The 288,358-nt window shown below is 45.9% G+C and overlaps 1 protein-coding gene across 1 annotated transcript; it reads right to left on the reverse strand.

Moving 5' to 3' along the window:
* Positions 1-6,131: 6,131 nt before the first annotated feature.
* On the reverse strand, positions 6,132-240,313 carry LOC147718152 (prostate stem cell antigen-like). The gene is made up of 3 exons (XM_086919251.1): positions 240,134-240,313; positions 23,298-23,414; positions 6,132-6,322 (listed from the first exon to the last, which is right to left on the reverse strand). Exons 1-3 carry the CDS (start codon positions 240,183-240,185, stop codon positions 6,132-6,134), a joined length of 360 nt encoding a protein of 119 aa, XP_086775377.1. The 5' UTR covers positions 240,186-240,313.
* Positions 240,314-288,358: the final 48,045 nt, after the last annotated feature.

Consider the following 288,358-nt stretch of genomic DNA (forward strand, 5'->3'; position numbering starts at 1 on the left):
ACACCACAAATGGATACTACACCGGTTTATAAAAATAAAGTATCTTTATCTACACTTTAACAAGACCAAAATAACAAAAATATAACATACAATATTAAGAAAAATGACTTTCAAAAGGTTTTAGCAACTGAGTCCACAGAAAAATATAGATGCTTGATTTCTTGCAAATTACCTGTCATTGCGACAAAATTCACGAAGCCAAACAGCTGCAGCAATGGGAAGCGTAGAAAAACAAAGAGGTGTTCATTCCTGAAACCTTTGTGGATGCGATGCTACAGTTCCGCTGGACACAGGGGAATGATGCGTCGGGTCCGGTCTGTAGGGGGAAGCGATGCGTCGAATCTGAGATGACTCAAATCTGTGAGTGATGCATTTGGGAAAACTTGCCGCACGAGTAGGCATGGGCGGAAAATCCGTTCCGCTCGCGGATTTTGCGGATTTTCGGGAAATCCGCAATCCGCGAGATTTGCGAATTTCCTGCAAAATCCGCAAATCCGCGAGCAGCGGATTTTGCTCGCACTGCTCGCACTGTTCGCGTGAGTTCGCGCCCCGCGAATAAGTGCGAAATTGCAGAAATACGATCTAAGCAAAACTGAAAGTAACTACTTACCAGGTTCAAAAGTTCAGGCACATCATTAGTAGCCATTTCCTGTAGTGCTTCCTGAGGGGCCCCTCCAGAGTTCAGTTGCCAGTTGCAACTATTATGTGACCCTGCTCTGAACCTCAGAATAGTTACACATATGCCACAAAGGTCCTGAATTACAGCTAAGGGAGACAAGCAGGAGCCAGGCTGGAAGTTAAAATCCATTAATCAGCCCCTAATTCATTATTGTCAGTTGGGGCAGGGCAGGTGTTGTAACTAATTTTGCAACAATGAAAGCACTTAGCAAGTGCAAAAGATCACTAATCAGGGCGCACTAAGGAAGCAGGTGCCAGCTAAAAAAATATTCTGTGACACATTAATCAGCCCCAAATTAATTCAGGTCACTTGAGGCAGGGAAGGTGTGCTTTGCTTTGCCGAAAATAATGTACACTGGACAACCAGAGGGTGTGGTGATGAAACAGAGGGTGGCATGGGTGGGCCAGAGGGTGGCATGAGTAGTCAGAGAGTGGCAGTGGTGACAGAGAGTGGCAGTGATGAAGAAGAGTGTCCCAAACAGGTTGGACACGTAGAAACAACAAGTTCGCAAAACTTGCGACCCGACAGGTAAGTTCGCAAATTGCGAAATTGTAAAAACCCTCGCGAAATGGCAGAAACACGGGCGAACACAAAAAAAAAAAATCCGCAAATTCGCGGGAATTCGCGGATTTTGCGGATTGCGAGTTTGCAAATCCGCAAATTCGCGGATTGCCAATCCGCAAAATCCGCTCATGCCTACGCACGAGGGCAATGCATGGAAATCCAGAATGCGTCAGCGTTGAGCGGCGCTGCGTCAATTTCTTCAGCCGCGATCCCTTAATGCGTCGATTCTTGCAGCGGTGACAGGCGCTGCGTCAGTTTCAGCAGCGGCATGGGGAGTTTATTCTCGCTCCACGATGTTGCGTCAGAAAAACAATTATAAGAAGAGCAATGCCTCCAGATGCCACACACAGCCACAGGTACTCCTGAGAGGTCAGAACTCCCAGCAAGGAATTCAGGGGAGATGGGGGTGAAGTCTTTTTGTTCCTGAGACTTCAAAACAGGAGGCAAGCTCTACTCAAGCCCTTGGAGACTTTCCGCAAGCAGGGGACACAGCACAAAGCAGAGTCCTTCTCCTTTCCTTGGCAGAAACAGCAACTGCAGGCCAACCCCAGACACACACCAAGGGTAGTACTTCTCCTCAGTCTCCCCAGCTCTTCTCATTGGCAAAGGTTCTGCTTGATTCCAGAAGTAGCACTAATTTGAGGGATTTTAGGTCTAATACTTATAACCTAAAATGTCTTTGTTCTCTTTGTGCAGAGAAGCCCTGTGCCCAGTCAAAAAAAGACAGTTCTGGGGGGCAAGTACACAACAACCTCCATTGTCAGTGTGAGCCCTGGCTTCAGACACACCACAGGGGGGTGAAGTCATCATTGTAGAAGGCAGACGCAGCTCTATTCAGGTGCAGGTGCTACTCTTCCCACCACTCCAAATGCAGATCAGCTATTCAGCCTAGCGCTGACTCATCCAGACTCTCGGGAGCCACTGCACATCCCAGCCCCTGTCAATCCAAAGCCAGACAGTCAATACACATCCTTGCAGATGCACACAGGATGGCTAAGCAGGAAAATATCTACTTTCTAAAAGTAGTCTTTTGAACACAGAATGTAAAAATCCTAAATGATGCATCTTTAGATTCTGAGTTTAGGCATACTAAACTTTATTTCCCCATTTGGTTAAAATGGTAAGGTATATTTATAAGATGTTATAAATTAACTACCATGCTTTCCTTTAGGGACAAATAGCCTTTGAATGGTGAAAAACTAAATTGACAGTATTTCACCATCAGTATCTGCCACACACATCAGGACGTGTCCTTCCTTTCACATACACCGCACCCTGGCCTCTGGGGTACCTTGGGCCTACCTTAGGGGTGACTGACATGTAAGAAAAGGGAAGTATAGGGCCTGGCAAGTGGTTGCACTTACCAAGTCAACATGTCAGTTAACAGCTGTGCACAGACACTGCCGTGTCAGGTCTGAGTTACTGTTTCAAGACTACTTTTGGGGGTGGCATAATCAGTGCTACAGGCCCACCAGTAGTATTTAATTTACCAGCCCCGGCACACTCCACTCAGTGCACACTATTAGGAACTGACCATTAAATAAAATATGCCAATCAGGGAGGACCAATCACAATAACAATTTACACATGGAGCACTTGCAATTTGCACTTGCAGTGGCAAAATGCCCAAAACATCCAAGCCAGCAATAACGAAATCCAGCACATCATCAAAAATACAGGAGGTAGAGGCAAAAAGTCAGGGGAAACCATGCCAAGATGCCAAGTCTAACAGGGGGCCAGATGACATAGTGCCAATGCCATGCGGGACCTCAAATTACCCCACAGGAACACAGTTGACATTCTGTCTATGGTATGGAACCAGTGTCTAGGTAGGTGCAGAGGCGTATTTTGGAAGATGTAGAGGAAACTGGGAAGGATCATCATCTTGTCCAGTGCGATCTTCCCCATCGGATTTAAGGGAAGAGTTTGCCAGTTCCATAGCTCTTATTTGGTAGGTAACAGGGTATGGTGAATTCCGGGTGTAAAGTTATCCATATCCCCAGGTACCGGAAACTCAGTGGATGGATTGGTATGGTTGATTGCCAGTCAAAGCAATCTCGGGAAGGGTGTAGTTGGACCAGTATTAATTTAGCAGGGTTGAGTTTCAGACCTGAGTCTTCCCCAAAGCGTTAGAAGATCTGAAATCAGCTGGGCCCGAGCATGCAGGGTCCGCCATGTATAGGAGCACATTGTCCGCGTACAAAGCTGTACGGTATTCATGGGAGGAGCAACACCACCATCCCAGGATTTGGGCGTCTGATCTAATGTGGCAGGCCAGGGGTTCAATGGCTAGCCAAAGAGTAGGGGGGAGAGGGGACATCCCTGCCGCGTGCCACATTTTGTGTCGAACTCTTCGGATAGGGTACCGTTGGTCATGACCAGAGCCAAGGGGCTAGAATATAGCACCTTGAGCAGCCCTCTGAAATATGGACCAAAGCCCAAACAGGCCAATAAGGCTACCAGGTATCCCCAGTCCACCGTAAGAAAGGCCTTCTCAAAATCTATTAGTAGGAGAGCCAGGTATGGTGGGAGGAGGTGTCGATGGGCTAGAGCTAACTGTAGGCCTCGTAGTCAGTGTCTCATGCTCCTACAGGGAATGAACCCACATTGATCAGGGTTTAAATGGGTTGTAATTGGTGAACAACCTTTACAACAAAACTTTTACAACGCACTACCGTTACAACGCAGGCATTACAACGCAAACCATTACAACGCATTGCGCTGGGGGGGGGTGCACTAGGATAGGGAATAAGTTTAATTTTCTATCCAACACCTTCCCTAGGGTCCACGGGGACTGGAGTTGGAATAGAAAATTAAAATTTTCACTATCCAGCACCTCTAAGCGTTATGCGTTGTAAAGGTTTGCGATGTAAAAACCGCGTTGTAAAGGCATGCGTGGTAAAAGCTTGCGTTGTAACGTCATACATCCGTTGTAATTATACCTTTGAGCCGATTCGCTAGCATTGATGCATACAGCTTGACCTCTGTGTTAATGAGTGAGATTGGGTGGTACTCCGAGCACTCGGTGGGGGGAGGGTCGGTTTTCAGGATTTACACAATGTTCGCAACATCAATTTTGGACGCAAAGTCTCCCTTCTGCACTGCTTCTTCATACAGAGCAAGAAGGTGTGGGAGCAGAAGCTTTTAAAGGGGGTTTCGTTTGTGGCCAATGACAAGATGGCTTAGTCTATCTCCTTCAGATGAGGGTTTGGTCCAGCGAATGGGTCTCCACTTAGGACAGTCTGGCAAGTGGGACCTCCCTTAAGCAATTTGCGATAAGGTTTGCAACAGGGCACTGGGTAGTGGAGTAGAACAGTTTGTATTAAGATGCAACGGTCTGGGCGATCGCCTCCGGTGTCCGGTGTGCATTGCTGTCTCGGTCCATTACCTCGGGGATTATCCCAGAAAAGCTAATAGAGAAAAAAACAGGCACAGAAATCAGAAAACAAAGCGAGATAGCAGATGAGAAGAGGGCTGTTCCACTGGGCCACCAGGGATGAGGCGCAGTCAGGAGCCAGCGGGTGGTGGAGGGCTTCGAACAACACTCTGGCATGGAGCTCGGGTTCAAGGCCAGTCCCCCAACGGTGGAGCTGGGTGGGGGGGAGCAGTGATACTGACCAGGAAGGTCAGTGGTCTTGCATACTTTCGGAACAGTGCAGGAAGAGGGAGCTGTACCTCTTTCTTTAAAAACCCTGCTCCCTTTCCCTGCCCTATTTATAAATCATTGCAGTGCATACCCCCTCGAATCACTTACATAGTCTGCAATAATCGCTCCAAGATATGTATGGGCACTGATGGGTATGTACTGCAGTGCAGTGGTTTCTAAGCAGGGCGAGAACAGGGAGCCATCTTTTATGTTAAGGAACCACTGTGGATTAACCTGTTATCATCAGTGTTTTTCCACACTGTTTAGAAATTAAACCAGATTAATTTAGCTGGTGGAGCAGCAGAATTTATCAGACATAAAAAATGAGGGTCTCATTAATGAAAGGTGTTGCATCGCTGGTTAAAAGAAGTGATGCATCACTTTTCATTGTGCCCTCCTTGTGACACCTTAGATGTGCTGTATTTACAGTACAGCGTTCCATGTCTCAAGGATTCACCTGGTGGTGCAGTAATAAAGCAATTCTGGAGTCTGTCAGAAATCCTACACAACTCCAGCAAGTTTTCATGACACAAGGGCTAATTACATGTAAAAGTGCCTGCGTCAGTCCTTATGCCTGCTGAGAAACAGGCGTAAGGATTTGTGAACGTGTAAAAGTGGCGTAGAAAAATCTCATAGACTTCGACGAGCCTTTTTTTACAGGGGAACGCCCACCCTGCATACATTATGCCTTACCTATGCCGCAGGGGTTTACAAAGTGATGCATCCGCCTACATGCATCACTTTGTAAAAATGAGCAGTGTGGTACATTTGTTACGCTGCCGCAGTGTTACAAAAAGTGACGCGACAGCAGCGTAAGCCCTTCATAAATGAGGGCCTAAGTTTCTCTTTAATGCAGAGCAGATCTTTGACAAAGATTAATGTCGACGCACTGAGCGAGCAGAGTATTTTATCTCATTCATTATCGGTTTGAACCCAGTGAAACAGTTATTTATTAGGATGACCGTAGCATTGCTGCTTTCAGTGACAACTTACTCATCCACACATTGACATATGTCCCCACATGCCCAGGTCCCAAAATGGGCATATATATTTCACTATGTCATTTAACAAACATGACCAATTAATGAAGAAGACACATGGGAGAAGAAGCAAGACATTGACAAGAGGGTGAAGCCCCCACATTGGAAGGCCCCTGGATGGCTGCTCTTATCCTTGTTTTAGATTCCCCAACCTGGAGCCCATGTGAGGCTGTGAAAGGTAAACAGTTCCAAGATTCTCACCTCAAAGCAGAGCTCTGACCATGAGGGCGCTGATGGCCGCTGCCAGGGAGAGCGGCGTGTAGCTGATCCTTGCACTGTTCGCTCCATTGCACAGGTTACTGGAGCAGCAGGTAGTTTTACTTGTCACACCTAGAACAGTGGTCGAGCTCTCTGAGCAGGATGATGAACAGCTCTTGCTCATGAATGAAGTCCCTGTGAAGAAGTACAAGGATTATTCAAAATGCACTCAAAGACCCCATGGGGTCTTAGTATTACAGAGTCAATGAATAGAGAAACATGGGAGGTAGACAGACTCTGACAACCCTTAGGAGGTTGACAATGCCACATCTTAACCTCTGCTTGGTCTTCAGTGTCACTTTTGTCTCTACATTTCCCTCGGCTCTTCTCATTCCCCAAAGCAGCCCTGTTTTAAATCAAAAGGAGCTTTTCTTTTGCACCAAGTCTGTGAGTAGGTTGCATACATTCACTGCACTTTCTACAGTAACAACATCTGATGTCACACCAGAGTCCTCAACTGGCTGTGGCCATGAACCATGATCTAACTGTGCAGCCTCAAATACTGAATGTGTTTTATCACCTGGACTACCACGACTAAGTTTGTGACCTCTGTGCTCCAATCCGGAGTGTTCTATTCCCCGGGCGAATCCACAACTGATATTCTGGCCCTAACCTTGGTAGATTTCTATCTGTGACATCTGTCATCCAACCTTGGGCCATACTACTTCTTGACCTCCTCCCAGACAGCTAAAAGTGCTGCCTCTAAGCCTGAGCACCCCCTTCAGCCCCACAGCCAGCTGCTGGTGTGTCCTGTGACACTAGTGTGTTTCATCGACCGAGCCACCAGTCAGCTGATAACCGTTAGATTCTTTTATCATCTGACTCCCACACTGGCTAATACACAAACCTCTAACCCAGAAGTGTTCTGTCACCTAAAAGCCAAGCTGGCTGCCACCGTGACTTTAAACCCTTAGAGAGTTGGTATTCACCTGATTCCCCATTCTCTAAAGTATACTAGTTATGTATTTCCAATACAGGAATTGGCTCAAACAATTCAACATTTAGTAAACTTGCCTCTCAATTACCCCAAAGTTGTCTTTATCTTAGATGAAACATCCAGAATACAAAAAATATTTTAGATGAGGCCTTCAGTATTGGACACACTACCCTATATGAGACATTTAGAACTGAACATAATATTTAAAACAAGTTACCACAAACTAAACACAATGGGCGAGATTCACATACGTAATCTGAAATAAAAGTCTAACTTTACGACTTTCGGTATTCACATAGGGCATTTAGGAGCAGTAACGTTAGACTTTTGGTCAAAGTTAGACTTTTGGACTAAACAGAGACAAAAAGTCTAACTTCACTACTCGTGAATGCCCTTTGTGAATACCAAAACTCATAATGTTAGACTTATGCCCTAGATTACTTCTGTGAATCGGGCCCAATATCTGAGTTGCCATTTTGTAGAGCTGTACACAACAACATAGAACTCTTCATCATGCCCTAGACTAGCCCACCAGAAATGGACACATTATTGGAGATGTGGTTACCAGATGAGACCCAAGTCAATATCAACAGATCAATCTCAGTCTCATCCTCATCTCTACTATTGACATCAAACCTACTAAGAAACTCTTCCTGGTCACATGGGCTGGACACAACATCCTATGTCTCTGCCCCATATGGAAAACCTGGAGCACTTGTAAGACCTAAAAAAGGGCTGCACCATTCAAGTGATTACATACATAGTACGCGCCACCCCAGTGATGTGATATAAACAACAGAATGTATTTTAAAATCTTAAATACAATATGAACACGTATAGTGTACTTCAATTAGCAATAGAAACTTCAGTACAACACCTTTCAGAGGCAGATACAGATTTGCAAATTTCACATGTAAGAGCATCAAAGGAGCATCACAAGCCACTCTTCAACAAAACACACATGTGAGAATCTGTCACCTGTCATGCTTGTGTTCAAAAGTGACGGCAAATGGAGAAACATTCATACATTAGAAATATATATATATATATCTTTAGTTACTGGAGCCAGTGATAGCTTGTTACATACATTTTTTAATTATTTAATTAATGGTAGTGAGGACCAACCTTTGAAACACATGGGGCATGCTTTTTTGCAGAGGAGCTGGGTGCGGGGCTACAGGAGGGCATGGTAGAACATAAAAGGAGCCACTTTAATCTTTCTGTTATTCCATATTTTTGCATTCAATGGTCATTCATTCTATAATTATTTCTCTTATGAGTTAGCACATTTTGTCTCATAATGATTTGGACTGTGACATGGGTCATGCCTTTTAATAAATGTTCTACTTAAATTAGTTTTACCTTTAGTGAAGCAAAAGAACACTTTTTATGAACACCCTGTATAAAGAAGTTGTTAGCATAGCTGAACTTCCTGACTTCTGCACTAATCCATGCATTTGAAAAGATCACTTGTCTAGGAGCACACAATTTTAATACTCAGCTACCACTTGACACAAATACACACATCTCAGGCACTTCTTACACTGAGCACTAATCAATTAAAACGTTGTGTACACATGACTGTGGTCCACATCAACCACTCAATAAAAACTCAGTTCAGACCCCTCTCAGGTATCTCTCGATCAACCTCAACACAGTTTAGACGCTTCTTAGACTAAGCGCTCTTGGACTCACTCTAAATCTAAGCTCAATTCACTGTGGTGCTCCGTTACCGCACAACAAATGTAGAAATAGGTCAGACTCTTCTTAAACTGATCAGTTCTCACCTACAATCTCAAATGTATGAGATCTAAAGGAAAAGACCTATAAGAAATTGGGTTGTGGTTTGACTGGGGTGTGAGCCCTTGAGAAGCAATAGTCACAATTCTTGTTGGGGTGAGGTGTAAGTCAACCCTAAATAAACCTGTGCTCACTCCTCCCGTAGCTTTCCACAGAGCAGTCAAGCTTTACTTAAAGGCAATGTGTAGATTATTTGTGAAATGTTTCAAACTGTGATAAAGAGAAAAGCACCACACAAAACGGATCCCACACCTAGTTAGAAAAATACAGTAAATTCTAATAAATAAAACAGGACCAGAAGTACAAAAATACAATCACTAAATACAGAGATATTCACCGTTTAAGGTGTTTGCGAAAATAGCTCCAAAAAATGTGGATATCTGATCGCACCTGACCGAGACAAAGTCACAAGTTCAAGCCAACCTGATTGAGCATGGATAGCTATAGGGAACCTGTAAGACCTGCTCAGAAAAGTACTTTAAATCCTGGTTTGTGGAAATTACGAGGATCTGACTCAAAAATAAATCACGCAGTGAAAGCGGTGCATCGGTTCCGAGATGCGATGAGGCTGTGATGGAAGGGCCGGCATTGTCGTGGAGGATCTTGTTGACAGGACTTGCAGTGTGAAGTTCGTGTCGGGGTGTGGCCAACAAGTCGGCAATACGTCGGTTCCAAGGAGCTGGAGGCTCCTATGCATAATCCGTCTTTGTAGTCCAGCCTGCCATTGACCAGGGGTCTAATGACCTACACCAATAATGTGTAGCTCAGTGTGTGTTCCAATGACACTGCAGAGGAGAAGCAGGTCTTTGCAATAGGTCCAATCAACACAGCAGCGGCAATGAGTTGGTTCTGCTTGAATTGCGCCACACAGCAGAGGAGAGATGTCAGTTCTGCTAGATCCACAGAGCGTGGCAGAGCACCTTAACCCACATCCAAGTATCCAGGAAAGGGGTGGCACCACTTGGCAGATGGCAGAGCCCAGGTTCAGGTGCAAGGTTGTTGAAAGCCTGTTGTGTCCCTGAGGCTTCAGATCGGGAGGCCAGCCAAGTAGCCATTGAGTCATTCTGGGTTCTTAGTTCAAGAGATGCAGGTACAGTCATTATCTCCCAGGCAAAAGGATGGCAGGCATCAGGTCAGCACAGCAGGGCAGCAGTCCTTCAGAGCAGTAGTCCAGAAAAGTGGTAGTCATTTCAATAGCACAGCAGTGCATCTTCCAGGCAGAGTATCCACGGGTCCAGAAGTGTACTGAAAAGTTAGGGTTGGTGTCTGAGGTATAGTACATATACCCAGTTGTGCCTTTGAAGTGGGAAGAAGCTTCTAGAAGAATGCCTTTGAAGTGCACAGGTGTCCTGTCTACACTGGCTACAGACTAACTAAGGGGAGATGCAGACCTTTGTGTGGAGACAGGACACAGTCAATTCAAGGGGAAACATCCTTTACAACGAATGTTTTACAACGCGGTACCATTAACACGTAGCTTTTACAACGAAAGTCGTTACAATGTCTTTCGCTGGAGGGCGCTCCAGGATAGGAAATAGTTTAATTTACTATCCAACACCTTCCCTACTATCCACGGGGACTGGAGTTGGAATAGTAAATTAAACTATTCACTATCCAGCGTCCCCCAACGCAAGTCGTTGTAATGACTTGCGTTGTAAATCTTACGTCGTAACGGTACGCGTTGTAAAAGCACACGTTGTACCGTCATACATCCAATTCAAGTGTAAGTGGGCTGGAAGCATTTCCTCCCTCCCATCCTTACAGTGATTGCCCATCCAGTCCCCCCTAAGCTACTCATTGCGTGTGGCTATCTAGATGGAATACACAAAGCCCAATTGTCAGCTACACCCAGTCATGTGACCAAGAGACAGGGTACAGACACCAAATGGATAAGGAAAAAAATGCCAGCTTTCTAAAAGAGCAATTTTCAAAATTGTAATTTAAAATCGACTAGATCATAAGTTAGGATTTTTCATTACAATGCAAGAGACACCAAATAGGAATCGGTAACTGTTCCCATGTGAAAATTACAATTATAAAATGTAATAAGGTAACTCCAATATCATCATAGGAGAGAGGTAGACTTTGATTTATATGAATTAAACAAGCATTTGCAATGCAATAGGTCTTGCATTAACGTGAGTTTAAGCTATTGGCATCGTCAATGACAATGCCTTTTATTTATGTTTTAAAAACAAAAATAAAAGGCATTGTTATTTGCGATACCAATAGATCAAACTCGCGTAAATGCAAGACCTATTGCAGGGTAAGCTAGTTAAGACTCTTTTTGGGGCCCATAATCAATTGTGTACCCATTCAGAGCAGGCTATTTGGCGGCTATACAGTCATTCTGCATAGTATCGACCCAATAAGGCAGGGGTTGCTAACTTAGTACCAGGAAGATTTCCATGGAACCGGTTTTCTAGATTTAGACATGACACATGTATATACATTTAATCTAAACAAAACTAGTTTAAAGATTCAGTGGGTAACCAGAACCTTTTTCAGGTGTTGCTTTCTGTCGTACACACAACACCCCTGCGATAAGGTATCCAAGTACATTTTCCCTAACTTCCAAACAGATGACAATGAAGAACTAAGTAGCTTACACTGTACAGCACCATCCCTCGTCTCCCTCACGGCTGTAGTGTAGAGGAATGTATCGCACGTGGTGTCCCTCACTGCACTGCACCTTGCCTCCCTTTCTGCTGCAGTGAGGCTACTGCACCGCCCCCTGGCACCAGCACTGCACTACACCCATCCCTTGCCTCCCTCACTGCTGCAGTGAATGCGAATCACTGTACAGGGGGCTTCCTCATATTGCAGCAGAGGGGGTGTCACTGCATTTGCGGACTACAAAACTGACAGGGCAGTGGGGCACCCATGTGCATTTTATTTGAAACTTCCTAGGCCCTCACAGTGCAGCAGTGACAAGCGGTGACTGGACCATACCTTGCCCCCACAACACTACACCAGAGACAAGGTGCCACTGAACATATACCTGGGTTGCTGACACTACACCAGCAGTTATCAAAGTGAAGTATGGGGAGGGGTGGAGCAGGGCTCACCAACAAGCAGTGATGTTGTGACTATATTCCATTCGAGCCTGCCTCACACTGCAGCAGGGGCCAGGAGATACTTCATTCATACCTCGGCTCCGATACTAGCAGTGGCAGGCTGCCCTCGTACGTAAAGCTCTTGCAATGCAGCACCCGGGACGTACTTCAGGCTCTTGGGCTGTACCAGTGACCGGTGTTACTGCACTCACTGCACCAGCTCCCCGTTTCTGTACACCGAGGCTTTCCCCGTATGCTTTCACTTTAGCAGTGACCAGATCTAATTGCATTCATACACATTGAATACCCAGGTACCTTGGACTCTCACGCTCTGCGTCAGTGGCAGATGTATCTGCGCGCCAATTACACGACACAAAGTCACAGGCATTAAATTAATTTATAGGCACAGGGAGATTAAGTGATTTGCCCAGAATCACAGGATGTTGAGCCAACCCTTCGGTAGCTCTGGTTGTTGCGCCACTTCTTCTCCACTTCAAACTAACATTTGCGATTATTAAACCTCAATATAATGCATAATTTAAATAAATACAGCAGACAAAACACATTAACAACTTGGCAGTCGTGATAAACATTTGCGGTGCATGGAAAGGTGTTGAACAGAGGGGATTATTGGATCAATCCATTTACTCCTTCTCAACAATGCATGCCTGCGAGATAATAAGAATCGTTCCAAGCTTCCTTTATGCCGGTCTGAAGTAAGCACAAGGCACTACAAAACTAAAGTGTTAGGGTCAGATTTACAAGCCCCTTGCGCCACTTTTGCGTCACTTTTCCGATGTTGAAAGTGACGCAAAATTGGAGCAAGGGGCTTGTAAATCTGCCCCATAATGTTTTGGAGTGCGCACTGCAGAAGCGGAGGGGCTCTGGGCCAGGGCCGGTTCTGGAGGTAGGGCAAGTGGGCTAAGCCCTTCCCTGGCCCACCCAAGGCTCATTTACATTTTGAAAACTTTTGTTCTGGTTTTTTTTACGTGTTCCCTGGACTTCAGCCTCGACTTCTCAGGTTTTCAGAGTTTTGCTACTTGAAGTTTTTGAGACCGGTGTGAAGTCAGTCACAATGGGAGTGTGTGTGTGTGAGAGAGTGTTTGTGTGTGAGAGTGAGCGAATGTGCGTGAGTGTACGAGAGTGCGAGGGAGTGTAAGTGTGTGCAAGAGTGGTGTGTATACACAGCAGGGTACCTTGACACTCCAATTACATAAAAAAAGACCTACCAAAGCTCCCAGCTCACAGCAATCAAGAGACGCCGTGTAGCAGAAAGAATCTGAAAGGATTTTGCTATTCCAAGAACAGTGCTTGAAAACTTATACACAATTGTACAGCTTTCTCCAGTCTGGTAACATCATTTGAATGACCTTAACCCCTCCCATGCTGATGACGAGCTCAGCTCGTCATCAGCCACTGTGCTCGTGTGCTGATGACAAGCTAAGTTTGTCATGGCCGTTAAAAAGCTCACACACGGGGATAATTCCCCTGCAGTGCTGAGTGTTCCAAGGAAACGGGTGTGGCCGTCGTCATCAGCACTGGGGCGCTGTGCGCGCCCCGACCCCCAGCACAGCAGGGGAATTACCCCCACAGCGAAGGGGTTAAGGCACGGACATAACACTTCGACAATCTGGTGGCTGTTTTTATTGTCTCCCAAAAAAACTATCTTGCAAGAAAGTGTCGGACTTGGTCATCTAAAATGCCCCAATCCTGAGAGAGGGCCCGGGTTGTGCAGCAGAGCTGAGCGACCTCTGCAGCGCTCACTGAAGCCCGCAGTGCTGTCCAGGCGCTCCCTTCAACGCAGCCCGAGTCCCGCACCAGGTCTCTGATACCACGTTTAGCTCGGGTTTAGCAAGGGTCTTCCTGAAACAGCTCGGAAGTGCGCTTTTAAGGGACACTGGCACCTATGTGCCCGTCCTCGACACTTTTGATTACGTGAACAGTTCAGCGGCCCAGCGCCGATATTACCTGATGAGCGAATGCGCCAACATTTTTTTTTATTTATTCATCAAGCATTTTAATTGCCAAGAAAGGGCTCTTTCTAAATTGTTATTTGTAAATGCTTACACCGTCCCTCTAAAATCCTCTTGTTAAGCATTCTTCTGTCGGAGCAGCTGAAACTTTCGGGAGGTGGTGGGGGATGCCCCGGAGAGACGAGGTGATTTATGGCAAACATAAAGCTCGGCGGCCCGGCACAATTCTTTCATGCAATGCTGCCACTGTAGTTACAGAGGCTAATCCCACAAAGGAGAGCTTCCAGTTACAGACGGAGGGTGTTATCTCCAAAATAAATAAACAAACGTGGCAGACTGGACGCAATTAAAACAAGTGCGAGCGGAGTGGACGGGAACTGTAGTTAGGCGCCGCTGCTCCAGGACTACACGGAAGTTAGCATAAGATCAACAGCCAACCGTAAGCTAGATAACAACATCAATGACACAGGTAAAGCAAATTACATGCAGGTTAAGCCAACATACACATTACTTTAGGTCTCGCTGAGACAGTGCATCAGTGCATCAGCGCATGCACTACCTAGGCGAGACCTAAAAAGGAAGGTTTGAATGTGGCAAAAAGGTGTATTTTGACAGGTTGAAGTGACAGTTCAAAACTGCATACACACAGGCTGCAATCACAGCCCTGAGACATGCTTAAAGTGCTGCGTAAGTAGGTGGAACTATCAATGCTACAGGCCCACTAGTAATATTTAGTTTACAGTCTACAGGCACAAATAGAGCCACTAACTTAAATATGACAATTGGGTATAAGCCAAATTAGATTTTCAATAGCACTACATTATAAAAGGTTTCCAAAATAGTTATGCTGTCCTTTTAAAATGTGCATAACAGTGGAATCTAAACTCTATGGTAACAGAAATGTACAGCTGTGGCAACTGGAATTAAAAGATCATCGCCTCACTGTAAACTCTGTGCCCTGAATTATTAATATTTTCGTGGCAATATAACCATGAATGTAATCATTCATCCTCTAATTTGTCTTATGATTCTGAGTATTTACATTAACAAGTTCAATTATGACATTTAATAATCACATTTGGATGTTCTCTGAAAATTCAGGATGTTTTATATTTGACTTTTCAAATCCAGGATGTTTCCTTTAGCATGTAATAAGAGCATAAGGTCCCTAAAATGTTTTCCTTTATTTCCTAAATTGTAATTCGTAATTTAGACATTACTAGAGACAAAATTAGATATTTGTGGTTAGTAATCATCACTAAATGATGTATATCACCACGGTTAATGATTACCATGAGAATCATTTGGAACTTACTTTGATAGCATATGAACCAGATTTCCATCACAAGAACACGCATATTTGTAGCATGAATCCCTGTTTCTGCACAGTAGTGATGGAGGTGGACATCTCCAAGGAGCTCCCCATACCCATTACACAGCAGTGGGTGAGCCACTCCTCTACATTGCTGAGCACAAAACATGATCCATGTGATTACTAGGACAGGTAAGTAGCAAGCTTTGTGGCTGTCTTGGTAGGAACCTTGCCCTTGTTGGTTCCTGCTGCCATGGGGGTGCATAATGGTCATCATTTTTGTCTAATACTGTGAAGCAGCTACATAGATTCTGAGTGGTGGCATAAACAATCACAAATACAACTCTGGATGCAACTACAAACTTAAACACACATCACTCACTTCCTGAAACTATGCTCCAGTCACTAAACCCAGGACAAAGGAATCATGTAACAAAGGCCACCGTGTACCAAGTCAGGCCTGTTAAAAACAAGCATATATCGCCAAGGACTGCAAGCCGTCCATCTTTAAAGTGCAATGTAGCCAGAGAGCATAGGCATCCTCAACCTATCACCAACATCTCCTAGACTCTGTATCCTGACTGACCTCATCAATGCAAGGGCACTGTCTGAACCAGAACCCACAGATAAGACGACTACCTCCATCACTCAACCTCTCAAGCAGAGCTTGGCTTCTCAGGAACTCGCGGCTGAGGCTCAAGAACTAACACTTTATATAACTGTATATGATATTGGCCAATAGAAAATGTCTTCTGGGGACATAGTCCTCGCATACACCTTCAGGAAAAAGAAATAGGACTAAAGATCACCTGTATGAAGGGGTGGACTCACCTTTTAAACCAATTGTAGAGCCAATGATCCAAACAACAGGACCAGGGATGCTTGACACACATGATGTAAGAAGGGTAACAATTAGGAATGGACTCAGAGTAATGGAACTTCCAGTAAGTCATTTAAACAAGACATCCCCCGACACGCTGCTGCCGAAAGTCAGCGACACAATATGATTATACGTTGCTAATCCATAGTTTTTGCCAATGCATTCTTTTCAGAAAGCTATAGGAATGGATTTGTCTGAATTAAATGAGTATGTCAACTTCAACCTCTAGCAATCTGCAATGTATTTTTTCAGGAGGAATATATGTGGTGAAACATGCCCCAAGTAAATTGTCAGTCTGGCCACAAGACTCTATGAAGGTTGGTTCACGTAGTGATGTTACTGCTGGTTGGAAGGTGTGTACTTAACCTGTTCGGTGCAGTCATGCAATGTTCAGGTAGGGCCTGTGGTGGGCGAAAACCCATTTAAAATGACACACCCTTCATGTCACTCATTTTGTACCAGGCATGCCCAAAGTAATATGGCGGATATCACTATTTTCAGTTGCAAGGTGGAAAACAGTGACACAGATTTCACGCATCTGAGTATGATCTCCAACTGCCCAGAAGACTGCTAAACATGAATTAGACCTGGCATCTTTTGCCGTGTTTCCCCTGTCTTTTTGTTTTTTGACCTCCTGGTTTTGACTATGTTTTTGCTGGTTTTCGCACTTTCTCACTACAGGTTTGGTGTTTCCATGTTTGGCATTTTTGATTTACTGGTAATTTCCTAGCAAAGTGCACCGAGAGTGCCAGGGCCTGTAAAATAAAATGCTACTAGTGGGCCTTCAGCACTGATTGTGCCACCCACAAGAGTACTGTATAGAAATGGGCAACCCAATGTGCCCCTGGGGGCTCGGGCAGAAACGAAATGAAAGGGTAAATGTACCTTCAAGGGATTTGTTTTACAGTCTATTTGAATTATTCATGAAAATAAATTTCAGGCCAAGAGAATAGTTGCCTCTTTTCATTAGTAGTTTACAATGATTAGTGTCACAATTTAATTATTTCATGCATTGAGTCAAAGTCACAATAATCAACATTAATTGTCATGCAGGACAAGGTACATCAAACCACCAGAGTAGCCCTCTACATTTATCTCAGATTTGCCACTGCAGTGTCTACGCACAGTTTGAACTGCTATGTCGACTTGGCATGTGCACTCCCTTGCCACGTCCTAACCTTCCCTTTTATTGCAAGAAGGTCACCCCTAAGGTAGGCCCTATGGGCAGTGTGCAGTGTGCAGTGTATGTGAAAGGTACGACATGTCCTGGTGTGTGTGACATGTCCTGATCAGTGAAATAGAAGATGTAGTTTAGTATGCCTGAACTTAGAATATAAAAATTCATTTTTTACTAAAGATGTGTTCCTCTGCTGGTTTGTGGAGTGGCTGTTTGGCTTTGGAGTGACAGGGGCTGGGGATGTGCATTCTCTTCAGACAGCCACTGGGAGGAGGGGGTGGAGTTGTGTCCTGCCTGTCCTCGGTTAGTCAGGGCTGGGCAGAAAAGACCTGGGCTGCATTTAGGTAAGTAGGCGATTTACCTGCCCCTGAATAGGCCTAGTCTGCCTTGAAAAATGCTGCCTCCACCTCCTACTGGGAAGCTGGGCCAGAGAGGACCACATTGGTGTGGACAAATACTCTCTGTCCAAGAAAACAAAGGAAAATGCAGTTTAAATATTGAGGCCCACCCCCCAGAACCTTAGTACTCTTTTGGGACCAAGAAGACTGCCAAGAAGAAGAGCCAGAGAAGCTGTGAGGAGGGACTACCACTTTGCTGTGGGCTTTGCTATGTTGGCCTGCAGTGGCTGCTTCTGTCTTGGACAGTGAAAGGACTGGACTGAACTTTCTGCAACTTCTTTGTGTCTGTTTCTCCAAGAGCTTGAGGTAGAGTTTGCCCTCTGTTCAAGACGTCTTATGAACAACAAAGACAAGTCCATCTGCTATCAGCACTGGGAACTGCGTGTTTTGTGTTGCAATAGAAGAAAAGCAACCCCATGCCATCAACAACGCCTCTTCCAACTCTGTGTTCTGAAGGCACAGCAGAGGGCACCGCCACACTTCGAACCACAACCCTGGTCTCACTGACGAAGCCATCTGATGCTGCCACAGAGCTGCTGCTTGCACCGTCGCCTGTAGGCACTGAACTAAGCACTGCCTCGCTCCCCACCTCCTCCCTGTCATCATCGCCAACGTCGCTCCTGGCTGTCATCAACACTCTGCTTGCACGTGGGTCGCCAGCAACTCCAGCTCATCAGCCAACAACAGCGATTCTACAACGATGACACAGCTGCTTGCACTGTGACCTGGCAACACCATGACATGCACCACATCCCTATGCACTACAGCCCTGGCCTCACCATCGCCTCTGGACGACCATAACCAGCCACTGTCTGCCCCGTGACCTGAGGGAACCGCACACCGCACTACAGCCCCGACGACTGCTGACACCGGCACTCCCGACTTCAACCGCATGGAATTCGATCTGCAATGCATGTGACTTCAAGGGCTCAACGACTCCTGCAGCAACCTCTGGAACAGACGCCTGCAGATGCCGGCTCTTCAGAGCTCAAGTAGTGTTCGCCAATGCCCTGCATTTCTAAAGGTACTGCTTTGCAGGTCTTTCTGACACCTTAGCTGTACCACAACTTCGCGGTCAGCCAGAACTGTTTGGATTTGTTGTTCACTACGCCATGACATACTCCCTGATGGAGCTATTGACTTCAAGGAACTGTATTTCAAGTCTATTTTTGAGTATTGATATTTCTGAGAACTGTATGGTAGATTTCTATGGTTTTGGTTATGTTTGCACAGAAAAAATATTGGTTATTTTCCTAAAATGTGTGTGATGTCCTTTTGTAGTGTTTTCACTGTATTAAAGTTGGATATGTGCAAATGCTTTACACACTGCCTCTGGGATAAGCCTCACTGCACATGCCAAGCTTCCAAGGGGGTTGCCAACTAGAGACCCCCATTTCTAACAACTCAGCTTTCCCAAGGCTCTTTAGCTCTATCTGATATGTGGTTGTCCTTGTGTGGCAAGTCAGAGATGTCTATCACATCCTTACACTTCAAGAGAGATTCACAGTTTGGCATCATGGTACTGCTTGCCTGAACCTTTGGTCAGCATGCAACCAGCCTGCTAAGTCAGACCACGTGGTGGCGCTGGCATGCTCTACTACTCTGCCATGAATGTAGTGAATTTACACACCTGACACAGAAACCTGGCCCAAATACTTAAAACATGTAAAGGAGTGTCATTCCTGCCTCTGGTAGTTCATAGCCCCTTTAGAATTGTGATGCAACTCTAACGTCTTTTTGACAGTGACACAGAACACCTGCCACTGGCTGGGGTCTCAGCATGAAAAAGAAGTAATTGGTGGACCTCAGTACAATGGCTTTGAAGTAAGCATCACCATTTGTCATGTAACTCAATGCACTGCTTCCATACACTATGTAAGAGCAAAGCGTGTATCACATGTTCAGGATTACTCCTGCTTACAGTACAACAACCCACTGAGCTGTTTCATCACCCAACAACATGACTAGATCAATATTTCTATGTTAAAACTGTTTTATTTGTATTGTGTTCATTTGTAAACATGTTGTACACTCTGGATACTTGCTAAATAATGTTAGACAAGAATCCATGAGAAACTGCATGCATTCCCCTTTTGCATTCCTGTGCTAGCAGAAGCCATTTTTAAGGCCCATGGTAACCATTGCTGTGCAGGTCTTGTGGCTTCTGACATATATAGCCTTATTCTAATTTGACTCCACGTCTTGTAGTTTACATTTCCTGTATATTTTCTCAAAGTCAATAGCGCCTTTCTCTTAAGACGTTTGTGCACCTGCAATAAGATTGTTGTCTCGGTTTCTGTCATGTGTGTTGCATTGGTGCATGTATGTAAAAGTCTATTCAATTCCATGATGTGGAAGGGAATTAGCATTACATGCTCACTGTGGCAGGGAAAACTTTTACTACACAAAATTGTAATATCACGCAGTAGGAAATATGTCTTTTGTCAGCAAGATGATTTGCCTCTTCCTGGACCCTAATATATTGCTGAATTTTAGACTCTGGACACAGTGACAGTGCTGTCAAGTGCACAGTGTATGTGCTCTGACTCCTAAGATATGGAGACATTTTCTATTCCCTGAATAATGTATTTACCTTTTCTTTAAATTCACCCATGGCATGAAAAGGTAACTGTTCTCTATAGACTACAGCACTAAATGGGCTAATAACTATCACCGTGTGACAAAACATGCTTTAGGCCTACCATTGTGGCCTGACAGCTGTAGTGTAAAACCTGCAGTTAAATCTATTAAAGTAACTGTTTTTAACAGGTAAATAAATGGAGGCTTTGTAGAGCATGAGGTAGGCTGCAAAGTATTTAAATGTGGGACATGTAGAAAATGAATGTTACCTTTTCACTACAGAGTTAAGGCCCCAAAAACTATTTTCACCATGGCAGGACTAGCTGGCCTATATAGACAACCATTGTACATATTAAAATACTAATACCGTATCTCAGGAACTGGACCAGCTAAAAAAGTATTCACACAACTATTTTTTAACAGTTATTAATAATTCAATTCTGTGGTAAAGGTGGGTTTCTTATTAATGTTAAGGAAAAGTGACTTTTGGAAAATCACCTTTTCCGTAATTAAATATCCAAGAGGCTAATTAACTTTCCTGATTCTCCCAACCTGTGCTCAGCCTTGAGTAAGTAAAAAAGACATGTGAAAGACCTTCATATAGCAAACAATAGGCTGAGACTCCTCTGAAAGCCACAGCATATTCACTAGGGGCTATTGGTATCTTGTGACACATACTTATTGAGATCCTACTTGGCAGGTCTGTTACGTTACATGTAACACGGGGGTGCATGTCAAATTTAGAGAATTGTATGTCAAGATATTTCTTGTGTATCCCCTCTTTTGTTGCTGAAGGGTTTCTGATTTTGCCATACCAGTCTTCAGTCTGGTTTTGTTGTGGAATTGACATGGTGCAATTCACAAAGACCACCATCCATCAGAGCTAAAAATTAGTATCACCAAGGACTTTTGCGATCTTGAATATGCCCTGGCACATGGAGTTTTGGGCCTGATTGTAAGGGAAACAGAAACTATGAAAAAGAAGGTATGGTCGGTCTTGGGAACTTTTACTCCAATGGTTAGGGAGTGCCCATGAGTCATTCCCACCCACTAGCTGGTACCAGACAGAAACGTGGAACTCCAAGGCAACTGGATAGAACACACTTCCTGGACCTGCTGAAGATCAGAAGAGGACAGAACATGCTGTCTGTGATCTGATAGAGGGCTTGAAGGACTGAAATGACTCCCTCTTGTACCCTGGACAAAGAAGTGGACTACTAGGGAATATTAGTTGACCTCCTGTGTGGCTACAGGGCAATATGTTTTTTCCTGGAAGTAACCAGCTGAACAGTGGCAACTGGACCCAGCATGGGCTCTGTTTTTGACCTCTGTATGACACTCTGTGCGTCTCTAGGTACCTCCCCAGAGTTTTGGAGGACTTTAGAGGTGTACACTTGTGGTTATGTGGGCACCAGAAGAAAGTTAGGAAACTTCTGAAAACATTTCCTTCAGACCAGTGGGACTTGGAAACGTTTTCCAAACGTTCTTACTTCCAGAGTGTCACTGAAACCATTCCTCTAGGTGTATCTGTCATGATCTCCGTTGAGATCGGCCTGAAATTGCACCTTGGTCACAGTTTACCACGACCATTGACTATCATTGGCACTTTGCTATTTCTCTCTGTGATTTCCACTTAATATTCATATCAACAGTTGGCCCTATTGACTTTTTGTCATTTTGGTGTCATTCTGTTTATTACATGTATCTCAATGTTCCTAATTTAGTTTTATTGTTTTACATTTTGATTATTTGTGTACTGCATAAATACTTACCTCCTGGCCCCTGCCTGCTCTGTGCCATAGTGACCATAGGTTTAAGCGCTGGTTTAATTAATTGGCTTGAGGCTTCAACCTGACCAGGCATGTGATTATTTCTCAAGGTGGGCGGTTGCCCACCCCAAATAAACATCTAGTTTCTTAAACACATGTTCATATTTTTGCTTAATAAGTATGCTCAGACTTCAAGTAGGCGTGTGTGTGGCTTCTTCTTTGACACCCTTTGAGTGACAGTTGTTCTTTAAGGTTTATACAGGGTTTACCATGTAGCAACTACACCGCATGGAGTGTTCTCTTATTATTTAAAAAGCCACCTGTGTTCCATTTCTATTTTTGTGTGTGACATCCCTGAACAATGTTTAATCCCGCTAGTAAGAATATGATGGCACTTTCTTATCTCCTGCCACATTTGGTATCAGCTTATAGTTTTTTATCATGCAACAATTTATGAAATAAATGACAACATGCCATGTTTCAGTTTTATTCCCCCAATATCTTCTCAGGTGGGTCACGTGTCCCAGGCTGGGACGCGGATGGGCCCTGGTCCGGCACTCACTGCCCAGCTGTTGTCAGTGTGACCTCAACTCTCTCCTAGAAGGCGGAAGTACTTGCACACATCACACATATACTCACTTGTAAAATGGTCCACCTTCGCTATGTAGCACCTGTTACATGTTAACTGTATTGCAGGTGTACAAAATTGAAAAATGCTTGCTGTCATGTGATATCAAATGATGCATAATAATTAGTAATTAGTCATGTTTAAATTTGGATAGGTGGGAGCTTGGGTGGAATTTATGGAAAGGGTAAAATGGGTGGGGCATACTCATAGGATCAGTTACTTAGATCTAATCATGAAGGTTGTTGTCCTTGTCTATTGAATAAAGAAATCCTTTGCTGTTTTCAGTCTCTGTGCCTTTCATCACTGTGCCCACTTACTGCTTCACAGCACCAATCCCCCACAGCCTGTCCATTCATGTGGGTACCAAATGTTGCTTGTTGGAAATTCTCAGACTCACATCCCCATTCACAATATTTAAAAAGATACTCCCTTGCAGTCAATATTACTTCTTGGAATAACACCACATTCAGCAATTCCAAAATCACTAGAAGCTGTATACAAAAACAAGGCTGGGTCTTGTTTACAGTGGTAAATACCAGAGCGAGTTGTAGTGCCTTATCTAAGATCAGCGTATGCACCTGAGTGGTCATCCTTCCTTACCTGCGCCAGATGTATAGATGCTCTCACAGTAAGAATCGTATGAACTGGAACACTGTTCTACCGTGCAGTATGAGTTGCTTGTAACTGCTGAACATGTGTAACATTTCAAGGCGTGACCTGAGGAAGGACAAACAAAAGGTAAGAGGTAGATCCCATTCACTCATCACTTCCTCTCACTCCAAGGCCATGAAACAGTGACTATATGTCCCTCCGAGCCTTTCATAGGCTGTTGTTTTTCTGCTGTGGGCCCTCCCTCTGCCCCTTATGAATTGTACATGGTATTAACATATAAGAGACGCATGGTGCTCTCTGTGCTGCTTCTGCTGTGCTTCTCCCTCAGCCCGTATGAATTGTATGTAATATTAACATATAAGAGACACATGGTGCTCTCTGTGGTGTTTCTGCTCTGGGCCCTTCTTCAGCCTGTGAACTGTATGTGACATTAACATATATGAGACACATGGCGCTCTCTGTGGTGCTTCTGCTGTGTGTTCTCTCTCAGCTTGTATGAATGGTATGTGATATTAACATATAAGAGACACATGGTGCTCTCTGTGGTGCTTCTGCTGTGGGCCCTTCCTCAGCCTGATGAACTGTACATGGAATTACATATAAGAGATGCAGGGTGCTCTGTGGCGCTTCTGCTGTGTTACCTCCCTCAGCCTGTAAGAATTGTATGTGATATTAACATATAAGAGACACATGGTGCTCTCTGTGGTGCTTCTGCTGTGATTCCAACCTCAGCCTGTATGAACTGTATGGGATATTAACATATAAGAGACACATGGTGCTCTCTGTGGTGCTTCTGCTCTGGGTCCTTCTTCAGCCTGTGAACTGTATGTGATATTAACATATATGAGACACATGGAGCTCTATGTGGTGCATCTGCGGTGTGTTCTCTCTCAGCCTGTATGAATTGTATGTGATATTAACATATAAGAGACACATGGTGCTCTCTGTGGTGCTTCTGCTAAGGGCCCTTCCTCATCCTGATGAACTGTACATGGTATTAACATATAAGAGATGCATGCTGCTCTGTGGCGCTTCTACTGTGGGACCTCCCTCAGCCTGTATGAATTATGTGTGATATTAACATATAAGAGACACATGGTGTTCTATGGCGCTTCTGCTGTGGGACCTCCCTCAGCGTGTAAGAATTGTATGTGAGATTAACATATAGGAGACACATGGTGCTCTCTGTGGTGCTTCTGCTCTAGGCCCTCCCTAAGCCTGTATAAATTGTATGTGACATTACATATAAGAGACACATGGTGCTCTCTGTGGTGCTTCTGCTCTGGGCCGTCCCTCAGCCTGTATGAATTGTGTGTGATATTAATATATGAGAGACACACGGGGCTCTCTGTGGTGCTTCTGCCGTGTGTTTTCCCTTAGCCTGTATGAATTGCATGTGTTATTAACATATAAGAGACACAAGGTGCTCTCTGTGGTGCTTCTTCTTCGGGCCTTCCCGCAGCCTGTAAGAATTGTACATGATATTACATATAAAAGATAAAAAGATGTGGTTTTCTCCTGGAGTTGTTCACTCAGCCTGTATGAATTACATGTGATATTAACATATAACAGACCTATTATGGTGTCCGTAATGCTTGTGTGGTGGGTCCTCCTTCAACCTGTATGAATTGTACATAAAATTAATTAAAAGAGATACATGGTGCTCTCTGTGGTGCTTCTGCTGTGGATCCTCCCTCAGCCTGTATGAACTGTATGTGATATTACATATAAGAGACACATGGTGCTCTCTGTGGTGCTTCTGCTGTGGGCCCTCCCTCAGCATGTATGAACTGTATGTGATATTACATATAAGTGACGCATGGTGCTCTCTGTAGTGCTTCTGCTGTGGGCCCTCCCTCAGCCTGTATGAACTGTATGTGATTTTAACATATAGGAGCTGCATGGCGCTCTCTGTGGTGCGTCTGCTGTGTGTGCCCCTCAGCCTGTATGAATTGTATGTGATATTAACATACAAGAGACACATGGTGCTCTCTGTGGTGCTTCTGCTGTGGGGCCTCCATCAGCCTGTATGAACTGTATGTGATATTAACATATAAGAGACGCATGGTGCTCTCTGTCGTGCTGCTGCTGTGGGGCCTCCCTCAGCCTGCATGAATTGTATGTGATATTAACATACAAGAGACGCATGGTGCTCTCTGTGGTGCTTATGCTGTGGCCCTCCATCAGCCTGTATGAACTGTATGTGATATTAACATATAAGAGGCACATGGTGCTCTCTGTGGTGCTTCTGCTGTGGGCCCTCCCTCAGCCTGTATGAATTGCATGTGATAGTAACATATAAGAGATGCACGGTGCTCTCTGTGGTGCTTCTGCTGTGGGTCCTCCCACAGCCTGTATGAATTGTATTTGATATTAACATATAATAGACGCATGGTGCTCTCTGTGGTGCTTCTGCTGTGGGCCCTCAAACACCCTGTATGAACTGTATGTGATAGTAACATATAAAAGATGCACGGTGCTCTCTGTGGTGCTTCTGCTGTGGGTCCTCCCACAGCCTGTATAAATTGTATAAGGTATTAACTTATAAGAGACACACAGTTCTCTCTGTGGTGGTTCTGCTGTGGACCCCGCTTTCGCCTGTATGATTTGTATATGATTTAAACATATAAGAGATGCATGGTGATCTCTGTGGTGCTTCTGCTGTAGGTCCCTCCTGAGCCTGTATGAATTGTATGTGATATTAACATACAAGAGACACATGGCCCTCTCTGTGGTGCTTCTCCTGTGTGTCCACCCTCAGCCTGTATGATTTGTATATGATATTAACATATAAGAGACACACGGTGCACTCTGTGGTGCTTCTGCTGTGGGCCCTGCCTTGGCCTGTATGAATTGTATGTGATATTAACATATGAGACGCATGGTGCTCTGTGTGGTGCTTCTGCTGTGAGTCACACCTCAGCCTGTATGAATTGTATGTGATATTAACATATGAGACGCATGGTGCTCTGTGTGGTGCTTCTGCTGTGAGTCACACCTCAGCCTGTATGAATTGTATGTGATATTAACATATGAGACGCATGGTGCTCTGTGTAGTGCTTCTGCTGTGAGTCACACCTCAGCCTGTATGAATTGTGTGTGATATTAACATGTAAGAGACGCATGGTGCTCTCTGTGATGTTTCTACTGTGAGTCCTCCCTCAACCTGTATGAATTGTATGTAATATTAACATATAAGAGACGCATGGTGCTCTCTGTGGTGCTTCTGCTGTGGGTCCTCCCTCATCCTGTATGAATTGTACATGATATTAACATATAAGAGACACATGTTGCTCTCTGTGGTGCTTCTGCTGTGGGTGCTCCCTCAGCCTGTATGAACTGTATCTGATATTACATATAAGAGACACATGTTGCTCTCTGTTGTTTTTCTGCTGTGGTCCCTCCCTCATTCTGTATGAATTGTACGTAATGTTAACAAATAAGAGGTGTATGGTGCTCTCTGTGGTGTTTCTGCTCTGAGCCCTCCCTCAGCCTGTATGAATTGTGGTAAACAGACATAATATCGAATCAAAAATATAGAAGGGACATAATATTGAAGTCAATATAAAGAATGGATAAAATATCGAATGGATAGAATATAGTGGTTAAAAATATCGAATTGATGGTATGTAATGTAATATCAATTTTTAAAATACAGAAAGTCAATATATCGAAGTATATAATATAGGTATTAAAATATATCGATTTTTTTATAATATCGAACTGTGTTTTTGTATTATATTTAATTTTTGCGTAATTTAGTTCTGTGGCGGGTTGTGGGTTTATAGGGGAATAGGGTGGGAAGTAATTTAATTTTAATTAATTATATATGCTAATTTATTAATTGGTATTTATTTTGAATTAATTGGTAATTCATTTGTAATTGGTAATTAATGTATGTTTAATTGGTAATTATTTTTTTATTAGTAATTTATTTTTATTAATTGTTTAATTGATAATTATGTTTATTTTATTCATTTATTTTCCGTAGCGAGTTGTGGGTTTATAGGGGAATAGGATGGGAAGTAATGTAATTGTAATTAATTAAATATGTTTATGTATTTATTGGTATTTATTTTGAATTAATTGGTAATTATTTTTTCATTGGTAATTAATTAATTTTTAATTGGTAATTAATTTTTAGTTGGTAATTTATTTGTATTATTTGATAATTGATAATTATATTTATTTTATTAATTTATTTTCCGTAGTGGGTTGTGGGTTTATAGGGGAATAGGGTGGGAAGCAAGTTAATTGTGATTCATTGAATACGTTAATTTTTGTATTGGTATTTATTTTTATGTAATTGTTAATTACATTTTAATTGGTATTTAAATAATTATTAATTGGTAATTAATTTGTATTAATTGATTAATTGATAGTTATGCTAATTTAATTTAAAAATTACAAAAAATTGTAGTAGGCTGCGGGTTTTTAGGGGAATAGGGTGGGAAGTAATTTAATTGTAATTGATTAAATATGTTAATTTATTTAATGGTATTCAGTTTGAATTAATTCTTAATTATTAATTGTTAATTAATTAATTTTTAAATGGTAGTTATTTTTTAAATTGACTAATTGATAATTATATTAATTTGTTTAATTTGTTTTCTGGAGTGGGATTTGGGTTTATAGGGGAAGAGGGTGGGAAGTAATTTAATTGTAATTAAGTAAATCATTTTTATTTATTTATTTGTATTCCATTTTTTATTTATTGGTAATTAATTTGTATTAACAGGTAATAAATTTGAATAACTAATTTAATTTGAATTTGTAATTGATTAATTATTACATAATATTACATTGGTAATTTATTTTCAAACTTTTTTTTGGTATTGATATTTAATTAATTTGTATTAATATATTAAATCTTTACTTTCCCTACTGTTGCACTCTCTGGAGTGGGAATAGTAATTTTTACCCCTACGTTATCCAGCGCTTTCCCTACTGTTGCACTCTCTGGAGTGGGAATAGTAATTTTTACCCCTAGGCTATCCAACGCTTTCCCTACTGTTGCACTCACTGGAGTGGGAATAGTAATTTTTACCCCTACGTTATCCAACGTTTACCCTAGTGTTGCACTCACTGGAGTGGTAATAGTAAATGTTACCATCCCTCTATCTTACTGTAAGAATATTTTATATTTGTTATTAATATTATGTTATTATATATATATATATGTTAAAAGAAATGTATGTTTATAATAATTTTAAGGTTATTTAAGTATGTTTAAGTATGTTTTAGTTAATTATATGTATTATTTTATTATTTTTAAATTACTTTTAAGATATTTTTAAAAATTTGATATTTTGACGATATTTTTTTTTAAACGATATTTTTGATTCGATATTTTTGTACTTACCTGTTTGTAGATGGGACTTCGATATTTCTGTAGTCGATCTTTTGTCATCGAAATGTTATGTATTCTATATTAGTGTAATATTAGTGTAATCAATATTTTGTCAATGATCCCTGAATTGTATGTGATATTAACATATAAGAGACACATGGTGCTCTCTGTGGTGCTTCTGCCGTGACCTCCCTCATCCTGTATGACTTGTATGTGATATTAACATATAAGAGACTATAATATTATATATTATCAACATATAAGAAGAGCCTGATGCAAACCATTGAAGAGTTACCAGCTCCAAAGTTGAGGTTGTAAATTATTCACAAAAGAGACAGGGGCCCCTTCGAACCACTTCACATTTTAAACTGGGGTAAAGGTTTCAGGAGGAGAAGCTGAGGTCCAGGGGACCACAGCTTTCATTGGAACATTAAAAAATAAACTTTTTAAAACAGCAACATTTTCTATAAGTAAATGAGGCTGCTTTTACAAACGTTTTCTTTATTTAATAGCACGTAACGTCTGCTGACCCTTGCAGACCGCCGTCCCTGTGATTGTGGCCACATAGAGTGTGTTTCAATTTGCAAGCAACCCAATGAATATTAATTAGATATGACTGACTACGACCTACGCCAGATCGTAATTTTGAAAAACGACCTATAGTGTAAAACCTATCCATATCTATTGAGTCTGAAACATATTTAAAAAACATCAGTCTGAAAACTTTCATTTTGTTCACTGGTAGCATTTCAAAGAAGCATTGGCAAGGACAATAGGCCTGACTATTTTGAACAGCCTCACTCTATGGGGCATATTTATGAGAGGCTTGCATCATGCAAAGTGGTATAGGCGTGACACAAGCCTTTATGAAGCCATGCAAATCCACTTTCGTGGCTCTAAATGACTTAAAATCCTATCTTCAAAAAAGGAGATAACACAGCCCCAAAAAATTATAGATTAATTGCCCTTTTAGATGTTGAAGGAAAAGCCCATGCCAGCACCTTATTGAATGAATTAAATAGTTGGATCAAAGAGAATGAAATCCTCCCCCCTACCAGACCGGATTCCGCAAAGGCTGCTCCACAATTGATAACATCGTGGCCATGTCGTATCTGAACCAGCACGCTAACGGCAAAAATAACAAACCAATCATTGCATGCTTCGTTGACTACTCGGCAGCCTTTGATGGAGTGCCTCGACACAAGCTTTGGGATAAGTTGCGCAACTGACATATCCCAGTAGGTCTTCTTAGCGCCATAATTTCATTGTACAGTAACACCTGGATCAAAGTGAAGCTAGCAGATAATACCACAACGAAGAAGTGCTGGACAAACCGTGGCCTAAAACAGGGATGCGTCCTTGCCCCCACACTGTTTAATTTATACACGGGCTGATCTGGGGAAGAAGCTTCAAAATGCTAGTCTTGTAACTCCAAAAGTTGGAACCAACAAACTACAAATATTGCAGTATGCAGACGACTTGGTGGTAATGGATCAGACAAAAATCGGGCTACAAAGGGGCCTAGATGCCCTCAATAACTACAATGAAAGAAATGAACTTATAATAAATGCTCAAAAATCTAAAGTAGTTATTTTTGGACACCACCCAAAAAAGACTCTTTTGAAATGGCATGTGGGCAAAGAAATCATCGTCACAGCAAAATCCTATAATTACCTAGGTTGCTGGCTAAGTGAAACCGGTAAATACACAATACATCTACATAAAAAAGAAGGCTAAAGCACATTCAACAATCTAAGCACTATGCAAACTAAATGAGATAATGCAAAGCCCAACAACTGTTCCGATTAGGAAAGTAATATAAGCAAAAATCAGGGCAATTGTTGGTTACGCACAGCAGGCATTCCCGGGTAATATGGAAGCAATGTTAAACAAAGCACAATGCCAGGCCTATAAATGCATTTTCAAACTGCCCAAACACAAACGCAACAGCCTAATTCGTCTAGAATTTGGTCTGAAGCAACAAAGTAAAGAATGTTTGAGAACGCATCCGAAATATTACTACCAAGTCCAAACAGCTCCAGCCGGAAACCTAAAGAGCATGCTGAAGCCGATTTACCGGGGGTCAATTAACCTGTGGCATCGTTACACAGAGGAAGCAGTGGAAACGCTTGGATTAGCAATGGAAAATTGGGATCAGGGGACGGTAAACTATCTGGCCATCAAAAATTCAATCAATAAACAGTGTTATCAACTGTCGCACCAAAGTGATCTAGCAGAACACGCAACAGGAAGAGGCTCACCTTGGCTGATAAAATTGTTTACCGAGAGTAAAATCCAGCCATATCTGAAGCAAGCTCTGGGAAGGAAAGCACTAAAAAACATTGAATGGGCCAGACTCGGGCCCCTCCCCATTAAGGAATTAAATCCCGGGTGGAGATCTCTAGAACATAGAATCAGATGCAGAATCTGTGATTTTAAATGTGAATCTTTACTACACTTGATTTGTTGTTGCCCCGGTATGTTGCAGTCCCGTAGGATCCTTTTAAAACAAATATGGCTGCGCAACGGGGTACGGACAGCGAAAGAAGCAACTTCGGTTCTCTTTTCCTGTACAACACCACAGGACTTGGCCAGATTTTGGAGATACATGGCCGAGTTGCATTATAAAAGGCAACTTGGTCTGTTAAACAAGTACTCTCCAACAAGGCTGAACCGACAATGAACTGACAAACATTTGCAGATTTATAAATGTATATATCTTCTTACTCGGTATTTACACGGTTGTAAGTAAACCCATTGTTTTTTATTTTACAAGAATGTCTTTTTTTCTTAAACAATTGCTTCGATTTGCTTTTAAAATCGCATGTAAGTTATATTGCAGATGGTTTTAAGTAACTGTGCAATACAAAATAAAATAAATACGAGACTTCAAAAATTTGAAGTACTGTAATGCAGCGCAAATCGCTCTGTTACCTTACTGTGCGCAACAGTGGAAAATATTAAACTTGGAAATGCGCAAAAACCTGACACCTCCCCAGAGGTGGCGTAACCTGGAGAAATATCTTTATTCCTCCTGTTGTTCCCTCTTTCTACATCTGCTGTATAAGAGGAAAAGGCCTCTCCTATTTGTATTTGTGCCTGTTTTATTTATTTCAGAATTATGAAAAGCTGTGAGGACACGCCAGGACTTGTGGTGAATATAGGATGATACAACGCGATCATGTTGATCGTGGTATCTTACATCGCAAGTTTTACAACGCAAGTCGTTTCAACAACTTGCACTGTAGGGCGCTGGACTAAGGGACAGTACGATTTACTATTCCAACACCGGTCTACATACAGTAGGGAAGGTGTTGGATAGTAAATCGTTCTATTCCTTAGCTTGCAGCGCCCTCCAGCGCAAGTTGTTGAAACGACTTGCATTGTAAAACCCGCTTTGTAATCCTACCAGGTGAAACTCCGCGTAGTAAAAGTCATCTCCCCTTGTGGTATCAGGCTAACACACATATATCTTTGTGGCGAGGCACGTTAACCCCCCAAAGCTATTTACCAGGAATCACTTTGCTTTTATTACATTTTTATCTTCATGTGGGAGATATGTCATGCTTCATGTGGAGATACCTTTGTGGGGCACTGGCAGTAAAGAAGTGTATCTCGTTCTAGGGCTCAGACATGGCGATGGAGGGCACTCACGGTCCCCGGAGGCCAGGCCCGAGCTTAAGCTGAGTACTCTGCAACACACTGCCCAGTATGAGCGCGTCTCACACTCGGGACCCTGTACTTTAATGAATGCACCCCTATGCATCACCATGACCCTGGAACAGCCAGCTAAAAGTAGGACTTACATCAATTTTCATGCACAGATTTTGGAAGCAAAATTTAGAATATAATAGCTATCTAATTTTATTAACATGGAAAATCTTTTCTAGTCATCAAACTCCTAACAATGCCGGGCAGCAGCACTGTTGGCACGTGTGTTGGTACAGAGAGGAGCTGTCTGGGGACAGTGATGAGAATATGTTGGCATGGAGAGGAGGCACATCTGAGCACATGGAGGAACATCTCTTGTACAGAGACTAGAGATTCAATGCCCTGGTGGGCTGTATCTGCCACGGTGGTGAAGGACCCTTCCGTCTGCGAAAGGAATGGGTAAAATGCGACTTGTACACTACAACTTGTACTCCATGACTGGTTCATCATTACTTCTACAGCACGACTTGTACACTACACAGGTATATCTAAAGATGACCTGTCAAACACTGCCCCACACAGGTACATCTCAAACTTATCAGTCCTAAAGAGCCCCTCACAGGTACATCCAATGGTGACCAGACATATACCAGCATGAACAGTCTCACGCAGGTAGATTTGGAAATGACCAGGTGTACAGATTGCACCCTACACAGGTACATTCAGAGGTAACCGAACATGCACAGTCTCACACAGGTAGATTTGGAAATAACCAGGTGTACACAGCTCCCTCCACACAGGTACCTTCAGATGTAACCAGACATGCACAGTCTCACACAGGTAGATTTGGAAATGACCAGGTGTACACAGCTCCCTCTACACAGGTACCTTCAGATGTAACCAGACATGCACAGTCTCACACAGGTAGATTTGGAAATGACTAGGTGTACACAGCGCCCCCTACAACTAGGTACATTCAGATATGACCAGACATGCACAGCCTCACACAGGTATGACGAGGTGTACACAGCTCCCCTACACAGGTACATTCAGATGTGACCAGAAATGCACAGCCTCACACAGGTAGATTTGGAAATGACCAGGTGTACACAGGGTCCCTACACAGGTGCATTCAGATGTGACCAGACAAGCACAGTCTCACGCAGGTAGATTTGGAAATGACCAGGTGTACACAGCTCCCTCTACACAGGTACATTCAGATGTAACCAGACATGCACGGCCTCACACAGGTAGATTTGGAAATGACCAGGTGTACACAGCGCCCCTACACAGGTACATTCAGATATAACCAGACATGCACAGCCTCACACAGGTAGATTTGGAAATGACAAGGTGTACACAGCGCCCCCTACAACTAGGTACATTCAGATATGACCAGACATGCACAGCCTCACACAGGTAGATTTGGAAATGATAGGTGTGCACAACGCCCCCTACACAGGTACATTCAGATGTGACCAGACATGCACAGCCTCACACAGGTATGACGAGGTGTACAGACGTGAAGTAGTGTGGCTCACTGGTTAGAGGCGACAGACCCGAGAGTAGGGGACGGCCCGGGACCAGGGTTCGATTCCCGGCGCGGCAGGTTTCTGGACCAGGGTAAGCGGACTCGATAATTCTCTCGCCTCGGTGCCCACTCTGATCAGCGATCACACTCGGCAACTCTGGGCATTAGCTTGCCTCATCTTCACTAACGGCCCCACCAGACCGCCGGGGATGCCTGGTCTCACCCTGGAGATACCCATTAAGGGACCATCTCTCAGGGAAGCCAGGAAGGGTTTCGCAGCGGTCGAAGCGCCTTGGGACCCTCCGGGTAAGTAGTGCGCTATATAAATGCCTATACATACATACATACATACACAGGTACATTGAGAATAACAAGACATGTACAGCCTCACACAGGTAGATTTGGAAATGACAAGGTGTACACAGCTCCCTCTACACAGGTACCTTCAGATGTAACCAGACATGCACAGTCTCACACAGGTAGATTTGGAAATGACCAGGTGTACACAGCTCCCTCTACACAGGTACCTTCAGATGTAACCAGACATGCACAGTCTCACACAGGTAGATTTGGAAATGACTAGGTGTACACAGCGCCCCTACCCAGGTACATTCAGATGTAACCAGACATGCACAGCCTCACACAGGTAGATTTGGAAATGACTAGGTGTACACAGCGCCCCCTACAACTAGGTACATTCAGATGTGACCAGAAATGCACAGCCTCACACAGGTAGATTTGGAAATGACCAGGTGTACACAGGGTCCCTACACAGGTGCATTCAGATGTGACCAGACAAGCACAGTCTCACGCAGGTAGATTTGGAAATGACCAGGTGTACACAGCTCCCTCTACACAGGTACATTCAGATGTAACCAGACATGCACAGCCTCACACAGGTAGATTTGGAAATGACCAGGTGTACACAGCGCCCCTACACAGGTACATTCAGATATAACCAGACATGCACAGCCTCACACAGGTAGATTTGGAAATGACAAGGTGTACACAGCGCCCCCTACAACTAGGTACATTCAGATATGACCAGACATGCACAGCCTCACACAGGTAGATTTGGAAATGATAGGTGTGCACAGCGCCCCCTACACAGGTACATTCAGATGTGACCAGACATGCACAGCCTCACACAGGTATGACGAGGTGTACAGACGTTCCTACACAGGTACATTGAGAATAACAAGACATGTACAGCCTCACACAGGTAGATTTGGAAATGACAAGGTGTACACAGCGCCCCCTACAACTAGGTACATTCAGATATGACCAGACATGCACAGCCTCACACAGGTATGACAAGGTGTACACAGCGCCCCCTAAACAGGTACATTCAGATGTGACCAGACATGCACAGCCTCACACAGGTAGATTTGGAAATAACAAGGTGTACACAGCGCCCCCTACAACTAGGTACATTCAGATATGACCAGACATGCACAGCCTCACACAGGTATGACAAGGTGTACACAGCGCCCCCTACACAGGTACATTCAGATGTGACCAGACATGCACAGCCTCACACAGGTAGATTTGGAAATGACAAGGTGTACACAGCGCCCCCTACACAGGTACATTCAGATGTAACCAGACATGCAGAGTCTCACACAGGTATGACGAGGTGTACAGACGTTCCTTCACAGGTACATTGAGAATAACAAGACATGCACAGCCTCACACCGGTTTACACCCATAGTGTGTCATTTTTTTGTAAGTCTTACCTGTGCTCACAAGGAGGGCCGCAGCCAGAAGAGAGCCGAAGACAGCCTTCATCCTTCACAGGGATGGGGAGAAGGGATGCTGGTGGTGTCTGTGTGTGTTACCTGTGCTTGATTTTTGTGTGTGAGGTCTGAATGTGAGGTCCGTATGAGTCTGATATGTGTCTCTGCTGTCTTTATACATCATCACAGTGTTGTGTCCATGCAGCTCGTGGCAACACTCGTTCACAAACACACCCGTTCCCTGTTATCATTCTATTGTTCACGTGTTCCATTAATTCTCCCCCTCGGCGAGGTCGCTTCTCACAATGGTGCAAAGATAATAATTACAAATGTTGCATTTCTTCGTTTCTGTCACTACCACTAAACACAAAACTATTCCGGCACGAGAAGAAGGTGTGGAACACAATCAACAATGGGACCGCGACGAGGGAACGCCGTTCCACTCATAGTTCGGCTTTTCTTTGACAAAGAAGGACAGATCCAGGCCTGTCATTAATGACAGCTTCTTCTTTGCGGCCCCTCGGTTGCTATGGTTACCGGTCCTTGGAGCATCACTCGGTTCACGTGTCCCCGGGCTCCAGGCCTCGGTGGGATGACGAGTGTCGGTCACTGTCCACGCTGGGGAGGACGGGTCCAGGGTGGAGAGCGCAAAGGACTGTGGGTGAGGGGCCCCAGGAGCCTGGCCCTGGCAGGGCCCTTGTAGTGATGCACCTGTGGGATGTCGGGGATACACAGCATCATGAACATTAATTCAGTGTGGGTGCTGTTACCTTCTGTCCGGTGTGAGCAGCCCCCAGGGAGGGGGGAGGGGTGTGTGAGTAGAGGGGGCCATGCCTGGCCTCCTCAGACCCTGCCCCAGTGCGCATGCGCCTCAGCCATGGGGACTCGGGTGCCAAGTGGCTCCCCAGTACTCCCTGCACGTCATGTCCTGTGCCAGGCCCCTGCCTTTCGCCCATCAGACCTTTCCCAGCAGGTACTGGGCACATGGGCATCGGGCACAAGGGTTCAACTTGGATCCACCTTGGCTTCAGAGGATTCTCCTGAGTTTTCGTTGCTTCCAGTGACTGGTTCTTGCCAATCTCACCCACTTCTTGTTGCCTCGAGATTTCTCCATTGGATAATACCACTCACTCGAAAAACTTTATAATTAGGTAGCGTAAAAAATCTCTAGAAATTCATATATATAAAACTAAGGTTAAAGTGCCTTCATAGTTAGGTGTAAAACTATTATACAATTAATGTTTGAAAATCCAACAAGCACTGAAATTGACCAGTTTTACTTTATATGACGGAACTATAACTTTCACCTCGCCGTGCACTGCCTAGGACATCACATATTCCATCACTCGTGACGTGAAATTACAGCATTGATGACATCAGCCAAGCTGCTGCTCTTCAAATCACTCCATATCCTCTTTGAACATTTAAAAATAAAAAAAGGTAATAAAGGGCCCAAAAATATTCACAACATTTAATGTACATGTATGCCATAGAAACAGTGTAGTGCCAGAAACAAGTGTGATCCAGTGTGGTAAAAGAGAAACCCCTTCGCTACCAGTTACAGCATAAGTACAAGCCCTGATTCATTTAAACCCAGGAGGGGCGGAGCGCAACTGGTGTGAGTTGTCGACACATTTCAAACAGTTGTGGCCTCATTCAAAGGTCTGTGGTGAAAAAGAAAGCTTCTCCCTACAATACATTATGTACCTGTGGATTTCTATCTCATACTAACATTAAGGAGTTCAAATGTAGTGATTGCAATAATTAGTATATAAACAGGAGATTTATAAAGTACAGTGTAGGAAGCGGCTCTTTATATGTTATGCCTCTAAGTGATTATATCGTGCAAAGAGTCCACAGATTCCCTCAGAAGTGCACAGGGCTCAATGTAAACCCAAAGCGCTCTATTTGTGGAGTGTGGGTGAGCAGCCTTATGCCTAACAGAGAGGAGTGCAAGACATTTGTTATACACTGTGATTAATAAATGACACACAACTCAAAAAAGAGATCCCCACCAACTTTAGAAAAAGAAGCTTCTTTTCAGGTTTATTTAAAGTTTTTCGTAAGAAGTACATTTTTGCTTTAAAAAGTGAACACAACTGCAATTTTCAGTTCAGCAATGTTAACCTATGGGAGAAAAACAAGAATGAGGTTTTACTTGTAAGTACTCGACGTACAGATGCGATCTTAAGGGTTTCAGGTCCATACCAGGCAAGGTTCAGGTAGGCTTCAAAACTGCACCACCAGTGGCACTGGGGCGGCCGGGTCGAATTTGTAGTCTGTGCCCAATGTTAACAAAATTAGACTGGGGGCGTTGGAAGATCCCTGCTTACAGGTAAGTAAAGCGGTGTCAGTGGTCAATCTCCAGGGATTTCAGCAAGCACTGAAGGGGCCACAGGGCATACTCCCTCAGCGGCCAGGTACAGCGTGTCAACACAGAATCCAGTGCCCAAGGCCAGTCAATGGGGGAGCTCTGTTTCAGAAATAGGCTGCAGGCTCTGACCAGCAGAACGGACAAAGTGTAGTGTAGTTCCTATATTCCCAATAGGCTCTGGGCATTGGAATAACATAAACAATAGTTTAGACATAGGACTTAGGTCGACTAGGTCTCTATTGAATATGTTAGACTTAATTATGAATACCAGCTAGCTCAGAGGTCACTAGCAACTTTCTCGAGTACACAAGAAGGGATTACTTTCTGATAACCGCATAAACATCAAAAAACAAAGTTGGTGGAGGGTCTAAGGGGAAAATATTTAAAGACCAAAGGACAGACAACCCCCTTATTCACAGTATAACAATACAAAAGGACTGTCAATGGTCTGTACAACTAATGGGGGCAAAGAAAAGTGTGACGACCTCTGTGTCTACCTGTAAAGTGTGTACAACAAAAAGGAAATGAATCCCATCAGCCCACCCATATGGCAGAGCTTCATCATCTGGGATACAACCAAAGATGGTCCGGTTAAGGAGCCACACACCTGTTGGAATTATGTGCTTCTCCAGACCCAAGGAGCCACCAGTGATGGATCGTACCAAAATCCAAATCAGTTTGCAATGGTGGGATGTGAAATTGCAGTGAGAAAAAAAGTGTGCAAAAAGAATCAAAAAGTGAGATGTAAAATTGGCTACCATGATTTAAGGAAAACTTTATTAGGGAACATCATGGTGTCAAGATTAAAATGAGTGTGAGACAGTTTGTCACAATAACTGTCTATTAAGGATGGTATTTGGTCAACATGTTTCAGCCATTGTAGGAAAGTTTACCCAGCTTTTGTCAGGACCTCTTGAACTCTACTGCAATTAAGCTTAACCCTAGCTTAGTGAAAAAAGCAAAAATTAACACAAGTTAATGATACAAAACATCCTACCGTACATTGGATTTTCCAGACAGGGGATGTCTGTTTCATAAGGTATTTAGGACTCTTTCCTAAAAAGGAAGTAAAAACAATTCCATTGGCTGATAATACAGTTTCCACTCTGGTCATACAGCTATGGAGCACCCCCATTGGCCCATGTAACATATATTAACTTCCTCCCCGATCCAGTCGGTACCTCCCCCTCGGCTCAGGATCAGTCCAGGGGTACCGACGGAGAGGTGAGGAAGCGACGCCAGCCAAGCTCATGCAGCTCTCTAAAGCGAAGCGGTTTCCTACTTCATCCTTAGGAGAGCGCTCATTTTTCAGCTTTACACAGCGAAGCGTTTCTCTATTTTCATTCTTAGGAGAGCGCTCTGGATATCAGCATATAGGCTGTTGGATTACAATTACAAAGCAGAGTTTGATGAGCTCCTTATGCATTATTGTTACTAAATGAACTAGGTTCGCTATCAGCCAGCCTTGAAGAGCTTTTTTCACAGGTCAGAATGTAGCATGCCAATTGCGTATGTGCCGATAAAGACTCGCAGATCTTTTATAACATTTCTGGCATCAGCCGAGCGCTGGGGCCACATCCAAATGAATCTCGTGCAGAAATCCACTGCGACCATGATATATTTATAGTTGCCATCCCTTTGTAAGGGACCACAGTGGTCCAGGTAAACACATGCTAATGGTTTATCTGAGATTAGAAGGGGCGTCTGGGCAGGTCGTTTCACTGTTGATACCTTCATTTTTTGGCATATTTCACATTCTGAAACATAGTTTCTAGTCTGTTTTATCATGCGTGGACACCAATATCTCTCTTTTAATAACGATACTGTGGCGGAAACACCTGCATGTGCAGAGGCGAGCCCTTCATGTGCCGCTAAGACAAGTCCTAACCTATGTTCCATGTTTGGAATTGCCCTATCCCCTACTCAAGGGTTTACAGCAAAAGGAACATTATTTGCATCAGTTTTGTATGAGTACTTTACTGGAAAGCCTTTCGGGAGTGTCTTACCACTGTTTTTTACTGAAACACTGACAGCTTGCATTGTCTCGCTGTCTATTTCTGTTTTTGACCGGGTGATGGCAGCTACGGAAGTCATTTGCACAGCTGCCTTCGTGGCCACATCAGCCAATGAATTCCCTGCAACGTGAACGGCATTACGTTGATGACTCAGTGTATGTATCACGTGAGTCTTTGTAGTTCTTTCTGTAAAAGAGCTACTTGTTCCCAAAGCATTTTATGCTTGATTGTGCCACCTTTCGCATCTTTGAAACCGTTTTGAACCCAGTTCTGCAAGTATTCATTGTAAGACTGGACGCAGTAATACGAATCGCACACTATTAGTGTGGGGAATTTGCAATCGGTATTTTCAAGCGCCATCCTAAAAGCCTGTAGTTCAGCTCGCTGAGCTGTACAGTCTCCGAGTGATTGAGTTTTAGTGACCAGAGGTCTGAATTTTCCCTCATGCCGACGACCTTTAACAATCGCGCACGCAGTACTAAAAGCTTGTTTACCCCCAACTGTGGGCTGTGCTGAACCGTCTGTATATATTACACAGCTGTAATGTTCCAGAGGCAGGATTTCAGTCGGCAGAGGACATTCATATTCGTATTGGAGGAACTCTTGCGATTTTAAGTTAGGATCAAATTCGTATACTACGTCTGATGCAGCAAGAGAATTAACCCATTGTATCCATCTCGGATGTAAAGCTTTAGCATTTGGAATGCTGGCTCTTGTCACTGCCTCTAGGGCAGGTACAGGTCTAACGATTATTATACGTTTACCTTGTGCAAGGGATCTTTCTTTTGCTACAGCAGTTTGAACCGCAGTCAGAATTTTTTCAGTAGAACTGAATTTCATTTCAGCTTGTGTGTACAAGTGTGATTTGTAAGCTATTGGTACCGTTTCTCCCTCATTAGAGGTCAGGTACGTAAATCTGCATCTTCCTGGGATGACTCGGATTACAAGGTTGCGTTCGTTTGCGCGTGTTTGCAGTTTTGTTTTAGTTAACATGTCTGTTTGTATTGAACGTAAAATTTCTGTGTGTTTCTGTGTCCAATTAATTGGTTTGAAATCAGGTTTTATTAATTCGTAGAGAAGTTTAACCCTCTCTGCGTAGTTTAGAATGTAGGTTCTTCTGAAATTCAGGAAACCTAGAATTGATTGTAAGTTTTTCAGCGTTTTTGGAGCTTGGAGCACTGCACACTTCTCTAAGAAGTTGTCTGCTAGGCTTTTGCCTTCACTTGATAACTCATATCCCAGAAATAGGACAGTAAGGTGGGCAATTCGTGATTTTTTAAAGTTGAATTTGTACCCTTCAGATGCGAACCCAAGTATATTGGTGTTTACTCTTTTCAAGTGTGTGTCCAGGTCATTGTCTGTAAGATAGATGTCATTGACATAAGATAATGCCTCATCATCATACATTTGTAGTTACTCTGTTACCCTGGCTGAAAATAATCCTGGGCTATTCTTGAATCCCTGGGGAAAACGGCAAAATTGCCCCTGGGCCCCCATACTGGAGAAAGCGGTTAAATACCTGCTTTCTGGTGCAATGTTTTGACAGAAGAAACCATTTGAAATATCTAATGTCGTTTTATATTTTATGCGCGCGATGTTATTCATTAGTGCTGTACTGTGTGAATTTTGTACTGCAAATGTTTTGCAACAAGAGTTTAGGTGTCTGTAGTCCAATACTAGACGATATGAATCGTCTGGTTTGGAGACAGGAAACAAAGGATTGTTCATTTGTGAGGTGCATGTTTCAATCACCCCTTGGTATTCAAGTTGATCCAAGATCTCCCTGACTTGTTGTTTTAGCTTCTTGCTTAACAGGATACTGCCTCTGTGCAGTAGGTTGATTTTTTAACTGAATTTTATGGTGAGTAGAATCCTCATCCCTTCCTACATGATTTATATATAATGCCGGGGCTTGGGCCACTGCCCATTTTCTAGCATATGTGTATTTTTTATGAATTGGAATGTGATTTGAGAAGGCAGCCATAATCATTTTTTCGCCATGTGGGCACTCCCTAAAAAACTCTGGTGGCCAGTCTTTCTCAGCTAGAAGAATATCATAGCTTTTAGATAGATTCTCCCAAAAGGTACCTCTTATTTTCCTAGGTTTGCCCCCCTCTATACACAAGGTTATTTCATATATTTTATGGGGTACACTGACTCTGGTGTCTGCAGTTTCCACCTGAATGTATTCATTTGTATCCACTGTCTCCAGAAGATTCATCAGGATCTTGCGAGCTATGGTCACTTCTGCTGTGCTGTCTAGAATTGTCTGGTCCCACTCTCCATTCTTGAGTTGTGTCCTCAGGATCCTCGGCATGTTTTATTTTAATACTAGCTACCTTCTTTTTGGGAAATTGTGATCTTTTACTTTGATGAGCATGTTCCTTGTCTTTGCACTTGACGCACTCTTCTTTATGTTCTGACCGTCCTCTTCTTTCCGATTTCTGTGAGGAAGTGAAAAGATCGAGAGGGACGTGTATCATTATCTTGATATCTGTCAGGTTTTCTCAAATTATCCCTATGTCTTAGGTTGTATCTTTTTTCAGAGGGCTCTCTTTGGGGAGACCTACCACCCCGTTCTGGAGATCGCTCTCTCCTTTGGGGGGACCTTCCTCTCAACTGAAACTGGTTTTCTCTGGGAGTGGTCTGTTTATTACCCTCCAACTTCTTTTTTGGAGTAATGAGATTATTCTTAATAAAAGTTTTTTCAGGATTTTCAGTTAGTTGTGGTTTTAGTGGTTTCCCACCCAAACTATCTCTACCTAATTCTTCATGGCACTTTTCAATTATTCTGGCAAGTTCAAAAGGTTAGTCTGTTATTTCTGTTTCTTTTAATTTTTGGCGGATCGCCACAGATGCTGCTTCTCCTTTTATGTTGGCTAGAAATATAGCCGAGACTTGCTTAAAGTCTTTCAATAATTTCATACCTAGATCTAAAGCAGTCTCTGGACCGTATTCATTTTGAATCTGTCTTAGTACATCTGGTATAACCGCCATAGACGGAACAGCATGTGTTTTTGTGTAGATTGAAGCAAAGACTGTTCCCCAACTGTCACAGTCCTCCACATGTGGTGCGATCCCCATTGGTAAACAGATTGTCAGAATTCTGTGTTTTTCATGAGGTGTTCTATCAGGGAATACTGCCTTTATTTGAGTAATCTTTTGAGCTAACCAGAACGGAATTTGATCCCGTTTTGCGGGTAATTTGCCAATGACTGATTGTATAGTCTGTGGTGTAATTTTATTTGTGTTCCCCTGGTGAGGGGTGTGCTGTGGAATTTTTATTGCTGGTCGGACTGTTAAAGTCCGCATGACATATTGGACCAATTGTCTATGTATTTTAATTAATTGTTTTAGCTGAACTAAAAGTTCTCTGTCTGACATATCTTCAATGTCAGGATGTGGTGTATAGCTGGCTAGAACCGGCCATGTGGCTCCTGGTCTACCTAGTGGACCGAGCCTGGTAATGTGATTTTGATGTTTTAGGGCGCCATTAAACCAGAACTGATGCTCCTGGTAAGTTAGTGGAATTTCAATGTCCTTGAAAGGAACGTATTCCGCTGGAGGTTCCTCTGCTTTGTAGTAGTGGAACTCGAGTGTCACAGCATTTGCTGCTGGAAAAGTTATCCAGGAATAGAATACCTCTCTCTGCCGATACTCATGTGCCTCTACCACAAATATGACTCTACCACCTCTTGATGATACTCCACTATTTATAAGTTTGTAAGTTACACTTTTTCTTACATTTGTCGGGATGATTACTGCATCCGGATTGTTTTGTTGGAGACTTGTGTCCTCGGCTAACAGTTGAGTTGCCAAGGCTGCTCTCTCCCTTTCGTCGTCACTTTCCATCATTTTACTGACTGAAAGTTTGCAGAGCAAGTTTCAAGGAAACAAAGATTAGGTGCAAAATATTTTGGAACACTGTATCCTTCAACGTTGACTAAACCAAAAACTAATGCATAGGATTCTCCTCCTACAAAGTTTTGGCGGATATTAACCTTTCACCCACTCCAGACGCCTATTGGAGTTTTTACGGGAAAAGGGGTCTGTGTGAAAAGCACAACTGAGTTTCTCTGGTACCTAGCATTAAATTATCGCCTTACCAAACGTTGGTTGCCATGTAGTGTAGTTCCTATATTCCCAATAGGCTCTGCGCATTGGAATAACATAGACAATAGTTTAGACATAGGACTTAAGTCGACTAGGTCTCTATTGAATATGTTAGACTTAATTATGAATGCCAGCCAGCTTAGAGGTCACTAGAAACTTTCTCGAGTACACATAAAGGGATTACTTTCTGACAACCGCATAAACATGACAACTTTGCTCCCCCAAGAATTAGGAGTATATCTCCAGAGTCGGGGAAACAATAGATAGCTATTTCACTCAGTCAATCGTGCATGCTTTGTTTCACCAGGAGTGCAGAGAAATAGAGAGACGGGCGTTTTCAATAAAAGGTTATTTATTGAGCAGTCTTCTTTCTCATGTAAGAGAAGTGAATGGCTACAATCGCAATACTTGTCATAAAGTAAAGAGTATTATGTCAAGTCAAGTTAAAATTTGTATAGCGCACTACTCACCCAGAGGGTCTCAAGGCGCTTGAGGGAGGGGGTGTGTGTTACTTGTCGAATATCCAAGTTTTGAGTCGTTTTCTGAAGGAGAGGTGGTTCTGTGTAAGCGGAGGTGGGTGGGGAGAGAATTCCAGGTTTTGGCCGCTAAGTAGGAGAAGGATCTTTCCCCCATGGTGGATCTTTGGATGCGTGGAATTGCGGCGAGGGCTTGATTGGACGATCGTAGTTGGCGGGTGGGGGTGTAAAAGGTCAGGCGCGTGTTGAGGTATTTGGGTCCTAGGTCGTAGAGGGCTTTGTGTGCATGGGTGAGGAGACGAAACGTTATTCTCTTGTTGACGGGGAGCCAGTGGAGGTCTCTCAGGTGACCGGAAATGTGAGCTTGGCGGGAAATGTCAAGGATGAGTCTGGCTGAGGAGTTCTGGATGTGTTGGAGTTTTTTCTGTAATTTGGCTGTGGTTCCGGCGTAAAGGGTGTTTCCGTAGTCCAGTCGGCTTGTGACCAGTGCATGAGTGACCGAATTTCTTGTTTCGGTGGGGATCCAACGGAAGATTTTTTTTGAGCATATGTAGGATGTTGAAGCATGATGATGAGATGGCGTTGACTTGTCTGGTCATCGAGAGGGAGGAGTCCAGGATGAAGCCCAGGTTACGTGCGTGGTCCATTGGTTTGGGTACGTTGCCCATGGCCGGTGGCCACCAAAAGTCGTCCCAAGCAGAAGGGGATGATCCTAAGATGAGGACTTCCCTTTTGTCCGAGTTCAGTTTTAAACGGCTGTTCTTCATCCATTCGGCTACTTCTTTCATCCCTTCGTGTAGGTTGGTTTTGGCGGTGTTTGGGTCTTTGGTGAGGGAGAGGATCAGCTGGGTGTCGTCAGCGTAGGAGATGATGTTGAGGTTGTGTTGGCGCGCGATGGATGCTAGGGGACTCATGTATACGTTGAAGAGGGTGGGACTGAGTGATGATCCTTGTGGTACGCCGCAAATGACTTCAGTGGCTTCCGATTTGAAAGAGGGGGTTGGACTTTCTGGGTTCTTCCGGCGAGGAACGAGATGATCCAGTCCAATGCTTTTCCTTGTATTCCGACGTTGCTGAGATGTTGTATAAGGGTGCTATAACAGACTGTGTCGAAGGCTGCGGAGAGGTCCAGTAGGATGAGGACAGCTGTTTCTCTGTTGTCCAGTAGAGTATGAATGTCATCTGTTGCTGCGATGAGGGTGGTCTCGGTGCTGTGTTTGGCTCGGACGCCGGACTGTAATGGGTCGAGGGAGCCGTTGGATACGAGGAAGGCGGCGAGTTGACTGTTGACGGTTTTTTCGATGACTTTGGCAGGGAATGGGAGGAGCAAAATGGGGCGGTAGTTTTTTCGTTCGGTGGGGTCTGCTGTGGGTTTCTTCAGGAGGGCGCTGAGTTCGGCATGTTTACAGCTCTCCCGGAAGGTAGCAGAGTTGAGGGAGCAGTTGATAACATCACAGAGATGGGGTGCGATAATGGAGTCTGCTTTGTTAAAAATGTGGTAGGGACATGGGTCGGTTGGCGATCCGGAATGGATGGAGTTCATAAAGCGGATGGTGTCTTCAGTGGTGATTGGGTTTCAGGCGCAGAGGATGTTGGAGGGGGGTTTTGGTTCGGAGGTGGGTGGGGTGGACTGGTCGCTAAAGCTGTTATGTATGTCAGCGATTTTGTTGTGGAAGAACAAGGCTAGAGAGTCGCAAAGGTCTTGAGAGGGAGTGATGTTGTTGGTGCCGGCGGTGGGGTTGGTAAATTCTTTGACGATGTTGAATAGTTCCTTGCTGTTGTGGGCGTTGTTGTCGAGTCGGTCCTTGAATGCTGATTTCTTGGTGGATCGGATCAGCTGGTGGTGTTTGCGGGTGGTGTTCTTGAAGGTGGCCAAGTTGTCCTTGGTTGGGTTTTTTCGCCAGGTTTTCTCGAGGGTGCGACAGATCTTCTTGGATTTCTTAAGGTCGTCATTGAACCAGGGGGCTTTTTTGCTACCTTGCTGGATTTGATGGTTTTTCAAGGGTGCTAATTCGTTAGCGCTATGGGTGATCCATTGTGTGAGGTTGATGGCTGCTTGATTTGGGTCCAATGATTTGGCAGGAGGGTTTTGGTAAAGCGATGTGAAGTGCAGGTCGGTGGTAATTTTGTTCCAGTTTCTGCGGGGGATTGGTTGTGGGTGGTTGTGGGTTGTGGTCTTTTTGTAGTTGAAGTGAACGCAGCTGTGGTCCGTCCAATGGAGTTCTGTGGCATGATTGAAGGAGACGTGCTTGCTGGAGGAGAAGATTGGGTCGAGCGTGTGCCCGGCGTAGTGGGTGGGGGTGTCTACAAGTTGTTTGAGTCCTAGATTGGTGAGGTTGTCCAGAAGGGAGATGGTGTTGCTGTCGTTCTTATTTTCCAGGTAGAAGTTGAGGTCTCCTAGTAGAATGTAGTCCTCGGAGGGGAGGGCGTATGGGCTGATGAAGTCGGCTATGTCTTCGCTGAATTGTGTGCGAGGTCCCTGGGGTCTGTAAATGAGGGTACCTCTGAGTGTGGTCTTAGGGTCGGTGTGGATCTGGAAGTGAAGGTGTTCGGCGGTTGCGAGGTTGTCGTCGGAACTGGTCGTGATGCGGATGGTGTTCTTATGGACGATGGCGATACCTCCTCCTGTTTGGTTGATGCGGTCCTTTCGGATGATCTTGCAGTCATCCGGGATGGCTATGGCGATGTCGGGCGCTGATGAAGCGTTCATCCAGGTTTCTGTAAGAAAGGCGACGTACGGCGTTGTGGTGTCTAGTAGGTTCCATACTTCAGTGGCGTGTTTGTGGACCGAGCGGGTATTGAGCAGGATAAACTTCAGGTGGTTAGTGTCGGAGCTCTGTTTGGAGTTTGTGGGTTTGGCGAGGGTCCTGATGCAGTCGAACTTGCAGGAGTGGCAGGTGAATGGTCCATGGGTGTGTCCTGGGGCGGCTTTGTAGCAGTCTGGGAGACGGCCGGAGTTGAGTGCTGAGAGGGTAGCGGTGTCGTACGTAATGCGGGTGGAGTGGATTTTGCGGGGACCAGGGGGTCTGGCACTGGGCGCGGTCCAGGCGCGGACGGGCGTCGACGGGCTTACCTTTGGCGTGCCTTCAGCGCGCATGGGGCGCGACCGCTGCGCGTGGACGCTGCGCGTCTGTTGCTCTGACATATGTAGATAGTGAAGGGGCGGAGCGAGGGAGGAGCAGCTGGGCGGCGGGAGCGGGGTGGAGAGACGGGCTATGAGGCACAACAACAACAAAATGGCAGCAAAAACAAAAGTGAAACAGGGCGAGATTGGGGCACAGTCTGTGATGTCGCTAAGATATGGGCAGAGGCACCGGCACAATCTGGCACAAATGATTTATCAAGCAATGCGAGCAGTGCAATACAATGTAGCTCTACGATACCAGTCAGCTCCAAATGATAATGCAGGCAATGAGAGCAATGCAAAACAATATAGCGCTACAATACCACAAATAATAATGCCAGCAATGCGAGCGATGCGCAAATTAATTATTAGCAGCAGTGAGCACAATGAGCGGAATAGCGCTACGATACCAAAAGCCAGTGCTTAAAATGGATAAAAAAGTAAGTATGGGCGAAATTTGTGATTTCGCGTTCCGCGAATTTGCGCGAAATCGAATTTGCAGTTTTTTTGCGTGTTCGCGGGGCTTTTGTGTGTTCGCGGGTCGCTTGCACAGCGAAGTTACCCATGCGGTCGTGTATGGGTGAGCCATCTTGTTTGCGTGAAGTGTTTCCGTTTCTGGGTACTAGTTGCATGCTCGCGTTGTATGCGGCGCGTGATTAAGTGTTCGCGGGCGTTTTCGAATGCTCGCAAGGGAAATATTGCGCAAACTTACCCACGCGGCCATCTTGTTTTTCATTCATTGCTATGGTTCTGTGCATGCTTTCTAATCCTCCCTTCATCTGTGCAATCCTTTGTTTCTTTGGACTTTTTTTAAATCTTTTCTACTCTATATCTATCCCTCTTTTTTCTAGATCTTTTTTTCTTTACTTTTTCCCTATTCTTTCCTTTTTTTTTCTTTCTGCTGTACAGGACCATGGCAAAGGGAGCCGAGAAGGAGAAGGTGAAGGGTCCCGCACCCCCTACCCTGCTCCCTTGCGGGCAGTTACGAGGGGAGGAAGTGATGGCCAGGGAGATATTCAGGGCGGTGGAGGTGGCCGCAGAGATCTTTTATGTGCAGCACCACCTCCCCCAGACCATGGCAGCAGGGGGCAGGTTCGCGTCAGGGTATGGCCTCCGGGAGCGTCGCGAGCTGTGGGAAAATATGTGCCGGGCCATGCGGAGGGAGTCAGCGGTCCGGCGCACCTACCAGCAAGCAACGCACCAGTGGTTGGACCTCCTTGACCGTGAGCATGACCTGCTCTACCTGCTCGGTGTGGAGATCCCTGGCCTTGGTGAGTAGCTATTTATTAACTACTTTGTTTTCTTCTGCTCTGTGTTACATTGCTAATATATGTTTTTCCCGAAGAGCAAGAATGCTGCCAATTCGATTACATTGCAGGTAAATTAACGTTTAAATAGCTTCTGTGATTGCTGGTGCTTGCCTGCTCAGTGGCGTTGCTACTATGCTTACTTGTTTGCAACTTTGTGCTCATTTGGCCTTAATATGTATGAGTGTAGTACTTTACAGAACTGCGTAATGCTAGAGAGACTAGAGACTCAAGTCTAGTCCTTCCTTTGTACTCCTGCTGCCACTAAGAAGAAGAGATAGTGATGGATTGATAGGTTCAGGTTTAGTATATTATGACTTGGTATTAGAAGTAGTAGTAGGACATTTTTTAGTGCTCTGCAATCATGATGACGGACTGTGTCTGTCACGTCGCGTGCTGCTGAGTGCTGGCAGTTGTAGTAGAACCTTTTTGTTGTTGGTTTAGTAAGTGATTTACCTAACTTTGCAAGTAGACGGTCTGCGAATCCAGCAATACTGTACTAGTATCCTCCTAGTTGACCAGATCAGATAGGTCAATACATGTAGTGCAATTGTTGCTAATTTGTTTTCCCGAGATAATTTAGGATTGTGGTCAAAGAAATCAAATATTTCCCCAAAACAATCATCCATGTTTGTGTTTATTTCATGATCATCAGCAACTCCCAGGGGCAAGAGGACAGCACCAACCCAAACTCCGGCGGAACAGAGTGGGCAGGAGGAAAGGTCGACGCAGGCTCTTCTGCTGGCCCCAGTAAGTAGTTCTGTTTTTAAGATAATTATACTTTCCTAACTCTATTTTTTACAAAATAGTCTTTGATCTTCTTGTAGTCTGTTTCTACATTCTTATCCTGCTTCTCTACCATCACTCTCTTTGCTACTACTATTTACTATTATTTATGAGTCGGTCTGTGTAGGTAGCTAAGCTTGCCTAGTTGGCAAACTGTGTTAAACAAAACTCTGATCCAGCAATAGCTCTAGAGGCACTCAGTGCAGTCCTCTGGGTTGCCCTTGCTGTTTATTACAGTCTTATTAATGTTAGTGCTTTGACAATTTCCAACAACAAAATGTCAATGTCCACCAAGAATAAGCTAGTAGTTGGCTTTTTGATTTGATAGTAGCACATACCATACCGCTAGTGTTTCAGGGACTATTCTGCGCATACAGAAATATGGACAAGAGAAATAGGACATTGTTGATGATAGGTGGAGTTCGACTTTCCACATACCTCAGTCCGAAGTAACTGTGCGGGACTCGGGAGCATTCACTTTCTTGGAACTTCAAGTGCTCCTGGTGGTGATGGGGAGTAGTTGGTTCTGTCTGTAATTATAAAAATGTTGCACATTAAAGAGCAAGCATTCATCAGTTGTGCCAAAAAGAGTTGCATGTTATGGCTAAGCATATAAGTTAACACCCTCCACAAAACCGTGACTTCTTTTCAGTCCCAATAATTAAAAATTGTTTAACATTTTCTCTTCCATTACGAGACGAAGTAGGGGGTGGTGTATGGCATCTAAAAATATGACGTTGTTTCTAGGCGTCACAACATCTTATGCATAACTTGCCACCACCAGTGCCAGGGCCAGCAGCGCGGATGGGTCCACTCAAGCGGCGGCGCCACTCTCCCTTGCCTAAAGTAACAGTACAGTAGTTTACTTGGCAAGCACAGCATATATTGTGTATGTATTGTATAGTTGACAATTATATCAAGTCAAGTCCCTTCCTCCGGCAATTATGGTTACAACACTCACTCCCATGTTCATAATTTTCTTTCTGCTGTGTTAATCATGGGTGGACTATCGCTGTTGTTCACTCAATCTATCAGAATAAAGCACCTAAAGTCATGCATCACATAAGCAAAGAGATCATGTGTTTGGCTGGAGACATGATCAGAAATGAATAATCTTCATTTTCCTTATGTAGTACTGAAGGCCCAGGGGGGGGGGGGGGGAGGGGGGGGGGGGGGCAGTGCGAAAAATAAATTACATTGAGCAGTAGCCCTTGATGTAACCAAGTATGGCCAGTGCTACCCCAATACAAAAGTATGAGCTTCCCTATCCCCACCTGCATATACTGCTTAAAGTAATGCAGGCAATTCTGCGTCATCGGCTTGTGTCTCTTTTTCTTGGGTGCAAGCTGACTGACCTGGCATTATGCCGGCTACCACAAGTTCATGTACAGGTAATTTATTTAGCAAAAGTAGAGAAAAAAAGACGAATACTGGTGTACTCTGTGACTCTCTGACTAATTATTGAGTCCATAGTGTTGCCTGGTAGTAGAATTTCTGAAACTCCCACTGTTACAGGCCTACAAAGACAGCGGAAAGATACATGCCAAAATGTTATACTGTGCTTGCGAATTGCTAGTGTTACTGTGAAACAACTTTCTGTTGAATTATTTTGTGTTATTGTTAAAGAGTATTGGTTACATTATTTTTCTTTCTTTCTTCATATAGATGCTCCTAAAAAGCTCACCAGAGGGGAGATGGCTGTCCGGGCCAGGGTCCGGAAGATGGAGGCCTTTCGTGTTGAATATTGCCGGCTGTGGGCTTGGGAAAACGAGGAGGGAACATCAACAACCTCCTCCAGCACTGCCCCCGTGTCCAGCAGCCTCTATCCCAGCACCGTGCTGGGAAAGCCCCCCGCCGCCGCTCAGCTGCAAAAAAAACATCAGCAGCTGGCCCCCTCAGAGCCTGGAAGGCACGCGTGCGTCACCTAACGTTACGAGTGGACTTCCTGGAGCGCAAGGTGGACGACCTAGAAAAAAAGCTCCGGGACCTCCGCAAGGACCACCTGCCCAAACAACGCCGGAAGTGACTGTGTCCCTTGCCCCTTTTTTAAAGACTGTTGGGGGGGTGGGAATCGGGAGTTGGGGAATATTTATTTTTGGACTACTTAAGTTGAAATGGACAATTGTTTGTGTTAGGGAGGGGTGGGACTAGTTTATTTTTGTTAGGGGAAATGCATCATTATTTATTTTACGTACTTCATCATAGTGTACGCTTTGATATTATTTTCTGGGGTGGTGGGCGGGAGTTACAGCACGTTTGGTTTTCCTCAAACTTACCAGCATAAATTATCTAAAACGTCTACAAATTTTCAAAAGTGCCTCTAACAAAGTTAGTGAATTCAATTGTCCTACTAGTACTTTACTTGTACTACTATCAGTCTCCCCTCCACATCTTAGCCCATCTTTCTACCTCCTCAAAATGCTTATCTTATCTGTGATTCGTGTTTGAGAATAGAGCTAGGCACAGCGCTGGGTGCATGGCAATGGCGATTACACCATCCGAACCGAAATTCTGTTGTTGTGGTGTTAGTAGGATTCGTACCTCACTATCAGTAGCAGCATATGAAAAACAAAGTAAAAAAATGAGACATTGATTGGCCTGAGAGGACTATTAGAAGGAACAGTAGCCTAAGCAATGCTAAAGATAAGTATTGGGAAAAAAGAATTGCATGGATGATTATGGCTACAACAAGAAAAGTGACACAGCAGCGTAACACAACAAGACTTCTTGACATGAAGGGGGATGATGTCGACGATGGATCCAATTGATGGTGGGCATGAAATTCAGAATTTATTTTAAAATACTCGTTTTTTTAACCAGAATTACTATATCCTAGGATTCATCTAGCTGCCTTAAAATTGAGTTGAGGAGGTTACTTGCACCTTATCATCCCCAGCAAGTGTGTGGAATTATTGTTGTAATTTACTCACACCTCAATGAAAACCACACAGCCCGGGGGAAGAGGGTTAGGGTTTGAAACTTTCATGGGAAGGGGGTTTGTGGGGAAAGTTTTGTGGAGAGAGGAAAAAAATAACACAGCATGGACAAACAACAAATGAAGATAAACAAATCATTGGATATGAAGCTATCCATAAATCTTTTAAGGGACATACAGGAAGGGCACGCACTACTGCATGCATGAAGTTGTTTGCTAAATGAATAGGTTTCTGAAAAGTAAGTAGTACTTTCTACAATCATACAATGTACTAACTATGAAGAAGCAATGGGGTAGTACAGGGCTGCAGTAATTACGCATTTTCACTTGCCTATTTGCCCTCAGAGAGAAGAACCACTTAGTACATTAAATTTGTTTAAAAAATAGCAAAGAAAATACGATGGCTGGAGGGATGAATTGAAGCAGAGAGAAAAAAATGCACAGAGTCACACACATAGAAGTTCACAGCAATAACATTACTTAAAAGATAAGCAAAAATGAAGATGGATACTGTAACTGTATGTTGTTGTAGTTGTCCTGTTGAAGTTGGGAAGTTGCATGCATCCAGCCATTCCTCTTTTTCGCGATACTCCTCCATTCCATCTGACGCTACGCCGATCAATGTTGGGGACCAGAAGACACCTTGTCCACTGCCTGCCTGGCGGATACTGAATTGCGGGTCGCTAAGCCTGTGGTCATTCTTTTTGCCATTGCACAGGATAAAAGCCGGCCTGTAATTGTTGATGGAAAAACAGGAAGTGATATTAAAACACCACGGAGAAATAAATATACGGTACGCTGTGTAGTGCAAAAATAACACTTGCAGTTTCAAAGTCGACAGTATTACAAAACATACAAGCAGTATTTCGAAAGTGTGTACTCTGAGTCTCCTTTTCAAGGATAAATAAGTGTGGGCGGAATTTGCGGATCTTTCCCCTCAAGCTATGTGTAAAGTGTAAACAGTGATTTTAGAACCGTAACCCTAAACCTAACCCTAACTCTAACCCTAGGCCCTAACCCCCCCTTTTTCACCATGGATTTTGTCCAAACCACTTGCGCCCGAAACAGGCAAAAAGCAAAAATGCAAAATCTCACACTTAGAATATGTTCGGCCTTCCTTCGATTCAGTCCAAACGCGCTCTGCAGCTAGGCCATAACTCCCCTTTTCCACCATGGATTTCCTTAAAAACAAATGCAATCAAAATTAGACTGTGCCAGCAGTGCTCCCAGACCCCAAACCTACCCCAGAAAACCTAGACCCCCCCAAAGAGCTCCCCGAAAACAAGGAAGTGAGCAAAAACGGAAAAACTTTTGCACCGTGGATTTTGTCCACACCACTTGATTCCGATATTAGACCTTTCCAGCAATGGCCCAAGACCCGCCAACCCACCCGCAAAAAAGCAGAACCCCCCCAACTGCCAAAAAGCAAAAATGCAAAAACGGGGACTTAGCAAAATGTAGGCCTAGTTCCCAAATCACTCAATGCGCGCTCTGCAGCTAGGCCCTAACTCCCCCTTCCAACCATGGATTTTCTTCAAACCACTTGCAACCAAAATTAGGCATGCCCAGCATTGCTCAAAGACCCCTCAACCCCCCCCCCAAACATCAGTAACCCCCCCAAACAGCCCCCCCAAAAACAGGCAAGTGAGCAAAAACGGAAACACTTTTTTACCATGGATTTTGTCCAAACCACTTGATTCCGATATTAGACCTTCCCAGCTATGCCCCAGACCCCTGCAGCCAACGACAAAAAAGCAATACACCCCCAAACATGCAAAAAGCAAAAATGCAAAATCGGGGACTTGGAAAAATGTAGGCCTAGTTCCCAAATCACTCCATGCGCGCTTTGCAGCTAGGCCCTAACTCCCCTTTCCAACCATGGATTTTCTTCAAACCACTTGCAACCAAAATTAGGCATGCCCAGCATTGCTCAAAGACCCCCCAACCCCCCCCCCCCAAACACCAGGAACCCCCCAAACAGCCCTCCAAAAACAGGAAAGTAAGCAAAAACGGAAAAACTTTTTCACCATGGATTTTGTCCAAACCATTTGATTTTGATATTAGACCTTCCCAGCAATGCCCCAAGACCTGCCAGCCCACCCGCAAAAAAGCAGAACCCCCCAAACAGGCAAAAAGCAAAAATGCAAAAACTGGGACTTAGAAAAATGTAGGCCTAGTTCACAAATCACTCCGTGCGCGCTCCGCAGCTAGGCCCAAACTCCCCTTTTCCACCATGGATTTTCTCCAAACCACTTGTAACCAAAATTAGGTATGCCCAGCATTGCTCCTAGACCCCCCAAACCCCCCCCCAAACACCAGGAAGCCCCTGAAAACACAAAAGCGAGTGAAAAGTCTGAAAACTGAAAAACTTTTTCACCATGGATTTTGTCCAAACCACTTGATTCCAATATTAGAACTTCCCAGCTATGCCCCCAGATCCCTGCAGCCAACGGCAAAAAAGCAGAACCCCCCCAAACAGGCAAAAAGCAAAAATGCAAAAACGGGGACTTAGACAAGTTTAGGCCTAGCTCCCAGATCACTCAATGCGCGCTCTGCAGCTAGGCCCTAACTCCCCTTCTCCACCATGGATTTTCTCCAAACAACTTGCAACCAAAATTAGGCATGCCTAGCATTGCTCCAAGACCCCCAACCCCGCCAACACACCAGGAACGCCCCCAATCAGCCCCCCGAAAACACAAAAGTGAGCGAAAAGTCTGAAAACGGAAAACCTTTTTCACCATGGATTTTGTCCAATCCACTTGATTCCGATATTAGACCTTCCCAGCTATGCCCCAGACCCCTTTAGCCACCCGCAAAAAAGTAGAACACCCCCAAACAGGCAAAAAGCAAAAATGCAAAACCTCATACTTGGAAAATTTTCAGCCAACCAGTCAACATCGGTCCAAACGCGCTCTGCAGCTAGGCCCTAACTCCCCTTTCCCACCATGGATTTTCTTCAAATCACTTGCAATCAAAATTATGCTATCCCAGCAGTGCCCCCAGCCCCCCAGACACTCCCCCACAAATCTAGAACACCCCCAAACAGCCCCCCAAAACCAAGCAATACTCCTAGGCCTCAGTTTAAATTGTGCCAAAACGCTGTCTGCAACTAGGCCCAAACCCCTCTTTTCCACCATGGATTTTCTTCAAACCACTCGCAATCAAAATTAGACTATCCCAGCAGTGCTCCCATTCCCCCCGACACCCCCCCACAAACCTAGAACACCCTCCAACAGCCCCCCAAAAACATGCAATACTGGTATATTCAAAACATGGCAAATTGCGCTGTTCACAAAACATTGCTGTTTTCTGCACTTCCACTACTTCGGTCCTCTTGAAAGTTACCTGGACAGTCACTTGTTCCAGCGATTCCCAAGAATCTCAGCAAGGCAGAACAAAATCGATCCACTGCGTTCTTTGAAGAAGAAGAAGAAGAAGGTCTGCGACTAGTTTTCACTTAGTTTTCATCCAAACACACGCGCCCGCAAAACACCCAAAAAATCCAAAATTCGGCCAATTCTGGACCAAAGAACACCAAACCCCCCTAAAACCTTGCCAACATAATTATAAACAAGCCTGCATCGGGCCCGAGCCCTAGACTCAGGGTGAACCATACCAACTGAAACCCAAAAACCCTAGTAAATCGCACTGAACCCTAAACTCTAGATATGCTTTGTCTGTCTGTGTCAAAGAGCCTAGGTATGATACATCAGGAGGTTGTTTCAACCAGTGGTGCCTGCCTTGACTGTCTGCATGGCCCTGCCACAAGCATGGGCCAAAAATCTGTCCAGCTCAAGAATTTGCGATTTTTCGGTAATTTTGCAAGATTTGCGAAATACCGAAACACAGCAAATTTTGCAAACATAACAGATGTTTGGCCCAAGCTTGAGGCAGTGCCATGCAGATGGTCAAGGCAGGCACGACTGAGTGAAGCAACCTGATGTAGCATACCTAGGCTCTTTGTTAGACAGGCAAAGCATATTTAATTCTATGCAGCAAGCCACATAGCCCCAATTTTACATGAACTGCTGTCTGGAGTGGACTTTGCCTGGCATAACAACAACAGTACACTGCCTCGCCCTCGACCACTACATACCACGAATAGACAGACATGTAGTTCTGCTGTAGTAGTTGTTGTAGACTGGTTTACCTGTTTGCCACTCACGAATTGGCCATAGTTCTTCTGTAAACCGATGCTGATGATCCATCCATCCCAGTGAGTGACTGTAAAGAAAAAAGATATATTATTTAATCAATCATCATGGTATATTGGCAAGTGAGTCCGCTCCAAGGACATTTTGCATATTGTGAAATGCAACACAGTGGCCCCTGAATTTGAAGTACAATTTGAATTAAAAAGGGTAAAAAAAAACAGAGTAGTTGACATGAGTTACAATTACTGTGTAAAATATTTAATAATAACTAAGACAAGAGATATGATTCATCATTTCAGGCACTAAAAACAAACAGCAATTGGTTTCATCAGAGCCAGAGAGCCATTTCTGTCCACTGTATGCCATCTTCTCAATTATTCATTACCTGTTCTACTTTTTGTTTGCATCTTCTTCGGAAAGTGAGGGCCCACAGGGCAGCCTCTCCTGTCAATATCAGAAGCAACTCTGTCAGCAATCAGCAAGCATGTAGTCAGTCAGTAATTTCAGTCCCACTTGAGGGGACTCGTCATAATGCATCCATCTGCCTTGAGGGAAATGGATAGGGGGAGTCTGGAGGAGAAGTATAGAGGACCATGATTTAGTTGTGAACTTGTGAACCTCAGGAATGCAGACTGTGGCACCTTCAAATCAATAAGGAATATAAGATGAAGACAGTGCTGCTGATGGACTTGTTGTGATTAGGTGATTAGTGTTTTGTTGTGGTAAAAGTGTCAAAACAAAGAAAGACACACAGGAATAAAAGTGAATAATGACGAAAAAAAGGAAGTCATTTTCAGGCCTCGGTGTCAGGGAAGTAGAGCTCGTCCTCAAACTCCATGAATTGAGACGGAGTAGGTCAGCTAACAGAGAAGAACTTCCGTCACCTAAGTCGGTGTCCTCTTCTTCCTGCGTGCATTCACATACTTTGTAATCTGGTGGTATGAAGTGCTGATTCATCTTGATCAGGGTTAACCTTTCCACATTTTTCAGCGAGAGGTGGGTCCTTTTTGAAGTTACAATGGCACCAGGAGCACTGAAAACATGTTCAGAAGACACGCTTGCGAGTGGGCAACACAAATAATTTAGAGCCAGGTTGGTGATCAGTGGCCATAGCGGCATTTTCCTCTACCAATACAGCAATGGGTTCTGATTAACAAAGACCTCTGTTGGGTCATCCAGATAGGCCTGCACCATCGACTCAAGGTTCTCCACGGTTGCTCCACTTTGCGTACCATCTGTTGGCTTTGCAGCACTGGAACGAGCAAACCCTTGATGAGTTAGCCAAACCGCTTCCGACAATATTATGGCTGGGACTGGTGCAGGTGAGGATGATGATATGGTTGCTGCTGGTGTCGGTAATGGCTGTGAGGGAAAGTGACTCCCTTCGCCCACAGATTCAGAAGTGCTACTTGACACTGAATGGCCTGCTGATTCAGTTGGACTTCTGCAGGATCCTTGAATTTTCTGCCGATCTTTTTCGAACCGAGTGGCTGACACAGCTAGCCAATGTTTGTACTTTGAAACATCTGCTTCATCAAAAGGAATGAATGCTTTGCTGGCCACTGCCTTTTTGTACCGTGGATCCAGAATAGTGGCACAAATGTAATGTTGTTCTGTATGTATGTTTTTAAGCCTTTCATTGCCAACTAGGCGGCTTAATAACCTCTCCGCCAACTGATATGCGTCTTGCTTTTCAGCAGCATCTCTGAACTTTGAAGACACCACCTTCAGTTGGTGCTCTAGCATGACCAACAATGGGATAGCTTTGCCCAAAGAACAGTCCTCCCTGCTGACTTCACGCGTGAAGACTTCAAAAGGGCGAAGCATGTCTTTTAGGCTTTTAACTAGCTTCCATTCCTCCAACTCTAGCCTCATGTCTTTCATAGTAGAACCCCGTCGAAAGACATACTCATTGATTACCATGCACTGCTCAGACAGACGCTCAAGCATGTAAAAGGTTGAGTTCCAACGTTTTGCCACCTCCTGGACGAGTCCTTTGACTGGCAGTCTACGTGCATGTTGAATGCCCCTCAGCTGCTTCGGGGACTTAAAAGAATGGCTGAAATGTGTGCAGATTCTATGGCAGGTGTTCAGTAACTTGCTGACTGTGTTTTCATTTTTCAAGAAATCTTGCACCACAATGTTAATACTGTGCGCCAAACCCGGCACTATGAAATAGTCACCTAGCTGCATGGCCATAACTATATGACTGCCATTATCTGTGGAAACATAACCAACTATGTGATTTCTTGGATGCAGCCATTCAGAGATCTTACTGGTAAACTCCTCCAAAATGTTTACCGCAGTATGAGATTTCTCCACGGCAAACATAGCTAATGTTGCATGTTTACGAGTAGCTTGAAAAAGTGTGTCCGGGTCAACACCTGCACTTGACTTGTCTCTTACCCCTGTAAATGAGACCCAGTGTGCAGTGATGCTTATGTAATCAAGGGCTTGGCAACTGGTCCACATGTCTGTTGTCAAGTGGATAGTGTGAACAGCACGCTTCTGCAAACCTGCTCCAATCACCTCCAGCACATCTTGATGTAGTGCTGGAACTGCAACTCTGGCAAAATAGGACCGGCTAGGAACCTTCCATTAAGGGCCGACTGTTTCCACTAATTCTAGAAACCCCATCCCTTCCACGAAAAAAAAATGGAGAAGGTCCAGCGCGAGCATTTTAGCCAGCTTTGCCTTATAGCCATACGTACTGTAGGGTGGTTGCGTTCAAATGGCGCCTCCGACCACAACATTTCACGAATGGTGGGCTGGATCATTATACGTAATGATGATGATGACTTCTTCAAACTAGTTAGGCTCAGTGATGTCGTTTTTCGCATTGGTGTCTCTCCCAGACTCTTAGTGTGCCTCATACATGTTACAGGGGTAGAGGGTGTGGGCAATACCACTGCAGTGCTGCTGCCAGCGGTACTGGGTGTACCAGAAAAAATGTCTGTTGCTTCTTCACTTCCCCCCTGCACGATCAACCTCTCGTCATCATCAGATGCAATATCAAGGGATACATTTGGATTTGTTTTTCTTTTGCCTTCCTCAATCTTCCTTATGTGTGCTTCCCAAATGATAGTGTGGTGTTTCTTGAGGTGACCTCTCTGGCCTCCGGTACCATAGTTGGTACCAAGCTTACCCCGACTAACTGATGTTTTACAAATCGAACAAACGACCATGTTTTCTGCACTTTGGCTAACAGTAAAGAAGTCCCAAACTGCGGACTGGAAATGTCTGCTGGTGGTGGAGGTTGTACTTTGACTTTCAATGACGGATGAAGTGGAGGATGGGCGTGGCAGAATTTGTTTCTGTTGTTCACTTACAGCACCACTACATGAGGTCGAGCCGGATGGAGGTCCCTGCCGGCCTTTCTGACTAAAAAATATGGAATCTGTAGGTCGTGTTGGTGTTGTAGTTAACTGCGTTGGTGGTGGTACCAGTGCCACGCCGCCCACATCCCGCTCAGCAGCCATTCGGCATAGGGTCAAAATATTTGTCTGCTGCATGCCCGCTGGGGCTGGAGTGATGACTGTGATGACTGGGTCATCGTCAGACTGTTCATCAGCAGCAGAAGACACCACTTCTTGTTCGTCGTCATCACCCATAAGTTGAAGCCTAGCTACCTTTGTCGGTTCATGGCCTGACTCACTCTCAGACTGCATTGCTGGGTTCCAATCACGATCAAGGTCATCAGAATGAAGGGGGCTTGAAGAAGAACTTGTAGTAGTAGTAGTAGCCCTCTTCGACCTTTTTCTTGCTGGGGATCTGGAAGACAATGAATCGTCATCAGGAGGAGTGGCTTCCTCGGATGATACCTCTTCTTGAATATCAATTTCCTGATGTGCCCCTACTTCTGGAGGAACAAGCGTTGTAGGCAGTTGTGCCGCTCCATGAAACTCTAGTTCCACCTCTCCATGCACCTGTCCATGCGCCTCTCCTTGCGCCTCTCCTTGCGGCTCTACTTGCGCCTCTCCTTGCGCCTCTCCTTGCGCCTCTCCTTGCGCCTCTCCTTGCCCATGTACTTGCGCTTGTACTAGTTGCACCTTTGGTTGTCGTTGCGTCTGTGGTTGTTAAACACTCGTCAGCTGAGTTACACCCGGCGTTGATTGGATGGTACTTTCTTGTGATGAGCAAAGATCACTGGTCGGTGGTGATCGAACAACCAAAGAGGCTGTCGCAGAAGCACTCATGGTCTTGGACCTAACTTGGCGTGGTGGCACTGAGCCCAATGAAGCGGAGGTGCTGCTTCCAGCTTGGTCCCCGGCGGATACCGCTGCTGCTGCAGACGTAGGTTTTTTCTCCCAAAAAAGGTTTTGGTGGGCACACCAGTCTCCTTGGTAGGTGGTGCCAATTGCGTCTTCTGCTCCTTCTTACTGGCAGTGGCACTGGCAACTTTCTTCACTGAGGCGCTACGGCCACCTTTCTTTGGGGCCATCTTTTTCAGATGTCAGAACAGCAGGCTGCAGTTGCACGAGTTGCAGAGTTATCTTGTCTGTGGCCACACGTGACATCAAGTGACGTTGTGCTGCACAAACCACTGCAGGACTTCTTCTTGGAACTGGTGGTTCTCTTGTGCACCTAAAAGCAATGGAAGCAATAGGAACATCAGTTAAACACCCCAAAAAGTAAAAAAACACACAAAAATCACCACAATCCAATGCCATCCATGCCCTCAAGGATGTTTAAATTCAAGACACCCCACAGAAAGACTAGGTCCATGCACCACTGAGTACCCCTGGGCATAATGGTTGAAAACAAGGCAAACTGGGTGCAGGCCTGAGCACACTGCCTGGCATCAAAATGGCCCCTTGACCCCCACCACATGTCCAGGCCCTGCCTGTACCAGGCCTCCAAATAGCCCCCACCCACATGGCCAGGATCCAACAACACCCCAAAAAGTAAAAAAACACACAAAAATCACCACATTCCAATGCCATCCATGCCCTCAAGGATGTTTAAATTCAAGACACCCCACAGAAAGACTAGGCCCATACACCAATGAGTACCCCTGGGCATAATAGTTGAAAGCAAGGCAAACTGGGTACAGGCCTGAGCACACTGCCTGGCTTCAAGATGGCCCCTTGACCCCCACCACATGGCCAGGCCCTGCCTGTACCAGGCCTCAAAATGGTCCCCACCCACATGGCCAGGCTCCAACAACACCCCAAAAAGTAAAAAACCACACAAAAATCACCACAATCCAATGCCATACATGCCCTCAATGATGTTTAAATTCAAGACAGCCCACAGAAAAACTAGGCCCATGCACCACTCACTACACCTGGGCATAATGGTTGAAAGCAAGGCAAACTGGGTGCAGGCCTGAGCACACTGCCTCGCTTCAAAATAGCCCCTTGACCCCCACCACATGGCCAGGCCCTGCCTGTACCAGGCCTCAAAATGGCCCCATCCTACATAGCCAGGCCCCAACAACACCCCGAAAAGTCGAAAAACACACAAAAATCACAGAATCCAATGACATCCATGCCCTCAAGGATGTTTAAATTCAAGACACCCCACAGAAAGACTAGGCCCATGCACCACTCACTACACCTGGGCATAATGGTTGAAATCAAGGCAAACTGGGTGCAGGCCTTAGCACACTGCCTGGCTTCAACATGGCCCCTTGACCCCACCACATGGCCAGGCCCTGCCTGTCCCAGGCCTCCAAATGGCCCCTACCCACAAGGCCAGGCCCCAACAACACCCCAAAAAGTCGAAAAACACACAAAAATCACTGCAATCCAATGCCATCCGTGCCCTCAAGGATGTTTACATTTTTTTTTTTACAACAACACCCCAAAAAGTCAAAAAACACACAAAAATCACCACAATCCAATGCCATCCATGCCCTCAAGGATGTTTAAGTTCAAGACACCTCACAGAAAGACTAGGCCCATGCACCTCTGAGTAACCCTAGGCATAATGGTTGAAAGCAAGGCAAAACTGGGTGCGGGCCTGAGCACACTGCGAGGCTTCAAAATGGCCCCTTGACCCCCACCACATGGCCAGGCCCTGCCTGTACCAGGCCTCAAAATGGCCCCCACCCACATGGCCAGGCCCCAACAACACCCAAAAAAGTAAATAAACACACAAAAATCACCACAATCCAATGCCATCCATTCCCTCAATGACGTTTAAATTCAAGACACCCCACAAAAAGACTAGGTCCATGCACCACTCACTACACCTGGGCCTACTGGCTAGTGAGGCTTTACAGGCACCCCCAAAATTTAAAATAAATCAACATATAAAAGTGAGCTAAAATTCCATGACATAAATGAGAATTAAGTTAAATAAAATCACAGAAACAGTTGTATCATGCACCCATGACTAACCCTGGGCCTACTGGATACTGTGGCTACCCACAATATATATTTTTTTTAAGTTGTGAAAAAAGTTTTAAAACTGTAGTTGCCTCAACTGCAATGCCCCAAACAAACAACACCTACTTATTTGTAAAATCTCAAGTCCAAAAGTGATCCAAACTCCAAAGTCCAAAAAGTCCTCAAATACAAATATCCAGCAGCAGGCACAAAAAGTAATCCTTCCAACTCCAGATCCAAATCAAAAGTGACCAGGACATGGACAAAGCACTGGGAGGAGCCTGCTGGACAGGAACAGGAAGTTAGAGACTCTGGGGCACTTACTTCCTCCCACCCCTCCCTAAAAATGTACTACTTGCACCAAAAAGTGCAGCCAAATGTTAATCTGAGGAGTTATTCTGATCAAAATCATTATTTTCAGAAGGTTTATGCTTCCTGCGGTGGATTTCTTGTGCAGAATTGCAATTTTGCAATTTCGGGAACGCGAGCTGTTCAAATCTCCCACCGGAAGTCAGCTGCGCGCCGCATCTATGTGTTCTGCATTGTTTACTCCCGCAATGTGTGATCGCCAGCCTTTATGACGTACTTGCATTGTCAAACTCTCGCTGCGCAAGATGGCGAGCCGCGATTACGTAATTGCGTTTGAAAAACTCTCGCACGATCACCCAGCAAGATCGAAAATGGCGCAGCACACGCAAACTGGGAGAAAAACAACTCGGCGGACTCAGAATCACGGTAAGTCAACGCCGCATGCACGATATTGCATTTTTCAAGCGCGACCAAGCAAAATAATTCGCAGCTTGCGAATTTGCGGATTTTTGGGCAAATTCGCGCGATTCACAGATCGCGAAATTGCAAAAAATCTGCAAATTTGCCCGCAAAACGGATTTTACGCCCATGCTTATAAAATACATACAATGATAACTAATGACTAAAGATACTCAACTGGTGCTTCTAAGATACGCCTACCCCGGTGTACCTAACCTAAGCCTAGTACATGGGAAGAAGTACGGGAGAAGTAGTTTAAAGTTAAATAGTTTCTGCCAAGAATCTAAACCAAGAATTCTCTAAAGGTCTAATCAGCTCCGTACCTTGGTTATAGAATGAAGGAGGTCTTGTATCTCTCTCTCAGGACTCGATCTCCCAGCAACCCGCAAAGGTAGCAGGAAAACACTGGAGCTGGATTTCTCGGCAGGAGAAAAGACAGCATCTCTCTCAGTGCGTCAGCGGGAGGGTCGGCTTCCTTCGGCACTCGCTACAGCAGGGCGTCGGGCAAGTAGATAGTCGATCTGCTCCAAACCACTGTGTCTTTTGCTAGGGCAGATGCGGGTATATTTATACCTGGAAGATGCCGAGTTTGATGTAAGGTTTGACATAAGACGTCACTAAGAACTCGCAGTTCTTTCAGGACTCCAGGAGTTCTAGGACAAATCAAATACAGAAGCAGGGGGAAGTCGTGGGCTGCTGGAGGCTTGGTTTATCTAAGAACACATTGTGCTTTCTAGGAGTCTATGGGAGTAGCCTTGCCGTATTTGGACTGCACTGGCTATGTCTTAATATGGGTATGATTCTTATGCCTATATAAGGATATGATTTGATAAACCCCATAAGGGCATAAATTGGGAAAATTAACTAGAGTCCTAGATTCGTCTACAACAAAAGAAAACCCACATCTGTCCAGATAAATAGAGAATCTTGGGGACATAGGGACACTGTTGGTTGAGCTCCCCAAGGCCCAGGAGCTTCGGGTGCAGGGGAGTCTTTTGGTGTTGGGAAAGTCTTTCCGAAGCAGGTCGAGGTCGGAGGACGTCTTCGGATTGAGGCTGCACATGTCGCTGCAGACGGCTGCAAGGTTCAGCCCACAGGAGACTCTTGCTCACAAGCACTGAGGAGCCTTCACAGGACTGATTGGCCTCTTGGACTTGGGCTGTGGACGTCGGGTGCAGAGGTGGGTCCGGCGATGGTTTGGCAATTCCTCAGTGCAGAGTTCTTATGCATTAAATATGGTTTCTTCTTGGATAGGTCCATTGTCCACTGGAGTCCTTGATCTTTATAGAAGGCAGGCAGTCTTTCCAGGGTTTTTGGAGGTCGCTGGGCCTGCAGGATGAGTCAGCTTTTGTAGCAGAGGCGAAAGGCAGAAGGTAGGCCATCAGGGTTGGCACCTAGTCAGTCGCTGGTCTTTCCTCTAACTTGCTTTTGTGGCTCTTTGGTGTCTGGGATTCATAGGTCATCTGGAAGCTAACTTCAGGGTCTGGGGGTGCCACCTAATTACTATATTTAGGGGCACTACAGGGAAGTGACACGTAGGGATCAATGGGTTCTTATTTGCAGCGTCCACACCCTTTATTATGCCACCCTCCTGTGGGAGGTGGGCAAAATCTTAGCCCTGATTGGATAAGTCCCACCAACTTCAATATGATTTCACTGGAAAATGTGCTTTACTTTGCCTTCAGCACCTAAGGAGTGGAGCTGTCAAAGGGGGGCACACCTCCTATTCAAACTTAGTTTTGGGGGTTTGAACATGGGGAGTAGGCTGGGGTAACACTACAAAGGCGGCAAGGACTTTCAAGCTTTCCTTTTATGCACTGTGCCTTCCGGGGTGGAGCTGTGACACCTCTACCCAGAGTGGGCTTTGTTTCTGCCCTCAGAGAACAAGGGCTCTCACCCCAGGGGTCCAGAAACTGGTCTGGTCATGACAAGCTGGGTAAATCTAGTCAGGGTCCACATTAGGGTTGGTAGGTTTTCAGGGGGCACCTCTGGGGTGCCCTCAAGGTATATAGTGTAATAAATACAGCACTGGCATTACTGTGGGTTTATTAGGAGGAGTTGTTTGATTTCAAACACTCCTGGGTTCAGTGAAGCCATCATGGTGCTGGAGATCTTGATGTGTCGAATTTCCCGCCCATGTACTCTCGATAGCTTCCCTGTCATTTACAACATTAAGAATAAACTTAAATATTGTCGAGCATATCTGCTCATGCAGATATGCCCACACCTGAGATATAGTGCACCCTGCCTTAGGGCGTGCAAGGCCTGAAAGAGGTGTGACTTAACTATATGTTTGGCTGTGCTGGTTGGCATGGCACACAGGCCGTGTGCCATGTTGACTTTGCCGTTTTCACTGCACCCAAACATTCAAACTGCAGTGGCATGGCCTAGGTCAGGGGTGGTTAGGGGACCATCTCCAGGCCTTATGCCCTAGATACCAGGGCTACCATTTACTAGGGACTTGACAGGGGGGGGTTGAAGTTGTGCCAATCGCGGCACAGTTTGAGGGAAGGAGCTCTTGCACAGGGGACGTGGTTGGCGAGGACTCTGTGCTGATATTTATTTGCATACGTTCCGTAAACATTCTGATACCTTATAAATTGTCGCAGAGTGTATTATCAAAGGATGTCCTTTAGACTATTCAAAGTATAATTATAATCCTTGTTAACCCCTTTGCTGCTAGGCCTTTTCCCCAAGTGCTAAGCCTTTTTTTGGTTATTTGGGGTAGTTCACATCTAGGCCCCAGTAACTTTGTGACCACATAAGCTATCCACGTCAAATTTGTGTCCTTTTTTCCAACATCAGGGGAATTCCAAAGGTACCCAGGGTTTGTGGATTCCCCTACAGCTACATTTTATTTTGTATTGGAAAAATGAGAAAAAAGGGCTACCGATGAAAGTGTCTGGTTTTTTTTTCTCTGCAAATGGTATGAAAAAAGGTGTTGTGGTGCTGAAATCAACATCTCCCCAGCTGTCAGGGACATGCAGACTTTTATCAGAAAACCAACATTGTTTACACAGTTTTGGCATTTTTCTTGGACATAGCCTATTTTTGCTATTTTCTGTGCTTTCAACCTCTTTCCAGTTAATAATAGAAATGGTTATTAAAACAATAATGGATCCTGGAAAGCTGTTCATTTTAGAAAATTAGACAAAATTCTAAATTTAACAAGCGGTCCTTTGTGTACACCCTTCAAGATTTCTTTTATAGAAACTAACCGTTGAATATAGGAAAAATTGAAAATTTGAAAAAAAAACAGCCATTTGTGTCAACGTTTTCACAAGTAACTTCTTCTAATTATGACAGCTGTTTTAAAGCAATATACTGTTACATCCGGTGGACCTTTCTGGTTGTGGGGATATATAGAACTTGTACGTTCACCAAGAACACAACGAACCCAGAGACAATAACTGAGCAGCGTTTTGCACTGGTTTTTTATTATGTACTGGGTATATAGCAATTAATTTGGGAACATTAATGCATGGTAAAATCATTATGAAAGACACCTATCTATTTCTGAAGTTGGAATAAAATATAGAATCCTGAAACATTAGATATTTGCACATTTCTGAAATTGTGAGTACCCATACTAGCATGAGAATTATAGGTCATTTTTAAAAATGACTATCTTTTTTACACATTGCCTTTCATTTGGAAGGCAGAATTGCATCGAAAGTCAATAGCAAATATCAGTTGCTTTACAATTCTGTTTTACGCTGAGTCTCCCGAAAAATAGGACCTCACTTCTGTGGGTAGGCCTAGTGCCCGCGACCCGAAATGGCTCAAAAAGCAACTTGGATAAACTTTATTTTTACAGTGAAAACTGACCCTTTTTTGTAAAGTGCTAGCTAGCTCTGCCGGCACCCAGGTAAACCTAGCAAACCCATACATTTTTGAAAACTAGAAACGCAGGGGAATTCTGGATGGGCTGACTTGAATGGCCTCCACCAGGTTCTATTACCCAGAATCCATTGCAAACCTAAGAATTTGTAAAAAAAAAAAAACTAATTTTATAAGTCACTTCTGTGGAAGGCCCAAGTACCCACGACAGGCAAGGGTCCAAAACCTATTGAGGCGACATCAAAATGACCTATCACAAAACAACCTGGTTTTTAAAGGTCCCATGAGTTTTGGCCTCGGGCTTGGCGGCCTTCTAGGGAAACCTACAAAACCCACATATTTCTGAAAACTAGACAACCGGGGAGTCCAGCAAGATATAGATTGCATGGGTCCCCACAACATTTACCTACCTAGAATCCCCCCTAAACCTCAAATCACTTTTTTTCTCAAATTTCTGTGTGGGATAGTTCTAAAATCTGCATGGATCCACAAATGTACTACCATTCATCATTCTCCCACGTCTCCCAATAAAAATGGTACCTTACTCGTGGGGGTGGGTCAGGTACCCTCAACACGCAAGGGCCCAAAACCAATTAAGGCAACATCAAAATTACCTATCACAAAATAACCTAGTTTTGCAATGTAGGTCTCATGAGTTTTTGGCCCTGGGCTAGGGGAAGGATGTATGGTAGGAAATTTGTGCATCCACGTAGATTTCAGATCTTTCCCACAAAGAAATGAGAGAAAAAAGTGATTTTTCCAGCTAAATTTGAGGTTTGCAGTGCATTCTGGGTAGGAAAACGTTGGGGATCCATGCAAACCGTACCTCGCTGGACACCCACATGTGTCTAGTTTTCAGAAATGTTTATGTTTGGTAATTTCCCAAAATGGCCCTGAGCCTGGGGCCAAAAATCCAGGTCACCCCCCCTTGCAAAACCCACCCAAGAATTTTGAAAAACATTTACCCCTTGTTCCTAGTGGGCTTTTTGCCCCCCAATGAGGCAGATAAGGGGCAATTGCCCCGTCTGCCTCCCGGGGAGGATAAAAGGCTGTGGTAAATTGTTGAGGGTGGGGGCATTGGCATGCCCATTCTGGTCAGCCCCCACTCCTACGTATAAATAAAACAAATCCCTGTGGCCTAGTGGGCTTTCTGCCCCGGGGGGGGGGGGGCAGATCAGGGGCTACTGTCCCTATCTGCCTCCTAAGGGGGGGGGGGCAGCAAGACTGGCATTTTTTGTGGGGGGTGGGGTATTGGCACCCAAACTTTGGAAAAGTAAAAATCCCTGGGGCCTAGTGGGCTTTCTGACTCCCGGGGTGGCAGATATGGGGCTATTGCCCCATCTGCCTCCCAGGAGGGGCAGAAAGACTGTACCATTTTTCTTTTGGGTGGGGGTATTTGAATGCCCAATCTGGGCAGCCTCCATCCCTATCTATATGTGAAAAAAATCCCTGGGGCCTAGTGGGCTTTCTGCCCCCGGGGGGCAGATCAGAGCAATTGCCCCCTGCTGCCTCCTGGGGGGGGGGGCGGAAAGTCTTATTCCTTAATTCAGGGGGTGGGGTTGGGGCTTTGGCATGTCCATTCTGAGCAGTCCCCACCCCTGGTGTATAAAATATTCCCTGGCGTCTAGGGTGCTTTCTGTCCCCCCCGGGGTGGGCAGATTGGGACTATTGCCCCATCTGCCTCCCAGGAAGGGCAGAAAGACTGTAGCATTTTTATTTTATTTTGGGTGGGGGTATTTGCATGCACATTCTGGGCAGTCCCCACCCCTATGTATATATATATACAAAATATCCCTTGGGCTTAGTGAGCTTTCTGCCCGCACAGGAGCCAGATCAGGGGCTATTTCCCCCATCTGCCTCAGAGGGGGCAGAAAGTCTTATTCTTTCTTTGGGGTGGGTAGGGTGGGGGCTTTGGCATGTCCATTCTGGGCAGCCCCCACCTCTGGTGCATAAAAACAAAACACTGGTATCTATGGTGCTTTCCGCCCCCAGGGGGCATATTGGGGGCTACTGCCTCCCTCTGCCCCCAGGGGGGCAGAAAGGCTGTCTGAGGAAATTAAATGGGGGGAGCAAAGCCCTTGCCCATGGGGCCGCTCCCCCCTCCCTGCTGCCTAGTTGGTGGATCCCTGCTTGAGGATCGCCCTCCTGGGGCAATCCCCAAGCAGGGATCCACTAGGAAAAGGTACCATTAAAATGGGGTGATCTTCCCCTTTCCAACAATACCTCTCCCAAGTGTTTCGGTGCTGGGGGGGGCTGAGATAACCCCACGTGCACTGAGAAATTCAAACTGAAACGAAGTTTCAGTTTAGTTTTCAGGCTAATGATGGCAGTGCGCCATGCGCGTGATCGTCATTAGACTGAAAACGTGTGAAAGGCCTCCTGAGGCCCCCCAAAAAATGGAAATCCCTCTGCTGTTTGCAACAGTGGGATCTCGTGCCCTTTCAGTGCTCATGACAGAATGGTTCCGTCAAGAGCACAGGAGCACTAGTGCTCATGACGGAACCATTCTGTCATGAGCACTGAAGGGGTAAAAACTGCACATTTAAGGAATATATGAAAGGTAAGTTTTAATTCTACGGAGGGTTGCGCATTGGGCATGGTTGTGCATGCCTTATTATTCTCTACTTTATAGATGTGAGTCTGTTTACCATAATCTTACCTCCCACTGCCTACGGCTATACCGGTTGTGGCAAGGGCCTATGGCGAGAAAGAGTGCTGTCAACAACTGTTATAGCCTAAGGCAGAAGGGCTATAACGCTATTAGAGTATTTCATCTACTGAGGGTAGAATGATCAAATTAAAAGAGGAAAAACAGAAAGACAAACTTCAGAATGTTGGAACTTACGACAGTCATTATCAGCCCTGGGCCATTTCATTGTCTTCAATGGAGTTTTCAACATTCCAGTGTACTAATATAGCCTTATAGTCCGCCATAGCGGGCTACACTGCTATTAAAGGCCCGCTCCAGTTAACAAGGGACCGGTATAGACCAGCTACGAAGGGCTATAAGGCTATTAGAACATTCTGCCACAAGAGGGCAGAATGCTCTAACAACTAAAACAAAGGCTTCAGGGAGCGCAAGGAGATTGAAATCCCCTCAGGCTTCCTAAAGCATTTGTTCACAGCTGTGGACTGTTGGAGCTTCAGACTTATAAGAGCCATTATAAGCCCCAAGCTATTCCATTGTTTTCAATGGAGCTCCCAACATTCCAATTTTCTAATATAGCTTTATAGCCCACTGTAGCGGGCTACACCGGCTTTTAAAGACCCGCTCCCACGTTAAAGGCCTGATCCGAAGGCGAGGGACTTCAACAAGGGAGAGGGACTTTAACAGCCGGTCTAGCCCAGCTACAAGGGGGTATAAGGCTATTAGAATGTTCGGCCACTAGAGGGCAGAATGTTCTAACAAATAAAACAAAGGCGTTTCAAACCTGAGTGGATTTAAATACCCTTGAGCTCCGAGAGGCCTTTGTTTACAGCAATAGCTATGAACAAAAACAACATTGGAATGTTGCTCTGCGGGCCTTAACCAGCCCGTAGAAGAATGGAGCACTCCTTTGTATTCAATGGAGTTCTCCACATTCCAATGTACTAAGCTAGCCTTAGGGCCTACTGTAGCGAGCTATACCTGCTGGTAATGGACCTTTCCAAAGTTAAAGGGAGAGGGACTTCAATTGGTGGTATAGCCCTTTATGGCGGGCTATAAGGCTATTACAACATATTGTCTCTTGAGGTGAGATCCCCATTATAAAGACAAAGACAGCTCAGAGCACAAGAGTGTAGAAATACCCGCACTCTGAAGCTTTCAATCACAGCTGTTGCTGTTATTGTTAAACAAATAACAGCCATTCACTTTATGGGCCACGGCTGTTAGCTATTGAACATTCATAGCAATAGCTGTGAAAGGGGACAGTAGTCAGCCCCTTGTTCTCCTTGGTCTCGGCTAAACTCCTTTTTCTTGTATTGCCAGGGGAATCTCGTTCGCACCAGGTCCTTTCTGCTTCACCTGTTACTAACTGCTCCTGCCCAGGGAAGAACAGCGTCTGGGGTCTTGCCTGCCCGCCTTCCGCCGCCTCACTCCTTGCACCATCGTGGAGTCGGGCCGCCGAGTGGAGTGTGGGCGGGGCATAAAAACTACAATCCCCAGCAGTCCTAGCAGCACCCAGTGACAGCTTTTCGCGCCAGGAGGCGCTTAAAATCATCGTCACCCCGGCCGAGTGGGGGAATCTCGTTTGCACCAGGTCCTTTCTGCTTCAACTGTTACTAACTGCTCCTGCCCAGGGAAGAACAGCATCTGGGGTCTTGCCTGACCGCCTCCCGCCGCCTCAATCCTTGCACCATCGTGGAGTCGGGCCGCCGAGTGGAGTTTTGGCAGGCCATAAAAACTACAATCCCTAGCAGCCCTAGCGGCACCCAGTGACAGCTTTTCGTGCCAGGAGGCGCTTAAAATCATCGTCACCCCGGCCGAGTGGGGGAATCTCGTTTGCAACAGGTCCTTTCTGCTTCACCTGTTACTAACTGCTCCTGCCCAGGGAAGAACAGCGTCTGGGGTCTTGCCTGTCCGCCTCCCGCCGCCTCACTTCTTGCACCATCGTGGAGTCGGGCTGCCGAGTGGAGTGTGGGTGGGGCATAAAAACTACAATCTCCAGCAGCCCTAGCGGCACCCAGTAACAGCTTTTCGCGCCAGGAGGCGCATAAAATCATCGTCACCCCAGCCGAGTGGGGGAATCTCGTTTGGACCAGGTCCTTTCTGCTTCACCTGTTACTAACTGCTCCTGCCCAGGGAAGAACAGTGTCTGGGGTCTTGCCTGCCCGCCTCCCGCCGCCTCTCTCCTTGCACCATCGTGGAGTCGGGCCGCCGAGTGGAGTGTGGGCGGGCCATAAAAACTACAATCCCCAGCAGCCCTAGCGGCACCCAGTGACAGCTTTTTGCGCCAGAAGGCGCTTAAAATTATCGTCGCCCCGGCCGAGTGGGGGAATCTCGTTTGCACCAGGTCCTTTCTGCTTCACCTGTTACTAACTGCTCCTGCCCAGGGAAGAACAGCGTCTGGGGTCTTGCCAGCCCGCCTCCCGCCGCCTCACTCCTTGCACCATCGTGGAGTCGGGCCGCCAAATGGAGTAAGGGCGGGGCATAAAAACTACAATCCCCAGCAGCCCTAGCGGCACCCAGTGACAGCTTTTCGCGCCAGGAGGCTTAAAATCATCGTCACCCCCGTCTCGCGGCCACCTCATTAACATTTGCATCGTGCCATTTATCATTATTTGACTATTATCATTCTACATTTATTTTTACACTGCAAACCGTACTGCAAACCAGATCATGTCACCTAGAACTACCAGAAATAAAAAAGCACAAAATGCTGCTCAGGTAACCGGCCCAATCGACCAATTTATCTCTAGGGCAAACGAGGCAATTGACCAGGGCCTAATTCTACTGGAACGAAGGGTTTCGCAGGATTTGGCATTGGCCAAACGCTCCTTGTTGGGCTTGCTCGCTGCCGCTAAAACTCCCTTGCGCCTTTTAGAACCTGGCGCTCTACTGGAAGAGCACGCCAATTCACACACTGTCCCAGATACTGTTGACTTGTCCGTACCTTCAGAGCTATCAGATTCACAAACATCTTCGTCACTGGAGAAAACCCCGGCTCTTTTTGTAAGCCCAAGCAGGGAGGACTCCTCCACAGTACCAAATAGGGGATTAAGGGAGGGAGCGATACCCAAGAAAAAGAGAAATCAAAATAAGAAAACTCGCAAACCGACCAACTCCATGAAACAACCTAACCAACAAGCTTCACTTATTACCCAGTCTCCAAGTCAAGCTGTTTCAATACGGCAAGAGCTAAATCCCACACCCCCAGAAACAATTAACCTTTCCACAAACATTGCTAACCTCAGTGTTGACAGTGATGCGGGAAGAGGGTGTGAAATCTGCGGTATGAATAACCAACTATTGACTAGATTAGGGGAACTAATCAGATCCTACGTGCAACCTATTGAACAGATCGAATAACAGATAGAAACACTGACCATAGCTTTAAAAACCCAAAAGGGTACAGGTCACGGTCAAACTCTGGTGCGAAAACCTAACCCCAAATCCACTAAGGAAGGGGCGGTAGCACCAAAATCGGCCATCACAGTGTCAGCCGTAATACAAAAACCCCTATCTACGGCGACAAAGAAGGGTCATGTTGTAACAAAAGTTCTAGCTCCTCTATCTACTCAGGTGCCTGTTCAAGCTAAGCCACCAGGGGTTCAAAATACTATCCCTAGGACTAGGAGGAGGGGTGGTCCTCCTATCCATTTACCCCCTGAAGCTAGCCCGTATGTGGTGATCATGACTGGGGTCCCCGAGCTGAGTACGAATTCGGGAGAACCTGGTTGGTCCCTAAAAAATAAAGTACTTCATTGGTTATCAACTAATAGACCTCTCCCACCGTATTCAAACAGTAGAGTCACAATGGTCCGCAGGGTCCCCTGGATAGGTAAAGAGCCAAAAAGAATCCAGGGTGACTGCGTTATCGTTAATTTTGAGGACCCACTCACAGCCGAGCATATATTACTCCTGGGGTTCGCTAATCACAAATGATGGTATAGATACCTAAAGACTCTCTTATTTCTACCCCCCAACACCCTGATATAACGAAGGTCCAGAATGGAACTGGACTCAAATTGGAAACTGGGACAGAAGACGAGATTGGGTTGACTGGCTAGGACATGGTGGCAGAGACGCAGCTCCAACTTTTGGATGGAGAGGTGTTCCACTAGCAAATAGATGCGACTGCCTGGAAATGGTGGATTGACCACCAGCCTGTAATAACCAGGATAGTACAGGTCCCTCCCTCCACGAGTCTAAATCATTGCAACCAGACTATTGCTCCTTGAGCCTACATCCCACGGATGGTATTTTAGTTATAACGGCAGAATCCACATCAATAGCACCACCCCCTCTTGTGGAAATGGCCTATGAACCGCTAGTGCCCCCTGAAGTAATAACATCGATTAAGCAGCCTGGCGATACCAAGCAAACAGTTTCTCTAAGTTCACCTGATTTAGATCTAGTGCATGATAATCCTACTAAGCGTGATGATCATTCTGTACCTCATCTCACCGACTTAACAACACATACTTCCCCTTGCCCAGGAATTATACCTTCTGATGTCACGTCGACTATAAGTAACTCAGGTACCTCTAACCGGATGCTCTCTGTTCTGTTTTGGAACGTAACAGGGCTTCGCTCCAAGATAAACCTCAAACCATGGTTAGACATATTGAATGCTCATCAAGTGGTATGCTTACAGGAAACGTGGGCCACTGAGCCCATACACATCCAGGGCTACAAAACATACCGTGTTCCAGCTAGTACCACAACTCACGGTAGATCAAAGGGAGGTCTAGTAGTATATTTTTCAAATAAACTACCATCATTGAACGAAACAGTCCTTCTTACCAGCGTGAGCTTTCAAATTATAATGGTTTCATTCAATAAATGCAGGTTACACTTTTTTATTAATCTATATAACAACCTCCTGCCTGCTGATTGTGTCAAGACTTTAATTGAAATCACTTCTTTTATAAAAGAACAACGAAATAAGTACCCCTCTCTTATCTGTTATGTGATTTGGGGGGGGGGGGGGGGATTTCAATGTTCCTTTGTGCGATAATCACAAGAAAGGTATTTGCGGTCTACAAGACGAAAACGACTGCCCCTTGACCCATTTCACACATTCGTATTTAGGAAATACCCTGAATGACTGTCTATTTTCTTTGGAACAGGAATACGCAAATGACCTTGTGGACCAACCCGTTGAATTTAAGCCTACATTTCACGGTAGGGGTCTGTCAAGTCTCATTGATTACATCCTATGCTCCCAAATATTAAAGGGCCAATTGCAAATATTTAAAACAGGTTCTGATATATCGAGCGACCACTTTCCAATTAGTATCACCCTGTCAATTAATACTGCTTTACTTCATCCTACCAGGATCCGCTTACTAAACCAAATATCCTTGTCTATTGACAAAGTAAACAGCTTTTCCGTAAAGTGGTCTAAAGTTGATCCCGACGTAATTATTGGCAAAGTTACAACCAAAGCCCTTCCTTGGATGAACAACTGCCTGGCAGAGGATTCCACACCTCAGCTGATTCTATCCAGCTTTCTGGAGATCATAAAAGTCATACGGGCAGAATTATTCTGTCACCACAAACCCCGAGATCAGGAATCAATAGGATGGTTTAATTCTACCTGCCGAAAATCTTTAACCGCCCTAAAAAGAGCCCTTAATAGTCAATATAGGGACGTAGTTGAGATAGCCAAACTTAGAAAGACTTATAAATTGGCACAATATAACCGCAAAAAGGAAATAAAGAAAAATCTTTGGGCCCAACTACATGAGAGTTGTCTAAGTAAAGACAGCTACCTGTTTTGGCACACAGTTAAATCACCCTTTTTGGTAGATGCCACAGCTCTCCAACACTTAGATGTGGCTGTGACGGCTGATGAGTGGGTGGCTCACTTTTCGAAGATATTTGGCGGTTCTCCTGTCAACGCCTTAACTGTGGCTCAGTTGGAAAGGGATCGTAACAAGGATCAAATATATCCAATTGACCTCTATTTTGACCTAAATGAGGTCCTTAGTGCACTATCCTCCTCTAAAACCGGTAAGTCCCCTGGTCCCGACGGAGTCCCGCTAGATATCTTTGTAAGTAACATAGAACTTTGGTCCCCCCTCATCACCCAGGTAATGGCAGCAGTCTTAAAGATAGGCCTAATAGACTGCTGGTCTTCTTCTATCCTCCTCCCTATCTTTAAAAAGGGTGAACGCAATAACCCAGCCTGTTACAGGCCCATTTCTCTCCTGGACTTCCTGGGGAAAGTCGCAGGCCGACTGATCTTGGAACGCCTCCATGATTGGGCGTCGGGGAATAACATTCTAACCGATCTCCAGTATGGATTCCAGGAGGGACTTGGCACTGTTGAACAGGCACTGAATCTAACCCTCCTAATAGGCAAGTACGTAGGGGCAAAAGGAGGTAATCTATACTTAGTTTACGTCGATCTCAGCGCAGCATTTGACTGCGTGATACACTCTAGGCTGTGGTCCATTCTTAGCGAATTAGGGGTAGACCCTCCTCTTATAAAATTTCTCAGCGAGCTCTACTCCGATGCTACTGCATGCGTGAGATTTGGGATCGGCGGCGAACTATCTCCTTCATTCCCAGTAAATAATGGAGTTAGACAGGGCTGTGTCCTGGCCCCTTTCTTATTTAACCTTTACACCAACGGGCTGGAATCAGCCATGCTAGCAAGGAGCCAGGACCTTCCATCTATTAATGATCGCCCTATTCCCGCACTACTATACACGGATGACTCAGTTATCTTAGCAAGAACATTAATTCAGTTGCAAAGACAACTAGACAAATACTGTCAGTTCATGCTCTCCCTGGGGTTGAAAGTAAATAAAAGCAAAACCTTTGTCATGCACATCGGCCCCAAGGCGAAGAACCCTAAACCTGTTTTCATAGAATAAGTTAGACTGGAACGTGCCAGGGCATACCCTTATTTAGGTATCCTAATGGACGACCAATTATCCTGGAAACAAGCAGTGGCAAGCAAAAAGTTACTCTATCAGAGAGCAACTTCAGCTCTTGTTTCCTTTTCGAGAAAATTGGGCAAACCAGCCCCAGCCGATTTGCTCAAAATTTATCACACCAAATGCCATAGCGTAGCAACTTACAGCGCAGGTGTTTGGGGCTATGCTCCTATCGATGATTTACAAAAGGTGCAAAACGGGTTTTTAAAATACATTTTGGCACTTCCTCAAAGCGCTCCAATATACGGCTGCCATATCAAGCTGGGCATCGACTATCTTATAGATAGCATCAGATGCCAGCCGATTCTTCTATGGCATCGTATCTGGAATAAACCGCAATGCCATTTAACCCGTTCATTAATAACTGACTGCTTATCACTGGCAAGTTGGAGTAAAATTCCCTGGCTATTATATGTCTCCAATTTTCTAAAGGATTTGAACTGCACATCTTACTGAGCCTATTTCAACATCAGACATCTCCAGGAGCGCCCTGAAAAATCTCTGTTTAAACCACCTCAGAGATTTGCATCTTTCTCAAGAAGTAACTAAGCCAACAAATGTGCAGATCCTAATGGTCCAGACCTCCCCTGGTATCCAGCTATATTTAACCTTTTTCTTATCCAACCATGAAAAATTTGTTTTAACCAGGTTTCGATTTAATTCTTTCTTTCGCCTTATTACTTTCCCCACTGAGTCTAACTGGTCTCACGACCTGATTAAATGTCCCTGTGATGGAATATCACCCCAGTCCACAATCCATGTAACTTTGTTCTGCCGATACTACAAGCAACCCCGCAAGCGCTGGATTCTCCCCCTTCTACGTGCAATGGGTTTGAGAACCTGTCGGCCAGCCTACTTGGCCCTGTAGTTATTAGATTCACAAAATGTCGCTAAATGTGTAGCTTGCTTTGTAAAATCATGTTTGAAAATCCGTTGTAAAGTTTGAGCAAATGTTTTCTTGATTTCATGCCTTTATGTATACAATTTGCAATAATTGTTTTTACCATAAGTTTTTAATGACAACCAGTTTTTACTTGAATTATAACGCTGTGTTTTAACTATGTACTGTAATTTTATTATGCACTTTTTATGATTCTGCTAAATGCCAATCGAATAAAAGTTTTTATACGTATTGCCAGCCAGAGAGACCCAGGAGCTGAGCACCATTCCCTCCCTCCTTCCAAGGCTCAAGTGATTCTGTGAGCTAAGGGAGGAGGAAGGCTCCGGTGTGCCCTGCAGCACAGCCTCCGCCTTTCGCTTTCCCCTGCCCGCTTTGAATATTTAGGAGATTCAGGGGAAAGAGAAAGGCAAAGGCTGTCTATTTGAACATTCAAATGTTAAGAGCAGTGGGCCTATAGCAGTTCGTATAGGATGTATGTCGTTACAACGCATACTTTTACTCCGCATACCATTACAACGCGGTTTTTACAACGCATACCATTACAACGCATAGCGCTTTGAGGTGCTGGATAGTGGTAAGTATAATTTACTATTCTAACTCCAGTCCCCGTGGACCCTAGGGAAGGTGTTGGATAGTAAATTAAACTTACCTCTTATCCTAGAGCGCCCCCCAGCGCAATGCGTTGTAATGTCATGCGTTGTAATGCCTGCGTTGTAATGGTAGTGCGGAGTAAAAGTTGCGTTGTAACGGGTGTATACCGTTCGTATAGGCTGCTGCTGCTCCATTGTTTTCAATGGAGCTCTCAACATTCCAATGTTCTGATTACAATTGTCAGACCAGGTATATAACAGGCACATCTCCTTATGGTCAATAATGGTGAAACGCTTGTTTTGGACTATTTTCAAGTTTTAATACGTTGCTGATCACAATAATATACACAGAGCTATTATGTTTCTTATGCACCTCAATACCCCAAGAAAAGAGCATAATATAAACATAACATGAGTCATTCCACAGAAATGTTTCATATTGTGCTTGTTCTACTTGATGCAAAAAGGTACACCTATGAATATGACAGAGGGTTTCGAAAATTGGGTGTAGGTGTACTTTACTACATACCTTCCAGTATGAAAAGCTTATAGCAAACCATCATATCTGTTGGATGATGTGAGCAGTTATGTCATAAGTGATGTCATAAATTATATCATTTCACATGTGATGAGTGATGCCACATGCAACATTACAATCAGTACATGCTGGGGGACAAGTTATAGTTAGTTCTGTAAACCATAACTAGTACATTTCAATTTATTTGTATTTTGAAGCATTTGTTTGGGTTTTATTTCAACGCCTCACTATACGATCACTTTAACCTTTGTTTTTTAGCGACTTTCTGATATTTTTTTAACATGCAGCAACAATACCTAACTATAACATCATTCAATCTTTGTGTTTTTCAATGGATTTGGCTAACTTATTAACAGAAGGTAAGATCTTTAACCTTGGTTTTCTGCTTTTTTATCATATTTTCCTAAGGCAAGCCTATGATTACAGCTTCTGACCTTGCGTAGTGATGGGTTGGCCGCAGAGCTGATCTCTGGACAAGCCCTGTCCCCAAATTCCCGCAGGGGCTCTAATCCCCTGCCGTGCAAGGCCTTTGGCAGTGTGAAGTTGACTGTCAGGGTAGGCCTGCAGCATGGCCCCCGCGCCCGACATCCTACAACACACTGTTGGGGGTGCACATGACTTTCAAAGAACAAAGTGGCAGGCATCGCGCGGTGCCTGTCATGTGTGCTTTGGATAACACAACATGTATTTTTAGCATGTTAAAAATACGGGATGCACCCGCCACTGTGGCGGGCGCATCCTAATTGTCCCCATGGGACCTCCGCCCTTATGGCGGGCGGTCCCTTTTACCGTGAGGATGGCGGGCCGACTTTGTCCGCTCGCCATCCTAATGATGCCCTTAGTGTGACACTGTCGCGCGTGAATCCAAACAAAGAAGCGCAAAGAGAAGAGATAAATGTGAGAAATTACACCCTTTTGAACAATGAGAAGCTCTAAGAAGTTCTTGAAACTTCTTCAAAGCACCTTAAGTGGAAGGCCACTGGCCAATTGGCCCCGTGTAAGCTGATCCTATTGTAAAACTATTGCGTGACTCTGACATTAAATAATAAACAAGTCTTTCTCTCACCAGCTCTCTATTGCTTTTGCATTTAGGGATCTGCAGTCCCATTGATCCCACTGTAGAACTGAAGCGGGATAAACCCCCATCCTCCTTCATGCTCCTGAACTGGTCTCTTCTCTCAAATCCATCCTCACAATTATCGTTAAAGACAGGCGTGCCCTGCAGCTCCCTGAACTCCAGTAGCGCCCTGAAGACATGCCCCACTATCTCCTAATGTAAAGAATGTGTGTGAACATTATCAACAGTCTTTTTTTTTAACCAGGTGTACTTTGCATGTCGGGATTTGCATCATACCCATAGTGATCGATAGGGAAAGAGAATACTACAAGTCCCAACATGCAATGTGTTCAGGATAAAAACATGGCTCACAGATGGTGTTGACATTTGGAAAGCCAATGGGTCTTGCTTTTGGGTCCTATTTTCTCTGCCATTGGGTTATTCATGCGTCACAGCATCCGCTATGCACGCCTAAAGAATTTCAGAAAAGAAGGGAAAAAAGCTTTTGACGCAGCTACCTTTTTACTTTTTAGTTACCTCTCCAAGTTGCATCATAACTAAAAAGAAACATTGCAAGAGAACCCTCTTTTTTGGTCGGGTTAGAAGAAACACATGGAGAAGTGGCAGAAACAACACAGGGACAAGGGTCAGAAGCAACAAGGGTGGGTTTTTAAAGTTGATGGAGCAAAGCAACTCGTGGGGTGAAAGCAATATATCGAGGCACGGGAGGGGAAGAGAAAACGGCAAACAGCCATTACAACGTGGCTGTTCCACGCAGTGGCTTTGCCACACAGCCGTACCACGTATATACTTTTACCTCGCACTGCCTTCCCCACACATTTTTGTCCAACGTACGTGGTGAGGGCATCTGCTGGTAACAGTGGTAAAGGCTCCTGCGGGGTGAAGGCTATCAGCGCCAGAGGAGCAGAGAGATCCTTCCGCTGCCCCGCGCCGCACAAGAGTTGCCCGTCGTCGTCCTGTTAAGGTAAGGAGGAATATGTTAGGGTTGGGTATCTTTTAAATGGGCAAAACCTTGGGGTCCTTTGAAATCACTCGCTACTTGGAGCTATAGCGATATGAGATTATCAACATAGACAAACAGTACTTACAAAACAGATACTGATGCCACATCGCTTTTTATCCTTCAGTGGACTAGGATTTTACTTAAGTATGTCTCGTTGTTAATCTGCATATGACATTTGGGATTTGAAAACCTTACCTGTATGATCTTCTATACACTGGTTCTCTATGGGCCGTTTTTGAATTTTTGAATTTATGCCCCGACGAAGTTACATACTGTAACGAAACACGTTGGCTGTTTTATCTGGTATAATTACCGAAAAGAAGAGAACTTTTGGAATGATAACATTGCCTCATTGATCTTTTGAGTGCGCCTCCCACCTTTTGTTTATTGTCTAGTGTTCGGACTTGTGCCTTAGGACAACAGGCACCTGGAGTGTGCAGCACAACAATTATAAATTTGATAAACACTTTTGTTTTGGTTGTGCTTAACCTTGGCCAGGTTGTCCTGTTCTTTATGTTTATATGGCGGTCGATCCCGCCTGTCCACGGCGGTGTGACGCCAGCACCAGCCCCATCCACAAGTGCGGTGGCTATTGTCATGGGTTGCTGGTGGTGGGCATGCTGCGCCACACATATTGTGGTATGAACTGCCATATGTGTGGTGCAAACAAAACAGGTGATGGACCGAATGTGGATCAATGTCACACACTCACCCCAGTCCGAAGATCTGGGCCCAAATCCATCGTTTTTATTTTATTTTTTTGCACTCCACACCACCCTGGGTTAGACAATGGCGATATGCAAATCAGCTCTGACCCTGTGCCCCATGGGAACAGTCCAGTCCGAACTACAAAAGCCATGTCCTTCCCAGAACGGAATCAAGCATCCGAGGACCGGACCGGTTTCGAGGTAACACCTCTCATCAGCCCGGCTAGCTTGACTCCAGTGGTGTGGAGTGCCTGGGACCCACGTCTGCGCATCCCCAGCGCACTTAGGGCGGAATATGCAAACAAAACAGGTGATGGACCGAATGTGGATCAATGTCACACACTCACCCCAGTCCGAAGATCTGGGCCCAAATCCATCGTTTTTTTGCACTCCACACCACCCTGGGTTAGACAATGGCGATATGCAAATCAGCTCTGACCCTGTGCCCCATGGGAACAGTCCAGTCCGAACTACAAAAGCCATGTGTGTGGCGCTGCATGCCCACTGCCAGCAACCCATGCCAATAGCTACCGCACTTGTGGATGGGGGTGGTGCTGGTGTCCAGCTACCGCCTGACAATGGTGGTGTGACGCCCACAGCACCTCAGTCCAAAAGTGTGGTGGCTATTGGCATGGGTTGCTGGTGGTGGGCATGCTGTGCCACACATATGGCGGTCGATACCGCCTGTCCGCGGTGGTGTGACGCCAGCACCACCCGCGCCCGCAAGTGCGGTGGCTATTGGCATGGGTTGCTGGTGGTGGGCATGCTCGGCCACTCATATGGTGGTCGATACTGCCTGTCCATGGCGGTGTGACGCCAGCACCATCCCCGTCCACAAGTGCGGTAGCTATTGGCATGGGTTGCTGGCTGTGGGCATGCTGCACCACACATATGGCGGTCGATCCCGCCTGTCCACGGCGGTGTGACGCCAGCACCAACCCGTCCACAAGTGCGGTGGATATTGTCATGGGTTGCTGGCGGTGGGCATGCTGCGCCACACATATGGTGGTATGAACCACCATATGTGTGGCGCTGCATGCCCCCTGCCAGCAACCCATGCCAATAGCTACCACACTTGTGGACTGGGGTCGTGCTGGTGTCCAGCTACCGCCTGTCCACGGCGTTGTGACGCCCGCACCCCCCGTCCACAAGTGTGGTGGCTATTGGCATGGGTTGCTGGCGGTGGGCATGCTGCGCCACACAAGTGGCGGTCGATACCACCTGTCCACAGTGGTGTGACGCCAGCACCACCCCAGCCCACAAGTGCGATAGCTATTGGCATGGGTTGCTGGCGGTGGGCATGCTTCGCCACACATATGGTGGTCGATACCGCCTGTCCATGGCGGTGTGACGCCATTACCACTGCCGTCCACAAGTTTGGTAGCTATTGGCATGGGTTGCTGGTGGTGGGCATGCTGTGCCACACATATGGCAGTCTATACCGCCTGTCCACCGCGGTGTGACGCCAGCACCATCCCCGCCCACAAGTGCGGTAGCTATTGGCATGGGTTGCTGGCGGTGGGCATGCTGTGCCACACATATGGCGGTCAATACCGCCTGTCCACAGCGGTGTGATGCCATCACCACCCCGTCCACAAGTTCGGTAGCTATTGGCATGGGTTGCTGGTGGTGGGCATGCTGTGCCACACATATGGCAGTCGATACCGCCTGTCCACGGCAGTGTGATGCCAGCACCACCCCGTCCACAAATGCAGTGGCTACTGGCATGGGTTGCTGGCGGTGGGCATGCTGCGCCACACATATGGCAGTATCAACCGCCATATGTGTGGTGCAGTATGCCCACCGCCAGCAACCCATGCCAATACCCACCGCACTTGTGGACGGGGGTGGTGCTGGCGTCTCACCGCTGTGGACAGGCGGTAGTTTCCGCAAATTTGGTCACATGCAATGGGAACTTGAACCGTGAACTCTGCATCAGTACACAGTAGCAACAGGTTTAGTGGCACATCATTGTACACACAATTGCATCTCTTGGTATCAGGCACAGGCGGTTGCATGCTATGTGTGACGCACATTGTTCTGTGTGCCTGCATTGTCACTGATGCATTTGATTGATGATGATGGCTGACAGTGTTAAGCAGGTCTTAATTATGTGTAACCAAGCACTGTGCTGTGGGTCTGTGCTGACCTTGGCAAGGCTTGTCTCACTGCATGGTGTTGTCATATCAGCCCATGCACACAAGTTTGACATCTATTGTGATCATTGTGCTCTTGATGTGCACCAGCTTCACATGATGCATTGAGGTGTGACAGGTAAAGCAGATGTGTGTGAGGCATTCATGGTCATGAAAAGGGTTATTACTAGACCCACAGCTTGTTTTGATGGAATTGCTTTTCTGTAAGGTGCTCCAGAGAATCGCCTTCTGGCTAGAGGCATGGTAAAAACGTGGGGGTAGCACTCTCAGACTTGAGAAATGTCCTCCCGGCTCCTCAAATGTCCTTATATAAAGGTTTCTAACAGTTCATGTAAAGTAAAAAAAACAGGTTCAAGTGTTGATGATACTCGGATTTTTAATCTTCTATCCTTGATGTATCTCGTTGTATTCACAAGTATACATTCGATATTAGCGTTTCAGTTCATAAATGCACTCAAATTATCCCAATGCATTTCGGCATATAGATCATGCCTTCTTCTGGGGACATGTTCTGTCAACAAAGAAAAGAATATATGTGGGTATTCCCAAGGTATTGGATGAGTTCAAAAAATAGTGAAAGTATAAAACCATGCAATATAGCGGTGGTTAAAGGGTGTGACCTCGTATTTCATTGAGAAGACGGCGTGTGTTACGCTTCCAAAGGTGCTTATGTGGAGTGACAAACCCGTGGTTAACTAACATGCGGAAAAACGGAGTATCAGACATTCGGGTGAAATGGTAAATGGATATTTAAACTGATGGTAATTGTTCGACCGGGAGAGAGGTGCGCGGCAAAACATGTCGTGGAATTTCAATGCAGTGATGAAAGGCGCTATACATGCAAGGTGCTCCGGTGAAGCTACGTGCTGTTTACAAAACGTGAAAGGAAAAGATCACTGAAATTGGTGCGCGGCTTACCGTGATGTGCAGAGAAGTTGTTTACCCAAGGTGCTACAGTTTTCGACCGGGTTTGAACGTGACTGGAACCCGGATGTGTTAAAAAGCAGCTGGTTGCGAGATCTATTGTTAGAAATCTATTTCTAACAACGACCAGATTACCTGTGTGAAGGCAGATAAAGGTGGCGCTATCGTTATCCTCAACACATCTTACTACGAAGGCCAGGCATCCCTCCACCTCTCTGATACTAATACATACTTGATGTTACAAAACAATCCGACCACTCAGTTCAAGGAAAGACTCAACAACATACTGAGCATGGCTCTTGAAAATGAAATCATCACCAAAAAAACTACCAAATACCTCACCACCAAATATCCAAAAAGCCCCAAATTCTTTTTGGTTCCAAAAATACACAAGAATCTTCAAACACCACCCTGCAGGCCCATAGTATCTATGTGTGGCAGCATTCATGATCCAGTGGGGACATTTCTAGATAAGTACTTACAGCCCATAGTCATCTCTTTACCCACATTCATCAGAGACACCACAGATTTTCTCAATAAACTCAGCCAAGTGTCAATAGAGGATCATAGCAACCTAGTACTGTGCACAGTTGACGCATCATCTTTGTACACGTCTATCCCCCATACCATGGGCATTGAAGCTGTTGAATATTGCTTGTTGAGAACAGAACTGGACAATGACATGAAACTTTTGTTAATGGAACTATTACAATTCACCCTATTTCACAGTTATTTCACATGGAAAGACAATTGGTACCAACAAATGACTGGAACCTCTATGGGCAATTCGGCAGCACCAGCCTACGCTAACATTTTCATGCACAGATTTGAAGAAGATCACATCCTCAACAACACTGAATGGACCGATCATCTGAAAATGTTTGTAAGGTTCATAGATGACATTTTTTTAATCTGGCAGGGTCCACATCATGTTCTACAGGAAAAACTGCTACAACTTAACACCATTGATCAGCGAATTCAATTCACTCACGAAACTCAAACAGAATCAATAACCTTTCTCAATGTCAAAATTACCAACACCCCCACAGGATTCAAGACTAGTCTATTCCGTAAGAACACCGACAGGAATAATACATTACATTATTCGAGCTTCCACCCACAACCATTGAAAAACCACTTGCCATATAGCCAATTGATCAGAGCCAAAAGAATCACATCGGATGACAATCAATTTGAAAAGGAGATTCGCACCACCATACAAAGATTCAAAGCCCGAGGGTACCCAGACCAGATCCTCGAGCAGGCCAAACAACGATGCGAGACCAAATCCAGAAATGAGTTACTGGCAAACACCACCATACCCAAAAGGGAGGCAATCACTGTAGTTTCTAAATTTTCTACAATCAGCAATAAATTCAAACAGATCGTCAAAAAACACTGGGAGATCCTTAGGATAGAACCCGACTTCAACAGGATTTTTGTCAATGATCCCATCTTTGCTTTTACTAGAGCCAAAAATCTAGGAGAACTCTTAAAAACTCCCAATCGCACTATCACTGAATTTAAAGGAACAATTCCATGCAGAAATTGCAATCACTGCAACAGTGTAATTCAAGGTACTACCATTAACCACTCCATGAAGGGCAATATAATTAAGATCAGAGCCACAGCGACCTGTGATACCTCTAACGCCATTTACATGCTGAAATGCCCCTGCGGCAAAATTTATGTTGGACAGATGGAGAGGAAATTGAAAATACGTCTCAACGAACATAAGTCTAACATCATAACTAAACAAACTAAATCATCAGTCGCACAGCATTTCTTGGAAGCAGGTCACGGTATCAGCCAAATACGATATTGCGTGTTGGAAACAGTCTCCAAACAAGAAGGCAAAGACAATCATACTGAACTACTGAGAAGGAAAAACTATTGGATCTTTACATTGTCCAGCATGAAACCACATGGCCTCAATGATCGTGTGGAATATTTATGTTACTTGTAAAACGCTGTTTTTTCAGCCCAATGACTCTCGATGTGCGTCAGTGACTAGCTCAGTCACATTAAGAGTATACCTCATTATATCAGTATTCGATGAGTTCTTTTGGTATATTTTTCAACATATATTTCTATTATATTATTTCATTCTATGCAAATTTACCATGTAATTGCCTTTTTAGGTTACCCTCAACAGTGTTAATAATAGCCTTGTTTTTCAGATTCCTCTGACAGTGTGTCTAGTTTAGTATCATACACCCGGAGGCCACGTTTACCATTGGTCCTGTTTTGGTATACACCCATAGTTTCAGTAGAATGCACTATACCATGTTTACTTGTAGAGGTTTACTATTTTATGTATATACGTTTTTCTTACATCGTGTCATACATCTTTTCCATTGAATGTTTTTTCTGTTTACAAACACCGACTGAGTTCTGATAGTCTTTTCTCTATGTCACTTTTTGACACCCTGCACCTTTAACTACCTCGCAACCAGCTGCTTTTTAACACATCCGGGTTCCAGTCACGTTCAAACCCGGTCGAAAACTGTAGCACCTTGGGTAAACAACTTCTCTGCACATCACGGTAAGCCGCGCACCAATTTCAGTGATCTTTTCTTTTCACGTTTTGTAAACAGCAAGTAGCTTCACCGGAGCACCTTGCATGTATAGCGCCTTTCATCACTGCATTGAAATTCCACGACATGTTTTGCCGCGCACCTCTCTCCCGTTCGAACAATTACCATCAGTTTAAATATCCATTTACCATTTCACCCGAATGTCTGATACTCCGTTTTTCTGCATGTTAGTTAACCACGGGTTTGTCACTCACATAAGCACCTTTGGAAGCGTAACACACGCCGTCTTCTCAATGAAATAAGAGGTCACACCCTTTAACCACCGCTATATTGCATGGTTTTATACTTTCACTATTTTTTGAACTCATCCAATACCTTGGGAATACCCACATATATTCTTTTCTTTGTTGACAGAACATGTCCCCAGAAGAAGGCATGATCTATATGCCAAAATGCATTGGGATAATTTGAGTGCATTTATGAACTGAAACGCTAATATCGAATGTATACTTGTGAATACAACGAGATACATCAAACATAAAAGATTAAAAATCCGAGTATCATCAACACTTGAACCTGTTTTTTTACTTTACATGAACTGTTAGAAACCTTTATATAAGGGCATTCATGGTCATCTCACACACTTTTGTGGATGTTACTGGATGAGTCGTGCACATGTGGAATGTACAGTTCAGGAACTGTGCTTTTAACATTGATATTCTGTTATGTCTGTGGGACATGTTTCAGGTAAATGGATTGTTGTATCCCCAATTTGAAAATATGTAACCTTGTGTGTCACGCATTTCAAATGGAATTTATAATGTATTGCGTAACATGATCCACGGTATATGCTGGGTCAACTTCTTGATGGTTTTCATTGACATGTGTCCATGTACATCACACCTAGGAGGAGGCCAAATCTCATACACCACCAGACAGTGCTGGGTGACATGGAGGATGTTGCGATAATATGTAAATTCTGCCTTGACAGGGCGAGCCTCAAGACCCTTTATGACCAGTTGGAGCCCTACCTGCAGCCTTGTCGCCACTACCCAAGTGCCTTCACACCCACATACTAGGTGATGGCAGCCCTCCACTTTTTTGGTACTTGTTCCTTCCAGGAGACTGTGGCTGCTGCTGCAGGGATGTCGCAGCCCATGTTCAGCATGGTGCTGCAGGATGTTCTTGCAGCCATGATGTTATTTAAAAATCAATACATACATTTCCCTTGGGGAACTAAATTGCTAGGAGTGAAGGGTGACTTCTATGCCCTTTGGGAAATACCACATGTAGTAGGTGTCATCGATTGCATCCATGTAGGTCTGGTGGAGCCACAGGCCACTGAGTATATTTTTAGGAATCGGAAACATTATCATTCTATAAATGTGCAGGTGGTGTGCCTTGCCGATATGGCGATTTTGCAGGTGTGTGCAAAATTCCCCGGCTCTGCTCATGATTCTTACGTCATGAGGAACAGCATGGTGCCCCGTATGATGGCTAACCTGCATCCCGATGGTGCTTGCATTGTGGGTAAGTATGACCTGTGATATGGCGTGAAGTGTGTTTGTGACATGATGCACTCGACCTGTGCAAAATTGCAATGTGTGTTTTTATTTCCTAGGTGACTCAGCATATCCCAGTCGATCCTGGCTGCTGAGTCCAGTGCGAAATCCCAGGACCCCAGCTGACGTCAGGTACAATGAGGCACATAGCAGGACCCGACGTGTCATTGAGCGGACTTTTGGGCTACTCAAGTCAAGATTCTACTGACTTGAGCTGACTGGAGCAGCACTGGCATACCCGGCTGGGAAGGTCTGCAAGTTTGTTGTGGCGTGCTGTATGCTGCACAATTCGGCCATTCACAAGAGGATTGCCCTGCTCCTGGATGATGGAGAGGAACCAAGGCCCACACCTGCCCAAGGACCTGGGTCCAGTGATGAGGACAGTGGAGAGGAGGAAGGAGTTGACTCGTCAACAGCTCATCAACCGCTACTTCACTTGAAGGTGTGTACAAATGTTGAACTTGTACATTATCTGTTGTGGTGGTTGTTGTTGTGCAGGGCTATCTGCGGATGGTAGACACAGGCACATGTTCAGTCACCTGTGTTTGGTAAATATGACATTGACGTTCCATATAGGGACATATGCTTGACTCTATTTGTACACACCTGCAGCCCATTGTCTTGTGTGCCAGTAGTCTCTTGTGCATGTTTTGTGTAGTGTTCTGTCTGTGATGCCACAATGACACCAGTGACTGTTGTTCTGTTGTGTCTCCCTAGGTGCTTCAGGATAATCCTGCCCTACATACTGTACATCATTTGGACACATCATGGACATTGTCAACACTGTAAATATTGCACTAAAAATGATACAGCACGAGATCTGGTGCGTCAGGTTTTTTATTTGCAAAGTGGACAAGTGAGGGGTGCAGGAATATTTACATAAAGGTTGTGAATGGGCAGTGATTTGACAGTCACGGTAGATGAGATGCAAGAGTAGACACCACATGGATGTGGTGACCCAGTCCAACAGACAAGTGCCATTGCCAAGGAAATGTGGGGAAGGATAATCCAAGCAGTCAATGCAGTGGGGAAGAGGGTTGCCATCAGGGCTGGCTCTGTGACTGGCGTGTGGCAGGTTCTTTGCTTCCGGATACTCCCAGGCTCTTCTTTGGACGCCCCCTTGATCTTTTTGGCAGCAGGGGGCCTGCTGAATGGCCAGCGGCGTCAGAGGACTTGCCCCTCTCTGTTGGTGCAGGGGAGGATGGTGCACTGTCATCCTGCGGCACAACAGGAGGGGGCAGAGGTGTTGGTTGGGACACAGGCCTGGAAGGCCCATATGGAATTTCCTGTAGCATTTTAGCTAGTTTATTCTATAAGAGAGGACCTTTACAGTATTATTACTCTAATTCAGATGTGATATTTTCTGAACTTCCTATACGTGGAAATCTAAATCCTGTACATACTAAGAGTGATGTAACACGCCATATGGGTGAATACTTTCTAACTATAGGTACAATAGATTTAGGTGAAGCACATTGAGATAACTTAACATGTTCATTACACGAACAAGAGAAAATGTTTCTAAATATGGCAGAGAAAAGTAGATAAAGTTTCCAAAGAAAGGCGAATGGCAAAAGACAGAAAACTCCTAAATGGGCTCAAAATATGGGGAGCACCTCAAATGGTGGAGTTAATGCTGCTTTGTTGCTGGATTTCGAAAAGAAGGGGAAACTTTGTCTTCACAGAGAAAAGACTAGTTACTATAATAACATATTCATTGGTTCCAGTGAATGCGAACACAATTACAAGATAATTGGAGGTTGGGGTTTCAAAAATGGGTCAGAACCTGTGTTTCCCGGAATTTATTACATATGTGGAAACAAGTCTTATTTCAAATTGCTAGATCATTGGTATGGAAGCTGTTATTTTGGTACTGTCTTCCCAAAGATATACCATGTAAAGGAAGTTGTTGGAAGCAATGAAAACACTAATGGATTAATACATAGTAAAAGAGAAAGTATAGGAAAAATAATAGGTGATATATTTAGTGCATTGATACCAACAGTGACAGTGGCTCTGAATATACACAGAATTTGCAAATTGTCAACAGTAGTTGATCGTTTATCAACTGACACTGCTGGAGGTTTCCTGATGGTCAATACCGAATTGGTTGCGATCAGATCTGTGGTTTTACAAAATCGACTTGCTCTTGACACCTTATTGGCAAAAGAGGGCGGAGTCTGTAGAATGTTGAAAGCGCAACATTGTTGCACGTATATTCCAGACAAAAGTGTTGAAATTAAGAAGTATGTGAGAAACATAACTAATTTCGAAAAAGAGCTCAAACCACTGAAGGCTGATAGTGCCTGGAAGAGACTAACTGATGGTCTCTCTTCTGTAGGTAGTTGGTTTTCTAACATAGGTAAAAGTCTTGTGAGTAAAATACTGATGCCAATAGCGGGAATAGGTTTATTAGTGTTCACTATAATAATTTGCTGCAAATGTCGAAAGCACAAAAAGAAATATACTGTCAATAGGAGAGGGATAAAAAGAAATGTTGGAGAACTTGAACTAGAAGAAATTAATAATCAAATTTATAAAAGAGTGAAACATTCTCATCCAAATAAAGATGCAGATAAAAAGCTGAATAGAAAGTTTGAAGAGATTGAAATGGGTGAAATGTGAAAAGTTGGCATCTGGTTCCATTAATAGTGATGATAGTAAATATCATCAAAGGGGGGATTGATGGAGCTAGGATTTGCACGTTAAGCGACTTGCTTGTATCATGAACCTCAAATAACGTTAATAAAATAACCAACATGTTCGTTTTACTAATTTTGTACATTTTTCATTATACGGGGTGTCTGAGAGACGCTTGCTTATGTGTTTATTAATCTTATTACGCTTGCACTATAAAATGGCCGCTGCTACGCGGGAATTTAGACTGCGCATGCGTCGGTCACATCCATGTGACGTGACGTATTCAATGTCTTGGAGGGAAAATAATTGCGCATGGGCAACGAAGCTAAGATGGCTGTTTTTGTCTGTTCTGCATAAACAATAATGCTATAATTTATATTACAGTACTGGGTGTAGTATAGTGATTCATGGTATAGAGTGCAATCATTTATTACTGTGTTCTAAATTAGTTTTTTTTCCTTTAATGTATCATATCCTTTGGGCCTGGAAGGTGCTTACTACTCCATTTTGGAAGTCCCTACTGCGCAGATCTCGTTGCGGAGGGAAAATAACTCTGCAGCAGTGGAACCCAGCCAGTTGGCAGCCACAGCTAAGTTGCTCCTGGGAACCTGCCCTGCGACCTGGCTGAACGAAGTTGAACTGTACTGAAGTCTCAACAAATGTGCATGAATATTGTATTCACCATTGTTAGCCGAATAGCATATGTAATGAGAACATGGAATTCAAGGGGTGGGTACAGAAATTGAATATTAAGCCTGAGAAAGTATAAAATTTAGGTGGTGTGATGACTTAACCTTCTCCTTTGTCGAATCAAAATTGGGGATCCTTGCACTTGCAACATTGGGGGGGGTGGTACACTGACCCAAAAAACAGTATAACTATCGTATGTTTAGCTAGAGAAATTGTCTGACTTGTCCGAATAGCTGACCTGTCACAGACCCAACGCACTCTATAGGTGACTGATACAGAGAGGTGCGGAGCACTCAGTTGGGAGGTTTCAGAAACCTATTTCGGGGTTTAGACAAATTGAAATTTCTGGCAAAGCACTTTGCTGGGAGGTTCGAAAACCCATTCAGGGTTATTGGCAGATTCCTTGCAGAGTGGGAGTAGCGCAGGAGTTGCAACCGAAGCTGCGGATGATTGGTTGTACCCTTTGGTGAACCCGGTCCTGATCCAAATTCTGGGGTTATCCTGTCCTGACTGTCCATGAGCTGTACCTGCTCGCCTACTGGCACCTAAGTCCTTGAGGATTCCTTCCCGTCTTTTCCAACTGACCCGTGGCCAGGGTTGGTCTTTACTCTATCCTAGGCAAAGATAAAGTCTGTGTGGGTGATTGTTTATCTATATTTGCATTTCTAATTCTCGAATATTGCAAAGCATAATTGCCTATGTTCCTTTTTCTTCCCTGTCCTTTGATAAATGAGATTTGCATGCATTACTTGTCTATTAGCATGTACCACTTTCGACCTACCTTTAGTTAATGCTAAATCGTTTCTATTTTAGTATATGTTCCTTATCTTACCCGCCCTCTAGGAGTTAAGCTGAATTTAATAGTATGTTCCAATCTTACCTACCCTATAGTATTGAGCTAAATTGAATCTCGAATTTAAAGCTTCTTTAACTGCTATAAAGTCTCTTGGATATAGCATGTTCCCATCTTTACCCTCCTTTAACCAACGTTGTGAAAGATAGTTATTCTAAATATAGCATGTTCCTTGTTTTACCTTCCTTTATTCAAAGTTATTAAATGCTTAGCATAATCTATCTTTTGCATAGCTATACGCTATTTATGATATTGATTATAGATAGCTTAATATGTTTTAATCTGATACTCATGACATATGATGATGATGATTAGATAAAGTTTTGAACCTACCCAGAGTCTGTGGTTATTTCAATTTACTAATGTTTACAAATGTTCTTTACTATCTAATATTTTGACTCAACTCCCTGAACCAGTGTGTTTAGGTTCTTAGTATCTATTTGCAAGGTTATAGATATAGGAATTGCTTTGGATTGGCTACTTCTAAAAAATTAACTGCGCCTTCATTTCCTGGTTTGGGTGAATTTCCCCATTGGAATAATTACACCAGTACTTCCCTAAGTGAATTACAAGCCCTGTTGAGAAATTCCTCTTTTAATGTTTCCAGCATTAATCCCGAAGGCTAGTTGCTATGGCAAAAATGTGCAGATTCCTGCCAGCACCGTTTTCTGGGTCTGACCCCTGGCTATACAGAGGTGAGAGTAGATCCCCATTTTCAGAGTCAACATTGAGTCACTACCTATTCTGTAGGCAAATTGTGTCAGAATTGGCTCAAACACTTGACCTTACCGTCAATTAAGTTGCATTTGTCCAAACTGACTGACGCTGTTGATTTGAATGATTTTGTAAAAGGTCCTTCAGCAGGCAGAGCGAAAAGATGGATATATGCTGCTTACAACGAGGTTTGGAAAATGTCCCAGATTGAAGCTGCTTCTAGACTCAGAGCTATAGATCAGGCCAATTTAGAAACAGTGCTTGCCGTTGTAGATAATAGCATTAATACCATTTCTTCCATATTTACACATTAGATAACATTGTTTCTTTTGTTGCTGATATTGTACAAAAAGACGGTGCAGTTCTGTACCATGGACAAAATCAATTGCGTTCTATTATGCAGTTTGCTTGGACTCTTCAAACGTTAAAATCTGGGAAGGTGCCTTGGGATTACATGAACACTACTTCATTGTTTTTGCCTTTTAATTTGACTGTAAAACAACAATTTATGTCAATGAAAGATGCCACGTTTTCACTGCTGCATATTGAAAAGCTGGAGCCGTTACCATTTTCAGTGGCGGAGTCTAATTCAGCAGTTTGGCTCATCCATGGGTTAATAACTTAGCATTTTCCCCGGTTTAAATTTGAGTCATGTATGAAACACTATGCCATAGGTAGATTTGAACCTTCAAGTGGGGCTTATCTTCATGAAGTCTGGAATCTCCAATTTACATATAGGTGCTTGAGAGAAGGAAAGGAAGTTTATTTGAAAGGTGAAGACTGCACATCCACATCAGATCACTCAATAGTCTGTAAAAATCTGCAATTGCACGGTTCTTGTAATGTAATGGCACCGAATCTTGCGTGTGTTTTGAAAGGCACCCCGGCTATTACACCGACTTTCACGTAGCTTGCAAACGGTAGTTATTTGTTATTAAATAATGAAGATTGCTGTGGTATGCTTGCCGGTATTCTGTATATCGTTACAGTTTCCCAACATGTAGTTTGCTATGAGAATGTCTTGTTTCCTCCTCCACATGGGAGGCTCGATGTTTCGATCTGGCCTTCTATCCCGACCTTTAAAGCAGAGTTCAACAAGATGAGTCGAATAAGAGCTCTTTTGTCCCAGAAGGAAGTACCCCTTACATCTGTGCATGAGACATTCATCCTTCATGTTGCAAATACACGTACTGAGGTGCATTCCTCATTAAATACAGACCTGCCCCTGCATTTCGGTGCTTTGATTCACACAATCTTTAATGCCTCGTCGACCACGGGCCTGGCACACTTTTTTAAAGTAGTAAGTTCTGGCCATGTGACCTCATTCCAAGCTATATTTGGTGTGATTCCTGCATTTTTTCATTCGATGTTTTCGAGTGTCTTCGGCGGTTTCCCGTTAATTCTCGCTTTGGGAGCGGGTGTGCTGCTGTTAATTTGTTTACTCCAAAATGGATGCACAGTCTGTGCCCTACAACGATCTGCCCCAGCTGCTCCAGCTTCTTAACTGGATGCTAGAATACTATGGATCGCTACCTCTGGCGACTCTGACTGTGGTGTATGGTTTATCCTTCCGGTATTCATACTTTACTTGCGAGCAGCCTGTTTTCCATTGCCTGGATTGTGGATTTGAATGGGCCCTGGATTTGTGTCTCTGCAACACGGTGTCTCCTGACCTGGATTTTAATCTACTAATGAGTCCCTTAGTTGCTCATGAAATAGATTGTTCTAGTTTTGGGATTATGGCCTGCGCAGCAGCTCATGGGGTTCTAGGCAATTGCAACATATGGACAGCGGCCAATGACTTTCTGGCACACAGGTATCTCGAAGAAAGCCCAAGTTGTCCTCTGATGGTACTAGAGGCCCCGGCTGTTGAAGAACATGTATGTTCATTTCTGTTACTTAATTGGATGTCTGAAATGTTCATGGATGATGACAATGCCTTCCTATTGGAGGCAGTTGCAACATACCGTGCCTATGCCCTATTGGATTGAAGTGTGAATTTTTCTGCTTCAGAGACACGTACTGAACTTGTGATATTTTTTTTTTCACTAATTTCTTAAAGTTTTTCTTAATTCTTGAGGTCCTATTCACACCATGGCCACCCATGGACGTTTTCACTGACTTGATTACTTTTTAATTTGGATTTGTATTCCCAATTATCAAGTTTGGCAAAATTCCTGAACTTGGTTCTGTCTCATACGAACTTGAACTCTGCATTCCATGAATCTTGCCCCCTTTTTTGTGCGTTTCCAATCAAGGGAGGGTGTAGTATGCCCTAAGGCCTGCTTTGCGCACATGTTTTTTTAGCATGGCTTATTAGAAGTTTAAACGCCATTTTACCTTTGGTCGCTTTTGCACACAATACTGCATAGCTGTTTTTGTAAGTTAGCCTTCGGGAAGGTCTACACATGAGAAAGGGTTTTGTTTTCGACATCTCTAGACGTACATCGTGCCCCTAGTCTTCACAGTGAGTGCTGAAGCCATCAAGGTTTATCAAAACATTGTCGCTGTTTTTCGACATGATTGAGTAAAGCTTTCTAGACACAACAATGTGGCAGCTGTGAGCCAACTAAGATTCTGGCGCCCTTATTATTGCACACTTTCCATGTTTTCACACACTTGGAAGATTTTCTGTTTCCAGGGATGCAGAAAGCTTATGCTAATCCAGATGTTATTTACTCTTACTGAGCGGAAAGGTAATAGGGTCCCCCAAACAAGCCTAAGAGACCTTCTATAGTTTCTAATACATCGTTCCTATATAGGGAGGGTGTTAAAACTAGGCACCATAAGACCTGTTTTCACCATCATTGTCATATGATTTCTCCGTTTGTATTTTATGGAATTGTAACAATGCTGACCATATTATTTGTACTCATATGTCTGCTTATGTTGGCTAAGATACTGCACATGAGATCACATAGTTAAAATAAATATTTTAACCTTACCCTGTCTCTTATTTACTCCTGTTGTGGACTGGTATGAGAGTATAACTAAAGAGGGTTCTTAATTCCCACCATTCCTGAGATGGTCCTAAGTCACAGTCGCATGTTCTAGGTTGTCTAATCATGGGTAACTTTTCTATAGGACGAAGAGCTAATGTGACACTGATGTTAGCTGGTTGGGATTTTTCTAGGTACTGAGGTGAGTTTCTGGTACACCACAATTCACTGATGTCCTAGGTCTCTGTGTATGAGCAGGATCCTTGCAACAACCCGTTGAGTCCTAAAAAGGCTCTCACCTCTGCCTGGGTCTTAAAAGGCTCCCAAGCCAGAATGGTATCAATCTTTGCTTGGAGGGGCACCAACTAGCCGAACCCTACCTGGTACACCAAGGATCCCCGCCCTATCTGGCACTTACTGGCCTTGATAGTGAGGCCTTCCCTTTGCAGAGCATTCAACACTTCGCAGAGGTGTTGCAAGTGTTCTTCCCACGTGTAGCTGAACACCGCAATGTCATCCAGGTCGGCGGTCCTGAATTCTTCCAGCCCGGTCAGTACCTCGTTGACCAGTCTCTGGAACATGGCAGGGGCGTTCTTCAACCCGAAGGGCATGACACGGAACTGGAAGTGCCCCTCTGGCATTGAAAACGCAGACCTTTCCGTGGTCCTTCAGTTAAGGCAATCTGCCAGTACCGAGATGTTAAGTCAAACGTACTGAGGTACTGGGCAGCGCTCAACTGATCCACGAGCTCATCAGCTCTGGGGATGGGGTGTGCGTCTGTCTTGGTGACCGGATTGATCCAATGGTAGTCCTCACATAACCGGAGTTCTGGAGTTGCACCGGGCATAGCAGCTTTTGGTACTAAGAGCACTGGTCTAGCCCAGGGGCTGCTGCGGGGCTCAATTACCCCGAGCACCAACATCTTGGAAACCTCTTCCTTGATGCTGCCCCTGACCTTGTCAGCTACCCTATAGAAATTCTGCTTCACAGGTAGACTATATCCACATCATGGACTCACCAATTGGTGACACCTGGGGTCAGAGAGAACCGGGAGGCAAACTGACCCAACACCTGGCGACAGTCCCTCTGCTGTTCTGGGGTCAGAGTGGGTGAAAGGACCACACCATCCACTGACTCATCTTGCTACTTGGCTGCCAGGAGGTCAGGAAGAGGGTCACTGTCCTCTTCAATTCCAGCATCCGTAGCCAGGAGCATTGTCACATCAGACCTCACACAGTGGGGCTTGAGGCGGTTCGCATGTAAGACCCTCAGGGGTTGCCTGGCAGTCTGCAAGTTAACCAGGTATGTTACTTCCCTTTTGCGCTCCACCACCTCATATAGCCCAGTTCACTTGTCTTGGAGCGCACAAGTCTCCTCTGGTGCCATCACCCACACTTTCTGCTGAGGTTGAAATTCTTCCAGAGTGGCATTCTGATTGTACCATCTTTTCATTTCTTGCTGGCTGGCTTCTAGGATATCCTGAGCAAGCTTTTTGAAGCGATGTGTCTGATTGGGGAAGGCCAGCATATAGCTGAACACATCCTGGGGGGGTTTCTTGGGGGAATTTTCCCACCCTCCTTTCCCAGAGTGAGAGGTCCTCTAACAGGGATGGACATACAGAAGCTCAAAGGGACTGAACCCTAAGGACTTCTGAGACACCTCCCTTTAGGCAAACAACAGGCATGGTAAAAAGACGTCCCACTTCCATCTCATGGGCTACACAAGTCCCATAATCAGACCTTTCAGAGTTCGGTTGAACATTTCAGCCAACCCGTTTCCTTGAGGGTGGTAAGGAATGGTGAAATTATAAGTTACCCCAAACTCCTCCCACAGAGACTTCATGTACCTAGCGATGAAGTTGGTACCCCGGTCGGAGACCACCTCTCTGGGGAACCCCACACAGGAAAAGATCCCAATACAATGCACGGCCCACCACTGGTGCTGTGATTGTCCTGAGAGGGACAGCTTTGGGTACCTGGTGGCATGGTCCACCAAGACTAGGATGAACCTGTTGCCGAAAACTGTCTTGGAGTCCAGTGGCCCCACAATCTCGATGCCCACCCACTCAAAAGGGGTGTTCACTACAGGAAAGGATTGGGGGTGCCTTGCACTTTCCTCCACTTTTGCCACTTGCCTGGCAAGTCTGGCAAGTCCTACAGTATGTACTGACGTGCTTCTTCATCTGCGGCCAGGAGAAGAGGGTGACAAACCTTCGGAAGGTCTTGTCTTGCCCCAGATGTCCTGCAAGAGGCACGTCATGAGCCAGACCCATTAGGAAGGCCCTGAAGCGCTCGGGTACCACCAGCACATGGGCTGTACCGGGCTCAGCGGCCTTAGGCTCACTATAATGTAACCCATCTTCTCAGTAAATGAGATGATCCTTGGACTCTCCACCTGCTGCCTGGTCTGCAGCCTTCTGCTGCACACCAATGAGAGAAGGGCATTCCATCTGCGCCTTGCAGAACTCCTCCCTGGAGCGGCCACCTTCTTGCTGCCAATGGGTCAGCTCACGCAGGTCCCACAGTTTGACCACCTGTTCCCCTGTAGGCTCCAGGTCATCCCCCTTGAGTTCTGCTCCTTCCTGGACCATGGGAATGGCTGGGGCTGGTTTCCCACGCCCCCTGCCCCTTCTCTTCCCGGCAGGCCCCTGGGCCAATGTTTCAGGCTTCAGGTCTGCTGAATCACCCCTACTGGCTGTCATAGACCGAGTGGTCACATAGATCCACTCAGGCAGACCCAACATCTCCATATGAGCCTGGTGTTACACCTCCTTCCATGGGGAACTCTTCAGGTCATTACCTAGTAGACAGTCTACAGGCATGGATGGACCCACAACAACCTTCAAGAGACCTGAGACCCCCCCACTCAAAGGGAACCTACGCCACCTTACAGATGAGCACCGAATTGTCAGCCGCAACCTCTGGGTGAAGTACATTGGGAATGACTTGCTCTTCAGACACCCACTGGCACCTTACAGATGTCACGCTGGCTCCTGTGTCTCTCAGAGCCTCCATCTTCCCGTATTTCTTAGTGTTATCGGGCAGGTAAGTTTCCTGGACCATCTCTCGGTCTCCTAAAGAGACAAGGGTCATTACTGCTGGTCCCTCCCCTTCACTGGAAATGAAATCCTCTCCCAAAGCTACACTCACTATACCCGGTTTTGGAGCACCAGTGGGTGCTGGAGGTTTCTTGGGGCAGCTAGGGGCAATGTGTCTCACCTCATTGCAGTGATAGCAGGTAGGGAGACCCCTCTTGTCCTGCCTGCCCCTAGGAACTATTTTGGGGCTCTTGAGAGAACTCCTTTTCATTACCTTTGCCCCCCCACTCTTCTGCTGGGGACCCTGCCACCTTTGGCTGTGGTACCCACAATTCCTCTGTGGACCCTGGTACTGGTCCAGCGGTCCGCCTCCTTAGCAACCTCAATGGGGTCCGTCAGCTTGCTGTCTAAAATATGCTTTTGTACCTGTCTAAAAGATGATGGCACAGCTCTGGAACACATAGACTACTCAGGTGCTCCCAACTAATTAAATGCAACAACCTCTTATAATCAGTTACTTTGCTGCCCTTCATCCAACCTTCCAGTGCACGCGAGTACAGATTCACACACTCCATCCAAGTCTCAGACTCTTTCTTCTTGGAGTTCCTAAACTGCAGTCTATACTGTTCTTGAGTAAGTCCATACCTGAGACATAGGACCTCCTTCATATTGGGACAGGCCATGGCACCTGCTAATTCTAAGGGCTCTAGAGCACTCCTCCCAGAAGCCTCAAAATGTTTCCACAGGCCCACCACCGATGCTGTTCAGGCACACCATTAATTCTCAAAGCAAACTCATACGAGGTAACCAGGCATAGATATCCTCACTCCTATTATAATTCTGTTCCCATCCTTGTGAATATGTACTTTAACCCCCTGCACTGGATGTGCGCTGCCACCATTTGAGCCAGACTCTGCATGCCTGGCCTGGATGTTCAGTTCTCTCATGCTCAACTCATGAGCCAAAAGCAATTTCTTCTCCTCCAGGGCACAAGCATTCCTGCTCTCCTCTACCGCCCTTTCTCTGTCTTTGTCTACTTACAATTGCTTCATCTTTATCCTCATGACTTCCAATTCATGGCTTCTCACTCTTTGATTCTCCTCTAACTCTTCTGGAGTGAAACCACTACTGGAATGGTTGCTGCCAGGCTTTGAGCCTGGGTTGCTCACAGGCAAATCTTGGGGTTGAAAACCATCCCTTCCACTTGCATCATTTTCATCTTGGGCATCCCACCAGACTTTTTAGAGCTGCTTTTCACAGGGCAATCACGATCTTTGTAGAATAGTTTGAGCTGCTCAACTTTGTATGAATACAGATCCTCAATGCAAAATTACAATTCTGCTGGCTCACTTGTTGCCTTCCCATGCTGAGACATGATGCTTTGAAGACTTACTAGAAAATAGAATCAAAAATCAAAACACGGTATGTGGTTGTGTAGTGGTCTGCACTAGACTAGTGATGTACACCACTTACTGTGGTTCAAGTACAAATACTAGTTCAAATCCTCACCGCTGACCACCAATGTTAGATCTGGGGGTCTCTAGTTGGCAGAGGTAGGTACCACTGTCCAAATAGGGACCCTTGCTTCTAGTCAGGGTAAGGGGGATACACTCTTTAGATAACCCCTGCTCACCCCCTTGGTAGCTTGGCACGAGCAGACAGGCTTATCAAATGCAATGTGTAAAGTATTTGTACCAAAACTCACAGTAACACAGTAAAAAACCCACAAATGAACTCCACACCAGTTTAGAAAAATAGAGTATCTTTATCTGAACTACACAAGAACAAAAAGACAAAAATCCAACATACACAGTTAAAAAATACGATTTTCAAAGAGATCCAGGGTTTGCGTTGAAATAATCCAAAGTTGCGTAACTTTTAGCCCAAAGTAACTTTAGATGCAACAAAAGTTCCAAGCGGCAACTGCAGCGGCGGAAAACAAGCGATGCGTCCCTTCTGAGACCGCGGGAAGGAGGTGCGACAACCCCGCTGCACGCAGCGGGCGTGTTGCGACGAATCCGGTCGGTATGGGAAGCAATGCGATACCTTGTGTGGATTCCGGCACGCAGGTTATCTGGTAGGATACATCTCACAAAGGCACGATACAACGATCTTCGGGACAGAGACGATCTCAGGTGCGGAGGCGATGTGCGGCACAGCGTCGATCTTCTCCTCTCACGGTCCCTCAATGCGATGGCTCTGCGACGATGTTCGCAGTGACGTGATGCGTTCCGCAAGCAAGCGGTGTGACGATCTCACCCAGCGACGATAGGCTCTGCGACGATACTCGCAGCGACAGGAATCTTCCCGCACCTAGGCGATGTGCTCCGCAAGCGAATAATGCGTTGGTTCTTGCAGCGGCAACAGGCGCTGTGACGATCTTCGTGGCGACAGCAAGCGAGCGATGCGTAAACATTGCACAAGCGAATGATGTGTCGGTTCTTGCAGCGGCAACAGGCGCTCCACAGGATCCGGATGATGAATATAAGGCCCACCTCCAAGCGTCACAAACACTCTGATAAATATCAACAGAGGATTTGAGCCATTAGGTGAGGGGTAAATGCAAAATAATAAACAGGGAAGGGAAGGATGGGGTCAGCTGGGAAAGGGAAGTACCTGAAACGACAGAACATACAGAGATAAGAACACCGTTCAACCAGCACTGTTAATATCTAACTTACTTTCCTAATAAACTAGATACCTGTGTGGAAAAGCAGGACTTGGTAATAGGTGTTCTCTGATCCCCCCTCAGGTCATATATGCTTGAGCCCTATAAGGAATATACATAGATTAGGACTGATCTCATATCTAATACTGAAACAAACGGACCAGACAAGACACCTCCTATCATACCTGAGTAAGAGCTTATGTTCTTTGAAATAAGGAGTTCCTGGTGTGGGTTTCCAACATAAAAGATTAACTGAACGGAGGGGGAAAAGTATAGAAGCAGATGTGTTGATATACAGACTACGGTAATGCGTGGGAAGCAAAAACCACAGCACTCCGCTCTGTTTAGTAATTGAACACAAAGTCTCCCAATAATCCATAGGTACTATTATTAATAAGGTTCCACAAACAAAAACGGAAGGCTGTTAAACAGTATTATGAATGGCTAATACCATAAGAGCACAACCTCCTCAAGACTTGACAGTACGCTCACACGGCAACGCGCAGCTGCGACCGCCACCGCGCTCCGCAAGCGTTCTTAAACTCGTTTGATCCAACCTTAACAAGCGCTTGTTCTGGATACACGGAGCTGCGACCACCACCGTGCACCACCTACTCAAGGTAGTAAGGGAATAAAGTTTGTCGACAGAATTACATTCAATGTGCAAGAAGACACGGCGGCGTGCGGTGCCCTCTACCACTACGCTCCGCTCTTCACTCCAAATAAGATCAACCATTAATCATTCTTTGATACAGTTTATGAAACGGCAGCGTGTAGCGAGATATCACTACGCTCCGCTCAATGAATACCCAAACAAATGCAAGGCGCGGCAGTTCCTTCACTGCGCGCACCGCGAAACGGCAACGCGTGGGAGCCCCCACAGCGCTCCGCTCAATGACTGTCAAAGAAGGGCGGGGGACCGCTCCTACCTGATGCGGAAATTTCACCACGGCAGCGTCCCTGGCGTTCACACGATACAGCAGAGAAGAAACCTCCTTCCTCCTGCTCGAGTCCAAAACACAGAATAACACGCAACAGGAAGCGTGTCACACAGTCTGAAATAGCCTCAGCCGAGGCTTCTGGGAATTGTAGTCTTTTCATGCCCGAATCAGATGACAGTCATATCTTCCACTTAGCGCTGTAATGCAGGCGCTTATTCGGGCCCTGACAGTCCTTTTGTTCCTTGGACTTCTTAACAGGAGGCCAGCTCTCCTCAGGCCCTTGGCAATCTCTTCAAGCAAGGGGACACAGCAACAGCAAAGTCCTTCCCCTCTCCTTAGCAGCAAAGCAACTGCAGGAGAGCCCACAAACACACAGCAGGACAGTACTTCCTCTTCAGTCTTCCAGCTTTCTCCTTGGCAGAGGTTCCTTCTTGATTCCAGGATGATCTAAAATTCAGTGGTCTGGGGTCCTGTATTTATACCCGAAAAAAAGTCTTTGTTCCCTTTGTGCAGGAGGGCTTTGAGCCGGGTCTGAACCAGTTCTGGGTGTTCCTTGAGCACTTTGTTTTCCTGACTTCTTCTTTCCTTTCAGAGAGAGGGGAAGGGTCGTCAGCCGCCCAGCAGGAGGTGGAGCCAGCAGTGTGGAAGGCATGCAAAGCCCTATTCAGGCCCAGGTGCTGTCCCCTCTCACCACTCATGCAAATGGAGCTATTCAGCCTAGGGACGACTCACTCAGCCTCTGGGAGCCACCCAGCCCCAGCCCTTGTCAGTCACAAACCAGACAGTCAATTCACAGACAGGCCAAGGCACAAAGAAAGGTCACTAAAAAGAGCTGTTTACAAACACAGGATTTAAAAACCATCCTTCCTAAAAGATGTTCTATTAAATTCTGAGTTCAGGGATACCAGACTTTAGTTTTTGATCTTGCTCCAATGGAAGATATTCAGGTAAACATTATAAACAGCATTCCTCATTATAGCCTATGGGCAAGATAGCCTTTCAATAGTGAAAAAAAAAAATGGCTGAAATTCACTACCAGAGCATGTCACCCACACTAGTACATGGGGGTACCTTGGGCCTTCCATAGGGGTGTCCAATGTGTACAGAAAGGGAAGGGTTAGGCCTGGCCAGTGTGGACACTGGTCAGGTCAGCATGGCAGTTAGCAACTGCACACAGGCACTGCGGTGACAGGCCTGAGACACCATTTTAGGGCTACTCCTGTGGTTGGCACAATCAGTGCTGCAAGCCCATTAGTAGCATTTGAATCACCAGCCCTGGCACACTCAGTGCACTTTACTAGGGACTTCCTGGTAAAACAAATATGCCAATCATGGATAACCAATCACAATAACAATTTACCTAGGGAGCATTTGCACTTTGACACTGATTAGCAGTGCCAAAGTGCCCAAAGCATCTAAACCAGCAAAAACGAAATCCAGCACAGTGTCAAAAATACAGGAGGTAGAGGCAAAAAGCCAGGGGAAACCACACCAACGATGCCAGGTCTAACAATTACCAAGTGGGTAATGGCTCTTCAAGAGTACAACTTTCATCTGGAGTTTCTTCCCGGTGTAAGGATTACTACTGCTGACGCAATCTCCAGGTTGGTCTCCGTTGAGGATGCTTAATCTGATGATATTGAATGTTCTGATGATAATGAAGAGGCTATCTTTGCGTGCCTGGTTGATTGCAAAACCATTTCAGAAGATGTGTGGCGAGAGGTACTTTCCTCTGATTGTGTTCTCATAGAAGTAGTGATGCATATTTTGGAGTGTGGTTGGCATGCCAAGAAAGTCAGTATCTCTGGATGTGAGTTGTTTTGGAAGGTCAAGGATGAACTGAGTGTCAATAAGGGTTTACTGTTTAGGGGGACTAAACTGATTCCTCCTGAGAAGCTAAGGGTGGAGCTAATTGAACTTGCTCATGTGTCTCACCTTGGGATGTCTAAATGTAAGGAGAGTCTTTGTTGTTCTTATTGGTGGCCTGGTATGGACAAGATGGTTGAAAGACTCGCCAGAGAATTTTCAGTGCGTGCATTCAGTGTCAAGACAAAGCAAACTAGAGTTCAGCCCATTGAAATCAAGAGTTTACCTGATGGTCCCTGCTGTGAGATTGTTTTAGAAATCCTGGGACCAATTCGTGGTGAGGGTGTGCAAAGATTTGTCATTGTTGTCATTGACATGTTCTCCAGGTGGCTTGAAGTTTGCATTTCCAATTTTATTGAGATTAAAGACGTCATCAAATTTTTAAATGTTCTGTTTGGGCGTGAAGTGTTCGTTCGCACTATCCTCACAGACAATGCTGTGCAGTTGGTCTCTAAGGAGATGAATGAGTTCCTTTCTGATCATTCTATAATTCACGAAAAGTGCTCACTCTACCATCCAGGGACCAATGGCATGGTGGAAAGGCTGAACAGGGTTCTCAAGGAAACCATTGAGGTGACCAAGACTAATTCTCAAAACTGGAAAGAGGAATTGTTGATGCAATTTGAAATGTATAGGTTTGCTCCCAATTGCACCACAAGCAAAACTCCTTTTCAACTTTTTAGGGGGAGATTACCAAACACATTTGTGGAACCTCCCTGGGTCAATGAATTCAAAGGGGAAGTCGGCAAAAGTTGTGATGATGAGGGCTAGTGCATAAGAGAAGAGGGTATAATTGTGCAGAGGAAGGAATATTTTGATGACAAACATTCAGTGAAAAACTCAATGCACCGTTCGGGGATTTGGTCGCTGTCAAGTGTCCAGTTTTGGGTGGTGTTATTAAATGTTCAAAACCGATTCTTGTTGTGAAATCCTTTACTAATGTTGTGCGCACTCAAGATCACTGCATATGGAACATGAACAGGATTGTTGTAGTTAAAAGTGCTCGTGGTAATGTTGTGAACTCACCTGAGTCAAAGGATGGTGTTGTCCCAAGGAAGTCTGGTCATATTGTTAAAAGGCCTGGGCATTACTGTTGGGTATCCTCTTTCCACTGTTGCTGTTCATCTTCTTAGTCTCATCACATTCTTTCTTATTGTTTGTTGTTTCTTTTGTTGTTTGTCAAAGGAGGAAGGTGTGTGGTATTCCTTACAGTGTGTGTTTTGGCAATCGCAGCTGGGCCCTCTTCTGGCACTAGATGAGATTGCCACTCTGATGTCATGTGCTGTAGGTTACCATGGGAATGGAATGTCAGTACTTGAATGTACTGGTCAGTTGGGAGCTGCCCTGCTGATGGATGTCTGGGATCTTCTGTTAATAAAGGATCTTCAATCTACAACTGCCTGCCTGTTACTTTCTGCTTTAAGAACATTTGGAAAAAGTGATTTTCTTGAATTGCCACACATGTGTATGCCATGGAGTGGGCCCTTTCTCAAGGCCCGGCATTTTACTGCAACCATGTAGGTTGGGATCACCAAATCAGAGAGTTAGATCTGCAAGTAGATTATATGATTTGGACATCCAAATACTCAAAACAACATTGGATATTTCAAGTGCTTTTTCTCCCAAAAGACAGTCCCAAAAAGGGATCTAACCATGATCACCAAGCTCAGGCAACAAAAACTATTTTGATGACTTCACAGGGGTATAAGAACAGCCCAGGCTTGTTCTCTGCCTGTGTAATTCTACATGAAATTGACACAGAAGCATTGTTCTATGTCTATGATATATACCTTACAGATGATGACTTAAACACACATCTAGCCAGATTAGATCACTTTGTTATGGGATTTGCTGAAAGTGGCTTTTAATTCAACTTCCAAAAATCTAAAATTGCCTAGCTCAATGTCCTGTTCTTGGAATACAAGTGATCATAGAGTGGAAAAAGTCTAGCACAACATTTATCAGAGTAATGGGCACTCCTTCAATCACCAAATAAAATAAAAACGCTACACTCACTTTTAGGCTTTCTCAAATTTGGTAGAACATACATACCAGATTATGCATAACGGTGAAACCGTTTTGTGATTCAATGCGTTAGGACTTCACAAGCACAAGCACACATTGGACACCAGAACATACACTGATCCTGAAATCACTGCAAACCGCTTTCTTCAAAACATTCACACACACGTTAACACCACAAATTTGGTGATTTGTGTAATTTAGTTTTTCCTATTGTAGTGAAGATGGCCGCTGGGCAGGAACTCCTCTAGTGAGCTCCGGGTTGGGGATCACCAAACCGGTGGATATCCCTGTGTAATCCGTTCGCCCACTGACCTGCTGTCCTTCCTCTCTCCACTTCAACTTACTGGGAGACGCGGATCATCAAAAGGAATTCACTTACCCTCCATTGAACCCTCTACCGCTGGATCTTCGCCTCACCCAAGTTGACCGATGACAGGGAGCCTCCTCTGCCCGATGATCATCCGGATGACGTCCCCGCAGCTGTCCGCCTCAAGAAATGCGACTCTGAGTTCAACGACCCACACAGGCGCCGTCAACGAGCCGTAGCTCGCACCGTGACAGGGGGACCACGCACCGCACTTCACTTCATCCCTTCGAGCCGCACTGATCAACGCGCACCCTCCCGCTGATGTCAAATCTGCAATCGCGTTTAGGGGTTGGGTACGCTTCGCACATCCGCGTCGTACTGCCCGCCTCACACCACCATTAAAGACTGAAAGGCGCCAGCTCCCAAAGTATGGCTTGTACGCCGCAACGTGAATAGTTCACACTGCACCAGGCACCGTCCCCTCAATCTAAGCGGCTCCAAGTTCAAATGGCCTGCACTGGGGACGTCTACGAGCCGTAGCTTGCACCGTGACCCGAGGACATCGTGGCATACAACGCTCTTTTTAACATCGCCCCGTCCATGCCGGACACATCAAGCTAAGGTACTGTGTACGACTCGCACCGCATTTTTGTACACATCGGACCGGAGCGTCCACTGCGCTTGTTAGACTCTTTTGGGTATTTTCATCACCGTGAGAGCCGGACAAAGGGTGCGAAGCGCACAGAACTCTAAGAAAAGCATTTTGACAATAATTCTTTATTGCTGATAGCATTATGTTTATTTTTGTCGTTATTTTGTCTTGTGCTCAGCCTTTATATAAAAGCTAACTGTTTTTGATATAATACCAGTGTGGTGTCATTTGTGTTGTTGTCACTTGATTAATGTATGGGTTCACAAATGCTTAACCTACAAACGCCTCTGGAATACGCCTTGATTGCTTGCGCCAAGCTACCTAGAGGGTGAGCACGGGTTATTTTGAGAGGGTAATCCCCTTGTCCTGACTAGCGGAGAGGGTCCATGCTTGTCACAAGTACCTACCTGTGGCAACCAGAGACCCCCAATTCTAACAATCGCTGACAATGTGGATTCAGTGCAGTCCCACATCTATCTGGGGGACTTTAACCTTCATTGGTCAAACCCTAATGTCCAAGCCGTAGCATGCCTCAATTCCTTCTTGAAGGATCATGATTTGGTTCAACATTGTGACCAGCCTACCCGCAGTAAAGGGGAAACTCTTGACCTCATCATCTCCAAAGGACATACCAACACTTTGGACTCCATCATACCCTGCGATTGTTCGGACCATCACATAATTTCCTTCCATATCAACTTGGAGGTTTCTTAGAGTAAGTCTCAAGCAACTAAACCAAAGATCTGGAGAAGAAACCTCATAAACATCAATACAGTTAACCCAGCAACCCGCTGTAAGCGTGCCCTCTCTCCTCAAATGGACTTAGTCGAAGTACATGCACTCACAGACTTCTATAACTCTTCTATTTCTAGCATCTTGGACAATATGGCTCCACTCCAACAAAAAAATGCACCCTCAAAAATATCTAAACCCTGATTCAATAGCAACCTAAACTCAGAACGTCGCAATCTAAGTGCCATCGAGCATTATTATTATTAATATTATTATTATTGCATTTATTGAGCGCACAGCTACCCGGAGGTTTCCCGGCGCTTGCCTTGGGAACCCGTCCTGGCTTTTCCCTGTGAGATAGCCCCTACAGGGCATCCCCAAGGTGAAAGCCAGGCATCCCGCCACAGGGGGGCCGTTGTGGAGATTAAGCAAGCTTAATGCCCAGAGTTGCAGAGTGAGAACCCGTGATTAGAGCAGGCACCGAAGCGAGAATTATCGAGTCCGTGGACATTTGAGCTCAAGACCCTGCCGCGTCAGGAATTGAACCCTGGTCCCGGGTCTGACCTCAGCTTCCGGGTCTGCCTGCTCTACACCGTGAGCCACACTTCTCCACAATTCCTGGATATCCACTCCCACAGCGTTCCTGGATATCCACTCCCACAGCGGACCATCTAAAAAATCCTAGATCAGCTATAAGCTCTTATAACAAACAAATCAAGAAAGCCAAGGCAGAATATTTCAGATCCCAACTTAACCAAGCGTCCAATCGACCCAAGAAGATGTTCGAACTTGTAAACAACAATCTGTCATAGCCCCTAACTGATCAGCCTTGGATGTCAGTCCTCCCTCATGTGATGACATGGCAGACTTTTTTACTGAGAAAAATAGACTTATTAACATAGATCTAGAAACCAGGAGGGCCCTATTAACATCCAACGGCCCGGCAACCCCCCTAGCCTTACCAGACAAGGCTGCTCTATTTAGCTGGGGTATCAAGCACAACGCTTCCTGGGACACCTTTACCATCCTAAATGAAAATGATATCAATGAGATTCCTTGGAGCATCAACCCATCTAATCACTTCAGTGACCCTTTACCACCCACCATCTCCAAAGCAATTAAGGATTCAATCTCCCCCATCTTGACAAAGGTCGTAAATGCTTCGCTGTCACAGAGCACGATCCCAAAATGCCTAAAAGAGGCCCAGGTAACACCTATATTAAAAAAAACCTACAGCAGACAGTACAGATCTTAACAATTTCTGCCCCATCTCCAGCATCCCACACTAGCCAAACTCCTGGAAAAATGCGTCCAGTCTCAACTATGTGCGCACATCGAAAATTTCCATCTCCTAGACCAACAAAAATCTAGCTTTCGTAGTGGGCACAGCACTGAATCGGCTCTCACTCACGTGATGGATGACATCCTAATAATGCTTGAGAGAAATGAATATTGCCTCCTAATCCAACTCGACCTTTCCTCCGCTTTTCCCACTGTCAATCACAACAACCTCCTAGTTATTCTGCAGCAAAGGATGGGCCTCTCTGGTCAGGTGCTGCAATGGTTCTCGTTCTTCCTCCAGCACAAGTCTCAAAGAGTTAAGGCAAACCATACTCTCTCCCAACTATCCCCAGTCACCATGGGGGTTCCCCAAGGAACCTCCTTATCTCCCATTCTCTTCAATTTGTTTCTGGAACCATTAGCCAATGTACTAAAATCCATGGACATTTTCTTCCATATATATGCAGACGACACCCAACACTACTTGAAAATCTCCTCCCCGGACAACATCACTTCACTCAACTCCACCCTACTGACTACTCAAAATTAGCTAACTGAGAACCACCTCCTGCTAAACACCTCCAAAACAGAATTCCTCCTCATTTCTCCCCCGAAACACACTCCTAATATTGACCTCTGGATGAAACAACTCACCGACTTCAAATGCTCCCCCCGCATTATTGACTCAGCTAAATCTCTAGGAATCACCCTGGACAAACATCTGAATATGAAGACCCATATCAGCAATGTAAGCAAGGGCGCAAACCACCTTCTGAGAACACTCAGGAACCTCAAACCTGTCCTACCTCAAGCCGATTTCAAGCAAGTGGTCCAATCGCTTGTTTTACCGAGGCTTGACTATGGTAGTGCCATGCTATTTGGGCTCTCCAAAATACACTTTGGCCCCTCTCAAGGCATCATTGAACGCTGCGGCCAGATTGATTACGGGCACCAAGCGAAATGCCCACTTTCCCTGGTCCTAAAATCTCTAAACTGGCTGACCTACGAAGCTAGAATTGAACTAAAGATTGCTTGCTTATCGCACAAAACCCTCCACTTCAAAACCCCCAAGCACCTGGCGTAAAAATTAGAACTATCCGACCGTCAAGGAGTGCTAATTCCCTCCTCCTGAAACCCCAGATCTTCCGCAAAAAGAGAACATGTCAATGAGCCACCGGAAATCCGTAGAATCTCCTCCAAGGTTGCTTTCAAACTGGAAGCAAAAAGATTCCTCATGAACAAGTTCTTACCTTAACAAGAGCAGCGAATGTCAGCTCTAAGCGCATCGGACATACTACAAGAATGGTTGTCAATCTTGTATTTTACTATTGTATTTGCTCCCCTTTGTCATATGTCTCAGTGACTAGACCATTATACGCCTACCCCAGGTTTATAATTGGTCTTTTTGTGGGCACAATTTGACTCAGGGCCTACGTATATTCCCTATGTGACTCATGTACTGATCTGTTACCTCATTCCCCTCAAATTGTAAAGCGCTCTGATATCCTTCGGGATTAAGTTTGCGCTATATAAAACTTTATAAATAAAATAAATAAATAAATTGCGGGGACCACAGGCCACATCTACGTCACTTTCAATGAAGGTGATACAGTACCAATTGTAGATAATTCATTTTTACATTCCTGAAATGTGCAGAAATGTGTTTTGCATCTACTGAAAAAATGGTGACTGCAGTCCAGACAGCTGTTATAATGAAAATATCATTGGGTTAGGGGAACAGCATGATTGTTGTGACTCCCATCTCAGCCATAGATGCAGTTACAAAGGTCAACAATACTTACAGGAACACCTTACATCCTAGATTGATACAGTGGGTCACCTCCTTAAATGCCTCTGATGAAGATTATGTCTTTGGCCATACACTACAAAGACAAGCCTTCCTACAAAATGAACAAGAATACCCTGTGCCCCCACCCCTCAGGTTATTAAAAGAAACGTGTAGGTCTCTGCATCTTCGATCAATGTTCACTCCCTACAGAAACATGCTACCAACATTTTTTATTTTCTGTGAGAAAACCACCCAGATATGATATTTATGACTGCAACCCCTCAACAGCCATTCCTAAAGACTACAACATATATAATAAGGACCGCCTTAGTGGAAGGTGAGGAGGGATAGACAAAGTATATAGGGAAAATTAGAACTGCCTGACATTCCCTATTGAAGACTCAGAGGGAGAAGAAGAAATGGCTTCTGTCTCACCGTGTCTCCTCATCAATCCACTACTGGTGTATTAATATACAGAATCATGGTCATGCAGGAACCTTTCTTAAGTTCTTGGGCAATGTTCATGCAAATTTGGACCTAAGATACGCACTCTTCATGATGTTGGGAGATCTTAATTTACTTATGAACTAAGTAGAAGATAACAAGGTGGCTGCACTATTCGAACCCCTGTTATCTCTTCAACTTACCCAACACGTGTTCAGCCCTACACATCAAGCAGGTCATCTGCTGGACCAAATCTTCTCGAATGTCAACATACAGATGGTTGAACTCATCCCACAAGTCTGGAAGAATCACTAAATGATCAAGTTCAGCAGGCCTGTCTTAGTGAAAGCCACTGGAGGCCGGCACAGTTAGTGGTTGGCCGTGGGTTCTGGGAGGGAGTACGCTGGTGGGGTGCGATGCGAATCTTTTTTTTTTAAATAAACACTTACCTTGCAGCTGGGTCCCGCACCTCTGCTCCTGTTCTTCTCTGTCAGACTCCAGGAACTGGAAGCACAACCAGGCTCCCCTGACCAATCACAATGCTGCAATGCAAATAAGTGGTGTTCCCTGTATCAGGAAGGCAACCTGCTTCATCCTAGCCAGTCTTTAGTCAGACAAAAGTTTAGTATGGAGATCGCACTAATGGAAGTCACCAGAGGTACCTTGGATGCTGGTGGGAAGGCAGTGCTGATTATGCAGATCTCTCAACGGCGGTCACCACTCCATGAGTTCAGCACATCTCCAATCTTTCGTGGTAGAGGAATCGGGCTTGATTCCTTCTTAGAGGGCGGAAAACAGGAAGTATGGGTCCCTCCTTTTTCTTCAAAATTCCTGAAGCTGACAGTGGGAATGCCCCAGGACTCTGCCTTGAGCCCCACACTGTTTAAAGTTTATCCCATGCCACTAGCCCAGCTGGTGGAAGTCTGGGGAAAAAAGTGATCCAATACACCATTGACATGCAGCTGATGTTCTAACTAGTGGCGAAAGGGGGCGGGGCCTCCCTCCACTTTTGAATGCATATAGGTTAAGGCTGGGCCCCAGGGGATAGGGGCCTTGGGCCAAAATCGGCCTTTGAGAGGGTCCACGTAGCTCCCCTCCCCTATTCAATTCTGACCAGGCCCCAGGGAATGGGGTCTCCAGGGCTGATATTGGCCCAGGGAGGGGTGGCGCGTGGCCCTTTCTCCCCCAACAAGTTTTGAATGGTAAAGGGCTTACAATCTAACTTGTGGGCTCGGTGGGGGCGTGGCTTGGACGCTGATCGGGATGGCGGCGTGAGCTCGCAGCTTCGCGCGGAATCCCGCTAATTCTCCTGATTTCTGCACCCTGGGCGACCCGTGGTCGACACTCCTGTCCTACGAAGTGTAGGGGGACCACTGGGCGTCGGTAGAAAGTTGCTGGGGGACTGCTGGCCCCGAGGAGACCCTGATGAGCGACGGCTGAGGTGTCGCCAAGAGTGAGAAGAAAATGGCGGCGGAGCGGATGGGCGGCTCCGGACATCGACATTGAGCGGCCTTGGTGCCGACTGGTGGAGGGCTCTGCAGCCGAGAGATCGAAGCGGTAGGGACTGTGGCGACAGTCCTGAAGATTGGGGGACAGGGAACCCGGCTCCGCTCGGACTTCGAGGACACTTGCTGGCCGCTATCCCTCCCTTTTCCCTTCCTCCTCCAGGCTCACGAGGGGGCAGGTCGGACGGTGCTCACCCACTTGGCCCTTGGAGCTGCGGGCATCGGCGGTGGCACTTGATCCTGCTCAATATTGGGAAGTTTGCGCCGACCCACGAGTGCCGGGACTGGACGGGTCTCCTGGCCTGTGTCACAGCACCCTAAGATGGCGGCTACGGGAGGGCCAGTGGCCGTGGAGCACGGACAGGGGGACCTGGAGGCGCTGTCCCAGGTGGGCGAGACCCCCCCGCCGGAGTTGGACCAGGAGCAGCGGCTGAATCGACGCTTGGATGCCATACTGGACGCAATTACCTCGACCAAGGAGACGTTGCAGCAGGACATTGCGCAAGTGGCCCCGGGGCTGGGGCTATTGCGAGCGGACCATGCGAAGCTGGCAGATAAGGTCAAGGACCATGATCAGCTGCTATTAGACCTGAAACCGTCGGTAGTGACCACGGAGCATAAGATCACGGACATCCTGGCCCGGTTGGACTCGCTGGAACGACGTGCGGAGGATTCCGAAGGCCGCAATAGGAGGAATAACGTGCGGGTCGTAGGCCTGCCGGAACGAATTGAGGGGGAGGATGCGGTGGCCTACATGGAGGACTGGTTTCGAACTGTGGTGGCGCCGGAGGGGCTTACTCCTTTCTTTACCCTGGAACGAGCCCACAGGGTGCCTGCTCGCCCGCCAGGGCATGGCCGCCCCCCCGACCGATGGTGGTGCGGCTCCTCCATTATAAGGACCGGGACCTCCTCATCCAGAGGGCTCGGACGTCGGGCCGGTTTGAGGTGGAGAACAGCAGGGTTACAATCTTCCCGGACTACACCCAGGCGGTCCAGAAGAACAGAGCATCGTTCCTGGCGGTGAAGAAGGAGCTGCCAGAGGAGTGCATTCAATACTCCTTGCTCTTCCCTGCCAAGCTGCGGGTCATCCTGGATGAGACCACGCACTTCTTTCAGACTCCGGACGAAGCATGGCAGTGGCTGGAGTCGTACAGAGCGGGGACGGATAGGTCGCACAAAAGTAGGCGAGATCGGCCTAAACCGCCTCAGATCAGACAATCGCAACGCATCCGGTCCCGCAATAGGCGCCAGCGGGAGAAACGGGAGGCCCAAATGGCTGCGGAAAAGAGAGATCCGCTTGCAGCGACGGCGGCCATCACGGGGTCGCAGCGGGAAAGTGAACTGGTGGAGACGGACTCTGGCGGCGAAGGCAGCAGGACAGGAGAGGACCTTTCGGAAGCGGAAAGCTCGAAGGGGCCGGTGGTGACCCCCCAGACTTCTGATGGGATATTTCACGGTTGAGGCTGTGTTGGGACTTGGACAAGATCTGATGGTAGGGTGGTATCCTGTTGGCGATGGGTGGGTTGCCGGGTAGGGTGCCACGTGGGCAGGACGGGATGGGAGCGCGGGGCACGGGCTCCGCTAGCTGGGGTCAGCGATAACTCACCCCCCTAGGGGCCCTTAAGGCCTTCTGTGGTGGAGACCACAGGTTAGGAGAATGTGTGGTTGGTTTGAGGTTTGGATCGGGGCTGACACTGGGTTTGTAGGCTCTGTCCTGGGGAGTGGGGTTTGGGGTGTTTTTCTTTTCGGAGTTGGTTTCGGGGGGGGCAACTGCTTTGGGGGGGTGTGAACTGGCGTTGTTTGACCTGGACTGTTCGCTGCTGGTATGGGGACGTTACCTAGCTTAAAATGCCTAACGTGGAATGTCCGGGGGCTACGAACCATGGTCAAGCGCCACAAGGTGCACGCATATCTGGTGCGAAGGGGGGTCCAGATTGCTATGCTACAAGAGACCCATCTGATAAAAAAGGAATGTGCTGCGTTGCAAAAAAGATGGCGGACCAGGTGTTCGGCACCACTTACTCGGCATATGCCAGGGGTGTATTGATTTGGGTGAGAGCGGGGATACTGTTTCAGGTGCTGAACCAAGTGGTGGACCCTGATGGCAAGTTTGTGGCGGTGGAGGGGCAGTTGTGTGGTAGGGATGTGGTTCTCTGTTGTGTGTATGCGCCAAATACTGATCAGGCCCGTTTCTTCGATGGCCTTTCCGGGTCCTTGGCCTCTTTCCTAGCGGGCCCGGTGCTACTTGGGAGGGATTTTAACTCGATTACGGATGTGGTCTTGGACAGGTCTCACCCCCCCCTTGTTGATTCCCCGGTACGTAAGTTGGCCATGCACAGGAAGGACTGGCAGGACAGGTGGGGGTTGCTGGATGTGTGGCGGGAACAGCACAGGGACACCAGGGACTATTCCTTTTACTCAGCTCTCCATGCACTACACGTGAGGATAGATTCAGTGCTCTGTGGCGGGTCCCTGGCCCCATTGATCTCACACACGGAATACTTGGCTAGAACCATTTCAGATCATAATCCTCTATTGGTACATATCCAGTGGCAACGGGAGCGCTTGGCGATTCCAACATGGCGGCTCCGGCCAGACACGTTGGAGGACTCAGTGTTTAGTGAAGCTGTCCAACAGGGCATTGATAATTACTTCGGCGAGAACGAGGGTACGGCCTCGTGTAGGTCCACTGAATGGGATGCGATGAAAGTGGTGGTGAGAGGGGTATGCCTGGGTCGGTTTTCGAATGCTCATACGACTGTGTTGAATGCACTTGCGAAAGCTGAGGAGAATCTGAGAGACTTGGAGCGGCGCAGGCCGGCCAGGCCGGACTTGCAGGCCCGTTTGTTGGAAGCAAAGGAGGTGGTCGCCATCGAAACGGAACGGTTGAGGTGTTACGACTACAGGCAATACGCCATCAGAGCGCATGCTGAACAGGATGAGGTGGGCACGCTCTTGGCCAGACTCGCTAACCCTGAACTTAGGGGCTGCCCGGTCCTTAGCATCAACAACGCACTGGGGGAGACGGTATATTCTCAGGCAGCGGTGTTGGAGTGCTTTCGTGTGTATTATGAAGAATTGTACCAGAGTCAGTTGGGAGTGGAGGCCCAGGAAATTGCGGAGTACCTAGAGGCGAGGCAACTTCCGGTCCTTGACGAGGAGGACGCGAAAGAGTTGGGCGGTCCGATCACGCTTACTGAAATACGGGCGGGCATTAAAAATATGGCTCGGAATAAAACACCCGGGGTGGACGGGTTACCGATAGAATTTTACCAGCAGTTTGTAGACAGCTTGGCACCCAGACTGCTGGTGGTGTACACGGAGGCTTATGAGTCAGGGGGTTTGCCTGGCTCCATGAGGGAGGCTTTGATTGTGCCGCTCCTAAAGCCCGGCAGGGATGCAACGGATTTGAGGTCCTATCGCCCGTTGTCCATGTTGACGGTGGACTATAAAATCCTGAGCCGGATTCTGGCCGCCAGGCTGGCTCCACACATGACGAGCCTGGTACACAGGGATCAGGCGGGGTTTATCCCCACGAGGAGCACGGCGTTGAATATCCGTCGCCTGGTTGAGATAATGGACGCCGTTCTGGACGAAGATGGGACCCAAGCGGTCTTATCAGTGGACATTGAGAAGGCATTCGATAGTTTGGAGTGGGTCTTTCTGGATGGAGTGCTGGAGAGGTTTGGCATAGGTGATGGGTTCCGCCGTTGGACGAGGGTTTTGTACTCCTCAGCGACGGCGCGGGTACGTTTGGGTGGATTGGTGTCTGCAGCATACCCGGTGGGTAGGGGCACGAGACAGGGGTGCTCCCTTTCCCCCTCCTGTTCGCTCTGGCGATGGAACCCTTGGCGGTCCACGCTAGGTCGGGCGACAGATACACGGGGATAAATAGCGGCGGGCGGCTACATCACATCTCGCTATATGCGGATGACCTGTTGCTGTATTTAGACGATATGGAGCGGGCCCTGGAAGGAGTGATGGACCTGTTGTCAGAGTTTGGCCAGTTGTCGGGCCTTAAGGTCAACTGGGCGAAGACCTGTGTGTTCCCGCTGAGAGCGGAGTCGCCCTGCCCTGCTCGTGACTTAGGAGTGGTCTGGGAGCCATCTTGCTTCACTTATCTGGGAGTCCGTATCTACCATGTGACCACGGACCTATTAGAAGGCAATATTGGTCGGTGCGTTCGGGCGCTGAGGGGCAGCATGTCCTTCTGGTCGACCCTCCCGCTGACGCTACTAGGTAGGATTGCTCTCTGAAAAATGGTGGCGCTCCCCCGACTCCTGTACTACTTCCGGACGCTACCCATCTGGATTCCTCAGAGGATCTTTAGGGACCTGAGGACGATGATTATTGGTTTCCTGTGGGGGCATGGCCGCCGTAGAGTGGCTCTGAGTACGTTGCTACGCCCCAAGATTGAGGGGGGGATGGCTGTTCTTGATTTTGAACTGTATTACTTGGCGGCGCAACTCCAGGTTCTCACGCAACATGTGGCCCGGGTGTTTAGGGGACCGGAGTGTGATCGAGAGTTGGGGATACAGCGCCATGTGCTGTCTTATATCGTTATGCAGCAGAGGCTGGAGCTGCGGGGCCTCACTATGGAGGAACGGATGCTCAGGCTGTGCTGGCAGAGGAGTCTTAGGAGGGCGAGGGCGACTTGGCCTTATGCGCCGGAAATTCCGATTGGCATGCTGACGGCCCCACCACACGGGGGCGATTGGTCCCCTTTGCTGGAATGGGAGGAGGCGGGACTTCAGGTGGTGGGAGACCTGTATGTCGATGGGACTTTGGTGCCCTTCGGAGTACTTCAGGAACAGTTCGGGCTGTCTGACGGGGGTTTTCTCTTGCATGCGGCGGTGGTAGCGGCTATACAGAAGCACTGGAGGGGAGGGCTCATGGAACCAGACACAACCATGGCGTGCCAGTATGTGGTGATGGCAGCGGGCACCTTTAAGGCTGTGACCTGCCTCCATAACAGGATGTTGCACGAGGGACTTGAACCGCTTCAGGGGCTCAAAGCTAAATGGGAGGAGAGTGTGGGCAGGCCCATTCCGGACACGGTATGGAGCCATATTTTACGGCGCATGTGGAAAGGCACGAGGAATGCGCGTTTCCAACAAGTGCATTTCTTTGTGCTACATAGGGCCTATCTGACTCCGGAAAAAATACGGCGGTACTTCCAGGTGCAGGACGCACGGTGCCCGAGGTGTTCGTCTCCGGAGGCGGACATGGATCATTTGTTTTGGGGTTGTCCGCATTTGGAGGCCTATTGGGCAGAGGTGGGGGACCTCCTAAACGATGTGACCGACAGGGAGGTGGACTTCGACATGGTGGCGTGTCTGTTGCTCTGGTTCCCGCACACCAAACACACTAAGGTGACGAGCAAATTTATTGACCTGGGTTTGATACTGGCACAAAGAGAGATCTCATGGCACTGGAAGTCCAGGGGCAGGCCGTCAGTGAGGAGGTGGAAGAATGAATTGCTGCGGTGGTCTGAATGTGAGAGTGTGCTCCGAATGAAGCAGGCTGTCAAGCTTGGTAATGAGAAAGCCTTGGATGCAGCGCGTGCGTGGGAATTGGTGGTGCAAGCCTTGCGTGATGCGTTAGTGGAAGATGAGGACTGAGTGGATGGGACCTGTGGACACTGCGAGGCATACTAACTCAGAGTTGTCATTGACACTGTAGCGGGATACATACTACACTTAAGAACAGGACACACACCATTAGCAGTTGCCAGGGAGGGGTCACTGGGGGGCTGTTTAGTGGGAGTTCGGGGTGGGCCAGAAGCCAGGGGGTTGGTTGACCGCGATGGCGACTCTGAGCTGAGAAGGGCCAGGGGGGCGTAGGGGATGAGCGGGTGGTGGCAGGGGGGCGCGGGTCAGATACGGTAGGCCCCACAAAGCGCGGGGCGGGTTTGGAGGCGGCTAGTAGCATTGACCTGCATAAGTGGGATGGCTGACGCTGTTATTTGTTGTGGGTGGGGGGGTAAAATGCAGATACGTAAATTGTTCTTTCGACCATTGTCCCAAAGGGACACTCACCGTGATGCCTTCCTGCTAATTAAGGTACTACGCCGCCCGGCCTCCGGGATGCGGGCTGAATGGCTGTGTATGGAATACGTTTTAATGATTGAACGGGGGGACATTACGAGTGGACTGGTTGAGCCATTGTATTCTGTGGTTTCTAATTCTGCAATAAAAACAAATTTAAAAAAAAAAAAAATCTAACTTGTGGGCTTGTTAAACACAAAGCAGATGTGTTTTCTCAGCAATTACATATTGTAAAATGATCTGAAGTCCTTCATTGAGGTGAATGCATAATTGATCTATTGGAGCGCAATATGTATGTGACTGTGACTAGTGTTTTCTTTCTTGTTCTGTACTGATGAGAGTGAAGTCTGTGGGTAAATGAAAACGAGTTTTGAAATGTGCAATTCACTTAGAAGCTCCACCTGTTTGGCCCCGCCCACCTCAGTGGAATGCAAAGGTGTTCCTGCCTTTTGCCAGGATGATGCAGAGCTTAAGAAGTGGTAGCCAGTGCATTTTTCTCGGATTTTGAGGAGGAGTTCCTGATGCATACGAATATGAGGTCCGCTCCACCAAACAAAGAGACACTTCATATAGTTAAGAGGGAAGACCATTGTTTGGGGGAGATTTACCTAATTGTAGGCCTGTTTTCTTCCCATTGGAAGGATCCAAAACAGAAGAGGGTATGTCTGCCCTATATGTTTCAATTTAGAGGCTCAAAATGAGTCCTACAATAATAACATGAACAGCTTTGAGCTCACTAATCACGGCCTGCACATTCAATTTATCCACACAGTTTTAGAATAGATATATTTTATTTTCATTTTTCAGGATATACATGTGGTGAGAAGGGGCGTGCAAAAACCTCATCATTTAAAAATATATATATGATACAGTAACATAATCACAATCAGAAGAAATATATACAGCCCCTAGGCACCCTCTCTTCATTCATTCAAAGGAACAGACTCATTCCATTACACAAAAAACCTCACATTCAGTCCATTCATTCATATTTATGCAATCCAAACAATCTAAACAACTTTCACATATAAATACACTGATGTAGCTCTGAGATATCCTCTCAGCAAATTGCTGGGGAGAAATATGATGTTGTTCGCAGAACAGATGTTCACCACGCCAACACGCGTTTAGGTGCAACGCCTGATTTACAGCGGCACTTTCATCAGGGCATGTACACGAGGGGGGGCACAATGGGGGCAACACAATTTTGCAGCGGTGATAACTCTGTGGTAAATGAGAGAAAGAATGTTTTAAAACCATGTTGTACACTTGCATTTCATGTTCATTTTTTAAAAATATGGTTCCTTAGATTGTACATTGTTATACTAATTATATTCTATACCTATCATAATTGCAGTCATGTTAGATACAAATGTAGTTTAATTCACAGAGAAAATTTCATGGAGCTCAAAGCAATGCATAACATCGTAAATTTCATGGCATTTTCAAACCAATACCTTTTCTGATGTATAGCAAGCCCAAAGGGTCATATGAAAATGGAATCCCTACAGTTAAAGAACTTGCATTCATCAAACAGTGAGGAAAACACCATTACAACATATATATTAAAAGAAATCACACGGAGAGATCAGGTTCGATAATGGTAGATGCTGATGTAGTTAAGCTATGGTTAGACAGTACATACTTCGAGTTTATCCATTGACTCGCATGGCCTTATAAAAAAGCACAAAGTAAGCATGCCACTTTCGTTGTCCTGATGTAGATACTATATACTACTGTAATTGATGTACTAAGATTCTAAATACGATATTATTGTATAAACAGCTCCATTGATGGTAAAGCAGAGTTGCAGGAGATTATTTAAGGTTACCTCAACTCCCGGATAAAGACTGGTACCGCAAATTTAATATTGCTATAAATGTAAGATACATTGATTACTTGTGTTCTTGACACCATATGAACCTTGAAAAACTTTCTGTAAAATACTTAAAAATCCCCATATACTGTATACTGATTAATGTTATATATACTTTTTTAGAATGAAGATGTTTTTAACATAGTCCTGAGGAAGGTGTTCCAATCATCAAAGCACCGAAACGCGTCAACAAAACTGGCTTTTTAATTGATTATTGTATATTTATGTATTGAGCATCATTTTGTTGTGACTTATGAATATATATGTATGAATTTTTATTTGTAAGAAATTGTTCATAATAAGTCATCTGATGAAACCTTTTTTAATAAATACTGTTTTGATATAGTTTATGTTATGCTTTGATTTGTGTACAAGTATATGAGAAGTTGGGGATAGAATAGTTTTAAAGAAAGGTGTCTTTGTTTAGAAGTTACACTTGAGATCTAAATTAGAATACACAGAAAGGAATCTTGTTTTTGTCTCATTCAGGGACATGAACCGTAACACAAAATAATAGGGTGAACAAGTACATGGCAAGTGATGAGACAAAAGGTCAGCATGACGAGTGGTAAGAATGAAGGGTGAACAAAAGTGAGTAGCAAGAAAGCATTTAAGAACCAGTGTAGGTACCCGGAACCCTAGAAAAATGTGAAGAAAAGTGGGAAAAAGAAACTTTGCAGGTGCAACACCTGTTAACCACAAACACCTACGGTTACTATTACAACTCAGGAGTATATGGGTAAAAAAGGCTTACTGAATGTAACCCGCAATGTACTAATAGCAATCATGCAGATCAATCCGCATGGTTCGAGCCTGAAATATGAACATTGAAGAAAACTAGCACCTCCAATTAAAAAGACAATCTGCAACCCCTCATGATACAAAAACGTATGTACATCAATGTTATAGTACCTGGATATTTGTAGGACCAAAAAGGTAACCAAACTGCGCTGCAGCCAAAGGAACATCATTTGTTCCTTAATATGACACCAACAATTTGGAAGTTGAGATATCAATATTCAAATTTATGAGTAATTTTCCACTATGCGATTTCTTTACAAATGTTTTACCTTCATTTGACACTAGTGACAATTTTCTTGATTCATCTACTCAAGCTGACATACCTTACCAGGAGTTCAAACCTCAAAGCACTTACATTACACCTATATCTCATTAACTATTGGAAACCTTTATGATCATGTTTAAAAAAGGTATCTGATAATTGAATCTACAGTCCAAAACTAGATCAAATCTATCAGGAAATAAAAAACATATTCTCAACCCACTAACTAGTACACATCATCTAACGTTTCAATCAGCAGATAAAGGGGGAGCAATTGTTGTCATGGACACGAGAAAGGTGAAGAACACCTGCAGGATTTTACCACATATGCGAAAGTGGATAAAGATCCTACTCATGATATATTGGCCATCTTGGTACAAATATTGGACAAAGCTTCAGATATAAACTAGATTTAAACCAACACCCGTAACTTTCTCATGGAACCACAGACGCCCTAGTCTGTATATGCTGCCTAAAGTCCATACAAATCTCTACAATCCTCCATTCAGACCTATTGGTTCTGGTTGTTGTTCAGATTTTGAACCCCTGGGTCAATACAGCGATTACTTCTTGCAAACGTTCGTACAGAATTGGAGATCATATATAAAAGAAACAACACATTTCTTACAACTTCTCAACAACTTGGACATAAACATGCATTAACAATGGCTGTTGTGCTCTATCGACGTGACTCCTGAAGTAAGCAAGCCTCAGCAAGGCCTACCAGTGCAAGGGGTTTGCCCGCCCCTGCACAAGGTCCTCAGACCATAGGAAGAAGTTGGCACAGAAACTGGAAAATACAACAGCATAGTTTAATAAACCTTTAAAGGTGGTACTACAGTCCACACAACACCCTTCAGTATTGTATAGAGTAGCACACCAGACAAAGAAAGCATGGTCCTTTTATACCCACGCAGGGGCTCAGAAGAAGGCGGTACAAAATACAAGAGCAAGTTTTATGGACATATAAGGGCATATTGGAAGGGACAATCGATGAGTGGGCGGAGTTAACAGTTTTCAGAAACTAGTAAACACATTCCTATCTGGAACTAATTATTAACAGCTGCAGACCCTACTGGGCATGCCAGGGCATGCTGAAAGTGGGGGATGCTAAATATAGCCTGTTGCTGGGCAGATTTCAGGCGCAGTTAACAAGGAGGTAGAACAAAACAAATGATGAGCACATGGCAACATGTGGCAGACAAAATGGCTGCCACAAATACAAAATGGAGTCTGCACGATGTTACAATAGTTGTTGAATACAGCATGTCTTCTGCTAATGTTTAATCTAGACGCTGCCAAATTACAACAGACAACCCTTTCAGCATTAGCTGAAGACATTCAGCTTTCTGGGATAGTCTAAGTATTCGTCCTGTATATTTATTTTCATCATTTCAGCTACCTCTTTGTCTAGAATATTTTGCACTTTCATCTCTGCAATATCTTTCTTGGCTGGTATACAGGCAGTAAGACAATAAGAACATAACATTGGACCACAGTGAATACAAACACAACATGTAAAGAATATTGCAATTATTACACATAGAGCAGTCAATACTTTCCAGCCCCAAGCAGAGATTAAAGTCCAGAACCATCCTGCAAGAGTCCACGTACCATTCTCTGTGTGGGGCCTGCAGCGATCTTATGGAATTTATTGATCGCTTTATACACTGATGGTGTGTGATCTGGGATGAACACACAGCAACTACTACCTATAATGCGACAAGCACCACCTCTATCTGCTAACATAACATCCAGAACCATTCGGTTCTGTAAAGCAACATTTCTAGCAATTTGCAATTCTTCAGTGAGGTTTCCTAGGGCTACAGCTGCTTGATCTGTAACAGCTTCAACAACTCTAGTTAATCGTCGCACTTTTCTACTATTTAACGCAGCACCCGCAAAAAAGAAAAATCGTTAATTAAAGTCTATATACTGTTGCAGGCTAGAGTCTGTTTGAGCTACATCATCAGTATTCAAGGTCCTCTTATAACGATTTACAGTAATATTGTTGAATAGTTTTAGATCTCGGTGATATAATGTCGGTGCCAGAAATACAGGAGGCAACAAAAATGACACATATCATACACCTGTCCACCCAGCTGGCAATCGATAATATCCATGATTTCCACACGCAAAGTAGGTGTTATGTGAAGCTGAAAAGGTACTATTATTCAATCCATCTATATTCAAAACAGTAATATAGTCACTAATTCCAACAGGAATATGTCCAATTCTCTGTACACATATTTCTGCTTGTGCCTGAGTGACAGAGATAACAAAATGTTCACTTTCAATAGAGTCTCTTGTGTTGGTGAAGATATATGGCGTTTAAATATTGTCCGGTCGATACTCCCATTTAGTTCCATTTGCTTGGGGATACCCATCTTTGTCTTGATGACATTCTTTATTCAACCGGAACAGAAGTCTGCCCACTGTAGGCTTCCTAGTTGCAAAAAGCAGGGTATACCAGGCTCGACAGGAGCCATTATGCGAGAAAGGGAGAGGTATAAATGGTGTTCCTCCCTTCTTTGATGTGCAGGCATCGTCCCACAATTCCAACAGTTCGTAACATTTGTAGCAATGTGGGTATGGTGTAGCATCTGAATAAAAAGTGTTATTAAGGTAGGATTGTCGGTGCTTCAATTCTTGATATGGGAGTGTGAAGAAATAAACTCCCCAGGTGTTGGTGTAGTAACAACAAACAACTCACGAGCAGGAGTTGTCTCCTCAACAGACCATGTTATTGTTGCCACAATCACCAAGACAACAATAAGCCCTACGGCACAAAAAATCTTCTTCTTTTCCATTTTTGACGAAAGCACAAAACAATTCTTCCTGAAACTAAAGTAGTTGTCAGAGCTCTTACCGCTGGGCAGCCGTTGATTTCTTCACCATGGGCCAAGACCGGTGTCACTACTCTAATGCAGGGATGACCCCCCCCCCCTTGCCACATCGGCTCTCCGTTTCACTAACACAGGGAATGCTCAGACAACTTTCATAAGCACTGCAGACTCCTTTCTCGGTCTCAAATTATATCTCGTTGCTCCAGAGATTGTCTGGTCCGGGAAGAACTCCTCAGATCCGTCAGGTGTCACAGCACGGCCTTTCTCCGCAGGCAAAACCTTTCGATGGTCGGTCAACATAGCAGGCTCCACCAAGGTAGGAAGAACTCGCCGACAATGGGTACTGTGGATCCAATTTTCTCGGTTCTTGACTCGAACTGCTGTCCTCGTGGCAAGTAGCACTTGCTCTGGTCCACGCCACATTGGCTCCAAACTGCTCGACCTCTCAAAGACCTTGCTCATCACATGGTCACCAGGTCAGAGTTCATGGCCGTCACCTATAGATCTATCAGGAAGTGCTTCTCAAACCTGTTGATGAATAGAAACCAAGCTATCAGTTAATTGTGCCAAATAGTCGTTCATTAAAACACAGGGTACATCATACACAGAACTTGGTTTAGGAATTCCCCAGATATTCATGGGCCTACCAAATAGGATCTCATAAGGGGTGAGACCTGTCCGAGAATGAGGCACTGATCTAATAGACAACAATTCCAGTGGCAACGCATGTGGCCAAGTCAGAGAAGTAGAAGCCTGTATCTTGGCTAATTTCAGCTTCAGAGTAGCATTGTATCTTTCCACCAATCCTGCTGATTGCGGGTGGAACACTGCATGAAACTTCTGTTTGATCCCTAATCCTTTCAGGACATACTTGATAACATTCCCTATAAAATGAGGTCCGTTATCACTCCACAAAAGTCTACAAACACCATAGCGAGGAAAAAATTCCTTCAAGAGCACCTTTGCCGTAGTAATTTCAGTATTATCCTTTGTAGGGTACGCCTCAATCCATTTACTGAAGGCGCATACCACCACCAAGACATACTTTAGATTATTGCACCGTTCAAGCTGAATATAATCCATCTGCAAAACTTCAAAAGGCACAGTTGGTGTAGCAAACCCTCCTGCTGGAGTTTGTGTCCCTTTTCCAGGATTATATTGCAGGCAAATCATACAGGACTTTACTACTCTCTTAGCTGTTCTAGCAATTTCTGGAGGCTCTCAAACCTGAGTGAGCAGTTTCGTTATCGCTGAATCTCCAACATGTGCTAGCCCATGTGCCATCTGAACCATAGGTTGTACAAAAGCTATAGGCAACTTCCATTTATACATCTGTTTGTTTCGCCAACAACCTTAATCATCCAACTCCCCATCTTTCGACCATTTCTCCCGTTCTTTGTCAGAAGCAGCTTTCTGTATCTCTAATACTTCTTGTCTAGCATCGTGCCACCGCTCAGCTTGTGACTTCACTACATACATAGAAGTAATGTTTGGCTGCATCGCAGTCTCACGTGCCACTCGATCTGCAAAAGCATTTCCTTGTCCCACCTTATGCGCACTACATTTCACTATAGCTATTTTCTTTGGATATGTTAGTGGAGTTAAAAGATTATGCACTAGGTCTCCGTGCATTATCTGCATCCCGTGTGATGTCAGAAAATCTCTTTCCTTCCAGAGCAGGCCAAAATCATGCGCCACTCCAAAAGCATAGCGGCTATCTGTATAAATGTTCACACGCAAACCTGTACTAAGCTCACATGCTTGTGTCAAAGCTATTAGTTCTGCTGCTTGAGCTGACTTCTGTGGTATGTGGGCGTCTCCACTATCGTGTGAAGCGTAGTAATTGCAAATGCTGCTGAAGTTGTACCATCCGGCAACTTCAGACAAGACCCATCAACCCACAGTTCTCCATCTACATCTGGAAGGGGCGTATCTTGCAAATCAATACGACCCTTTGTCTGTTCCTCAGTAAAGAAAATACAATCATGTGTTTCTTGCGCCTCAGACTGAGTCACCGGGTACGGCAAAAAAGTAGCTGCGTTTAGTGTTGCGCATCTCTTCAGTATAATGTGGGGAGCTAACAATGTCAGTTCATATCCTGTCAGACGAGAGCTAGTCAAATGCTGCGTCTTCTTTTGATTTAAAAGGACATCAACAGCATAGGGTACCAGCACCAACAGCTTATGTGATAAGACTATCCCTTCACTCTGGTGTATTGACACAGCTGTTGCTGCAACCGAACGGAAACACCCAGGCAACGCTTGAGCTACAGGATCAAGAACTGCTGAGAAATATGCACAGGGACGTTGCTTGTCGCCATGAGTCTACACTAAAACTGACAATGAAGATCCATCTGACTCATGTACATAGAGTGTAAAAGGCTTTGTGTAATCTGGAGTACCTAACACTGGTGCTGAAAAAAGGGCTTGTCGTAACTGTCGAAAAGTATTCTTACATTCATCTGTCCATGGAAGGGGTATTGGAGTGTCTTTTGTCAAAAGTGTTAACAAAGGCTTAAAAATGTATGAAAACCCCAATATCCATTGCCTACAAAAGGAAGTAAGACCAAGAAATGCACAAACTTCCTTCTGTGTAGAAGGTATGGGTGTGTCTAAAATTGCCTGAATGCGATCTGATGTAAGTGCACGTCCCTCCGTAGACAAAAGGTGACCTAAGTAGGTTACTTTTGGTCTACAATACTGCAATTTCTTTTTCGATACTTTGTGATGATGTGAAGCATGGAAAGAAAGCAAGGACAAAGTGCATTTTTCACATTGGTCAGGGGTATCGGCTGCCAACAAGATATCTTCGACATATTGTATGAGCACCACACCTGCGGGCAGAGCAAAATAATCAAGTTGTCTCTTTAATGCTTGGCTGTAAATACTAGGACTCTCAATATAGCCTTGAGGAACTCTACAAAATCTATACGATCGATTATTCAAAGTGAAACCGAACAGATATAGGCTATCAGGATGAATAGGGATCGAAAAGAAGGCGTTCTTCAAGTCTATAACAGAGAACGTGGTTGCAGTAGGTGGAACTAAAGTAAGAAGTGTCGTAATATCTGAAACCACTGGGTATTGCGGCACCACTATCTTATTCACCTCTCGTGAATAAAGTATGAAGCGATAAATCCTAGTGTCAGTGTCTTTCTTCAAAATTAGAAGAATCGGACTGTTACAGACATTAAATGGAACTTCTTAAACAACCCCCACTTCAATGAGATCATGTACAATTCATGTAAGTGCTTCCTCACCCTCCTGTGAAATTCTATATTGGGGCAGTCGTGGCAACACAGCTCCCTCCTTTTACACTAATATTCACCGGTGGAATAACCATCTGTCCCACATCAGTATCTGAGATAGCCCACAAAGTGTCAGGTAGGGAAGCTATACAATATCTTCTTTAACAAGACAAACTCTTTCCATTACAGGGTAGTTGTCATTCAAAATCACACATACTCCTTCAGGGGAACATCTTATTGTGGCTCTAAAATACTTGAGCATATCAAGGCCCACAATATTATCTGGTGTATTTGGGGAAAGCAAAAATGGGCGTGGAGCAACTAATTTATCAACATGAAATGCAAGTGGTTGTCAAATTGGGCTAAGGGATGGTGTTCCATCGAACCCTATTGATGTGATCGTTAAGCCAGACCGGGGAGCCCTCGGAACCAATTGTTTAGACAAAGCGCTACGAGTAGCTCCTGTATCAACCAGAAACTGATCAGTAGAACCCAAAACATGTGCTGTGACATAAGGACCCCTCCGATCTACTGGAACTTCAACTGATTCCTTACCCCATCCTACACGATCCTATGAATGAGCAGAATCATGTATATCAGGTTGCGCATAATCAGACATTTGGTATTGGTTTAGCCTGTCGAAAGTATTGAACCCATTCTGCACCCGTGCATTAGAATCAAACCTAGCGCGACCGTTCGTATTGCCTCTGGGTCTTGAATATCAAGCCCATTCCTCATTGGTCCCCGACCACGGGCGTAGCGTTGTGAGCGCAACAATGGACACCTATCTGCTCAATGGCCAAATTTCCTACAATACGTGCATTGATCAACAGCCAAATTCGAACTAGTGTAAGAAGAGCCATTAAATCCTCGTCCACCTCTATCATTACCTCTAGGAAGTGGACCAAAAACCCGAGATAACATAACCTTCGTTTTTAGTTCCTTAGACTTCTTATCCTCACTATCCTTCGCTTCTTATTCCTGACGCTCATAATATTGAGCCATCGTCAGGAGAGATGCTGGAGAAGAGGTAGTCCAAGAGCTTTCACTAGCTTTTAAACTGCTAGCCACTCCTGGTAATTGATCCGTAACATATTAATCTACAAACAAATGTCGGCCTGTACCGTCCGTTAGCGACTGACCACTAAAATCATGAAAGGCTTTCTCAAAACGCGTAAAGAAATCTGAAACCAATTCATCTGCTTTTTGCTTACATGATGTTAAAATAGTCCAATTAATCTTTTTAGGGGGAATAATCGTTTTTAACTTAGTTAGTATTGCAACAGGAAGATCTAAAACATCTGACATGGCTTTTTCGCTGGTTCCCTATCCTCGTCTTTCGTCTCTATCTCCTTCCATAATGCCCCATATGCTGCGCGATCATCAACTTTACGCACGGATCTCCACATATCAGGCGGTAATATTAGCCCGAAAAATAAACCGATTTCAGCTAATGTCATGGTACAAGAATGTATGGCTCCCTCAACTTCCTCATAGAAAGGGCTGGATTTTACCGCGGGTCAGGCAATGCAGCTTTAAGTGCCATTACATCTGCCCTATGTACACCCAATTATGAATAAAATAACCTTTAGCATCTACAGAGAACTTATCATCACTTGTACCCGCTCCCTTAGGAGGATCATATAAAGGCGCAGCCTCTTGCATAGGCTTTGCATGCACTATTGCGGTCTTATCTGTTCCAAAGATAGATGATTGTTTCCCGCCAAGCAAATCCGTATGTGAATCTGCATCTGTTTTCCGTTTCTCCTGTCGCATACGAAGCGCCTCAGTACGTAGTTTGAACAACCGTCTTATCGTATCAGCAACCTGGGGGAGAGTAAAAAGCCCATTTGGTATTTGATTACAATCGGCTGCTACATCATCAGGTTCTAAAACACCAGAGACTTTCTGAAACATGTCAACAACTTCTTCGGCAAAATGCTCGGTTAAATATAATTGCTCTCTGTCCTGACACCCCTGTAAACTATCTAAGATGTTAGAAACAATAACAGAATCACGAAGTGCTTGACGAGCAGTTTTTCTAAGTTCTGCCGCATGTTCGACCGACAGCATAGAGCGAGTATCTGGTTTTATTCAATCTGCCCTGGAATCATCCCCTTCATCTGATGGAGCGGACGGAACAGCATACGGAGGCGGAGGACGATCTAGCAATGAGAAATCATCTTGTGATTTATTAAGGACAGGATAAAGAGGTTGCCGAACAGCATATTGGTCAGATATCTGTAATCTGAACTCCTTCTGCTGTCTCTCTTCCAATTCTTTAACTTCTTTCTTCCTTAATTCTTGCGCTTTTTCATACACATTCTTCCGTTGCTCTTTTTCAATCAGCGCTTGCTCACGTTTCTCACGCTCACGTACTTCTTTCACACACATTCAAACATGTCTTGCCTGAATTTCCGCTCGAACATACACTGTTCCACATACTCAATCTTTTGCATATCACATGACCCATACATTGGCCAACGTAGCTCAGGATCCTGACAAATGTATTTCCTCCACAATGTGCTGTACATTATAGAAGAAAGACCATATTTTATGTACATCTCTCTATTAGGCGTCCCTTCTGGGGGAGCCGGTTGCGATTCCTCAAGTTTTAACTGGTTATTTCCACAAAAGCAGCACAGCCTAAGAAGTGCACTAAGAGCAGGCATGCCAAAAATAGTGCAAAATATGCAGTATTATAATCAAAGTAGCACTTAAGGTATCTTTAATACGATGTGCCATTCAAATCAGAGTCACAATTTTAGAGAAAAATCTCCTCATTACCTGCCTATATGTGTTGCAACGCATATATTTCACTTACACATACATATCATGACTAGTCATACCAAACAAAATTGCCACAGCAAGTGTATCCTAAAACTGCATTGCCAGTCCCAGGCTCCAAAACCCACAGCAAGTACCGTACAACGGTTCATACCAATCACAGGGCGTCCAGATTTCAACTGCCAAGTTCTAAATTCTACCAAACGGCCACTGCACGGCAAGCCAACAGAAGAGATCTCAGTCGAATACCGGCACCACCTGGATGGTCAGATCGGAAAGAAATGAAAAAAACCCTTAGATGCCACGACTTGGCTCTAAACTGGCATGCGATTGCGTCCACAGCGAGATTCCAATCCTTCGTCACAACCACTCCTTCGGGCATCCGAGTTGCCGATGAGCCCGATGTGTCGGGCGCCAAATTGAAGTAAGCAAGCCTCAGCAAGGCCTACCAGTGCAAGGGGTTCGCCCTTATCTGCACAAAGTCCTCCAACCATAGGAAGAAGTTGGCACAGAAACTGGAAAATACAAAAGCATAGTTTATTATACCTTTAAAGTTGGTACTACAGTCCACACAACACCCTTCAGTATTGTATAGAGTAGCACACCAGACAAAGAAAGCATGGTCCTTTTATTACCACGCAGGGGCTCAAAAGAAGGCGGTACAAAATACAAGAGCAGGTTTTATGTACATATAAGGGCATATTGGAAGGCACAATCGATGAGTGGGCGGAGTTAACAGTTTTCAGAAACTAGTAAACCTATCTGGAACTAATTAGTAACAGCTGCAGACCCTACTGGGCATGCCTGGGCATGCTGAAAGTGAGGGATGCTAAATATAGCCGGTTGCTGGGCAGATTTCAGGCGCAGTTAACAAGGAGGTAGGACAAAACACATGATGAGCACATTGCAACATGTGGCAGACAAAATGGCTGCCACAAATACAAAATGCAGTCTGCACGATGTTACGATAGTTGCTGAATACAGCATGTCTTCGGCTAATGCTTAATCTAGCCGCTGCCAAATTACAACACACCCTTAAACAGGCGGTCTAGTCTTCAACCCCCTCTATTTTGAGAAACACTATTTAGGCTGCCCATGGAGAGGGAAAGCTCTTGATGAGCTTGCAGGTGTTGATAGAAGCGGATGACTAAACTTTGTTTGTTTTTTTAAACTTGATAGCACTTTTAAAAAGTAAATTGTCAAAGTTGCTCTTTTTTAAAAAATAAATCAATTTTTTGTACCTATTTTCGTATTCCACTTACTTGCTGAGATAGTATTTTTCACAGTCTCTGCACGTCCCGGTCTACCGCAGCCATTAGTGGACTGATTGTTGTTAAGGTAGTACTGCATTGACCCAGCCGGCGGAATTCCAATTCCTGTTGCCGCCATCTTGCCTGGAGAGTTGGTCTAGTCTTCCACCCCTCTGTTTTGGGAAACACTATTTAGGCTGCCAATAGCCGGGAGCGCCGGCAGCGTGCCGAAGGCGAGCCAAAGGCAAGCCCGTCTGCACCCGTTCCCGCCTGAAAGTCGCCAGATGCCAGAAATGCTGGCGGTTTTGAGTCAGGTGGGCCAATCTATACCAGAGAAGTTCTGATGTCTATCAGCCAGCGGGTAAGCCCATGCAGACAACTTTTGCTGGATGCTGTAGAAGGGCCTTACTGTTGTCTTAACTGTGGCTTTGACTCCCATCCTGCACTGCCCCCCTGTATTCCCCTGTCTCCACCTAGGCCCTCTATAAAGATTTTATACCTCAAGGTCCGCTCTCAGGCTAAACATTACATGAAGGTCTACGACTTAATAGAAGATACTGGTTGATGGATGTCATAGTGGCTGAACCGGGCTTAGCACTTCCCCCGGGTTTCAGCATTTTGACTTAAACAGGGAGTCTAAAGGTGAGGCCATACCTGTCATCTTTAAGTCCCGTCACCCTTGTTCATTTGTCAAGGAGGATGTGGCTGGGTGCGAATGTTATGTTATGTTATGTTACAGCCATACTTTTAGAGCGCACGGCTACCCCAGGGGGTGTCCCGGCGCTTTGACAAAGAGGCCTGAAAACCCAGAAACACAAAGGCAGAAACGCTACAGTCACAGCGATTACATGGAAAAGAGCGTGGTCTTCAGCTCCTTCCTGAAAGCTAGGAGGCTATTAGCTTTGCGGAGGGAGAGAGGGAGCTCATTCCAAAGGCGAGCTGCCACATATTTTAAAGACCGTCCTCCCATCTGAACTCGTTTGACTGACGTGATTTTAGCCAAATCGGCTGACCGCAACGTCCTCCGCGGCACATAGAAAGCGGTACGCTTTCTGATGTAGTTAGGACCAACAGAGTGAAGGGCTTTGAACGCCAGCGTGAGAATTTTAAACCTGATTCTTCTAGAAATAGGTAGCCAATGCAACCTATTTAGAAGCAATGAGGCACTGGCTCTCCTTGGCAGGCCAAATATGGCTCTGGCCGCCGAGTTTTGAACAATTTGCAGTCTAGCCAGAAGGTACTTGGGCAGACCTGCAAAAAGAGCATTTGCGTAGTCTAACTGAGACCCCACTAGCGCCTGGACTACAGTCTTTCGATATTGCAGGGAGAGCAGTGGAAGAAATTTCCTAAGCATATTGAGGATGCCAAAGCATTTCCCTGATAGCCCCATAATATGGGGTCGAAAAGAGAGGTCGTCATCAAACACAACTCCAAGATTTTTCACTTGGGAGGATGACTTCTCAGGAGGGAACATGTCCTGGGGCCACCACGACTTCCAGCCAGGATCAGGGGCACAGCCAAAGAAGAGCAACTCAGACTTATCCGAGTTGCATTTCAGGCTGTGCCGCTGAAACCACACAAAGACTGCACTCAGACAGTCTTTGATCCTGTCGCCGTCAAAAACCTCTCCCTTCCTGCAAGTAAACAGGAGCTGGGTGTCATCAGCGTATGAGATGACCCGGGCCCCATAAGCCTCCGCTACCATCGCCAGAGGGGCCATATAGATGTTAAAGATGGTGGGGCTCAGAATGGACCCTTGAGGAACCCCAACCTCTAGCGATGGCATTTCAGCGGAGAACGGTGGAGCCCAGATCACCTGTCGACGGCCCGATAGGAAGGATTGAAACCAATCCAACACCGTCCCCCGCAGTCCCCCCGCAGTCCGATCTCCCTGAGTCTTGAAAGGAGACCTGCATGTGGGACGGGCAGAGCAGCGCACTGACGAAGCAAGCTGAGGATCGGGTGCAACAGCCCCTTCCAAGAGCTCTACGATCCGACAGGAGCGCATTTAATACATGCGCGAGGTACCATAAGACCTCCAGTCCGAAGAAACAGGTTAATACCTTTTTTCGTTCACATTTGAGCACTCATTTTTTCTGTTAAACCTCACGTCTCCCAATCACTGGTCCTGATGAATGCCCGTAAGTCCTATACCCAGGCAGACCAAGGCAGAAACATGTCGACCTTTTTTTAAATACCCTCACACTTTTTTCCCCCCTCAAGTTTTTTATTACTCTGAGTGCATCCAGTACTCGTAACTCAGTCCAATGTGATGCACTCTTATAGAGTTTACTAGACCAACAGCCAAGTAGAATAAAGTAGTAGAACTTAGGTTGTTGTGTCTTTTTAATAGTACTTTTTTATCACTGGCTCGCTACTGTGTCAACCATGGGTAAAAATCTCCTGGTGGAGGCTGCATAAATCGAAATTAGACCCAATGATTATGCACTGACGTGATCTAAAAGCGGAGAACCAACATATACCGCTTCAGACACCACCATACCCATCACGTGCATGAGGGTCTTTTTTCATCCGGGACATCCTCATTTCCTGTATACCCAATGGTTGAGCAGGACAAGTGATCCATTCCCCTTTGATGATTTGATGCTATTTTGGAAAGTGAATGGATCCAGAATCCACCTCCCTCACCCTTGATTAGAATAACATAGCATTTCCCCCAAGATCGAGCGTCTCCCTGATGGCATTGGTCACCTCCACGAGGGCTGTCTCCGTGCTATAGTTAGCACGGAAACCAGATTGAGAATCATGGAGAATGTTGTTATTCTCAATAAAGTTGGTAAGTGTATGCTGAACATCTTTCTCAACCACCTTCGCCAGAGCAGGGAGGAGGGAGATCGGTCTATAGTTAGCCAGCAGCAAGGGATCTAACAGAGGTTTTTTGATCAGCGGCAGAATGAGTGCGTGTTTCCATTCCCGAGGCACCACTCCGGAGCTCAAAGACAGATTGAGCAGGGGATTCAGCAAGCTGTTTACTACCGATGCCACCTTGCCCAAGCACTTTGCTGGACATACATCCAGGGGGGAGCCAGATTGAAGCCGGGACAGTAGCTCAAGCGACGTTGCACAGGACATCTGCGGAAAGACCGATAGTGTGGGCCCAGGCTCTGCCTCTAAGGATGGTACCGGCCTCCATTTGCAACCTGAGTCGTCGGCGTCCATGGAAGGATCCACGGGGGGAAGGAGTCTTGAATAGTTTTAATATTTGTGACAAAAAAGTCAGCAAGCTGCCTAATCCACCCTTCAGTATGAGAGTGTGAGAGGGCACCTGTGGCAGGATAAACAAACTCTTTAACAATTCTAAAAAGTTCAACTCATGTTATCCACCTGATCTAGTCTGTGCTCAAGATATTCCTTTTTGGCTTCAGAAATATGTTTGTGGTACTGTTTTATGGCATCACAGTACTTTATTTTCTCCACTGGGTCGTATTTGCGACGCCAAAGTCTTTCCGCCTTTTTACAGTCTTGGCGCATTTTTCGTAGTGTGGAGGTAAACCAAGGAGCGGAGTCGTGGCAGGGGGCTGTTCTAGCTGACTTCACTGGGGCTAGCTCCTCGAATCTTGTTTGCAGCCATTTCTGAACCAAAGTCAGATCAGCATCTAGGTTCCCTGTAAGTTTACATGGGTGTTGACAGAGAGCATCCGATAGCATATCTACTGTCACTAAATGAAACGCTTTGGACTGTTGAGTCACATCCTTCTGTGTTCTTTGGCTAGTCCTTGTCTCATGTGAGATAGCAAAGTTTATTAAAAAGTGATCTGACCAAAGGACTGGGAGCGGCGGGGACACCTCAATCGGCACCGTAGAAAAGATTAGATCTAACGTGTGGCCTTTAACATGGGTAGGACTATCAATGAAAGGTACAAGCCCCAACAGTGCAGTAATATCGCGCAACTTGGACGCATCAGCGTCTGCTATCGAGTCCATATGCAAATTTAAGTCACCCAGCAGCATACAGTGCGCTGATCGCATGCAGGGTACGGAAAGAGCCGCCTTCAGGTCCTCGAAGAAGGAGCCAATGGGCCCAGGTGGTCTATAAACGAGAATCCCTGTGCAAGTCTGAGAAGCAGAGAGACTAAGTGTAAAGCCTAAAGCTTCACATCCTGCGATATTCTCCACAGGGAAAGAGGAACACCCCAAGGCCTTATCCACTATCAGGGCCACTCCTCCTCCTCTGGCCCCAATTCTGTCTTTTCTTAGGATGGTATAGTTGGAGGGAAGGGCACAGGCAACATCCGGTTCAGAACCTGCCCCCAACCAAGTCTCAGTTAGAAATAGACATGATGTATTGGAGTCTGCAAGAAGATTCCAGATGTCCGTAGAATGGCAGGCCAGGGACCTGGTGTTCAATAGGGCACAGTGACAGTGCTGAATGGGAGATGGCGGAGCAGGAGTTGGCGAAGCCGTTGGGCGCCAACCACACGCAGGACAGCCTTTTCCCAGAAGGCGCTCTCCGGGGAAAAGACATTTGCAACCTGAAGGATGAGAACGCAGAGCTGACAAAACAGCAGCGCTGTAGGTAATCATCCCGGAGCGGCAGTAAACGACACAAACCTCCGGATCAATGAGGCCCCACTGCTAAATGTCTGAGCCGAGAGCCAGAGTCCCGCCTCGCACGCCTCCGAGACGCTGACGAGCGCAGACGGGCAGGACTCTGGTACGACTCAGCCGCAGGAAGGGCGCGACCGCTGAGCGTCACCGCTGCGCTCTGCAGGCGAGCTTTAAATAGCGTCGTCTCGGCGTCCCAGGTCACCTGGAGGCTCCAAGATGGCGCTTGCGCTTCTTCCCCAAATCAAGATGGCGCTGACACCCACAACCTCATGGTAACCCGGACCCGCCAAACAGCGGTGGTGTTTCCACAAATTACGGTGCAGGTAAGGGCCAGATCAAAGTTAAGAGCAGGGGAGAAGGCAGTAATTAAAAATAAATTAAATCCAAAAAGGGGGATTTTTAAAAAATTTACAATGAGCAAACGAGCGCGCGACCAGCGCGACCAGCAGCGAGGCGCCGAAGTGAATCTCGGCCTCAGGAACCTAAGCAGGCTCACCTCACGACCAGCTCGCCCTAAATAGCGTCGTCTCGGCGTCCCAGGTCACCTGGACGCTCCAAGATGGCGCTCGCGCTTCTTCCCCAAACCAAGATGGCGCTGACACCCACAACCTCCCGGTAACCCGGACCCGCCAAACAGCGGTGGTGTTTCCACAAATTACGGTGCAGGTAAGGGCCAGATCAAAGTTCAGAGCAGGGGAGAAGGCAGTAATTAAAAATAAATGAAATCCAAAAACGGGGATTTTTTAAAAATTTACAATGAGCAAACGAGCCCGCGACCAGCAGCGAGGCGCCGAAGTGAATCTCGGCCTCAGGAACCTAAGCAGGCTCACCTCACGACCAGCTCGCCCTAAATAGCGTCGTCTCAGCGTCGTCTCGGCGTCCCAGGTGACCTGGACGCTCCAAGATGGCGCTCGCGCTTCTTCCCCAAACCAAGATGGCGCTGACACCCACAACATCCCGGTAACCCGGACCTGCCAAACAGCGGTGGTGTTTCCACAAATTACGGTGCAGGTAAGGGCCAGATCAAAGTTAAGAGCAGGGGAGAAGGCAGTAATTAAAAATAAATTAAATCCAAAAACGGGGATTTTTTAAAAATTTACAATGAGCAAACGAGCGCGCGACCAGCGCGACCAGCAGCGAGGCGCCGAAGTGAATCTCGGCCTCAGGAACCTAAGCAGGCTCACCTCACGACCAGCTCGCCCTAAATAGCGTTGTCTCGGCGTCCCAGGTCACCTGGATGCTCCAAGATGGCGCTCGCGCTTCTTCCCCAAACCAAGATGGCGCTGACACCCACAACCTCCCGGTAACCCGGACCCGCCAAACAGCGGTGGTGTTTCCACAAATTACGGTGCAGGTAAGGGCCAGATCAAAGTTAAGAGCAGGGGAGAAGGCAATAATTAAAAATAAATTAAATCCAAAAACGGGGATTTTTTAAAAATTTACAATGAGCAAACGAGCGCGCGACCAGCGCGACCAGCAGCGAGGCGCCGAAGTGAATCTCGGCCTCAGGAACCTAAGCAATGTGCTTATTTTGCAATGTCCTTTAGTGCTCACTCTACTATGACAGTATTGTTAGTCTACCGCCCTCCAGGGCCGGTCTTAGAATTCAAATCGGCCATCATTGAGGCCCCGGGTTCCCTGGCATTGATGGCCATCAACTTTAGTATCATTGGTGATTTAGATCTACATTTTGATTGCTCTGCTGATCCTGAATTCAGCGGCATACTTGCTGACTTTGCCGCTTGCCAATTAAGACAGCTTGTGGGGTGCCCTACCCATATTGCTGGACACTTGCTTGACCCTGTTAATTCTAACATCCCTTCTCCTAGCCTGGTGTATTGGTCCATCTCCTTCCCGCTTTCAGAGTCAATGCCCAGAGCCAATCCTAAGGCCTCATTCAGGCGTTGCTGGCATAAACTTAAACTGGAGGACCTGAATGCCATCTTGTCATCCTGTCCCTCTATCCCAGCCACTGATCCGGACCGGGCGTACTAATCACTCTGTGACTGGATCCTTCATGACCTAGACACTCTTATCCCTGCTAAATGGTCGAATTCCTATCCTTGGTTTAAAGATTCTCTGGCCACACTGATTAGTACCTGTAAAAAAAAGAACGAGCCTGGATAAGGGACTACGTCCTAGGGGCTAAAAAGTCATACCAGGATGCGATTAAGTGTTATCACAAGGCCATACAACTGGCTCGAGCAGCTTATTTCACCAATAAGATCAAGTCTAGTAAGAACCCTGCCAAAAGTGTCTTTAAAATACTTAACAACCTCAAAAACAGGAAAGATCTATCTATCCCGGTGATCACCTCCGGGCAGCAATGCGAAGACCTGGACACCTTCTTTGTAAAGAAGGTAGAAGCCATTTATAAATCCTTTCCTACACCCCCTTCTGAATCGCAGGCTCCTCTCCCCATTCTCACTCTGGCAGCCACCCTCCTATTTCCTAGGATGAATTCCCCTTGCTGAGCTTGAAAGTTAAATCGGGCTCCCCTATGGATTCTCTGAGACCGGCCCAATTTAGGAACTCCCCACCTGTACTCCTTACATCTTTGTGTCAGGTAATCAACTCCTCTTTCACCACTGCTGTGGTGCCGTTGTTATGGAAGCAAGCTCGGTGGTCCCCTTGCTGAAAAAACCCTCATTGGACCCAACTAAACCGATAAGCTTCCATCCTATATCTTTACTGCCTTGGCTGCTAAAGTTGCTGTGGCCCAGACCAATAGCATCCTCTTGGGCTTTCGGAACAACACTGCCGTCTTGGATCTTTCCCAGAAAGGCTTCCGCCCTGGCCACATCACTGAGACTGCGCTCTTAGCTGTGACCGAACATCTACGGACCATTCTAGATGAGGGACAGACCGTGGCCCTGATTTTGCTCGATCTAAGAGTCGCTTTTGATATGGTCTCCGACCGGATCCTCTTACAGCGCCTGTCGCACCTGTCGACGGCCCGATAGGAAGGATTGAAACCAATCCAACACCGTCCCCCGCAGTCCCCCCGCAGTCCGATCTCCCTGAGTCTTGAAAGGAGACCTGCATGTGGGACGGGCAGAGCAGCGCACTGACGAAGCAAGCTGAGGATCGGGTGCAACAGCCCCTTCCAAGAGCTCTACGATCCGACAGGAGCGCATTTAATAAATGTGCGAGGTACCATAAGACCTCCAGTCCGAAGAAACAGGTTAATACCTTTTTTCGTTCACATTTGAGCACTCATTTTTTCTGTTAAACCTCACGTCTCCCAATCACTGGTCCTGATGAATGCCCGTAAGTCCTATACCCAGGCAGACCAAGGCAGAAACATGTCGACCTTTTTTTAAATACCCTCACACTTTTTTCCCCCCTCAAGTTTTTTATTACTCTGAGTGCATCCAGTACTCGTAACTCAGTCCAATGTGATGCACTCTTATAGAGTTTACTAGACCAACAGCCAAGTAGAATAAAGTAGTAGAACTTAGGTTGTTGTGTCTTTTTAATAGTACTTTTTTATCACTGGCTCGCTACTGTGTCAACCATGGGTAAAAATCTCCTGGTGGAGGCTGCATAAATCGAAATTAGACCCAATGATTATGCACTGACGTGATCTAAAAGCGGAGAACCAACATATACCGCTTCAGACACCACCATACCCATCACGTGCATGAGGGTCTTTTTTCATCCGGGACATCCTCATTTCCTGTATACCCAATGGTTGAGCAGGACAAGTGATCCATTCCCCTTTGATGATTTGATGCTATTTTGGAAAGTGAATGGATCCAGAATCCACCTCCCTCACCCTTGATTAGAATAACATAGCATTTCCCCCAAGATCGAGCGTCTCCCTGATGGCATCGGTCACCTCCACGAGGGCTGTCTCCGTGCTATAGTTAGCACGGAAACCAGATTGAGAATCATGGAGAATGTTGTTATTCTCAATAAAGTTGGTAAGTGTATGCTGAACATGTTTCTCAACCACCTTCGCCAGAGCAGGGAGGAGGGAGATCGGTCTATAGTTAGCCAGCAGCAAGGGATCTAACAGAGGTTTTTTGATCAGCGGCAGAATGAGTGCGTGTTTCCATTCCCGAGGCACCACTCCGGAGCTCAAAGACAGATTGAGCAGGGGATTCAGTAAGCTGTTTACTACCGAAGCCACCTTGCCCAAGCACTTTGCTGGACATACATCCAGGGGGGAGCCAGATTGAAGCCGGGACAGTAGCTCAAGCGACGTTGCACAGGACATCTGCGGAAAGACCGATAGTGTGGGCCCAGGCTCTGCCTCTAAGGATGGTACCGGCCTCCATTTGCAACCTGAGTCGTCGGCGTCCATGGAAGGATCCACGGGGGGAAGGAGTCTTGAATAGTTTTAATATTTGTGACAAAAAAGTCAGCAAGCTGCCTAATCCACCCTTCAGTATGAGAGTGTGAGAGGGCACCTGTGGCAGGATAAACAAACTCTTTAACAATTCTAAAAAGTTCAACTCATGTTATCCACCTGATCTAGTCTGTGCTCAAGATATTCCTTTTTGGCTTCAGAAATATGTTTGTGGTACTGTTTTATGGCATCACGGTACTTTATTTTCTCCACTGGGTCGTATTTGCGACGCCAAAGTCTTTCCGCCTTTTTACAGTCTTGGCGCATTTTTCGTAGTGTGGAGGTAAACCAAGGAGCGGAGTCGTGGCAGGGGGCTGTTCTAGCTGACTTCACTGGGGCTAGCTCCTCGAATCTTGTTTGCAGCCATTTCTGAACCAAAGTCAGATCAGCATCTAGGTTCCCTGTAAGTTTACATGGGTGTTGACAGAGAGCATCCGATAGCATATCTACTGTCACTAAATGAAACGCTTTGGACTGTTGAGTCACATCCTTCTGTGTTCTTTGGCTAGTCCTTGTCTCATGTGAGATAGCGAAGTTTATTAAAAAGTGATCTGACCAAAGGACTGGGAGCGGCGGGGACACCTCAATCGGCACCGTAGAAAAGATTAGATCTAACGTGTGGCCTTTAACATGGGTAGGACTATCAATGAAAGGTACAAGCCCCAACAGTGCAGTAATATCGCGCAACTTGGACGCATCAGCGTCTGCTATCGAGTCCATATGCAAATTTAAGTCACCCAGCAGCATACAGTGCGCTGATCGCATGCAGGGTACGGAAAGAGCCGCCTTCAGGTCCTCGAAGAAGGAGCCAATGGGCCCAGGTGGTCTATAAACGAGAATCCCTGTGCAAGTCTGAGAAGCAGAGAGACTAAGTGTAAAGCCTAAAGCTTCACATCCTGCGATATTCTCCACAGGGAAAGAGGAACACCCCAAGGCCTTATCCACTATCAGGGCCACTCCTCCTCCTCTGGCCCCAATTCTGTCTTTTCTTAGGATGGTATAATTGGAGGGAAGGGCACAGGCAACATCCGGTTCAGAACCTGCCCCCAACCAAGTCTCAGTTAGAAATAGACATGATGTATTGGAGTCTGCAAGAAGATTCCAGATGTCCGTAGAATGGCAGGCCAGGGACCTGGTGTTCAATAGGGCACAGTGACAGTGCTGAATGGGAGATGGCGGAGCAGGAGTTGGCGAAGCCGTTGGGCGCCAACCACACGCAGGACAGCCTTTTCCCAGAAGGCGCTCTCCGGGGAAAAGACATTTGCAACCTGAAGGATGAGAACGCAGAGCTGACAAAACAGCAGCGCTGTAGGTAATCATCCCGGATGTCTGAGCCGAGAGCCAGAGTCCCGCCTCGCACGCCTCCGAGACGCTGACGAGCGCAGACGGGCAGGACTCTGGCACGACTCAGCCGCAGGAAGGGCGCGACCGCTGAGCGTCACCGCTGCGCTCTGCAGGCGAGCTTTAAATAGCGTCGTCTCGGCGTCCCAGGTCACCTGGACGCTCCAAGATGGCGCTTGCGCTTCTTCCCCAAATCAAGATGGCGCTGACACCCACAACCTCATGGTAACCCGGACCCGCCAAACAGCGGTGGTGTTTCCACAAATTACGGTGCAGGTAAGGGCCAGATCAAAGTTAAGAGCAGGGGAGAAGGCAGTAATTAAAAATAAATTAAATCCAAAAAGGGGGATTTTTAAAAAATTTACAATGAGCAAACGAGCCCGCGACCAGCGCGACCAGCAGCGAGGCGCCGAAGTGAATCTCGGCCTCAGGAACCTAAGCAGGCTCACCTCACGACCAGCTCGCCCTAAATAGCGTCGTCTCAGCGTCGTCTCGGCATCCCAGGTGACCTGGACGCTCCAAGATGGCGCTCGCGCTTCTTCCCCAAACCAAGATGGCGCTGACACCCACAACCTCCCGGTAACCCGGACCTGCCAAACAGCGGTGGTGTTTCCACAAATTACGGTGCAGGTAAGGGCCAGATCAAAGTTAAGAGCAGGGGAGAAGGCAGTAATTAAAAATAAATTAAATCCAAAAACGGGGATTTTTTAAAAAGTTTACAATGAGCAAATGAGCGCGCGACCAGCGCGACCAGCAGCGAGGCGCCGAAGTGAATCTCGGCCTCAGGAACCTAAGCAGGCTCACCTCACGACCAGCTCGCCCTAAATAGCGTTGTCTCGGCGTCCCAGGTCACCTGGATGCTCCAAGATGGCGCTCGCGCTTCTTCCCCAAACCAAGATGGCGCTGACACCCACAACCTCCCGGTAACCCGGACCCGCCAAACAGCGGTGGTGTTTCCACAAATTACGGTGCAGGTAAGGGCCAGATCAAAGTTAAGAGCAGGGGAGAAGGCAATAATTAAAAATAAATTAAATCCAAAAACGGGGATTTTTAAAAAAATTTACAATGAGCAAACGAGCGCGCGACCAGCGCGACCAGCAGCGAGGCGCCGAAGTGAATCTCGGCCTCAGGAACCTAAGCAATGTGCTTATTTTGCAATGTCCTTTAGTGCTCACTCTACTATGACAGTATTGTTAGTCTACCGCCCTCCAGGGCCGGTCTTAGAATTCAAATCGGCCATCATTGAGGCCCCGGGTTCCCTGGCATTGATGGCCATCAACTTTAGTATCATTGGTGATTTAGATCTACATTTTGATTGCTCTGCTGATCCTGAATTCAGCGGCATACTTGCTGACTTTGCCGTTTGCCAATTAAGACAGCTTGTGGGGTGCCCTACCCATATTGCTGGACACTTGCTTGACCCTGTTAATTCTAACATCCCTTCTCCTAGCCTGGTGTATTGGTCCATCTCCTTCCCGCTTTCAGAGTCAATGCCCAGAGCCAATCCTAAGGCCTCATTCAGGCGTTGCTGGCATAAACTTAAACTGGAGGACCTGAATGCCATCTTGTCATCCTGTCCCACTATCCCAGCCACTGATCCGGACCGGGCGTACTAATCACTCTGTGACTGGATCCTTCATGACCTAGACACTCTTATCCCTGCTAAATGGTCGAATTCCTATCCTTGGTTTAAAGATTCTCTGGCCACACTGATTAGTACCTGTAAAAAAAAGAACGAGCCTGGATAAGGGACTACGTCCTAGGGGCTAAAAAGTCATACCAGGATGCGATTAAGTGTTATCACAAGGCCATACAACTGGCTCGAGCAGCTTATTTCACCAATAAGATCAAGTCTAGTAAGAACCCTGCCAAAAGTGTCTTTAAAATACTTAACAACCTCAAAAACAGGAAAGATCTATCTATCCCGGTGATCACCTCCGGACAGCAATGCGAAGACCTGGACACCTTCTTTGTAAAGAAGGTAGAAGCCATTTATAAATCCTTTCCTACACCCCCTTCTGAATCGCAGGCTCCTCTCCCCATTCTCACTCTGGCAGCCACCCTCCTATTTCCTAGGATGAATTCCCTTTGCTTAGCTTGAAAGTTAAATCGGGCTCCCCTATGGATTCTCTGAGACCGGCCCAATTTAGGAACTCCCCACCTGTACTCCTTACATCTTTGTGTCAGGTAATCAACTCCTCTTTTACCACTGCTGTGGTGCCGTTGTTATGGAAGCAAGCTCGGTGGTCCCCTTGCTGAAAAAACCCTCATTGGACCCAACTAAACCGGTAAGCTTCCATCCTATATCTTTACTGCCTTGGCTGCTAAAGTTGCTGTGGCCCAGACCAATAGCATCCTCTTGGGCTTTCGGAACAACACTGCCGTCTGTGATCTTTCCCAGAAAGGCTTCCGCCCTGGCCACATCACTGAGACTGCGCTCTTAGCTGTGACCGAACATCTACGGACCATTCTAGATGAGGGACAGACCGTGGCCCTGATTTTGCTCGATCTAAGAGTCGCTTTTGATATGGTCTCCGACCGGATCCTCTTACAGCGCCTAGAGGAGGTTGGGATGGTAGGTCTGGCACTGGATTGGTTTCTTTTCTGTCTGACAGAACATTCCAGCTCATTGCCCCCCCTTTCTCTCCCGCGCCCTTTGCCCTTTAAAAATAAGGATGCCACTCACATCAAGGGGCATCTTCTCGACCCCATTTTCACGAATATCACGTTTCTGGTTTCAAGGCCCCCCCTCCCTTTAACTTGGTCTGACCACTTTCTAATCCCATTTGAATGGCAAATTAGCACCAACCTGTAGTGTAGTTCCTATATGCCCAATAGGCTCTGTGCATTGGAATAATATATTCAGCAGTGTAGACGTAGGACTGAGGTCGACTAGGTCTCTACTGACTATATTAGACTTAAGGTTTGCCAGCTAGCTCAGAGGTCACTAGAAACTTTGTCGAATAAACGAGGAGGAGTTTAACCTCCCTGGATAGACAAGAAGGGATTAGCTTCCGACAACCATATAACATGACAACTTTGCTCCCTCAGAATAAGAGTGTATCTCTAGAGTCGTGTGAAAACAATAGACAGCTATTTCTCTCAGTCATTGTGCGTACTTAGATTCACCAGAGTGCAGAGAAAAGAGAGACGGGCGTTTTCAATAAAAGGTGTAATTTATTGAGCAGTCTTCTTTCTCATGCAAGAGAAATGAATTGCCATTATTGCAATACTTAATGTAAAGTAAAGTGCGGACAGTAAAATGAGTATTATGAAATAATACTGTAAAAGCATTGATATGGTTTATTAGCCATAAGATACTTTAAAATGGATAAAATATATACATACATATATACATTGACTAACGTACTCAACTGGTGCTTCTAAATACGCCTACCCTGGTGTACCTGACCTACGCCTAATACGTGGGAAGGAGTAAATAAGTAGCAGTTTAAGTTAAGTTGGCTTTGCCAAGAATCTGACTCAAGAATTCTGTTCAAGGGTTTAGTCAGCTCCGTACCGGGGTAATAGAATGCAGGATGTCTGGTATCTCTCTTTCAGGACTCGATATCCCAGCAGCCCGCGAAGGCGGCTGAGAACACCTGAGCTGGATTTCTCGGCAGGAGAAAAGACAGCGTCTCTCTCAGTGCGTCAAGGAGGAGGGGCAGCGTCCGTGGGCTCTCGCATCAGCTGGGCTCTTGGTCAAGAAGATAGCTGCTCGGCTCCAAAACCACCACCGTGTGTTTGCTTAAGGCAACGTTGGTATATTTATACCTGAAAGGTGCCGAGTTTGACGTAAGGTTTGGACATAAGACGTCAATAAAGATGTCACTAAGAACTGACTGTTCCTTTAGTGTTCGCAGGAGTTTTAATGACAAATCAAAACAAAAGCAAACAGGGATTTCCCAGGTTGCTGGAGGTTTGGTGTGTCGAAAGAACTCGTTGTGCTTTCTAGGAATCCAAGGAAGTAACTTCTGCCGTGCTTTGGACTGCAAGGGTTATTTACTTAAATATGGATCTGATTCCTTATGCCATTATAGGGATATTATTGATTATAGCCATACAAGGGCATAAAATAGCAATATTGATTCGGGTTCCTAGATAAAACACAATAAACCGTCCACAGATACAGGCACCACACACTCTAGAGAGAGTGCGGTCCAAGCTTTCCTTCGAGATCTGGACTCACAGATTGGAACACACAGCTCCCCAGTCAGATCCTGACCCCTTGGAGGCGGACAAAAAACTTTCTATTGGCTTAATAGCTCCCTGGACTTCGTTCTTCCTAAGAAAATAATTGAGAAGAAAAGCAGGGTCTTCAAAACACCTTGGTATACCCCAGAACTTCGAGAACTAAGGAAAATCTGTAAAAAAAACGAACGGACTTGGAGGAAAGATTGGGCCTCCGTTAACAAAGCCGAGTATAGAGCTGCCATTAGGGCCTACAAATTATCCCGGAAACTAGCTCAGGCCGCATACATTGAGGAGAAAATTAAGACAGCCTCCAAATCATCCAGAGAGACATTAAAAATTGTGAAAGATCTCCTCAAGGCACCATGCCCTCCAATGGTGCAAGAAGCATCGGCAACCAGATGTAATCAATTTGCTGCTTTCTTTGAAAGTAAAATCCAAAACATATTAAAAAAGTTATCTTGGAATGATCAATCCCCTGACCCGGATCAATCTACTGCTTACACCTCAGGCCCTAGTCTTGAGGCGTTCGCGCCGATCTCAGGGGACGACCTCCAATTAATTTGGCCACTGTGAAGAGTGGTTCCCCTAGTGACCCTGCCCCATGCATATTTTGAAACGAGTAATAGCTACCATTACTCCGCTAATTACAGACCTTTTCAACGCCTCCTTCATGCAAGGAATTGTCCCTCCTAGCTGGAAGCAGGCAAAGGTCAAAGCGCTCCTAAAAAAACTAGAGCTTGACCCTACAGAATTGGCTAACTTTCGAACAATCTTGCTGCTACCTGGTATCAGCAAGATGGCGGAGAAAAAGGCCAATCAGCAGCTCTCCCTCTTCTTAGAAGGCAATAGGCTGCTCCGCAGCTCTCAAACAGGCTTCCGTCCAGGTCAGGGAACAGAGTCCGCCCCGCTAGCAGTGACGGAAGAGGCAAGTCGTATGTTGGATTCAGGGGGATCGACGGTGGTGGTCCTCCTGGATCTAAGTGCAGCATTTGACATGGTGGACCATAAGATCTTAATTCGCCGCCTGAGTAATCTGCGAGTAGCGGGCACAGCACTACGATGGCTTACATCTTTCTTGGAGAATCGAACCTTCCAGGTCTGGGAGGGTGCAGCACGTACCAAACTGACCCCCCTCCAGTGTGGGGTCCCGCAGGGCTCATCATTGAGCCCTACCTTATTCAATGTCTATATGGCCCCCCTGGAAGATGTGGGGCATCCCTATGGGATCAAAGTAGTCACCTACGCTGACGACACCCAACTAGTCGTCTCACTCTCCCAAGAAGAACACTGCGTGGAAAATCTTCACTCCTGCCTCTCAGAAATCCACTCCTGGATGAATAGCTCATGACTGAAACTGAATGGATCCAAAACAGAGCTCATGCTACTAGGCCACCATGTAACATCGTTACCCAATTCTATCTGGCCCGTCTGCTTGGGGCCCGCTCCCACTCCAAAGAGTGAACTAAAAAGCCTGGGGGTATGGCTGGAGCAGGACCTGACATTTCGGGCCCAAGCAAAAACGACAGCAGGTATATGCATGGGGCTACTTCGCTCTGCTCGCAAGATTCTTCCCCTATTGCCAGAGCAGTCGAGGAAACTACTGATCCAAGGACTAATCCTGTCAATATTAGATTATAGTAACGCCCTTCTCCTGGCTGCCCCGGAAACAACTATCAACACTCTCCAACGAGTCCAGAACTCGGCAGAGAGGCTGCTTACTGGCACGTCTCGCAGACCCTCAGCCAAGCCTGCACTCAGAGCCCTTCATTGGCTACCAGTACGTGAAAGGATTACATTTAAATCCTTATGTATTGCTCACAAGTCCCTACAGGGAAAGGGTCCCCCGATCTTAGGGAACCTTGTTTGCCCTTATAAGCCTACTAGATCTCTTCTCTCAGATCATGGCAACTTGGCTATTGTATATGAGACCTTAATAATCACAAAAGGGAATGGACACTTGTATCTACAATAACCAATGGTTATTTATTGACAACCCTCATAGACGCTGTGATTTTGTTGTTGCGGTGTATCTTTTATCCGCCCCTTCTCTAGCGTCATGGCATAGTCATCGGATTGTCAAATAACGTGCTATATGCCTGCCTCACCCGAGGCAACCTCTGGTAAGTGTAGAAGTGTCCATAAATAGTGAGGACTGATCCAGAGGGATAATGTGCAGTGCCAAAAAAATAGGTATAAAAACAGTGTTGCCCCAAAAACCAAAAATTTATTATAAGAGGATGCACACTGTGAATTAAAAGGGGGGAATAGTGGTATATTCGGTAATTGAGTTACAGGATTACCATATAACTCTATCGGTAGGTCAACATGTTTCAGCTCTATTGGGCCCGCAAGGGTCTGTAGAGCTTTCATCAGGACAAAACAAAACTTAATACTCACACAATTAGTGTAGTGTTCAATGGGGGGTATGAGATTCTCAGTTGGGTTTCACAAGTTGTAATTTCTACAAGTAGTGCCTCTGATAGTCATGCCTACAGTGTTGTGTGTTCTGGTAAATGTCAATAAATTTTGATGTTCCTTACATTGATGCCGACTCTATACGACACAACACTGTCACCACTGTCACCACTCGCAATAATAAAAGGAGTTTCACATTGACACTAAGCGGTACCTCGCTGCCCCTTTAAATTCAAATTTCCCATCTTGGAAGCACACCGAGTGACAGCGCGATTCCCTCGTTGCTTTCCATTCTTTTAAAAGTGGAAGAAGAGGGAACCTCCCACTTCCCAGGGGCAGAGTCAGCACTAGCAGCAATTGCTCGCTAACACAAGGGTAAGTATGGCGTCCTGCGTGTTTTCCTCATTTAACATAATTATTGGAGGTGGTTTGTTTAAACATAACTTTATCACCAAGCGGCATTGTTTGCATTTATTATTCCAGCAAACGCCACGTTTATTGCGACTCTTTTGGCCGCCTGATGCGGAGAGATTAACCGGCAAATAAGGTACTGAAAACATCGTAGTGCATTCTTTTTGCGCTGTAATTTGCCACAATTAAACACTTCTGTAATTCATATGCGTAGACTGTCGTCACCTTAGTCCTTGTTTAACTTTTAGAAGCAACTGCCCGCATGTGGACTCGTTAACGCTTTGTAGATCAGCGTATACGCGTGAACTATAATATACCACGCAGTCACTACCGGCTGACTATCCGGCATACACGTATGCTAATGCACCTACGATAAATAACACTGCCGATACCTTGCTGTGTAAATTTGCCCCATTTAAAAACGTTAGTATTCCTTAGAATATCATCTTCCCTGCTCAAACTAAAAGCAATTGTCTCCACGCGAACTCATGAATCCATTGGAGATCAGCTAATGCATGTGAACTGTAGAATACCCCATTCTATACTGTCATTACCGGCTGTTTGTTCCATTGGCACTTACGACAATGCTACTCTGTAATAAGACCTGAGCAACAGTTTGGTGCCCCGGCCTATGCTTATATACAGTTAAACGACCGTTTCCTTTGTTCTCCCCTCTTTTTAGCTCTGGTTCCATTTCAGTGCCCACAGTGCGGTGCACACAACCTAGAAATGATTGAATGTTAACAAACTCATATATTTCTTGATCTAACTACAGAGTCTATCTGTATGTATGCTATATGCTGTTAATGAATGTGACATTTTGAATTTAAATGTTAACCGTATTTTGTTTCCACAATACAGGAATCTCAGTATGAGAATCTCATACCCCCCATTGAACACCACACTAATTGTGTGAGTATTAAGTTTTGTTTTGTCCTGACGAAAGCTCTACAGACCCTTGCGGGCCCAATAGAGCTGAAACATGTTGACCTACCGATAGAGTTATATGGTAATCCTGTAACTCGATTACCGAATACACCACTATTCCCCCCTTTTAATTCACAGTGTGCATCCTCTTATAATACATTTTTGTTTTTTGGGGCAACACTGTTTTTATACCTTTTTTTTGGCACTGCATATTATCCCTCTGGATCAGTCCTCACTATTTCTGGACACTTCTACACTTACCAGAGGTTGCCTCGGGTGAGGCAGGCATATAGCACGTTAATTAACAACCAGATGACTATGCCATGACGCTAGAGAAGGGGCGGATAAAAGATAACCCGCAACAACAAAATCACAGCGTCTATGAGGGTTGTTAATAAATAACCATTGGTTATTGTAGATACAAGTGTCCATTCCCTTTTGTGATTATTAAGGAACCTATTCAGGGGAACTGAATGGATGTGAATTCCTCTTCCCTACCTTGATAATAGTATTGTATATGAGAGTCAAGGGGACCGGAACAGGGAGGCGCTGATTCTCAGTGAATGCGGCCACCCTGTGGAATGCCCTTCCGGTCAAAATCCGCACTGAACCGAGCTATCCGAGATTCCGAAAGCTTCTTAAAACCTTCCTGTTTCCCCAAGACTCCTAATCCCTAACCTCCCCCGCAGTACTCCTTGTTCTTTATTTATTTATTTATTTATTTATTTATTATAAAGTTTTGTATAGCGCGAACAAGACCCGTGGGTATCAGAGCGCTTAACATAGAAGGCATATGAGAAAGACATATATATACGACAGATTATACGGACAACAAATATGAGGTAGATGATAAATATACAATATCATGTGTGCAGTTAGCGTTGAAAGTCAATGGTGAGTGTATTACTTTCTTAAGTAAAATGAATAAACAAGTCTGATAGTTAGGTCATTATCAGATCGTGAATGTTCTATTCTAGGTAGTGTATTTCTTCAACAGAAAGCTCTTCACTTCTCGCTTAAATGATGCCACATTTTGGATCTTCCTGATGTTAGGAGGGAGTGAGTTCCATATTCTGGGGGCAGATCCTGAGAACGCTCTGTCATAGGTTTTTTTCTTGTGGAAAAGGGCTGGCCGTAGTAGGAATTCCTCAGTACTCCTCGCTGGTCGATTGCCTCCCGATAGCTGGATTTTCTTCGCTAGGTATCTTGGGGTGTTGTGGTGTAGCGCTTTATGGGTGATACATGCCATCTTCATTTGGATTCTCGCTTCATAGGGTAACCAGCTTAAAGCTTTCAAGTGTGGTGATATGTGATCGTATTTTCTTGATCCGGTGATAATTCTTGCCGCCGTGTTTAGGCATGCTTTCAATGGCGCTGTGGACAATTTTGGTAGTCCCGCTAAGGTGGTGCAGCCATATTCAATCCTCGAGATAACTAAGGATTGGATTGCTAATTTGAGATCCGCTTCTGAGATGAATGGTTTCAATTTCCTTAAGTAGTTCAGGTGGAACCGGGCATTTTTAGCCATTGAGTTGAAGCGCTGGGACGCTCTTGGGCAGCCATGCGCTTTACAAATTCATTTTCATTTCATTTCATTCATTTCATTTCATACATTCATTAATCAGGGGGTCCCTCAGGGCTCGGCCTTGAGCCCCGTACTGTTCAACCTGTACGTTCAACCCCTGGCTGCGATGGCGTGAGACCATGGCTTGATCATGGTCTTGTATGCTGACGATACGCAAAAGGTGGTGGCCCTCTCTGATGATCATATGCGGGGCGCTGCCAAATTTAGGAGCAGCCTAGCGGTGGTCGCGCAATGGATGACCACCAAATGCCTTCAGCTTAACGCTAATAAGTCAGAAGTGTTGCTGGTGGGGAGAGATAAGGGGCTCTGGAGTACGTAATGGTGGCCGGTGACCTTGGGCAGCGCCCCTAAGTCGTCTGTTAAAAATCTTGGGGTCTGGCTCAATTCCACTCTTGGGTTTCAGGAGCATACTAAGAAGGTTGAAGGCACCTGTTTCGGCCTACTCCGGGTACTGAGCCACGTGTTGGGTTTCTTTGACCTACTCACCCGCCAATTAATAGTCCAGGCAACTATTCTGTCCAGGCTCAACTATTCTAACTCACTTATGTTAGGCGCCAATAACGCATGAGTGACTCATTTACAGCGAGTTCAGAATGCAGCGGCCCGAGTCCTGTTGAGGCTTCCTAGAACGTGTTCCGTGACGGGTGCAATTCGCCGCTTGCACTGGTTACCTATATGAAAAAGGGTTGAATTCAAAAAGCTAAGTCTGACTTTCAAAATACTAAAGATGTCCGGATCTGCTCCACAGAACTCGGTTGTTGCTCATAAGGGTCCACCTCCAAATGTCACAAGACCTCTAGTATAAGCACACAGAGGCCTTGAGCCATTAGGCGAGGGATAAAAAGAAACAGGAAGGGAAAGGGAAGGGACAGCGGGGAAAGGGATATACCTGCAACGACAAGAACATATATACATATGTTAATACTTAATCAGCCACAGTCTACTCTCATTAAGTCTCACTAGCATGAACCATAGGTACCTTATGGTATAGAAGAAAGCAGCCTTGGCACAACACCACAAACCTCTCTTGACACTCTATGTACCTACAGGAACACAAACATAGGTCAAAGAGCTGATACACTCATGAAATACCTATACCACTTGATTCAATCCCCTTGCACCTAACATACCCTGAAACGAATGCCAGAGGGTGGGAGGCTGGAATCTGGTGGATCAGGCAATGCCTATACTGAATAGAACCAGAACAAAATGATCCATGGAAATGCAGGTAATCCTCTTTACTCCTTATTTGTAGAATCAGCAGTGCGTGGGAAGCAAGAACCACATCACTCCGCTCTATGGGACATAAGGATGGTTTCCAAACGAACAAAGATTCCAGCAATATGTTCCAATAGTCAGCAGCACTGCTGCAATAGGTAGCAAGTATTTCTCCATGTAAAATCAGGCCGACGCCAAGAAGACAAACAGGTTCCTTATTCGTGTGCACGGAAGCGTGTGGTTTCCTTCACCACTGCGCTCCGCGAACCCCGCTCCTATAAGTCAAATAACAGTACTCCTCGTAGTTTACAGCACTACGTTAAAGGAGATAAACGGCAACGCGTGGCAGTCGACCTCCGCTTTCTCTGGAAAGGCGAGCAGATTACGGCAAGCCGAAAACCCACTCGCAACTGCAGAAAACTCAAAACAATGCTAGTCCCGCTCCTACCTGGACCGCCGGTCCTTAGGAAATCCTAGCGACAGGAAAACCGCCATCCCGCAACCTGCAGGCTCAGCGTCTCTGGGCGTCGTCTCTGGGCGGCGTCTCTAGAACCGGAAACACCTAGAACTACACGCATCAGGAAGCGTGTGTGTGTCGAACAAGTACTCCCCGCTTGCCGGGAGTTCTGGGAAATGTAGTTCGGGCTCCCGTTTCCGACTACAGAAATCGCAATTCAGTTACTGGCGCCACGAGAGTTCAGCAATGCAGGCACAACCTGTAAGGTCCTGACAGTATGCCCTCCCTCCTAACGCCTTCTAGGGCCAGGCCGTCGAGGGTATCTATGGTGATACGCACGTACCGCCACAGGAGCATGGATGTTCTGCACAGGTTCCCAGGAATCATCCTCAGCTGAGTATCCTTTCCAGGAAACCAGATAACACAACACACCCCTCCGATACTTTGAGTTCTTGATACTCCGCACCACATACTCAAACCCATCATCACACAACACAGGAGGGGGCGCCCGTCTCCTGGCACCAAAAGCAGGTTTCGGCAGATTACAGTGGAACACCGGATGGATTCTGAGTGTTCCTGGGAGTTTTAACTTGTATGCCACTGGACTCACTTGTTTTGTGATGACATAAGGACCAATGAATCTAGGGTGGAAGATGCTGCGCAGTTTGAAACGAATGTTCTTGGTGGAAAGCCAGACTTTGTCCCCTACAGCATAGGTTGGGCCTGCCCTTCGATGTTTGTCCTCTCCTCTTTTGTACTCTGCCTTTGCTTTCAGCAGATGAGCTCTGATCTTTCTATGCACCGCATGTATGTTGCGTATTTGCCCCATCACAGTAGGTTGATCAGCCACCCCTTGAAGGATGCTAATGGGGGAATCCGTGCGTCAAACCCATATGTGGCGCAGAAAGGCGAAACCCCCAATGAACTGTGCCAGGCGTTGTTGTATGCCACTTCTGCCATCCACAACAGGGAGACCCATGAATCCTGCGCTTCCGCTGCATAACATCTAAGATATTTCTTCAGCGTTTGGTTCAATCTCTCAGTCTGCCCATCAGTCTGCGGATGGAAGCTAGTGGAGAGAGAGGACTGGATCTGCATGGCCTTGCACCAGGCCTTCCAGAACCGGGCGATGAATTGTGGACCTCTATCCAAGACGATCACCTCAGGTACTCCATGCAAATGGACCACATTGCTTAACAACAACTGTGCTGTTTGGCTGGCGATGGGGAGATTCACGCAAGGAATGAAGTGACCCATTTTTGTGAGCCTATCGACTATCACCAGGATTGCCGTCTTGCCTTGATCAGGGGGTAAACCCGTAACAAAGTCAACACTGATGGTTTGCCAAGGTCTGTTTGGTGTGGGTAGAGGCATCAGCAGCCCTTTCTTTTTTCCAGTCTCGTTCTTAGCTCGAGCACACTCCTCACACATTCCCACCCACTCGATTACATCTCCTTTGAGGGTGTCCCACCAGAAGTGTTGTTGCAACAACTGCACTGTTTTGTTCACTCCGGAGTGACCTGCCAGTACGGAATCATGGCACCATTCATAAGCCTTCTTCCTTAAGGCTACACTAGGGATGAACAGCTTGGCTTCCTGAAAAGCCAGTCCCTGTTTTAGAGTGCGATCCTTCCCCACTGTAGCCCAAGGCACCCATGCATCGTGAGACCTGGAGTTACGTATCAGATCCAAAAAGGTGTTCGCTTGAACTACGCAAACCACCTTTCCTGGGTCTACTATCGCCTCAAAGGGTTTGGTACCTGGAACGTCGCCAGGACGTGATTGTCTGGACAGGGTATCAGCCTTCTTATTCTCTGCCCCAGGCCGGTAAGTGATGACAAAGTCATATTCAGAAAAAAACAACATCCACCTCATCTGTCTTTGTGTGAGGTTCCTTGCGGTCTTCATGTACTGAAGATTTCTGTGATCTGAGAACACAGTGACCGGGAACGCTGCACCCCACAGATGTTGACGCCACTCCAAAAATGCTTTCTTTATAGCTAACAGCTCTTTTTTGGCTATAGTATAGTTTGTCTCTGCTGGACCCAGTTTTTTGGACAGGTAGGCTACGGGATGCAGTTGCCCCGTGGTCTGGTTCCGCTGTGACAAGATGGCCCGATTGCTGTGTCAGAAGCATCCGCTTCCACTACGAACGGATGTTCAGGTTTGGGATGAGCCAGAATGGGGGCAGATGTGAAAGTTTCCTTCAAAGTTGTAAAAGCTTTATCTGCTTCTGCAGACCAACAAAATGAGACTCCTTTTCTGAGTAATTTGGACAGAGGAGATGCCACCAAGGAAAACTGTGCAATAAACCTGCGGTAATAGTTCGCAAAGCCCAAGAAACTCTGCACATCCTTTACGTTACACGGAACTGGCCACTCCTGGACAGCCTTCACTTTTCTTTCTGACATTTGTAACCCAGTAGGACTTAGGATCACACCCAGAAATTCCACCTCTGACCCCCCAAATTCACACTTACTCAGTTTGCAATAGTTTGTTTTCCCCCAATCTCTGTAGAACTTGAGAAACATGGCGTTGGTGGTTCTCGGTCCTCTCTGAGTATATGAGAATGTCATCGATGTAAACGACCACACATACGTCCACAAACTCCTTCAAGACATCATTAAGGAAATACTGAAATGCCTCCGGGGCGTTACATAACCCAAACGGCATAACAGTATATTCATGTAACCCATAACGAGTCTTGAAGGCAGTTTTCCATTTGTCACCTTCCCTTACACGCACCAGATGGTACGTCCCCTGTAAGTCCAAACGGGTGTATATCTGGCCATCCCTTACTTGATCTAACAACACCGTTATAAGTGGCAAAGGGTATCGGTTTCTTACGGTGTTTTTGTTTAATGCCCTATAGTCCATACAGGCTCTTAAATCTCTGTTTGCCTTTTTAATAAAAAACAAAGGAGAGGCTGCAGGGCATCTGGAGGGTCTGATGAACCCTATCTTGACATGGTGATCAAGGTATTATTTTAGGTGTGCTGTTTCTGGAACCGACAGGGCGTAAACACGACATGACGGCAACGTGGCGCCCTCCACCAGATCTATCCGGCAATCATACAACCGGTGTGGGGGTAGTTTTTCTGCCTGGCTCTCACTAAACACGTCCTCGAAGCACTGATATTCTAAGGGTAGGATGACTTCTTTCTCCGCGGCAGTAGCCACCACTACCAGAAGAAAGAAGGCTGCCGTAGGCTGTGTCTGGGAGGAGTCCAGATGTTCCTTACATATCTCTGACAAAAACCGAACCTCCTTTGTATTCCAATCAATCAAAGGGTTATGGTAGCTTAGCCAAGGCATTCCCAGAATGACCTCATACTGAGGGGCGACTATGATGTTTATAGACAGTTTCTCTCTGTGCCATCCCTCTGGCCCTTTGAAAGACAATTCCACCACATCCGTCTGTTCTGTTATGAAACCTGATATCAAAGGCTTCCCATCCACGGCTAACACCTCCTCAGGGGTCACTCTGGTGACTCTGGCCAGTGACAACGAAGCTACTAGACTACTGTCTATGAAATTCCCCGTGGCCCCTGAGTTAATCATGACCTTGACCTGATGTACACTCCTCTGACTCTCTAGTCTCATGGGAAGAAATATATGTGTCTCAGTTTCTTTTAAAGCCAGAATCGTTAAGGAAGGAATCTTCAAAGGCTGGGATTCCCTATGGTCTTCCTGAATGTCCCCTGGCACTGCTTCTGACTCACCGACCAAAGAGACCGCTATTTTCTTACTCTTGATCCATAACCCAGAAGACTTAGACTTATTGGGACACTCTTTGACGAAATGTCCTTTTTTCCCACAATAAAGACATAACCCCAGGGCTCTACGGCTTTCTTTTTCTTCCCTGGACAATGGTGCTCTTACGGCTCCAACCTCCATGGGTTCTGAGCCTGGGTCAGAGGAAGGCAATGACCTCTTCGGAACGTACTCAGACCCCCCAGGAACTCCATCCCTCCTTCTCCATTCACCACCTCTTTCACTTTGTCTACCATCTAATCTTAAGGTTAAGTTTATCATGTCTGTGCAGGTAATCGGCTGAGGATCTATCTGTGCTATGATGTCATTTAGTCCGTCTCTCAAACCTTGGTAGAAAAGCAACATCCTTTTTTCCTCTGGCCAGGACGTCTCTGCCACCAACCTGTTGAAGTCTGTCAAGTAAGATATCAAATCCCTCCTACCCTGTCTGAGGGTGAGCAGCTCTCTGTCTGCGCTAAAAGTTGTGGCACGCCTATCAAATACCCTCTCGAATTCGGCACGAAAAGCAGCCCAATCCGAAAGAATGGCGTCATTCTTTCTCACCAAAGGTACCGCCCAATTGGCAGCATCCCCCACCAGATAGGAAATGGCAAAAGCTACCCTTGAGTGATGGTTGGGAAAAGAGGCCGGTTTGCAGGAGAAATGAAGCATTATTAGTGTTAGAAACACCAGCGTTTTTGTCGGATCGCTAGAATACCGTTCAGGACTAGCCAACGGTATGGGAGGGGGAACAGTGACCTGTACTTGTGCAGTGGATGCATCAAAAGGGTTTCTACTCAGTCTGTCCACCTTATCCCTCAAAGCTGCCGTCTCTGTTTTGGAGGCGGCTAGCTCTTTTTGAACCAGCACCAAGGCATGCAATACGTCTTCCAAAGTAGCCATTGTAACCACAACCGAGTTGGGTGGAGCTTATTTCGTGGGCGTGTAATTCTGTCCGGATCTGCTCCACGGAACTCAGATGTTGCTCATAAGGGTCCACCTCCAAATGTCACAAGACCTCTATTATAAGCACACAGAGGCCTTGAGCCATTAGGCGAGGGATAAAAAGAACCAGGAAGGGAAAGGGAAGGGACAGCGGGTAAAGGTATATACCTGCAACGACAAGAACATATATACATATGTTAATACTTAATCAGCCACAGTCTACTTTCATTAAGTCTCAATAGCATGAACCATGGGTACCTTATGGTATAGAAGAAAGCAGCCTTGGCACAACACCGCAAACCTCTCTTGACACTCTATGTACCTACAGGAACACAAACATAGGTCAAAGAGCTGATACACTCATGAAATACCTATACCACTTGATTCAATCCCCTTGCACCTAACATACCCTGAAACGAATGCCAGAGGGTGGTAGGCTGGAATCTGGTGGATAAGGCAATGCCTATACTGAATAGAACCGGAACAAAATGATCCATGGAAATGCAGGTAATACTCTTTACTCCTTATTTGTAGAATCGGCAGTGCGTGGGAAGCAAGAACCACATCACTCCGCTCTACCGGACATAAGGATGGTTTCCAAATGAACAAAGACTCCAGCAATATGTTCCAATAGTCAGCAGCACTGCTGCAATAGGAAGCAAGTATTTCTCCTTGTAAAATCAGGCCGACGCCAAGAAGACAAACAGGTTCCTTATTCGGGTGCACGGAAGCGTGTGGTTTCCTTCACCACTGCGCTCCGCGAACCCCGCTCCTATAAGTCAAATAACAGTACTCCTCGTAGTTTACAGCACTACGTTAAAGGAGATAAACGGCAACGCGTGGCAGTCGACCACCGCGCTCCGCTTTCTTTGGAAAGGCGAGCAGATTACGGCAAGCCGAAAACCCGCTCGCAACTGCAGAAAACTCAAAACAATGCTAGTCCCGCTCCTACCTGGACCGCCAGTCCTTAGGAAATCCTAGCGACAGGGAAACCGCCAACCCGCAACCTGCAGGCTCAGCGTCTCTGGGCGGCGTCTCTGGACGGCGTCTCTAGAACCGGAAACACCTAGAATTAAACGCATCAGGAAGCGTGTGTGTGTCGAACAAGTACTCCCCGCTTGCCGGGAGTTCTGGGAAATGTAGTTCGGACTCCCGTTTCCGACTACAGAAATCGCAATTCAGTTACTGGCGCCACGAGAGTTCAGCAATGCAGGCGCAACCTGTAAGGTCCTGACAAAAGATTTCATCCCCTGAGATTCTGTCCAATCTACTTGTTCAATATACCCACTCGCCATCTACGCTCTGCCGAGCAATACTTGTCTACGGTCCCTTGAGTGAAGCGCCTCAGAGTGAGGGGCGGTCCTTCCCGTATCTGCTGCTAAACTATGGGCTTCCCTCCCTATTCAGATCTGTTGAATGGATTGCTTGCTGTCCTTTCATATGGCCAGCAAAACCTACAAGGTGCCCTTTGTTTAGTCTCTAGCCTTCTTCTGACACTGCTACCAGTGCCAGGACGCCTCTTTGCTGAGGCAGCTGCGTGCTATATAAGAATATCTAACATAACATAACACATCAATACCATGGCAAGAAGGTATCGACTCATGCTAATGGGCTGTTCTTCAACTTCCCAAGATCGGAGCCAACAAAGTGTCCATTCTCAAGCTTTTACAATTATGCTTACAACATAGTCATCTTGTATGGAAATATGAGTTCTACTTGCAAGTCAGCGGGACCTCAACGTGGTTTACCAGTGCACCTTTTCACGCTAACATCTTATGTACAAATTTGAGCAAGATCATATCTTCACAGACACAGAATGGAATTACAATTTGTTTTTTTATGGAAGACTAATTGATGAAATTGTTATAATTTGGAACAAGTCCCAACCAGAGTTAGAGTAAAAAATTAAAGAGTTGAACCAGAAAAACCCACCAATACTATTCACACACACTCTCAGATGTGTTAATAACCAAATGCTCTACCAACTTGAACACCACCATTTACAAGAAGGAAACAGACAGAAACAACCTGCTGCTAATTTCAAGCTTGTATCCTCCTAGTCTCATTCACAATCTCCCATACTCGCAGAGATTGAGAATCAAAAGGATCGCGTCAAAGCCTTAATGTCAGCCACAGACAATCAAATTTGCAATTTCAAGCAAAGAGGTTATCCATCAGTTATACTTACTGATGCAGTTAAAAGAATCTCCACCATTCAGCGACATGATTTACTCACCACAAACATAAAAATACCACAAAACCGCATGTTTTTTGTTTCCAAATACTCAACAAAATCTGCAGCAATCAAAAGGATCATCAGGAATAGATAGGAACTCCTTCAGTCGGAACCAGACTTCAACAATTCATTTGAAGAACAACCTTTATTTGCCCTCTCAAGGAGTCAGAACATCAAGAAAATGTTAACATGGCCAAAGGTCGCATGAAGCATTTCAGGAACTGGCATGGGCAAATGCCCCAATTGTGTGCATTGCAATAATGTAATCCACAGTCAGGCAAACTCATTAAGTTAAAACATCCAGGCGACTGTAATTCCAACTTTGTGATCTATTGCATAAAATGTCCATGCAACCTAATGTATATAGGCAAAACAGAATGTAAGATCAAGACTAGAATAAATGAATACAAAAGTACGATAGAACCAAGAATACCAAATCTAATCTAGTCACACATTGGTTGGAGCACAAACACAACATAGCATAACTGGGATTCTCCATTTTGGGAACCTTTCAAATTAACGTTGGCAGGGATAATTCAAAACTGTTATCTCACGGTGAGATCTGGTGGGTAAAACAGGTGAACACCATGATCCCTTTTGGGTTAAATTATAAAATTGATATGTTTCTGTAATCCATACCATCATTTTTTTATTTAATAACTTTATTTTTAAGTTTTCGTTTTTTCATCCAGCAGGTCACGTGTGGGAGCTGGGCTGCGAAGTAATATAAGTCAAAACGAAGGGCCTCTAGTCCGTCCTCCTCGTACCTGCGCATCAGTTTGGTGAGAGCTACTCTGCTGCATCGGCAAGCCCAGACAAGTGAAGCAAGAATTGTGTTCAGTTGCTTAAAAATCTGTGCTGGAACCGGGCATGGTATATTTTGTAGTGCGTTTAGGCACCTGGGTAACATCACCATTTTTGACATTGCAAGTCTGCCCATCAGGGACAATGGTAAGGTGATCCAGAATGCCACCTAGTGTCTCCATGGGAAATGAGGATCCTCAAAAATTTCTACAAAACATGAGCAAAACCTCTATAATAAATCTCTCAACACGACACCTGATTGAACCACTAGAATCCGTTTTAAACTCAAGATTGAAATTTGTCCCAAACTAACATACCGACTTTACAAGTCTTAAAACAGAAGCACTACAATTCATTCGCAAGATCAAGCTGAAGGTATTATTCCATGGAAAAGATAATAAAGGAAGCAATGAACCATCCGGATTAACCAAGAAATCTTCTTTTGTTCCATCACCTCAGAGTTTACCTAAACAAATATTTGCCTTTAAACAGGCAGTCTTGTCTTTGATTGGCCAATTGGAAAACAAAAAGCAATATATCAAAAGAAATGTTTCTCAAGAACAACAGAAAGCCATTCAAGAATTACAAAAAGTTGAATCAAAAATCATAAAGCCCGCAGACAACGGCGAAGCCCTGGTCATTTGGCTGAAAGATATGTACATGGCAGAAGCCAAGAGCTAGATTCTTAATAACGAATGGTACTGGCAATTAAAGGAAGATCCAACATGACAGATTCAAGCTGCGATTACAGCAATTTTAAAAATCTGGATTGGTGAGGGCATACTGGGTCCAAAGGAATTCGAATTTATGAACAAAACTCATCCACGAGTTCCAGTAATTTATGTTTTACCTAAAATACATAAGTGTCTCAATTCACCGCCGGGCAGACCTATTGTTTCTGGTAGCGATTCAGCGACAAAGCCTGTTTCCAAATATGTAGACGTTTTCTTAAAATAAATAATTCAGCTAGTACCATCGTATTTATGGGATACAATGGATTTCATCACCAACATTGAGGACCATCCGTTTGTCGGTGAGTTCCAGTGGATAGTTACATTAGATGGTATATCCCTATATAATCAAATATCACAGGAGGAAGCCCTACAGACTATGGAACACTATTTGGAAACCAGGAATAGGCCTTAAAGATTACCCACAGAAATCATATTGAAACTTTCAGAAATAGCTCTCAAGAGAAATTATTTCAAATTTGATGACACATATTTCATGCAGATAAAAGGTACCGCAATGGGATGTCCCTTCACCCCAGAAATGGCAGTCCTGTTTTGAGGACAAGTTCATTCATAATACCAAACCCTTTGAAAGACACATACCACTGTGGTATAGATACATAAGCAATGTGTGGTGCCTCTGGATTGGTACAGAGGAATAACTACAATCATTTTATGAATGGCTGAATAACAATCATCATGACATCAAATTTAGGATGAACAAAAGTAAGGCCAACTTGACTTTCTTGGATGTTGAGGTAATACCCGATGAACATAAATAAATGACTACACATCGCTGCAAACCCACTGATCGAAATACAATCTTACATTATCAAAGTTCTCGTCCAAGAAGCTTAAGAGATAATCTCCCATATGGGAAACAGTTGCCACACGACGCAATTGTTCAAGAAAAGAAGACTTCATGGTACATGCGGAAGTATTATGTGATCAACTCAAAGAGGTTACCCACAACATTTGCTGAAACATGCAACCAAACGGGCTTGGTATACACCAAGGGAAGATCTATTAAAGAAAACCATCAAAAAACCTCTTGAAAAAGTTGTTCGTGTAACAAAGTTTGGCCCCCTTACAAACAAGAATTGTCAAATAATCCTTAATAATTGGCGCCTTCTTTCAAATCTGGAATGCCCATTAGGAAGACCCTTGTTTGCTATGAAAAAAGGCAAAAGCATTGACTAAAGTATCATTCAAGCGGACAAAGCACAGAAATCTTTAAAAAAAGATCTGCACGCCCAGTGGAATATGACACCCGTAGAAGGGCACCATAAATGTGGAAACTGTTCGGTCTGTTCAAGTACAATAGTAGGAAAAGAATTCACCCATGACACAATTAATTGGACACACCAAGAGTTTACCAATTGCAAAACTAAAACCACAATTTATGCCATCAGATTTCCTTGCCCTAAATTGTACATTGGGAAAACAATCCAACAGGTAAATCAGAGAATTGTGCAGCATAAAACAAGAATTAAAAAACACATTTTGACTGCCTCCATGGTGTCTCGCTTCGTTGAAAAAAAACATACAGAACAAGATTTCAAATGGACAGTGTTATCAACACTTAAACAGTCACCGAGAGGAGGAAACATTGAAACTCACCTCTTACAAAAAGAAGCATATATTATTTTGAAATTTCATAGTGCCCAGACAGAGCTAAACGAGATTACTGAATTAATGAACATCACACTTGAATAAATCATGAATCTTCGGAAACAACAAAAAAACATAATTCTCTTTTTCCATACGTGAAGAGAATGGCCTTGTCTCAATCCATGAAATAAACATTTTATCACCACCATATTCAAAATCTCTTTTCAAGTTTTCAATGAGTGCAAATGAAAATATTGTTGGATTTATCGCAATTAGAAGATTTGAATCATCTATACGAAAGTCACATGATCATTACAAAAGGACCGCTGTAAACTGGAACAAGAACAGAAGCCTGACGGGAGCAAAGGAGAGAAGAGACAGAGCTCACGCTATCACAAAGTTCCACTCAGTAAGAGGCATATATGCAAGGGCTTTATCTCCGCTTTTTTGGCTTAAAAAGCTATAAAAGCGTAAAAGCGGAGATAAAATAATCACCCTTTTTACAAGAGGGTGCTAACATGCATAATCACATGTTAGTACCCTTTTTCCCTACGACTCCCTTTGCATCTCTAATGAAATGCAAAGTGGGCGTCACTGGGCGTACCCCAGATTGACTACCTTGCAAATATCGCTGATGTTCACATCGCGATATTTACCAGGCTGCCCCAGCATTTTAGTACACAGGGCATATTTACAAGGGCTTGATCTCCGCTATTTTGTTTTAAAAAGTAAAAAAGTGAAACTATCACCCTTTTACAAGGGGGTGCTAACATGCATAGTCGCATGTTAGCACCCTTTTTCCAAACGCATCTCTTTGCATCTTTAATGAGATGCAAAGTGGGCATCACTGGCCGTATCCCGGATGGACATCCTTGCAAATATTGCTGATGTTCACATCGCCACATCGGGATATTTACAAAGCTGCCCCAGCATTTTAACACACGTTAGTTTTTGGAGAAAACCGATGTTTTCTCCAAAAACTAACATCTGCTAAAATGCAGACTAACATTGGGGTGGATTATGCTGATACGACCATGTGGGTCGTATCAGCAAGCTTATTGACGTTTTGCAGGGAACATTGCTGGAAAACCAGCGATGTTACCTGCAAAAAGGCGATAACCTCGCTATCTCTGGAATTTTTATTGCCCTGGAGAAACGCATTGTTAATAAGACGCTACCAGGGCGATAAATTCCAGAGATAGCCTGCGATAATACAATTATCGCTAAGCATGGACAGCGATAATTATCGCTAGCCGTTGATAACATGCCCCTAAGTTTCACCGACAACAGCATTGTGAACTGTAGATACTTTGTAACTCTAATCGTGTATTAATGAAAGCGCGCGCATTTCAACTTTTTCAGACCTTGGAACAGCCAGTTCAAGTTCTGTGTAATCATTGCGCTGGACCGAAAAGATCAAATCACTAAACAGTACTGTATTTCCCACGTGAGTTCAACACAATTTCGTTTGTCAGTTTTCATCACAAACTAAGCTTGTATAACAGACAATTAAGCAGCGACCTGAACTTTCTTGTGTTTCAGAAATACAAGAAGTCACATAATAAGCACTCCAAAGGCAGCGCTTCAGAATAGTTGGCCCACTTTCCACTTATTCATCGCTCATTGAACTATTATCACAGTGATGCACTCGATGAGCAAGTGGACAGGGTGTTCGCCATTAGTTGTAAAACTTTACACAATGGATAATGAAGGGGCATATCTACAAGGACCCGCGATAAATAACGCTAATCGCGCTTAGTGCGATTGAAGTAATCGCCGGGTATCGCTGGATATTATCACTGAGATAGCGCGTTATCAACAATGCTAAAATATCCAGGGACAGTGGCGAAATGCTGTAACATCGCTGGTAATCCAGCGATAACTTGTCAGCGATAGGGTAGTCGTTATCAATATGGGTAAGTCAGCAATTAACCTGGCGTAATGAACCAGCATTAATCGGCTCTTTAAGCGACTTTCATGGTCGCAACGCGGGAATGGGGCATGCTTGTTGATAGCGCGAAGCGGCGTTATCGATGTTTTGACATGTAGTGAATCTCAGGAACTCCTATCTTGCATCTCATTAGCGATTAGATGCAAGGAGTTAGTGAAATGTGCGATGCCACAAGGTAACACACGATAAAGCCGGTTAGCATGCCCTTGCTAATACCACGTTAGGATTATTACTGCTTTACGGCTGAAAACGGCAGCTAAAGCGGCAATAATCGTCTTGATGATATGCCCCCAATTATCTTTTAGTGCACTAATTTTTTGGGGGAAAATGGCAACAGCCTTGAAGCCATATTGAGCATGCAGCTGGAGATACTCATGAAGCACACGAGTGAGCAGCTCGATAATATGTTTGTTTATAAAAAATGATTGAACTATTCCGCTTTTAGATAAAAACAATCCATTTTCTTCTCTTTTATCCACAGAGCACAAAAATAGTTTTAAAAAAAAAGAAACTCTTGACCCATAAATCAAGGCCCAGGTACTTTTTTCCTTTCAAATAATAAAGAGAAAAAGCAGTACCAAATTTAGAGAAGGGTTTAACTATAATTTTATTTTTCTTTGTCCTTTATGATTACATATTACACCGAGTCAATTTGCCCTGAAGAAAATCCCTTAATAAAACAGGGTTTGGAAACACGTTCTCACCTTTCTTTTAGACATTGTGAGGGTAGCTTATGTAATGTGGCCCCAAAGTCAAGATATGGTTTATCATTTGAAAATATATCCCACATAGTCCTAGAGCTCAGCCCCACGGTTTAGGAACTCCAAATAAGTCAGTGAAAATAGTTCCTTTGTATAGAGTTCCTATGAGATATGAACCTTGACAAATTGTGATGTAATGTGAATATTGCACTGTTTAAATTCATGTGATTTATATATTCTTCCAGCGAAATATTTGTTCTCTCTTTATGTAATGATTGATTATGAGCACTAAGAGTATCGTTTTATGTTTTTGCATGTATGAGTTACTCTCCTCCGCTCCTTTCAATGAGCGGGAGGCGAAACCAATGACTCTTTTGCTGCCATCCACTATCTGAGATAAGACTTCCCCTAAACCCCGAACACTGGCATCTGTGGTCAAGATAGTCTTTTTATGTACATCAAAATGACCTAATGTTGGCATGCATGCAATTTCATCTTTTACTTTGTTAAAGGCATTAACACCGTCATCAGTCCAATTGAAATCAGCACCCTTTTTCAACAGTAGTCTTAAAGGTTGCATCACACTAGCAAAGTTATACACAAACTTCGAGTATTATTCGGACAGTCCAAGAAAAGACTTAACTTGGTCTCTGTTAGAAGGAGGTGGTGCCTGTAATATTGCTTCTGCAAGGTCAATCTTCGGGCTGATGCCCTCACTAGAAATGGAGTGTCCTAGATAAGATACGGAGTTGATCCTGAATTTACACTTCTCACTCTTTAAGGTGAGTCCATTTTCCTCCAACCTAGATAGTACACTAAACAGAACCTCATCATGTTTGACCCTGTCTTGTCCATAGACAAGTATATCATCCTGGAAAAAGAATACAGAATAGATACCTGATTAAACATTTTTCATCAACCTCTGAAAACATGCCGCAGCACTTGCCAAACCAAATGGCATCCTGATGAGTCTGTAAGCACCTAAAGGGGTACAAAGGAAGTTAAAGGTCTTGAATCCTCATGAAGCCGAATCTGATGGTATGCTGCTCATAAATCTTACTTGCATTCTGGTCGCTACTCCCCGGTCCACCACAGCTTCTGTGCTGATTGTCATGGAGGGAGGCTCAACCGACACCACTTCCTGGTTGTTCCATCCTGGCCAGCCATCTTGGGGAGGTTGACGGGCTAGTCTCCACCCTCACCTAATCTATAAGACCTCTCCCTACCTAGCGCAGGGGTGACGCGCAGCGGTAGCGCCGTATACGCGCCGAAGAGGCGCCAAAGAGTAGCCAATCTGCGCCAGTCAGCGGCACGTAGGCGGACGGGGCCGGGCGGCTGTCTACTTTTCCAACTTCTGGGCTAGTTGCATACTGCGACTTAGTATGCTTACGTATTCCAGCACCGAGCTGCGTTCTCTCCGTCCTCCGTGTGGTCGCTGCCATCATGTATTCCCAGGAGGACGGGCTTTGAGGAAAGGCTGTAGCGAATGTGGTTGGCGCCTTCCTGGTCGTAAATACCTTACACAGGTTAGCCCACCCACCCACCGTCAATGTTTGCTACTTAATACCAGATCCTTACCTGGCCACGCTTTAGATATTTGGAATATGTTGCAGGATTCGAAGGTATCCTGTTTGTTCCTGACGGAAACTTGGCTGTCTGACTCTTCTGCCCCCGATTTGGCAAACGCCGTACCCTCCGCTTACAATATATTCAGAAAAAATAGGCCATCTGGCAGAGGCGGTGGAGTGGCGATCATAGTAAATGAGAACATAGCATGTCGCACTTTCCCTGTAGACAATATACAGGGCAGTGAAGCCCTTGGCTTCACTCTCCAGCTCTCGTCTTCCCAGGCTTATACAGGTATTCTTGTATACAGACCACCAGGCTCGGTGGGGCCGTTTTTAGAAGAACTGCAGGCAGCCCTATCGACTCCATGCCTTAGATCCAATCACTGCCTTCTATTGGGTGATCTAAATATTCATATGGATAATAGTTTAGATCCGGACACTCAAAAACTGCTGGATATTACTTCCGTGCTCGGATTATTTCCTTATGTGGTAGGACCGTCTCACAATAAAGGCCACACGTTGGATCAGATTTTTTCTACTCTTCCTATCTGCGTTGATCCTCCCATGCCAGTTTTGTGGTCAGACCATTTTCTCATTTCTTTCTCCTTTCCTGCTATGGCTTCATCACGGTCCAAACCTGCTGGGTCGTTAAAGCATCTCTCTAAATCTTTCCATCTTCTTACTAGAGAGATGCTATCGAATGCTTTAACAAATTTTCCCTGTCCCACCTCTGACAACTTAGAGGATTACATTGCTCTTTTTCATAATTGGCTCGCAGAGTGTCTGGAGAGCCTGGTTCCGGTCAAGAAACAAAATTCTGCCGATAAGAGGACATCTGCCCCATGGTTTACTCCTCAATTAAAAAAAGCACGACAAGATCTTAAGAAAGCTGAAAGAGCATGGAGGCGATCTTATGATCATTCTGAGAGGCTGAATTTTAAGGCGCTGAGCCGAGCCTACCATAAATCAATTTGGGCAGGTAAAAAATCTTATTTGGAATTTAGAATAAATGAGGCGGAGCATTCTTGCAAGAAAATTTTCAGGGTGGTAAAAGATTTTACCTCTCCATCTGCTTACACTCCGATCCATGCTCATTCAGAAGCCTGGCTGAAGGAATTGGCTGTCTATTTTGTACAGAAAATTACCACTATTCAATGAATCTCTCCTGTCTACTTTTCAGCAGCATACTGTGAGTCTGGGGTGTCCCTTGCCAGACCATGGTCCTTTCTTGTGTGACTTTCCTCCATTAGATCATGAGAGTTCTCTTGACATCTTGGCAAATCTTAAATCCGGATCTCCACAGGATCCTTGCCCTGCCAAGTGTTTAGCAAATATGGCACCTGTGCTAAATGACCTGATTAATCCCATCCTGAATATGTCGCTCTCTTCCGGGGTAGTTCCTAAGGCTTGGAAGAGCGCCATGATCCTGCCACTCCTTAAAAAACCAGCGCTCGACCCTTCAGTCCATGCCAATTACAAACCCATTTCCCTACTCCCTGCTCTGGCGAAAGTGACTGAGAGGTTTGTTCACAGATCTATTTCTAATTTCATCGAGGAAAATGGTCTGTTGCATAGTACTCAATCCGGTTTCCGTGCGAATTTCAGCACGGAGACTGCGTTCCTTGAAGTCACAGACGCCATCAGGGAGGAGTTGGATGTTGGAAGAAAAGTTGTATTGATTATGCTTGACCTGTCGGCGGCTTTCGACACCGCTCCCCACGCACTTCTCCTTTCTAGACTCTGGGACTTTGGTCTGCGGGGAAAGGTGTGGAGTTGGCTTAAATCCTTCTTAGCCGACCGCCGACAGACAATCTGGGCGCCTCCCTACTCCGCCGAGATGTCACCGCTAGAAGTGGGGGTTCCCCAAGGTTCCATCTTGAGCCCCCTCCTTTTTAACATCTTTATGGCTCCTCTGGCGGTGATGGCGGAGTCTTTCGGCGCCCGGATTGTCACCTATGCTGACGACACCCAGCTCCTCTTTGTAAGCAATAGGGATGGTCTGTTTGATGATGCCCAGGTTAGGGGTTGCTTGAGCGCGGTTTTTGAGTGGTTTGGACGTCATGGACTGAAGTGCAACTCCGACAAGTCGGAGTTGCTCTTCTTTGGTAGCACTTCTGAGCCTGATTGGAAACCCTGGTGGCCACAGGATATGTTCCCTCCCGCTAGCTCATCCTTGAAGGCCAAAAATTTGGGAGTTATTATCGACAGTGATTTATCTTTCGGACCGCATATTTCCTCCCTTACTGGGAAATGTTTCGGCATCCTTCGGATGCTTCGTAAATTTCTCCCCTTAGTGTCAATCCAGCACAGGAAAATCATTGTCCAGGCACTGGTTGGCTCTAGGCTGGATTACGCGAATGTTTTGTTTCTGGGACTTCCCAAATATCTGGTTAGGCGTCTACAAATCGCCCAGAATTCTGCGCCCGAGCCATCTTTGGTCTTCCAAGAAGAGCCAGAGCCACTGATCTTCTTTCAACCCTACACTGGCTACCTATTGCCAAAAGGATTCTTTTTAAAACTTTGACCACGACTTTTAAGGCCCTACATGGTATAGGCCCTAAATATATTTCCAAACGATTGTCCTGGTATCATCCCTCCAGATCTCTTAGATCTTCGTCCCTATCTAAAATGAATGTTCCCATTATCAAGCGCGCCAGAGCAGGAGGACGGTCCTTTCGCTACTTAGCTCCTCATGCTTGGAATGACCTCCCAATTTCTTTAAGACAGGCTTCTAGCCTTCTGTCCTTCCGAAAGGCCCTCAAAACATGGCTTTTCCGTTAAATTGGTGTTGCTTTCCTGTATCTGCGTGTCCTCTCAGTGTTATGTTCTCCCTTCTTCGGTGGGTTCCTTCGATAAAGCGCCGGGATACTCCGTGGAGTGGCCGTGCGCTATAGAAGTATAATAATAACATAACAAATACATAACACTAAACAAGCAAGCACCTCCTAACTTTGTCAAGGTTTCATTGATATTTAGCAATGGTTGCCTTTCAATCCACATTGAGTTAATTAAGCTCCTTAAGTCCACACACATCCTAATCTTTGTGCCCTTATCCTTAGGGGCCAAAACGATGGGAGCCAGCCAGTCTGAGGACTCAATTTCCTCTATTACTCCCAATTTAAGCAGTCTGTCAATTTCCTCTTGAAGTGGTTTCAACATGAGGTTTGGCACCTTCCTTACTCTGTGCACAACAGGTTTTGCATTATCTTCAAGGCTTTTTTTATGGCTGAAACCATTTAGAAGACAAAGCTTCCCACTGAAAACTCCAGGATATGTTTCTATGATGTCCTGAACATCACTCTGTAGTGAAACAAGCATAACTTGATCAGGTGCATTCGGGTTCAAAATAATGCCAAGGTCTCTTTCATGACACCAACCTACGAGATTATCACCGCGCTTGGAAAAAAAAAAATTGCCAACTGTTTCTCTCCCTTTGAACACGATTGGCTGTATAGAGTATCCTATTAAGTCAATAGGCTGTCCTCCATACCCTACAGGGTTGATGTCAGGTGCCAGAAGTTTTATATTGGAGGTCCCAAAAGTGGAATACCAAAATTTGTCGCTTAACAGAGTATACGAAGAACCTGAGTCAGCTAAAACTGGGACAATTTCATTGACAATGTACACATCACATTTTGACATGGTCACATTATCAGTGTCTACCAGCTTTACATCATTTACGGGATCAGATGTGCTATCAGTGATGCAATGAATTGCTTGTTGGAAAAATACTTCATCATCTTCAACCAAGTTGACTTTAGTGTTTCTACACATCCGGGCATAATGACCTTTTTTCCCGCAATTCCTGCCATTTGTACTTCTAACGAAACAATTAGGAAAATTAAGCCCATGGTTTTGACTTCCACACCTGGGACATTTAAACTTGCCATCCTTGTTTCGGTTAAAGTTAAACTTTTGTCTGTCCTACTTGGTAAAACCATTCTCTTCCTTCACATTTGTTTTGCTAATAGTTGAAACTTGGGTATGTAAATGTAAATGTAGTATACTTGTAAAGCGCACAGCTGCCCCAGCAACGGGGCGTCCCGGCGCTGTATAACGTATAACGCTGTGGAACGCTTCCTGGCTCTCCCTGTGAGATGCCCCTCCTGGGCACCCCCAAGGTGAAGCCAGGCATCCCAGCGCTGTTGGGGCTGTTGTGGAGATTAAGCAAGCTATTGCCCAGAGTTGCAGCGTGGGACCCATGATTAGAGTAGGCGCTGAGACGAGAATTATCGAGTCCGCGGAAATTGAGCCCAAGACCCTGCCATGTCGGGACTTGAACCCTGGTCCCGGGCCTGGTGGGTTACACCCACCGGGCCTGATCTAAGCAACAATCCTCATAATAGTCTTTGCTGATGTTGGCAACATGATCAACATGTAATATGCTTTTGCGCATCTTTTTAACCCAACGAGAGGTGTGTGAAATACTCTCAACAATGGGTATGTCCTCTTTTTAATTGGGATTTTTTGATAGCAACTTTTCTTGAATCCTCACATCATTAGTGCACCGCACAAGTTTGTCATGAATAAGCAAGTCAGTTAGCTGTTCAAACTCTCATGTTTGTGCCAATGACTTTAAGGTTGCTATATAGTTGCCATCTCCCTCTCCTTTTGCTTGTACGCACATAAAAAATATGTGCCTTTCCAACTACATTCAGACGTGCTCCAAAATGTTTTTGCAGCAGTCGAACACTCATTTCATAAACATCACCTGGTTTTCCTGCCCCCCTGCCCATAGGTATGGGATCCAAACTGTCGTAAATTGTTCCTACCTTCGATGCCAAGATTATGTAACAGAACACCTTGCTTCCTGGCAGTAGAGAATTTTTCGCCACCAATAGCAATGAGGTAGGAATAAAAAAGCAGTTTCCATTTCTTCCATGGAAGGACAGTTTCACCCTGCTCACTTAAAAATTGTGGAGGTTGACTCATGCCACTGGCTATTAACATGCTGAAACTGAAAATAACTCAACAAACTAATAAAACAAGCTAATGCAATAATTTAATATGAAAATGTAACTTAAAGAAGAAAAAATAACTAGCTAGCTAAAACAAGTTCATAAGCTAGTTCTCTGTGAGCATAAATCTTCACAAATATTCCAATGTTATTACACTTGTTGCTGCTGCTCTTAATTGTTAAATATAACAAAGCTTGAAATAAAAACTAACTTAATAAAATAAAATAAATAATTATCTGAAGAAGTTATCCCTTTGGTTTCATTCAAACATCTCTTATTAAGTAAAGTTGTAGCAACGCCAGCAATTCTTGGTTCATGTCATTAAAACGTGGTAAATCAGCTGTTAACTGCACATAGATGTCAACACGTCATAGAACGCTGCCCATACACTGTGTTCCGCATGAAGGAATGAAAATCTTCAGTGCCCATGCACCACTGCATCATAGGTCAGATTTCACGTTCCTCTGACGCCGCTTTATTGTTTTCTTGCTGAAGACATCAGGAATTGGAATCTTCTACACGCGCGGTGAGTCTGTTTGCATGTCACAGCTCGCACTCACTTCAAACAATCTAATCTGTACAACGGCCACCAGTCACAGTAATGGATTTATAATTTTCCGCTACAAATACAAACATGGTACCTGTTAAGATAAGACACTCAACAAGTCTTGGAAGTGTAACTTTATTCTCCGTCATAAACGACACACCGGTAAAAGGAAGAGCGGTCCGGTCACCAGCTCACAATCATGGACAGTTACCACTGTCCTCATCAACTGTCGATTCTATTACAGGACCGGAGGCTTCGGATTATGCTTCTCTTTCTTATATTTGCCACTCACAGCAGCCAATGAAAAACGTTTTGTATGCAAATAAAACTACATTTCCCATGATGCTTGTACATACATCACATCCTGTATAGCCCCATAAGAGCTGCTGTATCCTGTGTCTCCTCCTCTTTCTTTGCTGCTCACGCAGACAGTTAAGTGCTCACAACATTGTGCCATGATTAATGTCTTAATTGACTGTTAGATTACCTTTGATGTTATTGCTTAATTGACTGTTAGATTACCTTTGATGTTATTGCCTGTATGTTTGCGCTCATATCGCGCTATTTTGAATGCTTTGCGCTCATATCGCGCTATTTTGAGTGCTTTGCGCTTATATCGCTCTATGTAAAATGCTCTGCGCTCTTATCGCGCTGTATTTACTGCTTGTGGCACGAAGGTGTTTTTGTTACTACACGTGTGTTTTTGACAAATTAAATCAGGATTGCCATGACTGTGTCTTGAACAACTCTCACGGGCGCCTTTGGTGTTATGGTTAGAGCGGAGCAGCTCCCGCTGGGAGCGGCGTACTCCGTACACGCTTTGGATTATTTGACGGTTCAGCCTCTCCGGTCGAGTTTTCCGTCCCCCGTTGGCCTGCGGGCATGGCAGTGTTTTATCGCGGGGAGCGGCGTACGGGTGTTGAGCCTCCTCCCGCAGCGAGTCTGTGGATTGCTCTGTTGGCCCGTTCGGGCGCGGCTTCAGTCCCTGTTGGCCGCTGAACACCGCGCAGCTTCAGGGCTCTCTTTAATAAAAGGAAGACGCGTGTCGCCTCGTGGGCACAACTGGGGCTGTGGTTGCGGCGGTGTAGCCGCTACGCGGGTGGCCTTATCGGGCGTTCTGTACTCCCGCTGATTCTCACATGCCGCGCTTCCCTGCCGGGGTCTTCAGGCCTCATCAGCTCCGCCATGATTGGTTTACACGTGGCCTAGGGGGAAGGCTGTTGCCTCTCATATCCATGGTGCAGGGTTCGAGCCCAGGTGCCCCGAGTCATGTTTTTTCCATTTGTAAAATGATATGAAATGTTAATAATTTCTATTTTCGTACTCTACTACAATTTAGGTTTCATATTCTCCTGGTGCGAGTTTTCATTATTTATACTGGAAAGCAGTAGTGTGCTTGGTAGCGTTTTTTCTTTCACACACCGATACAAGTTCAGATCGCTCCTGCAGGAGTGGTAAGGTCGCTCTGCTCTTGCTGGTGACATTAAACCTCATGGGAGGCCTGGACTCGGCCACAAACTGAATCAAACGCTCCCTCCGGAGCTGAAATTTTGCGCTGGCATGGCGCCATGATGAACAATGGTTGTGTCTAGATTTTTTGCTCCTAGATTAGGTTCCAACGTTGCTGTTTCCACATTGCAATAGATTTTCCTGTCACTTCCATAGGGTTGGTTGAATTATTGCGCGGTCTCGCGCTTTCTCCGCCAAAGGCTTTCCCTAGTAGCCGAGTGCGGTTATGGAGTCATACCGCTCCGGTGTGCGTAACCCACTTGGGCAAAATTTTGGGCTTAATTTTGGGCACTGTGGCCTACGCACGTCGCATGCGTCCCCTGTTTTGTTTTGTTCCGAGGTCTCAGTGCCTCCTGCTTTACCTGAGCAGATTGCCTGGTAGCCTCCAGGTTTAACAATAGGCTGGCCCTCGGAGTGCGCACACGCTCCTTGTATTTTACAATGACTCCGACGCCCTTTGGGCTGGTATAATGACTACAGCTTTGCTGAGGAGCCGATACATTATTCATTCTCTGTTTTAGTGTGCATAGGGTTGGCTCCCCCTCTACTCCTCCATTGCACTGTGCTTTGCACTACCATATATATTGAATACCGATATCCCGTGAGGGTGATGATGGGATATATATATATATTGGAGGATGACAACTAACTGATAGGAGCGCAAGAGCCTCCTGACCTAATTATGTTGACACCCAGGTTCTTCCCGTTCTTGTGTGGTCAACAGGGCCTCTAGTATGACGTTACCTAACTCAGGGTGACAGGGCTTGATTGACGCCCATTTTCGTTCTGCTACCACAAATCCTTGAGCATGATTTTGTTTTCTATGTACTTATTATCTTTATTATTTTTATTTATTATTTTGATTTCGTATTTCCTTTTCGCCAACACGTAAGGCAGCCGCGCGCGTGTGACGGGATTTAGGCTAGGGCGTTGCGACCCCCTTTTTGGGGTATAGCTGAGGAATTGCCCGACGGCGTCGCCAGGCTTCTTCTTTTCTAGTCATCTCAGAAAGGGATTCCCAGATTTGACAGGCTGCAAATCAATGTCGTAGTCAGCGGCGATAGGCGTCGGCATGACGCCATTTGCGCCAGATCGTCCGACAGGCGCAAAGCCTTTCATAAGGTTGGACGCCAGATCCAGGTAGGCCTTTTGCGACAGGCCCCTATGGGACAGGTTTATTATCGTTGAGTGTATAAAGGGTAGACGTTTTTGCTTGTGGTCACATTCATACTAGTTGGTCGGTTCTTTTTCCATCGTTTTTCCGCAGCTTCTGGTGCTCTCCTCCCCTACAATGGCAGTTGTGGCGGTTCTAATGGTTGATGAGAGGCATAGGTTATCCCTAAGCTCTCAGCTCTCTAGTACCCTCCGAGTACAGAGTTATTTTACCTTTCAAGTTAATTGGATACGTATATGTATGGATAGGTCTATCTTAACAGGCCTTGGCCTCACATTTCCAGACATCGGATTGATGTGCTGGAATGGACCGGTTATAACCTTCATACATTGGTGGCTCTTAGTTTAGGTTTCCAGGTTTATCTCAATCCTACGCGACTCAGTGGTTGTACGACCCAATCTACAATGCGAGGATGACTTTCCGATGGTGTCAGTACAAGAGTTTCCCTTCATGGGAGGGCCACAGTAGCGGTGTGTTGGGCACCGTCATTCAAACAGTTTTTTACGAGCCTTCGGTCATTCGGGCTCCTTATCGTGCACGCCTCTGGAGGCTTACGGTTCACCATGCGCAATATCTCGACGGCGTGAACGATCAGCGGATATGGTCATATAGGTCATCTTCTTAGTGGACTTGTTCCAGGACTCAGGCCATTCTGTCGAAACGTTCATATTTAGATTGTTGCGGTATACCTCCTTAGCCTACTTGGCAGTAAAGGTTTGTTCCATCCGGTTTCCTTGTATTTCTGGCGACTGGGTCGCAACTTTCGTGCAGGGTGGACTCCATTTTTGAAATTCCAATGCCCCTTGGGTCGGCGGAGGCCGGCTCGGTTTCCTGCCTTACCTTACAATTTTCCCTTTTCTCATTAAGTAGAACTCATGTAGTTCAAGGCAGATGCCTTTATGGTTCACCAGGGAGCTACGACCCGCAGATTCTTTGTTGCCGTCTAGTAAGCACGGGTCTGGGTCTGACACATGGCAATGTGGTAAGAACAGTTTTCACTAGGTGTATGTATTCCGACTTTGCTTTATTTACGATCAAGTTCTGGTATTCTACAATACTTCCTGGTTTTCGAACGCGCTGAGGGCGTTCATTTCGTATTCTGGGTCCTTCCATTACCGACATACGTTTCGGCGATAGAGGGTCGCTTTGTTGATATGTACGCCATTGGCGGCTTTGTGAGGACTGATTTCACTACTTGTGAATTATTTACCAAATAATGTACGGGGTCTTCAGTAACGTTCATCTTATAGCATCCGTTTTGGCCGTTTTTCCGCGGCTCATTCTCGGTTCAGGGCAGGTTGCTGAACTTGCGTCGGGTTTTCTTTCGAATTTTTTTTGGTGGCGTAAATATTCCAAACCGGACTAATTCTCGTGATTTCCTTTTTATTATTAGACATATAATAGTAGGTCGACTGGACATTAAATATTGTCAGGCTGTGTTACGAAGCATTCCACCTTCGGGTGTTCCTATGGCGAGGCAAGTCCGCCTTTTACAGGTACAGTATATACTTTAGGAAGTTGCTCTGTCAGCGAGGTCTGAACTGCATGTGGTCAGGGACTGGTCACACGAATTCGAGATAATGCACTTTATGGGTTTCTTCACATGCCTCATGGCTTACAAAGATGATTCTCGGATTTACTATCTGAGGTTTTCGCATATATGTTCATATGATTGTTGATGATTAGTGACATTTATATGTGAGTACGAGGCTATTACAGCCGAGGGTTGAGGGCCTTTGGCCGGAATGGGTGTTAGAACCAATTGTGAGATGCAGTTGCTCAAGTACCATACTTATCATTCTTGTTTTGATAATTACCATTGTTGTGAAAGTTTTAATTCTTCTGATGGAGTTTTCTCTGACTCTATTTAAACAGTGTATTATGTACCGGTGGGAGATTTAAGACTGTAGTTGTGTTTAATAAGCGTTGAACTAGCATAATCCGAAGCCTCCGGTCCTGTAATAGAATCAAAAATTAGCTAGCATTCGCGCCAAGAATTTTCAATTCTATTAAGGACACGGAGGCGAGGATTATACCACCCGGTTTATTACAGTATTGGTAATAATTACCCACCCGCATGTTCTTGATATTCTGTATCAGCAGAAGTTACGGGTTTTTCCTGTCTCATTCCTTTCAGCTTCGAGTAAAGAAGAAGGAGCAGGTGTTCTTCTGGCTTAGAAGACGTAATCTTTCCAGTTTGACGATGGTTCTCCATGTTGAAGGATGTTTATTGAGACTCATATTCTGTGGAATGGACTGGATTTATTAATGTGTGGACTGTATATGTTCGAGCAAAGAAAGAGGAGGAGACACAGGATACAGCAGGTCTTATGGGGCTATACAGGATGTGATGTATGTACAAGCATCATGGGAAATGTAGTTTTATTTGCATACAAAACGTTTTTCATTGGCTGCTGTGAGTAGCAAATATAAGAAAGAGAAGCATAATCCTCGCCTCCGTGTCCTTAATAGAACTGAAAATTCTTGGCGCGAATGCTAGCTAAATTTTGATTCAACTGTCAGATGGCACTGGACAATCGCTCTCTGACGTAATGCATGCAAATGCGGGAGTCGCGCGGCAGGGACGGGGGCATGCAGGGGACAAACGCAAATAAGGAAAGAACCAACGCAACAGTACCTCGCTTGGCCATCCCTTCGCTCAAGTCTTCAACCACGCATTAGTCACACACTGGACTGCGCGCTTACATGAATAAATCAAGAACTGACCTTGAGTCTTGACCTGACAGCAATTGCTAGGTTCTTCGGTGGATGTATATCGTCGCCAGTAATAAAAGGATAGTCCAGAATCCATTGAAAGGTAAACTTTATTTTACACTCACCGGAAAATCTGTGGCTGCAGAAGACACCTCAACTGACATTCCGACAACTGCAGTATAAACGTTCTCAGCTGATGTAATTCAAATTCCTAACAGCGAACACTGAACTTAAAGGGCTAGTTACAACAGAATTCCAAGCATTAAAAGCACCCTTGAGTGTTTTAAAGGAATATATAGGAGAGACGACCTTATGCACCAGGTACTTACCAATGTACATGTGCTTAATAAGCCAACAAAGCTGATCACTTGTTCAACAGAGTAAACAAGCATTGGCATAGCCAATAGGTCTCGCCTTTGGGACCTTATAAGTATTTAGTTATGTAGCACAATATCCTTGGTGCAACATCAACTGTTGCATAACTAAGCACTGATAAGGTCCCAAAGGCGAGACCTATTGGCTATGCCAATGCTTGTTAAGTGGAGAGAATGTCTGTTGTACCCACTGTCAGTCACAGCTCCTTGGCCATTCCCAGAGCCTATGAAAGTGTCTGCAGTGAATGCCCCCCTCAGCCCCACCTTTGACATGGCAGGCTTTGCTGACTATAGGAGGAGAGGCTTTCACCCCACCTCCCTCCCCTGTGCAGGGCGACAACAGGCCCTCCTCATGGAGGGCCAAGGAGTGCTGTTAGGCATGTGAGAGGAGGGTAATCTAACTAACACCTGCGGCTTACACCCCCTCAGGCACCAAAGACCTTCTGGCATCTGCAAATACAGCTCACACCTAAGACACTGCAATGCAGAAGTAAGAGTGCCTCCCTCCCCTTGGGCTTACATGCCAAGGTTTAAATATGTAAGACTGTCGCTCACTCGTGTTTCAGCGTATTTTCTCTCCATGTGCGACGTTTGTCACCCAAGAATAGAATCAAATGCAATGTTATTTTTAAATCATAGTTATTTCAACTTGAAACAACTATGATTAAAAAATAGTGTTGTTTTCAACCCAAGAAGAGCGTGACTATCCATTAAAAGTAATAGGACAGGGCAGCGCAAAATGGGCCCTTTTTTTTAGAATCGTCAATAAATCTGTCATTGTCAGATATGGTTTACTCTGTTTAGCATGATTTGAGCCAGGCCAGCCTACTAGATACAGCACATTCTGAAAATGTAACTTTAATTATAATACTCGCTGCATTACCCCCTGCATTAAATGCAAGCTGGCTGCAGTGCGCATCTGGCGTTTCCATGAGGGCTAGAAAGGTTTTGTAGCAGTGCACCTGTTTTAAAAGCACTGCAGAGCTCCTTGTATATCCTTCAGTTTTCAGGCAGCAATAAAAGTGGCAAGATAACTCTGGTGATTAATGCACCTGATGGTGAGAGATCAGAGTTTTGCCTGGTAGCAGTGTTAGCTCATCTAAGGAAGCTCGGAGGGTTAACGTGCCTTCTGCAAAAACTAAGTACTATCCAGATCACAGAGAGCAGTAATTGATATGCAATGCTCAGCGGGTCCTGCTTTTGTCACAGACGTCCTTTTTAGGTCGAGGACCAAAAGGCTGCGCTTGCGCAGTCTCCGGTCGGAGATTTAATGATTTTTAGTACGGGGCTTGAACCCGCCTCCATTGGATGGCACCCTAAACGGAGGCCAGCCATTGGATGAGAGGGGCATCTCTCAGTTCAAGCCCCGTCTCTTTCGGATTCGGGGGCGTGTATTTTTGCGTTCTTTCGACTGTGACGTCATCCGTCACTCAGAACGCCAAAACACGCTCCTGATTCCGAAAATTTCGGAGCTTTGAGGCAGCCATTTCTGCCCGAACTCACCATGATGGTGGATGCGACTCCCTAACGCTCTGCTTCTCATCCCCAGTTTTTCCTTCAATTTTGTGAAAGTGTTGCCATTGGGGGTTTTAAACAATGGATTTACAAGCGCCTCTTCCAATTTGGCATGTATGTGCACAGCTTTCAGTATTGAATTTTACAACAGGATATGTTTGGTGTAAGGGATTTGTCTGTTACGGGTTTGGATTGCATACCCGCATGCCACTCGAACATCGGATAATATGATGTGTGGATTGGCTCACTACACATAGCTGTAGGGGACAGGCGAGCAGAAGAAGGACGCACCACATCTACAGAGCTCTGCCTCCAGGGTGCAATCCCGATCCCAGAGGTCCGCACTGACCCCACCACAAGACATTGCCTCCAGACCCGCATCTAGAAGTGGAAAAGGTTCCTCACACCGGAGCCTGCCTGCCGGCGGACCCCCTTTCTGGAGAAGCACCCCCCCCACCGTTGGCTGCCAGCGCCATCGCCCCCACTCCAAAAGCAGGCATCGCCACTATATCGGGACTAGAGGGCACCACTAAAGCTGCAGCGAGACCTGCCGACCGGCTGACCCCCCCACCTGGCGAGTGAAACCTGCAGCGAGATGCCTCACACAGCGGGACCCGCCAAACGGCTGACCCCCCGCCTGGCGAGTGAAAGCTGCAGCGAGACGCCTCAAACAGCGGGACCCACAAAACGGAGAAAGAAACCCTCATCACCTACCCTCTCACCCAACACCGAGGAATTAGGAAATAAATGTGATGTCCTAGGACCACCTGGTTTTTCCTTTGGCCATCCCAGGGATTTGGGCGCCCCCGAGTGCCTTTGTCGCCACAGTGAGGTCCTGGATAAAACGGCCCCCTCTCCACCGGTTTCTTCAAGTTTCTCCTTGCACCTCCGTTCACCTGCACACAAAGGGTGAGCACCGCCAAGGCCACATCAGCAACAAGACCCTGGGCAACAGAGCTGCACCCATGCCCATCGCAGGCCCCCCAGAAAAACAACAGACGTGCCCCTCCAAGAGAAAAACGGACCGGCTGTTCGCCTTAAAGAGCAGCTGTGTCCCCTTTTCGCCACCCAGCGGCCGCCAAGCAACACTGCGCAAAGTCGAGCCTGTCACCGCACCTGAGTGCAACCAACGACAGAGCGCAGGGAAAGCTGCCACCCAGCGGCCATCACAGAAGACTGCCCACAGTGAAATCAATGGCCAACAGATAAGGTGAGTCTGTGCCCCCATTCTCTCTGGGGGCCCCCCCACGGTCAGAGCCCCCCCGAGGCCCGGACCAGCATCAGGGCCACCACTCAGACACCTAAAAGGGTGTGGCGGGGCTCCGTGCCATCAGGCTGGTGCATGCTGTTGCCCATTTTCGGGGTAGGAGGTGTGCTCCTCTATCTTCCCTCTCCCCCACCCTCCCTGCCTCCGCTCATGCCCCTTCTGTTTCTCTCCACCCTCCTCCAATAACGTTGACTCTCCTCACCTCTTCCTTTTACTCTTTTACCCTCTTCTCTCTTCCAAACTTGCCTTCCCTCTCTCTTCCCACACCCGCCAGGAAAAGTAGGTATGAGGACCCCCTTTGCACTGAGAACCACCGTGATCGCCCCCGCCACCTATTACGCATCCATGCATGATATGTTCGAGCCTGCCAGGGTTTCGTGTCATGTACTTTGTGTATGGATGCCTGTGCCATCTGACTGATGTTTATTTCATTCCATGAAGGGGAGCGTTTGATCATTATTCTATGCTGCTGAGGCATCGTTTGCCAATAGCACTGGCATCCTCTTGTGTGCTGTGAGTGGCATATTCTGTAAGGTTGTGTGTGAAGTGGTCAGCGCCCTCTAGAAGGCAAAAAATAGCCGCCAGTAAGGCTTTGCTATGCTGATGTCTGCCTCCGGTTGTGATGGTGCCTAAGTCCTTAACTGATTGAGGGACGGTTGCCTGACAAGAGGGGTTTGGTGTGTGGTGTTTGGCTACTCAATGCTTAGCATGTAGCTTTGGTACAGTGTTTTGTGCATGTGAGTTCTGAGAGATATTTCTGCTGTGCTGATGGGGGTTTAGGAATGTTTAGAAGTAGACCGAATGCGATGGGTAATATACTCTCTTCGCTTGTCAGTGTTGTTGAAAGACCCTTGATAGATTATTATAGGTCATATTTGTGCTTTGTTGAATGCAAGAAATACCTGCAGGTGATAATGTTTTGGGTTTAATAAAGGACTCTCCTGCAGGAGCAGTGAGAATAACATTTTGTCAGGTTGATGCTTAGGAAATAAATGTGATGTAAAGATTGGTGCTACAGCACAGTTGCCGTCAATTGGTGTGATATACCCGCTTTACATTCTACAAATATTTACAGGTTTTTCTGCATTAGTCAGGTTTTTATGGGGAATTCCTTTATCTGGTCCAGTTATGAGCTTCAAAATGTGTTTTAGAGTTTCTGGGTCTGCCGATGTGTACGAGATTGCTCTGGCACTCAGCTAAGACTAGCATTGCCATTTGTTTATTTCAGTGTGAGATTAGTTTGCGTTAAATTGATGATAAATACAAAGTATTGTACAACGGGTGGAGGCAGTTGTTCCTTTTCAGCGATAGACGTTGAAATTGAGGGCTGAGAGCTACTTTGGTTTCAAGAACCCAGTTCCATCTGTAAGGGAACAACACTTACTACAAAATGACAAGTGTGATATAGAAAGGTCTGTGAGAATTACTGTTCCCATGGATTCACTTAATCTATTATTGCATATTAAGTATCTGTTTTGCCCACCCAGACAATATTAAATGAAACAGCTGGAAGTATATGGATCCTAGAGAGATGTATAGAGGGAGTGTTGGGAATGAATCATGTTTTAGGTGTGGTTGCAACTATGGACGGAACTAATACAGAGCCTCAAGGTTTAATCATGCCCTAATTATAAGGGAAATGCATTGAGTGTTGTGAGAGCGAACCAGATTGCAGGAGCATAATTGCAGTTGTAATGTGAGAGTATTTGTGTGATCAGCCCAATTTTGATTTAGCTCAGATTGAATTGGTTCATAGCAAAATATTTGTGAGGTCAACAAAAGAAACAAGTTAAATAGAACAAAGATATTTACTCGGTTCACGCCTTAAAGTAGCTGATAATCATCAGTTTAGACCTTGCTATATCTAGAATCATCACCGCAATGTGCTTGCTCTCCTGCACCCTGGCTGTGCTTGCTCTCCTGCCCCCTGGCTGTGCTTGCTCTCCTGCCCCCTGGCTGTGCTTGCTCCCCTACCCCCTGGCTATGCTTGCTCACCTGCCCCTGGCTGTGCTTGCTCTCCTGCCCCCTGGCTTTGTGTGTGTGTGGGGGGGGTGCTCTGAGGGTGTGTGTGGCTCTGTGTGTGTGGGGGGCTCTGTGTGTGTGTGTGGGGCTCTGTGTTTGTGGGCCTCTGTGTGTGTGGGGCTCTGTGTGTGTGTAGGGCTCTGTGTGTGTGGGTGGGGGGGCTCTGTGTGTGCGTGGGGGGGCTCTGTGTGTGTTTGTGTGGCTCTGTGTGTGTGTGTGTCCCTCTGTGTGTGTGTCCCTCTGTGTGTGTGTGTGGGGCTCTGTGTGTGTGGGGCTCTGTGTGTGTGTAGGGCTCTGTGTGTGAGGGGGGCTCTGTGTGTGCAAGGGGGGGCTCTGTGTGTGCAAGGGGGGGCTCTGTGTGTGTGTGTGTGTGGGGCTCTGTGTGTGTGTGTGTCCCTCTGTGTGTGTGTCCCTCTGTGTGTGTGTCTGTGGCTCTGTGTGGGTGGCTCTGTATGTGTGTGTGGGTGGCTTTGTGTGTGTGGCTCTGTGTGGGTGTAAATGCAATAGGTCATGCATTTGTGAGCAATTAAGCTATTGGCATTGTAAATGACAATGCCATTTAATTAACGTTCAAGCTTTTGGCAATGTAAATGAAAATGCCATTTATTTATGATTTAAAAAAAATGTCATGAGCAATGCCAATAGCTCTACCTTTAATAATGCTGAGACCATTGCATTGTAAATGCTTGTTTTACTGTGCAGTTCATAAATTACAATCACGGTCTAGCACAGTGAGCTATGAAGTGTGAAAGAATTGCATCCAAACTGTCTGGACAAACAAATACACCATCCTCCTACTTCAGATATAGAAAAGGTATTATCAGTCCAGAGGACTTCTCCATTAAATCAGGCAAATGACTTTAGGAATAACTGTGTGGCGGAGGGTGCTTTGGAAATTGAATCTATCTGTGTTCCGGGAAAAGGAATATCTCAAGAGTTATTTCCCTTTTTTTGCCCCCCTACTAAAGTTGATATAAAGGAGGCTTCGGTGGTATCTAATAAGGGAAAGATAACGCACTTAAAAAAGAACGGTGGAAAAAGGAGGAAACAGCTGCGTAGATTTGCAAAAAAGAGGCGGAGGAAAATTAATTTTGAAAACAACCCCAATATTACAGGTATATTATTTCTTAGATCCAGATCGTTACCAGTCCCGATTGAAGAACAAAAATGGGTAGAATACATCTTGAACTTGTATGCTGGCAATGGAAGGGTAGTTGTTCCCAATAGGAAAAAAGAGAACAATTCCAACCTTGTCCCACCCTCCGAAAAAATTATTGAACTAGCCATCAGGGAATGCGTTCGTCTGGAGCATTGGGCCCAGACGAACTCCCCATATCCGTATTAAAACAAAATAGCGACATCTGGAGTAAGATTCTCTTACCGTGTTTAAATTTTGTTTCTTGCATACCACAATCCCTACCTCCTGGAAGGGTAGCATCCTGGTCCCCCTGTATAAGAAGGGAGACAGAAATGTACCCCAAAATTATCGACAGATTGCCCTCCTCGATGCTGTCGGCAACGTTTTTTCTAAATGCCTCTTGCAATTAATTAATGATTGGGTAGCCGAGAATAATATATTGCCTCTTGAGCAGACGGGGTTTCGAAAAAAGCATGGCACCATGGATAACCTGACCGCTTTACAAGTTTTATCGGAGAAATACATCAAGCTCCGGGGAGGGAGAATATATGCACCGTTCATAGATTTCTCCACAGCCTTTGATAAGGTGGATCGCCCTTTGCTGTGGAGAAAGTTATCAGATCTAAGCATGCCCCCCGAGCTTTTAAACTTGGTCCGGGAGCTTCACTCCGATACATGGTGCAGAGTGCTCTTGGGAGGAGATAGAGGTCTCTCTCAAGCTATCCCGTCTGCTAACGGGCTAAAACAAGGTTGCCTTTTGGCCCCACTATTGTTTTCGTTATGTTATGTTAACCATATTTATTGAGCGCACAGATGCCCCAGCAAAGGGGCGTCCTGGCGCTGGACGAACCGAAATCCGGACACAGGTAATACCAAAGAGGACAATACAGCAACCATAAAGATCCAGTGGAAAAAGAAAAGTTTTTACCGCTCTCCTAAAAGCCAACCGATCGTCAATAGCACGGATGTACACAGGAAGAGAGTTCCACAGCTTAGCAGCAGGCACACGAAAGGAGCGGCCGCTAGTTCTGGTCCTCTTAAAGCGTGGAACTGTAGCCCAATGAAGACTAGAAGACCTCAGAGAGCGAGTGGGAATGTAGAGGGAAATGAGGTGCTCCAGGATCTAAGGGGACGCATGGTTAAGAATATTAAACGAAAGGCAGAGGGATTTGAACTTAATTCGCTGGGCAACCGGCAGCCAGTGGAGCTTCTGAATGTTTTTTTTGGCTGAGCAAAATCTCGGTAGGCCAACCAGAGCCCTGGCGGCAGCATTCTGCACGCGTTGGAGTCTTAAGAGTTCAGCCTGATTAGCTCCAAGCAAAAGGGAGCTTGCATAATCCAATCTAGACAGGATCGTAGCTTGTACAATAAGCTGTTTAGTAGGAGCATCAAAGAATCTGAAAGTAGATCGGAGTCTGCGGAGAGTGCCAGAACAAGTGGAAGTCACCATTTTTGTATGGATGACAAAGTTAAGTTGGGGATCGAGCCAGACCCCCAGGTTTTTAACCTCGGTGACAGGAATAGGGGTCGGGCCAAGCTCAGAAGGCCACCATTTATCACCCCAAAGATGGCTCTGCTTACCAACAATGAGCACCTCGTTTTTTTTGGCGTTCAATTGAAGGTAGTTGTCTGTCATCCAATGAAAAACTGATAGGAATCCCTCACGGAACCTGGCGAGTTCCAGGTCAGAGGCCCCACTTATTGCAACCGCCAGCTGCGTGTCGTCAGCGTAGGACACCATAGTAAGGTTCCAACGCTTAGCGACAGCAGCCAGCGGCTGCACATAAAGATTGAATAAAGTTGGGCTGAGGGCCGAGCCTTGCAGCACTCCCTGGTCAATGGGATAGGGTCTAGATTCAAATGGTGGGGTGATAACCTTGAAGGTACGACCAGATAAAAAAGATCGGAACCATTCGAGTGCCACGTTATCGACACCTGCCTCAACCATCCTCTGCAATGAAACAGCGTGGGAGACCGTGTCGAACGCGGCACTGAGATCAAGGAGCACCAGTGCCGCAGAGTGACCAGAATCTACCACCATCCGAAGATGTTCGACCATAGAGAGCAGCGCTGTCTCGGTGCTGTGACCGGGCCGGAACCCATTCTGCGAAGGATCTAATATATTCGCAGAATGAAGATGGTTAGATAAGATGGCATTAACATGGACCTCGGTCAATTTAGCAGCCCAGGGGAGGAGGGAAATGGGGCGGTAGTTTTCCGGTTTCAGAGGATCTAGAGCCGGTTTTTTAAGATGGGAATAACCTGAGCCTGTTTCCAAATGGCCGGGACCATGCCTGAAGATAGAGATAGATTAACAAGATCTCGCAGTGGAGGAATACAGAAAGAGGAGGACTCTCTAAATTGAGTTTTACCTATTATACCTATCAGACCTTCCGCAAACTCTATCGTTAAGTGCTGGTATTGCCCCGACTCTGGGGGGCAAACCGTTAATATGTCTGTTATACGCAGATGATATTCTAATCTTGGATTTGACCCCCACTGGATTGAATAATCGGTTGCATGCGCTCCACGGATTTGCAGAATCACACCATTTAAGGATTAAATGTATCCAAGAGTAAAGTCATGTGCATTGTAGGAAGGAAAAAGCAAAAATATGGGAACTTTTTCTGGATCATAGGGGGTCTAGGATTGGAAGTTGTCCAATCCTATACTTTTCTGAGGAAAATAGTTTCTAGCACACTAAGTGATAAAGCCCATATAGCCAACAATATTTGGAAGGCAACGTCTCATGAGAGGGGACTAAATACCCTCTATAGATCTACTGGACAGAGGCATTTTGCCTACCAATTAGAGGTTTTTAGAGCTAAAGTCCCATCCACCTTACTATATGGCATAGAATTACTCGAAGTGGGGAGATGGGGATTTCTGAACACCACAGAGGGAAAAATTCTACGGAAATTATGTATGGTTAATACTGCGTGTAATATAGCAGCCTTTAGGTTGGAATTTGGTATACGAAGAGCTTGGGCCCAGGGTCTTGCTGGGGTAGTACGGTGGGTCTCCAGCTTGGCGAACGGTGAACCTGGTACCTTAAGATATTTGATCCAAAAAGAACTTCTTGGACCCTTAAAAGAGCATTCCACTATTGTAAAGAATTTTAGATTAGCAGTTAAACTTTTGAAATTAGATGAATTGACACTTTTTTCTTTATCTACTTATCAGTTAAAACTGACCCTAAAATTGGCCTCATGGAACCTAAGTTTTGATTTAGATAAAGAGGCCCTTACTGCAAAAAGGGGTCCGCTATTAGCCATTAATCACTACCAAATTAGATTTCCCAACCTTATGTTTTCTGGAATCTCCCCCATTGGGTGCGTCGTTTTTTGTTTCTCCTGAGGCAAGAACTACTTCCTTTAAATAATTTGTTATCAAAATGGTATGGCTCTTCAGTGATGTGCAATCTTTGTAACAAATACAAACAAGATGTTAAACACGTGTTATTTGTTTGTCCGGCTTTAAAACAACATCGCCTCAAATGGTTGAGACCTATCTGTCTAAGACTAAATATCTTATGCGCTTCTGCTTTTCTCGATGCTATCTGTAATCTGCCAAATGAGAGGTTTTGTTGTATAATTTTTAACTTTTTTAAAAGTTTCTTGAATATATACTAGACTTGTTTTTGTAAATTGTTGATAATGCTTCAAATATCAATGTTGGATGATTTTATGTGGACCAATGTTAAGAGTTTCAAAACATAAATAAAAAAAATAAAATAAAAAATAAACTTGAAAACTTAAATACACCAGGCAACACCTCACTGACCCCTTCCTGCATGTTACTCTTGAAGAGAGGATTAAAGACCGAGTCAGCCCGACAGGAAGTGTGCCAACCAGATCTAGGGTGCGCCGGAGAGACGGCTTGAACCTGCGAGTAACCCCCAGACATCTTTAGGAGGTGGTTACCCCGCTGAGCTACCTACACGTCCGAACAGTAACAGGGCCCCCACCGGAAACAAACCCTTGCCGAGCCCCGTCTCGAGTTCAGTTAGGGAGCGCCATATTGGCCCTTTTATGTAAGGCCCAAATAGTCGACGTGAGTGAGGCCAGGGGGCATAGCTGCTAAGAATTTAATGTTTTTATGTGACATTTCTATGCCATAAGTGGGACTTATCATGAGTACAATAAAACAGAAAGGCGTTGGTATCTGAGTCACACCTGTAGTGTTGTTACTCGGTCGCTCTTTGCATTCTGGTGTTTTTAAAAATAAAAAATAAACTTGAAAACTTAAATACACCAGGCAACACCTCACTGACCCCTTCCTGCATGTTACTCTTGAAGAGAGGATTAAAGACCGAGTCAGCCCGACAGGAAGTGTGCCAACCAGATCTAGGGTGCGCCGGAGAGACGGCTTGAACCTGCGAGTAACCCCCAGACATCTTTAGGAGGTGGTTACCCCGCTGAGCTACCTACACGTCCGAACAGTAACAGGGCCCCCACCGGAAACAAACCCTTGCCGAGTTTCGTCTCGAGTTCAGTTAGGGAGCGCCATATTGGCCCTTTTATGTAAGGCCCAAATAGTCGACGTGAGTGAGGCCAGGGGGCATAGCTGCTAAGAATTTAATGTTTTTATGTGACATTTCTATGCCATAAGTGGGACTTATCATGAGTACAATAAAACAGAAAGGCGTTGGTATCTGAGTCACACCTGTAGTGTTGTTACTCGGTCGCTCTTTGCATTCTGGTGTTTTTAAGTTTGAAAAGCTTTATTGAGTTGAAGAAAACAATGTAAAACATCAGTACAATAGCACAAATAAAGAGCAATAGGAATTAAAATAATTGTGGAGAATAATGTGCCAATAAACAAGAAAGGCCCCAAAAGGGGAAAACGCTATACAAAGAAAAAATGCTTTTATAACTTTTCATTTTGTGGGGAAGGAACAGAGAAAGGAAGAGGGAAGAAAGGGAAAAAGGGGGGATGGAAGGGGAACAGCAATAGAAAAATTTATGGTAAGAGAAATAAAGAGGTATGAAATACAGAGAAGTTCACAATAATAATAATAACAAAAATACTAAATATAACAATAACATGTGATCAAGAGGCACTTTTAGTTAAAAAGTCTGTTAAAGGGGACCAAAGTAAATCACGTTTTATCAACAATGGAATAGAAGAAGCACATGCACAATCTAGTCTATGATGATGGCAGAGCAAATTCCACCAAGCATTATAAACCACATTTGTAGTGTCTTTCCAATTAGTTGTTATAATTTGAAAAGCGATAGCTATGCAAAGATCAATAAATTTACCAGTATGTGGGACATCCCAAACTGGGGCCAAACCACCCAGGAATACAGAAGAAATAACAAAGGGAACATTAGTAGATAAAATCTTATTAAGTGTAGACCAAATGTGGGACCACATAAGATTGACCTTAGGACAAAGAAAAAACATGTGAACAAAGTCACCAGGAGTGCCTGAACAGGACCAACACTTCTTAATGTCTAACAATTTAAATTTAAACAAATCACAGGGAGTATAAAATAATCTATTATAAAATAAATAAAGGGTTTGTGTGGTACTACCGGAACGAGAGGTGGAATGAAGTTTGGACCAAATAGAGTCCCAGGTAAGTGAGGGGAAAGTTTGATTGAGGTCCGATTCCCAGATAAGTTCCAGATTAGTTTTAGGCCTGTCAATAAGTGAGGGAGAAAGTAATTTATAAATAGCAGAGGCCTTATGGGGAACCTGAAAGTTAGGTGGAGAGGCAAGGAGGGAGGGGAAGAGGATGAAGGAGTATTGTGTAGGATAATAGTGGATAGTTTGGGCAGAAGTTCATGAAAGTGTGTGCAGTATTTGTTAGGGATACTGAAGGAGTCACGAAGTGCTGGAAAGGTTAATAAGGAATTGTCAGAAATAAGATGTTGGTAAGTGAGAATTTCTTTGTCAATCCATTCCTTCCAAAAGAGCGCACGATTGCGTAATTTAAGAAATTTATTATACCAAAGTGGGGTATTCATATGAAGAGTAGATGGTACAGGGAATGAACGAAAAAGGGCAAGTGTTAAAGCTTTGGAGTGTTTGAAAATAGGAGAAAGTAGCTTAGGAGGTGGTTGAGTGAGATTGGAGGCAATAAGGAAGGAGAAGGGGTGAAGTTGGGCCAATTCCAGAGAGCTCCAAGCCGTAGTAGGAGGAGACGAGGTATCAAGAAGAAAAGGCCAAATTTGCTTGAGAGTAAAAGCAGAATGAAAGTGTGAGATATTGGGGAAGTTAACACCACCAAAATGTTTAGGTTGTGAAGACGGAGGAGAGAGACTCTAGCCTTACGCTTATTCCACGGAATTTGGAAAAAAGACTATTGATAGACTTAAAAAAGAAATGGGGGAGAGAGATAGGAAGCATGGAGAGACGAAGTTCACAATAGGAAGGAGCATCATTTTAATAGTGGAGAGACGACCCCACCAGTAAAGAAAAAGAGGGGACCAACATTCTATTAGAGAAGAGAGCTTTTTAAGGATATCGGAATGATTAATTTTGATAGTTTCTCTAATAGTGTTAGCATATAAAACGCCAAGACATTTGATAGAGCCAGAGTTCCATTGGAAAGCAGAACCCTGAAACATGTGAGGAAGACAGAATTTATTTGTGGGAAGGACTTCAGTTTTATCAATATTTAATTTATAGCCAGAAACAGAGGAATAATCATGTAATAAAGAAAAGAAAGCGGGAAGGGCAACAACAGGGTTAGAAATGTAAAGCAAAATGTTGTCTGCATAAGCAGTAAACTTAATCTCAACATCTTTATAAAGAAAGTCAGAATAGGAAGGGGATTGTCGAATTTTTTCAAGGAAGGGTTCGAGTGCCAGAATAAAGAGAAGGGGGGGGAAAGTGGACAGCCTTGCCTGGTTCCTCTATGAAGGGGAAAATAATCAGATTGCATACCATTAATCCATATAGAAGTGGAAGGAGCAGAATAAAGCAACTGAACAAATTTAAGAAAAGTGGGACTGAAACCGTGCCAGCGAAGGGCGCCAAACATTAAATCCCAGTTGACACGGTCAAATGCCTTCTCGGCATCTAGAGTAATGGCAGCCAAGGGACTGTCCATTTTAGCAGAAAGATGAATGATATTAAGAAGGGTTCTAGAATTGTCTATAATGGATCTTCCCTTAACAAAACCGGATTGATGAATGTTAACCAAATCAGGGATAATGGAATTAATCCGTAAAGCCAGAATTTTCGCATACAATTTACAGTCAGTATTAATGAGGGAGATGGGTCGGTAATTTTTACATAGGGAAGGGTCCTTATCTTTCTTGGGTAGAAGAACAAGCATAGCCTGCGAAAAAGAACCTTTAGATTCACCAGAGGAGAGAAATTAACTGAAGAAAATGAGGAATCAAGATAGATTTAAATTGGAGAAAGAAACGAACAGTAAAGCCATCAGGGCCAGGTGTCTTATCTTTGGGGAGAAGAGAGAGAGCAGCAAGAATTTCCTTTTCTGAAAACGGGGCATCAAGAGAAGAGAAATCTAACGAAGGATTGGAAGATTTAGGGACAGAGTTAAAGAAAGAGTCTAATTGCTCTGCAGAGGGGGAAGACTCAGGAGTATAAAGAGAAGAATAAAATTGAACAAAGCAATCCAAAATTTTGGCATCAGAAGACTGGAGCGAGCCTTGTGAATCTTTAATCGAGACTAATTTCGATTTCTGTTTTTTTAATTTTGAGATAATTTGCCAGAGCCCTACCAGCTTTATTGCGACCACCATATATCTTCGCATTAAATTGAAGAAGCTGATTGGAGGCTGATTTCCAGGAATGTTTATTAAATTGCAGTTTAGCGGAAATGAGAGCGGACAGAGAATCAGGAGAGTTGGAAGTGTAATAAAGATGCTCTAGTTCTTTAATGCGTTTTAGATAGGAGGAAGCCTGGGATAATGCTTTCTTTTTTTTACGTGAAACAAAGTCAATAATACAACCCCGAGCAGTGGCCTTGAAAGCATCCCAAAGAAAGTGAAAGTCAGAGGTGGAGTGTAAGTTAGTAGTGAAAAAGTCATCCATGAAATGAGTGAAGTGTTCAATGAAAGCGGGATCAAGTAAAAGGGAGTTGTTAAAGCGCCATCTACGGGCCTGAGGCGTGGGGGAGGGGCGTTCTGGTGTTTTTAAACCCGTTCTTTATCTTGTAATGGGAAATGTCACAACAGGCAGCAGCCCTTGTGCGGACCCGCGCTCTGTGCAGAAGGGCCTGGGAGTGGGCAGCATTTGTGTGAATGGAAGAACGGGAGGAGAGCGCAGTGTGGTGTCCGTCTTTGGGCAAATGCACAACTCCACTTCACCAAACTAATATCATCTGCATGACCAGGGCATAACCCACCCTGCTCTGTCAATCATCACAGAGAGCAGCGGAGACCGCAAAAAAGTCATCACAGAAACACCCTCCCTAACCCCTTGATGTACGGGGCCTTTAATGCATGGCTTCAGATGGCTGTGTCCACTCGTTTCAACAGAAAAAGCAGACTACAATGCCCAGAATGCACAGGTCTGAAAAAGTGGTATACTCCTGACCCGAAGAAACACGGGAACCTACAATAAAATATATATATTGTAGTTGCACCTTGTGTGATCCAAAACAAATAGCACCCACATCGGAAATGCGCAACACAACTTTCCACAGTTAAAATGGACGAAAGTGCACTACAGATGCTACCAGGGCACAATTCCTAAACAAGCATTGGCCACGCGACCGGGCCGCAAAGAAATATTGTTTTTTTAAAACGAGTCGTGCGCACCCGCGCCAAAAAAGGTGCTGTGCACGTCGCGCGCCTGCTTGTGAGTGCAATAGTAAGCTTGTCACCGGAAAAGTAGCACTTTCCCAAGCAGCCTACAAAATGTCTCAGCCAGACTAACGCATGCGCTGGATCAGGCAGAGACCTAAAAATGGTGTGGTTCATAGGAACTTTAGCACCTTAAGACCTTGGGGGATATGTACAAAGAAGTGGCAGAGTGTGTCGTTAGCCTCCTTGGTTTAATGCCTCTTTCCTCCACTTCTGAAACGCAAGGCTGCACCATATTTACAAGAATGTGGTGCAGCTTCGCATTTCCCCCTGCAGTGGCACTAAGTCTAGCAACTTAGCGCCAACGCAGGCACCCTTGCACAAAAGTGCAAGGGTGTCTGCGTGCAGGGGACGATTGTTTATATGTAGGAAGGTGTTCTAAATTGCCATTTTGTTACTTTCATGTGTGCTGCTTCATGCAACACACATGAAAGTGATAAAATGGCATTTTTTTAAAGGTTTGTTTATGTACAGAGAGGGACACCTTTGTATACATAAACAAACCATGGAATTTTGCTTTTTCCATGAGTACTGCACAATGCAGCACACATGGAAAAGCAAAAACAAGGAGAAATAATGAATTTCTCCTCGTTTCAAAAACTTAAGACCAGGATTTACCTGGTCTTGATTTTGTCTCTGTCTCCTATGTACTCCAACCTTGTACACACGTGGCAGCATCAAATTGAATGGGTGTTGCGGTGAAACGCCCGCCGCAACACCCACTGACCACCCCTTTCACGCTAACCATAGAGTGAAAGCAAGCCTTATCTACAAGGCAGCGTTAAGCCACATAACAGAGTGTATAAGGGTGTTGTATGTTTAATGGCATACAAGATGCTTCCTATTATTGTGAGCTTTCTTCTACTTCTACCTCTGATGACATACTTCTTTATAAAGTAATGTGTATATAAAAGTAGTTTGGAGAATGTCATCAGTCATTTCATGAATTATGTCATAGAACATGTAATCAGTGATGTAATATGTGAGGTCATAAGCAGTGCATGGCGGGGCGCATGTTATAGTTAGCTCTGCTAAATGTAACCAGTGATTTCTGTGTTTTTTTAATAAAAATGTTACATTGCCATAGGAATATTCACCTAAATAAAAACAAAATCAGATCTTATTATCACACCTAACTATAACATCATGATAATCTTTGGCTTTTTTCAGTGAATTTCTAAGGTTTTCTTATGATAGAATAATAACTCCTAACTATACCATCACTTTAACTATTGATTTTTTTCAGTGAATTTCTAATATTTTTATTTATGTAAAGTAATATATTACTAAACATGAAGCCTTTGGCAGGAGTTTGGCCACAGACTCTGGCCTATGACCAGGCCCTGCAGCCAACCACTTGCAGGGAAGCAAACTAATGCCATTCACAGCCTTCAGCCGTATGCAGCGTGTGATTGGCCCATGGTCAAGCCCTGTAAACGACCCTCCACAGGCAGCCATGCATGACCTTTATCTGTGCACTGCATCCGATTAGCCTCAGGGCCAGGCAATGGCCAAGGCACTGGTAATGACCCTCTTTGGGCAGTGAACCCCAGCCGTTCATGGCCAGCACTCCCCCATCCACCCACAGGTCACAAAGGCCACTTTTCCAAGCCACTCTTGGCCCTGGGGATCACATCCCCAGGGCAAAAACTTTTATATTAAAGGGAGGGATGCATTACAGGGGTGGCTCCTCCACAAAGGCGGAGGAGCTTGGCCCTACTAATCTGCAGCATTAAAAGAAAGGGAAAAAAATGACAATAAGGTAATGATATTATCATTTTTTTGGACCTCCTGCTCTGGCAGGTTTGCATGAGGGGGAGCGATGCTGCAGAGCAGGGGAGGAGTGGTAGAACCCTCCTAAGTGTGCATTGACTGTTTGGCCGGCCCTCTTGGGCCACCCAAAAGAGTCATGCGCACTTTCCCTATTCTCCATGCAGGCTGCATTACAGCCTGAGTGGAGAACATGCCCACTCCTCCAGCCCCTGAGTTAGTGCCATGTCATGGCACTCAGACCTATCACAATGCTGCTTTGCAGCATTGGGATTGGTATGTGGAGCCTGGCTGTAATTCCTGTTCCTGGAGTCGGATTCAGGAGAGCAGGAGCAGAGATGTGGGAACTGGCAGCAAGGTAAGTGTTATTGTTTTATAGTGCGAGCAGCGCCAGTCCACCCCGCCCATCCGCCCGGGATCCGTGCCTGCCACCACTGGTGCACTGCTCTCCTCCCCGAGCCTTAAGAGATGCCAGGGAGCCCATACTCCAGGGACAAACATATTTATATTAGGGGAGGGTATGTGGCCCCACCTCCAGGAGCCTTATGAGGCTCCAAGGATCAAAAGCAATTATTTTAACGGAGGGTGAAAGTGCCTCCCCTCCCTGAATCCAATGGGACTCATCGAACTCATCCCATGGGGCCCAAAACCTACAGTGATAGGTGAGGAACAAGACCCCCCTCAAGCCTTAAGAGGCTTCAGGGACCTCATCCCCCTGGCCCAAAACAGCTATTTATGGGTAGGGAGTATGTAGCCCCAATATGGAGCCCAAATGTGCGCTCAGGACCCCACTAATAATAGTGGAGGGGTGTGTATAGTCCTCCTTCCGAGTCTTAAGAGGCAGCGGAGACCTCAGCCTCCAGGGACGAATGTTATTAAGAGGAGAGGGTCCCCACAACCCCGCTTTAAGAGTATTAATAAGCCCCTTGCAACCCCATACCCAGGACCAAATCATGGTATTAAGGGGAGGGAGCCTAAATAAGACCTACAGACCCTAGGCCAAATGCAATAAAAAGGGGATTGGTCCATCCAACCCCCTATATCTTAGGCCCTGGGAACCCCTTGCCTGGACCTGTTTAGCAATATTAATGGGAAGGGGTGAGCAGATCTCCCCAGGAGCCATCTTGGGCCCCCAGGGACCCCATCTCCCAGGGCCAGAGGTGGGTGCCCCGGTGCCCAACTGCCCCCCCCCCCCCACAAACCACTAGCTGGGAGCCAAGCAGTGAGCCCTAGGGCCTCCACAGCCACCCCAAGCTCACTGCATGGTGCTGGAGAGGGGGCAGTTACTTCTGCATGCTCCCTCCGGGTGGGAGCAATATCTGTTTGCTGGAGCATTTTTCAATCTCCTGCAGACTGAGAGAAACATTGTCCACCCTCCCTGTGGTGCTGATGGCAGAGAACTCATGTTTGCTCCCACCCAGCTGGAGATTTAGAATGCTCATGCCAGGTGAGAGCAGACATGTTTCCCTGCCTGTGCCAGTGCCATCAGGGAAACTACTACTGTCCTGGGGTGGGCTCTTTGTGACAGAGAAATAAAGGTGGCTCAGGGGAGGGGGTACGTCCGGCCTTCTAAGTCTCATGAAGGATGGCTGCGCACCCGCTCCTATTTGTTTTGCAGCAATCGGCTCCCAGTGGTAAGCTTCCTGGAGACTTAACTTCCAAGGGGCCATATGTCCCCTGTACGCTCAAATATGCAAACTGCTCCCGGGGTATGTGGTGCTGGGGGCCAATAAAGGTTCTGAGAGGGCGACTGCCAGACACTCCTCTTTTGTTACATTTGGTTGTGTGGATATGGTTCCTGGGGCCCCAATATGTTAGGGGGCCAGTCCTCCTCTCATGCCCCTCCCCAAATATTTTTTTTAAATTTCTGCTAACATTTCTTTTTATTTTTATTGTTGCCGCGATCCGCAGACGTTCTGCAGGATTGTGAAAACAACTACTGATTTGTTTTACATTTTGGGCCCGGAGAGGTCCCACATATGGGCTAGGGGAAATGTATCCTTACCCTACCCGTTATACTTTTTTTTTACATTTTAACTTGTTGCTAGCAGCCAATCAGAGCCTTTACCCCGTGGGAGCAAGATGGTCCAATGGTAAAAAAAGACCCCTGGGCCAATCAGAAGGCTCTATGTTTTTTTTAATGGGGTTTGAGTGACTCTCGCGAGATTCCCTCAAACCCAATCATCCAGGTATACAACTATTTTTGGAGCTTTTTTATTAACACCAAAATCACAATAAGCACGTTTTTGTGACCAAAATCTAACTTCCTGACAAAAAATTGGTTAATTCTGTTCGCAAGTTTTTACAATAGAGCTGCTTAGAAAGTCTACAGAGAAAGCATACGGATAATGTGTTGTGGTACCCCCATCATTCTCAACCCCTGCTTGGTGGATCACCATGTGCACACTAGACACAAAAGAGAAAGGTTTTGAAAAGTGTTGTGGAGATCCGTAAAAGGGTGCAAAAGTTATTATCAATACAAAAAAGGCATTTCCGATGAAAAGACAATCCTAACTAACATTACAGAGTGGCAATTGCGATTGGGTAATTTATATGTGTGTGTGTATGTCTGTGAGGCGGTGATTTAACTTACCTTAACTATACTTGCCAGCGTGGTAAAGGCAAATGCGAAATGGTGGCAATGTGAGGGAAAAAAACATGGATTAAACTCAGATCTGTGACTGGAGTGAATGTTTGACAATGTTCCATTTGTCATCCTTTTGTGTTTCTATAGTCACCCTAAATGGGAATGGTATGCTCAGGCCAGGGTCCCGTGCTTGCTATGCCACTGGACTCAAGATGAGGGGTGATGCCCCCAAACCAGTCACAGGATGCTTGATTCTTGTCCAGAGAAGACCAGGCTCGGCAGTTCGGGCAGGACTGTTCCCATGGGGATCAGAGTCAAGACTGATTTACATATTGCTGGGGTGGCATGTTGAGCAATGGATCGATGGATTTAACCCAGATCTCTTGCCTGGGGGTGAATGTTTGATTTGGTCTGCATTCCGCCCATCGTTTGTGTGTCTTTTGCTTTCTCGCTCTGAGTGTGCGGGGTATGCCCAGACATGGGTCTCATTGCAGAGATTCGACCCCAAGTGCAGAGACGCCCCCACGACTGAGGGCCCTTAACCATGAGCATAGCAATCCTTTCGCAATCAGGTCCTAAGTTTGCACAACTGGATTTTTCCTCAAAAGATGCATTTTGTTTAGAGTTTTAAATTTATTCTGAGCTGATGTGTAAACTTGTAAACTAGGTGTAAATTAGTCCCTGACAAGCAGTAACATAGTGATATGTGCAGTTTCTGTATACTTTGAAAGGGAAGGTGTTGCCTTTAAAGTGCAGCACATTACATTACACTGTGGTTACAAGGTTTTCTAGTTTCAAAATGAGTGATTTTCTTAACTCTCAAAAGTTCAAACCACATTACTAGGAAAGAATAATATGAGAGCTCTCCGGGGAAGACAAGTGTGCACATTATCCTGTGGGGAACAGTGTTTTCTGCCACTTGCTCAGCATATCACCCATTGCCCTCACGGTACACTACAACATCACACAACTTCACTCACTGCTGTTGTACTCACTGCATCCACTCGCCTTTGCACTCTTACACTCAGACCATCAGATTCATATGACACCAGCACATCAACAGGCATTGCACTCACCACATAGCCCTCATCACCTCACACTTGCCACATTTAAACTATCACATTGACTGCTGTTGCACTCGCAACATAGCCCTCATCACCTCACACTTGCCACATTTACACTATCACATTGACTGACATTGCACTCACCACATAGCCCTCATCACCTCACACTTGCCACATTTACACTATCACATTGATTGACATTGCACTCGCCACAGAGCCCTCATCACCTCACACTTGCCACGTTTACACTATCACATTGACTGACATTGCACTCGCCACATAGCCCTCATCATCTCACACTTGCCACATTTACACTATCACATTGACTGCCGTTGCACTCGCAACATAGCCCTCATCACCTCACACTTGCCACATTTACACTATCACATTGACTGACATTGCACTCTCCACATAGCCCTCATCACCTCACACTTGCCACATTTACACTATCATATTGACTGGCATTGCACTAGCCACATAGCCCTCATCACCTCACACTTGCCACATTTACACTATCACATTGACTGCTGTTGCACTCGTGACATAGCTCTCATCACCTCACACTTGCACATTTACACTATCACATTGACTGCTGTTGCACTCGCGACATAGCCCTCATCACCTCACACTTGCCACATTTACACTATCACATTGACTGACATTGCACTCACCACATAGCCCTCATCACCTCACACTTGCCACATTTACACTATCACATTGATTGACATTGCACTTGCCACATAGCCCTCATCACCTCACACTTGCCACGTTTACACTATCACATTGACTGACATTGCACTCGCCACATAGCCCTCATCATCTCACACTTACCACATTTACACTATCACATTGACTGCCGTTGCACTCGCAACATAGCCCTCATCACCTCACACTTGCCACATTTACACTATCACATTGACTGACATTGCACTCTCCACATAGCCCTCATCACCTCACACTTGCCACATTTACACTATCATATTGACTGGCATTGCACTAGCCACATAGCCCTCATCACCTCACACTTGCCACATTTACACTATCACATTGACTGCTGTTGCACTCGCGACATAGCTCTCATCACCTCACACTTGCACATTTACACTATTACATTGACTGCTGTTGCACTCGCGACATAGCTCTCATCACCTCACACTTGCACATTTACACTATCACATTGACTGGCATTGCACTAGCCACATAGCCCTCATCAGCTCACACTTGCAACATTTACACTATCACATTGACTGCCGTTGCACTCGCGACATAGCCCTCATCACCTCACACTTGCCACATTTACACTATCACATTGACTGACATTGCACTCGCAACATAGCCCTCATCACCTCACACTTGCCACATTTACACTATCACATTGACTGCTGTTGCACTCGCGACATAGCCCTCATCACCTCACACTTGCCACATTTACACTATCACATTGACTGACATTGCACTCGCCACATAGCCCTCATCACCTCACACTTGCCACATTTACACTATCACATTGACTGCCGTTGCACTCGCGACATAGCCCTCATCACCTCACACTTGCCACGTTTACACTATCACATTGACTGACATTGCACTCGCCACATAGCCCTCATCACCTCACACTTGCCACATTTACACTATCATATTGATGGGCATTGCACTAGCCACATAGCCCTCATCACCTCACACTTGCCACATTTACACTATCACACTGACTGCCGTTGCACTCGCGACATAGCCCTCATCACCTCACACTTGCCACATTTACACTATCACATTGACTGCCGTTGCACTCGCGACATAGCCCTCATCACCTCACACTTGCCACATTTACACTATCACATTGACTGACATTGCACTCGCCACATAGCCCTCATCACCTCACACTTGCCACATTTCACTATTGCATTGACTAACGTTGCACTCGCCACATAGCCCTCATCACCTCACACTTGCCACATTTACACTATCACATTGACTGCCGTTGCACTCGCCACATAGCCCTCATCACCTCACACTTGCCACATTTCACTATTGCATTGACTAACGTTGCACTCACCACATTAGACTCACTATATCACATTTGCAACTACAGGATCGCTGTTGTAGTCACTGCGTCACCCTCACCACACAGCATTTACGCAGTCACCCTTGCGCAATCACACTGAAATATTCAAGCTGACCCTAATCACAGTCACTGTATCACTACCATTTACATTCTGCTTCCATGCAAAACGTCATTCACCAAGGGACAATGTGTCAGCCATTGGCTCTCGCTTCTGTGAGCGACAGCGTTCCGCTGACACAGATGTGCACATCTTCCAAAAAATGAGTGGCGGGGCTGCTGGGCAAATGCGTTGCTTTGCTGATGCTTTTTATTTCCATTCTTTACCTTTTTATTTTTTTATATTTGGTCACTCTTGTTTAAACAATTTTTTCAGGCTTTAGCAACTCAAAGCCAAAGTCGGTGCCCATTAAGAACATATTTACCTGTGATGTTTATTAAAAATAAAAAGGGTTTCTATACTTGTTCTTAGAACCTGCAAGGAATCACCCACACCATTTCACATGTGATGGTTAATATTTTTTCATAAGTAATATCTTTTATTTCAAGCATTTTCCATAAGTTTACACAGTAGTTTCTTTTTAATTTGTGCCACATGCATGTAAGTACAATATAAATACTAAATAACATTGCAACAACTTGCCAAGGCCAGACCTATTTTTCCAATGCTTGTTTACAAAGAGTCTTCAAGAGACCAAAGAGGCAGATGACCAGGGTGTTGTTACTCAGTTCGTAAGGGGCAGGTGGAGAGAACTGTGGCTCAGAGCCTCAGTCCCGGCAGGATTGACTCAGCCTTTCAACCTTCCAGTGCTGATAAAACGAATACCTAAAATGTGGCCGTATGAACACTTGTGCCTTGTCAACATTCAATCTTTGGTGTGAGCTATATAAATGGTCATTACTACTGGTGTGACTAAGCAATCACACTTTGAATGGTAAATACCATGGCCAAGATCACACAGAGAGCAGTTGATATCAGAACTGCCCTGGTACACCCAGCACAGTCACAGGAGGAGCAGGACTGGAGCCCAAGGTGTAGTTGAACTGAACTTGAAGTCAAAGAAACACCACACACTTGAGAAGTCTTATATTTATTCATCAATAACAGAATTAGAATACGTTTATGTTTTCATTTATTGTGTGAGTATAAGGTGAGATGAGGTCTGTTTTCATATTGATTACGTGTGTGAGTTAGTCAGCTTTTATTTTTCACATTTCAAAGTGTAGTGAGGGGGTCTTCATTCTGATCTCACATGCTTTTCTCCTCAATTTCTCCTCTTTATTAATGCAGGTGACACAGGTAGTCCGGCCCCCTTTGATCTGCTGCATTCCACCTAGGGGAAAAAGTAAGAACATTGTCATATTTTAAATCACTAAAATGAAATTCAATGCTGATTTTCAAAGCACTCTGTGTTATAATAAAAGCAAATTATCTTATTGCAGATACACAGATTTGTAGAGCTGTGAATGGCCACATTTGCCTGTATGAATCTTACGAAGGCGAGAGGACATCTTCCTAGGAACTCCCAGGACAGACCAGATCCTTCAACTCCTGAAAACTCTACATTAAACTCCGATGACTTCTCCATCTACCGGCCCATCACACACTTATCCTACCCCAGACTGCTGGAAAGGCAGTCTATGCTCAAATCCAGATGACAGCTGTAACCTTCCTGACTACACATCTGGATTCTGATCTTGCTGCAGCACCCAGACTGTTCCCTACAAATTGTAGATGACGCCCCCCTGAGCTCAGATGTAGATGACTCCTGCCTCCTGGCACTTCTGGGCCGCTCGCCGTCTTTGACACCGTCAACCATCCCACCCTCACACACACTCTGGAGTCCCAAATTAGATTCATTGGCGTTTGCTTTCACAGGATCTTTCTGCTTTTTCCAACCAACACCAGTTTGGCAGCTTGTACACTGCTGACTCAACCCTGCCATTTCAACCAAGGTCCAGACATTCCTTTGTAATAGTTGTAAGTCACCTCTACGTCAAGCCTATCGAGCCCTACAGGCAGACGGCATTATATTAAAAAGAAAGATGTGTTTTATTACCTTTACCTGTCCTTTCAGCACAACCCCTGCATTGCAGTGTTTATTGTGGCAAGGCTAGCAGTCCCATTGGTGAGTGCGGAGTTACATGCTGCCACCTCAGCAAAGCTTACTCCAAGATGGTAATACTATATTTGATACTCCAAAGTATTAAAAGAATCATTGACTAAAGCCTGCCTTGTTCCTGAAGTCAACTTAAGGTATCTATTTTACAAAGGGCAACTTTTAAAGTTGCCATTTTATTTCACAAAGTTTTTAGTAGTCATTCACCCATGCACACAGTTGCTGTCCTAGGCGGGATCCTGCCCTCCTGGGGAGAGGTGTGAACGATTCTCAGGAAGGGGGACAAAGCAACTACTGAGGTGGGAGGTGTGACCTCCTCCTGGCATGATGGGCAGAGTGGGTGTGTGCCCAAAAGGAGAGCTTCAAAGGGGAAGCCGCCTTTTAAGGGCAAATGGTAGGGACTGACCTTTTGTTTAGGCAGACTGGCTGGCATCTTGGACAGAGAGGGAGACGTCATTGTGAAACCGGTTTCTCAAGGGGAGTGTAGCCTCCATGTAGCCACACCTATGGTTGGGCTAGGGAGCGCCACACACTGAGAGAAAAGTTCAGCCATGTTGAGAGGGGGAAGAATAGTGCCCGATGCCATTATTAAAGGGTTAAGTAGCACAACCACACCATGTTGTCACACCATTTCATTGCAGTGACAAGGATTTGTTTCATTTTCTAGCACGGACATGAACGCATAAGGGACTGTGCACCCAAAGCAAAGATGAATGGCAACTCTCAGACATGGGGTTCAGGTTGAGTTCAAGGACCTCCTTGTTGGCACTGACAGGTACATGTTAGGGATAAAGGCAAGGTTTGAGAATAAGGTGAAAGGGAAACTAATATGAAAAGGAGGGGATTGGATTAGTGATATTTTAAGAGATATGTAGGAGTGCGGAGGGAGGTGATCAGAACCAAAAAACAGAAATAATGCAGTCTCTTTATGAGGTTTCAAACATAAAGAGAGCTAAGCAGAGCCCAAACATAAACGGTTAGTGTCTCATTAGGAGGGCTGAAGGTGCAAGAGGGCTGAGCAGAGTTACGAGTTAAATGGTTACTGTCACCTTAAGAATTTCATAAAAGGAGGTGAGCTGAACGGAGCCCTTAGTTTGAAGGTTATTGGCGGAGTTAATGATGCTTAGGAGCCAGAGAGCAGAGGAGAGCTGAGAGATAGAGGGTTAGGGCCTCTGTAAGAGATGTGGAGGAGCAGAAGATCTCAGCAGAGCTTAGGCATAGACGTGTGGTGCAGAGGTGGGGCAGCAGGGTGTAGGAGAGTAGGCTCTGCTTTTTATAGTTACCGCCACTGTTTGCTGATGTATCACATTAGACTGGCTGGGATCCTGCTATCCAGGACCCCAGTCAAGCTGCTTTCTCCTCTAAATTGATTACATGTACTTTAGGTACACCCCAGAATGGATACTGGGGTACGCTTATCAGTCCCTAGTATGTGGTACACTATGTACCCATGGCATAGGTACCCCAGAGGCCTCCCAGGGGCTGAAGCATATATTATGCCACCCCTGAGAGACCCCTCAAACTGACACCATAGACCTGCTCCTGCAACCTGTGTAAGGTGGTGCATGCACCCCTTACTTAGACATAGGTTCACTATATCTACCTTATCACTGCACAAATAAAACTATCAGTGACCCTAGGGCAGGCCATTTCAATCCTGAAGGCAGGGTATTCGGTTTTATGTGAGAAGGTGCTCCTGCATGGCAGAGCCCCTCTGCAGCCTTCAGAACCTATTTTCCAGGGTTGTTTGTGATGCAGCCAACCATATATATTTAAGTGCAATATAACCTCGCAGTAAATGCTAACTTTAAAATGGCTGCTTAGAAACATGTCATGTTTGGTGTCAAACACCTTGGAATCATACCTCCATACCAGTAACTGGTGTTAACTGGTGTGGGAGGTATGATTCCTCCCTTGTAGATCCACTACTTTATGTCACCAGGCTACCCTGTACCAGCTTTCTCGACCTGGGCATCACAAAATGGATGCTGCCAGTCACAGACACGCGTCTGCCCTCCTGCTGCTGAGCTGAGCTCGAGCAGGGGAGACTGGGCAATAGGTTTACTGTCACAGGGAGGTGTGACCACCTCCCAGATAGGATTTAGTGTATTGGGGCTGGGTGGGTGCACTCTGAGAGTGCCTGACTGTCTGCACTGGGAGCACATTTGGTGTCCCTGTGCATTGCCCATTTCAAACCGGTTGCAGGAGCCATTTGCTCCTGCTCTGATCAGAACATAGACAAAGGACATGGGTGTAACCCCCCTCTGTCCTGACCCTCCCATAGGTGGGCCCCAGAGTTTGACCCAACTGCACTGTGCACTGTGTCTAGTTAAGTCATGGTTGTTATACCGCTTTCTTAGTATATGGTTTGGTCTACCCCTGGAGCCCGCTGTGTATTGTGTTATATACTGTTGGTCTATTGATTAATAATTGTGTGCCTTGTGCTCTAATGTCGTATAGATGTTAGTAGAGTGTTTAGTAATAAATACATATAATTTATAAATCTCTTTTGTGGTTCTTCTTTCATTTGGTTATTCAAGAGGTTCTAATCTGGTAAAACAAGCTGCTTTACATTCCTTTGAGACATAGCCTGTAGGCTGCTCTCCACAGCTACCACTCAGATAGCTTTCTATAAAGGTTGTTTTGACTTAATCATCAATAAGTCTTGTTTGGACTGGTGCAAGGTGCCCACTTTAATTAGTGGACAGCATATGCCAGGCCAAATTCACACACAGGGGATCTCAGCTGAGCTCAGGCAAAGAATGGTGGAGCCTCTTTAAGAGGGGTGGAGGAGCAGGAGAGCTCAGCAGAGTTCAGACGAAGAAGGCCAGTGCCACTTTAAGAGAGTTGGAGGACCTGGGGAGCTTAGCAGAGCTCAGATGTAGAAGGGTGGTGCCTCTTTAAGAGAGGTGGCAGAGCAGGAGAGCTAAGCAAAGCTCAGACATAGTAGGGTGGTGCCTCTTTAAGAGAGGTGGCTGAGCAGGGGAGCTCAGCCGAGCTCATTCGAGTAGGGTGGTGCCTCTTTAATAGAGGTGAAGAAGTAGGAGAGCTCAGCAGAGCTCAGACTTAGTAGGGCGTGCCTCTTTAAGAGAGGTGGCGGAGCAGGCGAGCTCAGCAGAGCCCAGACGTAGTAGGGGGGTGCCTCTTTAAGAGAGGTGGCAGAGCAGGCGAGCTCAGCAGAGCTCAGACATAGTAGGGTGGTGCCTCTTTAGGCGAGGTGGCGGAGCAGGCGAGCTCAGCAGAGCTCAGACATAGTAGGGTGGTGCCTCTTTAGGCGAGGTGGCGGAGCAGGCGAGCTCAGCAGAGCTCAGACATAGTAGGGTGGTGCCTCTTTAGGCGAGGTGGAGGAGCAGGCGAGCTCAGCAGAGCTCAGACATAGTAGGGTGGTGCCTCTTTAAGAGAGGTGGAGGAGTAGGAGAGCTCAGCAGAGCTCAGACGTAGTAGGATGGTGCCTCTTTAAGAGAGGTGGCGGAGCAGGCAAGCTCAGCAGAGCTCAGACGTAGTAGGGTGGTGCCTCTTTAAGAGAAGTGGAGGAGTAGGAGAGCTCAGCAGAGCTCAGACGTAGTAGGGTGGTGCCTCTTTAAGAGAGGTGGAGGAGTAGGAGAGCTCAGCAGAGCTCAGACGTAGTAGGGTGGTGCCTCTTTAAGAGAGGTGGCAGAGCAGGCAAGCTCAGCAGAGCTCAGACGTAGTAGGGTGGTGCCTCTTTAAGAGAGGTGGAGGAGTAGGAGAGCTCAGCAGAGCTCAGACGTAGTAGGGTGGTGCCTCTTTAAGAGAGGAGGAGCAGGAGAGCTCAGCAGAGCTGAGACGTAGTATGGCGGTGCCTCTTTAAGAGAGGAGCAGGCAAGCTCAGCAGAGCTCAGACGTAGTAGGGTGGTGTCTCTTTAAGAGAGGTGGAGGAGTAGGAGAGCTCAGCAGAGCTCAGACGTAGTAGGGTGGTGCCTCTGTAAGAGAGGTGGCGGAGCGGGCAAGCTCAGCAGAGCTCAGACGTAGTAGGGTGGTGCCTCTTTAAGAGAGGTGGAGGAGTAGGAGAGCTCAGCAGAGCTCAGACGTAGTAGGGTGGTGCCTCTTTAAGAGAGGTGGCAGAGCAGGCAATCTCAGCAGAGCTCAGACGTAGTAGGGTGGTGCCTCTTTAAGAGAGGTGGAGGAATAGGAGAGCTCAGCAGAGCTCAGACGTAGTAGGGTGGTGCCTCTTTAAGAGAGGAGGAGGAGGAGCAGGAGAGCTCAGCAGAGCTGAGACGTAGTATGGCGGTGCCTCTTTAAGAGAGGTGGCGGAGCAGGCAAGCTCAGCAGAGCTCAGACGTAGTAGGGTGGTGCCTCTTTAAGAGAGGTGGAGGAGTATGAGAGCTCAGTAGAGCTCAGACGTAGTAATGTATGTAATGTATGTGTTCTTGTAAAGCGCACTGCTGCCCTGAGGCGTTGTGGCGCTGTAGACCGCTGGGGAACCCGTACTGGCTATCCCTGTGAGATGGTCCCTACTGGGTATCTCCAAGGTGAAACCAGGCATCCCCGGCGAATGTGGGGGGCCGTTATAGAGATGAGGCAAGCTAATGCCCAGAGTTGCCGAGTGTGATCCCTGGTTAGAGTTGGCACCGAGGCGAGAATTATCGAGTCCGCTGACCCTGGTCCACGACCCTGCCGCGTCGGGAATTGAACCCTGGTCTCGGGCAGTTCTCTGCTTCCGGGTCTGCCGCCTCTAACCAGTGAGCCACACCACTCCATGTAGTAGGGTGGTGCCTCTTTAAGAGAGGTGGCAAAGCAGGCAAGCTCAGCAGAGCTCAGACGTAGTAGGGTGGTGTCTTCTTAAGAGAGGTGGCAAAGCAGGCAAGCTCAGCGGAGCTCAGACGTAGTAGGGTGGTGCCTCTTTAAGAGAGGTGAAGGAGCAGGAGTGCTCAGCAGAGCTCAGACGTAGTAGGGTGGTGCCTCTTTAAGAGAGGTGGAGGAGCAGGAGAGCTCAGCAGAGCTCAGACGTAGAAGGACGGTGCCTCTTAAAGAGAGGTGGCGGGGCAGGTGAGCTCAGCACAGCTCAGGCGTAGTAGGGTGGTGCCTCTTTAGGAGAGGTGGTGGAGCAGGCGAGCTCAGCAGAGCTCAGACTTAGAAGGGCGGTGCCTCTTCAAGAGAGGTGGCAGAGCATGTGAGCTCAGCAGAGCTCAGACGTAGTAGGGTGGTGTCTCTTTAAGAGAGGCGGAGAAGCAGGAGAGCTCAGCAGAGCTCAGGCGTAGTACAGTGGTGCCTCTTTAAGAGAGGTGGCGGAGCAGGCGAGCTCAGCAGAGCTCTGATGTAGTAGGGTGGTGCCTCTTTAAGAGAGGTGGCGGAGCAGGAGAGCTCAGCAGAGTTCGGACATAGTAGGGTGGTGCCTTTTTTAGAGAGGTGGCGGAGCAGGGAAGCTCAGCAGAGCTCAGACGTAGTAGGGAGGTGCCTCTTTAAGAGAGGTGGAGGAGTAGGAGAGCTCAGCAGAGCTCAGACATAGTAATGTATGTAATGTATGTGTTCTTGTAACGTGCACTGTTGCCCTGAGGCGTTGTGGCGCTTTAGACCGCTGGGGAACCCGTCCTGGATATCCCTGTGGGATGGTCCCTACTGGGTATCTCCAAGGTGAAACCAGGCATCCCCGGCGAATGTGGGGGGCCGTTATAGAGATGAGGCAAGCTAATGCCCAGAGTTGCCGAGAGTGATCCCTGGTTAGAGTTGGCATCGAGGTGAGAATTATCGAGTCCGCTGACCCTGGTCCACGACCCTGCCGCGTCGGGAATTGAACCCTGGTCCCGGGCAGTTCTCTGCTTCCGGGTCTGCCGCCTCTAACCAGTGAGCCACACCACTCCATGTAATAGGGTGGTGCCTCTTTAAGAGAGGTGGCAGAGCAGGCAAGCTCAGCAGAGCTCAGACGTAGTAGGGTGGTGCCTTCTTAAGAGAGGTGGCAAAGCAGGCAAGCTCAGCCGAGCTCAGACGTAGTAGGGTGGTGCCTCTTTAAGAGAGGTGGCAGAGCAGGTGAGCTCAGCAGAGCTCAGACGTAGTAGGCTGATGCCTCTTTAAGAGAGGTGGAGGAGCAGGAGAGCTCGGCAGAGCTCAGACGTAGAAGGACGGTGCCTCTTTTAAGAGAGGTGGCGGGGCAGGTGAGCTCAGCACAGCTCAGGCGTAGTAGGGTGGTGCCTCTTTAGGAGAGGTGGTGGAGCAGGCGAGTTCAGCAGAGCTCAGACATAGTAGGGTGGTGCCTCTTTAAGAGAGGTGGAGGAGCAGGAGAGCTCAGCAGAGCTCAGACTTAGAAGGGCAGTGCCTCTTTAAGAGAGGTGGCAGAGCATGTGAGCTCAGCAGAGCTCAGATGTAGTAGGGTGGTGCCTCTTTATGAGAGGTGGCGGAGCAGGAGAGCGCAGCAGAGTTCGGACATAGTAGGGTGGTGCCTTTTTTGGAGAGGTGGCGGAGCAGGCAAGCTCAGCAGAGTTCAGACGTAGTAGGGTGGTGTCTCTTTAAGAGAGGTGGAGGAGCAGGGGAGCTCAGCAGAGCTCAGACGTAGTACGGTGGTGCCTCTTTAAGAGAGGTGGCGGAGCAGGCGAGCTCCGCAGAGCTCAGATGTAGTAGGGTGATGCCTCTTTAAGAGAGGTGGCGGAGCAGGAGAGCTCAGCAGAGTTCGGACATAGTAGGGTGGTGCCTTTTTTAGAGAGGTGGCGGAGCAGGCAAGCTCAGCAGAGTTCAGACGTAGTAGGGTGGTGCCACTTCAAGAGAAGTGGAGCAGCAGGAGAACTCAGCAGAGCTCAGACGTAGTAGGGCGGGGCCTCTTTAAGAGACGTGGAGGAGCAGGGGAGCTTAGCAGAGCTCAGACGTAGTAGGGTGGTGCCACTTCAAGAGAGTTGGAGGAGCAGGAGCGCTCAGCAGACCTCAGATGTAGAAGGTCAGTGCCTCTTTAAGGGAGGTGGAGGAGCATGAGAACTCAGCAGAGCTCAGACATATAAGGGTGGTGCCTCTTTAAGAGAGGTGGAGGAGCAGGAGAGCTCAGCAGAGCTCAGCCATAGAAGGGTGGTGTCTCTTTAAGAGAGGTGGAGGAGCAGGAGAGCTCAGCAGAACTCAGACATAGAGTAATGCAGAACAGAACTCTGAAACGAGTTAGTGTCTCTGTAAGACGTTTGTAGGAGCAGAAGACATGAGCCCCGAGTAGTACAATCATGAATTCAATTATATATATCACCTTAAGACGTTTCAAAGAGCGAGCTAGCTAAGCTGAGCTTCCAGATAAAAGGATTGTGCTAATTTGAGTGATGGAGGAGCAGGAGAAAGCAGCAGAGCTCAGAGTTAGGCGAGTGCATTTTTAAAAGGTCTAAAGAATTAGTAGAGCTTAACGAAGCTCAGATATAGAAGGTCAATGTTTGTTTAAGAGGTGTCTATACCAGTATAGGTCAGCAGAGCTAAGACATAGAAAATTAGGGGGCTATATTGTTATGAACCCCAATGTACATCAAACTAGGCCTAGGTAGCCACACAGCCTTGTACCTACATTTGTCCTACCTTGCTCTGCGTAACTGTTCTAATAACTGACCTTTTACCCAGTTATGTGCTGAATAAATGTCGATACGTTGCCTTGAAACCAGCCTGATTTATTATACATCTGGATTCTAAGAAAAGTCTCTGCACATGATGCACCTAACAGCTTGAACATACTCTGTTTAAAAATCATGGCCAACTTCATCCTAGGGTGAAAGAACTACTATGCATAATCACAGGTATTGTTCTAGGCTCATTTACATAATCATACTCACAACATATTGTTATGTACGGAACCTGAATGCTATCTTTATGGTATAAAAGACCCACACCAACACTAGATAGAGAAGGAGAAGCTTCAACACTGACACTAGATGCTGGGGTGCAGGGCTGCAAGTACTACAACATGCAGTGGTCTGACATCCCTCGCGGGGTGTCCAACTCGGGACCAATACAGGGTCCTTCCTTCTCTCCCACCAGGTAAAGGGGTTGGCTCTTACAAGGGGGAATCATGGACTTACACTAACATACATGCTAGGAACACTTAGATAGGGTTTGCATCTTAGGATTACGCATGATTAATATCATGCATCTATATACCTGCATATATTCACTGTTTTAGCACCATGGTGGAATTCTACCTTTTATTTACTCTGTTGGTGCTAGCATTCTGCACTGTTATTTGGCATTTTTTGAAAATAGTGATAAATAATTTTGCAACTGATAATGGATTTCAAAGATAACCGTTACCAAATGTTTGATGAGCTATTTAGTAATATGACTAATGGCAGTCCAAGTGAACAGGATAAGATAACAGCTAGCAATGAAGGTTTGAAAGCAAAGTTCATATGTTTGGAGAAACTTAAAAAGTCAGAGTTAGCTAAATGGTCAGATGGAGCCACCTTAAAGAAATATATTGAAAATAAACACATTCCCCGAGGACTTAGGATAATCTGGATAAGGATCTTCTAATGGATTGGGAGGAAGGCTTACATGCCACTTCCTACAGGATGATGATAACACTTATTACCAATTCAGAATGGAAGGTAGCAAAGATCAGGGAAGACATTGTGATACTAGGAAAGAAATCAATGAGTCTAATCTAAAAGAAATTATTCAGAAAAACAATGAGATCTTAAAAAAGGAAAAGTTTACGGGATGAAGGCAACTATAAATATGGTCACATTTTTACCTTTGCACGCAAATATGATGACATTGTTAGCAAGGTACATAAGTCTAATGAGAATAAAGATAACACCAGTGCATCATCCAGTAGCACTTCACTTTCATCAGTTGAAAGTGATCCAGGAGATGGCACTAGTAATATGACGACCGACAGTACAACGCCGGCTTTTTACAGGAGGTACAAAGGTACCGTTTGGGCAATCGGACAAAAAATACAAACGAAGAACACGGCGAGGTGGCACGAAATACAAGAGCAGGCATAAAGGCAAGGGAACAGGGCACCAATCTGAAGAAGTAGACAGTATAGGTTGTGTTAGAACTGGCTATTTCGGGTTGGCTAAGGCTGACTCCAAAGCTAGGCAGAAACCACCGTTCTAGTCAGGGCAACCATAAGCAGGCTGGGCACCTGCAAAGCAAATAAAGCACTCCCAGCGCTAAATGGCAAGATAAAGCGCTCCCAAGCGCTAGAGCAAAGGAAAAGCGCTCCCAGGTGCTAAGGGGGGGGGGGCAGAGTCCATCAAGCCCCCAAGGCAAGGACTCCCATAGCAAAGGGGTCCCAGCAGGCCTGGCAGGATAAAGATGGAGCAACACAGCTCCCAGTAAGGAAGATCCATCAGCCTCTAAGTCCATCAGATATCCAGGGGCTGGGCAGGGTTCAGGGAGGCAAGCCTTCGCCTGTGCCCAAGCAGCAGCACGCCCCTGGCAGGATTCAAGTCAGAAACAAGAACAAATTGTAAGGGGACACAGCCCCTTTTTATACAGAGAAATCCTTTGTCTAGCAGGGTGCAGGCAGTGTGAGAACCAGCTAGAACTGGTTATAGGGAATTCCTTTCACTGGCCAGGCTAGGGACATCAGACGCACCCCAGGGGGTGGAGCCAGCATTGTGTGGGGAAAACCCAGCCTCATTCAGGACCTTCAAACCAGACGGTCAATCCACAAGCAGGCCCAGGCTCACTCCTCCCCTCACATCAGCATGCTAAACACTCCATTCACCACCGGGCAGACCCTCCCAGACTCTTGGAGCCAGGCTCACCAGCCAGCCTCAGCCAATCACACGCCAGACACAAATTACACAAATATGCCAACTTCTAAAAGTGGCACTTCTACACTAGACACAATCATGCCGCATATCCCATTGCGCAGCATTCAATCTCACGAGTTCGCACATACCAAACTCCACCCTGCACTCCCCACACATCAGGAACTACCTTGGGCATACATATTCCCCATTCATTCCTATGGGAGGGCAGGTCACTCACCACACATATACAGAGAGCTCACGCTCTTTACACTTTACCACAGTGAAAAAGTGCGCAGAGGCCTAAAATCACCACCTCCAGGTTACAGAAACAGGCTAGGAAAAAGCAAAAAGTCTCGGGGTGAACCTGCCAAAAGGGCCGGGTCCAACAGGTTGCAATCCAGCAATTGATTTAGATGACAATTTGGCTTTGAGTGATGTAAGTGTGGTTAACTTATTCTCTAGAGAACTTACAGAGAATGAAACAGATGTGTTATGTAAAGGTCTCAATTTTTGTCCTACGAATAAATGTAAAAATAAAGAAACACTTTGCAGAACATCCATCTGTGCCTCATATCTCTGAATCTGATCTTACTGTAGATGTGCCTTCTATCAGTGATGTCTATAATTCACATTTGTTAGCCACTCTATATGATGATTATCAAATTGGTAATGTTGTTGAGTTCACTAACATGTTGGACATCTATGAAGATTGTAGTACGGATAGTGGTTTACGCCCTGCTTCAAAATTCATGCCACCTCAATTACATGACTCTGTTATTGTTGAATTTTTTAACAGGGTAACAACTGATTTGTACAGACTTGAAGATCAACATTTAGATACCAATAGATGTAAACATCACACAAACATGTCGCGTGATGATGGACTTTTCTAAATTCTCTAAAAAATGACAATGATTTGGTCATAACAGAGGCTGATATGGGTGGGAGTATTGTCCTCATGATTTGAAACGATTATCATGGTGAAATCAAAAGACAACTGTCTGATTTATGTTGTTATGAGAAACGTAGTCAAAATCCCACGTCCAGAATAGAAACCCTTATCAATGCAAGACTGTATGTATGGCATGAGTCATGCCTGTTGTCTGATTCAGAACATGGATACCTTCAAGCTCACCATTCCATATTTCCATGTCTTTACATTTTACCAAAAATTCATAAGGGGGGTATTTTCCCCCCTGGTAGACCTATCATTTCTGGGAAGGGTGGGCCTACAGAACATCTCTCTGAGTTTGTTGATTCATACATCAAGCCTTTTGTACAAAATCTCCCCTCATATTTGCGAGATAGTGGAGGTTTGCTTTGTAAATTCGAAGACTTTGCATGGAGAGGTACGGAGTTATTATTTGTCACAATGGACGTTGAAAGTCTTTACAAGTGTATCCAACAAAAACAGGGTATACGTGCTTTAAGACATTTTTTATTCAAACGCTATGCGAACAAACTTGAGCACAACCTGATTTTATTAGACATGGCTGAACTGATCCTCATGAATAATGCATTTTTACACGATGGCGAGTGGTACATACAGAAGCATGGGACTGCGATGGGCTCGAGGGTTGCTCCATCTTACGTAAACCTTTTTATGAGTTTGTTTAAGGTGGAGCATGCCTGGGGCCCAAATGCAAAAATATGGTGTGATCATATAATTTTTTATGCACGCTATATAGACGACATCATCTTGATATGGAATGGTCCCCTTGAAGCTTTGATGACGTATTTTACCTGTCTGAACCAAAACGCCTTCAATGTGAAGTTAACCATTAAATACTCTGCCAATGAGATCGATTTTTTAGATCTAAAGCTATATGTACATGAGGAAAGGATACATAGCGAAGTCTACAAAAAGGGCACTGCATGCAATAGCGTGTTACACGCTACTAGCTCACATCCCAGCTCCACCAGAAGAGCAATTTCTTATGAGGAAATGGTACGTGCAAGAATAAATTGCAGTCATGATTGTGATTATTTTAAAAACATTTATCAAATTAAACACAATTTCAAATGCAGAGGGTATGATTCTGATTGCCTGAACAAATCTGAAACAAGAGCACATGCTCTTTAAAGAGCACAGGTTATGACACCTATAAGCAAACAGAATAAGGATATTGTGTCCAATTCCAAACAAGTAACGTGTATCACGGAGTACAACTCGTACAGTAGCCATGTCTACAATGTGCTTAGAAAAAACTGGCACTTTCTAAATTCAGACAGTATCCCAAAGGACATTGTCCCTACTACCCCCAAAGTAGTTTACAAAAGGGGACCAACATTAAGAGACACTCTATGTCAAATCTAGGCAATGCAAAAAAACCTGGCTCCCAGAGAACCCACTGGGTTTTTTGTATGTGGAAACTGCTGTATCTTTAAATTTGGTAAAAACAAAACCACTAGCTTTTCATACGATCGCTCGAAACAATTTGTGGTAGATCAATTCATTAACTGCAATACGACTTTCACCATCTATGTTCTTATATGTTCCTGTGGGAAAACATATATTGGCAGCAGTATTCGTAGCCTAAAAATACGCATACAGGAACATGTTAGGGCAATTAGAAATGGTGATTCAAAATATCCTATGGCTAACCATATCTGTACAGAACATCCAAATGAAAAGAATATTGAGTTCCATGCCATTACACATGTTAAAGCCAACGAAAGGAGCGGAAATAGAGAGTTGGCTCTTAGACAACTGGAATCCAAATGGATTTGTCGCCTTAGAAGTGTAAAATTTGGGCTAAATCAGAATAATGCATTTCAATATTTCCTGTAACAAAGAATACTAGGATTTTTAAATATGAAATAACTCATTTCACAATATGTATCAGAATGATCTGGCCATAGATGAATTTTTGCGTTGTTGTTAAATACATATGAGGCAATGTTGCCGTCAGCAATGTTGTGTCTTAGTTTTAATGCTAAGATCTGTAATTATGAAACAACTCATTTTGCAATATGTATCACAATGATCAGGCCATAGATGAATTCCTGCGATATTATCAAACATATGTGAGGTAACGTGATCCTTCATTAATTTTGTGTTTTAAAAATATTTGCAGGATGGTGCTTTCACGTTTTTTTTTTAAATTTGTATACAATTGTGGTTATATGTCTTTTTTTATTCTTCTCTTTACTCACTAATATGTTACTTTTCTATACAGTATACATCCTTGAATCGTTAAACTAATTTGGCCTTTTTTTTTAAATGTATTTTTTTTTTTTGGTGGCCTAATGCACTTTTACAGTTTACAGTTATGTTTGCGTTGCTTTGTATATATTATAGAATTATCCAAAACCTTAAATCTTTTGTATTTTATCATCTCCGTTTTGGACTATTTTCAAATATGGCCACCATTCGCGCTGGCTGGAACACTACTGGCTGCTTTTGTTACAATCACGTATCAATATATTTTTTAGTTGAGATATGTCAATAATGTTATGATTTTTTACTTCTGCTGTTTTATTTTTAAATTTTTTTCTTTTCTTAATATTTACCAAGTTAAGAAAACGAGTTCCCTCATTTTAGGCAATATAACGCTATTGAAGATATAAATATGGTCGATTTGTGGCTCTTTATAATAGTATCGAATATGTTTTTTATTGGCCACACTTTGGAGGTCTATACCCTGGTTAGCCTTCTCTGTACACGGTTCCACACAGATGAGAGATGCCGATAATTCTATGGCAGGACGGAGGCTCTGATTATGCTTTCTCATTTCTTTACTCAAAAATACAGCAGCCAATAAGAACACAGTAAAGAAATAAAACACTACATTTCCCATGAGTACCTTAGAGACCATGGAGAGTAGACAGTATAAAAGGTACCATAGAGTACAACACTTCCTCTTTCTTTGCTGCTCCGCAGCCAGTTAAGTGCACTTTTTCCTCTACTTATGCTATTGTGCTTCCATTGTTTATATTAATTGGTGTGCTTTTACAAATGTGGTTTGCTCTGTTGTTATTTACACTTTGACTTGTTGCCGATTTATTTTGCTGCTTGCTCTTCGGCGTTGCTGCGGGGGCGTATGCTCACCCCCCGGTTACAGGCTTGCGTTTTCCACGCCTGTTTGCTGTTTAGTGGAGCAGGAGACGGAGCTGAGAGACGCGCATCCTGCTCGCGCGTCTCTCATTTTCGACTGGGCTCGCTTGTCACCGCGCATGCGCTGTGTCTTTTGTCATTCTGCTCCGGCGGCCGACTTGGACAGCGCATTACGAGCTTTTTCTCTTGTGAAGATTTTTGGCTCGGTTTGTCAGCGCGTTACAAGCTTTCTCCAGAGGAGATATTTGAATTGGCTTCTTCAGCCTATGCCCACCTGCCAGGTCGTCAGGCCCCTCACGCCCTTGTTCAAGGATAGGACAGGGGTTGTAAAATTTTGAATAGGCTTTGCCTAGAGTGTTCAAGCAAGCCCTCCCTCCACACTTAATTTGTCAGGTTTTCCTGGTTTGCTTGTCTTGCTTTGGGGTCTACACTCCCCCTGCATTGCCCTTTGGGTTGTATATATATATATTTCCTTCACCTCTGTGGGCTTATTATCTTTATCTAAAGGCATTATGGGAGATTACTATGAGGATGAAGAGTACTACAATGAAGAAGAGGAGCCCACTGGATCCATAGATGCCGGGTATATGGGTCAAGCTTTGTTTCACGCTATTGCCCCTTTGCAAAGGCATTTATCTGAGTATGCTACTCAGCAGGGATGGTTGCCTCATTCTGGACATTCCAAACGGTCTCCCAAAAATCCACATATGGCGGATTTTGCGAAATTGCCAAAAAAATGTGACATCTTCACGTGCTTCTAAACATTCCAAATGTCCTGTGTTGCCTCAACAGGGTTCCCCCTCGACTAATGAGTCCTCTTCTGACCCAGTGGTCCCTCCACCCAAGAAGAAGGCTCGTAAGGAGCACTTTGTGGATGCTCCTTCCAAACCCCAGGTGCTGACCTTTGACCCTACAGATATTGTACATCCCAATTCTACTGCCTGGCTTCCCTCCCCTGAGGTAGCTGACTATGTGCAGACGCACATTTGCCGCCCATTTGATAAGGATGTTCGTGCACGTTTGAGAACGGAGTGTCCCCGTCCCGATCTTTCTGACAAACTGGCGGATACACCAGAGGTTGACCCGACAATGGTGACCTAGATGAGGAAATATTCCAAGGACCCAAAGAAGGGTCTGGACAGATCCTGGAGGTCTTGTCAGGACAAGCTGTTAGACCTTCTTGGTCCCCTAACTAAAATTTTAGATTTGGCTTATCGCGCAAAAGATACTGACGCTCTGATCGACCCTTAGGAATTGGTGGAGTGGTCTCAGAGGGCCATCTGCATGTTAGGTAATGCCAATTGTGCCATATCATGTGAGCGCCGCCGTTCCATCCTCATGAAGTTGGATCCGAAATTGACTGATTTAGCCTTGTCTGAATCTGGTTCCCTGGCTCAGGGCTTACTTTTTGGTCATCCTTTTCTCAAAGAACTTACTAACTTTGTGGCAACGTTCAGTGGCCTGGATAGAACGCAGTCCAATCTGCGTCGGGCTTTCCGCCCGGTTTTCGGGCGGGCCGGATGAAAGGGGCGTTCGTCCGGCTGTGGAGTCAATCAACCTAACCAACGTGGTGGTCAGTCCCAGAGAGGCGGCGGACAAGACAACTTTAGTTCTGGCAAATCCAAGTTCTACCCTTCCCGTAAAGGACGGGGCCAATATGCCAAAGGCGGATACAGTGAAGCCCAAAGTGGACGTCCTGATTCCTCAAACTCAGGTGAGCTTGATTCTGGCTTCCGAGGTTGTTTGGGGGGCAGGTTAAAGTATTTTCTCGACAATTGGCGACTAATCTCAAGCGATGCTTGTGTGTTGGAGATGGTGCAAGGATACAAACTCAAGTTTTACGAACAGCCTCTCCAACACCGTCTTCCTCTGCACCATGTTTTTTCCCAACTAGATCAGGCATTCATCTCCGAAGAAATCGGGTCTCTACTTGCAAAAGGGGCGATCACTCCTTCTTTCCATCATCCCGAGGGCTTCGTCAGCAACGTTTTTCTGGTGGAGAAAAGGGGAGGAGGTTCCCGTCTGGTCCTCAATCTGAAGGACTTCAATGGCGGAGTGGTGTACCGTCACTTCAAGATGGAGGGGATCCATCTTCTCAGGGACCTACTTCAGGAAGGGGACTGGATGGTCCGTCTCGACCTGAAGGACGCTTATCTGTCTGTTCCGATCTATACTCCTCATCGTTGCTTCCTCCAGTTTCAGTGGCTGGGGAAGTGGTTCGAGTACACTGTCCTCCCGTTCGGTCTCTCTTCAGCTCCATGGTGTTTCACGAAGCTGCTGCGGCCGGTGGTGGAATCTTTGCTAGCCCGTGGGGTGTGCTTGATTGTCTATCTCAACGACATTCTTTTGATGACTCAATGCCCTCTCCTTTTGCAACTTCATTTACAGTGGTCCATTGATCTCTTACAATCTCTAGAATTTCTTGTAAATCCTCTGAAGTCAGACTTTCAGCCCTCGCAGACGATGGACTTTCTCGGGTTCCGCATCGATTCGGTGACCTGTCAACTCCTTTTACCCAGTCAGAAGATCAGAGCGATCAAACAGGAATTGCGCATGGTGCTGTCCAAACAGTTGGTCTTGTTGCGGTCAGTGGCTCGGATTGTAGATCATCTGTCCTCTTCAATCCAAGCCATTTTCCCGGGTCCCTTACATTATCAAGCTATTCAGTGCCTCAAGATCAGGCATCTTCAGAATGACCTTCGTTACTCCGACCTCATTCCTCTTTCGGAGGATGCTCGTTGGGAGATGTTGTGGTGGCTGGACCACATGGAGTCTTGGAACAGTCGAGCGCTGTTCGGGAAAACTCCAGATGTGGTAATCGAGTCGGATGTGAGTCTTTGGGGTTAGGGAGCCCAGTGCGGGTCCCTGGCAACGGGGGGCCGTTGGTCCCAGGAGGAGTTATCCCTTCATATCAATTGCTTGGAACTCCTTGCGGGCTCTTTCGCAATTCGTTGTCTTACCCCTAAGGGGTCGAACTGTTGCATTCTCCTCCGCATGGACAATATCTCAGCAGTGAGGTATGTCAACAAGCTCTGGGGCACCAAGTCCAAACTCCTGGCGGAGATTGTAAAGGACTTTTGGCATCTTTGTCTGCAACGTCAGATCACAGTTATTGCCGAATATCTCCCTGGTCGAGACAATCGAATTGCGGATTGGAACTCTCGCCATCTGCGGGATTACAGCAATTGGCGGCTTCACCCTCGGGTGTTTCGGTATTTGTCCCGGTGTCACATGGACCTTTTTGCCTCTTGCCTGAACAAACAGCTTCCCCTGTTTTACAGTTGGCGTCCGGATCCAGAGGCTTTGGCCACGGATGCGTTTTTCCAGTCTTGGCCTCCTCTCCTGTGCTATGCATTTCCTCCCTTTTTAATGATTCCCAGAGTTCTGGCCTACACGAGGCATTTTCTTTCGGAGCTCATTCTCATCACTCCTTTTTGGAGAGCTCAGGCGTGGTATCCGATTCTTCTGGAGATGAGCTGCTCCCCGCTGCTCCTTCTCCCCAGCAAGTGGAACCTGTTGCTGGACCCTCTGCTGGAACCTCACCCCCTCATTCTTTCGGGTCATCTCCGTCTTGTGGCGTGGCGGATTTCGGGGAACGCTGGCAAATCCCAGGTCTTTTCTTCAGACGCTGCCCGATTTATCGGTGAAGCTTGGGCCCCCAAAACACACAAACGTTATGCGTCAGCTTGGAAACGATGGTGTGATTGGTGTACGCAACGGTCAGTGGATCCCTCTTCTGCAGATGTCTCTTTAGTTCAGAATTTTCTGGCATTTATGGCTTCTTCTGGTTTGGCATACAGAATGGTAAATAACTTTCGTTCAGCAATTTCAGCTGGTCATGTTCCTGTTGATCATAAACCTATTGGGGAACATCCTTTGGTTTCCAAATTACCCAGAGGCATTCGGATGGTAAAACCTCTGTGTCCTAAGTATTTCGCTTTGTGGGATGTCTCAGTGGTTTTGCGTTTCTTGAATTCATGGACTTCTAATACTTTCCGCTCTCGCAAACAATTGTCTGCCAAATTGACTATGTTGCTATGCCTGTTGTCCTGCAAACGCGTCTCAGATGTTCGAGCTTTGGATCTTGCTGGATGCACGTTCTCTCCGGAGGGAGTTTCCTTTGCCATTTCTCGCTGTACTAAATGTAACACGTCCTCTGTATCTTATCCTTCTTTTCCACACAATCCAAAGCTTTGTGTGGTTCAATGCATCAAGGATTACGAGGTGAGTACTGCACCTTTTCGTCATGATTTACAGGGTCAACTGCTTATAGCCTTACAAAAGCCTTTCAAGCCTGTCACTACTGCTACTTTGGCGCGTTGGGTGCGCTGGCTTATGTTTGAGGCGGGCATTGACGTCTCCGTCTTTGGAGCTCATTCTGTTCGGGGAGCCATGGCTTCTAAGGCTTTTTCCTTGGAAGTCGGCCTTCAGGATATCATGAAGGCCGCTGATTGGTCTTCGGAATCAGGCTTTAAAACTTTTTATTTTAAACCTATTGTAGATGTTGCTTCTGTTGTGGTGGATAAGCTTTGAACAAGCATAATCCGAGCCTCCGTCCTGCCATAGGATTTAAAATTTGCTAACATTCGTGCCAAGAATTTTCAATTCTATTAAGGACGGGAAGCGAGGATTATCCCACCCTTGTTTATATCTGCATTGCAATTGTATTATCAATGTTTGGATGTACTGGGTTTTTCTATGCCTAATGCTGTTCTATGCCTTGTTTTTTCCCCACCCTTTTGTATAATATGACTCATACATTAGTGAGTTGTGCATGTTTTACTTTTCAGGTTCAGACCCTAAATGAGTTCCTGATCTCCTGTTCCACGTGCCAGATGTCGCTGCTCTGCTCAGACGATCGTCTTCTTCTGTTTCATCGCTCTGCGTTCCGTTGGCCAGTGATTCTGTCTTTGGATTCTTGAGACTTTTATTTATTGTTGACTTGTTCTGAACAAAGAAAGAGGACGTGTTGTCCTCTATGGTACCTTTTATACTGTCTACTCTCTATGGTCTCTAAGGTACTCATGGGAAATGTAGTGTTTTATTTCTTTACTGTGTTCTTATTGGCTTCTGTATTTTTGAGTAAAGAAATGAGAATGCATAATCCTCGCCTCCTGTCCTTAATAGAATTGAAAATTCTTGGCACGAATGTTAGCAAATTTTAAATTCGGGATAAGCTTCATTTGAGCATTTTATTACCTGTTCCAAAATGGCCGACACGCTTCTGTGTTGTGTCGTAACCATGGCTTTATGTATACAACTTTTCTGAATTCGGGACATGCTTTACTTCTGTATTTTCCATTTCAAAATGGCCGACATGCTTCATTTTGGGTCGTAACCATGGTTTTAAGATACAACTCTTCTGAATTCGGGACACGTCTTACTTTCTTACTCTACTTTCCCGTTTCAAAATGGCCAACACGCTTTTTTTCTGGGTCGTAACCATGGTTTTATGTATACAATGTGTTGGAAGCAATACGGCGCCTTTTGGCACACCCCCACACAGGTGTTTCAATTTTGTCAATTAACAGTTGCTAGATAATGGGCAACTTTGCAGACGCTGCTTCCTGTTGCTGGCCACCATGCCTTAAGACAGTGAGTTCAACCAGCTGCTCTGACACTCGTGACCCGGCTTTATTTATTCATTTTGAGTCTTTTTGTGTTGCGTTACCACTAGAATAATTTTTCCTTTTTCTTTTTTCTCTCTTCTCTTTCTTTACAGTTAAAACAAGCTTACTATGAATATGACAGGTATATATATTTTCCTATGAAATCAGTTTTTTTTGTCATTCATTGGGGTATAGCCTATGAGATCTGTTTAGTTTTATCCCTTTTTGAGATTTTTAGCAGGTGACCTAAGATATTCATTAACACATGTTAATGTACACTATAAGGTTATACTTTGGCCTCTTTAATATATTTCATTATTTACAAATTTGCACTTTTATCAGGTCTTGTGTTACATATTGTGATATACACATATAAATGCAGTTGCATATTATTAGAATCAACTTTTTCCAAACGCTGATTTTTTTGAGGTATGTGTCAATAATTTCTTAAATTGTGTACATCACTAATTGTGTGACAGATAGTTTGAGTCAATTTTGGTGATATGCTAAATTAAATGATGCATGTCTAATATAAATGCTGCAACAGGTACCGCATTCTATGGTAATGTGATTTATAGAAATGACTGTATAAGCTATGTTGCTGAATTAGAAAGTATGCCTTCCTTTTGTCCTTTTTTATACCTTTTTGTTAATCATTGGTCATGTGGTCCTCAAGAACACTCTATGCATTTTCAGTATAATTGTTTCAACTTTTTGATATTGTAATATTTGTCTGATTTTAATGGTGTACATATGTATATATTGCTTTTAGTAATGTATGTTTTATCTTTAGCCCTAAAGAAGTCTCGATTAAGAGACGAAATGGATTGGCTTTGTGTACTTGGATTTTCTTGTTTGGATCAACTAACAAATAATTTTGTCCAACCATCAGTGGATTCTGGACCTGCTCCTTATATTACTTTGTTTTGGACTAAGTGAGCAAGTTTAACTGAGCGAAAAGTGCTCAACTGTTTCCACGATCCCCGAAGAATCAAGGGCTGTCATGTTCTATAGTTGCCAGTTTCTATTCCTTCCTTAATAAGGTTGGGGGGCTTTTAGTGACACTGTGAGCTAGCTGATCTAAAGGCTAACATATCGTTTGGGGGTCTGGAATCAGTCTGGACACCAATCCCTTAGTTTATGTTGTCTAAACATGCAGATCCAAAGGAACTACACAACAATGTATGAGAGGGTTGCATGATGTTTGCACCACACAACATACTACAAGCATTACGACAACCTCAAATTCAGACTTGTGAAGCCATTCAAAGCCACTTTTCATGGCTCTGAGTGGCTTCTAAAATCTCTAGTAATACAATGCAGCACAAATCACTGTGGAGAATTACTTCGCCCTAGGAAGGCTCTCCATTGATTTTGACACATCCCCAGATTTACAAGAACTTCCCAGTGGGGGCGTAACGAGGAGAAACATCTCTGTTTCCTTCTTTCTTCCTCTTTCTATGTGTGCTGCCTTCTGCTGCACACATAGAAAGAGGAATATGACTCCCAGGTTCTCCTACCTGCACAAAAGCAATCCTGCATGCAACACAGGCACCCGTGCACCGTAGTGCAAGTGAGCCTGCATTGAAGCTAAATTGCCATAAAGACATTGCATTTCTATCCTTTCTCTGTAATGCAGCGCAGCACAGCAAGGTGACGTGATGAGCTACACTGTGTGAACTCTCCATTGCAAGAGGCCCTTAGTGCATCTTTAATGCAGAGCAGAGCTCTGACAAAGGTTAGATTCTTTTTCAGGGGTTTGTAGGGGCAGTACAGACCTCAGTCATGGAAGGTTAGTGTCTCTTTAACAAATCTGCATGAGCAAGAGAGCTGAGCAGAGCTCCGAGAGAAACAGGAGAGGAACAGGAGAGCTGAGCAGAGCTCGGAGAGAAACAGGAGAGGAACAGGAGAGGTGAGCAGAGCTCTGAGAGAAACAGGAGAGGAACAGGAGAGCTGAGCAGAGCTCTGAGAGAAACAGGAGAGGAACAGGAGAGGTGAGCAGAGCTCGGAGAGAAACAGGAGAGGAACAGGAGAGCTGAGCAGAGCTCTGAGAGAAACAGGAGAGGAACAGGAGAGGTGAGCAGAGCTCTGAGAGAGTAGGTTGTTGTCTCTCTTTATTAATTGAGCAGAACCCAGAGAAACAGGCCCTTTTTTCAAGATGACCATAATATTGCTGCTTTAAGTGTTAGTTTAATCACACATATAAAGATGGACGCATGCCCCCACATGCTCAGCTGCTAATTGGGGCATGTATTGGATTATGGAATTTAACAAACATGAAGAAGCAGCTTACCCTCCTTGGATATTCACAACAAGGTGCAGACACCTTCTACTGGAAGCCCCCACATTGAAGGCCCACAGGGGTTCTGCAGTTACCCCATAGTTTAGGTGCCCCACCTGGAGCCCGTGTGAGGCTCTGAAAGGTAAATGTTTCCAAGATCCTCACCTCAAAGCACAGCTCTGACCAGGAGGGCGCTGATGGCCGCCGCCAGGGAGAGCAGCGTGTAGCTGAGCTTCGCACTGTTCGCTCCGTTGCACAGCTCAGTGCTGCAGCAGGTAGTTTTCACTGACACACCTTCAACAGTGGTTGTGAAAGGCGTGCAGGTTAGTGCACAGCTCTTGGAAACGGCTGAAGCCCCTGTGAAGAAGCACAAGGATTATTACAAATGCACTCAAGGACCCCAGGGGGTCTCAGTATCACAGAGTGAATGAACAGAGCAACATGGGAGGTAGACAGACTCTGACAACCCTTAGGAGACAGTCAATGGCAGTCAATGCCACATCTTAACCTCTGGTTATCAGACTGACTCCTCTTGGCCTTCAGTGTCACCTTTGTCTCTACATCACCCTCTGTTGTGCACATTTTACCAACCAGCCCTGTTTTAAAAACATTGTCTCTGTGTTCTTGCGCCTATTCTCTGAGTAGCTGCATACATTCTCTGCACTCTCGACAACAACAACATCTGTGCAGCCTCAAGTCGTGAGCGTCTTTATTACCTGGGCTCCCACAACTGAGTCTGTGACCTCTATGTTCTAATGCGGAGTGTTCTATAACCCTCAATAAATGATGCTCTGGCCTCTAACCTTGGGAGACTTTTATCTCTGGCCTTTGTCAAATAAGCTTGGGAGCGCTCTACCACCTGACCCCTCCAGCCAGGTAAACGTATGGCCTCTAACACGGGGTGCATTCTGTAGAGCCCTTCCTCCCAGCCAGCTGCAGGTGTGTTGTGACACTAGGGGTCTTGAATCACCTGAGCTGATACTGAGACTCCTAACCCAGGGATAGTTTTATCATCTGACTCCCACACTGGCTCATACAGAGCCCTCTAACCCAGGAAGTGTTCTATCATCTTAAAGCCAAGCGGGCTGTCACTGTGACGTCTGACCCTTGGAGGGTTGCTATTTACCTGCTTCTCCATGCTAGTACCTGCTACTAGGCATTGCGGACAGATGGATATAGTAACTTTGAAGGTCCACCCTGAAGAGGGTTGTGATGATTCCCTGAGGCTGCCACTGGCTTCTAGTTTGCCACCCACTGAGTGACAGTTACGGTGGAAGGTTTATCCAGGGCTTCAACATTCTGCAATGACCCCCTATGGAGTGCTCTCTCATTATTTTAAATGAAAGCCACCTGTTTATTCCCACAAGTCAGCTTGCAGTGGCAGCTCTGGCCACATTTGGTAAATGCTTGCACATTAAGCTGGCAAGAAATTATCAAATGAATGACAATGTTATCTTTCCCTTTTATTCCCCAATATCTCAGATGGGTCAAGAGCCCCAGGCTGTGTTGCCGATGGGGCCCGTCTGTGTCACTGGACCAAGTTACTCCATGAAGCAGGAGTACTTGCACATACACACACATGCACACAATTTCACACACACACACGTCCGGTTTTGCCCTTTAGCACCCCTCGCCCCTCAGCCTGTCCATTTCAGAAAGCAATTCCCCTGCATATGAAATCCCTTTGAGTTAACACATCACCCGGTATTTCCACTATCACTGGGATCCATTGAGAAAGGCCAGGCTGGGGCTTGGATTAGCAGTGCATTGTGGGAGATACGCGAGTGACGTAGAGCTCTTTATCTCAGTGTGTGAACCCCAGTGGTCAGCCCCCCCTTACCTGTGCTGGATCCATAGGTGCTCATGCAGTAAGAATCCGATGTAGAGGAGCAGGTGGTTTGCGTCATGCAGTCCGCACTGTTCGTAGTTACAGGGCATGTGTAACATTTCAAGGCGTGACCTGAGGAAGGACAAACAACAGATAACAGGTAAATCCAATTCACTCACCACTTCCTCTCACTCGAAGGCCAAGATACAGTGTCCGTATGGTCCCTCTGTGCCATTCACAGGCTGGTCTGTTTCAGCTCTGGGTCCTCCCTCAGCCTGTATGAATTGTATGTAATATTAACATATAAGAGACGCATGGTGCTATCTGCGGTGCTTCAGCTCTGGGTCCCCCCTGAGCCTGTATGAATTGTATGTGATATTAACATATGAGACGCATGGTGCTCTCTGCGGTGCTTCTGCTGTGGCCCCCTCCTCAGCCTGTATGAATTGTATGTGATATTAACATATAAGAGACGCATGGTGCTCTCTGTGGTGCTTCTGCTGTGGGTCCTCCCTCACCCTGTATGAACTGTATGTAATATTAACATATAAGAGACGCATGATGCTCTCTGTGGTGCTTCTGCTGTGGGTCCCCCCTCAGCCTGTATGAATTGTACATGATATTAACATATGAGACGCATGGTGCTCTCTGCGGTGCTTCTGCTGTGGGTCCCCCCTCAGCCTGTATGAATTGTATGTGATATTAACATATAAGAGACTCATGGTGCTCTCTGTGGTGCTTCTGCTGTGGGTCCTCCCTCAGCCTGTATGAACTGTATGTAATATTAACATATAAGAGACGCATGATGCTCTCTGTGGTGCTTCTGCTGTGGGTCCCCCCTCAGCCTGTATGAATTGTACATGATATTAACATATGAGACGCATGGTGCTCTCTGCGGTGCTTCTGCTGTGGGTCCCCCCTCAGCCTGTATGAATTGTATGTGATATTAACATATAAGAGACTCATGGTGCTCTCTGTGGTGCTTCTGCTGTGGGTCCTCCCTCAGCCTGTATGAATTGTATGTGATATTAACATATAAGAGACACACAGTGCTCTCTGTGATGCTTCTGCTGTGGGCCCCCCTCAGCCTGTATGAATTGTATGTGATATTAACATATAAGAGATGCATGGTGCTCTGTGTGGTGCTTCTGCTGTGGGTCCTCCCTCAGCCTGTATGAATTGTATGTGATATTAACATATGAGACGCATGGTGCTCTCTGCGGTGCTTCTGCTGTGGGTCCTCCCTCACCCTGTATGAACTGTATGTAATATTAACATATAAGAGATACATGGTGCTCTCTGTGGTGCTTCTGCTGTTGGTCGTCCCTCAGCCTGTATGAATTGTATGTGATATTAACATATGAGACGCATGGTGCTCTCTGCGGTGCTTCTGCTGTGGGTCCTCCCTCACCCTGTATGAACTGTATGTAATATTAACATATAAGAGACGCATGGTGCTCTCTGTGGTGCTTCTGCTGTGGGTCCCCCCTCAGCCTGTATGAACTGTATGTGATATTAACATATAAGAGACGCATGGTGCTCTCTGTGGTGCTTCTGCTGTGGGTCCCCCCTCAGCCTGTATGAATTGTATGTGATATTAACATATAAGAGACACATGGCGCTCTCTGTGGTGCTTCTGCTGTGGGTCCTCCCTCACCCTGTATGAACTGTATGTAATATTAACATATAAGAGACGCATGATGCTCTCTGTGGTGCTTCTGCTGTGGGTCCCCCCTCAGCCTGTATGAATTGTACATGATATTAACATATGAGACGCATGGTGCTCTCTGCGGTGCTTCTGCTGTGGGTCCCCCCTCAGCCTGTATGAATTGTATGTGATATTAACATATAAGAGACTCATGGTGCTCTCTGTGGTGCTTCTGCTGTGGGTCCTCCCTCAGCCTGTATGAATTGTATGTGATATTAACATATAAGAGATGCATGGTGCTCTGTGTGGTGCTTCTGCTGTGGGTCCTCCCTCAGCCTGTATGAATTGTATGTGATATTAACATATGAGACGCATGGTGCTCTCTGCGGTGCTTCTGCTGTGGGTCCTCCCTCACCCTGTATGAACTGTATGTAATATTAACATATAAGAGATACATGGTGCTCTCTGTGGTGCTTCTGCTGTTGGTCGTCCCTCAGCCTGTATGAATTGTATGTGATATTAACATATGAGACGCATGGTGCTCTCTGCGGTGCTTCTGCTGTGGGTCCTCCCTCACCCTGTATGAACTGTATGTAATATTAACATATAAGAGACGCATGGTGCTCTCTGTGGTGCTTCTGCTGTGGGTCCCCCCTCAGCCTGTATGAACTGTATGTGATATTAACATATAAGAGACGCATGGTGCTCTCTGTGGTGCTTCTGCTGTGGGTCCCCCCTCAGCCTGTATGAGTTGTATGTGATATTAACATATAAGAGACACATGGCGCTCTCTGTGGTGCTTCTGCTCTGGGTCCCCCCTCAGCCTGTATGAACTGTATGTGATATTAACATATGAGACGCATGGTGCTCTCTGTGGTGCTTCTGCTGTGGGTCCCCCCTCAGCCTGTATGAATTGTATGTGATATTAACATATAAGAGACACATGGTGCTCTCTGTGGTGCTTCTGCTGTGGGTCCCCCCTCAGCCTGTATGAATTGTATGTGATATTAACATATAAGAGACACATGGCGCTCTCTGTGGTGCTTCTGCTCTGGGTCCCCCCTCAGCCCGTATGAATTGTATGTGATATTAACATATAAGAGACACAAGGTGCTCTCTGCGGTGCTTCTGCTGTGGGTCCCCCCTCAGCCTGTATGAATTGTATGTGATATTAACATATAAGAGACACAAGGTGCTCTCTGTGGTGCTTCTGCTGTGGGTCGTCCCTCAGCCTGTATGAATTGTTCATGATATTAACATATAAGAGACACAAGGTGCTCTCTGTGGTGCCTCTGCTGTGGGTCCTCCCTCAGCCTGTATGAATTGTATTTGATAGTAACACATAATATACACAAGGTGCTCTCTGTAGTGGATATGCCTTGGGTCCTCTCAGAGCCTGCATTAATGTGACATGCTATCAACATATAAGAGCCTATTGCAACTGTTAATTAAAGTTTCACATAGCTAGTTTTTGATCTGAAAAAATGTTCTTCAACAACAATTGGAGAAGTCGTGCATAATGTTTTTGTGATTGGACACTGAATTAGGGTTTGGAAGGGGCATGTTGGTTGGTGTCTCTTCCAAATTTCCATTCGGTATGAGCTGCAGTACTAACTTGAAACCCTGTGGGACCTGAATCACAGATGCAAACCATTGAAAAGTTACCAGCTCCCAAGTTGGGGCAGTAGCTTATTCACAACAGAAAAAGGGGCCCCTTCAAACCTCTTCCTGAATTGAGGTACAGCTTTTAGGAGGAGGAGGCTGAAGTCCAGGAGGCCATACTTGTCCCTGCAACTTTTAAAAAAGATATTGGGCCTGATTCACAGAACTAACTTAAGACAAAATCCTAAACTTAATACCATTTTGGTACTCACAGAAGGCACTTACTCATTTTGGAATTCCCAGAAGGTACTTACTCATTTTGGAACTCCTAGAAGTTAGAAGCCCTTACTTTAGGACTCCTGAATGCCTTCTTTGAATACCGAAAGTCTCAAAGTTAGGATTTTTCTCAGTTTAGGAGTAGTAAAGTTAGGACTCCTAACTTTAGGACTCGTAAACTGAGAAAAATCCTAACCTTAAGACTTTTGGTATTCAAAGAAGGCATTCAGGAGTCCTAAAGTAAGGGCTTCTAACTTCTGGGAATTCCAAAATGAGTAAGTACCTTCTGTGAATTCCAAAATGAGTAAGTGCCTTCTGTGAATTCCAAAATGAGTAAGTGCCTTCTGTGAATTCCAAAATGAGTAAGTGCCTTCTGTGAATTCCAAAATGAGTAAGTGCCTTCTGTGGATACCAAAATGAGTAAGTGCCTTCTGTGAATACCAAAATGGTATTAAGTTTCAGTTTCAGTTTTTAAACTTTATTCGATTGTTCATAAAAAACATCATAAAAGTATACAGGTTAAAGGGCACTTATGAATTGCTACAAAATAGGGGAATACAGTACATTAAAGTAGCAAACTCAGTTAGGTAAGAACATAGAACATGGACTAGCAGCAACAAGATCAGATGGTATTAAGTTCAGGATTTTGTCATAAGTTAGTTCTGTGAATCGGGCCCATTATTTTTAAAGCAGTGCAGTTTTCTTTCAAGTAAATCAGGCAACTTTTAACCAACAACAAAAAATCAGTCAGAGGCAGGGTGGTCTTTTGACCCTTGCAGACGCCGTCCCTGTTATTGTGGGCCTTAGAGTCTGTTTCAATTTTCAAGCTACCTAATGAATATTCATTAGATAGGACTGTCCAAGACCCATGCTAGATAACAATTTTGATAACAACCTACTTGTTCTGTTTATTTCAGAATGATGAAAGGCAGCGCAGACACACCAGGACTAGTGGCAGTCAGGCATACACACACACACACACACACACACTAACACACACAGATATATTTACAGTGAGGCACGTTAACCCCCTGAGCTATTTACCAGTGAGCACTTTGCTTTTATTACATTTTTATCTTCATGTGGGAGATATTTCATACTTGGTGTGAAGATGCCTTTGTGGGCACTTGGAGTAAAGAAGTGGATTTCACTCCGACAGGTGTGCATGTGACACAATATACGTCACCGCTCCTTCAGGGTTTTGTCCTCAGAAGTGTGTCTGCGTCCCCCATGGTGATGTTAACCCCCCCCGCTCCCCCTTCATCGACTAATCTGCTTTCTGTCATTTACCCTTGACCTAGTGAGCTTGGGAAGTTAGACTTACATACATTTTCAAGCATACATTGCGGAAGCAAAATGTAGAGTATAATAGCTCTATACTTTTGTTAATATTAAAACACTTTTCTAGTCATCAAGCTCCTAGTGATACAAGGCAGCAGCACTGTTGGCAGGTGTGTTGGTACAGAGAAGAGCTGTACTGGCACAATAATGAGATTATATTGGCATGGAGAGGCGGCCAATCTAAGCACAAGGGAGAAGATCTCTTGGACAGAGTCTGAAGATTCAATGCCCGGGTGATCATTATTTGCCACTGTGGCCAAGAACCCTTCCACCTGCAAAAGGAATGGGTGCACCACGACTTGTACCGCATGACTTGTATGTGTCCACTTTTACACTACAGAGGTAGATCTAAATTGAGTACAAATCCTGTGCACATGTATCAAAATTGTTTGGTTCTTATGTCAGAACCACATAAGTTAGACAAAGTTCAAGTAAATGAGGTCGAGATCCAGCGTTGTTTAAATCGTTATTTTATAGTTTAATCTTGATCAGTACATACGAAAATACAACCAGTCGACACGTGTTTCGGTACACCGTGTGAAGGATATGACTCTTCAGGGCTGTCAGATTTCTAAGGTAGAGTACTGGTGCGCACGTCCGGTGAAAATCTCAACCCGGCTGCGCAGCGTGGGGAGGCAGAAACAGGTCTGTATGGTAGAGAAAAATTCCCGCTGGGCGGTGTATGCCGTGAGCGGAAAAGCCTAAGGAATGGTTCGTCCTGAGTAGGTAGTCCACTATAAATTATCTTGGTGGCCGTTCAAAGCACGGGTACGTGCAGCTGGCAGTTACGTCAGGATCCAGATAGCGGATCAAGTAGATCTAAAGATGGCCAGGCTTGAATAGCTTCACACAGGTATATTTAAGATGACCAATCATGCACAGCACCACAGAGATATATCTAAAGATGACTAGGCATCTACACTCCCACACAGGTATCACTAAAGATAACCAGTCATGCACAGCCCCACATAGGTACATCTAAACATGACCAGGCATGAATAGCCCCACATAGCTATATCTAAAGATGACTAGGCTTGTATAGCCCATACAGGTAGATATAAAGATGGCCAGGCTTGACCAGCCCCACACAGGTTGTCTCTAAAGATGACCGGTCATGCACAGCACCGTAGAGGCACATCTAAAGATCACCAGGCATCTATAGATGCACACAGGTAGATCTAAAGATGAGCAGCCATACACAGCCCATCACAGGTACATCTAAAGAAAACCAGTCATGTATGGATGCACACAGGTAGATCTAAAGATGACCAGTAACGCAAAGCACCACAGAGGTACACCTATAGAAGAACTGGTGTGTATAGATGCACACAGGTAGTTGTAAAGATGATAAGGCATCTACCCCCCACGCAGGTAGATCTAAAGATGACCAATGATAGACTGCCAGCCACAGGTACATCTAAAGATGACCAGGCTTGTATAGATGCACACAGGTAGAGCTAAAGATGACCAGGCATACACAGCCCAACCACAGGTACATCTAAAGATGACCAGCCTTGTATAGCTCACACAGGTAGATCTAAAGATGGCCAGGCTTGAATAGCCCTGCACAGGAAGAGCTAAAGATGACCAATCATGCACAGCACCATACAGGGACATCTAAAGATGATTAGGCATCTACAGATCTAAAGATTGCCAGGCTAAAATTTGTTTTGCTGCTATTAGTTAAAATAGTTTTTTGCTGCTATTAGTTTTCAAAAACTGTTTTATTGTGCTGTTTACTGGGGAGCTGTGTTAAAGCTAAGGGTTAGTGGGGCGTCCATTATCTTTTCCACACAGCCGCCAGGTCAGCGCTCTAGTGGCTGGAACCCAACGCACGGCTGATGCCCATAAAGGCGCCAGATGACGTGACTGCGCAGCCGGCGGGCCCAGCCGGCATGCCAATGGCAAGTCCACCTGCGCCCATCGGCGCCAGAACCCCTGTTCCTTCTCCCACAGACCATTATCGCTACACAAGCTCTCAGCTTAAACAGTTAAATAGAATTCCAGAGGAAAAATGTGCCTATTTTATCTCGCTCAATGGGCTTCATGTTAGGTGTTTACACTGTCGGTTTGAATTTTCCTTACTCACTGTCTCCCCCTCAATTTCCAGGCAACTTTATAAATTATTCTTACTTAACTTCAGATCTCTGCCCAAACATACGGCGGGGATCTCGATGTTCTTAAAAGACTCAAACCCAGAAGTCCTGTTTCTTACAGAAACCTGGCTTAATTTCTGCTCGGCCCGGATATCGTCCAAGCATTTCTCCCGGGGTATTTAATTCAGAGGGTGGAAAGAATGACAGGCAAGGGAGGTGGCATTGCTATTATTTACAAAGACCATTTAACCTGCCCCCTGCTAGGCAGCCCGCTATTAAGCTGCGAGAATTCCTACTTCTCAATGGAATTCACTCCCACCCTCTCTTTCTCAGGTATTCTTATCTATCGTCCACCTGGGGTGACGGGCCAATTTTGTAAATCCTTGTTAGAAACAGTTGTTAATCTCGCTAGTACTGCTGCTAATTTCACTCTCCTAGGAGATTTTAATCTGCATTTTGATGACCCCTCAGCGCTGACCACAACTGAACTTGATTGAGACCTCACGGCCTATCAACTGCTACAGAAGATCCTGCGGGCGACCCATGTTAAAGGGCACCTCCTTGACCCCATTTTTTCTAATTTGGGGGACCTAAAAGGGAAAGATCCCATCCCCCTCCCGTGGTCAGATCTTTTTTTGATCCCATTTCTCTGGTCCCCACTAATCACTGTTTCACAAACCCAGCCTATGCAAACCGAACTCGTCCTTGGTCAAACTCCCTCTAGACTGGTCGGCTCAAGAACTTGAAAAGACCAAGCCGAACCCTGACTCTAACCCAGTTGATATTAATGAAAGATTCTGCAACTGGATTGAGGGATCACTGAACTTGGTGCGCCCAAAAAAATTGATTCATGAGAAGGGTGGACCTGACAAGTCTGCCAGGTTTTCCCCAAACTTATGTACCCTAAAACAGCAATGTAAAAAACTGGAAAGGGTTTGGAGGAAAGATTTCTCCCACAATAAGAAACTGGAATACAGCGCAGCCATTAAAATGTATAAGGCAGAAATAAAAAAAGCCCAGGCCTCCTATTACAAGGAAAAGATTTCACTAGCGGCTAATTCCGCTAGAGAAACCTTCCTCATTGTAAAAAAGTTTCTCAAGGTTGAAGCCCCTCCGGCTGTACCGGACACCTCGGATCATTTCTGCAATGAACATGCAGAGTATTTTTCCACCAAAATACAAAACATCCGCAAGTGCCTGCCCCATACAATAGTGACACTATAATCGAGTATGTGGATCCGGGTACGCATAAAACAGAACATTCTTTGGATACCTTCACCCCGTTGACCCTAGAATCACTTCTAACCATCCTGTCATTGGTAAAAAGTGGGTCGTTTTTAGATCCTGAAACTGGTAGCATTGACAGTTGCCCCCACTATCACTGGCCTGATCAATGCTTCACTTTCCACAGGTACGGTCCCCCCGAGTGGAAAAGGGCAATGAAGAAAGCGCTGCTAAAAAAAACAATCTGGACACTGCCGACTTGGGCAACTATCGCCCAATTTCACTCCTCCCTGGAATCAGTAAGATCGCAAAGAAATATATTAATCACACGCTCTCCGAGTTCCTTGAGTCCCATGATTTGCTCCACCCCTCTCACATGGGCTTTCGCTCATGCCAAGGAACTGAAACTGCCTTGTAAGCTGTGGTGGAAGAATCTAGAAAGATTATTGATTCAGGAGGGTCATCAGCCATAATCCTCCTTGACTTGAGTGCGGCCTTCGATGCAGTGAACTACCAAATTTTTGTTCACCGTCTCAGGAGCGCAGGAGTGACCGGCACAGCATTACTATGGCTACAATCTTTTCATAAAGAAATATTCTTCCAGGCATTTGAAGATGACACCATCTCAAAACCTATTCCCTTACATTGTGGAGTTTCTCAGGCTTTATTGTTGAGCCCCACTCTTTATAATGTCTATATTGCCAAGTTGAAGGATATTGTATCCCCCTTCGGGATCCATATAGTAACATACGCTGATAGTATACAGCATTGAACCTTGCTGACCAGTTGTCCAATGGCCTCCAATACTGTCTCAAGGAAGTTGCCAAGTGGATGGGTCAGTCACATTTAAAACATAATGGTGAAAAAACAGCTCATGGTTCTCTGCAACGTTGTAAGCTTTAAAGCAAGCACAATGTGGCCAGCGTGTATGGGCCTGGTGCCGGCCCCAAACCCGAGATAAAAAGTCTGGGCATCTGGCTAGATCAGGACCTCACCTTTAAAGATCATGCTAGGAAGACTGCTGCTTCATGCTACAGGTTGCTTAGATTGACCCACAAAGTGCTTCCCCTTCTACCCTTTCAAGCAAAAAACCTTTGATTCAGGCTCTAATTCTTTCGAGGACAGACTATGGCAATGCCCTATATTTGGGTACCCCAGACCTAGTGCTTGTGAAACTGCAAACTGTACAAAATTGTGCTGCAAGATTGCTTATGTGGATCCCCCATCATTGTTCAGCAAGGCCTGCGTTATTCTCTCTCCATTGGCTTCCAGTGCAGGAGAGAATTAACTTTAAGGCCCTGTTTGTTGTCCAGAGGTCTCTGGAAGGGAGTGGACCACCTACCAATATAGCTATGATTCGCCCCTATAGGGCATACAGAAAACTCGGCTCATATGATTTTCCACCTAGTAGTGGTTCCCAGGATCAAGAAAGCCAGAAGTGGTGGCCGGCTTTTTTTGTATAATGCCGGCAGGTTCTGGAATACCCTAATGTTGTATCTTCATAGGGAATCCAACCATCTTACTTTACGAAAACAGCTAAATACCTGGCTCTTCCCTTAGGGTCTCTGTCCGCTCCAGTTTCTGCTTCAGCGCTGAGATGCGTCTGGGTAGCATGCACTATACAAAGTCCATTTCATTCACTCATTTCAGTCATACCCCTACACAGGTAGATCTAAAGATGACCAATCATGTCCCGCACCATACAGGTACATCTAAGGATGACCAGAAGTGTATAGATGCACACAGGTAGCTGTAAAGATAATTAGGCATTTATCCCCCCATGCAGGTACATCTAAAGATGACCAGGCATGTATAGATGCACACAGGCAGAGCTAAAGATGACCAGTCATGCACCGCACCATTCAGGTATATCTAAAGAAGACCAGGTCTGTTTAGATGCACGCAGGTAGACGTAAAGATGATTAGCCATCTACCCTCCACGCAGGTAGATCTAAAGATGACCAGTCATGCACAGCACCACACAGGTACATCTAAACATGACCAGGCATGACTAGCCCCACACAGCTAGATCTAAAGGTGGCCAGGTGAACAGCCCCACACAGGATGTCCCTAAAGATGACCATTCATGCACAGCACCATACAGGTGCATCTAAAGATCACCAGGCATCTATAGATGCACACAGGAAGGCCTAAAGATGACCAGTCATGCACAGCACCACACAGGTACATCTAAACATGACCAGGCATGACTAGCCCCACACAGCTAGATCTAAAGGTGGCCAGGCTTGAACAGCCCCACACAGGATGTCCCTAAAGATGACCATTCATGCACAGCACCATACAGGTGCATCTAAAGATCACCAGGCATCTATAGATACACACAGGTAGACCTAAAGATCACCAGGCATCTATAGATACACACAGGTAGAGCTAAAGATCACCAGGCATCTATAGATGCACACAGGAAGGCCTAAAGATGACCAGTCATGCACAGCACCATACTGGTACATCTAAAGATGACCAGCCTTGTATAGCCCACACAGGTGGAGCTAAAGATGGCCAACCTTGTATAGCAGGAAGATCTCAAAATGACCAGGCGTGTATATATGCACACCGGTAGAGCTAAAGATGACCACCCATGCACAGCTCCACACAGGTACATCCAAGGATGACCAGGCATGTACATCCCCATACATGTAGATCCGAAGGTGACCAGGCATGTACAGGCATGATTTTTGTAGATCAAAAGATGGAGTGTGATGGACAGCCTCACAGAGTTGGATTTAAGAGAAAGTGACCCGTTATGCACATCTTGCAGTACACAAGGACATTCAGATGTGACCAGTCATGCACAGCACCGTACAGGTGGATTCAAATGTGACCACGCATGTAAAGCCCCACACAGGTAGATTTAAAGATGACTAGGTGTACACAGCGCCCCCTACAAAGGTACATTCAGATGTAACCAGACATGCACAGTATCACGCAGGTAGATTTGGAAATGACCAGGTGTACACAGCTCCCTCTACACAGGTACATTCAGATGTAACCAGGCATGCACAGTATCACGCAGGTAAATTTGGAAATGACCAGGTGTACACAGCGCCCCTACAAAGGTACATTCATATGTAACCAGACATGCACAGCCTCACGCAGGTAGATTTGGAAATGACCAGGTGTACACAGCGCCCCTACACAGGTACATTCAGATGTAACCAGACATGCACAGTATCATGCAGGTAAATTTGGAAATGACCAGGTGTACACAGCGCCCCTACAAAGGTACATTCAGATGTAACCAGACATGCACAGTCTCACACAGGTAGATTTGGAAATGACCAGGTGTACACAGCGCCCCTACACAGGTACATTCAGATGTAACCAGACACGCACAGTCTCACACAGGAAGATTTGGAAATGACCAGGTGTACACAGCTCACCCCACTCAGGTACATTCAGATGTAACCATACACGCACAGCCTCACACAGGTAGCTCTACAGGTGTACAGGTATTTACAGCCCTACACAGGTTTAAATCCGTAGTGTATCATTTATTGGGAGTCTTACCTGTGCCCACAAGGAGGGCTGCAGCCAGAAGCGAGCCGAAGACAGCCTTCATCCTTCAGAGGGATGGAGCAGCGATGGGAAGAAGAGATGCTGGTGATGTCTGTGGGAGTTACCTGTGCTTGATGTTGCTTCTGTGTGAGGTCTGTGCGTGGTGCCAGTGAGTGGGATCTGAGTGTGAGGTCTGTATGTGTTTCATATGGGGTGTCTGTGCTGCCTTTATATATCATCACAGTGTTGTGTAAATGCATCTCTTGGCAACAACACATGTTAACAAAACACACCCGTTCCCTGTTTTCAGTCTATTGTTCTATTAATTTCTGCCCCACGGAAAGGTCGCATCTTACAAAGCTCTAAAGATACTAATTACAAAAGTTGCATTTCTTCGTCACTGTCACTGCCACTAAATACAAACACATTCCGGCACGAGAAGCAGGTGAGGGAACACAATCAACAATAGTACCGTGACGAGGGAACGCCGTTCCACTCAGAGTTCTGCTTTTCTTTGACAAAGAGGGACAGATCCAGGCCTGTCATTAATGACGGCTTCTTCTTTCCGGTCCCTCGGTTGCTATGGTTACTGGCAGGCGTCCTTAGGAGCATCACTCAGTGCACATGTCCCCGGGCTCGAGCCTCGGTGGGATGACGAGTGTCGGTCACTGTCCTCGCTGGGGAGGACGGACCCAGGGTGAGAGAGCGCAAAGGACTGTGGGTGAGGGGCCCCAGGAGCCAGGACCTGGCAGGGCCCTTGTAGGAGTGCACCTGTGTGATGTCGGGGGTACACAGCATCATGAACATTAATGCACTGTGGGTGGTGTCACCTCCTGCCCATTGTGAGCCGCCCCCAGGGAGGGGTGGAGGGGTGTGTGAGTAGAGGGGGCCATGCCCGGCCTCCCCAGACCCTGCCCGGTGACCCTGCGCCTCAGCCAAGGGGACTTGGGTGCCAAGTGGCTCCACAGTACTTCCTGCACGTCGTGTCCTGTACCAGGTTCCTGCCTCTCGCCCATCAGACCTTTCCCAGCAGGTACTGGGCACATGGGCACCGGGCACAAGGGTTCAAGTTGGATCCACCTTCCCTGCAAAGGATTCTCCTGAGTTTTCTTTGCTTCCTGTGACTGGCTCTTGCTGATCTCACACACCTCTTGTTGCCTCGCTATTTTTCCATTGGATAGTTACACTCACTCGAAAAAGAGGTTAACATGACTTTGTAGTTAGGTAATGTAATAAAATGTTAGTTTAGGTCAAAAAATCTCTAGACATTCACGAAATTAAAACTACGGTTACAGTGACGTTATTGTTAGCTGTAGAAGGATTATACAATTAATGTTTGAAAATCCAACGGGCTTCGACATTTACCGATTTTACTTCAGTGAGGTCACAACAACTTTCGACTCGCCATGCGCTGCCTCTGACCTCACACATTCCGTCACTCATGACGTGTGAAATGACATCATTGATGCCATCACCCAAGATACTGCTCTCCAAATCGCTCTATATCCCGTTTGATCATTTAAAAATAAAAGTAAGTGATAAAGGGCCCAAAAACATACACAGCATGTATTGTCCTTATGTCACATGTACATGCATGACATAGAAACAATGTGGAACCAGAAACACGTCTGATGCAGTGTGGTAAAAGATAAACCCATTCGCTGCCAGTGGTAGTGTGAGTACAAGCTAGGCTTGATTTAAACCCAGTAAGTACGGAGCACACCTGGTGTGAGTTGTTGACACGTTTCAAACAGGTGTGGCTTCATTCAAAGACCTTTTGTGAAATCAAAAGCTTCTCCCTTCAATACATAATTCACCCGTGGTTTTCTATCTCATACTAACATTAAGGAGTTCAAATGTAGTGCTTGTAACAATTTCTATATATACAGGAGAAATATAAAGTACAGTGTAGGAAGCGGCTCTTTATATGTTATGCCTCTTAGTGGTTATATCATGCAAAGAGTCCACAGATTCCCTCAGAAGTGCACAGGGCTCAATGTAACCCCAAAGCATTCTATCTGTGCTAGTGTGGGCGAGCAGCCTTATGCCTAACAGACAGGAGTGCAAGACATTTGTTACACACAGTGATTAATCAATGACACACAACTCAGAAAAGAGATCAACTTTAGAAAAAGAAGCTTCTTTTCAGGAATATTTAAAGTTTTTCGTAAGAAATACTTTTTAACTTTAAAAAGTGAACACAACTGCAATTTTCAGTTCAGCAATGTTAACCTAAGGGAGAAAAACAAGAGTGAGGCTTTACATGTAAGAACTCGACGTACAGATACAGTCTTAAGGGTTTCAGGTCCATACCAGGCAAGGTTCAGGTAGGCTTCAAAACTGCACCACCATTGGCACAGGGGCGGCCGGGTCAAATTTGTAGTCTGTGCCCAATGTTAACCAAAATTAGACTTGGGGAGTTGGAAGATCCGCTGCTTACAGGTAAGTAAAGCGGTGTCAGTGGTCAATCTCCAGGGATTTCGGCAAGCACTGAAGGGGCCACGGGACATACTCCCTCAGCGACCAGGTACAGCGTGTCAACCCAGAATCCAGTGCCCAAGGCTAGTAAATGGGGGAGCTCTGTTTCAGAAATAGGCTGCAGGCTCTGGCCAGGAGAACGGACAAAGAAAACCCACATCTGTCCAGATAAATAGAGAATCTCGGGGACGTAGGGACACTGTTGGTTGAGCTCCCCAAGGCCCAGGGGCTTGAATCCCTTGCAAACCTCAAAGACACCTATCTATTTCTGTAGTTGGAATAAAATATAGAATCCTGAAACATTAGATATTTGCACATTTCCGAAATGGTGAGTACCCATACTAGCATGAGAATTATAGGTCATTTTTCAAAATGACTTTTTTTTAAACATTGTCTTTCATTTGGAAGGCAGAAATGCATTGAAGGTGAATAGGTGATAAAAGTTGCTCTACAATACTGTGTTATGCTAAGTCTCCCGAAAAATATGACCTCACTTCTGTGGGTAGGCCTAGTGCCCGCGACAGGATATGGCTCAAAAAGCAACCTGGATAAGCTTTATTTTTACAGTGAAAACGGACCCATTTTTGTAAAGTGCCTAGCTTGTAGATTTTGAACCCTTGCTCTGCCGGCACCCAGGGAAACCTAGCAAACCCATACATTTTTGAAAACTAGAAACGCAGAGGAATTCAGGATGGGGTGACTTGACTGCCCCCCACCAGGTTTTATTACCCAGAATCCATTGCAAACCTAAGAATGTGTAAAACAAACACATTTTCCTAATATTTCTGTGGTGGAAAGTTCTGAAATCTATGTGGATCCACAACATTCCACCCTTCCCACATTCCCCAAAGTCTTCTGAGAAAAATGGTAACTCACTCGTGGGGGAGGCCCAAGTACCCACGACAGGCAAGGGTCCAAAACCTATTGAGGCGACATCAAAATGACCCATCACAAAACAACCTGGTTTTTAAAGGTCCCATGAGTTTTTGGCCAAGGGCTTGGCGGCCTTCTAGGGAAACCTACAAAACCCACGCATTTCTGAAATCTAGAAAACCGGGGGAGTTCAGCAAGATATAGATTGCATGGGTCCCCCAACGTTTTCCTACCTAGAATCCCCCCTAAACCTCAAATCACTTTTTTCTCAAATTTCTGTGGATCTGTATGGATCCACGAATGTACTATCATTCAGCATTCTCCCACGTCTCCCGATAAAAATGGTACCTTATTCACGTGGGTGGGTCAGGTACCCGCAACAGGCAAGGGCCCAAAACCAATTGAGGCAACATCAAAATTACCTATCACAAAACAACCTGTTTTTGCAAGGGAGGTCTCATGAGTTTTTGGCCCATGCTCGGCGGCAATCTAGGGAAACCTACCAAAGCCACACATTTCTGAAAACTAGACGACGGAGGGAGTCCAGCAAGGTATGGCTTGCGTGGGTCCCCTAACATTTCCTCACCCAGAACCCCTGCAAACCTCAAAGTTTGTAGAAAAAATTTATTTTTTCTCACATTTCTGTGTGGGAAAGTTGAGGATCAAACGGCTGACACAAATTTCCTATCACCCAGCGTTCCTCCAGGTCTCCCAATAAGAATGGTACCTCACTTGTGTGGGTAGGCATAGTGGCTGCAAGAGGAAAAGGCCCAAATCGTACTGCCTTGCTTAGGGGGTGTCTGATTTTTTGGCCCAGAGCTCGCCGCCATCTTGGGAGACCTACCAAACTCACACATTTCTGAAAACTATACACCCTGGGGATTCCAATGAGGTATGGCTTGCATATATCCCCCAAGGTTTCCCTACACAGAAGCCCTTGCAAACTTCAAATTTAAACACCTTTTCCACTTATTTTTGTGTGGAATCACCTACGCGAGTGAGGTACCATTTTTATCGGGAGGTCTGGGGGAAGGATGTGTGGTAAGAAATTTGTGCATCCACATAGATTTCAGAACTTCACACAAAGAAATGAGAGAAAAAAGTGATTTTTTTCAGCTAAATTTGAGGTTTGCAGGGCATTCTGGGTAGGAAAAAAAACGATGGGGATCCATGCAAACCGTACCTCGCTGAACACCCACGGGTGTCTAGTTTTCAGAATTTTTTATGTTTGGTAGTTTCCCAAAATGGCCTTGAGCCTGGGGCCAAAAATCCAGGTCACCCCCCTTGCAAAACCCACCCATGAATTTTGAAAAACATTCACCCCTTGTGCCTATTTGGCTTTTTGCCCCCGATGAGGCAGATAAGGGGCAACTGCCCCCATCTGCCTCCCGGGGGGGGGGGGGGGGGGGTAAAAGGCTGTGGTAAATTCTTGAGGGTGGGGGCATTGGCATGCCCATTCTGGTCAGCCCCCACTCCTATGTATAAAAAAAACATATCCCTGTGGCCTGGTGGGCTTTCTGTCCCTATCTGCCTCCTGAGGGGGGCAGCAAGACTGTGGCAAGTTTTGTGGGGGGTAGGGTATTGGCACCCAAACTTTGGAAAAGTAAAAATTCCTGGGGCCTAGTGAGTTTTCTGACACCCAGGGGTGGCAGATAAGGGGCTATTGCCCCATCTGCCTCCCAGGAGGGGCAGACAGACTGTAGCATTTATTTTTTGGGCGGGGATATTTGAATGCCCAATTTGGGCAGCCTCCACCCCTACCTATATATAAAAAAATCCCTGGGGCCTAGTGGGCTTTCTGCCCCCGGGGGGCAGATCAGGGCCATTTGCCAAGCTGCCTCCTGGGGGGAGACAGTCTTATTCCTTCACTCGGGGGTGGGGTGGGGGCTTTGGCATGTCCATTCTGAGCAGTCCGTACCCTTGGTGTATAAAATATTGCCTGGCGTCTAGGGTGCTTTCTGTCCCCCCGGGGGGGGGGGGGGGGGGCAAATTGGGACTATTGCCCCATCTGCCTCCCAGGAAGGGCAGAAAGACTAGCATTTTTATTTTATTATGGGTGGGGGTATTTGCATGCACATTCTGGGGAGTCCCCACCCCTATGTATATATATACAAAATATCCCTTGGGCCTAGTGGGCTTTCTGCCCCCACAGGAGCCAGATCAGGGGCTATTTCCCCCATCTGCCTCCTGGGGGGCAGAAAGTCTTATTCTTTCTTTGGGGTGGGTAAGGTGGGGGCTTTGGCATGTCCATTCTGGGCAGCCTCCACCCCTGGTGCATAAAAACAAAACCCTGGCATCTATGGTGCTTTCCGCCCCCGGGTGGGCATATTGGGTCTACTGCCTCCCTCTGCCCCCCCAGGGGGGCAGAAAGGCTGTCTGGGGAAGTTAAGTGGGGGGAGCAAAGGCCTTGCCCCAGGGGCCGCTCCCCCCTCCCTGCTGGCTAGTTCATGGATTCCTGCTTGAGGTTCGCCCTCCTGGGGCAATACCCAAGCACGGATTCACTAGGAAAGGGTCCCATTAAAATGGGGTGATCTTCCCCTTTCCAACAATACCTCTCCCAAGTGTTTTGGTGCTCGGGGTCTGAGATAACCCCACAAGCACTGAGAACTTCAAACTGAAACTAAGTTTCAGTTTAGTTTTCAGGCTAATGACGGCAGTGCGCCATGCACGTGATCGTCATTAGACTGAAAACGTGTAAAATGTCTCGAGAGGTTGGGGAAGCTCTTCCCCACCTCCTGAGGCCCCCAAAAAATGGAAATCTCTCTGTTGTTTGCAACAGTGGGATTTCGTGCCCTTTCGGTGCTCATGACAGAATGGTTTCGTCATGAGCACAGGAGGACCAGTGTTCATGACGGAACCATTCTGTCATGAGCACCGAAGGGGTTAAAACAGTGTATACTATTCTTCACATTTAAGGAATATATGAAAGGTAAGGTTTCATTCTACGGAGGGTTGCGCATTGGGCATGGTTGTGCATACCTTATTATTCTCTACTTTATAGATGTGAATCTTTTTACCATAGCCTTACCTCCCACTGCCTACGGCTATACCGGCAGTGGCAACGGCCTATGGCGAGAAAGAGTGCTGTCAACAACTGTTATAGCCCAAGGAAGAAGGGCTATAACGCTATTAGAGCATTTAATCTGCTGAGGGTAGAATGATCAAATGAAAAGAGGAAAAACAAAAAGACAAACTTCAGAATGTTGGAACTTACAATAGTCATTATCAGCCCTGGGCCATTTCATTGTCTTCAATAAAGTTTTCAACATTCCAGTGTTCTAATATAGCCTTATAGTCCGCCATAGCGGGCTACACGGCCATTAAAGACCCGCTCCAGTTAACAAGGGAGAAGGACTTTAAAAAACGGTATAGACCAGCTATGAAGGGCTATACGGCTATTAGAACATTTTGCCACAGGAGGGCAGAATGCTCTAACAAATAAAACAAAGACTTCAGGGAGCGCAAGGAGATTGAAATCCCGTCAGGCTTCCTAAAGCCTTTGTTCACAGCCATAGCTGTGAACAAAGAAACATTGGAATGTTGGAGCTTCGGGCTTACACCAGCCGTTATAAGCCCCAAGCTATTCCATTGTTTTCAATGGAGCTACCAACATTCCAATGTTCTAATATAGCTTTATAGCCCACCGTAGCGGGTGACACTGGCTATTAAAGAACCGTTCCCACGTTAAAGGCCTGAGCCAAAGGCGAGGGACTTCAACAAGAGAGCGGGACTTTAACAGCCGGTCTAGCCCAGCTACAAAGGGCTATAAGGCTATTAGAACGTTCTGCCGTTAGAGGGCAGAATGTTCTAACAAATAAAACAAAGGCGTTTCAAACCCGAGTGGATTTAAATACCCTCGAGCTCCGAGAGGCCTTTGTTTACAGCAATAGCTATGAACAAAAGCAACATTGGAATGTTGCTCTGTGGGCCTTTACCAGCCCGTAGAAGCTTGAAGCACTCCTTTGTATTCAATGGAGTTCTCCACATTCCAATGTACTAAGCTAGCCTTAGGGCCTACTGTAGCGAGCTATATCTGCTGTGAATGGACCTTTCCAAAGTTAAAGGGAGAGGGACTTCAATGGGTGGTATGGCCCTCTATGGCGGGCTATAAGGCTATTACAACATATTGTCCATTGAGGTGAGATCCCCATTATAAAGACAAAGACATCTCAGAGCACAAGGGGGTAGAAATACCCGACTCTGAATCCTTTTAATCACAGCTGTTGCTGTGATTGTTTAACAGATAATAGCCATTCACCACATGGGCCACGGCTGTTAGCTGTTGAACCTTCATAGCAATAACTGTGAAAGGGGACTGTAGTCAGCCCCTTGTTCTCCTTGGTCTCGGCTAAACTCCTTTTTCTTGTACTGCCAGCCAGAGAGACCCAGGAGCTGAGCACCATTCCCTCCCTCCTACCGAGACTCAAGTGATTATGTGAGCTACGGGAGGAGGAAGGCTCCAGTGTGCCCTGCAGCACACCTCTGCCTTTCGCTTTCCCCTGGCCGCTTTGAATATTTAGGAGATTCAGGGGAAAGAGAAAGGCAAAGGCTGTGTATTTGAACATTGAACTGTTAAGAGCAGCGGGCCTATAGCAGTTCGTATAGCTTGCTGCTGTTCCATTGTTTTCAATGGAGCTCTCAACATTCCAATGTTCTGATTACAATTGTCAGACCAGGTATGTAACCGGCACATCTCATTATGGTCAATAATGGCGAAACACTTGTTTTGGACTCTTTTCAAGTTTTAATACGTTGCTGATCGCAATAATATACACAGAGCTATAATGTTTCCTATGCACCTCAATGCCACAAAAAAGAGCATAATATAAACATACCATGAGTCATTTCACAGAATTGCTTCATATTGTGCTTGCTCTGCTTGATGCAAAAAGGTGCACCTATGAATATGACAGAGGGTTTGGAAAATTGGGTGTAGGTGTACTTTACTACATACCTTCCAGTATGAAAAGCTTATAGCAAACCATCATATCTGTTGGATGATGTGATCAGGTATTTCATGAGTGATGTCATAAATTATATAATTTCACATGTGATGAGTGATGTCATATGCGACATCACAATCAGTACATGCTGGGAGACAAGTTATAGTTAGTTCTGTAAACCATAACTAGTACATTTCAATTTATTTGTATTTGGAAGCATTTGTTTTTGTTTTATTTCAACGCCTCACTATAGGATCACGTTAACCTTTGTTTTTTAGTGACTTTCTGATATTTTTTTTTAACATGCAGCAACATCCTATTACAATACCTAGCTATAACATCACTTCAGTCTTTGTGTTTTTCAATGAATTTGGCTAACCTGTTAACAGAAGGTAAGATTTGTTAACATTGGTTTTCTGCTTTTTTATCATATTTTCCTAAGGCCAGCCTCTGAGCACAGCTTCTGACCTTGCGTATTGATCTCTGGACAAGCCCTGTCCCCAAATTCCCGCAGGGGCTCCAATCCCCAGCCGTGCAAGGCCTTGGGCAGTGTTAAGTTGACTGTCAGGGTGGGCCTGCAGCATGGCCCCGCGCCCGACCTCCTGCAACACACTGTCTTCAGAGACTGAAGTTTCCATACAAAGACCGTTTTTTGTTGCGCCAACACCCTTGGCCAAAATCAGGTTGGTGTGTAGTGCTGAGCAGTGCAGGAGTGCTGTATCTACTCTGGGTGCGTGTGCGCCTAAGAAGGGTGCAGTACATGTATAACGCAGTACTGTGCAGTGCTTGCATGGTGCTTGCATGTGCTAGAGGTGTATGTGCCGATAAGAGTTATGGCACCTGAAGGATGTAATGTTGTGTTGGTTAAATGCATGTGCTGTTTGTATGTGTACCTATGAGTGGTAGAATACATGAAAGATAAAGTGTGCGCAAGTTAAATGTCTATGGTGAGTGTCCATAGTTGACAAGTTTTCACATTTTTTACGTCTGACATTTCCATGGTTTCAGTTACTTAGAAGTGACATTTAACAAGCAAATGTGTGACACTTAGGGCCCCATTAGGATGGCAGACGCATTGCCCCCTCAGGCCGGCGGTAGTCACCGCCGGCCCGGCGGAGGCAATCCGCCCACCATCCGTGTAGAAAAGACCCCCCGCCATATTATAACGGCTGGGGGGTCCGCGGCGGACGGAAAGACCGTCTGCCGCTTTTCCGCCCGGTCGACATGTGGACCGGGTGGAAAAGGGTTCAATATGGTTGGCGATGTCTTTCAGACACCGCCAACCTTATTAGTATGTGCAAATGCCTTTCCATGGCGGCAATGGGGCGACCGTTGCGGGCCCCCATGGACTCCGGGGGGGGGCTGGGGGTGCACATGACTTTTAAAGAACAATGTGGCAAGCATCGCGCGGTGCCTGTCACATGCGCTTTGGATAGCACAACATGTATTTTTAGCATGTTAAAAATACGGGATGCGCCCCCCACAGTGGCGGGCACATCCTAATTGCCCCCATGGGACCTCCGCCCTTATGGCAGGCGGTCCCTTTTACCATGAGGATGGCGGGCAGACTTTGTCCGCTCTCCATCCTAATGATGCCCTTAGTGTGACACTGTCGCGCGTGAATCCAAACAAAGAAGCGCATAGAGAAGAGATAAATGCCAGAAATTACACCCTTTCGAACAATGAGAAGCTCTAAGAAGTTCTTGAAATTTCTTCAAAGCACCTGAAGTGGAAGGCCACTGACCAATTGGCCCCGTGTAGGCTGATCCTACTGTAAAACTATTGCGTGACTCTGACACTAAACAATAAACAAGTCTTTCTCTTAGCAGCTCGGTATTGCTTCTGCATTTAGGGACCTGCAGTCCCATTGTTCCCACTGTAAGACTGAAGCGGGATAAACTCCCTTCCTCCTTTATGCTCCTGAACTGGTCGCTTCTCTCAAACCCATCCTCACAATTATCGTTAAAGACAGGCGTTCCCTGCAGCTCCCTGAACTCCAGTAGCGCCCTGAAGACATAACCCACTATCTCCTATTGTAAAGAATGTGTGTAAACATTATCAACAGTCCTTTTTTTTTAACCAGGTGTACTTTGCATGTCGGGATTTGCATCATACCCATAGCGCACGATAGGGAAAGAGAAAACTACAAGTCCCAACATGCAATGTGTTCAGGATAAAAACGTGGCTCACAGAAGGTGTTGTCATTTGGAAAGCCAATGGGTCTTGCTTTTGGGTCCTATTTTCTCTGCCATTGGGTTATTCATGTGTCACAGCATCCGCTATGCATGCCTAAAGAATTTCAGAAAAGAAGGGAAAAAAGCTTTTGACGCAGCTACCTTTTTACTTTTTGGTTACCTCTCAAACTTGCATCATAACTAAAAAGAAAAATTGCAAGAGATCCCTCTTTTTTGATCGGGTTAGGAGAAACACATGAAGTAGTGGCAGAAACAACACAGGGACAAGGGTCAGAGGCAACAAGGGCGGGGTTTTAAAGTGGATGGAGCAAAGCAAAACGTGGGGTGAAAGCAATATATCGAGGCACAGGAGGGGAAGAGAAAACGGGAAACAGCCATTACAACGTGGCTGTTCCATGCAGGGCCTTTACCCCGCAGCCCTTACCACGCATATACTGTTACCTCGCATAGCTTTCCCCACGGTAAAGGCTCCTGCGGGGTGAAGGCTATCGGCGTTGGTATAGGAACAGAGAGATCCTTCCTCTGCCTCTTGATGGCCTGTGCTGCGCCTCACAAGAGTTGCCTCGTCGTCGTCCTGTTGAGGTAAGGGGGATTACCTCCTCGTTAGTCTTCCTCGCCACATGACTTACATAGTGAGCTTCAGCTCCAGACCAGAAACCTCCAAAGTAAAAAAAGCCTCCCATCCCCTCCCAATATGGCCGACCAGTTCACCCCTGACCCCTATAAGAGGCGGGCCGGCCCAACCAACAGTCTGTTTTTTTTGTTCTGCGCGATTCTCTCCAGAGGCGCTGTTCAGGACATTATCGGGTTGTCCTGGGTGGTTCTGTTCCTGGGGACTTTGCTGGGGCCGTGCTGTGTGCTGGGGCGGACGCTCCTTGATGGCCTTTTGTTTTTTCTTTGAATCAGGTTTTCTTGTCTTCCTGTTTCTTTGCTCTGTACTGAATAAACCTTGTTGGTTTTTCTATTCACCGTGGGGTGTTTTTTTCTTGTGGTCAATGAAGCCTTTTGGCTTGGGTATTTGCTCACTATGTAAGTCATGTGGCGAGGAAGACTAACCAGGAGTTAATGCCCCGGTTACTTACCGGTAATCTTCATTACTCCGAGTATAGTCTTCCTCGCCACATGAGTTCCCTCCCCCCTCCCTGTCTGGCTGTCGGCTTCATTGCTGGCTTGGTTGTGCAGACTGTTGGTTGGGCTGGCCCGCCTCTTATAGGGGTCAGGGGTGAACTGGTCGGCCATATTGGGAGGGCATGGGAGTCTTTTTTTACTTTGGAGGGTTCTGGTGTGGAGCTTAAGCTCACTATGTAAGTCATGTGGCGAGGAAGACTATACTCGGAGTTATGAAGATTACCGGTAAGTAACCGGGGCATTATCATTGGGTTGGGTATCTTTCAAATGGGCAGGGGGCAGTGGGGGTCACGCAGGTTTTTTTTATTAGGCATTAGGGCAGGGGTCGGATATTTTGTAATAGGGCAGGGGAGGTGTGGGTCGTGCTGGGTTCTAGATTTAGGGCTTAGGACAGTGTTGTGAATTTTTTAAAAAGGGCAGGGGCAGTGAGGTTCTTGCAGGGGACTGTTTGTAGGGATTAAGGCAGGGGTCGGGTATTTTCAAAAAGGGTTGTAGGGGAGGTTCAGGGATTGCTTGAAATCTGAGGGCAGGAGTTAGAAAAAACTTTCATCACGAATGGATCTTTACCAAACATGCTTAACAACAAAATATGTTGTAAAAGCATGCATGGTAAAGGTTATACGTGGTAAAGGCATTTGCGTTGTAACGCATGCTGGTAAAGTCATGCATTGCAACGGAATGCGTTGTTCTGTAATACAACCTGATAAAACAGGCAAAAGACAGCAATGTGGAGCGGGCCTAGTGCCCGCGACAGGAAATGGCTCAAAAAGCAACCTGGATAAGCTTTATTTTTACAGTGAAAACTGACCCATTTTTGTAAAGTGCCTAGCTTGTAGCTTTTGAACCCTTGCTCTGCCGGCACCCAGGGAAACCTAGCAAACCCATACATTTTTGAAAACTAGAAACGCAGAGGAATTCAGGATGGGGCTACTTGAGTGGCCCCCACCAGGTTCTATTACCCATAATCCGTTGCAGACCGAAGAATGTTTAAAAAAAAACACATTTTCATAATATTTCTGTGGTGGAAAGTTCTGAAATCTATGTGGATCTACAACATTCCACCCTTCCCACATTCCCCAAAGTCTTCTGAGAAAAATGGTAACTCTCTCGTGTGGGAGGCCCAAGTACCCACGACAGGCAAGGGTCCAAAACCTATTGAGGCGACATCAAAATGACCCATCACAAAACAACATGGTTTTTAAAGGTCCCATGAGTTTTTGGCCAAGGGCTTGGCGGCCTTTTAGGGAAACCTGGACAACCCACACGTTTCTGAAATCTAGATAACCGGGGGAGTTCAGCAAGATATAGATTGCATGGGTCCCCCAACATTTACCTACCTAGAATCCCCCCTAAACCTCAAATCACTTTTTTCTCAAATTTCTGTGGATCTGCATGGATCCACGAATGTACTACCATTCAGCATTCTCCCACGTCTCCCGATAAAAATGGTACCTTATTCACATGGGTGGGTCAGGTACCCGCAACAGGCAAGGGTTCAAAACCAATTGAGGCAACATCAAAATTACCCATCACAAAAAAACCTTGTTTTGCAAGGGAGGTCTCATGAGTTTTTGGTCCCGGGCTCGGCGGCAATCTAGGGAAACCTACCAAAGCCACATATTTCTGAAAACTAGACGACGGAGGGAGTCCAGCAAGGTATGGCTTGCGTGGGTCCCCTAACATTTCCTCACCCAGAACCCCTGCAAACCTCAAATTTTGTTGAAAAAAATTATTTTTTCTCACATTTCTGTGTGGGAAAGTTGAGGATCAAACGGCTGACACAAATTTCCTATCACCTAGCGTTCCTCCAGGTCTCCCAATAAGAATGGTACCTCACTTGTGTGGTTAGGCATAGTGGCTGCAAGAGGAAAAGGCCCAAATCGTACTGTGCAGACTTCAAAATTACATATAACAAAACTGCCTTGTTTAGGGGTGCCTGATTTTTTGGCCCAAGCTCACCGTCATCTTGGGAGACCTACCAAACTCACACATTTCTGAAAACTAAAAACCCTGGGGATTCCAATGAGGTATGGCTTGCATATATCCCCCAAGGTTTCCCTACACAGAAGCCCTTGCAAACTTCAAATTTAAACACCTTTTCCACTTATTTTTGTGTGGAATCACCTACGCGAGTGAGGTACCATTTTTATCGGGAGGTCTGGGGGAAGGATGTGTGGTAAGAAATTTGTGCATCCACGTAGATTTCAGAACTTTCACACAAAGAAATGAGAGAAAAAAGTGAATTTTTCAGCTAAATTTGAGGTTTGCAGGGCATTCTGGGTAGGAAAACGTTGGGGATCCATGCAAACCGTACCTCGCTGGACACCCACGGGTGCCTAGTTTTCAGAAATGTTTATGTTTGGTAGTTTCCCAAAATGGCCCTGAGCCTGGGGCAAAAAATCCAGGTCACCCCCCTTGCAAAACCCACCCATGAATTTTGAAAAACATTTACCCCTTGTGCTTAGTGGGCTTTTTGCCCCAATGAGGCAGATAAGGGGCAATTGCCCCCTTCTGCCTCCCGGGGGGGATAAAAGGCTGTGGTAAATTGTTGAGGGTGGGGGCATTGGCATGCCCATTCTGGTCAGCCCCCATTCCTATGTATAAAAAAACAAATCCCTGTGGCCTAGTGGGCTTTCTGCCCCCCGGGGGGGGGGGCAGATCAGGGGCTACTGTCCCTATCTGCCTCCTGAGGGGGGGCAGCAAGACTGTGGCAATTTTTTTGGGGGGTGGGGTATTGGCACCCAAACTTTGGAAAAGTAAAAATCCCTGGGGCCTAGTGGGCTTTCTGACACCCCGGGGTGGCAGATAAGGGGCTATTGCCCCATCTGCCTCCCAGGAGGGGCAGACAGACTGTAGCATTTTTCTTTTGGGTGGGGATATTTGAATGCCCAATCTGGGCAGCCTCCACCCCTACCTATATATAAAAAAAATCCCTGGGGCCTAGTGGGCTTTCTGCCCCCAGGGGGGCAGATGTAAATGTAAATGTGTAAATGTAAATGTGTGTGTCTTGTAAAGCGCACTACTACCCGGAGGCGTCCTGGCGCTATAGACCGCTGGGGAACCCGTCCTGGCTTTCCCTGTGAGATGTTCCCTCCTGGGTATCTCCAAGATGAAACCAGGCATCCCCGGCGTTTGTGGGGGGCCGTTGTGGAGATGAGGTAAGCTAATGCCCAGAGTTGCCAAGTGTAATTCCTGGTTAGAGTAGGCACCGAGGCGAGAATTATCGAGTCTGCTGACCCTGGTTCACAACCCTGCTGCGTCAGGAATTGAACCATGGTCCCGGGCCGTCCTCTGCTTCCGGGTCTGCCGCCTCTAACCAGTGAGCCACACCACTCCACAGATCAGGGCCAATTGCCCCCAGCTGCCTCCTGGGGGGGGGGGGAAGACAGTCTTATTCCTTCACTCGGGGGTGGGGGCTTTGGCATGTCCATTCTGAGCAGTCCCCACCCCTGGTGTATAAAATATTCCCTGGCATCCCCTTTCTGTCCCCCCGGGGGGGGGGGGGCAAATTGGGACTATTGCCTCATCTGCCTCCCTGGAAGGGCAGAAAGACTGTAGCATTTTTATTTTATTTTGGGTGGGGGTATTTGCATGCACATTCTGGGCAGCCTCCACCCCAGGTGCATAAAAACAAAACCCTGGCATCTATGGTGCTTTCTGCCCCCGGGTGGGCATATTGGGGGCTACTGCCTCCCTCTGACCCCCCAGGGGAGCAGAAAGGCTGTCTGGGGAAGTTAAATGGGGGGAGCAAAGGCCTTGCCCAAGGGGCCGCTCCCCCCTCCCTGCTGGCTAGTTGGTGGATCCCTGCTTGAGGATCGCCCTCCTGGGGCAATCCCCAAGCAAGGATCCACTAGGAAAGGGTCCCAATAAAATGGGGTGATCTTCCCCTTTCCAACAATACCTCTCCCAAGTGTTTCGGTGCTCGGGGGGGCTGAGATAACCCCACAAGCACTGAGAAATTCAAACTGAAACTAAGTTTCAGTTTAGTTTTCAGGCTAATGATGGCAGTGCGCCATGCGCGTGATCATCATTAGACTGAAAACGTGTGAAGGGCCTCGAGAGGTTGGGGAAGCTCTTCCCCACCTCCTGAGGCCCCCCAAAAAATGGAAATCTCTCTGCTGTTTGCAACAGTGGGATTTTGTGCCCTTTCGGTGCTCATGACAGAATGGTTCCGTCAAGAGCACAGGAGCACTAGTGCTCATGACGGAACCATTCTGTCATGAGCACCGAAGGGGTTAAAAGAGTGTATACCATTCTGTACATTTAAGGAATATATGAAAGGTAAGTTTTCATTCTACAGAGGGTTGCACATTGGGCATGGTTGTGCATGCCTTATTATTCTCTACTTTATAGATGTGAATCTGTTTACCATAGCCTTACCTCCCACTGCCTACGGCTATACCGGTTGTGGCAACGGCCTATGGCGAGAAAGAGTGCTGTCAACAACTGGTATAGCCCAAGAGCATTTAATCTACTGAGGGTAGAATGATCAAATTAAAAGAGGAAAAACAGAAAGACAAACTTCAGAATGTTGGAACTTACGACAGTCATTATCAGCACTGGGCTGTTTCACTGTCTTTAATGGAGTTTTCAACATTCCAGTGTTCTAATATAGCCATATAGTCTGTCATAGCGGGCTACACGGCTATTAAAGGCCTGCTCCAGTTAACAAGGGAGCAGGACTTTAATAACCGGCATAGACCAGGTACGAAGGGCTGTAAGGCTATTAGAACATTCTGCCACAAGAGGGCAGAATGCTCTAACAAATACAACAAAGGCTTCAGGGAGCGCAAGGAGATTGAAATCCCCTCAGGCTCCCTGAAGCCTTTATTCACAGCCGCAGCTGTGAACAAAGAAACATTGGAATGTTGGAGCTTCAGGCTTATACCAGCCATTATAAGCCCCAAGCTATTCCATTGTTTTCAATGGAGCGCCCAACATTCCAATGTTCTAATATAGCCTTATAGCCCACCGTAGCGGGCTACACCGGCTATTAAAGACATGCTCCCATGTTAAAGGCCTGAGCCGAAGGCGAGGGACTTCAACAAGGGAGCGGGACTTTAATAGCCGGTATAGCCCAGCTACGAAGTGTTATAATGCTATTAGAACATTCTGCCACTAGAGGGCAGAATGTTCTAACAAATAAAACCAAGACGTTTCGAACCTGAGTGGATTTAAATACCCTCGAGCTCCGAGAGGCCTTTGTTTACAGCAATAGCTATGAACAAAAGCAACATTGGAATGTTGCTCTGCGGGCCTTTACCAGCCCGTAGAAGCTTGGAGCACTCCTTTGTATTCAATGGAGTTCTCTACATTCCAATGTACTAAGCTAGCCTTAGGGCCTACTGTAGCGAGCTATACCTGCTATTAATGGACCTCTCCAACGTTAAAGGGAGAGGGCCTTTAATGGGTGGTATAGCCCTCTATGGCGGGCTATAAGGCTATTACAACATATTGTCCCTTGAGGTGAGATCCCCATTATAAAGACAAAGACAGCTCAGAGCACAAGAGTGTAGAAATACCCGCACTCTGAAGCCTTTCAATCACAGCTGTTGCTGTGATTGTTTAACAGATAACAGCCATTCACTTTATGGGCCACGGCTGTTAGCTGTTGAACATTCATAGCAATAGCTGTGAAAGGGGACTGTAGTCAGCCCCTTTTTCTCCTTGGTCTCGGCTAAACTCCTTTTTTTTGTACTGCCAGCCAGAGAGACCCAGGAGCTGAGCACCATTCCCTCCCTCCTTCCGAGGCTCAAGTGATTATGTGAGCTACGGGAGGAGGAAGGCTCCAGTGTGCCCTGCAGCACAGCCTCTGCCTTTTGCTATCCCCTGCCTGCTTTGTATATCTAGGAGATGCAGGGGAAAGAGAAAGGCAAAGGCTGTGTATTTGAAAATTGAAATGTTAAGAGCAGCGGGCCTATAGCAGTTCGTATAGGCTGCTGCTCCATTGTTTTCAATGGAGCTCTCAACATTCCAACGTTCTGATTACAATTGTCAGACGAGGTATATAACAGGCACATCTCCTTATGGTCAATAATGGCGAAACACTTGTTTTGGACTCTTTTCAAGTTTTAATATGTTGATCACAATAATATACACAGAGCTATTATGTTTCTTATGCACCTCAATACCCCAAGAAAAGAGCATAATATAAACATAACATGAGTCATTCCACAGAAATGCTTCATATTATGCTTGTTCTGCTTGATGCAAAAAGGTACACCTATGAATATGACAGAGGGTTTGGAAAATTGGGTGTAGGTGTACTTTACTACATACCTGCCAGTATGAAAAGCTTATAGCAAACCATCATATCTGTTGGATGATGTGAGCAGTTATGTCATAAGTGATGTCATAAATTATATAATTTTACATGTGATGAGTGATGCCATATGCAACATTACAATCAGTACGTGCTGGGGGACAAGTTATAGTTAGTTCTGTAAACCATAACTAGTACATTTCAATTTATTTGTATTTTGAAGCATTTTATTTGTTTTATTTCAACGCCTCACTATAAGATCACTTTAACCTTTGTTTTTTAGCGACTTTCTGAGGGTTTTTTTAACATGCAGTAACATCTTATTACAATACCTAGCTATAACCTCACTTCAATCTTTGTGTTTTTCAATGAATTTGGCTAACTTGTTATCAGAAGGTAAGATCCTTAACCATGGTTTTCTGCTTTTTTATCATATTTTCCTAAGGCCAGCCTCTGAGCACTGCTTTTGACCTTGCGTTGTGATGGGTTGGCCGCAGAGCTGGTATCTGGACAAGCCCTGTGCCCAAATTCCCGCAGGGGCTCCAATCCCCTGCCGTACAAAGTCTTTGGCAGTGTGAAGTTGACTGTCAGGGTGGGCCTGCAGCATGGCCCCGCGCCTAACCTCCTGCAACACACTGTCTTCAGAGACTGAAGTTTCCATACAAAGAGTGTTGTTTGTTGCACCAACACCCTTGGCCTAAATGCCTAAATCAGGTTGGTGTGTAGTGCTGAGCAGTGCAGGAGTGCTGTATCTGCTCTGGGTGCGTGTGCGCCTAAGAAGGGTGCAGTACAGGTATAACGCAGTACTGTGCAGTGCTTGCATGGTGCTTACACGTGCTAGAGGTGTATGTGCCGATAAGAGTTATGGTACCTGAAGGATGTAATGTTGTGTTGGCTAAATGCATGTGCTGTTTGTATGTGTACCTATGACTGGTAGAATACATGAAAGATTAAGTTAAAGTTTATTGTCTATGGTGAGTGTCCATAGTTGACAAGTTTTCAAATTTCTTATGTCTGACATTTCCATGGTTTCAGTTACTTAGAAGTGACATTTAACAAGCAAATGTGTGACACTTCGGGCCCCATTAGGATGGCAGGCAGATTGCCCCCGCCGGGCCGGCGGTAGTCACCACCGGCCCGGCGGAGGCAATCCGCCCACCATCCTTGTAGAAAAGACCCCCGCCATATTATAATGGCTGGGGGGTCCGCGGCGGACGGAAAGACCGTCCGTCGCTTTTTCGCCCGATCGACATGTCGACCAGGCGGAAAAGGGTTCAATATGGTGGCGGTGTCTTTCAGACACCGCCAACCATATTAGTATGTGCATTTGTGACTGCCTTTCCGTGGCGGCAATGGGGGGACCGTTGCCTTGGACTCTGGGGGGGTTTGGGGTGCACATGACTTTTAAAGAACAATGTGGCAGGCATCGCACGGTGCCTGTCATGTATGCTTTGGATAGAACAACATGTATTTTTTAAGCATGGGCTGAAAATTTGTTCCGCTTGCGGAATTTGCGGATTTTCCGCGATTTCGCGATCCGCGAATCTTGCGAAATCGCGGTAAAATTGTCGAATCAGCAGGACGAATTTTTAGCCAAGCACTTACAGGGTTACAGCAGCAGGTGCAAAAGTTGAAGCTAATTGTTATATTCGCCCTGTGCCTCAGCTTGTGTCTCGCGCTGAGCTCGTGCTATCTAACGCTGTTTACGTGTCGAGTGTTCGGTCCAACGGCAGTTAGATGCCCGTTTGGTCCCGGTCTTGCTGGTTGGGTTTTCTACGTCTGTTCTCGTTTAAAGTCCCTAACCAACGCGACACTGGTGTGCAGCCTCATCTTTATTTATAACATTTTGGCGACATCGGAGGCAGAAGGCACAGGTTGACGAACGAACGACGCGTCAAGAAAGTGACAGAAAAAGAAAACCCGACCACGGAAAAAGCACCTACGATCTCTTGAAGAAGGATCGCTTACTTAAAAACAAGTAACGTAAGCCTCACAAGAAGGTACGTTTTGAAATTACTCACCGGGAGAAGAGTTATCGTGTGTGTGAAGCGTGACGGAGCTCTAACTATAAATCTTCAGCCCGTCAACGCAGGCATCAGCGCCCCCACGGCATCACACTTAAAGGGGAAATAACATTAAAACGGAAACGCACTGTCAGTGGGCCCCACTACTGGGAGAAACAATTTAAAAGGGAAACGTACTTGAGCTGCATTTTAACTGAAAAAGTGAAGTACCTTTAATATTAATACTAGCGTCATTTGAGAAAACGGCTACAATTGGAATTAAACTCAGACTACAGTGACACACACACTTTAAAATAATTTCGATACACAGTGTGTCACGCAATCATAACTATAGACAACATAACAACAGTGACACACACACTTTAAATTGGTGTATCACGAGTATTATGAATCTACAACAGTGATACACTCGTAAAGAGACTTTCATCCTGGTTTATATTTTGTCTTAGTATTGTTGCATAAACTGATTATATTGCCGTAAGGATTAATCTAAAGTGTTCATAATGAATGTCAATAATACCATCCAAGCCCCTGTCCCTTTCCTAAGTGCCCCGGGTGAACCATCCATGGAATGGGATGATTGGTGTGAGGCGTTTGAGAACTAGATTGTAGCGTTTGATGGCACAAAGTTTTCTGCTGTCAGGAAGAAGGCTTTGCTACTGGGTGCTTTAGGGAAGGAGGGACAAAGAATCTTTAAGTATTTACCGAGTCCGCCTTTAGACATTGATGATGTTTATAAAGACGCTTTGTTCAGATTGTATACAAGGTTTGCTAAGCAGGAAAATGTAGTAATGCGCAGACATAAATTTTACACTGCTCCTCAAAGGGAAAATGAAACAATTGATGAATTTGTCTCTAGGTTGAGAGAACTTTCAGTGAAATGTTAATTTGGAAACATACAGGATGAAATGATCCGTGATCAATTAATTGTGCAATGTCTTAGCAAGAAAACACAAGAAAAATTGTGGGCAGCTAAAAATCCCACTCTCACAGAGGCTATTACTAATGCTAAAGTTGCTGAAGAGAGTGATAGATGTATGAAAGAGCTTAAGAGAATACAACATGGGCACACAAATAGTCAAGAAATTGCAACTTTGCAAGGAGATGTTTCAGAAGGCATTTGTTTAATACAAGGGAGGCAAGCAAATAAAGGGGGGAAAGCCACAACCTCGTTTAATAAAAGTGGGACAACAAACAAGTTTAGACAGACCACACGTTAATGCAACAGATGTGGTAGCCCTTTTCACCTAGCCGATTCCAAGAATTGTACGGCTTTGTCTAAAGATTGTTTAAAATGTGGAAAAAAAGGGCATTTTGCACGTATGTGTAGAACCAATAGTTCAAGAAAGATTGCTATGGTTGAGAGTGAAACCACTGATGATGAGGCGGAGGTAATGATGATTACATGTGCTGGGAGCCAACAGATAACAGAAGGTGTTATTCTGTCTCGACCTAAAGCAGATTTTGAGCTGAATGGGAGCGTAGTAAACCTAATGGTGGATACTGGGTCACTTTATACTATTATTCCAAAGAAATTGTATGATTCTTCATGCACCAAATCAAATCTAATCAAATCTGATATCACTCTGAGAGGTTATCAAGGGGTGAGCATTGGTGTTCTTGGGTTCTTTGAGGCCAGTATTAAGTTTAAGGGGAGGACTACTCAAGGAAAAGTTTATGTATCCCCACATGGTACTGCTATACTGGGATGGTTACATCAGTATGAATTAAACATAAGAGTGAATCCGAGAGCAGATCCGCCTGTAATGTGTGTTGATGGTGAAAACGAATGCAATAGCGTTCAAGGGGATTTAGAAACCATTCTCAAAAGGCATGAGAACATCTTTAGTGAGAAATTGGGAGAGGCTGCTGGTTACCAACATATTATAAAAACCAAGAAGAGTGTTGCACCTGTAAAACACACCGCAAGGAAAATACCTTTATCCGCTAGGGATGAGGTCAGAAAGAATATTAAACAGTTATTGGATGATAACATAATTGAACCTGTAGAGGCTACACAGTACCGGACAAACCTTTGCGTTTCTGTGTAGACATGCGAAGTCTTAATAAAGCTGTGATAATGGATAACTTTCCACTTCCCAATATAAACGAAATTGTCCTAAGTTTGGGTGGAGGAAAGATCTTTTCTAAATTGGATCTTCGCAGTGCATACCACCAGGTAAAACTTCATCCGGACTCAAAGCAGTTCACATCGTTCATCACTCCGGAAGGAACATACCAATTCAAGAGACTCCCTTTTGGCCTTTGTTCAGCGGCAAGTGCATTCCAAAGAATTATTACTGATGTTCTCAAAGACATTGAAAGAGTAGTATTTTTCCAGGACGACATCCTGATTCATGGTTTGAACATTGATGATCATAATGTAATTTTGGATAAAGTCCTAACCACTCTTTCAAGGGCTGGTTTAACATTGCGAAGGGAGAAATGTGTATTTGCTGTTGAGGAAGTAGATTATTTGGGGTGTCACGTGTCTGGCCATGGGATACAACCCAAACAAGATCTTGTAAGTGCAATATGTAATGTGTCTGAACCTGATGATAAAGACAAACTGAGATCTTTTATGGGCATGGTGGAGTACTATGCAAAATTCGTAAAAAATTTTGCAGAGAAAGTAGAACCTTTGAGAATCATCATGAGGAAAGGGAAAGGTTTTACTTGGGGTGTTGATCAGAGGAATGCCTTTTTATTGATCAAACAAAATATCTTGGATGCTAATATACTTTCAAGTTTTGTACAGTCACTTCACACCATTCTCACTGTGGATGCAAGCTCAGTTGGGATCGGAGCGGTTCTGACACAAAAGGGTGATGGTAAACAAAACACTGTTGCGTTTGCTTCACGTTCTCTGACTGAGACCGAAAGGAATTACTCGGTCATAGAGCGTGAAGCATTGGCGGCTGCATGGGCAACCCGATATTTCCGAGTGTATGTATGGGGAATCACATTTACACTTAGAACTGACCACAAGCCCCTATTGAAGGTTCTAGCCCCGGGGGGTATTAGAAATTGCTCAGGGAGGTTGGCAAGACTTGCAGTCAGTGTCCAGGAATTTACATGCAATGTGGAGTACTTACCTGGTTGGTGCAACAGTGTTGCGGACTGTTTATCAAGATTGCCAGACACTAAAGTGCAGCCTAAAGAGATGGTGACCGAGAGTGTGGTCGCATTTTTAGATGACTTGGAAAGTGATTTACCCAGTTCTATATCTAAGAAGGAGTGGATGGAAGAAATGAAAAAGGATCTTGTCATGGAAGGTTTAATTAAGATGTGCAGGGAAGGAGTGTCCAGGCAAAGTACGGTCTCACCTACTCTTAGGCCTTATGTTCAGTTACAAGATGAAATTTCTTTACAGAGCGAGTTTATTCTTGTGCGGGGTGAAAAATATATACCACCTCCATCCCTTAGACCCCGTATCATTGCCTTGGCGCATGAGGGTCATCTAGGCCAAACCCTTACTGGCAAACACATTAAAGGTGACTTTTGGTGGCCGGGAATAGATGCACAGGTAAAGAGTTGGGTTGAACAGTGTCAGCCGTGCAGAGAATCTGAGAAAAGGTTACAGGTTCGTGCAAGTAAGGATACTATGGGACAGATTGTTTCTGAGGATGCTGCGTGGCAGAAGGTTTGCATCGACTTCATAGGTCCCTTTCATGACCTATTGGATTCTGAGAAATTTGCTTTGGTATTAGTGGATTCGGCCTCTAGGTGGGTAGAGGTTGCTTTTATGAAAAGTATCACTGCTGAGTCCACTGTCAAAGTTCTTGATGAGATCTTTAGACGTGAAGGGATTCCTTCTATGGTTTTGACAGATAATGGCACACAGCTTACTTCTGCTATTATGGAGGATTATTTTGTGTTCTGGGTTTAAAGCATTTGCGTACTTCGCTCTACAACCCACAAGGAAATGGACTATGCGAGAGGGTAAACAGACTTGTTAAGGGCACTATGCAGCTTGCTTTAGCCTCAGGTCGTTCAGTACAGAAAGAGATAAAAGAAATGTTGTGGGCATACCGCACAACAGTTCATAGCAACATGTCCATGACGCCGTTTGAACTCATGAGGGGGAGGTCAGCGGGTACGAAACTGATTCCTACTTGGCTACATGAGAAAGTGGTGAAGGTGGGTTGCAACATCCCGAAAAATTGTGCTTCTACTAATATAGCTGAAGGAGACTTGGTAAAAGTGAAACCTGGCGGAAATCAGAGGATGTTTAACAAATTTAGAGGGCCTTACCAAGTTAAATCGGTTGTTGGTAACTACATAAAGTTACAGAATGGACAAATTTGGAATCTCCGCAGGGTAGCACTTTACCAAAAAAGAGTCAAGCCAACAATTTCAGTGCCGGTCACTAAAAATGTTGTTGGGGAAGAGATTTGCAGACCACTTCGCAAAAGGGTTGCACCTGCCTATTTAAAAGACTTTGTGTAATATAGCTTGTTTAAGGAAGGGTGTGGGGTTACATGGTCCTTTGTGTTCTCAAGGGAAAACTGTGGGTTGAATGTAGTATCATTAATTTTCGTGCTTTATTTTATCTTTACGCAAACACAACAGGTGATGGACCGAATGTGGATCAATGTCACACACTCAACCCAGTCCAAAGATCTGGGCCCAAATCCATCGTTATTTTGCACTCCACACCACCCTGGGTTAGACAATGGCGATATGCAAATCAGCTCTGACCCTGTGCCCCATGGGAACAGTCCAGTCCGAACTACAAAAGCCATGTCCTTCCCAGAACGGAATCAAGCATCCGAGGACCGGACCGGTTTCGAGGTAACACCTCTCATCAGCCCGGCTAGCTTGACTCCAGTGGTGTGGAGTGCCTGGGACCCACGTCTGGGCATCCCCAGCGCACTTAGGGCGGAATATGCAAACACAACAGGTGATGGACCGAATGTGGATCAATGTCACACACTCAACCCAGTCCAAAGATCTGGGCCCAAATCCATCGTTATTTTGCACTCCACACCACCCTGGGTTAGACAATGGCGATATGCAAATCAGCTCTGACCCTGTGCCCCATGGGAACAGTCCAGTCCGAACTACAAAAGCCATGTCCTTCCCAGAACGGAATCAAGCATCCGAGGACCGGACCGGTTTCGAGGTAACACCTCTCATCAGCCCGGCTAGCTTGACTCCAGTGGTGTGGAGTGCCTGGGACCCACGTCTGGGCATCCCCAGCGCACTTAGGGCGGAATATGCAAACACAACAGGTGATGGACCGAATGTGGATCAATGTCACACACTCAACCCAGTCCAAAGATCTGGGCCCAAATCCATCGTTATTTTGCACTCCACACCACCCTGGGTTAGACAATGGCGATATGCAAATCAGCTCTGACCCTATGCCCCATGGGAACAGTCCAGTCCGAACTACAAAAGCCATGTCCTTCCCAGAACGGAATCAAGCATCCGAGGACCGGACCGGTTTCGAGGTAACACCTCTCATCAGCCCGGCTAGCTTGACTCCAGTGGCGTGGAGTGCCTGGGACCCACGTCTGGGCATCCCCAGCGCACTTAGGGCGGAATATGCAAACACAACAGGTGATGGACCGAATGTGGATCAATGTCACACACTCAACCCAGTCCAAAGATCTGGGCCCAAATCCATCATTATTTTGCACTCCACACCACCCTGGGTTAGACAATGGCGATATGCAAATCAGCTCTGACCCTGTGCCCCATGGGAACAGTCCAGTCCGAACTACAAAAGCCATGTCCTTCCCAGAACGGAATCAAGCATCCGAGGACCGGACCGGTTTCGAGGTAACACCTCTCATCAGCCCGGCTAGCTTGACTCCAGTGGTGTGGAGTGCCTGGGACCCACGTCTGGGCATCCCCAGCGCACTTAGGGCGGAATATGCAAACACAACAGGTGATGGACCGAATGTGGATCAATGTCACACACTCAACCCAGTCCAAAGATCTGGGCCCAAATCCATCGTTATTTTGCACTCCACACCACCCTGGGTTAGACAATGGCGATATGCAAATCAGCTCTGACCCTGTGCCCCATGGGAACAGTCCAGTCCGAACTACAAAAGCCATGTCCTTCCCAGAACGGAATCAAGCATCCGAGGACCGGACCGGTTTCGAGGTAACACCTCTCATCAGCCTGGCTAGCTTGACTCCAGTGGTGTGGAGTGCCTGGGACCCACGTCTGGGCATCCCCAGCGCACTTAGGGCGGAATATGCAAACACAACAGGTGATGGACGGAATGTGGATCAATGTCACACACTCCACCCAGTCCAAAGATCTGGGCCCAAATCCATCGTTATTTTGCACTCCACACCACCCTGGGTTAGACAATGGCGATATGCAAATCAGCTCTGACCCTGTGCCCCATGGGAACAGTCCAGTCCGAACTACAAAAGCCATGTCCTTCCCAGAACGGATTCAAGCATCCGAGGACCGGACCGGTTTCGAGGTAACACCTCTCATCAGCCCGGCTAGCTTGACTCCAGTGGTGTGGAGTGCCTGGGACCCACATCTGGGCATCCCCAGCGCACTTAGGGCGGAATATGCAAACACAACAGGTGATGGACCGAATGTGGATCAATGTCACACACTCAACCCAGTCCAAAGATCTGGGCCCAAATCCATCGTTATTTTGCACTCCACACCACCCTGGGTTAGACAATGGCGATATGCAAATCAGCTCTGACCCTGTGCCCCATGGGAACAGTCCAGACTGAACTACAAAAGCCATGTCCTTCCCAGAACGGAATCAAGCATCCGAGGACCGGACCGGTTTCGAGGTAACACCTCTCATCAGCCCGGCTAGCTTGACTCCAGTGGTGTGGAGTGCCTGGGACCCACGTCTGGGCATCCCCAGCGCACTTAGGGCGGAATATGCAAACACAACAGGTGATGGACCGAATGTGGATCAATGTCACACACTCAACCCAGTCCAAAGATCTGGGCCCAAATCCATCGTTATTTTGCACTCCACACCACCCTGGGTTAGACAATGGCGATATGCAAATCAGCTCTGACCCTGTGCCCCATGGGAACAGTCCAGTCCGAACTACAAAAGCCATGTCCTTCCCAGAACGGAATCAAGCATCCGAGGACCGGACCGGTTTCGAGGTAACACCTCTCATCAGCCCGGCTAGCTTGACTCCAGTGGTGTGGAGTGCCTGGGACCCACGTCTGGGCATCCCCAGCGCACTTAGGGCGGAATATGCAAACACAACAGGTGATGGACCGAATGTGGATCAATGTCACACACTCAACCCAGTCCAAAGATCTGGGCCCAAATCCATCGTTATTTTGCACTCCACACCACCCTGGGTTAGACAATGGCGATATGCAAATCAGCTCTGACCCTGTGCCCCATGGGAACAGTCCAGTCCGAACTACAAAAGCCATGTCCTTCCCAGAACGGAATCAAGCATCCGAGGACCGGACCGGTTTCGAGGTAACACCTCTCATCAGCCCGGCTAGCTTGACTCCAGTGGTGTGGAGTGCCTGGGACCCACGTCTGGGCATCCCCAGCGCACTTAGGGCGGAATATGCAAACACAACAGGTGATGGACCGAATGTGGATCAATGTCACACACTCAACCCAGTCCAAAGATCTGGGCCCAAATCCATCGTTATTTTGCACTCCACACCACCCTGGGTTAGACAATGGCGATATGCAAATCAGCTCTGACCCTGTGCCCCATGGGAACAGTCCAGTCCGAACTACAAAGCATGTTGATGTAAATTCTTGCCTAATTTGTTTTTGTTACTCCCTCTTTATTTATTGTTTAAGGAAAAGAGATGTGTTATATTCACCCTGTGCCTCAGCTTGTGTCTCGCGCTGAGCTCGTGCTATCTAACTCTGTTTACGTGTCGAATGTTCGGTCCAACGGCAGTTAGATGCCCGTTTGGTCCCGGTCTTGCTGGTTGGGTTTTCTACGTCTGTTCTCGATTAAAGTCCCTAACCAACGCGACACTGGTGTGCAGCCTCATCTTTATTTATAACACTAATTTTTTGTAATCTTTTACAAAAGGGTGCAAAGAAATTAACTTCAACTTGGGCACCTGCTGCTGTACGCCTGTAAGTGCTTCCTGGAGCCTTGTTGCCTACTCGCAACTATTCTCTGACCCTGCTCTGACCCTTGAAGCAGAGTCAGAGAATAGTTACAAGTAGGCAGTGAGGTGCCTGTCACAAAATTAAACCTCAACAGGAAGCACAGACAGATATAAAAACAAGCATTTGCAATGCAATATGTCTTGCATTAGGAAAGTTTGAGCTATTGGTCTTGTAAATGACAATTTTTTTTATTTATGTGTTGGTTTTAAAAATAGCTAAATTAATAGCTTTGTCATTTACAATGCCAATAGTTATAACTTTCGCAAATGTGACACCTATAGCATTTGTAATGCAACATGTTTTGTATGTACGTGACTTAGATGTATTGATATTACAAATTACAATGGCTTTTAATATTTTTAAATAATCAATACTTAAATAAAAGTGATTTTAATTTATAAAGGCAATAGCTTAAACTTTTGTAAATAACTTTTGTGAAGATTATGTTCAGTGTATTTTATTGTGACAAAAATCCAAGAACAGAAGTGAAATATTAACATCTTTTTGTTACATTTGTAATAAAGCTTGAAACATTGAGAGAAAATATTTGAACCAGTTGTTGTTGAATGGTTGTGCAGATTGATGCTGGGGTGGTGCTGAGTGGTGCTGTGGTGGTGCTGAGTGGTGCTGTGGTGATGCTGAGTGGTGCTGTGTTGGTGCTGAGTGCTACTGGGATGGTGCTGAGTGATGCTGGGGTGGTGCTGAGTGGTGCCGTGGTGGTGCTGAGTGATGCTGTGGTGGTGCTGAATGATGCGGTGGTGGTGCTGAGTGGTGCTGTGGTGGTGCAGAGTGATACTGTGGTGGTGCTGAGTGATAATGTAGTGGTGCTGAGTGATGCTGTGGTGGCGCTGAGTGGTGCTGTGGTGGTGCAGATTGGTGCTGTGGTGGTGCTGAGTGATGCTGGGGTGGTGCTGAGCGATGCTGTGGTGGTGCTGAGTGGTGCGGTGGTGGTGCTGAGTGATAATGTGGTGGCGCTGAGTGATGCTGTGGTGGCGCTGAGTAATGCTGTAGTGGCGCTTAGTGGTGCTGTGGTAGTGCTGAGTGGTGTTGTGGTGGTGCTGAGTGATGCTGTGGTGGTGCTGAGTGGTGCTGTTGTGTTGCTGAGTGATGCTGTGGCAGTGCTGAGTGGTGCTGTGGTGGTGCTGAGTGATAATGTGATGGTGCTGAGTGATGCTGAGTGATTCTGTGGTGGTGCTGAGTGATACTGTGGTGGAACTGAGTGGTGCTGTGGTGGCGCTGAGTGGTGCTGTAGTGGTGCTGAGTGATGCTGTGGTGGTGGTGAGTGATAATGTGGTCGTGCTGAGTGGTGCTGTGGTGGTGCTGAGTTATAATGTGGTGGTGCTGAGTGATAATGTGGTGGTGCTGAGTGATGCTGGGGTAGCGCCGAGTGATGATGTGGTGATGCAGAGGGCAGAAAGGCAAAAAAAGCAATCTAACAAAGGGCAGAAGGGCAGAAAAACAAGGAAAAAACAAGTCTAACAGAGGGCAGAAGGGCACAAAAAACCAGTCTAACAGAGGACAGAAGGGTAGAAAAACAAGGGAAAACTAACAGAGGGCAGAAGGGCACAAACAAACAAGTGTAACAGGGGGCAGAAAGGCACAAAAACGAGTCTAACAGAGGGCAGAAGGGCACAAAAAACGAGTCTAACAGAGGGCAGAAGGGCACAAAAACAAGAGAATAAGCAGGCACAGGGATTTGACGCAGCATTGGCCTAAAAGTGACTGAGTGAAATCTTGTAGATTTTACTCAGCCACTTTTAGGAGGCGTTCCTACACAGGAACGCCCTCCCCTGCGCCGGAACCCCTCCTGATGGTGCAGGGCTTTACAACATGACACATCTCTCAGATGAGTCACATTGTTGATACCCAGCACCATGGCGCATCTTTTGTGCTGCCGGTGCGTCACAAAAGTGAACGGCTCAAGCGGCTTGTAAATCTGCCCCATAGTGCTTTTAATACACTGTAGCTGCGAAAGGGCCAGAAGATGTGTCTCCAGTTACCATGTGTGCCTGTGCCTGTGTTACAGGCACACATGGTCACTGGAGACACATCTTCTGGCCCTTTACGTAGCTGAAGTGTAGTAAAAGCACTATACATTTACCCAATGAGGGAGCACTTACTGGATTAGCCAGTAAAAAGTACCCCAGGGCAAATCGCAAAAAAATCTGCGATTTCGCAGAAAAATTTGCAAATTTGCAGATTTTTGGGCGATTTCGCGGGGAAATTCGCAAATTTTGCCCATGTATGTTAAATATACGGGATGCGCCACCCACTGTGGCGGGCGCATCCTAATTGCCCCCATGGGACCTCCGCCCTTATGGCGGGCGGTCCCTTTTACCGTGAGGATGGTGGGCAGTGAATCCAAACAAAGAAGCGCATAGAGAAGAAATAAATGCTAGAAATTACACCCTTTCGAACAATGAGCAGCTCTAAGAAGTTCTTGAAACTTCTTCAAAGCACCTGAAGTGGAAGGCCACTGACCAATGGACCCGTCTAAGCTGATCCTATTGTAAAACTATTCCGTGACTCTGACACTAAACAATAAACAAGTCTTTCTCTTAGCAGATCTGTATTGCTTCTGCATTTAGGGACCTGCAGTCCCATTGATCCCACTGTAGGACTGAAGCGGGATAAACCCCCATCCTCCTTCATGCTCCTGAATTGGTCGCTTCTCTCAAACCCATCCCCACAATTATCGTTAAAGACAGGCGTGCCCTGCAGCTCTCTGAACTCCAGTAGCGCCCTGAAGACATGCCCCACTATCTCCTAATGTAAAGAATGTGTGTAATCATTATCAACAGTCCTTTTTTTTAACCAGGTGTACTTTGCGTGTCGAGATTTGCATCATACCTATAGTGTACGATAGGGAAAGAGAAAACTACAAGTCCCAACATGCAATGCGTTCAGGATAAAAACGTGGCTCACAGAAGGTGTTGACATTTGGAAAGCCAATGGGTCTTGCTTTTGGGTCCTGTTTTCTCTGCCATTGGGTTATTTATGCGGCACAGCATCCGCTATGCATGCCTAAAGAATTTCAGAAAAGAAGGGATAAAGCTTTTGACGCAGCTACCTTTTTACTTTTTAGTTACCTCTCCAAGTTGCATCAGAACTAAAAAGAAAAATTGCAAGAGAACTGATAAATCAGGCAAAAGACAGCAATGTGGAGCTGGCAGGGAGCGAGAGCAATGCATGGGATTTGGAAGATAAACATTGCTTGGAGGAGGGAAGCAAGGGAGTGAGATGAATTAAGGGGAAATGTCTTAAAAGAAAAAAAAAGTAGCACCTGAAAAAGTGACCAGTGGAAGTACATAGTAATGGGTCTATGCTCAAGGGCCGAGACACCATTCGTGGTATTTGTTCGCGCTTTAGAAATTTAAAATAAATAAATAAATAAATAAGGGCCAGGACAAACACAAGAGCCCAAACAGAGAACTAAAAAGAAGCAAGGAAATGAGAGTGACCATGAGGCAATCAAATGGTAAGCAAGGGGTGAGCTCTAAACCCACTGTAAGATAACAATATGTCTTGCAACAGAGCATGCATACACTGTCTTAGGCAAAACCGAAAACAACCTACAAAGTATTACACTGAGTGTAAGGAGTGGAATGATACAAGTCATCCAATCAGAAGGATAACAAAGAAGCTAAGCTCCAGGGGAGGGACACACTCAAGATAAGAAGGTAAAGACATCAAATGAAAAGCAAGCAAACGAGATTGCCATGGAAGCAGACCAACTATAAGTAAAGGGCTGCCCCAAAGCCCACTGAAATGCAGACACAAGGTCTTTCGACAGCTGTAGAGAGAGGTCTGTTGGCAAGAACTGGTGCATGGACAGTAGGTAACCTATTCAGAAAAAGCTAAGTAGCAGACAATACTTCACAGAAACTGCTTCATGTTACAGCAGCGATTTAAGAGTGTTTATTTCTGCTGCTAAGCAATTTTACCCACCTATGAAAACAATCAGGTATACAAACAAATTCTGCTGAATCTATTGATGATTGACAATGAGGATCTGGCAGGCAAAGGCAGAAGTATTTGGGTAGTTGATACACAAATGTATTATGTACTGTCATTGGTAAAATATATCTTGAGCATTTAACGATTGTAGCATGTGGAAACAGACAGTCAAACATTTTGCAGAAACACAGCACCGCGTAGTTTGCCTGCATTGCCATTTTTCGCAAGAATCTCCCTACATAAAGTCTGGCCTGCACCTCATCTCGCCACCCAGCCTGTGCTCTCAAATCTCCCAGGACGGTATTTAAAACAATAAATAAATCCAGTTCAATATTTAGAGTTCACATTTTTACATGGATCAGAGGTGTATATCTCCAGCCAACTGTGATGAAATAAAGTGTAAAAAGAATATAGCCAGATCTTGTTTACAAAAAAAGTTTAAACATCTCAACAAGAACTGAGTTTTTTCAAGCTAGTGCAGATCCAGGAGACATTCGCCCCTATTTGTGAGGCTCGTGACAATTTTTCTCTGCTTTTGTGTCACATTTGTGATGCACCAATGGCATAAAACACCTGTGTAGAATTGGCATAGGGAGATCTATCAAATCCCACTGCACCACTTCGAGGACACCACTGCGTCAAAATCCTATGACTGCCTTACAGCAGACGTAAGACAGACACAGGCACATTTAACATGGGGCTTGACCATGTGCAATGACCCAATGAGACTCCAGCAATGCGTCTTTACTGCACCTACAGATACGTCAAAAATACTGCTGCATCTGTAAATCCTTGTGACATGGAGCGCCGTACATTCAATACTGCGCATCCATCATGCTGCAAGGAGGGCGTATGGAAAACTGTTGCATCGCTGTTTTCATGCAGCGATGCAACAGTTTTCATAAATGAGCCCCGATATATTTACGTCATTTTAAATTTCTAAATACCTTGGTTCAACATGAGCATTTTGAATGCCTCAAGTTGGATACGGCGTTTGCATTGTGTTTTTCTTTCAAGGGATGGGCGACCTTGCCAAATTAAGACTGAAGGAAGTGAGCCTCGGGTCAAGGATGTGCCGCTGATAAATGTATAAGAGTTGAAAAACACATTCTTAAATCAGCTAGTTGTAGAAATCTTCAGCCATTGAATATGCTATCACCAGACACAAATAAAGAGATGAAGTGGGACTGGGGTACACTGCCAAAAATGGTGGATAAGTGGGTTTAAGAGAGAAACCAATTGAGACTTGTTTCCTTAGGGGTGTTTTAGGGATGGTATTTCTATTTGTTTGGCTCAGGCTATGGACAGTGGGCAAAGAGGTGTTTTGTAACATTCCATGCATTTGTTTGGTGAGTTGATGACAGAAGAACTCCACCTGCCTTGTGCCTATGATGACATGCCACAGGGACTTCCTTTGAATTATTAACATTCCCCACAGAAACAGCAAGCCACAGGCCTACACAGCCTAAGAGAGGCACAAACACAGATCACACTTAAGTCGCCTGTAAAGCTCTACTTTTTATTAGGTCGAGTCTGAGACAGAGCGCATGCGCTGCTCTGGCGATCTGTTGTAGTCGAGTATTGAAGAAAAGCCCCGCCCACTCTCCGCCCATACTTTTCATAGGTTTGTGCCATGGTCCTTCGTAAATGCTGGCTTCTGATTCGTCAATAGACTTCTTAGTTCCTCCTTAGTGTGGCCTTGTCTTCATTTGTAACCTCCCATGGCTACTGGCCTCTTTGCTTCGATTGTTACACAGTATGTGTTATTTACACTTGTTAGCACTATTTTCTTTATTGAGTTACTCCTACATCAGGCACGATTATGTACTTTGCCTGCATTCAACGCGCCATGCACGCTTCCACTTTCAAGCAGCCGGGACAAGGGCATTGCAAATATTTTTCTGCAAGGGCGCCACTCTTGATCACGGCGCCCACTTCATTTGATATTCACGGGAGACGCGCATGTTGATGACGGCGCCCGCTTTATTTGATATTCACGGGGGACGCGCATGTTGATCACGGCGCCCGCTTCATTTGATATTCACGGGAGCTGCGCATGTTGATCACGGCGCCCGCTTCATTTGATATTCACGTGAGCCACTCTTGATCACGGCGCCCGCTTCATTTGATATTCACGGGGGACTCGCATGTTGATCACGGCGCCCGCTTCATTTGATATTCAAGGGAGCCGCGCATGTTGATCACAGCGCCCGCTTCATTTGATATTCACGGGAGACGCGCATGTTGATCACGGCGCCCGCTTCATTTGATATTCACGGGGGGACGTGCATGTTGATCACGGCGCCCGCTTCATTTGATATTCACGGGGGACGCGCATGTTGATCACGGCGCCCGCTTCATTTGATATTCACGGGAGCCGCGCATGTTGATCACGGCGCCCGCTTCATTTGATATTCATGGGAGCCACTCTTGATCACGGCGCCCGCTTCATTTGATATTCACGGGAGCCGCGCATGTTGATCACGGCGCCCGCTTCATTTGATATTCACGGGGGACGCGCATGTTGATCACGGCGCCCGCTTCATTTGATATTCACGGGAGCCGCGCATGTTGATCACGGCGCCCGCTTCATTTGATATTCACGGGAGCCGCGCATGTTGATCACGGCGCCCGCCTCATTTGATATTCACGGGAGACGCGCATGTTGATCACGGCGCCCGCTTCATTTGATATTCACGGGAGCCACTCTTGATCACGGCGCCAGCTTCATTTGATATTCACGGGGGACACGCATGTTGATCACGGCGCCCGCTTCATTTGATATTCACGGGAGCCGCGCATGTTGATCACGGCGCCCGCTTCATTTGATATTCACGGGGGACGCGCATGTTGATCACGGCGCCCGCTTCATTTGATATTCACGGGAGCCACTCTTGATCACGGCGCCCGCTTCATTTGATATTCACGGGAGCCGCGCATGTTGATCACGGCGCCCGCTTCATTTGATATTCACGGGAGCCGCGCATGTTGATCACGGCGCCCGCTTCATTTGATATTCACGGGGGACGCGCATGTTGATCACGGCGCCCGCTTCATTTGATATTCACGGGGGACGCGCATGTTGATCACGGCGCCCGCTTCATTTGATATTCACGGGAGCCACTCTTGATCACGGCGCCCGCTTCCTTTGATATTCACGGGAGCCACTCTTGATCACGGCGCCCGCTTCATTTGATATTCACGGGAGCCGCGCATGTTGATCACGGCGCCCGCTTCATTTGATATTCACGGGGGACGCGCATGTTGATCAGGGCACCCGCTTCATTTGATATTCACGGGGGACACGCATATTGATCACGGCGCCCGCTTCATTTGATATTCACAGGAGCCACTCTTGATCACGGCACCCGCTTCCTTTGATATTCACGGGAGCCACTCTTGATCACGGCGCCCGCTTCATTTGATATTCACGGGAGCCGCGCATGTTGATCACGGCGCCCGCTTCATTTGATATTCACGGGGTACGCGCATGTTGATCATGGTGCCTGCTTCATTTGATATTCACGGGAGACGCGCATGTTGATCACGGCGCCGGCTTCATTTCATATTCACGGGGGACGCGCATGTTGATCACGGCGCCCGCTTCATTTGATATTCATGGGGGACGCGCATGTTGATCACGGCGCCCGCTTCATTTGATATTCAGGGGGGACGCGCATGTTGATCACGGCGCTCGCTTCATTTGATATTCACGGGAGCCACTCTTGATCACGGCGCCCGCTTCCTTTGATATTCACGGGAGCCACTCTTGATCACGGCGCCCGCTTCATTTGATATTCATGGGGGACGCGCATGTTGATCACGGCGCCCGCTTCATTTGATATTCACGGGAGCCGCGCATGTTGATCACGGCGCCCGCTTCATTTGATATTCACGGGGGACACGCATGTTGATCACGGCGCCCGCTTCATTTGATATTCACGGGAGCCGCGCATGTTGATCACGGCGCCCGCTTCATTTGATATTCACGGGGGACGCGCATGTTGATCACCGCGCCCGCTTCATTTGAAATTCACGGGATCCACTCTTGATAACGGCGCCCGCTTCCTTTGATATTCACGGAAGCCGCGCATGTTGATCACGGCGCCCGCTTCATTTGATATTCACGGGAGCCACTCTTGATCACGGCGCTTGCTTCCTTTGATATTCACGGGAGTCGCGCATGTTGATCACGGCGCCCCCTTCATTTGATATTCACGGGAGCCACTCTTGATCACGGCGCCCGCTTCATTTTATATTCACGGGAGCCGCGCATGTTGATCACAGCGCCCGCTTTATTTGATATTCCCAGGGGACGCTCATGTTAATCACGGCGCCCGCTTCATTTGATATTCACGGGGGACGCGCATGTTGATCACGGCGCCCGCTTCATTTGATATTCACGTGAGCCGCGCATGTTGATCACGGCGCCCGCTTCATTTGATATTCACGGGAGCCGCGCATGTTGATCACGGCGCCCGCTTCATTTGATATTCACGGGAGCCGCGCATGTTGATCACGGCGCCCGCTTAATTTGATATTCACGGTAGACGCGCATGTTGATCACGGCGCCCGCTTCATTTGATATTCACGGGGGACGCGCATGTTGATCACGGCGCCCGCTTCATTTGATATTCACGGGAGACACGCATGTTGATCACGGCGCCCGCTTCATTTGATATTCACGGGGGACGCGCATGTTGATCACGGCGCCCGCTTCATTTGATATTCACGGGAGCCGCGCATGTTGATCACGGCGCCCGCTTCATTTGATATTCACTGGAGACGCGCATGTTGATCACGGCGCCCGCTTCATTTGATATTCACGGGGGACGGGCATGTTGATCACGGCGCCCGCTTCATTTGATATTCACGGGAGCCGCGCATGTTGATCACGGCGCCCGCTTCATTTGATATTCACGGGAGACGCGCATGTTGATCACGGCGCCCGCTTCATTTGATATTCACGGGGGACGCGCATGTTGATCACGGCGCCCGCTTAATTTGATATTCACGGGAGACGCGCATGTTGATCATGGCGCCCGCTTCATTTGATATTCACGGGGGACGCGCATGTTGATCACGGCGCCTGCTTCATTTGATATTCACGGGAGACGCGCATGTTGATCACGGGGCCCGCTTCATTTGATATTCACGGGAGACGTGCATGTTGATCACAGCGCCCGCTTCAATTGATATTCACGGGGGACGCGCATGTTGATCACGGCGCTCGCTTCATTTGATATTCACGGGAGCCGCGCATGTTGATCACGGCGCCCGCTTCATTTGATATTCACGGGGGACGCGCATGTTGATCACGGCGCCCGCTTCATTTGATATTCACGGGAGCCGCGCATGTTGATCACGGCGCCCACTTCATTTGATAATCACGGGAGATGCGCATGTTGATCACGGCGCCCGCTTCATTTGATATTCACGGGGGACGCGCATGTTGATCACGGCGCCCGCTTCATTTGATATTCACGGGGGACACGCATGTTGATCACGGCGCCCACTTCATTTGATATTCACGGGGGACGCGCATGTTGATCACGGCGCCCGCTTCATTTGATATTCACGGTGGACACGCATGTTGATCACGGCGCCCACTTCATTTGATATTCACGGGGGACGCGCATGTTGATCACGGCGCCCGCTTCATTTGATATTCACGGGGGACGCGCATGTTGATCACGGCGCCCGCTTCATTTGATATTCACGGGAGACGCGCATGTTGATCACGGCGCCCGCTTCATTTGATATTCACGGGGGACGCGCATGTTGATCATGGCGCCCGCTTCATTTGATATTCACTGGGGACACGCATGTTGATCACGGCGCCCGCTTCATTTGATATTCACTGGGGACGCGCATGTTGATCACGGCGCCCCCTTCATTTGATATTCACGGGAGCCGCGCATGTTGATCACGGCGCCCGCTTCATTTGATATTCACGGGAGACGCGCATGTTGATCACGGCGCCCGCTTCATTTGATATTCACGGGAGACGCGCATGTTGATCACGGCGCCCACTTCATTTGATATTCACGGGGGACGCGCATGTTGAGCACGCCGCCCGCTTCATTTAAAACATGTTTGAATTGGAAAAGGGAGGCCAGAGCACTTCCGCAAGCCAATAAAGGGCGCTGTATACTTGACAGCAACCGAGCCAAGACGGAAGGCTCATATCAAAAGTTCTTAAATCAGAACTGTCAAAGAATGAAGTAATCATAGATGTAGCAGAAAGGTTACACACTGAGAAAAGCAGTGCACCAGGCACTTAGTTATTTGGACTGGGCATTCCTGTCTGCTATGAAACAATGAGGAGGCAGCTATGACATCCTGACTTTGCAAATACCACTCCTTTCCTTCACATTTTCATTAGCAAATTAATTTACTTATGTGTAAGTTGATTAATATCTAAAGTGACTAGTGGCTCAAATGCGTTACTTCAAAACGCTCTGGGGCGGAGCACAAATTGCTTCATTTGGTACATAAAAGAGAAGTACCAACAGGTACACGCTGATGGTAAACATACAAAACTGTGGCAACTGCAGTCTTCTGTTGTGGGAATTCTTCCAAGCCAAGTAAGGTGGCCCCCTCGCTCCTCATCCTTACGGACACTGCCTCCAGTCCTGAACTTTCCACCAAAAATCATTCTTTTCAGGTATGTTACTTTATTTGGCACAATAAAAGAAAAGCAACTCTATAACTCCTGGATTGCCAATGATATAACAGAAAGATGCATCAATAGTACCTGTGGGGCAGATCTACTAGCAACTAATGCATCCCGGTGCCACAAGTCATTTTGCTGTGCCGCGCCATGTTAGTTTCGAAGCACAGGGATGCAACATATTCACAACATGTTGCATCTCTATTCTTCTCCCTGGGCTGGTGCACAAAGTGCAGCCAAGTGCCGGCGCGGGCACCCTTGTACCATGGTGCAAGGATGCCTGCGTCGTGGGGAGATTGTTTTTCTGCAGGAAGGGACCAATTCCTGCACAAAAACGATCAATTGAGGTGATTTCCTCTTCCAATGTGTGCTGCAGAATGCAGCACGCATGAAAAGAGGAAACAAATTAGGAGAAATGATAAATTTCTCCTTGTTGCACCTCGCTACGCCACCCCTGGTGTGGGGTAGCATTCTAACACATTTTCAAATTTACTTTTTCTCCTAAATCTGTAAATGCATCAGTGGACATGGCTGTTGCGTGGGAACACACTTTTTAACACCCATGTCAAGCCCCTAACACACACAGTGTTGCATTAACCGGAGCGATATTTACAAGCACAGGTTTCGTTTTGCTGGGTGACCTTACATGTGCTTGTAAACATCTCTTAGCAGGCTGTGCCACAGCTGTGTCATGCAACGTGATGCACCTGCAACACAAGGGGCTTGTAAATCTGCCCCTATGGGGCCTATTTACAACCCCTTGCACCACTTTGCATCATTGTTAACATGGGAAAAGTGATGTACGGGTGGCGCAAGTGGCATTTAAATAAGCCCCTTTATCCGTAGTGACCTAGAGCCAGTGGTCCCCCTGAAACCAAAAAGGAATGGCAAGCAGAAGAGAACAAGAACGCACAAGGCGGGAGGGGAGGAGGAAGAAAGACATCATAACAGTAGGGGAAGGATTTCCTTTCAAATGTGAACTAATTATTCTGAAGATTAAAACTGCAAAATGAATCCGCTAGTGATACCTTTGAACGATTATTAACAAGCCTTGGTTTGTAACCCTAGAGGGTCCATTTTATCTTTCTTTCCGGTCAGTAAATTGTGCACTGTTAAAGTGGTAACAGTAACACCCGCTAATTACAGCAGTAAAAACAAGCATTTGCAATGCAATAGGTCTCACATTTACAAGAGTTTGAGCTATTGGCATTGTAAACTATAATGCCTTATATTTATGTATTTATTTTTGAAACATAAATAAAAAGCATTGTCATTTACAATGCCAATAGCTTAAACTCTCGCAAATGCGAGACCTATTGGATTGTTAAGGCTTGTTTCATCCTGTATACTTGCAGCGGCAATGAACATATGCATTAAACAAAACACATGACAGTGGGCATTTTGTTAAAAAAACATTATATGCTTCTAATGCGACTGAACTTTTTGGCAAACAAAATCATATTCAGTTTAATTATGAAGCAGCTACACAAAATACAGGATAAAGTACTATAACATTTAAAGTGCAACAACTTTTCAAGGAAAGCATATTGTGAGTAAAAATATAAATTCCAAACTCTCTTTTATTATTGGTGAAAGCCGACTCTGCCTTTCTGCATTTTATAACATTCCTTGTGTGCAGCTTGAACAGAAGAATGAAGACGACAGGAGCAGAAGCTAGGGCTCCTCTTTAGAACACTTTGGGATCCATTAGGATGTCGGGCGGTGCTGGCGGGGCAGAAAAAAGCCTTTTTCCGCCCACGAACAGCGAAACCCACGTCCGCCATATAAGTATAGTAAAACATAGCTCATTTATCGTCCGCCATGGAGCGACATGCACCGCTATCAAAGTGCACCCGCCACCGCGGCGGTGGGAGCCAATCGAGACTCATCGCCGTGCCGAATGACGTCCACACCGCTCCACAAATTAGGATGGCCCAAGCTTGCAGACGCACTCCTGCGGCGACACTTCATAACCAGACCCGGCGGAAAGACCATAGCGGAGCACTGTAGCCAAGACCCGGCCATGAACGCCATGGACCCAGCCCTCCACATGCATCCGGTCATGTACCTGCTACTGCACTACCATCAACAGAGCTGCCGCGGACGACGACGCAGGTACACAAATACACCAATACAACACAAAACACACAGCGTGACACATGGTCCAACTCCACCACAGACACCCTGCTGGGAGACACATCCACAAGGGCACCTCTCTATTACCCACCTGCCAACAAGTCACCCCTCTGCATCCGGTACACACATCGACCGTGAACTAGCAGCAACGTCCCGCTCCCGGTCACGTCACCGCTGCACAATACAGAAGGCAGGGCCACTACAAGGCATGGGCAGGGCACTGACACCACAGAGACACACCACCCCCAACTACACATTAAGACACTCCATCTAGTCACATGCCATGTGCTCATCCTGTACATCCCCATCCACATCAACAAGCACAGGTACAAGCAAGCACAATACACACCATGCACCACACAACAGACAACCAGGGAGTCAGCCACTGCAGGAGTAGCTGACAAGGAACACACTACACCAGTGCCACACACACTCAAGGCTGACAATATTTCCCAGCACATACACACAACCTTGGTGTAACCACAAACATAACACACACACAGGGTGGTCTGAACAGATGCCTGTACAAGACTATACACAAACACCACAGGACATCAGGGGATGCACATCAGGCAATGCCAAGCACACAGACACACAACACTGTACGCACAACAGGCAGTGTGTGCACAACAAGCACAACAGATACACACGGACATGACTGGCACAACCACAACACACACCCCAAAGCAGCACAGCACAAAAACAACAGCACACCCATGAAGTGAAGCTACACCACAGCCAACACAACAACAACAGGATGCACCACTCTGGGATACAACAGCACAACCAGCAACACCAGCGCACTGGGCAGCACACACAGCTCAAGTGCACAAGGGCAAGCAAAACTGATGAATACCATAAGAACATCAATGTAGCCATGTCCAGAGTTGAACAGCACACTTGACCCAAAACCTCCACCACAAGGCACAGACTCACAAATGAAAAGATGGGGAGGCACATACACATGGAAACAAAGGGGACAGCTGACATCAAAATCAACTGATTTGCATGTCAGTATCCGACATGTGAGGTATGACCAACACACAAATAGAGCCAATGCAGACCCACAATGTCTACGCACAAGTGGCACACATAGGGGTTGGCATCACACCACACACCATGCTTCACAGGAGGAGAAAAGGCACCATGTGCCTGCAGTGCTAGAAAAAGGTACACACAATGCCAGTGATGACCAGTAGGGTCACACAGTCCACACAAACACACACAACACACATTGATAATCAAACAAACACAACACTGATGTGCAAGTCACACACTTTGCACACACATAAGTGACAAATACAACAAGGAGGAGTGACACAGAACTGCATGGACACACCAACACACTGCACAGTGCACAACAGACAACTCACACAAAATCATCAAATCATATACACAGGGCAGGACAATCAAACCCCCAGGCAAACAACTCCTGGTTGACATGTGTGTCTATCCCCATCCAGGGGCACATACACATACACAACAACTACAAAATCACATCCTTCACACTGCACACCTCCTCACCACCCAAGAGCACACATCACATGTATGCAAGGGGACCAGGACTACGGGCCAACACAGGATGTCCATAGACATACACATCTGGGCATATATACAGGAATAACACATATACATCATGATAGTGTGCATCCAGCATTCTAATCTGTGCACAGCATCACACCCTGTGCTGGCAGTTTATCCCAAACTAACATGGCAACCACGTAGCCAACAACACAAAACTACTCAAAATATAACAGCATGACAGCTAAAAGAGCCAACACAGGTAACACAAGTATCAGTGTCAGGATGGACTGAAGCCCCTGTCACCCCTGTATATAAATGTGATGCGGACAAAGAGCCTTGCAATGTTGAATTGATACATAGAGCATGGGGCCTAGTCAACTAAATGCACACACAAAAAGAACAATAATCAGCAAGGACACAGACAAAAGACACAACAGGAATAACTGTATTTATTCACATATTGCACAGATGTGAAAGTATATCAACTGTACACAACATCAAGGTACAAAAATCAGATAAAAAGCAAGATATCCTGCACAGGCAAAGTACAAACAGGAAGGCCAGTGCCCATGGCACAGGCGAGAGTACAACACAGCAGAGCAACAGGGTCAGTGTCCATGACAGTTGGGACAGCAAGTACATGAGAGGCTTCACAGTGGAGACTCCAACACAGTAGAGCAATAGGGTCACTGTCCATGGCACAGGTGAGAGTACAACATAGCAGAGCATCAGGGTCAGGGTCCATGGCAGGTGGGCCAGCAAGTACATGAGAGACTGCACAGGGGAGACTCCAACGCAGCATAGCAACAGGGTCAGTGTCCATGGCACAGGTGAGACTCCAACACAGCAGAGCAAAAGGGTCAGTGTCCATGGCAGGTGGGCCAGCAAGTACATGGGAGGCTGCACAGGGGAGACTCCAACGCAACAGAGCAACAGGGTCAGTGTCCATGGCACAGGTGAGACTCTAACACAGCAGAGCAAAAGGGTCAGTGTCCATGGCACAGGTTAGAGTACAACACAGCAGAGCAACATGGCCAGTGTCCATGGCACAGGTGAGACTCCAACACAGCAGAGCAACAGGATCAGTGTCCATGGCACAGGGGAGAGTACAACACAGCAGAGCAATAGGGTCAGTGTCCATAGCACAGGTTAGAGTACAACACAGCAGATCAACAGGGTCAGTGTCCATGGCACAGGGGAGACTCCAACAGAGCAGAGCAACAGGATCAGTGTCCATGGATGGCACAGGGGATACTCCAACACAGCAGAGCAACAGGGTCAGTGTCCATGGCACAGGTGAGAGTGCAACACAGCAGAGCAACAGGGTCAGTGTCCATGGCAGGTGGGCCAGCAGAAACATGAGAGGCTGCACAGGGGAGACTCCAACAAGCAGAGCAACATGGTCAGTGTCCATGGCACAGGTGAGACTCCAACACAGCAGAGCAACAGGGTCTGTGTCCATGGCACAGGTGAGAGTGCAACACAGCAGAGCAACAGGGCCAGTGTCCATGGCACAGGTGATAGTACAACACAGCAGAGCAACAGGGTCATTGTCCATGGCACAGGGGAGACTCCAACAAAGCAGAGCAACAGGGTCAGTGTCCATGGCACAGGTGAGAGTACAACACAGCAGAGCAACAGGGTCAGTGTCCATGGCACAGGTGAGAGTACAACACAGCAGAGCAACAGGGTCAGTGTCCATAGCACAGGTTAGAGTACAACACAGCAGAGCAACAGGGTCATTGTCCATGGCACAGGGGAGACTCCAACAAAGCAGAGCAACAGGGTCAGTGTCCATGGCACAGGTGAGAGTACAACACAGCAGAGCAACAGGGTCAGTGTCCATGGCACAGGTGAGAGTACAACACAGCAGAGCAACAGGGTCAGTGTCCATGGCACAGGTTAGAGTACAACATAGCAGAGCAACAGTGTCCGTGACCATGGCACAGGTGAGACTCCAACACAGCAGATCAACAGGGTCAGTGTCCATGGCAGGTGGGCCAGCAAGTACATGAGACGCTGCACAGGGGAGACTCCAATACAGTAGAGCAACAGGGTCAGTATCCATGGCACAGGTGAGAGTACAACACAGCAGAGCAACAGGGTCAGTGTCCATGGCACAGGTGAGAGTACAACACAGCAGAGCAACAGGGTCAGTGTCCCTGGCACAGGTGAGACTCCAACACAGCAGATCAACAGGGTCAGTGTCCATGGCACAGGGGGGACCCAACAAAGCAGAGCAACAGGGTCAGTGTCCATGGCTGGCACAGGGGATACTCCAACACAGCAGAGCAACAGGGTCAGTGTCCATGGCACAGGTGGGAGTACAACACAGCAGAGCAACAGGGTCAGTGTCCATGGCACATGTGATAGTACAACACAGCAGAGCAACAGGGTCAGTGTCCATGGCACAGGGGAGACTCCAACAAAGCAGAGCAACAGGGTCAGTGTCCATGGCTGGCACAGGGGATACTCCAACACAGCAGAGCAACAGGGTCTGTGTCCATGGCACAGGTGACAGTACAACACAGCAGAGCAACAGGGTCAGTGTCCATGGCACAGGGGAGACTCCAACACAGCAGAGCAACAGGGTCAGTGTCCATGGCACAGGTGAGAGTACAACACAGCAGGGGAACAGGGTCAGTGTCCATGGCACAGGGGAGACTCCAACAAAGCTCAGCAACAGGGTCAGTGTCCATGGCTGGCACAGGGGATACTCCAACACAGCAGAGCAACAGGGTCAGTGTCCATGGCACAGGTGAGAGTACAACACAGCAGAGCAACAGGGTCAGTGTCCATGGCACAGGTGAGAGTACAACACAGCAGAGCAACAGGGTCAGTGTCCATGGCACAGGGGAGACTCCAACACAGCAGAGCAACAGGGTCAGTGTCCATGGCACAGGTGAGAGTACAACACAGCAGGGGAACAGGGTCAGTGTCCATGGCACAGGGGAGACTCCAACAAAGCATAGCAACAGGGGCAGTGTCCATGGCTGGCACAGGGGATACTCCAACACAGCAGAGCAACAGGGTCAGTGTCCATGGCACAGGTGAGAGTACAACACTGCAGAGCAACAGGGTCAGTGTCCATGGCACAGGTGATAGTACAACACAGCAAAGCAACAGGGTCAGTGTCCATGGTACAGGGGAGACTCCAACAAAGCAGAGCAACAGGGTCAGTGTCCATGGCTGGCACAGGGGATACTCCAACACAGCAGAGCAACAGGGTCAGTGTCCATGGCACAGGTGAGAGTACTACACCGCAGAGCAACAGGGTCAGTGTCCATGGCACAGGGGGGACTCCAACACAGCAGAGAAACAGGGTCAATGTCCATGGCTGGCACAGGGATACTCCAACACAGCAGAGCAACAGGGTCAGTGTCCATGGCACAGGTGAGAGTTCAACACAGCAGAGCAACAGGGTCAGTGTCCATGGCACATGTGATAGTACAGCACAGCAGAGCAACAGGGTCAGTGTCCATGGCTGGCACAGGGGATACTCCAACACAGCAGAGCAACAGGGTCAGTGTCCATGCCACAGGTTAGAGTACAACATAGCAGAGCAACAGTGTCCGTGACCATGGTACAGGTGAGACTCCAACACAACAGATCAACAGGGTCAGTGTCCATGGCAGGTGGGCCAGCAAGTACATGAGACGCTGCACAGGGGAGACTCCAACACAGTAGAGCAATAGGGTCAGTATCCATGGCACATGTGAGAGTACAACACAGCAGAGCAACAGGGTCAGTGTCCATGGCACAGGTGAGACTCCAACACAGCAGAGCAACAGGGTCAGTGTCCATGGCAGGTGGGCCAGCAAGTACATGCGACGCTGCACAGGGGATACTCCAACACAGCAGAGCAACAGGGTCAGTGTCCATGGCACAGGTGATAGTACAACACAGCAGAGCAACAGGGTCAGTGTCCATGGTACAGGGGAGACTCCAACAAAGCAGAGCAACAGGGTCAGTGTCCATGGCCCAGGTGAGAGTACAACACTGCAAAGCAACAGGGTCAGTGTCCATGGCACAGGTGATAGTACAACACAGCAGAGCAACAGGGTCAGTGTCCACGGTACAGGGGAGACTCCAACAAAGCAGAGCAACAGGGTCAGTGTCCATGGCTGGCACAAGGGATACTCCAACACAGCAGAGCAACAGGGTCAGTGCCCATGGCACAGGTGAGAGTACAACACTGCAGAGCAACAGGGTCAGTGCCCATGGCACATGTGAGAGTACAACGCAGCAGAGCAACAGGGTCAGTGTCATTGGCACAGGTTAGACTCCAACACACCAGAGCAACAGGGTCAGTGTCCATGGCACAGGTGAAACTCCAACACAGCAGAGCAACAGGGTCTGTGTCCATGGTACAGGGGAGAGTACAACACTGCAGAGCAACAGGGTCAGTGTCCATGGCACAGGTGATAGTACAACACAGCAGAGCAACAGGGCCAGTGTCCATGGCACAGGTGAGAGTATGACACAGCAGAGCAACAGGGTCAGTGCCCATGGCACAGGATAGAGTACAACATAGCAGAGCAACAGGGTCTGTGTCCATGGCACAGGGAAGACTCCAACAAAGCAGAGCAACATGGTCAGTGTCCATGGCTGGCACCGGGGATACTCCAACACAGCAGAGCAACAGTGTCCGTGATCATGGCACAGGTGAGACTCCAACACAGTAGATCAACAGGGTCAGTGTCCATGGCAGGTGGGCCAGCAAGTACATGAGACGCTGCACAGGGGAGACTCCAACACAGCAGAGCAACAGGGTCAGTGTCCATGGCACAGGTGAGAGTACAACACAGCAGGGGAACAGGGTCAGTGTCCATGGCACAGGGGAGACTCCAACAAAGCATAGCAACAGGGGCAGTGTCCATGGCTGGCACAGGGGATACTCCAACACAGCAGAGCAACAGGGTCAGTGTCCATGGCACAGGTGAGAGTACAACACTGCAGAGCAACAGGGTCAGTGTCCATGGCACAGGGAAGACTCCAACAAAGCAGAGCAACATGGTCAGTGTCCATGGCTGGCACCGGGGATACTCCAACACAGCAGAGCAACAGGGTCAGTGCCCATGGCACAGGTTAGAGTACAACATAGCAGAGCAACAGTGTCCGTGACCATGGCACTGGTGAGACTCCAACACAGCAGATCAACAGGGTCAGTGCCCGTGGCACAGGTTAGAGTACAACATAGCAGAGCAACAGTGTCCGTGACCATGGCACTGGTGAGACTCCAACACAGCAGATCAACAGGGTCAGTGTCCATGGCAGGTGGGCCAGCAAGTACATGAGACGCTGCACAGGGGAGACTCCAACACAGTAGAGCAAAAGGTTCAGCATCCATGGCACATGTGAGAGTACAACACAGCAGAGCAACAGGGTCAGTGTCATTGGCACAGGTTAGACTCCAACACACCTGAGCAACAGGGTCAGTATCCATGGCACATGTGAGAGTACAACACAGCAGAGCAACAGGGTCAGTGTCATTGGCACAGGTTAGACTCCAACACACCAGAGCAACAGGGTCAGTGCCCATGGCACAGGTGAGAGTACAACACAGCAGAGCAACAGGGTCAGTGTCCATGGCACATGTGAGAGTACAACACAGCAGAGCAACATGGTCAGTGTCCATGGCACAGGTGAGACTCCAACACACCAGAGCAACAGGGTCAGTGTCCATGGTACAGGTGAGACTCCAACACAGCAGAGCAACACGGTCAGTGTCCATGGCACAGGTGATAGTACAACACAGCAGAGCAACAGGGTCAGTGTCCATGGCACAGGGGAGACTCCAACAAAGCAGAGCAACAGAGTCAGTGTCCATGGCTGGCACGGGGGATACTCAAACACAGCAGAACAACAGGGTAAGTGTCCATGGCACAGGTGAGAGTACAACACAGCAGAGCAACAGGGTCAGTGTCCATGGCACAGGG

This window comes from Lissotriton vulgaris, chromosome 4_2 (genome assembly GCF_964263255.1).
Source record: "Lissotriton vulgaris chromosome 4_2, aLisVul1.2, whole genome shotgun sequence".
In the NCBI taxonomy this organism is placed as follows: domain Eukaryota; kingdom Metazoa; phylum Chordata; class Amphibia; order Caudata; family Salamandridae; genus Lissotriton; species Lissotriton vulgaris.

Excerpts from the sequence above, each read along its gene's own strand:
- LOC147718152 (XM_086919251.1), bottom strand. The coding sequence starts at position 240,185 with ATGAAGGCTGTCTTCGGCTCGCTTCTGGCTGCAGCCCTCCTTGTGGGC. Across the intron at positions 23,415-240,133 it reads AGCCCTCCTTGTGGGCACAG|GTCACGCCTTGAAATGTTAC; the intron begins GTAAGACTCCCA and ends GTCCTTCCTCAG. Across the intron at positions 6,323-23,297 it reads CATCTATACATCTGGCGCAG|GGACTTCATTCATGAGCAAG; the intron begins GTAAGGAAGGAT and ends ACTTCTTCACAG.